The sequence below is a fragment of the Aquarana catesbeiana genome, linkage group LG02, assembly GCF_042186555.1.
Source record: "Aquarana catesbeiana isolate 2022-GZ linkage group LG02, ASM4218655v1, whole genome shotgun sequence".
Classification (NCBI taxonomy): domain Eukaryota; kingdom Metazoa; phylum Chordata; class Amphibia; order Anura; family Ranidae; genus Aquarana; species Aquarana catesbeiana.
In genome coordinates, this window is record NC_133325.1 from 704259546 (window position 1) to 704498647 (window position 239102).

A 239102-nucleotide genomic window follows, 5' to 3' on the forward strand; every position below is an offset into this window, starting at 1 on the left:
TGTTTTTTTTTTCTAATTTTCGATATTTTTTATTTATATCGCAAAAAAATAAAAAACCCAGTGGTGATCAAATACCACCCAAAAAAAAATCTCTATGTGTTTGAAAAAAATTCTATAAATTTTGTTTGCGTACATCGTTGCATGACCGCGCAATCGCCAGTTAAAGTAGTGCAACGCCGAATAGCAAAAAATGGCCTGGTCCTGAAGGGGGTAAAATCTTCCAGAGCTGAAGTGGTTAATTTATCTGATGAGTTTTTATACTCTTCCATTTCCTTAATGGTTCTAGCTTTGTCTTATATTCCTCAATTATGGCATTTATCTTTTCCAGTTTCCTTCTTTTTCTCATCAATTATGTGGGTGGCACAGTGGTGTAGTGAGTAGCTGTCTTGCATAGCAGTAAAAAGGGTTGCTGGTTTGAATCCCAACCACGACACTACCTGCCTGGAGTTTGCATCTTCTCCCTGTGCCTGCGTGGGTTTCCTCTGGTAACTTCTGGCTCTAACTTTATCAAAGTGAATTGGATCTTTAAATATGATGGCAAAGACTGATACTATGGGCATCCCATATCCCAATCCCTATCCAAGTTGTACCCCAAATAAAACAACAAAAACAAAGCTTGCAAAAGACTGTTCATGGTCTTTGGAAAGGATGCATGAAGTCTGGCAGTGGGGTGATTTTTCATGGATTGTTTGTTATGAGTGCTAACACCATGGCTACACACACAAGAACTTTGTATTGTTTCATTAAATCACAAAATATGTTTGGCGTTCTTTTTTTATCCAAGGTTGATGACTCCTAAACTACTAAAACTTTTTTGATGACCCTCAATTTGCCTTCCCATGAACAGATTATATTACTGAAACACAGTTGAAGGTGAATATTCTAAGTAATTTCAGCTGAATAAAAGGACATAATCTTCTCTGCTCTACCCTAAAAGTTAAATATTTGCCTGTTGAGCCAATAAGAACGCTTAGTGTGTATTTTATTGTAGCTGAAATAGTTTTTTCTAGGTTTCTTTACAACTAATTGTGTTGTGCATTGTTTTATTCCATGGCTGTGAATGAGCATATGATATATTTTAATAGCAGTAGCAAAAGAGCAATAAAGACAGTGGTATTGCTTCCTCTATCCCCCGTATAAAAGCAATATAGGTACAGGAGAAAGGCAATCCTGCAGAGTCGTGTGTGTGCCAACATATCTTAAAGTAAGTATTATCAGCGTTTTGTTCAAGAAGCCAACTGATCAAATTATGAAAAATCTTTTTTTTTTATCCTTTTCAGTTGCATGAATAAGATAATTATGGGATGCAGACATTTTAGTAAATTTTGTGGTGCTTCTATCGCCACCTTTTCAGCCTCATTCCAATCAAGTTAGGAAAATGTTGATTTTTTTGTCATTTTCAGTTTGAATACGATACAGACAGGATGCAGGCATTTATAGTAACTATCGTGCTGCTTCTATCAGCCACCTTCTCAGCCTCATTTCAATTAGAAGGAGGTAAGATAACCTTTTAATATGCTTAATGTTTAAAGATCCATACTGTGAAGAAGTGCAATCTTTATACCATAGCTCCCATCGGTCCCTCATTTGGAGGGACCGTTCTTCATTTTGAACCAAATCCCTCTGTCCCACTTTCCTCCCCGTTTGTCCTTGTTTTGATCTATTGTATAAACCTTTATCTACTGTTTTAATAACTAAAATGTTTTACTTTACTAAACTTTTAATTCAGCCTCTAAATGATTACATGTGTACCTTGAAAAGACAGTATAAAGGAAGGGGGTGGTAAATAAAGCCCTTTTGGGTTTGAAGGAGAACCCCATCTTTCGGGAACATATTTCATGTTGCTTCGATTTTTAGGGTGCAACATAAGACCCCTTTCACACTGGGGCGCTTTTCAGGCGTTTTAGTGCTAAAAATAGCATTTAAAAAGCACCTCTCAAGCCACTCCAGTGTGAAAGAGTGCTTTCACACTGGGACGGTGCACTTGCAGAAAGGGAAAAAGAGTCCTGCAAGCAGCATCTTTGAAATCATTGAAATCAATGGGCAGCGCTGCTGAAGTGCCTGCAGAGCGCTTCGGCAACATGGGTGCTATTAACCCTTTCTTTGTCTGCTAGCAGGGGTTAAAAGCGCTCCACTAGCGGCCGAATAGTGCCACTATAACAGCGGTAGAGTGCTGCTAAAACTAGCGGCACTTTACCACTAACGCCCGCACCACCCCAGTGTGAAAGGGATCTAAGGCATGTTCACAGACCACAGCTCCAACCCCCAAACGACACCCATTACTGTACTTCCTACAGGCTTCTGACATTCTTTTAAATTTGGCATGGCTGTGTGAGGCTCTACCTGCACAAACGCATCATCAACTGTCAAAAACGGCATTCATTGTCAAAAGCTACAAGCAGCAGATAGACTCATAACTTTCAATGGAGCACAAATGCGATAAAGTCACCACACTTGTAGGCCTTTGATACCGCTTCTCGATTTATTTGTGGCTAAAGGTATAGTCTGCAGGCACCACAGCATTGCACCCACCAGTCCACTGATCACAGTAGCAATGCTTTCCAGGCTCCAATGCAAAAATAATAATAAATACCCATTCTTCTGTTAGTCTAAAAAGGATGTATTTATTCTTTTTTGCGAAAGAGAAGAACTAGCTTTTAACCAAGTATATTTTGCATACTAATTCCTAATGGTTATCCCAGTGGAGAGGTGTGGCAGGAAGTGCTAGAAGTCTGTATGGTATAGTTACAATTTTGTATGGAAATCAAACTGTCATACAAAAGTAAAAATTATAGAAGTTGTAAAAAAAAACTACAAAATTGCAAGTGTGTCATACCATTGTTACCTTTTTATGGTTTAAATCTTCTTTAAAGAGGAACTGCAGTCTGCTTACATAATTTGTAATAAAAACAGCTTTGCCATTCTGAAGCTTCCCTCCAACCACTTTGCATATTATTTTATATATACTGTGATTCTGTACTTGCCAAATATGCTGCAGAAATCTCTCTCCACTAAGTCTGGCTGCAACCATTTTAACCATGGGCAGTTAAAGCTGCTGCCTGTTCATTTCCTGGATTTACACAGACACACAGAGGCACACCTCCAGCTCTGCAACTCTCATTGGCTCTCTTATGACTCATCCCCTCCTCCCTTCCTGGCAAACTCTCATGAGAGTGAAAGAGAGCTATGCATGATATCATAAGCCTAGGCTTTTTTCCAGACAGGAAACATGAAATGGGCTGTAGAAGGTATTTACTGGCAGAGAAAAAATGTTTTACTATCCAAAGTAAAAACAACAAGGGCAGAAGATTTCAGATAGAAAGATGAAAAAATTACTGAAGGTCTGCTTTAATAAAACTGTTGCAAGCACCCCTAGCAGTGTTATAGATTGGAGTGCTTACAAGTCACACCCCAACCACCAACTTGCATTCGATAAGGACATATCATTACATTTTTTTAGAAGGCTTGACTTTATGTCATAAATCAAAAATGCAATTTATTTAAAAGCAATTTATACTAGATATGAAATAGCTGTATAAATGCGCTTTGACTTTGATTGTCATGGGCCTTGATGAATGGGTATTCTTTTGGGCATTCTTCTTTGGTTTGCAATCTTGGATTCATTTTAATATGCATGACAATAACAGTAAGGCTCTGTTCACACTACTGGGACCTGAAAGTCATACGACTTATCGTGCGACTTTGACACGTGACTTCTTGACGATTTGTTGGCAACTTGATGCAAATTGAGTACTACTTTGATGCATCTTTGAAGCGACTTTCTCTTGTGCAGGTTTGCAGAGATAACAGCATACTGGAGTATGCCATGCACTGCCTGGGTAATCTTCCTGTAATGTCGGTTTAAAATCACATCATAATAAATGCAGATCCGACTTGGAGGCAACTCCCATTAAAGTCTATTGGAACAAGTCATATAGAAGTCACCTTAAAGTAGTACAGAAGCCTTTTCTAAAGTCAGAGCGACTTTGGTAGTGCTAATTAAGACGGCTCTCATTGACTAACATGGGATTTCACATATCATGACTTGTGACTTGGGGTCTCACAAGTTGGATCCCAAGTGGCAGCAGTGTTAACCCAAGCCTAAAATCTCAGATATCATGTTTAGGTAGTAAACCAAGTGGTTCTTTTTTTTTTTAGATAAGAGAAAAATTGTTTTTGAACTGATGTGTCACGGTCTACATCAGAAATATGCAGCCAAGGGATTCTGCAACAAATGCGTAGTGTTTCTTATACATATTGAGTGTTATAGGACACTTCATCCACATTTCTGCTACAACATAGCACCGTGTATTGAAACTATGGGTATAATTTTTATAGATTGCTTTAGCAATGCACTGGGACTCATATCAATCTCTAGGGACAATGTGGTCCATAGAGTGGAAGCACTAAATTTAGTTAATGCAAATGTCCCAGTGATCTCTGAGACAGTAAGGCTCGGTTCACACTAGTCGCCTGACAAGTAGCGTCCCGTTCTGTACAATGGAACCGTTCTAAGGGGAGCAACGCAAGTCGCTCTGACTTAGAAAAAGGTTCCTGTACTACTTTGGGGGCGACTTGGGGCGATTTGCATAGATTTCTATACAGAAGTCGTCTTGCAAGTTGCCCAGGCAGTCGTGTGCAATTCGCCTCGGTGAGGCGACCTGGTTCTTTTTTTTTTTAGATAAGAGAAAAATTGTTTTTGAACTGATGTGTCACGGTCTACATCAGAAATATGCAGCCAAGGGATTCTGCAACAAATGCGTAGTGTTTCTTATACATATTGAGTGTTATAGGACACTTCATCCACATTTCTGCTACAACATAGCACCGTGTATTGAAACTATGGGTATAATTTTTATAGATTGCTTTAGCAATGCACTGGGGCTCATATCAATCTCTAGGGACAATGTGGTCCATAGAGTGGAAGCACTAAATTTAGTTAATGCAAATGTCCCAGTGATCTCTGAGACAGTAAGGCTCGGTTCACACTAGTCGCCTGACAAGTAGCGTCCCGTTCTGTACAATGGAACCGTTCTAAGGGGAGCAACGCAAGTCGCTCTGACTTAGAAAAAGGTTCCTGTACTACTTTGGGGGCGATTTGCATAGATTTCTATACAGAAGTCGTCTTGCAAGTTGCCCAGGCAGTCGTGTGCAATTCGCCTCGGTGAGGCGACCTGCAAGTCGTGCCGCCCCTAGTGTGAACCGAGCCTGAGGGGTTGATTTACTTAAACTGGAGAGTGCAAAATCTGTTGCAGCTGTGCATAGTAGCCAATCAGCTTCTAACTTCAGCTTGTTTAATTAAGCTTTGACAAAAAAAAACTTGAATCTGACTGGTTTCTATGCAGAGCTGCACCCCTGTTTTAGTAAATCAACCTTATGGTGTCTCCACTTACAACAAAAGTTAAACCTGGTTGGCTAAATACTAAGGTATAAAGGTATATTAACAAGAAAAAGTTGTCCACTTGCCTACCGCCTAACTGGAAAAATACATCATCATTGATCATTTATTATTTTTTCCCTAAGGCACTGGTCTTTTTGAAAAAGGTGGTCCGAGCGGCATGTTTGCCACTAAATCACTTTTAGAAGCGGTGGGAGGACTTGTCCCCCTCCGCTTTCCTGTGGTTCCCAGGCTTACCTGTGAGATCGGTAGCTCTAAGAACCAATCTGGCGCTGACGGCAGCTGGGCACAGAGATGAGCGAAGAAAAGATGGCCTCTCATCTCTATGGCCAAGGGGGACCAGAGCGACGTCATGATGTCACTTACGGTCCCGGTCCAATGTAAACAAGGCCATTTTTTTTAAAAGCAAAAGATCAAATTTTTATTTTTTTATTTTAAAGGGTAGAGGAGAGATTTGGGGTTTTTAGACCTCTGCTGAAAAAATATACCGTAATATGGAACTGATTTTTACTTGTAAACAAAGAATGCCAGCAAAAGGCCTGGTCAGCAAGTGGTTATAAAAATATAAGAATGAAGGGTCACCATCAGTGTTCTAAAACTACAAAGAATGCTATAACAAATGCAAGAGCGCATTTAGGGTAGCTAAAATAGATTACAAGAGACACATTGTTGAGGATAGGTACATTTTTCTTTCAAATGTAATAATAGTAAAAAGATGAGTTAAAAAGATATTGGCCCCAGAAAAGATGATCAGGGAAGCTGATCACAGGTGACAGGGAGAAGGCAACTGTATTAAATACATTCTTCCCTCAGTTTATACAAATGAAAAGGTGGGGTATAATAAACAAGTCAGTAATGTTAATGACATTTTATTGAAAGTACTCTTGTGGCTGACAGAAACCCGTGTTCAAAAAAAACTAGAACGTAATGAATGAATTACCTGGACTATATGGCTTGCCCCCGATAGTTCTCAAAAAACCTAGCAATGTTATAGCCAGACCATTATTCCTAATTTTTAAGGACTTACTGACTGGAATAATACCAGCAGACTAGCGAAAAGCAAATGTGGTACCAATATTCAAAAAAGGGCCAAGGTCTTTTTGACCCCAGATCTCACATTAAAGAGTTCCTGCCATGCTTTTTTCTATTACAAGGGATGTTTACATTCCTTGTAATAGGGATAAAAGTGACATTTAAAAAAAAATAAAAAAAACATTGTAAAAATAAAAAATGAAAGGTAAAATAAATAAGAAAAAATATTTTTTTTAAAATGCGCCCCGTCCCACCGAGCTCACGTGCAGAAGCGAATGCATACATGAGTATAACCCTCATATGAAAACAGTGTTCAAACCACACATGTTATCACTGGATTCAAAGATCATGAGATCCATAGATGTTCCCCGGCTAAGTGGATTGCTAAAGCTGTATGTACTTCATATTGAGGTAAGAGTCCAGAGAGCATTAAGTGGTATTCATGAAGATCTCCTATTGAAGATTGCCTTTGATGACACGTTCAATACTTTATCCATTGGTCTATTATAGACATAGTGGACTATATTTTATTATTATTGCATCACAAATTATTGTATAGTTCTATGTTATTAGGACTGTTATTTGGGACTTCATAATTCATCTGCACAGTTTGTTTACACATTCTGCTATATTTATTAGCATTTTGCACGGTACACTTTATTGCTTATTTTTGCACAGGAGTTAATTTGCTTTGTTTATGCACCCTGTTATATTTATTGCCATTTTGCACGGTACGCTTCATTGCTTAATTTTGCACAGGAGTTAATTTGCTTATTTTGCACAGGAGACACATTACTCATTTTACACAAGAGATATTCGTTTATGACTGTAGTTAGTTAATATATTTATTATATTCCGTTGCTCGGATCACCTTTTTACTTAACACACATGTGAGGTATCGCCGTGATCGGTAGAGCGAAATAAATTATTCTAGCCCTAGACCTTCTCTGTATTTTAAAACATGCAACCTGTAGAATTTTTTAAACGTCGCCTATGGAGATTTTTAAGGGTAAAAGTTTGTCGCCATTCCATGAGCGGGCACAATTTTGAAGCGTGACATGTTGGGTATAAATTTACTTGGCGTAACATTATCCTTCACAATATAAAAAAAATTGGGCTAACTTTACTGTTGTGTTATTTTTTAATTAAAAAAAGTGTATTTTTTCCAAAAAAAGTGCGCTTGTAAGACCGCTGCGCAAATACGGTGTGTCCAAAAGTATTGCAACGACCGTCATTTTATTCTCTAGGGTGTTAGAAAAAAATGTATAATGTTTGGGGGTTCTAAGTAATTTTCTAGCAAAAAAAACTGTTTTTAACTTGTAAACAACAAATCTCAGAAAGAGGCTCGGTCCTTAAGTGGTTAAAATTATTCTCCCTGGAGAAGAGATGTTTAGGAGGGGATAGGAGTACAAAATACAGATCTTTAAATGGTGACTGTATTATTGGGAGAAAGCTATTTCATTGAATGTCTCTAAAGAAGATGCAGCCACATGCATAGGGGGTTGTTTACTGTAAAGCTGGATACACACTATACAATTTTCTGTAGGTTTTTTTCCCTCAGAATTACCAAAATCATGTAATATGATGTCAAACCTTAAGAGTTTAAATTTGTATGCAATCAGGCAGGCCCTTGCACTACATGGTTTTGGTAAATCTAAAGGAAATCAGACAACATAAGTTGTATAGTGTGTAAGGGGTCTTAGAGCTGTAAGAATATGGAACTGCCTTCCACTGTTGGTGGTACAGATACATTTGAAAACTTTTAGATGTGTTTCTTAGTGAACACAATGTACAAGGATATGGAAAACGCTAATGACATAAATGTACACATGCATGCACACAAACACACATGCATGATGCTAATTGGTGGTGGCTAGTGGAAAGACTCTCCTAGTAGTGAATACAAGACCTCTCAAATTAAATATGCATCAGGCGATCAGGGCACAGACCCCAGGTGCACAGTGAGATTGTTGGAGCCACAACCTGCAACTATGTATGGAATACAAGGTCTTGTAAAGGAGTAGCTCCTTGTGGTATGAAGGGTTCGTGCTGGACTGGACCAGAGGGATGACATTACTTGGATGATAAACTGCAATCCATATACTTGGTGAGCAGACGATGTGGGTCTGACAAATTTTATGGGGCTGTTTAAAGTACACTAAATACACTATAATGCTGATTTTCTAACTAAAATCTGGCTGTTTTTTTTGTCCTGGTGAAAATGAGACCTAGTAAAAGTATTTGTGCATGCACTAACTGCAATAATTTTATTGTGAATAAATTAGGCTCAAATCTTGATTTTAAAATGGCTGTTGGGGGTTCAGTTCAAATTGAGGCCTGGTGCAAGTAATTAGAGGGCTCAAGCAAACGGCCACCTGGGACTGTGCAACATCAAGTTCGGTCACATATTGCTGCTCAGAAGCCGCAGGTGATTTTAAAAAAAAATATATTTCCATTTTTTTTAATTTTAAAATGGCTTTTTGGGTTTCTATTAAAATTGGGGCCTAGTACAGATTATTTTTTTTTTATACTTCGACACAACAATATTTTGAGGGCTTTTTCTGTCAATATATTACACTCTAATGTTGATATCTATATTTTAAAATGGCTGGTGGGGGTCCGGTTCAAAATGGGCCTAGTACAGGTGATTACATACTGCACACATAGGCGAAACATTATTTTGGGGGTTTCTGTCAGAAAAAATTATTACACTCGAATGTTGATGTTTTCATGAGAAAATGACTGGTGAGGTCCTTTTCAAAATGGGGCCTAATACTAATGATTACTTACTGCACACAAAGGCACAGCAACAGTTATGGGGATTTTTTCAGTGAAGTAAATACACTCTAATCTTGATTTTTTATTTTATTTAAATCTGGTTGCTGTGTGTCCTATTCAAAATACAACTTTGTGGACATGCTTAATTACTATGCATGGAGTCAAAACAAAATTTTGTTGGCTTTTCTCCAGCTAAATAAAGACATTCTACTGTGTATTTTTTTTTATTAAACTCTGGCTGGTGTCTCTCTTTTCAAAAATGTTACCTAGTACTCCCACCAGGCAGGCCTATTGACAAATGATGGCCAGGCAGGAGCACTGTTAACCTGGGAGAACATCATATGATGTCCACCCTGGATCGTGCCTCATATGATGTCCGCCCTGGATCGTGCCTCATATGATGTCCACCCTGGATCGTGCCTCATATAATGTCCACCCTGGATCGTGCCTCATATGATGTCCACCCTGGATCGTGCCTCATATGATGTCCACCCTGGATCGTGCCTCATATAATGTCCACCCTGGATCGTGCCTCATATGATGTCCACCCTGGATCGTGCCTCATATGATGTCCACCCTGGATCGTGCCTCATATAATGTCCACCCTGGATCGTGCCTCATATGATGTCCACCCTGGATCGTGCCTCATATGATGTCCACCCTGGATCGTGCCTCATATGATGTCCACCCTGGATCGTGCCTCATATGAAGTCCACCCTGGATCGTGCCTCATATGATGTCCACCCTGGATCGTGCCTCGTGTGCAACCCATGGGCTGCACTGTGGTGTCATCTGTCAACCGCTGTGTCCACCGGACACAGAGGATGACAGATCAGTGCATAGGGCTGCTGCCGGCACCATGTGATTGCTGGGATTCCATTCATGACATTTATTGTGTACTATTGTGTTGATCTCTGTGATTGGTCACAGTGATCACATGGTACAGACAGGGCCCATCACAGCCCATCTTTACCATGTGATTAGCTGTGGCCAATAGAAACTAATCACAATAGTACAAATTGAATGAATGGATGTCATTCAGAAAAAATAGATGCTTATAACAGTGAAAAAAGAATCCTGATCACCTCCTCAGAGTAGTGCAGTGTTACTATAGTGTGGTCACAGTATGTAAAAACAAAGATAATAAAAAAGAAAAAGAATATTTAAAAAGTTGAAAAAAATTATACTTTTTTAATGTTCTTTTTTACATACTGTCACCATTTAGTGTTCCTGATCACCACCACACCAGTTATATGATGGCACTGTACTGTAATGGTGATAATATGTAAAAAAACCCCAAAAAACTAGCCATATCTCTCACTAAATACTTTGGACTGTCTACTTTCCAAAAAGGGGTCAGATTTTTTAGATATATATACACCATAGTTTGTGTAACTTTCAACCAGACAAAATAATATACAGTGATTTGGGTTATTTTTACTAAAGAAATGTAGCAGTATATATTTTGGCCTAAATTTATGAAGAAAGATTTATTTGCAAAATGTTATATCAGAAAAGAAGAAAGTAGTTTTTTTTTTTCTAAATGTTCAGTCTTTTTTCCTTTATTTAGCAAAAAAGAAAAACCCTGTGGTGATTAAATACCACCAAATGAAATCTCTATTTGTGTGAAAAAAATGCTAAAAATGTCATTTGCATACAGTTTTGCATGACTGCGTAATTGTCATTCAAAGTGTGACAAGGCTGAAAGGTGAAAATTGGCCTGGGCAGGAAGGGGGTGAAAGTGCCCAGTATTAAAGTAGTTTAAGAAATCAGGTGCCACATCCACAACAACTTGTAAAAGCTATTTTTTCCTAGTTTAATAATGAATCAGATTGGGTTGCTCCTGAATTATTACAGGCAAGAACAATGCAAAAGTAAAAAAAAGTCATACACGTTCAAATGTTATGCCAGCATGCAGCTGATGCTGTCTGCGAAAAAACATAATGTTATGTAAATGTGTTTCAGTGTTGCCCTCTAATGCCGTGTACACACGGGTGGACTTTTCGACCGGACCGGTCCGACAGGACAAATCTGTCGGACAATCCGACCGTGTGTGGGCTTCATCGGACCTGCAGCGGACTGTTTCGGTTGAAAATCAGACGAACTTTAGATTTGGAACATGTTTCAAATCTTTCCGACGGACTCGAGTCCGGTCGAAAAATCCGCTCATCTGTATGCTAGTCCGACGGACGAAAACCGACGCTAGGGCAGCTATTGGCTACTGGCTATCAACTTCCTTATTTTAGTCCGGTCGTACGTCATCACGTACGAATCCGTCGGACTTTGGTGTGATCGTGTGTAGGCAAGTCTGTTCGTTCGAAAGTCAGTCGGAAGTCCGTCAAAAGTCTGTTGGAAAGGCAGTCGGACCTTTGATGGCGAAAAGTCCGCCCATGTGTACACATTAGTTGCACCACTCCCCTTAAATTTGCACTTTAAAAAAAATAAAAAAGTTTTGTGTTGATTCAAGTCCACCAGGGCCGTGCCTAGCTTCCCATACCCTTTGTTTGACAATCCTGTGCCTATTAGCCTTGAAAATAGCCAGAATTGATTTCCAAGGTCCAAATGATTTCACCTGGGTTTGAATTAAAGTTTGAAGTAAGGTTTATGATGTCTTTGCACTCCTTCTAACTCTGGTGTTTGTCAAATGTGTCTTAAGTTGTAATGTGGTTTATCAGATATGTCACCTTCTCTGGCGACCTACCATGAACATGAGAATCAATCTGACCATTTCTGTTACCAGCTTAGGAATTCTGTGGAAAACGAGGGAGGTATGGTGTTCAGTACTGTTTCCCCTTTCTCTCCACAAAGTTGGGGGTCACATGCAGTTATAGTTTTGAGCCAATAGATGTTCTCAGTCTGACTTTCAGGATCAACCCACTTTCTCTGAGCCCAGGCTGTCATAGACCCACACCAGACTGTGACTGGACAGTGGAAGAAGAAGCAACACAGTGACAAGCTCATCTGTCTGTCACTCTGCACTTCCCTCCTGTCAGCACATTTACTGATTGCCTCCTTGTGCTGCTTCTTACTTTCACACTTGAGCCCTGTTGTAGAAGTGCTGTACTAGGCTAATACCAGGACAAATTCAGGTATTTGCTTTAAAATAAATACATGTTGAAATATTATTGATTACTGTGCTGCATTTATGTGTGTGGTTTATGTAGCGCTACCCCTGAAGGAGCTGCTTTGTAACTTGGGTTCTCTGTTCTGTGCCTCGACACCAAAAATACCCTCAGCCCCTCTGGTTGAATTAAAGTTGCTGTAAGCACTTACAGTAATATAGGGCGTACACACGGTCGGACTTTGTTCAGACATTCCGACAACAAAATCCTAGGATTTTTTCCGACGGATGTTGGCTCAAACTTGTTTTGTCTACACATGGTCGCACAAAGTTGTCGGAAAATCCGATCGTTCTAAACGCGGTGACGTAAAACACGTACGTCGGGACTATAAATGGGGCAGTGGCCAATAGCTTTCATCTCTTTATTTATTCTGAGCATGCGTAGCACTTTGTCCTTTGGATTTGTGTACACACGATCGGAATTTCCGACAACAGATTTTGTTGTCGGAAAATTTTATCTCCTGCTCTCCAACTTTGTGTGTCGGAAAATCCGATGGAAAATGTCCAATGGAGCCCACACACGGTCGGAATTTCCGACAACACGCTCCGATCGGACATTGTCCATCGGAAAATCCGACCGTGTGTACGGGGCATAAGAGAGCAAGTAAAGATACCATTAACTTGGCTGTGAATTAGCACCAGGAAATAGACACAAGACCACTTAGTGGTATTTGTACGGATTAGAATAAATGATGGTTTGAGCATGAATGAACACACAGTAGGTAGTTTAAGACATGGTCTGCTAGACAGTATAATCCCTATGTAACGTAGAACAGAGTTCTGTAACATTAGACTGGAATTAACTCATGAATCAGCAAAAATGGCAATAAAAAGCATGAACTGCAAAGTGAATAATAATAGTCTAGTGTGCACCCTAGAAGAATGGCTAGGCTATGGTGCAGTGTCCCCTAAGAAATACCTTTTAGCATAAGCAATTGGAAAAGGTCTCTGTGTAGCGGCTACTAAGGGGCAGTCTTTAGTCCTAGTCAGCGGGCTAGTGTTGGGGCCCAATGGTACCATAGCTGCACATGAGATAAGTCCCAGTCAAGCCTACAGGCAACAATAAGGCTAATAGATAGCTGTATGGTCAGTTCCAAAAAGGCTCAGTCTCTCGCTCTATCAGCATATAGTAAATTCCCACAGCAGCAGCTCACCAGTCCCAGTGATATTGCATCTCACCATCCAGTCGCACACAACAATTAGTCCACTCTGCTCTGCACACAGGTGAGGAAATGCAAAGTCGGCATCGCACTGATTTGAACAATTCCATTGCCAGTGTAGCCATGGGGGTTGATTTACTTTGCACTACAAGTACACTGCAAATGCACTTGGAAATGCAGTCGCTGTAGATCTAAGGGGGACATGCAAGGAAAAAAATCAAACCGCTTTTTTGCTTGTACATGATTGGATGATAAAATCAGCAGAGCTTCCCCTCATTTCAGATCTTCCCCTCAGTCCTAAAGCGATTGCACTTCCAAGTGCATTGCAGTTCAAAGTGGATTTGCCTTTAGTAAATCAACCCCATGGTGTTGCAGCTAGTAACAAACAATCCGCCAAATCTCCCCACTGCCAGACTTCATACATTACTTCCAGAGACAATGAACAGTCTTTTGCTGATTTTGTTTTTGTTGTTTTATTAGAGGGTACAACTTGCATAGGGATAGGAATATGGGATGCCCATATGATGGCAATGACAAATCCTATTTATAATTTAAGCACAAAAGCACTATGTTAGAGCCAGAAGATTCGATGCGCATGGACATTAAATGTAAATCTCCTCTCTCCATGCAGACATTTGCTCCTCCTCTGCATAAACTCCGCAGACTATTCCTCTAAGAATTCCCCATCCATCATTGTGTGTTGGATGCATACCTCTCAACATTTTGAGATGGTAAAGAGGGACACCTACTTGCAAACGTATGTAGGCATAGGACACGCCCCCCCCGACACACCCCCTTAAAGGAGAATTCACCCAAAAAATCTTAATTAAATCCACAAGGACTTTTTTTTGCCACTCCTATTCCTTTATATTGGCTTTTAGCATTTAAAATGCAGCAATTCTGAATTTAGATGAAAGTTTAGCACTGGGAAACACTTTTTGAAAGTGCATTTTATATACAACTATGTGGATCAGACCAAAATGAGGGACAAATGAGGGGTAAAGAGGGACAGAGGGACATTGCTCCAAATCAGGGACAGTCCCTCGAAATCAAGGACAGTTGGGAGCTATGCTTTTGACCGTGTAAAAAATGGTGGTCTTAGAGCTCCTTCTCCTCCTGCACAAACTTGTTTCCTCCTGCACACACTTGTAGTTACTGAAATGAAGTATGTCACATCTTCTTCTAATGGGTAATAGGGGCCCACTCTGAATAAGTCCCTTTACAGGCTCTGGCTGCTTGCTGCTACTAGGCCTGCAGAACCTATCCCCGGAGGCCTAGTAGTTTAAAAGCATTACCTTAGGTTGTGGACTACTGTTCAACTTGCAGCCCAACTTGCAAATCATGTGCCCTCAGGCCACATCAACTTGACACAGATCCCCACAGTCTCTTCTCTGATCCAGGACTCCCCATCATCCACCGTATGTTTGATGGAGACTCTGCTAATGACTGTGTAAAAGAAGAGTTTCCTCACAGACTTCCTGGCACCTCCAGTCCTCCACTTTGGTAACACTCACCGACCTTCCACAGCCCTGAGTCCTTGATGAGGAACTTGACGTTTCGACAGCTTCACCTGCCCCTCTGCTCCAGGAGTTCCCTGTCAATGACCGTGTGGTGACAGAGACATTACAAATGACCGTGTGGAGGCAATGTTCCCTCAGTTCTCCCTGGGCCTCCTCCTGCGATCGGCGCACCCCCCCAGATGGAGATGGCCTCCTCCATTCCTCACTTCACTCAGCCGACTCCCCCCCCCCCGTGGCATATCACCTCAGCTTATATAGGAGGCCCACCCACTGCCAATACCAATTGGCGATTGGTCAGGGCTCCCACATGAGCTGCCTGCCACTCCAGCTCTAGGCCCAGCCCCTATTCCAGAATCTTCTCTCTGAAAGCAGGGGAGGCGCCCCAGAGCTAGAGCACAGGTGGTCATGCCCACTGCTACTCTGACCACTCCCAGCCCCCAGATCAAAACAGACAGGCCTAGCTTGCAGCATAGGCCTGCCTAAATTTTCCTGTGCTGAAAATCCTAGTAAAATAACCCTTACTAGCACCTACCTACTGGTAGAGGGTGCTACACCAACAATAAGGTGTGACATGTCATGCAATTTAGACCTGTCAAATCGCATGACAAGTCGCACCGGCGTGAACGAGGGCTAAATGATCTACCAAACAACTAAAGAACAGTGAAAGAAAATACAGATACTGGTGGGGGTGTAGGAATAGATATACTAAAAAGACAAAAAAAAAGTTGGGAAAAAATGTAAGTATTTTTATTATACAGTGAAACCTTGGATTGCGAGTAACGCGGTATATGAGCGTTTCGCAATACGAACTATTTTTTTTTTAAACCCTGACTCGGTTTGCGAGTGTTGTCTCGCAAGACGAGCAGGATTCAAGCCGCAGGGGTGTGCAGTCCTGCATTTGGCCAGAGGTGCAGGGGCACCAGTGACGCTCGGAGACACTTGGAGACGCTCTGAGACACTCATTTCCCAAACGTCTCCGATTAGAAGACACGGGGCACAGGCCCTGAGTGCCAGAGTCTAGCAATACCCTCATTTTTATGATAAGTGCTACATAACACATTTAGAGGCTGCAATTATTTAGGAGATTTAAATATTTCCCCTTTATAATATTTGTTCTTTTTTTTTATTTGCAGGATATGCTATCAGTAACAGAGCTGATGTAGTGTCATCTTGTAAACTAAAAGGTATGTATTGTTTAATTATAGGATTATTTTGTATTATGTATTTGATATGTACAGTATCTCACAAAAGTGAGTACACCCCTCACATTTCTGTAAATATTTTATTATATCTTCATGTGACAACACTGAAGAAATTACACTTTGCTACAATGTAAAGTAGTGAGTGTACAGCTTGTATAACAGTGTAAATTTGCTGCCCCCTCAAAATACCCCAACACACAGCCATTATTATCTAAACCGCTGGCAACAAAAGTGAATACACCCCAAGTGTACACACAAAAATGTCCAAGTTGGGCCCAAAGTGTCAATATTTTGTGTGGCCACCATTATTGTTCAGCACTGCCTTAACCCTCTTGGGCATGGAGTTCACCAGAGCTACACAGGTTGCCACTGGAGTCCTCTTCCACTCCTCCATGACGACATCACGGAACTGGTGGATGTTAGAGACCTTGCACTCCTCCACCTTCCGTTTGAGGATGCCCCACAGATGCTCAATAGGGTTTAGGTCTGGAGACATTCTTGGTCAGTCCATCGCCTTTATCCTGAGCTTCTTTAGCAAGGCAGTGGTCATTTTGGAGGTGTGTTTGGGGTCGTTATGTTGGCATACTGCCCTGCGGCCCAGTCTTGGAAGGGAGGGGATCATGCTCTGCTTCAGTATGTCACAGTGCATGTTGGCATTCATGGTTCCCTCAATAAACTGTAGCTCCCCAGTGCCGGACACTCATGCAGCCCCAAACCATGACACTCCCACCACTATGCTTGACTGTAGGCAAGACACACTTGTCTTTGTACTCCTCACCTGGTTTCCACCACACACGCTTGACACCATCTGAACCAAATAAGTTTATCTTGGGCATGGTTCCAGTAATCCATGTCCTTAGTCTGCTTGTCTTCAGCAAACTGTTTGCAGGCTGTCTTATGCATCATCTTTAGAAGAGGCTTCCTTCTGGGATGACAGCCAACCAATTTGATGCAGTGTGCGGCGTATGGTCTGAGCACTGACAGGCTGACCCCCCACTCCTTCAACCTCTGCAGCAATGCTGGTAGCACTCATACATCTTTTTCACAACCTCTGGATAAGACACTGAGCACGTGCACTCAACTTCTTGGTCGACCATGGCGAAGCCTGTTCTGAGTGGAACATGTCCTGTTAAACTGCTGTATGGTCTTGGCCACTGTTCTGCAGCTTAGTTTCAGGGTCTTGGCAATCTTCTTATAGCCTAGGCCATCTTTATGTAGAGCAACAATTCTTTTTTTTCAGATCCTCAGAGAGTGCTTTGCCATGAGGTGCCATGTTGAACTTCCAGTGACCAGTATGAGAGAGTGATAACACCAAATTTAACACACCTGCTTCCCATTCACACCTGAGACCTTGTAACACAAACGAGTCACATGACACCGGGGAGGGAAAATGGCGAATTGGGCCCAATTTGTACATTTTCACTTAGAAGTGTACTTACTTTTGTTGCCAGCAGTTTAGACATTAATGGCTGTGTGTTGTGTTATTTTGAGGGGACAGCAAATTTACACTGTTAAACAAGCTGTACACTCACTACTTTACATTGTAGCAAAGTGTCATTTCTTCAGTATTGTCACATAAAAAAATATAATAAAATGTTTACAAAAATGTGAGGGGTGTACTCACTTTTGTGAGATACTGTATATATGTAAATCTAAGGTTTTTATACAAGAACTGGCTTATGTAGTTCAAAGAGCAGTCTGTACAATGTGGTAATCCATAGCAATAGTCAGAATGCACCTTTCAATGGCCTGATGGAGGTTTAAAGCAGCATTATAGCAGTGGCAAGATAAAAAATGTCCACATTTCATTGCACCTATACTTGTTCTGAATGCTGCCATATTGAGTTTTGTCCTCGGGAAAGTTGGAGAAGTTGACACATACTGTAAACACAGATAGGTTTGAATATTCTTCAACAGCAGACATTGCAGGTCTTTGCTGAGAAAGGAAAAGATTTTGAAATATCTTGTGAAATCTCTTTCACAATCTTTTCCTGACCCATATATTGCAAACTATTGGGATTGTTATCTATTTGCCAGAACCAGCTTGCCACACCCTAACATGCTTCAAATTTAACATGACCCTGTTTTTTAATCTACACTACAATGCATTGCAGTGTACTACTATGTAGGTGCATTGCCTTAGTCCATTGAGGTGCAAAAGCAACACTAGTGCTAAGCTGAAGAAATGTCTGGTTTGCAAACTGAACACTTTCTAAATATTTTTTCCTTAAAGGTGGTTCGTGTCCTGATCTAGTATGTTCCGCTAATGATATTCAACTGACCCTAAATGTAGCCACGCTAAAAGACATGAATGTGGATATTGCACACATCCATCTGCAGGATAGAAGATGTACTGGATTTGCCGTTAATGGTGACTCTATAATTATAAAGTGGGCACTAGGAAAAGACATTTGTGGAACCGAGCTAAGTGTAAGTGTTATGGACTGAATTGCAGTACGAGTGATGTTTAAAATGTATATTCCTTTATATATTGTCTAGGCAAAAATGGACATGTATGTATCTGACATTTGGAAAAACATGGTTGCAGACAAATGCAAACAGGTTTGTTCCTACAATGCGGCAGGGTAGGAGGCTTATGTTAGGCAGTATGTCAAGGGATTTCTTCTATGCATAGCCTAGGATAAGGTTCTTAGCTTCTTTAAACTTTAAAGGACCCTTAATTGCTTATTGCCACTCTTTTTGTGGTCAAAAATGGCTGTAATCACAAGAGGCTGAATTTTCTATATAGGGGAGCATTTAACGGCTTCATGTCTTGAGATAGATTGTACCCTTTTTATGTCAACAAGAAAATAACGTGCATTACTATATTTGGTTTAGTCTAATAAAATATACTCAGAGCAATACAAGCAAATACAACTCCCACCTGGACCAATACTTTTTTTGTAATTTAAAATTACAGTACTTTATTTTTAGTACCAGGATATCAACATACCGGTAATTATTCTTGGCATGGGGCTTTTGTTGGCAAAACACTGAACATTTGTAGCATTGCTGTTGGAGGGGAGGGTGGTCTGTCAGGGTTTTTTTTCTGCCTCTAAACAACACTGTATGGGGTTGATTTACTAAAGGCAAATAGACTGTGCACTTTGCAAAGTGCACTTGCACGCTCCAGAGCTTAGTAAATGATGTAAAGCTGCACTTTGCAAAGAGTACCCAATCACATGTAAGGAAATTTTAAAAACTGCATTTTTGCTTGCACGTGATTGGATGATGGAAGTCAGCAGTGCTTCTGTTCATTTAGTATGCTCTGGAGCATCTGCACTTGGAGAGTGCAACTGCAGTTTGCAAAGTGCACAGTGTCCATGCACACACAGGCATTTAGAGGAAGGGGCGTTTAGAGGCAGAAAAAAACCCACTATTGTTGCTGCTTTTTTGCTGCTTTAGTTTGTGTCTGAACGCGGTATTTACACTTTATTTAAATATCTTGACCCTAAAATGTAGCCCCTAACCCTTTATCCCCGGACAATAGTACTAATCCTAAGCTAGTTCCTAATAAATAAAGCTGAAGTTTAGCTAAACAACAACAACAAAACATCCCTACAGCTTTACCATCACTTACCTGTAATGAAGTATGTCCCAAGTTATGGATCATGGAGAAATCTTTACCGCAGGGATGTCAGTTTTTTTTCAGTCTCTGAAATTTCTGAGCTGCAATGGGTAACACCTTACAGTACAGTACAGATGGTTGAACTGGGACATGCCCCCTTCTTCCTCCTCCTCCACTGAGAAAAGTTCTAAAGTTCTTCCATTGTTTACATTGCTTGGAACATCAACTGTGAATGGGGGGAGAGAATTGTGAGACTGATCAGACTCTCCCTATTCACATATCTTGTTACAGGCAGTGTATTCAGTGAAAGGACTTTTTCATTAGGATTCATTTAGATGTGTGGTGGTGGTGGTGGTGGTGGGGGGCAATAAAAATGCATGGTGAAGCCGCGTTTTTGCCACCTGCCAACAGCACCCCCTTAAGCTCCAATAGGCAGCCAATAGGGGTGTTTACATGCCATGGCTGTGATGCATAGTGACTACAGCAAAGTCTACCTGACATGTAGCAATCCCAATCAAATGGGGAAGTTCTTCAAATGCCCCACAAACTTGTCTAATGTCTGCAGTTGCGGTGCATTTGTTAACAAAAATGAAGTTAAAACAGGCAGTGAGGAAGCATCACATTGCTTCCTCATCACCTGTCAGTAGCCTCTGAAGCATAATCCAAACGCTGATCATGCTTTAGAGGAAGGGTAGATTGAGGCCGGCCATAGATGGTTTGAAACTCGTCCGGTTCAACAGGAACTGGCTGAGATTTGTACCATGTATGGGCAGGCTGAATGTACCCAAGTTGATTGATTGATCAACATGGGTACAACCAGCCTGCTGGTTTTTACATGCGATAATCGCTAGCGGCTGGCCACTATCAATAAACACTGTCTTCGCTTCCCCGCCAAGAGAATGCAATGGCTCAGCAGGAGGGATTCCCGTCAACCAGTAGTTGCAGGAAATAAATTTGCTCTGTCTATGGCTGGCTTCAGACACACATCTAAATCTACCCTAAGAAAGGAGGAAGACGGGGGGGCAGGGGGTGTCCTCATCCCCTGTGGACCATCTGTACTATTGTTCTGTCTGAAGACCTAAAGCTGTTAACCATTGTAGTTCAGGATGTTCAGGGACAGGAAGAGGACAAGCATCCCTGCAGTGAAGATTTCTCCAGGATCCAACTTCCTGCAAAGTGTGTAACATACCTCATTACAAGTAAGTGATGTGACTAAAGCTGTAGGGATTTTTTTTTCATTGCTAGACTTTATCTTTATCTTTAAAATTAAACAGTAGAGGGAACACCACATCTACCTTACCAGGACCCAGAGCTGTTAGCACTGAAAGATAATAGTACTAAATTAAAACTACTTTTTTCGCTAAAATAAATGTTCCAACATTTTAGTGTATGACCACTTTGGTAGTAGTTATACATACACTACCCTACTAAAAATGTTTTAATGACTGTCAAAATGTTATAACATAACAGTACTTATATTATAAATCATGAAACACCAATAACAAAACATTACTGATTTATTTATATAGATTTTTTCTTTTACTTCAAGGTGACGGACACCCATGCGATATATAAGAATTACGTTTACTTGCCACCAGATCCTGCTGCAATTATCTATAGGGAGTTAGTTGTCTATAACGTCAGCTGCTCGTACCCATTAAATATAAATGTGTCTCTTGTTGAGATTTTGTATCCTGTCATAAGGTACGTATTTTATTATCCAACAACCTTTTCAGTAGGTGACCATGTTATGTCAATATACAGTATCTCACAAAAGTGAGTACACCACATTTTTGTAAATATTTTATTATAACTTTTCATGTGACAACACTGAAGAAATGACACTTTGCTACAATGTAAAGTAGTGAGTGTACAGCTTGTATAACAGTGTAAATTTGCTGTCCCCTCAAAATAGCTCAACACACAGCCAGAGCCGCTGATAAGCCAGTACAACTGGCCCTGTTGTACCGGGCCTGGCCACCAGGGGGGCCCGAGCAATCTGAACAGATTTCAGAAGAAAAAAAAAAAAAGTCTTTCTCCAACTCTCCCCTCCTCCGATCCTCCCTCAGCAGCTTTTAAGCTGCTCTCAATGAGCACTCACTCCGGGCTAAATATCTCAGAGGCAGAGAGGCGGAGCCTGACTGTGAGATCCTGTAGTTTGAGTGGGCGGGAGGGGGTGTGGCCGGCTTTGAGGATGATCACTCCCAGGTACTTCTGGTGTGCACACATGAGCTGCATTAATATAGCATTGGATATGGATTCTTGGGGGACTGCAGGTTAGCCCAGTCACATTAAAGGGAGGTTCCGGCCGGGAATAAAAAAATGTAAACACTGTAGCTGCTGACTTTAAATAAGCACACTTACCTGTCCTGGATGCCCACGATGTTGGCCGCCCGAGGCCGGCCTGTCCCTCGGCTCTCGGGTCCCGGCACTGCCATCCTAACTAAGGGAAACAGGCAGTGGAGCCTTACGGCTTCACTGCCCGTTTCCCACTGCGCATGCGCGAGTCACGCAGCACTTTGTGTGTGTTGTGGGACACACACAGTTCCCATAACACACCGCGCCCCATTCCCCAGAAGACAATGCGGGGAGGAGAAGACCGAAGATCACCGCTTAGTAGGAAGAGGCAGATTAGGAAGACTGCCTAGCAACAGCCATTTCAGGTGAGTTAAAAAAATGTTTTCCTCCTATTTTTTAGGGATTTTTTGATGCATTTTTTTTTTGTGGTGGACCTCCACTTTAACTGCAATGTAAAATCTAATGTCTGCTTTTTCATGTAGCACAGCTGTCCTGACTGTGAGAAATTGGGTTTTAAACTGCACTGCCCAATTTCTCACAGAAGTGCTACATGAAAAAGGAGATGCCATCAATGTCAGCAAACCCAACTTTTTATTACTTCTATCTAAATTTTTAGTTCACTGGATCACATCATGCCTAGAGCTGAATTGCACAGGAACGCACTGTGCGTTCCTGGGCAATTCACATGTGGGTCTGTGCAGTGCAATTTCAAGCTCATTCATTTTGAATGGGCTAAAATTGCAATGCACCAAAGGAGTGTATGCACCACTTTAACATGCACTGCAACCAAATCACATGGTGATCCAGGGCTGGCAGGTGCAGGACAAACACACTACGTTTTCGACCTTGAGATGTCATTAACTTTTTATTGACACCTGCTGCAGTGTGTTTTGCATGCAGGTTGAATTGTACAGCAATCCAGAGCACATTCCTTCACAATTCAGATGCAGGCATGGATTGAACCGGCCCTTAGACATAATATTACCCTACTTTTAAAAGTTTAGAAAAAACTTTTTTAAAAAGTGGGCTTAGCTGACATAAATGGCATCTTCTTCTTTTTCATGTAGAACTGTTTGACTGTGAGACTAATGCTAAGTGTAAGCACTACTCAGCTGCATGCGTGAAACACGTCTCGTATTGCGTGTAGATAGTGAAAACAAGCGAAAGATGACGCTGCTCTAAAGTGTGCTAAATGTGCCCCTATTCTGACACAAAAAGTGTTGTGCGTATACAAAGCACATAAAAGATGTATAAACGTGTATACCATATAAAATAAATATTGTAAAATAAACTAAATAACCATATTTGGATAAACCTGATAAATATATTTGTAGCGCCCTGCTCCTTTTGACCAGGCGCTCGCATGTAAATTTAGTTTTTGGCCGAGCTGTAAACAGCTCAGATTGAATGTATATAGTTTATTGGATCTGTTCTGGAATTTACTTGGTTGTGCAGTTCCCACTGTTGCCAGTAGGTGTCACTGGTACCATGGGACAGTGTGTGAATAACAACTTAGTGAAACTTTAAAGCGGGGTTCCACTAAAATTTTTAACTTAAACTTACCCCCTTCAGTTAATTACATAGATGTTCAAATGCCGCACGAAATTTTTTTTTATAGCTGTAATTACCTTTATATTGTACTTTATTGTGGCACTTCCTGTCTCTCCTCCCATGGGAGTAGGCGTGTTTATTGCCTTTCCCCGGCGCCGCACTGTCTCCTGGGAGCTTAGTGTCAGGCTTCCCAAGATTCAGTGCGGAAACAATGATCATGCGTGTGAGCAAGCTGTGAATGAACAGCATTCACTGCATCCAGGAAATCAATGCTTGTGGGCTTCACATGCCCACAAGCAAGATGGAAACAGCCAGCATCACATTTTTTAAGTTATTCTTCAGTATGAAAACAGACAGAGGCGGAAATATTACACCCAAACTGTGAGTATTATTTTGGGGTTAGCAAAGTTTCTCAATGACCTAAAAAAAAAAAAAAAAAGATTGGTCGCCGGACTCCCGCTTTGATGAATATTCTTCTTTCAGAAACAGCCCAGTGGGAGGTTATTGCTGCTGTGCCTTCTGGGAGAGAGTATTTATGGGACAGATGCCATGTGCTAGGGATCAGTTCTTACCTCGTGGCCCTCCAAGCTGGAGGGCTGCGTCACTGCAGCAGTGCAAGTAGGCCCAGAAGCCAGTCTGGGTCCTACTACCGCAGAGGTGGTCCTTAGGCTGTCTTGCCTGAATGGAAGAAGCCGAGCCAAGCTGAGGAGATCCAGGGGAGGACCCTTGCTGGAGAGAGCCAGGATGAAGGCTGGTCTCTCAGAAGGGCCTGGTGACTTACTTGGAGGACGCACCTATCTCTAACTTACCGCACAGTACTGTCGGGTTGGCTTAAAGGTTCTGGTACTGTGTCGCTGTTCATCTAAAACCATTATGTCCTGTGGCAGAGGACTGTTCATTTAATACTGCATCCTGTGGCAGAGGATCGTATAGCAATTTTGTTCCTTTAAAGTCTGTGGCAGAGACTTTTTGTTCGTGCGCCATTCTGGCTGCTAGGTTAGTGAGAGAGACCTATCCGGGTGGGCAAAAGATCTTTGGACTGAAGGTATAATCGTCTCTAAGATCTTCAATCCCTCAATGATCTAAAAAGGTATTTGAATTTTCCTGCAACTCTCTTTCTACCTCTTCACTGCTACTTCTTTCAAGTTTTTCATTAAAGCATTGGAAAAATACTAAAGTGACTGGTGCATTCATTGTTGGATACAAAGCTCAACATGGACTCTAGGTTCCTGATGTGGTGAAACTACAGGTAAAGGGGTGACGGCCACAACCCGAAATATTTCAGCAGCTCCTCCGGGTGGTTAGTGCTACATGTGGGGGCTCATCCGGAATTGTTTGCCGTTGCTCTAAGCAACTCTGAGAAGTATTTCACCGAGAGTCTATGCTAAAAAAAAGAGGTTTCTGGACTTTGTCACTTTCTCCAGGAAAAGAAGGGGTTAAACTGCAGGATCACATTTCTGACTGCGTAGGCTGCGGGTGAGAAGTAAAAGCCCGGGAGCTACATGATCAGAGGAGTAAGTGGGAGGAGTAACACCTGCTTGTTACTGCGTGAGACACGTGTGTGTGTGTGTCTGGCACCAAAGGAGAAGAGAGGCCTCGTGATCATATTGAGAGGATCAGAGTGCGGCCATGTCTTCTTTTCCACTGATACCTTCGGCCATGGGGTCCAAGATGTTCCCTACAAGTACCGCTGCGGGTGCTATGCTAACTGGAACCCTGCTGACGGATACCGGCATCCGTTTGAAGTAGCAGGGGCGGTTCGTTATACACTGTTGGAGATATTGAAGGGCTGGGCATGCTTTGCCACAAGTGTGAGGGACTGGCCATACATCTCCATCCATTTGTCCGATGTTTGCAGTGCGGAGAATACCTATTCACAGTGGAGAAACCTACAATGTCGCCCCATGCTTACCGAGTGGACTGGGCTACAGGGATCGCTACGGTGGAAACTACTGCCATTACTGCTGGAGAGCAACAGGCCTTAGTCTCATCTGCTACCGTAAGTGTTCCTGAGGGAGATGTCGCTGTTACTGCTTCATCAGTGGACATCACTTTTGTTTCTACTTCCACTACACCTATTCCCGCTGCACCTGTCCCGAGGAAGGTGAAATATGTGAAGGCTTCCCGCGTCCACGGTCGAGGACCACCCCAGAGACTACCGGAGCCGGAGGAGTGCATGAATCCGCAGAAGTCCACAACAGGAACGGGTGAGAGATCAAAGGGGAACATATCTGGGACTCTTTGTAAATATTTACCAGCAGAAGAGTTGAGAGACTCGGAGATAGATTCTTTGTCAGATCTCTCCGGTGATGATGATTTGTTTGAGACAATGTCACAGGAATTGTTGTGGGCCCAGGGTGAAGATATTGCTTCTACTTTTACCTTCTCAGAATGGATAGCCATGGATTCTGGGAAGACAACACCATGTGTGGAGCCGCACAACGCTACCCAAGAGACATTGTCTAAAGTTACTGGTTCGTTTGAGTCTGAGCCGATGCCCATCGGATCTATGGTGCGCAAATCGCCAAATTCTTGTGTGCCTCCTGGTCAGGGGAAAACCAGCGCTTTACCTAGACTTGCCCGACTACAGAGAGTACTCACCAAACGAGTTGCTACAGAATATGGTCTGGAATTTCCTTATGTTATTCAAGAAATTATGCAGGAAATTGAGGCTAATCGAGAGCAGTGGTACCGTGAAGCTGTCTGGGACTATTTGTCTGTAACAAAACCTTTCCAGGAAAGCTGGTTATTCTGCTGTTATGGATGAACGGTTCAATGGGTGTTTGCTGCATTGGAATTACGGTCGGCACATCTATGCTGACAAAGTGGTCATTTGCAGACCTGGAAAAGATGACATTGTTTATTTTATCACCACCGTGGATAAACAGGGAAAGAAACTGACTCTGCCAGATTCCCGGTTCTATTAGTGATAATGCAAAGGGACTGTTGTCTATGCTTTACTAAAGAAAAGAGAACTTTGGAGTATATAGCCAGATAGTGCCAGGGTTTAGAGAACTTTGTGGTCAAGAGATTTAATTTACCTCAGCACTCCTATATTCAAAGTTATACTAGATTTTTTCTGCTAAATAGTGGAATTTGCCCAAAGATAGGGATGGACTTTTAAGTTACTCTTAGTTCATCTTTCATTTAAAGGAAAATGTATGGAAGAAAGTTTCATTCTTTTGGGAGTGAGGCCTTGCTCATAACTGATTAGTGATGCTGATGTATATTTTTGTGTGTTTAATTTTGTTCTTTTTCAGGTAAAACCAGATCTCCTATCAAGCTGTTAGAGGCCTTGCAGTTAGATAGATAGTGAGGTTCCTGTAACATGACTGATGTGAATATATGTTGATTAATGTTTGAAATTGTAACATTCTTTCTTACTGTCTTTCTTCTCTCCCATCCAAGTTTTTGGTTCAAATACCTACTCTCAGGCTTGAGAGTCATATTTTTGACAGACGTTGAGGACACCGTCTTTTCTGGTAGAGGGGAGTATGTAGCGCCCTGCTCCTTTTGACCAGGCGCTCCCATGTAAATTTAGTTTTTGGCTTAGCTGTAAATAGCTCAGATTGAATGTATATAGTTTATTGGATCTGTTCTGGAATTGACTTGGTTGTGCAGTTCCCACTGTTGCCAGTAGGTGTCACTGGTACCATGGGACAGTGTGTGAATAACAACTTAGTGAAACTTTAATGAATATTCTTCTTTCAGAAACAGCCCAGTGGGAGGTTCTTGTTGCTGTGCCTTCTGGGAGAGAGTATTTGTGGGACAGATGCCATGTGCTAGGGATCAGTTCTTACCTCGTGGCCCTCCAGGCTGGAGGGCTGCGTCACTGCAGCAGTGCAAGTAGGCCCAGAAGCCTGTCTGGGGCCTACTACCGCATTGGGGGTCTTTAGGCTGTCTTGCCTGAATGGAAGAAGCCAAGCCAAGCTGAGGAGATCCAGGGGAGGACCCTTGCTGGAGAGAGCCAGGATGAAGGCTGGTCTCTCAGAAGGGCCTGGTGACTTACTTGGAGGACACACCTATTTCTAACTTACCGCACAGTACTGCCGGGTCGGCTTAAAGGTTCTGGTACTGTGTCGCTGTTCATCTAAAACCATTACGTCCTGTGGCAGAGGACTGTTCATCTAATACTGCATCCTGTGGCAGAGGATCGTATAGCAATTTTGTTCCTTTAAAGTCTGTGGCAGAGACTTTTTGTTTGTGCGCCATTCCGCTTGCTAGGTTAGTGAGAGAGACCTATCCGGGTGGGCAAAAGATCTTTGGACTGAAGGTATAAGCGTCTCTAAGATCTTCAATCCCTCAATGATCTAAAAAGGTATTTGAATTTTCCTGAAACTCCCTTTCTACCTCTTCACTGCTACTTCTTTCAAGTTTTTCATTAAAGCATTGGAAAAATACTAAAGTGACTGGTGCATACATTGTTGGATACAAAGCTCAACATGGACTCTAGGTTCCTGATGTGGGGAAACTACAGGTAAAGGGGTGACGGCAACAACCCGAAATATTTCAGCAGCTCCTTTGGGGGTTAGTGCTACATATATGTAAAAGCAAACAGTACAAATAGCACATGTAATGACAATCTAATGAAGCCACATAATGCTGTGAGCTTATAAGTGCAAACAAATCACAGAAAGTGCCATGTGCCAAACAAATTGCAAAGTGCTTAGTGTCAACACAATTAGTGTAAATGATAGTCCTTAATGAACTATATAGATATATTGAACAAATAAATAAAAAAGTCCTGCTCACAAATAATAAAGTGCTTATGTGTGATCTTCAATGGTGGTATAATCAAACATGTTTAAATCTCTCCACGTGCCACAGATCATGCGAAGGTGCAATAAGGTGACCCCCCAAGGTAATGCGCTCACCTCAGAGTGTGTGACTAAGTAGTTAAACAAAGTCAGAAAACGCTTTTGAGCCACCCTGGGCTCTGCGCGGATCGCAGGATCACAGGCTCCAACACGGGACAAATCAATGGATAAGAATTAAGACCATATAGTGTAATAACGTTTTAAAACTTTATTCCAAAAACAGATAAAACACCCCCCCCAATTGGGGTACTCAAATTCTCAGAGTGCGCCAGTGCACCACTCTATGTATAGCATATACAGTAGACAAGTGTTCAGTCAGGATATGGCGTGCGTTCCAGCAACTAACAGCTACCGTTGCCTTTCGCTCCGTCCTGACCCCTCCCCTACGCGTGTTCGACACAGGGCATACGTGTCATCATCAGGGGAATTGTGTTTGACTGCCTGTAATTTTGGGACATTGCACAACAGGGATGAGGGAGGGGAAATGTTGGGTTATTTTGTGTACTGCTGTTGTTTGAAAAAACAAAAATGTGAATAAAAAGAATTAAAAAAAAACAAAACGCTTATTACTCCACACCCAATGCAGGAATAATCTTCACAGGATATCCAGAAATGTTTAAATGGTCAAGCAACAACCTCCTCTATACTCCTCCTGAACTCCTTAATCCCTAGCTCCCATCAGCAAGATTATCAGATACATTACATACATGAAATGAAAAAGATGCTCCACATCATGTAAAACCACAATATAGGAGCAATTTATTAAGGGTAAATGCACGTACAAAGTATCCACATTGTGTAGCATTTCTCAAAAACGCCACAGTACTGTCTTCCAGTAACAAACAAAGATGGCTGCCGGATGATCGTGCATGCGTAGTAGCTTGTATCCCATGATTTTGCTGATGGGAGCTGGGGATTGAGAGTATAGAGGCAGTTGTTGCTTGACCATTTAAACCTTTCTGGATATCCTGTGAAGATTATTTCTGCATTGGGCAGATATACATTGAAGTAATAAGTGTTTTTGACCACTTTTATATAGGGGTCACAATTGTTCTGGTAAGCCTTGCCTGAGAGTGAGAGATTATTCCTGCATTGGGCAGATAATACATTGAAGTAATAAGTGTTTTTGACCACTTTTATATAGGGGTCACAATTGTTCTGGTAAGCCTTGCCTGAGAGTGAGAGGTGTCACCCTGGCTATCTTTGGAGTTTTTAAACTTTTATCACGGCGTGTGGGACTTTTCTACTTTTGAATTTTGATCACATTGTGAATATACTCTACGGGCTTTTTTTAGATTTAATTTTAGTTTGAGTATTGATTCATAATAAGTACTGGTATGATTATGATGATATTTAGCACTATCATTTATATGAGTTTTTACATATATTTTCTAATGTGAGTGCCACACTGGTTGTATAAATGAAAATGCTTCCAATTAATTGAAAAAAATATGTTTGTTGAATGGTGGAGGTGCCAAGCTAGCGACTCTCTGTGTTCAGTGTACCAGAGGGAAGTTTCTCCAGCAGAGCCTGGAACAGGACAACACTGACTGTGTGTAGTACAGACTACTATAGTGAATTTCAGCATTTCCAGCTGCCCTCTATGTGATTTCTCAATAACTGCATGTAACCAGTTTGACCAAATGTACATTTAAAAAATAGATTGTTCCTGGAGCTAATTTTTAATTTTCCCCCTTACAGCCAGTGATGAACGTGTCTGAAATGCACCCCCTCCATTTCTCTCCATAGCCCTACTGTAAACACTGCTCTTAAAGCAACCCAATTATGCCTGCATGTCAGGTCATCTATGGCCAGCTTTAAATGCAAGTGTGTCCCAGCTTAATGAAAAAAGCTGAAAATCTACTGACCATAAAAAATAGGATGAGCCCAGGAAGAATCAAGGAAAGTTGGGGGGTGGGGGGGACTTGCAACAAACATTTCAAATCTAACATTTGTATCTTACCTGTTTTGTCTTTATAGCACCACTTATATACCGATTGGAAATGGTGGACAGCTTAAGGTGATAATGTCTATCTACACAGATAACAGCTATACAACTACATATCCTGGTCCTACTATACAATTGTCGACCAAATCAAATTTATATGTTGGCATTTATATATCTGATGGTGGTTCTTCGGTTTCTATTAGTGACTTTAGTCTTCTGATGGTAAAATGCTACAGTACCCCAACTAACAACAGATATGACCCTTTAAAGTATGATATCATAATTGCCAGGTAAGGTTCTTTTATAGTACATTGGTGTGAGTGTATCCTGTGTGGAGTTAGCTGTTTCTTTCTTTTGGGAGCCATAAGGCTACCTATAGGTGGGCAGGATGAGTGGTGAAATATAAGCTCTGGAACATCACCTTCAACCTAATCACAGACTCATAGGGCCCAATTTTGATTCAGGGCTTTCAGATTCTTATAAGCCCCCTACCCGCAGACCCCCACAACCACCATCTAGGGTTGTGGAGAAGAGGCCCTTTTCCCCATCTACATGGGGACAAGGTGCCTTGAGGGGAGGGCTTGCTCGCCCCGTTCCTGGCCTGTCGGGATGCATGCTCGGATAGGGGTCTGGCATGGATTTGGGGGGGGGGGGGGGGTTAGCAGCTGATTGACTACTATGCACAGCTATTCACGTTTTTGCATGCTCTAGTTTTAGTAAATCAACCCCAATCTGTTTCCACAAATCAATACACCAATTAAAATCATGTTGCACTACTCAATAGAGTGCATACATCAACATATTTGGTGCATAAAAAAATAAGAAAGGTATACCAAATATAATCAATAAACAACCTCCTTATTCAATCAATCACTAATAACATTAGTTTTCTCATCCCTCATCCATTCCGTAAATGAAAAAGGGGAGAGATGGGGTGGGTATTTGTCTAGATGTTTCCTTCTGTCCATTCACAGAACACCTTGTATTCTGTGAAGCTCTCAATTGCAGCACTAGAAAAAGAGTTCTGGCTGTAGTATCTGGCAGCAGTGAAGTGAGGAATTTTACACTATACAGCAGCAATCAAGACATTGGGGGTTATTTACGAAAGGCAAATCCTCTTTGCACTACAAGTGCACTGCAAGTGCACTTGGAAGTGCAGTCACTTTAAATCTGAGTGGTAGATCTGAAATGAGTGGAAGCTCTGCTGATTTTATCATCCATTCATGTGCAAGCTAAAGTGCTGTTTTTTATTTTCCTTGCATGCTCCCCTTGGATCTACAGCGACTGCACTTCCAAGTGCACTTTCAGTGCACTTTCAAGTGCGCTTGTAGTGCAAAGTGGATTTGCCTTTAATAATAAACCCCCATTGTATTACCATTATTAGCACTAACTTGTTTGTAAAAGAGCAGAAAAAATCTTGTAGTTCTACTTTAACAATCTGCAGAGTTGACTATAACTCTTTTCTCTTAATAGTTTAGTCGCCCTTTCTTTGCACTCTTTCCAGTTCCACATCATCTTTTTTTGTGAACTCAAGATGATATCTTACTAATGTTTTGTACAATGGTGTGTGCCAAGCTTGCTTAATGACTACCAGAGACAATTACAAATGCTGATGTCAAAAATATCTAAATATTAAAATGTTTAGAAATTAATATATGATAATATTAATAATGAATATTATTTTACAGTTGCCCTAACCCAAAAGACACAACCATAAAGATTGTAGAAAATGGTATTTCCAGCAAAGGGAAATTCTACATTCAGATGTTTAAGTTCGTTGGGGATTATAATGCCGTATATTTGCATTGTGACGTATTGCTTTGCAAAGATAGATGCTCTCCGGTAAGTAGAAATTGAATTACTTCTAAGCATACATTGATTTACTTATATAATATCTGTGTACCCCTTGTGGCATCTGTGGTATCTACTGACATCTAGATGATCAACAGCTATGTATCTGAAGCCACAAGTTAACAATGAATTCCAGGTATTGTATATTTATACATAACACCGCTGTTCCAGTGATCTCCACTTGCTTCTGAGTTCCATGCTGAGGGGGGGGGGGGGCTGATGCATTCTGAACGTAGGAGGTCACCTGCTCAGCATGGGTGCCATTCAGATAATGCTTTGCATTTCCTGAGTGAATGCAAAGTTTTCCCTGATTGGACATGGTGGACAGGCAGGGTGGTGACATCACACTCCCCACCTTGTCCAATCAGAGAATACTTCGCATTCATTAAGAGACTGCAAAGCAGTCTCTGAATGGTGCCCATACTGATTGGCTGACCTCCTGTATTTACAATGCAGTAGGCTAGCCGTTCAGCGAGGAACCCAGAAGAAAATATACCATACCTGGAAGTACTCATTTAACTTGAACAGGATTATTGCATTAGTGCCTGGAGAAAAGTAATGACGATGGAGAGGGCACAGGATAGATGAAAGCTCCCTACACAGTACACAGCCTCTTGTCTTCTGCACATCTAAACTCTGGGTCCGCAGAGGGCTATGCTGGATGGACACTTAAACTTAAGCCAGCCATAGACGATTTGAATCTCTGTCGGTTCAGCAGGAACTGGCCAAGATTTGAACCATGTATGGGCAGGCTGAATGTACCCAAATTGATCGATCAACTTGGGTACAACCAGCCTGTCAGATTTTACCTGTGATTATTGCTAGTGGCTGTTATAGTCACTGTGTTCTGGTGGGGATTGCTTCTCCCGCCCCCTTGCCAAGTGAACACAATGGTTCTGTAGGAGGGATTCCCCTATCAACACTGACTTTGTTAATGGAGGAATCGAGCAATTTTCTTTCCTGCAACCTGAGGCTGCAGGAAAGAAAAACGCACTGTCTATGGCCGGCTTTAGAACGTGGCTCCTTGGCAATTGAGGTTCAAGTGGTATCTCAAAATTTATGCTCCAAGGCAGGGCAGCATGAAAAGGTTCATATGAAAAGTTTCCACTCAACCAATCACTCACTACCTCTCTTGTGGGGGAAAGTTTCAGCCAGTGCCCTGCAGACCAGAACTGAACATCACTTGCAACTAGGGTTTCCTCCCAGGTGTGGAAATCCCTGCAGCACTTCAGTCCCCAAGCCCCAGGAACCTGGGAGAAAGATAGTCCTCAAAGCAGCAGCATCAGACAAAAGTCTCACATTTCTATAAGTTCTGTCAGCATCAAACATCAGGCAGAAGCTTAGGAAGAGAAATTATGTGCCAAGAAGTGTCTCAAACGTTTAATAGTTCTACCAGCATGCATCACCAGGTCCCCAAGCCTGCTGAATGACTAAGTCATTAAACATTGTAGGAATCATGCCCTGTGCTGTTGTGTTCCCAATTAAAATTATTGCTGAAAATTTGGAGCTGAATATGCACTGTTGTAGATTTTGCCTCATATGTTTCTTCAAAAAACGAATAATGTAAAGTAATGGACATTAACAATCCTTCCGCTATAAAAGGTTGAGCTTCCAGCACCCATATTGTCAATGTGTTTTGGAGATGGTTAGGGAAAGCTCACAAATCTGTTTAGGGAGAAATACTGTGCTATACAGTGCCATATTGTGGATTGCAATGCTGTATTTGCTTGTGTACCCCACCACGTGTTAACAGTTCCATAAACCCAAGAGTTCTTTATAGGACTACTTTTTTACTGCATTTGCAACAAGTGTAGCCTCCATGTAAGTCCTTTTTAGCTGTTTTTGATTCTTTTGAGATTTATTAGCATCTACTTTTCTTTATTTTAACAGTTTTCCATTTTATTTTATTCTAAAGTACAAACTAATTTGCCCCCTATCGTCCTATCGTGAATAGTAGTAGGGGTTGATCAAGTGCTGCAGGACATAGTGGTGGCAGAGCTGCAGAAACTAGAGGTAGAGCATGATTGCCTTTCCTTTCCCAGCTACAGCAAACCCAGCAGACAGTTGAATGGCTAACAAGGCCATCTCCAAGATACACAACAGTCAGTTGTGTGCCAGCTTTACCAATGCATCTCCTCTTCAGCTAATCTCACCAGAGCCCTGTAAACTCTTAAAGTGTTACTAAACCCAGTAATATGAAAATGGTTCATCTGCGCCCCCCACCCCAGTTTATAAATATTCTTTTTACATTAAAATACTGCCACTATATACCTTTTTGGCTGATCTGTATACCATTGTTACACGATAAACTGCAGTGTCTGCCTAACTGCTGATTTCCACTACAGCCTGTGTCCTCATGCTGTTATGGGAGGCAGAGCATTCATCAATCAAGATGTGACATCCCACCCACTGTGTTCTTTTTTATTTACTGTGCATGGAGGAGGAGGGAGGGACTGGACTGTCATTTAGGATCTGTATACACACCCACATGTGTGGTGTCAATATCATGTGACCTGACTAGCTCTGCTCAACAAGGAAATGTTCTCTCCAGCAATAGAGACCAAACTGAGCATGTGCAGCAGTACCCTCACTGTGTCTTATCTGGCCTTGCCAAGCGAAATCTGCCTGGGTTTTATTCGTGAACAGTATTTTTAAATGTGCTATAAACTCAAAAATTCTGAACTTTTCCCCAAACCCTATTGAATTCTTTAAGGGGTGAATCTTGATTTTGATTTTGATCCTTTTGTCAGGCAAACAAAAAGTATAGGAAGTTGATAATGTACAGTGGGGAGAAGAAGTCTTACATGGGTGATGTTGGAAATACACAAATCCATTATATTACATGATCGAGGGATGCCTGAAAGTTGTATACATGCTGTTACAGAACAGCACAGTTATCCTATCTAGTGTGCTCTGGCAGTGCATGCTTGACTTTGTAATTGTTTTTTTTCCCTTGTGCAATGAGTTTGGCTTATACAGTAAACAGCAGCAGCACCTCAATCTGATTAATTTCAATTTAAACTAAAAAAAAGATTTTGGTACTTTTAACAGGGACAAATGTTTTTCCATAAAGAGGTACTAAGCCTGATTTGACAGGTGGAAGTAGCAGCTACAGTACATCTCTAAAAGCCATATGGCTTAAAAATGACAGAGGAAATAGTTATTGCTTGCCAAAATTCGACCAGTGCCAGTGAAATAGTTTCATGGCATTTTTTGACAGTAGTCATCAAGAATGATAGTAAGGAGAAATACGGAAATACTACATTTTAGAGCTGTCCTCAGCAGAAGAGGTGAGGGGACATCCTCCAATGGGAATTAGGCAAGGAGCAGGAAGAGGGCACATTTACATGCTGGGTAAGGATGAGCTCAGGCGTGTTCGCAAGCCGCACGTCCCAAGCCCACCAGGAAGTCGGTACTGCACAGCGCTAATCACAAGAAGTGAGACATTTCCCAATCTCTGCAGCCGCACATTGGGACAATGTCTCACTGCTTGTAATTAGCGCTGTGCAGTGCTGACTTCCTGGCGGCTTGCGAATACGCCTGAGCTCATCCTTTATGCTGGGTGTGCTATAGCTGTAATGGTCCAAAAAGGCAAATTTGCCCTGCCTCTAGTATGTGCGGCTCCACCACCACTATGTTCTGCAGGACCTGCTCACTCCCTACCTCCACACACAGCACCTCTGCCTCTCATTTGAGTTTGCCCATTTTTGTAGTATTTTTTTCAAAGGTGATTGAAATGGTTGGATTTTACTGAAACTATGGCGATGGGGATATTAAGGTGTGGTGCTTTTGGCGCACACTAGTTACTGCACAGCAATGCCAGGGCTTGCTAACAAGTAACAAAGAGGAGCTCCAGCAACAAGTGTTCATTGCACATCCCAAATTTAAAAAAGCACTAGTAACAAAATCAAGTAACCCCCCCCCCATAAAAATATAAATCCTAACCCTGTTAAATGACAAAAATACAAAACACAAAAGGCTACAAAGAGGTGGCACGGAGGATGTGTTCCCCTTAGTGTGCTGATCCATGATTACTATGGTCAGGTTACGTGCCTCCATCATCCCGCTGCTCTCCTCTCTACCCTCCCTCCCTGCCTGTCAGCTCCTGATGGTGGAGATGGATTTGTATGGCTAATATTTACAGGATGAGGACCTCACTGGTGACACAACAGAGATGGACATACAGAAAAGCAGATAAACTGGATACAGGTTTAAAAGAAACTAACAAGCACAGGATAATAGCAAGGCTAGGATAACAAATTGATCAGCCAGGACCAAGTGGGCAAGGGAGAAGAGAAAAAAAAAACACAAAACAAGGTGAACACAGAAGCTGATGCGATATCAGACAAGTATGTTAAGGCAAGAGGCTCATGGCCACAGTCCAATAAGTAGTCACAGGAAGAGAAGAATGCTAAATAAGTAGGAATGGGACAGAGCAAGTTGGAGGCACTAATGAGCAGGAGACATCTAGGGGGTTGATTTAGTCAAATCAAATAGACTTTGCAAGTTGCTCCAGAGCTTAGTAAATGAGCAGAAGCTCTGCTGACTTTCACCATCCAATCATGTGCAAGCAAACATGCAGTTTTTTTTTAATTTTCCTTGCACGTGATTGGGTATTCCTTGCTTAGGCCACTTTCACACTGAGGTGCTTTACAGGTGTTTTAGCGCTAAAAAAAAGCGCCTGCAAAGCGCCTCGCTTTTCACTTCAGTGTGAAAGCCCGAGTAGTTTCACACTGGAGCGGTGCTCTTGTGGGACGTTAAGTCCTGCAATCAGCATCTTTTGGGCACCACTCCTAAAACGCCCTGTCATTGACCCCTTTTTAGACCCTTCGGGGGGGTTAAATGCACACCTCTAATGGCGGCAATGCGCCGTTAAAACAGCGGTAAGGCGCTGCCAAAACTAGCGGCACTTTACCGCTACTGCTCGTGCCCACTCTCGAGCAACTGCACTTGCAGAGTACAATTGCATTTTGCAAAGTGCACAGTCTATTTTTTTAGTAAATCAACCCAGCATCAATGGGAAAAGATAGACAGGAGTGTGCAGTATCAAAGCACACAGGCAGAGCAGTGAATAGCATTCTAACAAACCATGTTGGAATCTTGCCTGTGGCCAGATCCTCACAACTATGAAGTCTCCCCAAGAACATGAACATAAGTGAAGACACTTAACATGCATGAGCAAGAGGGCAGCATGAAAACATCACCATGTAGTTCCAAAGATCAAGCTACTATGTTGTATTCCTTGCCTTGGTGAATAGCTGAGCAACTTTATGGTAATGATCGAAAAAATAAAAATACTGACATTTCAACATTTTCTTTCTTTCTTGCAGACTTGTTCTGGCACCAGATCTAGCAGTGGAAATCAAGATACAAGTGGATCTCTGACGATTGGACCTATAGTGCCTGGTACAGTATAACATTTTTTTCCCATAATGTTTATTTCTTCTCTGAAGATGTTTATTTCTTCGTCTGAAACCCTAAATATAAAGAAGATTAATAAGCAAATTCTTTCTCTTTATTTTAACAGATACCAGTGTTGGTAAGTATAAAAATTTACCTTCTTAATATACTGTTGTCAAATGTAGCTTTTTAAGTTTTTCCTAAGGATAAAAAGAATTTCCACTTTTCTTGTAAATTCCCTAATCCCTCCTTTGCACTTAAAAGCATTGAAAACACCAAGTTTGGCTGTTTTGAATACTGTCCCTTTTTCTTTTTAATTTGGCTCCTTTAGGTCTTCTGTAAACCAGAAGTGATGACATGACATCGCTTTGGGATACTACATTTGAGACCGGATCGAAGCCGATTTCAGCTTCGTTCGGGTCTCCGGCAAGCTGGCGGAGGTGCCAGCTGGTCGCTCGGGCCTCCCAGTGGGACGGGAGAGCCTGGGTGAGCCGCAGAACGCTTCTTAGCCGCATCTGTTGTTATCCCAAGAAAGCCAACCATCAGCGTGAAGGGGTTAAAATGTTGAATGAATTCCTTCACGTGCACTGACAGGCTGGACATTTAGCGGCGGCAGGCCGGGTGCGGCTCGCGGGCCTTAGGTTGCTGACCCCTGCACTAAATCAACCAGCTTCGATGCACAAGGGTTGAGGCATTTTGGTGCGCTGCATTGGATATGTTGCTGCATGTTTATTTTGTGGTGTGTTCCTGTGCGTTGACAACCCATTGAAAATTATTGAGTAATATATACAGTATATTTTGTAATTGGATTTGTTGGAGTTACCACATCGCATGTTGCATGTTTTACCACATTGTTATGCCTACTATTTTGAGTTGAACCCCAACAGACTACAGCAACACAGCTCTGACGTACATACAGTAGGTTGCAGCATTTTGGTGCACTGCTTTGGTCAAAACACTGCATGTTTTTTGGTCTGTTCTTGTACTTTGTCAGTCCATTCAAAATTAATGATCTGCCTTAATGTAAGACAGTTTGATGCATGGCACAACATGCGTTAACTACTGTACGTTAACCCTAAGGACTAAAACAGAGAAGATTGTCCTCTGTGATTGGTCCCTAAGGGTTTTTTTGGAGAATAAAAAGGTTATGTTTGTCTGCATTTATAGAATGCCATGCCAGGAGCCACAGTGAAGACTTCACCAGCACATAGAGCTCCAGCACCTGAGTGCTATTAGTGGGAAAGACGCCTCGTGTTAAGTGGAAATCCACATCTAATTCAAAACTGTACATTTCCAGAACCATATTTGCTGTTCATTGTTCATCTATTTTAGCATATTTTTCCAATTTTATGTTTCTTTAGTTTTCTTTATCTTTTTCTATTTTCTGTTCTGTTGATGGCAATGCATAATCTTTACATTAAGGCCTCATTCACACTATGTGTAGAGATGTCAGTTTTTCTGCACACTTTCTACAAGCGCACAAAAAAATACAATTGTTCTCTATGTACTCTGTTTACATCACAGCACTGGTATCATTGATCTTTTTCTGCGCAGCAACGTGTATGCAGCTTTCTGCATGCCAAAAAAACTGACGTGACATCAACATTGTGGTCTAAACAGGGCACATAACTGACGTGCATGAAAAATTATGTCAATGTGCATAAAAACTCACTGAAACGTGCATGAAAACTGATGTGAAACTGATGTAAACTCATACCTCTGCATGTCTGCATGGTTTTCCCATCAGCTTTCATGCATGTATGGTGTGAACCAGCCCTTAAAAATCTTATAGAAGACTTCTAAGGCTCAGTTCACACATAAACTGGCTGCGGATCGCACAGGAATGCTGTGCGTCCCTGTTCTCCGTTTCAGGGACGAATCAGGGACGAATCTTTGCCTGAATTCGGCCCTGTGCAGTGCGCTCTGCAGCCTCCTCGGAAACATGTGAACGGCTCCATAGAGAGCCGGTTACCCACATCCAATTCACATAGGTGTGTACCCAGCCTTAATGTGATTATTAATCTCAAGCTCAGCCTGTGCAGAAATTTTCCAATCTAGCTGTGCACCACTAGACAACCGCCTAAGCACCAGTAGACTGAGAATGGGCGTCACTTGGCAGGTTGACTTTGCAGTTAACACCTAACACATACAAATAGTAGCCATCATCATATGTTTTGATGAAAACACATTGTCCACAGCATCTGCTTTTGCAGTTGTTACCTAATGTATGCAGGGCTGGACTGGGACAAAAATTTGGCCCTGGACTTCATCCCGACCGGCCCACTTTAATTTTGCAAACATGCAAAAACAAAAGTGAAGTGGGAGGGCTAACATCATGCAGGAACATTGCTATAGCCTCAATGGCTGAAATTTCAGAAACCGGTATTGCTGCACAGCCATTGGCTGCCTTTCAGCATTGGTGCGGCACTGAGACTGAGACGGGTTGCGCACTATGAAGTGAGGTGATGGGCAGTGCAGATGACAGATCTCTCCCATACTGGCCAGCCGGACAAACCTACTGCCTCCTAGTCAGCCAACCCCGATGGCCACTCAAGCCCCCCCCCTTCACTGGCCATTAGCTGTTCTTTTTCTCTTATAGGCAGTACAGCAGTGCTCAAATTAATGGCTGAGTGAGCTGCGCAGCCATTACTTTGACAAGCTGTCACTGAAACAGGCCCACTGAGCCATCGGCCCACCGAGAAACTCCTGGTAGCCCCAGTGACCAGTGCATGCCTGAATGTATGGGATACTTGCTTCCACAGCCAAAGTTTTAAAATGTGGTCACCCTCACAGAGGAAAACACTCTTTATTTTCTGATTATGGCGTGCCAAGACCAAGAACTGAGCGACAAAACACAGCTGATCGCTCAGCTCTCAGTCTTCAGGCTGCATTTTATTTTAATTTTTTAAAAATAGCCTTTATATGGTTGAAAAGGAAGAAGGGTTTTTTTACCTTACTGCATTCTATTTTACCAAAAATGTATTTTTGTTTTGGGAACTTTCCCATCACTTGTCCTGACAGAAAGTGATATTAAAGCGGAGTTCTACCCAATTTTGAGAAGTGGTCTTAAACGAAATATCACCTCTCCACCCCTCGTTTTTGGAAGTACTTCCGATCCAGTACGAGGACGTGATATCCTCTTCTGCGGGGAGCCCTGTTGTCTTCTGGGACGTGTGTGTCCCAGAAGACAAGCTGGCCATTCACAAAGCCTCCCGCGACTCGTGCATGCACAGATGGAAACCGGTAGTGAAGCCGCAAGGCTCCACTGCCGGTTTCCCTTAGTTGGAATGGCGGCGCTGGATGGATCGGCCTCGGGGGGCCGACATTGCGGGCTCTCTGGACAGGTAAGTGTCCTTATTAAAAGTCAGCAGCTACAGTGTTTGCAGCTGCTGAATTAAAAAAAAAAATTTCGGCTGGAACACCGATTTAAATTCACCTCAATAGAGACCCAAACATAAGTAATAAAAGACTCATTTTTTTGAGACACACCATTTATTTGAATGAACTGCATATTCCATATGCATGTTTCCATATTGTTTTTTTAAGTTTCTGGAATGAAAATGTGAAGTTTTATTTGTCTAGACATTTAGGTAATGTGTATAACAATGCCTTATCAATCATGTATTTTCTCTTGATTTACAGGCACAGCTGCAAGATTCAGTATGATTACAGTCCTTGGACTACTGTTGGCTAACATCTTTATTGCTTGAAATACACACAATGTAATCCTTTAATTACAATGTAAATTAACTGATGATCAAAAAGACTGTTAAGGCGTCAGTAAATGCGAAAATAAATCTCTGCCAATAAATAAATAAACTCATAAATAAATCTTTGCAATAAATATGCCTGATAATTTGTGCTTTTTATTAATTTTTTAATACATTTACATTTATATTAAAATTTCTGTTGATCCTGCCAGTCACTTCCTCCTGCTTGTAAGCAGTAGCAACAATTAGGCTTTTCTACTTTGCCCTGTCTTGCCACTGTTTGTGTGCATGCTCCAGATGTCTATGGCATGCAGTTCTCTGAAACGGCCCATTCGGTAAATTGTAATTGAGGAGGAGTCACCAATATTCCCCAAACCCCTCCCCCCACCCCATTAGGCAGTGCTGCTGGTGATGTTAGCATCTGGGGCCTAATGAGGCAGGTAAAAGTGTCTGATTAAGCACTTGACTTCCGGAAGTTTTATCCCCCTTCATGACCAGGCAATTTTTTGCGCTTTAAACAAAAAAATAGCAACAATTTAAAAAATATATATATATATATTTTTTTACTTTCTGCTATAAAATCTATCCAATAAAAAAAATGTAAAAAAAACAAAGGTCCTCATAAATTTAGGTCAATATATATTCTGCGACATATTTTTGGTAATAAAAATCTCAATAAGCGTATATATACTGATTGTTTGTGCAAAAGTTATAGCGTCTACAAACTATGGGATATTTTTATTTATTTTTATTTATTATTTTACTAGTAGTGATCAGCGACTTTAAGCAGGACTGCGACATTGCAGCAGACATTCAGACACTAACTGACACTTTTTGGGGACCAGTGACACTAATACAGTGATCGGTGCTCACAATATACACTGTCACTGTACTAATGACACTGGCAGGGAAGAGGTTAACATCAGAGGCGATCAAAGAGTTAACTGTGTGCCTAGCCTGTGTTTTTCTACAGTGTGGGGGGGGTGTGATCACAGCGGGAGAAAGCCGATGGCAGCGTGCATGCGTACCCTCTACCCAGAAGAACTAGATCTCGTATATATTTGTGATCTAACACAGAGGTGTCACCCTGTAGCAGTGAAACTGCTATAGGACAGCCCTTAAGTGGTTAACCTCCTGTCCCATAGCCAAGCCCTCACCAATGTGATTGACAGTGGCTCCTGTGGGTCTTCCGCAGTCTCTACCCCCTGCTCTCCAAATAGGGTTGCTGCCTCATCCCTTTAAACCCGAACACATATGAATTACACAGGTTCTGAGGCTAATTTAATGCAGATAAGAGACCAAATGAGTTTAATTACCACCTTTTTTTTTGCCACTTCAGCTAACCCTTTCAGAGACTTAACTCAACTTTACAGTTCATCCATGTCCCTTCTCGTTTTCACAACATAGTAGCTTTTATCCATGCTGTGTACAAAAATTATTTTTAAACTTATAGGAAAAACATGTGGAGTTTAACAAACCCTACTATTGAAGTGACCCAATCTATCCATTCCCCCCTCCTCTCCTCCCTCCACCCTCTCCCCCCCCACCCCTACCTCTGTGTACACAATATACATTTCCCAGTTTAAGGTCTAGGTTCTCAGTACTTCAGCATAGCTCCAAGTTTTTTGAATTCCTTCCAACACTCTCACTTATCTTTTACCCCCTCTCTACTACCATCCCTACAATAACTCATGTGTTCCATGTAATATATTCCTTCTACTACGTCAAATCAACTCCCATATTAAAGGACTTTCTGCTGTCTGCCATTTCCTAGGGATGAGTTTTTTTGCCGCATTTAACAAGTGTGGCACTATATTCTTTATATGTTTTTATGTCCCACTCTATTCCATGAAGTAGTACTGTCCACGGGTCTACCTTTACCTCTATTTTAGTAATTTCTTTTATAAACCCTAATATCTTTCCCCAATATCCTTTGATTATAGGACAGTCCCACCACAAATGGGCCATTGTACCCACCCCCTTACATCCCCGCCAACATTTCGATGTTTTATCCCTTTGATATTTACAAGCTTTATCTGGGGTTACATACCAACCAGTCAAACATTTATAATTAATTTCGGCTGTGTTGGTATCCACCGCCGAACTGTGGGTTAGTTCTAATATTTTCCTTATAGTGTTATTATCTTTCTGTGACCCTAATTCTCTTTCCCATTTTCTGATAAATGGAGGTACCTCTGTCCCCTCCCCTGACAGCAATAATTTGTAAATCTTTGATATAATGCCCTTTGTGCTGGCTACAAGACACAACCTTTCCAGCCTGGACAGATCTTCTCCAGACCTTATTGGCTGTGGTAGGCTACTAACGAAATGTCCCAGCTGGAGGTATCGCCATTCATCCATCACCCATGCTTCCTTATTTTACATTAATTCTTGAAATGATACTATCTTCCCCTTTTTTAATATATCTCTTAATTGTGCCCTATCGTCTTTAATCCATTTTCCGCCAATACTCTTTTTTCCCGGTGCGAAATAGTCATTTTCTTTAAGTGCTATTAAAGGTGAATTATATGTCTTATTAAATTGTTTGTATATCATGTCCCAAATTCTTAAAACAACCCGTGTCAATGTATGTGTTTTTTCATCTAACATTCTAACGTGGGGGGATTCCAAATTATAGTGCCTAATTGTGCCCTACTCAAATTTTTTTCAGTATTAACTCATCTTTTCTCCTTATTATCCCTCACCCACTCTATCACTCTAGATAATAATATCGCCTTATAGTATTTTTGGATGTCGGGAACAGCCAAACCCCCTCTTTTTTTTCCTGTTTTAATATAGCAAGGGAAACTCTAGCCTTCCTATTCTTCCATACAATGTTCATTATGATCGATTTCAGCTTTCTAGTATAGAACTGTGGGAGCGCCAATGGTAACATCTGGAACGTGTAGGTAATTTTTGGTAATAGGACCATCTTAATGGAGTTGATACGGCCTATCCATAATAATGGTTTATTTATTATTCTTTTACTCTCAGCTTTTATTTCATCCAATAATGGGATATAATTTATTTTATAAATCTTCTCCAGTGAATTAGCTAGTTTTATCCCCAGGTATTTTATTTCTTTCTTCCAATCAAATTGATATTCCTTTTTTAGCTTTTCCTCTTCATCTTTGCTTAAATTAATATTTAAAATTTCAGATTTTACGAAATTTATTTTAAAGTTTGACACTTCCCCGTACTGTTTTAAGACTTTCAATAAGTTGGACATTGTAATCCTGGGATTGGTTATAAAGCAAATGCTGCGAGCTCGTGTTCCTCATCCCCTACTTCAAATCTGCTAATATCCAGATTACCCCGAATCATTGAGAGCAAAGGTTACAGGGGTTAAAACGAAGAGCAAAGGGGACAGGGGACATCCCTGTCTCATCCCATTTTTCATTTCGAAGGTGGCTGAGGAGGATCCATTGATTTTTATCAATGCCGTAGGGTGACTGTATAACACCTTGATCCACCTGATCATTCTCTGACCCATTCCCATAGTTTTTAAGGTTTGTATCATAAACCCCCAGTCTACCCTGTCGAACGCTTTCTCGGAATCGATCGACAGGAGTAGACCCGGGGGCCCCTTTTATTTTATATTCTGGAGTAGGAGTAGGGTTCTCACCCCATTATCCCTCCCCTCTCTTCTTTCAACCCTTTCAAACGGCTAGCCAATACTGTAGCATACAGTTTAACATCTGCGTTTATCAACAAGATTGGCCTGTAGCTAGAGCATAGCATGCCATCCTTCCCCTCCTTCAGAATAACTGTAATCGAGGCCGACAAGGCCTCTCTACTCAGCTCGAAGTCAGTGCCTAGGCCATTCATGAAATGACAAAGCTTTGGCGTTAATATATCCTTCAATTTTTTATAATAGTATGTTGTAAATCCATCAAGCCCGGGGCTTTTCCCCAGAGCTCTATTGATCTCATCTTCAGTTATAGGGCTTTCTAAATTGTCTTTGAAGCTCTCTGCGATCTTTGGAAGTTTAGCTTTTTTTAAGAATTCGACTATCTTTGTTTTTTTCTCCCCTATCTGACCTCCAATATTTCCTACTGAAAATAAATCTTTATAGTAATTTTTAAAAGATTCCCCTGTTTCTTTTGATGTATACACCATTTCTCCTTTACTGTTTTGAATTTTTTCTATATAATTTCTGGATTTTTTTCCCCGCAGGATTCTAGTTAGATGTTTACTGTTCTTATTCCCCCACTGATATCTTTCTTTAGCCACCTTAAAAAATATTTATTTTGTTTCTAGTTCTATTAGATCTTTTAATTCGTCTCTTTTCGTAACTAGTTGCTGGTACACCATTCTATCTTGGCTTTTACATTTCTTATGCTCTTGCTCTATTTTAAAAATTTCTTCAGTGAGATTTTTCATTTTCTCTTTTTTCTTTTTTTTCTTCTTGCTCCAATTTTTATTAAGATCCCCCTGATATAAGCCTTATGGGCCTCCCATAAGGAGGACCTCGAGATCCCGCCAGTTTCATTTATTAGAAAAGATTGTTTTAATTCCTGTTCTACGATCTTTAGGTTTGTTTCATCATGTAGGAGATCTTAATTTAATCTCCAAGTCCGTGAAGATCCTTGGTTCTTGGAGACTCGCATTTTCATTCTTACCAGAGCATGGTCCGACAAAGTGGTTATCTCTATTTTAGTCTCGACTATCCTGTCCAAATTTCTATGATCTATCAAAATATAATCTATCCTAGAGTACGTCCCGTGCACTGGGGAGTAAAACGTAAAATCTTGCATTTTAGGATTCATTATCCTCTGTGTATCTACCAATTGACAAGAATGTAATTTCTGTCTTATCTTTCTCAGTTTCACTCTACTCTTCCCCAGCGCACGCGACGTACTATCTACTTCCGGTTCCAGGCAGAAGTTCAGGTCTCCCATCAAAATCAGACCCCCGCTCTTAAAATCTGTTAATTTCTCCAACGTACTATTTAAAAATTTTATCGGATACTTATTAGGGGCATATATATTTGCCAGCGTACATTCCAATTCCCCTAGAAAACCTTTAAAAAAAATAAATCTTCCCTCAGGGTCGAGTAACCTCTCTTCTAATTTAAATTGCACTCCCTTTGCAAACCCTATTGCAACCCCCCTTGCTCTCTTTGTAATTGTATCCCCATAAAACCAGTTTGGGAAATTATTAGACCATAATTTAATATTTGAAATATGGGATAGGTGAGTCTCTTGCAGGAAGACTACTTCAGCCCCGTACCGCTTAAGTTCTCCCAATACAGTGGGGCAAAAAAGTATTTAGTCAGCCACCAATTGTGTAAGTTCTCCCACTTAAAAAGATGAGAGAGGCCTGTAATTGCTCTCATAGGTATATCTCAACTATGAGAGACAAAATGTGGAAACAAATCCAGACATTCACATTGTCTGATTTTTGAAAGAATTTATTTGCAAATTATGGTGGAAAATAAGTATTTGGTCACCTACAAACAAACAAGATTTCTGGCTCTCACAGACCTGAAATCTTGCTTGTTTGTAGGTGACCAAATACTTATTTTCCACCATAATTTGCAAATAAATTCTTTCAAAAATCAGACAATGTGATTGTCTGGATTTATTTCCACATTTTGTCTCTCATAGTTGAGATATATCTATGATGACAATTACAGGCCTCTCTCATCTTTTTAAGTGGGAGAACTTGCACAATTGGTGGCTGACTAAATACTTTTTGCCCCACTGTATCTTGTGTCTTTTAGTGGGTGTGTTTAGTCCCCTTACATTGTAAGTCATAAAATTTAATTCTGACAACTCTCCCCTGATGTCCTATACAGAATTTGAACTTCTGATCTATAACTGGGTTTTTTCATTCTTTTGTACATTTTACACAGAGTATCTTCCCCCACTCTCCCTCCCCTCCCACCCCCCTACCTACCCCTCCCCCACCTCCCAGCCACTTATTGGCCCCCAGATCATTAAGGACTATGGATACCATAGACCTTCCCAAATCTCTTGATCTTGAGGTGAGACTTTGAGTGTGCCCCTTTACCCCTTTCCACTTGATATTTGTGGAAGGGGCAGGCCGGTTGTCCTCCGGAGACCCCCTCCCTGCAGGCACATGCCGCCCCCCCCGCACCCCCCCAAACCCCCCAACCGGAGAACCATTATTTTCACTTCTTCGCCTTTTCTTCTTCTTTCCTTCTTTCCTTTTCCATTTCCCTCTCCTCACTGTTTAACCTCTCTTTATTATTCTGCCATCCATCCTGGCAACTCTGGTTCCTGTAAACCTAATTTGTCACAAAAGTCTCTAAGTTCTTCAGGGAACCAAAGTCTGGCTGATCTTCCCTCTTTATAACCCACTAGACAGGCAGGGAAGCCCCAACTGTATTTAATATTTAGAGCTCTCATCTGTTCCAACAGGGGTTTTCAAAAGTCTTCTTCTTGTTAGTGTTTCTGGTGCCAGGTCAGTATATAATTGGATCTCAGATCCCTCATATTGCAGAGGGGGTTTAGCTCTTATCTTAGACATAATTCCGGCTTTCTCTTCATAATTATGTCCCTTGGCCGAGAGGGCTCTGTATTGTACAATCTTCCTACCCGGTGTATCCTTTCTATCTTGGGGAATCCTTCTATTCCTCCACCCAGGACCCAATAATGTGAAGATAATGCTCCTCAAATCTTCTCCTTTTTTTTCTGGAACTGAGCGAAGTCTAATATTTTGCCTTCTTTCTCTATTTTCTTGATCCTCTATTCTATAGAGAATTTTCTTCTGATTTTGTAGAGATATTTTTATTTGCTCTTTAAGGTTGCACAGCTCCTGTGCTTGTTCATCCATTTTCTTCTCTGTTATTTCCACTCTTTCCAGCAGACTTCCCTAGTCACCTCTCAACAAGCTTATTTCAGATTTTATTGAGTTCTCCAACCTTTGAAGCATTTCATTCATTTCTCCTTTCGATGGAATTTGGGTATTAGCTCTTCTTTCCTCCGCACGGCTTATTTCCGTCTCGCTTTCAGTTGTTAAATCGTCCCTGGAATGGTCCAGCTTATCTCCTGTTTTCCTTTCTGTTGCCCCTTTTCTCTCCATCTTTGACCCTCCTTGTCCCTCTTGCTCTACATTTCTGGGGCTAGCTCCTTGGGACATAAATTGTTTACTAGTACTACCTACAACCTTATCCTTCGGGGTTTTGGGCCCTCCCCCTTTTGCTGATTTAGATACTGTCTTACTCATAGTTCTCCTCTTTTTTGCCCCTCTTGTTTGTTTTCCCCCTCTACGTTCTATCCAATTCCTCCCGCCCACTCTGTTTAGGGTGTGAGCAGCAGGGGAAAGAGGAAAAAAAAAACACAGGGGTAATGTTCTTTCACCCGATGGGGTAGGGAATGGAGTGGGAGTCTAAATATGAATTTTATGCCAGGCTATAAACTCACCCCTGCACATATTTAAACCTTCAATTCACAACTTTTATCCACTCATTAGCCACTTCATATTTGTATACCTTCTAGTATTTATTCATATTGCATTAGTTTGTCTATCGTTAGCAGCGTAGTATGATAATGCAGTTGAAGTGATTAAGCCTTTTTTTTTTTTTTTGGAAGACAAGTGGATATGTTAGCTCTATGTGAATCAGTCCTATTTACATATATGCTTCAGCTGTTTTCTTTAACTGGACTTGCCCTCCTCCAGGTAAGTGATATCCCAGTGTCTATTCTTAGCGCTTCAAGCAATATTCCCACTCCTTCCCCTGAGTGTAGTTAATATGGCTTAACCTGCGGATATTTGTTTCTTTGTCACCTTATTGTACAACTATACACCAGTGAACACAGATTAGTGATAATGATTATCTTACACCTTAATCAGGTAGTTAGTTTCCTGTAAGTCAGTCAGAGGAAAATGTTTTCAAACTTAATGACATCCTCATTACACCCATTCATAGCCTAAAAACTTCTTGCAAGGCAGCTCTCAGATTTTATAATGCGGACTGATAAAAGATTCTTAAATAATATTGAAGCTTAAACTTCCCCTCAACGGGGGTACCTCCTTTTTCTGCCCTTCACTCTTGCATGTCAGCTTTCACCAAATGATAGACGGTTCTCTAAGCCAGACTCCTTTGTGTTCCTTCTTTCACATGTAACAGACTGGTTTACATTACCATCTCTGGGACTCCAGGAGGAGAAGAGGGGGAACGGCAGACCCGCCACCTGCGATCACCGCGAGCCGCTCCGCTCGCCTGCCACTCCAGCCACTCTCACATCCTCTCCTGGGTGGCTCAGCTGTGGCGAGTGGGCACGCTTCCCCTTTCTCACAGGGATGTAGAAGGCTGGGTCGTAGCGGACTGCTACGCTCCCTCGTTCCGAAGCCGCCACCCGCTGGCTTTCGGGGAGTCTCCAATCTCACTCCAGCGGACACACTCTCGCCCCTCCCTCCGTGATGCACGTTACGTCATCACGCTTGCCTCCCTCTTGAGTTTAATTACCACCTTAATCAGCCACAGAACCTGTGTAATTAATATGTATTCGGTTTTAAAGGGATGAGGTAGCAACCCTATCTCCTCAGGCGTGTTCGCAAACAGCATGTGCAGAGCCCGCCAGGAAGTCGGCACTGCGGAGCTCTAATCACAGGCAGTGAGACATTGTCCCGATGTGCGGCTGCAGAGATCGGCAAATGTCTCACAGCTGAGACTCATCCTTACAATCTCCAAACAAAGATAGGGAGAAAATTCTGGACAGCCGCACTCCGAAAGAAATTTTGCCTTTTATTCAAAAAACAGGATCACAAAATACAAGCCACAGCAATGCGGACAGAAGAGCTGACGCATTTCACACTACAAACAGTGCTTACTCATAGCTTACAATCACAAAAATAAATATCAAATATATACTTTTTGCTATAGACCAGTGTTTCTCAGCTCTAGTCCTCAAGGCGCCCCAACAGGTCATGTTTTCAGGCCTTCCATTATTTTGCACAGGTGATTTGATCAGTTTCACTGCCTTAGTAATTACCACAGCTGTTTCATCTCATCTCAGGGAAATCCTGAAAACATGACCTGTTGGGGCGCCTTGAGGACTGGAGTAGAGAAACACTGCTATAGACCATGTGACTAAACAATTATTCAATTAACTGATAAATCAATTAAATCAAATTGGATTATTCACCTGAGGTCTCAACAAATGTCGTGAACATAATCAAACCTTGACTCACACATGTGATTGTATAAGGTGCAGATAAATCAATGTGCAAAAATATGTGTAACAACAATAGATGCATAAACTAGAAAATATATGTCCATCAATCATATGTGATAAAGTAAATCATTAAATATGTCTATATTAATATATGCATGTAACCAAATATGTAAATACATAAAAAAATAAATAAATGTGTTACTTCATGATGTGAGTGATGTGTGTGTACAACTAAAATTCAATCTATATATATATAGTTAAACCATATGGACACCCAATAGGTCAGTGTGTGAATGTGCTGCTGATAGTGAACAAGTTAACAACACAAGTTGGTGATACGTGGGGCCAGTCTCAATACTAATGAAAAAACCCATATCCACTCATGAATGCATGATTAACATGACCTCAATAAGAATGTGTGTATATAAAACAACTTGTGGATATAAGAGCATATATTCGAAGGAAGCACTAGTCAACTGAACCTATAAGTGTGCATAGGTGTGGGCACCTCCCAGATGCACTAACCCATAGCCACATAATACAGATACCACCTCTACCCACCCTACTATGTATGTGGTAAGTAAATGAACCGATGAATGGGTTAATCTACAGAAAAGGAAAAAAAAGGGGGGGGGGGGAGACCTATTGAATGCAAGGAAAAAGAAAGCCCCATGATAAACAAATTAATCACAGCATAACTCGAGACCTCAATGTACAAATCAAGGTGATCCTGGTATTGTCCTTAACTATCATTAGACTCAACATGCAGGCAATTATATTAAAACCTGTTCTACAAAGCAACATAACTCGAAACATATATAATAATATAGACATATAAAATCTGCACAAGAATTTATAATGTGCACTAATGAACAAAAATACCCTCTTATTTCTATATATACGGAACTCGTTCAAAATAATCAAATTGTATGATCTGTTTAAATCTGTGTAATATAGACTTGTTAAGTATCGTAAATGTTCCTGTTGGAGACCTAGGCAGAACGAGGGACAAGTGTCCATACAGAATTTGATTTAATGTAATCAATAATGATCAAACCCAATTAAATCAAATCGAAGCAGAACCCTCACTCAGAAGCTTAACGCTGCCCATATAAAGACCTTTATAGTCATATAAAAAAAATATTTCTGAATAAACGAGTGACAACTAGGCAAAAATGGCCATAATACTAACAATTGAGGTCATGTTAGTCATGCATTCATGAGTAGATACAGGTTTTTTCATTAGTATTGAGACTGGGCCCCACGTATCACCAACTTTATTGTTAACTTGTTCACTATCAGCAACACATTCACACATGGACCTATTGGGTGTCCATATGGTTTAACTATATATATAGATTGAATTTTAGTTGTCAATGACCCCTAGGGGTAATATCACGTACCTGGTAGAAGAGCCTGAATGGACGAGCAAGGCCTCCCTTACCACTCTGACTTAGGGCCCCTGATAGAGCAAACAGAAGGCACCAAAGTACAGAGTCGCACAAGTGCCAGAAAGTCCTTGGTGGAAGCAGGACGGCTGGTACCGATCGTGCTGGAGAAGACACAGGAAAGCTTCAGCAGAAGACCAGGAGGTGGCAGCAGGTGCAGATGACAGCAGGAAGTAGCGAAGTCAGGCAAGCAGGGTCATACATGGCAGGTTAAATCGGATACTGGGTGCAGGCAGGATAGAAGTCAGGAACAAGCCGGATCAAGCCAGATCAGCAGTGCAGGTGCCAGAGAGGAAGCCGAAGGCTAGTCACTGGACACGCCGAGGTCGGTACAGGCAGAGTTCAAGGAGAGGTTTAAAGATCAGCCAGGTAGACAACAGGAATCAGGATACAGGTTCACAGGATACTGGATACTCAGAAGCTGAAGACAAAGCCGCACCGGACCAGGTACTGGCTGGACTTAAATAGATTGCTTGGCGCCAGCGTGGGTGCGGGCTAGTGCACGCGCTGACGCACGCGGGTGCGCGGAAGTGCCGATCGCGCACAAGGATGCGCGATGGTTGCTGTTTGCGCTCCTGTTCGCGCATGCGCACATTTATGCGCCAAAGCCCGGTTTCTGTGTGCAACAGGAATGCGCATTCTTCTGTGCCTTAGAAGTCTTCTGGGGGAACGAGGCTGTCTGCTGATGGGTGCATCCTGACATTGCCCCCCTCCAACGGGCAGCCTCCGGATACCCAACTGAGCTAGTCTCTCTGGGTGGTTTTGACAGAACGCTTGGACAAGCCTGTTGGCATGAATGTTGCCCTCTGGTTCCCATGAATTTTCCTCAGGTCCGTACCCTTTCCATTTGACTAAGCACTAGAACTGATTCTGTCTCTTCTTGCAATCCATGATCGCCTCGACCTCGTACTCTTCTTCCCCATTTACCATTACAGGTGCAGGAGGACTACTACTCCGTTCAGGAAATGGATCCGGACCAGCAGGCTTGAGTAGAGCTATATGGAAAACTGGGTGAATTCTGAAGGAATCTGGAAGTTCCAACTCGTAAGCCACGTTATTGATCCTTTTCTTCACCCTGAAGGGTCCCACAAACTTAGGACCCAGTTTTTTAGATGGGAAGGCTAGTTTCAGATTAGTCGTAGCTAACCAGACCTGATCACCAGGTTCCAAGATCAAATCTCCCCGCTTCTTCTTGTCAATGGATCTTTTATAGTCTTCCTGGGCCTTGGTCATGGTCTTCTGTAACAACTGATTGTTGGAATTGAAAAAATATATTGTGTCCCGGACTGCCGGAACAGGGCATTCTGGAGCAGAGGTAATCAAAAATGAAGGGTGGAACCCGTAGTTGGCGAAGAACGGGGATTGTCTGATGGCTGAATGTTCTGAATTGTTGTATGCAAACTCCGCCAGAGGTAATAGCGCCACCCAGTCATCCTGCGAGAAGGAAGAAAAACAGCGTAAGTATTGTTCTAACGTTTGGTTGGTCCTTTCAGTTTGACCATTGGTCTGTGGATGCTGAGGAAAAGGGCAGTTTGATTTTTAAGATTTTACATAAGGCTCTCCAAAATCTGGATGTGAACTGTACCCGATCCGACACGATATTAGCAGGAAGTCCATGCAATCTCACAATCTCTTTAATGAAGACCTGCGCTGTCGCAGAAGCTGATGGGGTACCCTTCATGGGTAGGAAATGCGCCATCTTGGACAACCGATCAATGACTACAAAGATGGTAGAGTAACCTTCGGAAGGAGGAAGTGCGACGATAAAATCCATTGAAATCATTTGCCAGGGTCTATCCGGAACTGGTAAGGGTCTCAACAACCCCCAGGATTTTGTCCTGCTAGACTTATTTCTGGCGCAGGTAGGGCAGGTTTCAATGTACTTCTTGCAATCTTCTTTTAAACATGGCCACCAAAAGGTACGCTGTAAGAGTTCAGTTGTCTTGTGGACTCCAAAGTGTCCTGCAAGGGCATGGTTATGGCAGAGACCCAAGGCTGAGACTCGCAAACTTTCAGGCACAAAGATTTTATTGTTGTGCCAAAAATAAAACATCTTTAACTTGTAGCATCATCCCAGGGAACGGCAGGATATCAATAGAGGCTTGCCTAATCTGTGACAAGAAATCTTCCTGTAACAAAAGGAAACTTCCGGGAGGAAGAATGGTGTCTGGAGGAGCTGGTTCTTCTGTCATGCCAAACATCCGAGACAAAGCATCTGGCTTAACGTTCTTAGATCCTGGCCTGTAGGTGATGTGATAAACGAATCTCGTAAAGAAGAGTGCCCACCTGGCCTGCTGGGGAGTCAACAGTTTTGCGACTCACAGATACTCTAAGTTCCGATGGTCAGTATAGATCAGGATCGGATGGGCTGCCCCTTCCAGCAGGTATCTCCACTCTTTGAGAGCGGTTTTAATTGCCACCAGCTCACAGTCTCCTACGTCGTAGTTCTTTTCTGCTGGGGACAACTTGCGAGAAAAGAATGCCACAGGGTGCAGTAAGGACTTGGCCCCTTGGCGTTGAGACAGAACTGCCCCTACTGCCGTCTCTGAAGCATCTACCTCTAGGACAAACGGCAGAGCAGCGTCTGGATGTCGCAATATAGGGGCAGCAGTGAAAAGACCCTTCAAGGTCTCAAATGCGGTTTGCGCCTCGGAAGACCACTGGAATCGTTGGGCTTGTCTCGTCAGTTGAGTTATGGGAGAAATTATTGCAGAAAACCCTTTGATAAACTTCCTATAGAAGTTTGCGAATCCTACGAACCGTTGCACCCCTTTCTTGTCCGTAGGAGCTGGCTAATCCAGGATGGCAGAGACCTTCTGGGGATCCATCTTAATGCTGCCTGTGGAGAGGACAAGGCCCAGGAACTGGATACTTTGGCATTCAAACTCGCATTTTTCTACTTTTGCATATAAGCTGTGCTGTCTGAGTCGGGCCAAGACCTTTCTGACGTGTTCTCGATGAGCTTCTAGAGAAGAGGAGAAAATCAAGATATCGTCTAAATACACAATAACAAATAGGTCTAAATAGTCCCAGAAGACATCATTAATAAAGTGCTGGAATGTTGCTGGGGCGTTACAAAGCCCAAAGGGCATCACCAAATATTCAAAGTGTCCAAACCGGGTACGAAAAGCTGTCTTCCATTCGTCACCTTCACGAACACATACCAAGTTATATGCCCCTCGTAAGTCTAGTTTCGTGAAGATGACAGCAGAAGGGAGTCTCTGAAAGAGCTCTGGTACTAGAGACAAGGGGTATCGATTTTTAATCGTGATTTTATTTAGGTCCTGGTAATCCACACATGGGCGAAGGGAAAGGTCTTTTTTCTCAACGAAGAAAATTCCAGCTCCGGATGGGGACGTGGAGGGACGGATAAACCCCTTTCTCAGGCTATCATCAATATAGTCTTTCAAGGCGTCGGGTTCAGTCAAGGGAAAGATTCGCCCGAAAGGTATCTCAGCCCCAGGGGGGAGCTTGATGGGGCAGTCGTATGGTCTATGTGGAGGGAGAGTCTCAGCTCCCTTCTTCCCTTCTCGGCTCCCTTCAGCAAAGTCTCGGTAGGGTGTAGGAATAGAAGAACGAATTTCATCATCTGAGTCCATACACAGCAGAGGAGATGGATGACAGAACAGCTTGGAGAAGCAATATTGCTGGCAGTAGAGAGAGGAAAACTCGATCTTTCCAGTATCCCAACGGATGCAGGAATTATGCGCCTGGAGCCATGGCATACCCAAAATGATAGGGAACAGAGGTGAAGTTATGGCATCCAGGCGTAACAGTTCTCTGTGGTTACTGGAAATGGTAGCAGGTAACGGAACAGTCTCTTGGGTAACAGGACCAGATTTAATATGCGACCCAACTGCCAGATGGATAGAGAGTCCATGAGCTTTGAGCTGCAGGGGAATGTTATGTTGAAGAGCAAAAGTCAAATCAATGAAGCAACTGCAAGCCCCTGAATCCACAATAGCAGGTACTTAATAGCAGGTACTTGGATAACTCTCTCTGGAAGTTGTAGTGAAATCTGTAAGGCCAGGTGAGAAGACTTGGGAGGCAGAGATGACTGGCTGGCAGGGAAGAAAGTCAGGCATCTTCGAATCTTGGCAGGACAGGATCTCACATAATAGCCATCCTTCCCACAGTACAGACACAAGTGATTCTGTTGGCGGTACAGGCGTTCCTTTAGAGAAAGGATGGATGGGACCTGCCGGGTTGAGTTGGGCTAGGTGGACCAGGTTCTTGTGGTATCAACCCTAAAGGCTGGAATCGTCCTGCTGACCTCTCGCAACTGCGTTCTCTCAAGCGTCTGTCAATTTGAATTGTCAGGTCAATGAGTGCTTCTAAGGACTCAGGTACTCCAACACGAGCCAGTTCATCCTTTAGGGATTCAGATAATCCTAGTTGAAATAGGTAACGGAGATCAGCACCATTCCATTCGTCATCCGCGATCCAGCGTCTAAAGTCTGTTACATAGTCCTCAGCGGCTCAGTGGCCTTGCTGGAGCGCATGCAGAGCAGACTTGGCCTTGGAAGTTCGCAGAGGGTCCTCATAGAGTCGAGCCATGGTTGCAAGTAAAGAGGTCAGGCTTGACAGACAGGGGTTACCCTGTTCCAGTAGACGGTGAGCCCAGGACTGAGCCTCACCCTGCAGGAGGGAGATCACAAACCCCACTTTAGTGGCTTCCTGAGAGAAGGTCTGGGGTTGTAGCAAAAAGTAAAGGACACAGGCATTCTGAAAAGTCCTGAACTTGCCACGATCGCCTGGAAACTTTTCTGGAATAGGAACCCAGGGTTCAGGTGACTGCATTATTAAAGCAGGTGTCGGAGAGAGTTAATGGATCCGTTCTTCGAGCTGACTGTATCCTTCTTGCAGGCTCTTGACTGTTTGGGTAAATGCAGTGAGGTGATGACACAGCTGTTCCACCAGGGAGGTTGCTCGTTCAGGCTCCGTCGTGGCTGCTTTGTACTATCACGTACCTGGTAGAAGAGCCTGAATGGACGAGCAAGGCCTCCCTTACCACTCTAACTTAGGGCCCCTGATAGAGCAAACAGAATGCACCAAAGTACAGAGTCGCACGAGTGCCAGAAAGTCCTTGGTGGAAGCAGGATGGCTGGTCCCGATCGTGCTGGAGAAGACACAGGAAAGCTTCAGCAGAAGACCAGTAGGTGGCAGCAGGTGCAGATGACAGCAGGAAGTAGCGAAGTCAGGCAAGCAGGGTCATACATGGCAGGTTAAATCGGATACCGGGTGCAGGCAGGATCGAAGTCAGGAACAAGCCGGGTCAAGCCAGATCAGCAGTGCAGGTGCCAGGGAGGAAGCCGAAGGTTGGTCACTGGACAAGCCGAGGTCGGTACAGGCAGAGTTCAAGGAGAGGTTTAAAGTCGAGCCAGGTAGACAACAGGGATCAGGATACAGGTTCACAGGATACTGGATACTCAGGAGCTGAAGACAAAGCAGCACCGGACCAGGTACTGGCTGGACTTAAATAGATTGCTTGGTGCCAACGTGGGTGCATGCTAGTGCACGCGCTGGTGCACACGGGTGCGCGCAAGTGCCGATCGCGCACGAGGATGTGCGACGGCTGCTGTTTGCGCTCCTGTTCGCGCATGCGCACATCTATGCACCAAAGCCCGGTTTCTGTGTGCAACAGGAATGCGCATTGTTCTGTGCTTTAGAAGTCTTCTGGGGGAACGAGGCTGTCTGCTGATGGGTGCATCCTGACAGGTAGTCCATGATTTTGAAGAATACAATAACAATGAAGTAGTATAAATACAGATATAATCAAAAAGATTAATAAATTAGTAGTAATAATCATCAGAGAATCTGGGGTGCAGACAAATCAATGGACATACATGGATGCAATTCATAACAGAAATACATGAATTAAAATTACCAATCAAAATCACATGAAATGAGTACAAACTCGATAGAGCAAAATTAATATTATCAGGGATTATAATAAGCTTGATTGGACATCCTTAGTTTGAGAATCCGACGCATTTCTTGGCTTCTTGCCAGTCATCAGGGGTGGGATGCATATTTTTACTAAAAAAAGCAAAGGGATATGATAAATATTAATATATGTGGAGCCTCAGTTAAATAGAGAGAAGATATCAAATTAATCCTTACAAAATAGCCCAAAAATTGGGCAAAGCTTCCAGCAATGGGATCTGTTAAGGTCTGAGATACAACTGCTAAGACGTCACACATGACGCTGGCGGGGACCTGTCCGGGGCCGGGGTACATCAGCTGGGACCGACAGACGGTTCACTCCTCCACTGCGCTCCGCTAGGAAGGGACCACTCTTTAGCAGCCGTAAGTCAACACATGGGTAATAGAGTATTTTCCATGCCTCTTTATTCCTTTAATGCACACACATTTTTATTTATTTATTCAGAGCACCGCACACACATTTCCACACGTTCCCCATTGGACGAGTTTGAATTTCCTTTTTCAACCTATTTCCACTTGCTTCACACACATTTAGTTTTCTCCCATTCCCACTTATTGTTTTTTTTTTTTTACATATTTCATCAAATATATATATATATATATATATATATCATATCTATCTTTATGCTTAGCAAATATTCAATTGTATTTACATCCTAATATATTTATAATTTCAAAATCTCAGTTTCAGGTTCAAACGCCCGAGACTCCATATTTTATATGTGCTTCCTTCAGTTATTGAGAACTATTTTTTATCTGTTCCAGGGTTATCCCTGGAATCTATCCATCGATCAATCCAACATATGGGCTGTGGTTGCTGGATATATTACGGTCTCTTTTCCGGGGTTGCGATGCGCTCAGCTCCCTCCCTACCTCCCCTCATGTATCTCAGAGGGTGTTGGAGTTTGATCTCAACGCATCAGCATCATGCACAAACGGGCCCCTCGAGCGGCGTTAACAGACGCCGCAAGGTGGGAGTCTGTTCATTCCTTTTCCATCTGACATCGCAGCTCCACATATATTAATATTTAACATATCCCTTTGCGTTTTTTAGTAAAAATATGCATCCCACCTCTGATGACTGGCAAGAAGCTAAGAAACGCGTTGGATTCTCAAGCTAAGGATGTCCAATCAAGCTTATTTTAATCCCTGATATTATCAATTTTGTTCTATCGAGTTTGTACTCATTTCATATGATTTTGTGATTTTGATTGGTAATTTTAATTCATGTATTTCTGTTATGAACTGCATCCATGTATGACCATTGATTTGTCTGCATCCCAGATTCTCTGATGATTATTACTACTAATATATTAATCTTTTTGATCATATCTGTATTTATACTACTTCATTGTTATTGTATGCTTCAAAATCATGGACTACCCCTAGGGGTCATTGATTTAAATTAAATCCAAATCATTTTACCTACTCACATGTATTTATTATTTTCCTTTCAATTGACATGCTTAATTTAAAGTCCCACTTGCCCCCCTTTTTTCTTTATACATTAACCTCGGATGGAAGCATGCCATTGATACTTGGCTGTGCAACTGAAAACTTCTCTTAAATAAATAATGAATAATTGTTTAGTCACATGGTCTATAGCAAAAAATGTATTTTTGTGATTGTTCGCTATGAGTAAGCACTGTTTGTAGTGTGATATGCGTCAGCTCTTCTGTCCGCCCTGCTGTGGCTTGTATTTTGTGATCCTGTTTTTTTTAATAAAAGGCAAAATTTCTTTCGGAGTGCGGCTGTCCAGAATTTTCTCCCTATCTTCAATTGCTACATGCATTGCCAGCACCTGTGGCTTCTAATCCTGGAGGAGAGGTTTCAGTTTCGGTTGACCTGAATGGAGCGGTGGTGTTTCTTTCTCTATCTCCAAACAGCAGGGACAGAGGGAAATGAGTGGTCACGTGGCCATAGATAAAAGCCTTAAGCCCTGGCTCACACTTATCCGATGCGGGAAATGCTATGTGGTGCGGGAACAATTCCTGTGTGTTTCCCGCACCACATAGCAATTGCACTGTGTTCATGCGATCTGCAGTGGGTGTCAATTAAAAGTTAAAGACCCCAAAAGCAGCTTGCAAAACTCGGATCACATGGGTATGAACTCCCATGTGATCCGGTTCCAGTGCGAATAAAAAAAAGCTGCCAGCACCTTTTTCATGCAGAAGCGGTGCAATTTGAGCCATTAAAATGAATGGATTCAAATCGCACCATACAGAATCGCATGTGATGTGCCCAGAAATTCAGTGTGATTCCTGTGCGAATGTGACAGTGGCTTAAGGCTAAGGTGATTGTGTTGGATTTTAATGATTGAAAATGGGGTGAAATCCTTTGTGATGACACCAGGTGTGTTTTCATTTGTTTGACTGGCTTTGTATTCACAAACACTTTAGGAGTTCACTCATACCAGGTGTGTTGATCTGCACTGATCTGCATTGATCAACACAGGCTCAGCACAAGGTCACCACAAGGCATTCTTTCTCTATGCCCTGTTCACACCATGAAAAGTGCGTTTGTGTTCACAGCACACAACAATGCATAATGCCACTCATCAGCATGTCACAATGTTACATTTTTTAACTTGAAATAAATTTAATTTATTGCAGTTTTTTAAAAATTAATAATTAAACACTAAAAAAAAAAAATTAAAAAAAAAAAAAACACTTGCTCCACAGAGAGATTGTTGTATATAGAAACAATGAAGTCATATGCAGCAGCTATTTATATTGTACATATACCAATAATATCAATGAATGTGAGAAAACTGCACTATCACCAAATGAATAATAAAATAAACAATGCGCATACTGTATATATCAATACACAAAAAAATCTTGTGTTACTTAAATGCCATCAACAAACAAGTATCAATTCATAATAAATGTTTGGAAAGTGACTTGTGCTCATATATAAATAACAATTGTGCAAATTATGAGAAAAAAGTACTGTATATCAAACATGAAATAGTGTCTTGTGCGTATCAAATTAAAAAAAAAATGATCTATAGAAATAATATCCCTATCAGATCATGCCCCAGTAATAATGAAGATAGCAGAAACTCAGAACAGGACAGGTACTTGGAGGTTTTAATGAGGAACTGATACAAGATAAAGAAGTGGAAGATAAAATAAAAAAAAAGAGTTAAACTATATCTCTTGTTGAATAAAACCCCAGAGATGTCGGAGGCCATGATATGGGAAGCGCATAAGGCCTACATGAGAGGTATATTCATTTCTATCAAAGCTAAAAAAAGAGGGAAGGAACAAGTAATATGAGAATATTAATAACAGAAATACATGAGTTAGAACAACAACATAAAAAGACAGCAGACCCAGAAACACAACATGCTCTAATATTAAAAAGAGATGAATTGAAAGAGTTAATGGATCATGAAACAAGACACGTCTTCAATAGAGTGACCATAGACAGATACCAATAGGGAAATAAACCAGGGAAACACCTAGCCAGAATACTAAAACATAGAAAATCGGTAAACTTTATAGGAAAAATAATAAAGGGGAGATGGTATATTTTGGTATGATGGTAGATGGTATGGTGTTGAAAACCACCACCAGGACTCACTAAATCAGAACTAATAGCTGATGTTCAATCAGCAAATGCACATTGGTATATTATCTAGCTGCCACAGCGGAACAGGCGATCTCTTCTCGAACATTCCTCCAACCTGGAAGCCACTATCATATTCAAAAACGGTATATTTAAAAGGAAGAAGCGAAACATGGAGGAGGGCGGGGCCTTTGATGTGATGTCACCACGTATGCTGGGTCTCAACTCACGGTCTGTGGCTGGAATGCGGCTAAAAAAAGCTTAAGATTGGACAAGTTGGAAATGTGTAAGTGGATGAAGTTATTTTATTAAATAAAGTTTAATGGTTTTACACTATGAGTTCCCTTCTTCCTTTTTAATATCCGGTTTTTAAATATGATGGTGGTTTCCGGGTGGGAGGAGTGATCCTGGTGGTGATTTTCAACACTGAAGGTGGAGCATGTTATGATTTTTCCCTTTTGCTTCATATTTATTGAATTTGAATGTGGATCTGTTAAGATTTTTCATTGCACAGGACAATTTAATTTATTATGACCTATTTTTTTAATATAATAAGCATGAGACATTATTTCATGTTTAATATATTTATTTCTCATAATTCGTATGATTGTTGTATATATATAAACACAAGTCACTTTCCTAATATTTATTATGGATTGATACTTGTTTTTTTATGGCATTTAAGTAACACAAGCTTTTTTTCTATATAGATATATATGTGCATTTTTGTTTGATTGATTATTTTATCAATCAAGGGGACAATAATATTGGGAGTATGCTATAGGCCCCCTAACCTGAGGGAGGAGGGGGAGATGAACCTTCTATCACAATTTGGATTAGCAGCAAGGATGGGAAGTGTTATCATAATGGGGGATTGTAATTATCCAGACATAGACAGGGAGGAGGAAACCATGCATTTGTCTAAGGCTCGCCAGTTCCTAAATGTCTTGCAGGACAATTTCATGGGTCAGATTGTAGACGCACCAACTAGTAACAAGGAGTTACTATATCTACTGATTACCAACAATACAGACCTGATCACTGATGTGGAAATACAGGGTAATTTAGGAAACAGCGATCACAGGTCAATTGGTTTCAGTATAAATCACACAAATAGGAAACACAAGGGGAACACCAAGACACTGAATTTCAAAAGAGCCAACTTCCCTAAACTACGAACCTTGCTAGAAGATATAAATTGGGATAAAATCTTAGAAGCAAAGAACACGGAGGAGAGATGGGTTTGCTTTAAGAGCATATTAAATAAGGGCATTAGCCTGTGCATCCCATTGGGAAATAAGAGCGAACAAAAGTCCTGGATGGCTTAACTCTAATGTAAAAATGCATGTAAAAGCAAAGGAGAAGGCCTTCAAAAAACACAAGGCTGAGGGATCATCATCAGCATTCAGACTTTACAAAGAATGCAACAAGATTTGTAAAGGTGCAATTAGGGCGGCTAAGATAGAACACGAAAGACACATAGCGGAGGAGAGCAAAAAAAAATCCCAAGAAATTCTTCAGTATATAAACATTCAAAAAGGGAGGATAGACTGTATTGGCCCCATAAAGAATGAGGAAGGACATCTGGTTACAAAGGATGGGGAGACGGCGAAGGTATTGAATTTATTCTTCTCCTCAGTGTTCACAAGGGAATTGGGGGCTTCAGTAAGCTAAACTGCAGTGTTTGTCCTCATGACACGTCACAGGAAGCATCCTCATGGCTAACAGAGGACAAAATTAGAAATAGACTTGGGAAATTTAACATTAATAAATCACTGGGACCAGATGCCTTGCACCCAAGGGTATTTAGGGAACTCAGTCAAGTAATTGCCAGACCATTGTTCCTTATTTTTACTGACTGTCTACTTACTGGCATGGTACCAGCTGATTGGAAAAAAGCCAATGTAGCACCAACATTTAAAAAAGGGCCAAAATACATCCCAGGGAATTACAGATCAGTTAGCCTAACATCAATAGTATGCAATTCTCTTAGAGGAGATGATAAGGAACTATATACAAGATTTTAGTAATGAAAAAGGTATCATTAGCAGTATTTAGCATGGATTTATGAAGAATTGTTCTTGCCAAATCTATTAGTGTTCTATGAGGAGGTGAGCTGCCACCTAGATAAAGGAAGGTCCGTAGACGTGGTGTATCTGGACTTTGCAAAAGCATTTGACACAGTTCCCCATAAACGTTTACTGTACAAAGTAAGGTCCGTTGGCATGGACCATAGGGTGAGTACATGGATTGAAAACTGGCTATAAGTGCGAGTTCAGAAGGTGGCGATAAATGGGGACTACTCGGAATGGTCAGGAGTGGGAAGTGTGGTCCCCCAGGGTTCTGTGCTGGGACCAATCCTTTTTAATTTGTTCATAAACGACCTGGAGGATGGGGTAAACAGTTCAATCTCTGTATTTGCGGATGACACTAAGCTAAGCAGGGCAATAACTTCTCCACAGGATGTGGAAACCTTGCAAGAAGATGTGAACAAATTAATGGGGTGGGCAACTACATGGCAAATGAGGTTTAATGTAGAAAAATGTAAAATAATGCATTTGGGTGGTAAAAATATGAATGCAATCTACTCACTAGGGGGTAAACCTCTGGGGGAATCTGGGATGGAAAAGGACCTGGGGGTCCTAGTAGATGATAGGCTCAGCAATAGCATGTAATGCCAAGCTGCTGCTAACAAAGCAAAAAGAATATTGGCATTAAAAGGGGGATTTAGTCCAGAGATAAAATGATAATTCTCCCGTTCTACAAGACTCTGGTCTGGCCACACCTGGAGTATACTGTCCAGTTCTGGGCACCAGTCCTCAGGAAGGATGTACAGGAAATGGAGCAAGTACAAAGAAAGGCAACAAAGCTAATAAAGGGTCTGGAGGATATTAGTTATGAAAAAAGTTTGCGAGCGCTGAACTTATTCTCTCTAGAGAAGAGACGCTTGAGAGGGATATGGTTTAAATTTACAAATACCCTACTGGTGACCCACAATAGGGATAAAACTTTTTCGCGGAAGAAAGTTTAATAAGACACGTGGCTACTCACTAAAATTAGAAGAAAAGAGATTTAACCTTAAATTGTGTAGAGGGTTCTTTACTGTAAGACCAACAAGGATGTGGAATTTAATTCCACAGGCGGTGGTTTCAGTGGGGGGCATCGATAGCGGGGGCATTGATTAGATAAGCACCTGAACGACCACAACATACAGGGATATACAATGTAATACTGACATATAATCACACACATAGGTTGGACTTGTCTTTTTTCAACCTCACCTACTATGTAACTATGTAGCTATTCATTGGATGATGTTTTTCACATTCTTTAATAGTTAAACACTGCAACGCCTTGTAACAAAGCATCACAGCATGCGTGTACAATACATACCAGCACATGTGCATTATAAGCAATATATCTTACACTCACTGGTGTAATTGGGCCCTACTAGTCTAGAATTCAGTGCACAAAATGTATTGAATAACAGTTTTAAATATCTAAAAATGTTAGTATAAATAAATAAATGATTAAAACTTTTGCCACATATGTATCAGCTAGTTTAGTCTTTAAAAATATCTGCAGCAATTCAAGAATTGGGTTCAGGCTTATTGAGACTTCTGTCTCTACTAAGGGTCCTTTCATACTGATGTGTTTTTCCTGCGTTTTTGTCTTGCAAGAAAATTGTTTCCCTTTAAATCCTATGGGACTCTGCAGTGCGTTTTGAAAAGTCCTGAATTCTGCGTCATTGGTGCGTTTTTCGAAACTGCACCAAAAACATTGCTCCCCATTGAAATGAATAGAAATGCAGCAAAAACGCATGAAAACGCACCAATAAAGCAGAGAGTTTTGCATTTTTGGTTCATTTTTGAGTCACATGTCCATTTCTCACAGGTGCAGGAAACCAGAAAAAGCACCAGAAACTAGGGATGAACCGATATATCAATAATGACATTTATAAAGCCAAAAAAATTACATTTTCCATTCAAACTTTCTTTATTTTTTATAAACAACAGCTTAGAGGGCCAGTCTGTATGATGAGGCCACAATTTAGTGCACTCAGAACGATTTGAGATTTTTTGGATAAATTCTGGTGTCTCTTTTGCAGACTTTGGATAGTAGTAACGGGTACGGAAAAACTGGGCTTTGGGTGTTGGTGGTGCCTTCACACTGTAACCCTATAGAGGTACTCTTGATGAAAGCAAGAATTGGCCTTGCTGTCAAAAATTTAAATGATATGCACCTGTCAAACAGGTGCATATAAATTGTTCTTTGGGTATCAGTGGTGCCTTCACACCGTAACTAGGGATGGTCCAATGTTCGAATCGAACGTAAGTTCGACTCGAACATTGGGTGTTCGTTTGTTCGCGAACGAACCAAACATATGGGGCTTCGCTGCAAATTCGAGCGCCGCAGAGTGCCCCATAATGCACTGCGAGATCACAATGCATTGACGGCTGCTGATTGGCCAAAGCATGCACCTGACCTGCATGCTTTGACCAATCACAGCACAATCTGCTGGGAGAGCATCATTGGCCAAAGGTAGGGTGCCTTTAGCCAATCATGGCTCAGGGGGATTAGGGATGAGCGAATGGTTCTTTCGTTGTTCGGGCGTTCGGTTAACAGCCGAACAAACGCAATGCATTGTGGCGTTGAACAGTGCATTGCAAACCCTAATTGGCTGAAGCAGTGAAAGCTTCAGCCAATCAGGGCACAGAGCACTGTCATGATTGGACACTGTCATCATGACTTTATCCAATCATGGCTCATTCCTGCCCCACAGTATAAAAGTATTCTTTCAATGGCAACCATTTTCAATGTGATTTTGGTGTGGAGAGAGATAGAACAGGGCTCTGTTCAGTGCTATTAGTTAGTGTGCTATACTGTGCTATTTTGCTTCAATTGTCAGTGTAGAATATTAGTTTAGTGTCAGTCTAGGGATAGTGCGGGTGTAGTGAGGAAGACCATCATTCAGCTTTTCATAGTGAGCAGCTAGAGTAGGGACAGCTCAGTAATCAGTAGTCAGTAGGGACAGCTCAGTAGGGACTGTGTCAGTAATCTTGACATTAGTATATAGCTAGAGTAGGGACAGTTCAGATAGCTTCAGTGTAGTGACGGTTGAACACCGTCTATTTGATTACGTTATTGCCAGTTTAATGCCATATAGTTTTGCGTGCGTTACTGCCAGTTTAACGCCATATAGTTTTGCGTGCGTTACTGCCAGTTTAACGCCATATAGTTTTGCGTGCAATACTGCCAGTTTAACGCCATATAGTTTTGTGTGCGTTACTGCCTGTTTAACACCATATCGTTTTGCATGCGTTACTTCCAGTTTAACGCCATATTGTTTTGTGTGCGTTACTGCCAGTTTAAAGCCATATTGTTTTGCGTGTGTTACTGCCTGTTAAACGCCATATAGTTTTGCGTGCGTTACTGCCTGTTAAACGCCATATAGTTTTGCGTGCATTACTGCCAGTTTAATGCCATATAGTTCTGTGTGCATTACTACAAGTTTAATGCCTTATAGTTTTGTGCGTTACTGCCAGTTTAACGCCATATCGTTTTGCGTGCATTACTGCCAGTTTAACACCATATTGTATTGCGTGCGTTACTGCCAGTTTAACGCCATATTGTATTGCGTGCGTTACTGCCTGTTTAACGCATATAGTTTTGCGTGTATTACTGCCAGTTTAATGCCATATAGTTCTGTGTGCATTACTACAAGTTTAATGCCTTATAGTTTTGTGCGTTACTGCCACTTTAACGCCATATCGTTTTGCGTGCATTACTGCCAGTTTAACGCCATATTGTATTGCTTGCGTTACTGCCAGTTTAACACCATATTGTATTGCGTGCGTTACTGCCTGTTTAACGCCATATAATTTTTCGTGCGTTACTACCAGTTTAACGCCATATCGTTTTATGTGCGTTACTGCCAGTTTAAGGCCATATTGCTTTGCGTGCGTTACTGCCAGTTTAACGCCATACAGTTCTGTGTGCGTTACTAAAAGTTTAACGCCATATAGTTTTGTGCGTTACTGCCAGTTTAACACCATTTACTTCTGTGTGCGTTACTGCCAGTTTAACGCCATATAATTCTGTGCATCACTGTACGTTTGGCGCATTATATTGTAGTATGTTATATTGTATCTGTGGAGTGTGTCTGTGTAGTGTCAGTACTCAAATTAAAGGGCACCAAACACCTCTTTACATTGATTAAAGTGCATCTACGTACAGATTTCAACTTCTCCTTTACATTTGCTTATAAGCACTGCCTTCTCCCTCCCAATAATGTCTGGGAGAACAACAAGGAGAGGCAGATGTTCCCTTGGCACTGTAAGGGGACCAGCAACAAACGTGTCCACAGGCAAAGGTGGACGTGGTGGTCAGTCCTCAGGCAGGGCATAATTTCCTCTGTTTAGTGAGTTTGCCCGTGCTATCCAACCACAGCATGCAGGAGGTGGTGGACTGGCTTACTAAACCTTCCTCATCCTCCTCATCCTCTGTCACACAAGCAGAGACAAGTGTGCAGTCCCCTGCAGTTGCCAGAGTGGATAAACCTGCCTCCTTGTCCACATCTATTCCTGCCATAGCCCCAACATCAGCCATTGAGGAGTCAGTCAATCAGAGTTATTTGACCACAGCGTCAGCCACTTGCTCCTTGATGATGCCCAGCCATTACTGGATTCATATGCTGGTTCTGAGGTTAAGGATGACAGGAACATGAGCTTAGAGAGAGGGAAGAACACTGGTAGACAAATTGGCATTCATGTTCCCCAAGCCTCAGCGTATTGCCCAGTTGTCTCCAGTGGTAATGATGAAGATGGAGGAGATGGAGATGATGATGATGATGATGAGGTCACTGATGTGACTTGGCTGCCAGATAGAGCAGAGGAGGAAAATGAAGGTGAGGCGGCACAACCCCAAGGAGGTCGGCATCAAGAAAGAGTAGAGAGCAGCCACCCTATTCCATCACATTCTGCAGCTGTTATCTTCCGGCCCACTCCCCACAGCTCAGCTTTCTGGGCCTTTTTAAGCACATCTGCAGCAGATCGCACTGTTGCTATCTGCAAACTGTGTCACAGGCACATCAAACGTGGCAAAAACACCAACCATTTGAGTACCACATGCCTAACAAGGCATTTAACATCCAACCACTCAGCCCGTTGGCAAGAGCACCTAAAAGCCACACAAAAGGGGCACAAATCTGTCCCTTTTCCTCCTTACCCACTTCAGTCTGCCCCTGCAATACTGAGTCATTACCTTTCAGCAGCCTCCACTGACAGGGATGATGGTATAGCACAGGGTCATAGAATGCATCTGTCCACAGACTCTTGACTTTTATAAAAATGAATCAGTCCTGGATTATCAGCTATGAAGCCCCTGATGCCGATGTCAATGATGAAGTCTTTTTGGGATGTGGAATATCTGCAGGACTTCGAGGCTGCCTTGCTTTGAGGGTGTTCAATCATTTCAGCTCATTCCAGCTTTGCCCTACCTCTGCCCTACCACTGCCAGGTGAGCTGGCAGTGGTAGGGCAGAGCGGTCATCAAATGCAAGGCTGCTGTAGCCTGGGAAGCAGGTAAACCCCTGACTATCGAAGAGGTTGAAGTGGCTCCACCGAAAGCTCATGAAGTCCGAATAAGGATCATGTCCATGGCTGTATGCCATACTGATGACTATAATTTAAGTGGTGCTGACCCAGAAGGATGCTTTCCTTAATACTTGGACATGAAGGAGCCGGTGTTTTAGAGAGTGTTGGAGAAGGCGTTACAAGGGTTAAACCAGGTTTTACACTATTGGAGCTTCTCATATCTTTACATGCCATACCTGTTTATCCACGAGCTGGGAATGTCATGATGGGATCTGAAGTTTAATTAGCTCTGTCTGGCGTTCGTGGACACCATATCACCACCAACTAATCCAGATTTTGGCCTCATTTGCTATGCTCTGGAGGGCATTTCCTATTTCAGGCTTGCCCTGATCCTCTGTAGTGGGGGTTAATGGGTTTCTGGTAAGCGGCAACCCTCTATTTTTGGTGGCGGATTGAGCACTAGCTTTTCTTCACATTATTGAAGATTATATACTCCCTGGATGGATTTTTTTTATCACTTCATTAATTAATTATTTAGTTTGCGGATGATCGGTCATCCTATGTTTTTTTGACACTTTATCATATGTTTCCATTTATATAATCACTTCATTGATTACATTTCACCTTTGTTTTTTGGTGTCATGCCATTGTTTGACAATTTGTTCACATCATATGGTTACACACACATGATATATCATCATTGTCAGTGGGTTAGTGTATGTATGTATGTAGAATTATCTTATGCAAATGTTTAGCGCAATTCTATATTTTTTCCAATTTTAGATACTGTATTTTGTTGTGCAGGAGAATTGCTGCTTTTCTCACTTTTTTTAATATTTATTAGTACGGTTTGTGTTTGGGTTTACGTTTTTATTTCACCTTAGCGCAGTTTCTTTCTTTTTTCTTTTTAATGTAGTTTATTGAGAAGGAGCGGGTGGTCAACAGTGTTAAAGGCCGCAGAGAGGTCAAGTAGTAGGAATATGGAGTACTGGCTGTTGTTTAGTAAGGCAGTTTCTGTGGAGTGCTGTGAGTGAAAGCCGGACTGTAAAGGGTCAAGAAGGTTATTTTCACTGAGGTAGGAGCTAAGACAGTTGTAGACTAAGCGTTCTAGAAGTTTAGAGGTGAATGGGAGCAATGAGATGGGTCTTAAGTTGTTCAGGTTGGTAGGGTCCAGTGAGGGCTTTTTAAGTATGGGAGTAATCTGCGCATGTTTTAGAGGGGAGGGCATATATATATATATATATATATATATATATATATATATATACATATATACAGTGCGGCCAGTGCAGAGTGTATAATACAGTACATTGAAGTGGTTAAGTGGGACCCTGTGACAGAATTAAGAATTAATAAAAAAAGAAAAAAAAATGGCATGGGCTACCCCCCCCCCCCAATCCATACCAGGCCCTTCGGGTCTGGTATAGATTTTTAAGGGGAACTCCATGCCAAAATAAAAAAAAAAACAGCATGGGGTCCTCCCCAAAATCCATACCAGGCCCTTCGGGTCTGGCATAGATTTTACGTAGAACTTCACGCCAAAATGTAAAAAGAAAATGGCGTGGGGTCCCCTCAAAATTCATACTAGATCCTTATGTGAGCAAGCAGCCTGGCAGGCCAGGAAAGGGGGGGGGATAAGTGAGCACCCCCTCCTGAACCATACCAGACCGCTTGCCCTCAACATGGGTAGGGTGCTTTGGGGGGGGACCCAATGTTGATGGGGACAAGGACCTCTTCCTGACAACCCTGGCCACCCCTATGTGAATGGATATCGGGTACATTGTACCCCTACCCATTCACCAAAAAAAGTGTTAAAAAGTAAAAACCACAATAGACAGTTTTTGACAATTCCTTTATTAAAAAAGAAAAAGAAAAAGTTTCCCGCGATGTCCTTCCATCTTCAATCACGCCACCTAACGGACCCGAAAGATGTAAAACAAAAAGCTTTGCCTAAATGGGAGGCCTTCTGATGACTGCTGTCTCTTGGCTGTGACAGCTGTTATATAGGCAAGTGCGGGGGGCACCCAGTGACGTAACTGAGTGACCCCGTCCCCTTCTTATGCCATGTGATGTCAGAGGGGGCGGGGTTACTCGGTTATGTCAGTGGGTGGCCCCGCCCTTGCCTATATAACAGCTGTCAAAGGCAAAAGACAGCAGTCGCCGGGAGGCCTCCCATCGAGGCAGAATTTTTTCTTTTTTTTTCTATTTTTTTATTCTGTCGGGCGGCGTGATTAAAGATGGATGTACATCGCGGGACACTTTTCTTTTCTTTTTTAATAAAGGAATTGTCAAAAACTGTCTGTTGTGGTTTTTACTTTTTGACACTTTTTTTTGATGAATGAGTAGGGGTACAATGTACCCGATACCCATTCACATGGGGGGGGGAATTGGGTGCCCCCCACCCGCAGACCCAGACAACCAATGGCCAGAGTTGTTGGGAAGAGGTCCTTGTCCCCATCAACATGGGGACAAGGTGCTTTGGGGGGGACCTCAGAGCACCCCCCTATGTTGAGGGCAAGCGGCCTGATATGGTTCAGGTGGGGGGGTGCTCGCTTGTCCCCCCCTTTCCTTGCCTGCCAGGCTGCTTGCTCGGATAAGGGTCTGGTATAGGTTTTGTGGGGGATCCCACACCAATTTTGTCATCAAGACCCCACACCAAAAAAATTTAAAAGAAAAATGGCGTGGGTCCCCCCCCAAAATCCATAACAGACCCTTATCCGATCATGCAGGTCAGGAGCAAGCCCCCCCCGGACCATACCAGGCCACATTCCCTCAACATGGGTAGGTGGGTGCTTTGGGGCAGGGGTGATGTCCCCAGATGGCCACAACCCATGGCTATATAAGAACTGGCAGACATCAGAGATGACACAAAGGCAGAAGCCAGCGTCAGAAGAGGACAGGGTCAGCGGCGGAGAAGATAGCAGTGGCGGAAAAGATAACATCGAAAGAGAACACAGCACCAGAATAGATCACAGCATCGGAGGGAGAAGACAGCAGCGGAAGAGAAGACCAGAGCAAGAACACAGTGGTGGTGGATAAAGGACTTGTCAAAAACTGTCTCTTTTTTTTATTTTCACTACACAGTTTTTTTTAGGGGTGAATGGGTATGGGTACAATGTATTCCATACTCATTCACACGGGGGAGGGTGGGATTCTGGGGGCCCCTTGTTAAAGGGGGCTTCCAGATTCTGATAAGACTCCTGCCCGTAGACCCCCACAACCACCTCCCTAAGTTGTCCGGAAGAGGCCGAAGGATCTGCTATGGATCGGGGGCGGCACACCATTTTTTTTTTCCAATTTTGGCAGGGGTTTCCCCTCAAGATCCTCAGAGCACAAGTTGCACCACAAGTCGGATCAGTTAAGATGATGATCTCGACTTCCATTCAAACCAATGCGCTGAAATCGTGGCCAAGTCAGACCAAAGTAGTGCAGGAAGCATTTTCAAAGTCAGACCAGTCAAGACGGCTCTCATAGGGAATCATTAGTTTTGACATGTCATACGACTTGTGCTCTGGAAGTCAGAGTACATGTCAGACCAGTGTGCACCGGCCCTTAGTACCTTACTTTATGTAATTATTTTGGGAAACAATTAAATGGATTGGATTAGTTCTGCCTGAAGACCTGCTTGGGATTCCAGCCCTGGAATCTACTCCTTTGACCTCTTGCCGACCGATTGGCTCTATTGCATGAAACGACGTACCTGTACGTCATTCCATGCAATAGCCAGTGGGGGCGTGCGTGCGCTGATTGACCAGAGGGGGAGTCAATCAGCGGACCTGGCAGACACGATGCTTGCCAGCCACCCGCGATCGCTTCCCAGAGACACAGAGCGGTGATCTGCCAATGTAAACAAGGGAGAATTCTGACAGGAATGAACAGAGTGATCTTGTGTTCCTGCTAAGCAAAGTTCATCCAGTGAATCCATCCCCCACACAGTTAGAAAGCATCCCCTAGGGATGTTAACCCTTTCCAGTGGCAGCTGGTGCTCACTATTTTGGGGGGGCAGAGGCGGCACAAACTAATACCAACACCCACCCCCGCAGGAGATAGATGGCGTCAGTCTCCGCGTGGGAGACACGGACGGCGGCAATCACCACATTATATTTATTTGCTATTGTCACACAAGTGGGGGTGCTCGGCGCCCCAAGCCCACCCTTTTTTGAAGTCTAGAGCCTCTGGCTTGAATCCCATGCTTCAAAAAAAACACCCCACTGGAATTCATGCATCCTGCTCTCTGCATGTAGATTAGGGGGCCAGACGCATGGATGGGGGGGTGACGCCCCAGCGCCCCTTATGGAGCGTCCGCCACTGACCCCTTCCTCTACACTTCCAGGTCTAGGGTACGCACGCATGCCGCCGGCGACCCACTCCCGCTGTGATTGGACACAGCAGGAGCCAATCAGCAGGTCTGGTGAACTCGATGTCCGCCAGCACCCGGCTATCGTTCGGGAGACAGGCAGAATGGCGATCTGCCTAGGTAAACAAGGCAAAGCGCGGTTCTGTGACAAGGGAAGGCTGTGATCCTGTGTTCCTACAAAGCAGAGCATGGATCTCTGCCTTCCCACAGTAAAAGAACCCCCCCCACACAGTTAGCAAGCCCTCTCTAGAAACACATTTAACCCTTTGATCGCCCATGATGTTAACCCCTGCCAGTGTCATTAGTACAGTAGCAGTGTATATTTTTAGCACTGATCACTGTAATATTAAAATAGTTACATAGTAGGCGAGGTTGAAAAAAGACGCAAGTCCAACCTATGTGTGTGATGGTGTATGTCAGTATTACATTGTATATCCCTGTATGTTGCGGTCATTCAGGTGCTTATCTAATAGTTTCTTGAAACTATTAATGCCCCCCGCTGAGACCACCGCCTGTGGAAGGGAATTCCACATCCTTGCTGCTATTACAGTAAAGAACTCTCTACGCAGTTTAAGGTTAAACCTCTTTTCTTCTAATTTTAATGAGTGGCCACAAGTCTTGTTAAACTCCCTTCTGCGAAAAAGTTTTATCCCTATTGTGGGGTCACCAGTACGGTATTTGTAAATTGAAATCATATCCCCTCTCAAGCGTCTCTTCTCCAGAGAGAATACGTTCAGTGCTCGCAACCTTTCCTCATAACTAATATCCTCCAGACCCTTTATTAGATTTGTTGCCCTTCTTTGTACTCGCTCCATTTCCCGTCCATCCTTCCTGAGGACTTGTGCCCAGAACTGGACAGCATGCTCCAGGTGCGGTCGGACCAGAGTCTTGTAGAGTGGGAGAATTATCGTTTTATCCCTGGAGTTAATCCCTTTTTAATGCATGCCAATATTCTGTTTGCCTTGTTAGCAGCAGCTTGGAATTGCATGCCATTGCTGAGCCTATCATCTACTAGGACCCCCACGTCCTTTTCCATCCTAGATTCCCCCCAGAGGTTCTCCCCAGGGCCATCTTTTCGCATTGGGCATGCTGGGCAGTTGCCCGGGGGCCCCACCTGCCCAGCGACCCCAGCCGAGCATCATTCAGAGGTTACAAAGTTTGCTGCCGCATTGTGCCAGTGCTGTGCGGTGCGGCTCCCTCACAGAGACAGAGTGCCGCGCGATCAGTCCTGATATCAGTCAGCGACTCAGCGGCGGGCAGTGTGCAGTGTGAGTCAGCTGTCACTGTGAAGAACGGAGCCGATGCTTTCTTTCTGTGTAGTTCTTCACAGGCGGAGTGATATGAAATGCACTCCACCTGTGACAGATACAGGAAGCATCGGCTCTGCTCTCTACTGCAGCCGCATGCTTCTTGTCACACTTCTGCGTCTCAGAGGAGCCAGTCAGCAGTACACACGCCAGCATTAATACCCACCAGCACCAGCAGTACCCACGCCAGCATTAATACCCACCAGGCAGCGCCAGAGTATGTACATTTATATATATTTATTTAGTTTTTTTTAGTTGTATGATCTAGTGGTGAAAGTTATTAGTGCCCAGGCCCCCCCTCAAGTTTTGACTGTAATATCTTATGTGTCCCCCTTATATATCAGTCTTATGCCCTGTACACACGGTCGGATTTTCCGATGGAAAATGTGTGATAGGACTTTGTTGTCGGAAATTCTGACAGTGTGTAGGCTCCATCACACATTTTCCATCGGATTTTCCAACACACAAAGTTTGAGAGCAGGATATAAAATTTTCCGATAACAAAATCCGTTGTCGGAAATTCCGATCGTGTGTACACAAATCCGACGGACAAAGTGTCATGCATGCTCAGAATAAATAAAGAGATGAAAGCTATTGGCCACTGCCCCGTTTATAGTCCCGACGTACGTGTTTTACGTCACCGCGTTTAGAACGATCGGATTTTCCAACAACTTTGTGTGACCGTGTGTATGCAAGACAAGTTTGAGCCAACATCCGTCGGAAAAAATCCTAGGATTTTGTTGTCGGAATGTCCGAACAAAGTCCGACCGTGTGTACGGGGCATTAGAGTTGCCACTAGTTCAAGGAAGTGTAATGCCCCGTACACACGGTCGGATTTTCCAACGGAAAATGTGTGATAGGACCTTGTTGTCGGAAATTCCGACCGTGTGTAGGCTCCATCACGCATTTTCCATCGGATTTTCTGACACACAAAGTTTGAGAGCAGGATATAAAATTTTTCCGACAACAAAATCCGTTGTCGGAAATTCCGATCGTGTGTACACAAATCCGACGGACAAAGTGCCACGCATGCTCAGAATAAATAAAGAGATGAAAGCTATTGGCCACTGCCCCATTTATAGTCCCGACGTACGTGTTTTACGTCACCGCATTTAGAACGATCGGATTTTCCGACAACTTTGTGTGACCATGTGTATGCAAGACAAGTTTGAGATAACATCTGTCGGAAAAAATCCTAGGATTTTGTTGTCGGAATGTCCGAACAAAGTCCGACCGTGTGTACGGGGCATAAGAAAGGTGTGGAAAAAGAAACTTTTTTACGTATTGGTGAAAATAACCTTCAGAGCAGAAATGAAACATAATGTTTTGAGTGGAGCACAGAAGAGGAAAAAGGCTGCAGAGGAAAAAGAGAAAATGTGCAAACTTCCAAAAGTAATATCTTGGCTCAATCCAGGTGTTGGAAGCACCAATAAATATAGCCTTATTGATAATTTGCATTTTTATTCTCGTGCGTGATTGTGTAGACAGGGCCCCAGTGCACTGTATTGCCCGGGGGCCTATAATGCTCTTAAAGTGGAGTTCCACCCACTTTTACAACTCTTCAGCATCTCTCACTAAACTGCGCACTGTAAACAAATTGGATATTTTTAAATTTTTTTTCTCAGCACCTACTGCATATCTGCTGTATTCATTTTTCACTTCCTCCTCCCTGGCCGCGGCCCATCGCATCATTTCCTGTTTGCAATGCCTTCTGGGAAGGGGTGGCAACTTCCTCTGAAACTGCCATTGCTATGGAAACCTGACCTGAAACCTATTACACTGCTTGTGCTGCACTGAGCATGTGCGAGATCTGCAAGGATGAGATCCAGGAAGAAATACAGTCTGGCTTCAGATGCCCACACTTAAGATGGCCACGGCCTGCTGTAAGTTTATAAAATAACAAACTACTGCTATAAACTAACAAAACAGACCTTAGTTTACAGACTAACTTTACTAGAATACATTAAGCTTGTCTATTATAGGGGTATTTTTATTTAAAAAGTATAATTTTGGCCAGAACACCACTTTAAGATGGCACTGGTTCCCCCCCCAGTGTATAGATTGCATTCATATTTTTGCTACCCAAATGCATTATTTTACATTTTTCTACATTGAACCTCATTTGCCATGTAGTTGCCCACCCCATTCATTTGTTCAGATCTTTTTGCAAGGTTTCCACATCCTGCGGAGAAGTTATTGCCCTGCTTAGCTTAGTATCGTCTGCAAATATAGAGATTGAACTGTTTATCCCATCCTCCAGGTCGTAATAATGTCACTGGCTCCCCAAAAAGTGTCAAAAGTGTCAGTTAGGGGTCTGATCTGTCTTCCGCAATGTCGCAGTCCTGCTAAAAATCGCTTATTGTTGCCATTACTAGTAAAAAAAAAAAAATACATAAAAATGTCATAAAAGTATCCCATAGTTTGTAGACACAATACATTTTGCGCAAACCAACCAATATAAGCTTATTGAGATTTTTTTACCAAAAATATATAGCAGCATACATATTGGCCTAAAATTATTAAGACATTTGATTTCTTTACATTTGTTTTAATGTTTTATAGCAGAAAGTAAAAATATTGTTTTTTTTTTCAAAATTGTCAGTCTTTTTTTTGTTTCTAGCTCAAAAAAACCCCCAAAAATGCAGAGATGATCAAATACCACCAAAAGAAAGCTCTATTTTTGGGAATAAAAAGAACATCAATTTTGTTTGGGTACAGCATCACACGACTGCGCAATTGTCAGTTAAAGCAACGCAGTGCCGTATCGCAAAAAATGGCCTGGTCAGAGAGGGGGTAAATCCTGAAGTGGTTAAGCCAGCAATGGCATTATTTCCTATAGCTCCCCAAGACAGTTTTCTTTATTACAATCTTGTACATACACAGTATGGCTACTAGCGGAGTAACACTCCGTCACCATGGTAACCACAACTTTTCTATGATTGGTTCATCCGCCTGCTAGTCTGGGGAAGAGGTGGGACTTCCTGGATTGGCCGGGTGGGCTGCTGTCAGCATTGTTGTTGTCACGTGAGTGATAGGTGAATCTTGGCTGACAGCTGGTATAGGAGTGGGCACAGTACAGTGTTAGGAGTACACACACCGGGCTGGGCAGAGCAGGGAGCCGCCCTATGGTGCTGTGTGTGTCTCATGGTGACTTGCAGAGTGTCAGTGATCACACAGCACACACACTGCCCTCGATCCGCCTTCCCATACACTGCTCTCTATGGTGTTACTGCTGAATCATGGTGAGCAAGGCGAAGCTGAGAGTTTAATAAGACTGGAGAGGCTGTGCAGTGTCATCACCCCCAGCATCGTCCCAGCACACACACACAGGCAGGTAAGTGTGCCTACTACATCTCAGATCACCCTACTATGGGCTCTCTTTATTAATGTACTTACCTAAGATTTAGCTTACAGTAGGTTCACACATCAGAGATCGCTTCTTCTTTTTAACACATTTTTGACACCTATTCGGGGGGTACGACATTTTTGGCCAGTTAACCCTATCACTGCCAGGGCCATTTGTTTTTAATTTATTTTTTTACACGCATGTTGATTTTTCGGCTGACTATCAGGCCGATAGCCGATGTCTGGTGCAGATATTCTGTAGATTTAAACTTTTTTATTTTTTACACCTTATTTGTTTAATTTTTTTTTTTACTATCGCTGTTATTGCTCTCACAAGGAATGTAAACCTCCCTTGTGACAGCAATAGGCAGTGACAGGTGCTCTTTATGGAGGGATCGGGGGTCTATAAGACCCTAAGCCCCTCCACTGCACTTGAAAGTATTCAAAACGTCAAGATCTGCGTTTTTGAATACTTTCTATTTTTTTTAAAATGGCGCCTTTTTTTTTTTGTTTTTGGTTTTTTTTTTTGTGTTTTTTTTTTTTATTGTGCTTTAGTGTTTGTTTGTTTTGTTTTGTTTTTTTGCTAAGCAATTGAGCCTGGGTATGCCTAATGGGCTCTGTTATGTACTGTTAACTTTGAAACCTGCAATAAAAATAATTGAAAAAAAAATAAAATGACGCCTTTAGGATGTGAGTAATGCGGGAAGTGATGTCATGACATTGCTTCCGGGTTACTAGATCCGAGACCCAAACCAAAGCCGATCTGCATTGTTCGGGTCTTCGGCCAGCCGGAGGATGTGCGGGTGGTCGCTTGGGCCTCCCGGTGGGGTGGGAGAACTGGGCAGGGCGGCGGGAGGGGGATGTCCCCTCCCGCTGCTTGTAATAACAGCCGAGCAGCTGCTGATCCCCATTGGTTATTATTACAAGAAAGTAGACTGTCTACTCTAAAGAACGGTACTGGGGTGATGCCTGCAGCTGCATGCATCGCCCCAGTACAACCCCTTGAAGAAATTGGTAACATCGGTAAGTTTGTGACCGATACCAATGCTTCAAAAAAAGTGAATATTGGTCGCACCGATAATCGGTCGACCCCTAGTTTTAAGTCTGAAGATTTTTTTAAACCCCCCCCCCCCCCCAAACATTATGTATTTTCTGAAAGCAGGGACCCAGGAGAATAAAATAGTGGTAATTCCAAATTTTTTTATGCCACACGATATTTGTATAGCTGCTTATCAAATGCAAGATTAATAATAAATACTCTAAATTTAAAGTATACCTAAAGGCAATTTTTTTGTTTTGTTTTTTTTTTTTTGTTTTGGATAGAGTGGAGAAGTGAAGGAAAACCTCTGCGAAGGGACACAGATTGGGAAAAAAAAAAAAATCAGACAGAGGCTATAATCCTCCCTTACTCAATCCAAAATGAAAAAAAACAACAACTTTTGCCTATAGTTCTACTTTAAAGTGCTACTAAACCCAGAACCCTGCATTCACTATATCTGATCTCCCACGGTACACAGAACACAGAAATGCAATAGTTTTGGTAAATATAACCTGCTAAATATCTTTTCTCATCAGCAGTATATAGCAGTCTTGTGACTTCTATCAGTGTCTGGTTAAAGCTTGTAGGAGGAGTTTTCATTCTCCCCTGATTGTCCCATGAGGCTGCAGGACCCCTGACGCTCTTTTTGGACAGTGCTGATTGGTCCTGTGCTGGTCACATGCACTCTCCCAAGAAAAAAAAACAACTCTAGCAATACACACCAAACTGAGCATGTGCAGAGTGACTCCAAGGCTCTGTACTATAAGCAGATTGATTGGGGAGAGTGGAAGAAGGGGAGGATCAGAGGAGACAGGATCAAGCAGCCTTTTTACACAATGCAGAGGATTAACCCCTTAGGTTCCACAGTGAGTATAACAAGCATGCTGTACTGCATATACAGACTGATTTTACTGTTGTGGGGTTAGTAACACCTTAAAGCAGAACTTCACGCAAAAGTTGAAAAAAGCAGTTGCTTTTCTGCCTCCTCTCCCACTTTTGGATGCTTTTTATTTTTTGGAGGGGGGAGTGTGTACCTAGTTTTGATGGGTAACTGTTCCCACTTACACTTGGATCACATTTAGATCCCCTGAACAGCAGTAAATCATAAAGCAGACTAAAAAAATGAAACCTTTTGATTTAATGGTTTAAAAAAAAAGATACATCCCTGGAATGCCAGGATTGCTAACTGTCGCATTTGTCAAAACTGTCAAACAATCAAATAACTGGTGTCACAACTAATCACATGTGCAGCACCATGGTAGTTGGTGGCCTTAGAATCTACAAACCTGGAATTGCTCTCACTTCAGCCTGTGCGATGATATGTAACATGTAGTGCAAGCAATGTTTTTGTACATAGGTGCACCCGATGGGTGCGTGTACTGTCATGTGGTGGTGGCCATGCTAAACATTTTTTGGGGGGGGGGGTTACGTGCCTATGTGTAACTTTAATTATTTTTTACTTTCTAGTTTCCAGAATGCCAAATATTCAAATAATATAATTTACTATCTAAAGCGGAGTTTCAGTCTGTAAAAAAAAAAAAAAAAACATTAAAAGTCAGCAGCTACAAATACTGTAGCTGCTGAATTTTAATACATGGACACTTACCTGTCCCAGGGATCCAGCAATGTCGGTACTCCAAGCTGATTTGTCTATTGTCTTTGGGTGCAGGCTCTTACATTGCAAGTAAGGGAACTGGGCAGTGGAGCATTCAAACTGGACAGCTGGTTTCCTGCAGCGCATGTGCGAGTCGTGCTGCGCTTTCTGAATGGTCCCGCCGTCTTCTGGGACAAACACACAGGTCCCAGAATGCAGCAGGGCGGAAGGAGGAGGGGCCGTACATGACGTAGATTGCTGTGCGGTGATCTTATCAGGAAGTGGGAGTGGGTACCTGTCAAAACCAAAAGGTGAACTTACACTGGACCCCCTTCCCATCGCAACGGTCCACTAATCTGGAGTCCAGCAATCACTGTTCTGACAGATCGTATAGCTGCTTTACCAGTCCGAGGATTTGAAATCCCAGCGGCTTTCGCTCCTCTTTGCCTGAGGTCAGAGGACGGGCTATGCAGAGTCTGATTGGTCGGCGCCTTGCATGTGACGGCGCCAAACAATTAGAATGCTCCTAAACGTACCTCCTGACGAAGTACGTTTAGGAGATTAAGCCGAGGAGGTTTCTAAGCCCCGGACTGGTGCGGCGGCTATACGAGGTCTCCTTGCAGGTGATCGCTGGGCTCCAGGTCAGTGGGACCAGGGGTGATGAGGAGGGGGTACAGTGTAAGTTCACCTTACAGATTTTTCTGTAAAGGTGAACTTACCCTTTAAGGTGGAAGTGTGATTATAATAAATCACATGTTCTCTCTAACCACTTGCCGACCAGCCGCCGTCATTATACTGCAGCAGGTCGGCACGATCCCGCGAACCGTCGTAGCTGTACGTCGGCTCCTTTCAGCGGGATATCAGGCGCGCGCCTGCCCACTGCATTGCGGGGTTGCCGATGCTCATGGCCGCTGGTCGTGCGCGTTTGCGGACACGAGAGGCAGAACAGGGACATGTGTATGTAAACACACAAATCCCTGTTCTGTGAGGAGAGGCAGATCGTGAGTTCCTAATAGCTAGGAACCACGATCTGTCATCTCCTATAGTCAGTCCCCTCCCCCTACAGTTAGAACACACACAGGGAACACAGTTAACCCTTTGATCGCCCCCTAGTGTTAACCCCTTCCCTGCCAGTGACATTTATACAGTAATCATTGTATTTTTATAGCACTGATCGCTGTATAATTGTCAGTGCTCTCAAAAGTGTCCAATGTGTCCGCCATATTGTCGCAGTCCCGATAAAAATCGCCGCCAATACTAGTAAAAAATAATGATAATAAAAATGCCAGAAATCTATCCCCTATTTTGTAGACGCTATAACTTTTGCGCAAACTAATCAATATACACTTATTGTGATTTTTATTACCAAAAATATGTAGAAGAATATTAAATTAGACTGAGGAAAAAATTTGCATTTTTTTTTTTTTTTAAATTGGGGATATTTATTACAGTAAAAAGTACAAAAAAAATTTTTAGAGATGATCAAATACCACCAAAAGAAAGCTGTGGAAAAAAAGGACGTCAATTTTGTTTGGGTACAGTGTTGCACGACCGCGCAATTGTCAGTTAAAGCGATGCAGTGCAGAATCGCAAAAAATGGCCTGGTCATTGAGCGGCTAAATCTTCCGGGGCTGAAGTGGTTAACAAGATATCTGGAGTCTTTTAGACCTCTGACACCATAAGTCAGAAGTCCCTTTGTACGTGTCACTTCCAGGTTCATTCTAGCTTGGGGAGATCAGTGGCGGTCTTGCCACCGGCGTGAATGGATCCTCACATATTATTTCTTTCCATTAGAAGTTGTGTAGATGGATCGGAGCCCAACCTTCTCTGCATAACTCAAGATTTGCATATTAGAGCATCCCAGGTGCTTCAGGAGGCATGTAAATGTACACAAGTCCATCTATGGGTCCTTATTTATTGACACATAAGTAGGTTTGCATCTGTATACATCAAGTTTACTTTTATTTTGGCTTCTTGTAAAGATTTCTGGCATGCTCAGTGGAATGCATTCATCATGTTCTCAGAATGTTTTTTCTTTTTTAATTTAGTTAACAAAATAAACATAGGAATTGGAATATCCTGCCCCGTAGTTCATGCTTATGAGAACAGTCATCAGTTTGCTTTTGTGGAGGCTTTTTGGAAGCAGTGCACTGAATTCTCCAGCTGGAACTGTTGACACGTGTTACAGACCCCACTACTCCAACCAGGATCCCAACGTGTGTATGCTCTCTCAAGTTGGAAGGATGGCCTGTAGAAAAGTGGTGAAGACTGTCCTGAGCGTGGAGCAGTCAGAGGGAGTTGGTGCCAAGGTACGGAGGAGTATTGGTAGACCAGAGGTATGACATTTTACATTTTTATGAAATACATGGATAAATAACAAAATTAAGAAAACATTGTTCTTGTGCCTAAAACTAGAAAGGTGGGTTGTCTGTATTGTGCTCTGTGGGCTTTAACATCACCGGCCTGATTTATAGAAATCCACTGAGAGCAGAGTGAATGTTGTCTATATACACTATATTGTCAAAAGTATTGGGACAACTGCCTTTACACGCACATGAACTTTAATGGCATCCCAGTCTTAGTCCGTAGGGTTCAATATTGAGTTGGCCCACCCTTTGCAGATATAACAGCTTCAACTCTTCTGGGAAGGCTGTCCACAAGGTTCAGGCCAGTCAAGTTCCTCCACCCCAAACTCACTTGCCCATGTCTTTATGGACCTTGTTTTGCACACTGGTGTACAGTCATGTTGGAACAGGAAGAGGTCATCCCCAAACTGTTCCCACAAAGTTGGGAGCATGAAATTGTATAAAATGGCTTGGTATTCTGACTCCTTAAGAGTTCCCTTCACTGGAACTAAAGGGCCAAGACCCAAGCCCTGAAAAAATGACCCCACACCATAATCCTACCTCCACCAAATGATTTGGACCACTGCACAAAGCAAGGTCCATAAAGACATGGATGAGGAACATGACTGGCCTGCACAGAGTCCTGACTTCAACCCGATAGAATACCTTTGGGATAAATTAGAGCGGAGACTGCGAGCCAGGCCTTCTCGTCCAACATCAGCGCCTGACCTCACAAATGTGCTTCTGGAAGAATGGTCAAACATTCCCATAGACACACTCCTAAACCTTGTGGACAGCCTTCCCAGAGTTGAAATTGTTATAGCTGCAAAGGGTGGGCAAGCTCAATATTGAACCCTACGGACCAAGACTTGGATGCCATTAAAGATCATGTGCATGTAAATGCAGGTTTCCCAATACTTTTGACAATATAGTGTAAATCAATCACACTTGATCCCCTTTCATGTTCAAACTTAAAAGCTAATGCTGGCCTTACACCTGATGAATTTTATTCAAATGTTCGGACAAAAAGAAATATAAAAATCGCTCTTCTGGATCATTTAGTGGTGACTTCATGGATTTGACTAATTTTGAATGACTTTTCATTTGAGTTCCAAGTCAATGGGGGTTATTTATGAAAGGCAAATCCACTTTGCACTACAAGTGCACTTGGAAGTGCAGTCGCTGTAGATCTGAGGGGGACATGCAAGGAAAATAAAAAAAACAGCATTTTAGCTTGCACATGATTGGATGATCAAATCAGCAGAGCTTCCCCTCATTTCAGATCCTTAGATTTAAAGCGACTGCACTTGCAGCGCAAAGTGGATTTGCCTTTCAGAAATAACCCCCCAATGTCTTGATTTTGTAGAATGAACATTCTACTTCAGGATGGAAGGGATTCTAAAGGTATAATTTCTCAAGTCGTCTTCCAGGGCAGCATCTGAGAGATAGGGTTCCTCCAACCTAAAACAGAAAAAACATCCTCCACCATTTTAAAAAGCCATCACATACCTCAGTGCTTCTGTTCTTGTGTTTCCTCTGGACCAACAGGAGCCAAAAGCAGTTTCTTTTCTTCTAGGCTCTGTGGTGGTTGTGAGGGCCTCCCTATCTGACTATCTCCACAAGCCTCTAGGGAGGTTAGGCAGCTCAGGACAGGGGCGACTGGAGGCCCTCCCTGGGGGTTACTCCCTCTTTTTTTTGCCTGAGGTTTCACTCCCACTGGGGGGGTAAGCAACCACCCCCCCCATCTGCAATCATCGCTGTGATAGCACCCTGAGCATCCCTCCCTCATTGCTGCAGAGGCAGGACTGCTGTGTTTTGGTCTGGAGCACAGGGTGGACCAAGATGGCGGTGTCTTGCTCCTGAGACGCGGTGACCTCACTACTTTTGGATGCACTTCCGACCAGCGGCATCTTGGCTGGAGGTATGAGCGAACGTGTGGTACATCACAAGATGGTGGCATTCTGATCACTGCTGTAGGGGTTTTTGGTGCCTACTGTCTTCTGGTGCGTGGAGCATCTTTCCCATGGCCCACAGATGAATTCATTTCACAAGTCCTGACATCAGTATGGACAGATGAAGGGGTTCACCTCAATAGCTCCACAGAGCTGGCAGTTAGACTAGCATCTCTTACATCTACCAATCTCAAAACCAGGTACCACCCACTCAGGGCTGGTGCAAGGATTTTTGACAACCTAGACGAAACCTAATTTTGCCGCCCCCTTGGCTCCACCCCTGACCCCCTTTGCCCTGCCCATGTATACCCCACCTTTTTAATGAAGCGCCCATCAAATGCAGCCTCACCAGCGCCCATCAATGAATGTTTGCGAGAGACATGTTTGGAGACAGAGTCCTCCACCACCGCTGCGTGCTGATGCTGAGAGCTAGTTGCTTGCTGCAGAGAGAAGAGAGTAGGAACACCAACGCGTCCTAGGCAGCAGTGCACCCTAGGCGGCTGCCTAGTTTGCCTAGTGGTAGCTGCGGCCCTGTGCCCACTCCATCTGTCAGCAGCAGATCATTACAAGGTCACTATTTTTTAGCACAAGCATCCCTGAAGGAAACTATCAAGTAATTTTGACTATTTAACCTCTGATTATCCTCTTCTTAACCTTCAGGCGCCGTTCACACTAGTGCAATTTCGAATGCGACTTGAGTCGCACAGAATCGCATGACAATGGAACTCACATTGTTTTCAATGGTAACTTTGCCACATATATATTTAGTACTTTTATATCTGTAGCAACGTTGGCCTTCGCTGATTTTGTTAAGCTAATCAGTAAAATGTGAAAAATGGCTCCAGAACATCATTAGTTAAACGTTTCCTCCCGTCCTCTCCTTAAATGTCCTCTGTGTTACCTTAGCAATTGTTTAAAGTTGGCTACATGGAGTCCTGTGCCAGCTTCCATGTCGTAACTTGATTTTGTTTTCTTGTGGATTAATGTGGATTAACAAAACAAATTTATGGGAAAGATGGAGCACATCCAAGAAAATAATGAAAAGGATTTTCCATAGTAAAGGAAACCTGTAGTTACAGAAACTTGTCATTGTTGACCTCCCATTTAGTTGCCTGCCAGTCTCTGGCCTCGGTGCTTTTATGAGTCACTGACCTGGAATAGGTGTGTATTCAAACTTTGTTGTATCTAGTTACTGCTGGTTTTCTATCATTTGTTTGCAGCCATTTCTTGTCTTCATTCATACACTCCAGTGATGATTGCAACAGAGGACCATGCCTGTGTAATTGGAATGGTCACTTGGAATCCTACAGTATGTGGCAGGGTGACAACATTGAAGTAAAATTGGGAGACAGGGCATTGTCACCATATAACAGGAAGTTCCTAAGCCAGATACTTCCTGGTAGGATCACCAGGTATAATTTTAATGAAAGCTATAGAATAGAATAACAATATTTAAAAAAACAAACTCTGGGCAGATAAAAAAAAAATGATCTTGCACTGCAAGAGTTAAGGAGAAACCATTTACTTACCTGATCCCCCACTCCCATCTCACTCCTCCACAATCGGAAAGAGTGCCATGGGAGTGGAGGATCAGGTATCAGCATCTTCATGTCCAGAGCAGGATTATGGACCCTGCATGGGTCCTGATGATGTCAGAACCCTAGAGCACAGGGGTGCAGAAGCTGTGGAGACTGGTCTAGCTGAGGATCAGATAAGTACATTTCCTTTTACTGTTCCCCTAGACATGAACAAGCAATTCTTGCAGTGAGAGCACAGTCCCACTGCAGGGATTTGCTTGAGTTGGGCTTTATTTTAAAATTTATATTTTGATAGTTTTTTTTTTTTTTAAAGGACTATTGGACTTGCATCTTAGTGAACACAACATACAGGGATATGGGAAATGATTACCGACATTGACACACATACACCTACACAGGTTGAACTGCATGGACTATTGTCTTTATTCAACCTTACCAACTATGAAACTATATTAACAAGGGCTCAGTAACACAAGCAGTTGCATTAGCATGCAATCCTTTTTTTCCCCTTAAACATTAATAATGAAATATTAACCTGTTGCTGACCGTCCCATATACATTTACTGCGGGGCGGCAGCTCCTCTGAGCAGAGTCGCGTACCTGCACGCCATTCTGCACTTCTGGGTCTAGGGCACGCACACGCGCCGCCGGCGACCCGCTCCCGCTGTGATTGGACACATTGGGAGCCAATCGGCAGGTCCGGTGGACTCGATGTCCCCCGGCACCTGGCTATCGTTCGGGAGACAGGCAAAATGGCGATGTGCCTAGGTAAACAAGTCAGAGCGCCGTTCTGTGACAAGGGAAGGCTGTGATCCTGTGTTCCTACAAAGCAGGAGCATGGATCTCTGCCTTCCCACAGGAAAAGCACCTCTTTCACACAGTTAGCGAGCTCTCACTAGAAACACATTTAACCCTTTGATTACCACTGATGTTAACCACCTTCCCTGCCAGTGTCATTGGTAAAGTGACAGTGCATATTTTTAGCACTGATAACTGTAATAATGTCACTGGTCCCCAAAAAGTGTCACTTAGTGTCTGATTTGTCCAGGGCAATGTCACAGTCTCGCTATAAGTCGCTGATCGTCGCCATTAAAAAATAAATATTTCCATAAATCTATCCCAAAGTTTGTAGACGCTATAACTTTTGCGCAAACAAATAATATACACTTGTTGGGATTTTTTTTACCAAAAACATGTAGCAGAATGCATATTGGCCTAAACTGATGAATTGAAGAATTTTTATTTTTTAAACTTTATTTTTATTGAATAAGTTTTATAGTGTTTTGTGTTTTTTTTTTTTTTTTTCCAAGTGTTGGTCTTTTTCTGTTTATAGCGCAAAAACTAAAATCCGCAGAGGTGATCAAATACCACCAAAAGTGGTTAAAGTGACCACTTTTCACCACATTTCATTCAGCTCTGTCAGCAGCGTAGTGTAATGCGGTGGATTGTATCACACTTTGCTACACTAAAAAAAAAAATTCTACAAATTCTTTGTGGCCAACGTGAAGAATTAATATATTTACGCACTAGCTGCTGTATAAAAACACCCTCAAGTGTCTTAATAATATATACCTACATATACGGCTCTTATTTGTTTTAAAATAGTCATTCACTTGTGCAAAATATACCTGAAGGCCCCTTTTCACATGGAGCAGATCTGTTTTGACGGACTCTCCTTGCTCAGCGGGGGATCACTCCATTGATGCCCACTGAACAGGCGGATGACGGGTCCGTCTCCACTCACTGTGCTGACACGGACCTGTCAGAGCTCTGCTCTCCTCTATGGGGAGATCAGATGAAAACGGATCCACCTGTCCGTTTTCATGTAAACCGATCCACCAGACAGAGGGTAAATAGGACCACCATCCGTCTGGATTTGGCAGACAGGATCAGATCGGATATCGGCGGACGTGTGTGCGCTGACATCCGCCGCTCCATAGGGTTGAATGGAGGGTCCGATCAGGTCCACCAGAAAAACGGACAGGTGGAGCTGATCGGACAGCCTGTGTGAAAGGGGCCTATATCACATATACATAGAGTGATATTTACATCAAAAACAAACATCTAAAGTGTCCAGTGCATCAACAAATAAATATTTTGAAGTGTCCAGTGCTCTTTTATATAATCAATAAAGTGTCTCTTGTTTGTCCACAAAGTGACCAGTGCTGTGTTTCATTAAAGCGGTTGTAAGCCACTGTACATCGCATACTAGCACATTATGTTAAACTTACCTTAAAACGAACCCTTCCCACGCCAATATGTCAGAACTGGAGGCCGCTTCCATCTTCACCCGTCTTGCTTCCGGGTTCGCGTACTTCGGCTCTGTGACTGGCCGGAGCCGCGATGAGGTCACTCCCGTGTGGGAGCGGACGTTTACAGCACAGGGCTCAGAAGGAACGACACGGGTGGCCATTACTTCAGAGTGCATGCGCTAGTGATGTCACTGACTGCAAGTATAGTAAATATCTCCTAAACTATGCACGTTTAGGAGATATTTACACTACCTATAGATAAGCCTTATTATAGGCTTACCTATAGATAAATGTCAGTGATGGAAGTTAACTTCCACTTTAAAAGAGAAGTACGGGATTGAAAAAACAAACTTCTATACCAGGGATCTTGAATTAAAATTTAAGGTCCAGTTATTCAAATTTTCCTCTGGCAGAGGTCCAATTCTCATGTTTGCAATATAACACATCATAGCAGCGTCCTCAACGCCCCCCCCCCCCCCTTCACATTACAGACCCCCTTCACTGCAGTCCCACAGTGTCCTCAGTTCCACTTCATGTCACATTACATTGCAGCCCCCTTCTTGTCATAGTGCCCCTTTACACATCTCAGCACCCCATAACATTTCAGCCATCTTCACATCATAGTGCCTCTTTACACATTGCAGTTTCCCTTATTGCATCACTGTGCCCCTTTACATTTCAGCCCCCTTCTTGTCATAGTGCCCCTTTACAAATCACAGTGCCCATTTGCAGATCACAACGCCCCATTACATTGCAGTCTCCTTCATGTCACACTGCCTCTTATCACATCACGGTGCGCTCTATCACGGTGCCCCATTACACATTATAGTGCCCCTTTATCACATTGCCCATGATCACAGGGCCCCTTTACAGATCACAGTGCTCCATTTGCACATTACAGTGGCCCTTATCACAGTGCTCCATTACACATCACAGTGCCCTAGTACACATTATAGGGTCCCTTATCACATTGCCCCATTACACATCACAATGCCCCATTGCACATTACGGTGTACCTTGCATGTCATACCCTCCCTTCATCCCGTGTTAATTTTGGCAGCAAATTTCGCTTTAGTTTGTTTTAGTCTTGGGACTAAAATGGCATTTTAGTTTTAGTCCCATTTTAGTCTTCTGCAATTGTTTTAGTTTTTAGTCGTATTTAGTCAACTAAATCTCCAGGACATTTTAGTCAACTAAAATAATTTTAGTCATCTAAAATCTAATGGGTAGAGTTAAATTGTAATGCATTATTTAAGCATTTCTCTACAATTTCCAAACTCATTATATACTGCTTGAGTGAAAAATCTAATATGTTATTATTTATGGTATTGAGGTATGAACATGCACTACAGACCAGTGTTTAATTTTGATGTCAAATTTTAAATTTAGTTTTAGTCTTAGTCTTTTGACTAAAATGGCATTTTAGTTTCAGTCATATTTTAGTCATCTCAATTGTTTTAGTTTTAGTCGACTAAAATGGTATTAAGTTAGTCGACTAAAATGTTTTAGTCCACAAAATTAACGCTGCTCCCATCATTGTCTCCTTTTATTTTCAGCCTTGTCCTACCAGGGCACTTATGAGCCTGGCTCCTGCCCAGCTGCATCATCCTTACAGCAGGCGGGGGTGGGTGCTGCAGCAGATCTGGATGGAGGGCGAGAGCTGCCAAACTTATTTTGTTAAAAAGCGAGTGATCACCTGCTTTTTAACATGAAAAGACTCCTACACTCTGTGGAGATATAGAGCACATCCGATAGCCACTCTCTGTGCTAATCTGCGGGGAGCAGACACACAACTTCTAAGTAGCATGACTGCAGCCCAGACTTTCTGCCATTTAGTGATCCCTGATCTATGCTCACCTAGGTGAACGCACCATCGGTCTATTGCGTCAGCTGTCCCCCGCTGCCTCTAAGACAGAAAACTGAGAGATCAAAGACCACTGATCGCTCAGTTCTCGGTGTTCACTGAGCAGAGAGCCGGTGACTGCCAGTCACCGCTCTCTGCTTTGCTCCTCTAAAGCTCACTAGAGCACTGGGCTGGGGGCGGCTAAATACCAGTCATAGGAGAACAAAACTAAGTGCACTCCCGTGACTCACAGGAGAAGTAGGGATAAAGGAGCTTTGCCCTACTTCTCCTTTAATATTTAAAATTTAAGGACAATCCACTTTGCTTGATAACCTTGTGACAAACCACTCTGTGCTTCACACCACTCAATGTGCTCATCAAACTCCGAGAACTCACCAGAACTCCTTGATTCCCCCCCCCCCTCTTTTTTTTTTTAAAGTAGATCTAGTAGCACTTGTTTTCCCCAAGGGATATACTCCACACACACACACCTTTTACCACTACTTTCAATGTTTTTTTTTTTTCATGCCATATGCAGTACTTTATAGGGAAGAGAGAAAGACCTCCAAGTGTAAAACAGTTTATAAAAAGCTTCGATATAAACCAATAAAATGCCAAGTCGCATTACTTTGTGCATCAACCCTACACCAGGAAAGACGCCTTGTTCTTTTTAGGAAGCTGGCTCCACTCTCTCCTAATGCGAGCACGGCTTCGTGTGAATCACCTCTCTTCCGGATGTGCTACATCACCCAGAAGAGAAGTGATTTGATATATGTGCATATATTTGCTTATTTTCTAAGCAGGTTGTGTTTCCTGCTTGGAAGTGCTACACAGTATTTGTGCCCTACAATGGCTAACTATGTTAAGTGTAGTAACCCTATTAGATTGTAAGCTCTTCTGAGCAGGGCCCCCTTAATACTCTTGTATTTTAATGTATTATAACTGTATTGTCTCCCTTTTTATATTGTAAAGCGATGTGTAAAATATTGGCACTATATGAATCCTGTATTATTATAATAATAATAATAATAAAAGCCGATCAGAATTCATCTTGTACTAGCCTGTGTTTTTCATAGTAAATTCTGATTGGTTGCTATAGGCTTTATGTTCAAAGCATTCTTTTTAAATAAGGATGCCTATTATCTTGCATTCCTTCATCACTGATATTGATCATTATAATAGAAACATAGCCAGCAGAGAGTTTACAAATCTATCATCCATCAAAAGAGAAATCATGCAAAATGTTAAAGCCTCGACCAAAATAAGTTTAGGCCGCGTACACACGAGCAAACTTTTCGGCATCAAAGGTCCGGCCATTCCGGCAGACTTTCGTCAGACTTTCGTCAGACTTTTGACGGACTTCCGACGGACTTTTGAATGAACGGACTTGCCTACACACGATCACACCAAAGTCTGACGGATTCGTACGTGATGACGTACGACCGGACTAAAATAAGGAAGTTGATAGCCAGTAGCCAATAGCTGCCCTAGCGTGGGTTTTCGTCCGTCGGACTAGCATACAGACGAGCGGATTTTTCGACCGGACTCGAGTCCGTCGGAAAGATTTGAAGCATATTCCAAATCAAAAGTCCGTCTGATTTTCGACTGGAAAAGTCTGCTGAAGGTCCGATGAAGCCCACACACGGTTGAATTGTGGACCAGTCCGGTCGAAACGTCCTCTTGTGTGTACGCTGCATTAGATACATACTATAAGTATTAATATCAAAGTGTTTTCTCTGAAAATGCAATATAGTTTATCTTATTATGCACATAAGCCATATCTTATTTAAAATTGTAGCAATTTTCTTTTTATGTTGATAGGTACTGTATGTATAACTTTTTTTTTTTCTTAACTTTTTTTTTTATTTAGCTTAGAAATTTGGACCCATTTCTGATGCTTGATGAATTTAAAGGTGGCAGACCCGGGGGATTCCCAGATCACCCTCACAGAGGATTTGAGACGGTAAGAACTGCCTATGGCACTGTTATTGTTGAGGGATTCAGAAATAGTCAATTTATTCAATAGTAATTGAAATTTTTTTTATTGGACGTTAAAGGTAAAAAGTCTTCATCGCGTGTGTTCTTAGAAGGGACACCTTTTCATCAGATATGCCTGTGATTTGTGGGTTATTTAGGTTACTAAATAACTGTTTTCAGTGCTTGAATTTCTCATTAAAATTTTCGTCGTTTGCTCACAGAACTGCAAATAGGAATTTTCTTGCAGAGATTATTCATAACCACGATGGCCCACTTAGTAATGTGATAAATGCTTCTTACTGTCAGATACAGGGCTCATTCATCCATTGGCATGTTTGAGACAATCTTACATGGCTATTATATAGTGTATTTTTAAGGCTCCGTTCACATCTAGGAGTTTGTTATTTTACAGGCTTTTTTTTCTAGCGTTTTTTCAGGCGTTTTTGCAGAGTTTTTGCATCGTTTTTGTACAGGCGTTTTGAAGTTCAAAAGGTCACCAATGTAAAAGAATTGAAAGGCCTGTAATCTGCCAAAAAAGAAGCTCATGTACTTTTTTGAGTGACGGGCGTTTTGCTTTAGGCAACAGAATGCTTAAATGTGAACAGAGGCCATTGAAATGAATGGGATTTGTCTTGTTGGGCGTTTTTTAGAGCTAAGGCTTAGAGCAGAAAAACGCCCAAAAAACGCCTAGACTGTAGATGCTCTGGCATTGGCCCATTAAATGTTGGGGAAGTGCTTATCCCCAGGAGGGGGCAAAGCATGAGTAGCAGTTAAGGCCCTATGTACGGGGTGTACCCAGCAGCTCCTCAGACCCACAGAAACAGATTTAAAGATTATTAATACTATTCCCTGCTATTTGTCAGAATGCTCAATCTAGAGCAACCATTCTCACTCAGGGTTCCTCTAGGGCATATGTGGCAATCACAAGGCTTGCAGGCCAAATCTGGCCCACCAGGACTTCTCATGTGGCCCGTGCAGCTGCTGCCAGCTACCACCTGTGGCTCATCGTCTGCTTCACTTGTAAACACAGAGGCCTTCTGTGTTTACAGGGACAGCTACGCTCTCATCGGCTCCTGGGTCCCTGCAAGCACTCACGGCAGGGACAAATCTGACAAAAGGATCTCCCTGCAATACACAGATCCACCTACACAGGTAATAGAGCCCAATACTTAAGGAGGAAGCTGCCTAGTAGAGATGCGAGGAAGCTTGGAGGGGATGGGGGATGAGGGCTGTGGAGGTGTGAAAGCAGATGTGTGTAGAGGCGGGGGGATGGAGGTAGAGCAGTGGGTGCAGAGGTCAGAACCTAGGAGGAGCGGTGAGAATGAGATATTGCACACTGTACCACTGTACGTTGCGCACCCCTAAACCCCACACTCTGCACATAACGTACTCTTGAACTCTGTACGTAGCGTAATCCTGAACTCTGCGTGGTATACAAAAAGCACTCCTGAACCTTGCACACTCCAGATACAACCGGCCCTTTGAGGGCAACCATACTGGTGATGTGGCCCATGATGAATTTGAGTTTGACACCCTTGCTTCAGAGCAGGGATCTTTAAACTACATCCCTCCATCTTTTGCAGAACTACACGTCCCATGGGGCATTGTAAAACTCTGACATTCAGAGGGCCATAGTTAGGAGACCCCTGCTCTAGAGGTTGCAAGGGGTCCCTTAAGCTGTGGCTGATAGACCTCCTATCTGATAGTACCTGTCTAGTTCCAGGTCCAATGCCACCTAACTAACCAGAGCCAGCAGCATGACACCATTTATCCTTCCTTTTTTTTTTTTTTTTTTAAGCAGTCTGCGGGGGCGGCATCCTGGCCACTACTGTAAGATGTGCACTCTTCTCACTGACCCACAATTCATTTTCGCAGGCACATGTAGACAATATAGACACATTTTTGAGCAATGGCAGTGTTCTGTCAAAATAGTCAACTCATTAGAAAGTCCAACTACTTAACTTCCGGTTTCTTTAAACCATCAGTAATTAGAGACTTTGACAAATTGCTGTTTGGACACAAAATCAGCAACCGAATAGAGTGTGGTGCACGATATCATGAGCGGAGATTGTTACTCTGCTCCAATACTAGCCAACAAAATGACCACCACTGAGGTGGTGTCAGCTTTGTCCTCGTTAGTCGCTGTGTTGTCAAAACAGCTAAATATTCCTGTACCGGACTGTATTTGGTTGCTGGTGTTGTGTCCAAACAGCAGTTCATACTTTTTACCAATTTCTGATGGTTTAAAGAAACCGGAAGTGACGTGGTTGGAGTTTCTGACAAGTTGGTAATTTGACATCATATTTCAAGCTTATTTCAAAGTATGACTACACTCAAACTGATATTTAAATAAATTGTTCTTCTAAGTAAGCAACATTTTTTACACAGAATATACAGTGGGGACGGAAAGTATTCAGACCCCCTTAAATTTTTCACTATTTGTTATATTGCAGCTATTTGCTAAAATCATTTAAGTTCATTTTTTCCTCATTAATGTACACACAGCACCCCATATTGACAGAAAAACACAGAATTGTTGACATTTTTGCAGATGTATTAAAAAAGAAAAACTGAAATATCACATGGTCCTAGGTATTCAGACCCTTTGCTGTGACACTCATATATTTATGAGTGTCACAGCAAAGTGTCACTGTCCATTTCTTCTGATCATCCTTGAGATGGTTCTACACCTTCATTTGAGTCCAGCTGTGTTTGATTATACTGATTGGACTTGATTAGGAAAGCCACACACCTGTCTATATAAGACCTTACAGCTCACAGTGCATGAGAATCATGAGGTCAAAGGAACTGCCTGAAGAGCTCAGAGACAGAATTGTGGCAAGGCACAGACCTGGCCAAGGTTACAAAAAGATTTCTGCTGCACTTAAGGTTCCTAAGAGCACAGTGGCCTCCATAATCCTTAAATGGAAGACATTTGAGATGACCAGAACCCTTCCTAGAGCTGGCTGTCCGGCCAAACTGAGCTATCAGGGGAGAAGAGCCTTGGTGAGAGAGGTAAAGAAGAACCCAAAGATCACTGTGGCTGAGCTCCAGAGATGCAGTTGGGAGATGGGAGAAAGTTGTAGAAAGTCAACCATCACTGCAGCCCTCCACCAGTCGGGGGTTTATGGCAGAGTGGCCCGATGGAAGCCTCTCCTCAGTGCAAGACACATGAAAGCCTGCATGGAGTTTGCTAAAAAAAAACACCTGAAGGACTCCAAGATGTTGAGAAATAAGATCCTTTGGTCTGATGAGACCACGATAGAACTTTTTCGCCTTAATTCTAAGTGGTATGTGTGGAGAAAACCAGGCACTGCTCATCACCTGTCCAATACAGTCCCAACAGTGAAGCATGGTGGTGGCAGCATCATGCTGTGGGGGTGTTTTTCAGCTGCAGGGACAGGATGACTGGTTGCAATCGAGGTAAAGATGAATGCGGCAAAGTACAGGGATATCCTGGACAAAAACCTTCTCCAGAGTGATCAGGACCTCAGACTGGGCTGAAGGTTTACCTTTCAACAAGACAATGACCCTAAGCACACAGCTAAAATAACGAAGGAGTGGCTTCACAACAACTCCGTGACTGTTCTTGAATGGCCCAGCCAGAGCCCTGACTTAAACCCAATTGAGCCTCTCTGGAGTGACCTAAAAATGGCTGTCCACCAACGTTTACCATCCAACCTGACAGAACTGGAGAGGATCTGCAAGGAGGAATGGCAGAGGATCCCCAAATCCAGGAGTGAAAACTTGTTGCATATTTCCCAAAAAGACTCATGGCTGTATTAGATCAAGTTGGCGCTTCTACTAAATACTGAGCAAAATGTCTGAATACTTAGGACCATGTGATATTTCAGTTGTTCTTTTTTAATTAATTATGGAGGCCACTGTGCTCTTAGGAACCTTAAAGGGGTTGTAAAGGTAAAAATTTTTTCACCTTAATGCATTCTATGCATTAAGGTGAAAAAACTTCTGACAGAACCGCCGCCCCCAGGCCCCCCGTTTTACTTACCTGACGCCTCGAAAGTCAGCTTCGCGTTCCCGACATCTGTTCCTCCGCTCACCCTGGCCGCTGATTGGCTGCAGTGGATGGATTGAAAGCAGCGCAGCCATTGGCTCGCGCTGCTGTCAATCACATCCGATGACGCGGCGCGCCGGGGGGCGGGGCCGAGTGATACAGCGAGCGGCTATAGCCGCCGGCTGTATCATGGGAGCGCGCCCGCAAGCACTCACCACCGTGCGAGGGAGCTCGCATTAAGGTGGTGAATGCTTGCGGGGAGGAGCTGAAACAGCCGCCGAGGGACCCCAGAAGACGAGGTTCGGGGCCACTCTGTGCAGAACGAGCTGCACAGTGAAGGTAAGTATAACATGTTTGTTATTTTAAAAAAAAAAAAAAAACACCTTTACAAACGCTTTAAGTGCAGCAGAAATCTTGGCTTTCCTAATCAAGTCCAATCAGTATAATCAAACACAGCTGGACTCAAATGAAGGTGTAGAACCATCTCAAGGATGATCAGAAGAAATGGACAGTGACACTTTGCTGTGACACTCATAAATATATGAGTGTCACAGCAAAGGGTCTGAATACTTAGGACCATGTGATATTTCAGTTTTTCTTTTTTAATAAATCTGCAAAAATGTCAACAATTCTGTGTTTTTCTGTCAATATGGGGTGCTGTGTGTATATTAATGAGGAAAAAAATGAACTTAAATGATTTTAGCAAATGGCTGCAGTATAACAAAGAGTGAAAAATTTAAGAGGGTCTGAATACTTTCCGTCCCCACTGTATATAATATAATATATCTTTTTGGCACCTTTTGGAAATTTTGTGTATTTGTTTTTAGCTAGTAAAAACTTGTATTAAGCTCTAACTTGGGCATACAGAAAATTCCCTGGCATGTTTATGAATTCAGCTAAGCAATTCACAAATCAGAAACAGGTTTTCTGTTGTTGCAGCCCAAGCTTATAATGCTTCAGTATCGAACACACCCTTAGTCTGCTTACATTGGAAACATTCATTAAAACCTGCTGTAGTAGCATTGTTTCTTAGAACATTATTACTGCGGACCTATCATTAAGATTCAGTCTTTAAATAAATTACTACAGCATATATCATTATTACTAAAGAAATTAAAGCATATCTTAACCCATGTACAAGAAACAATTAGTGTCATATTAATTCTTGACTGCCAGAATAGCGATTTAGCGATTTAGCGAAATTTAGCGATTTGCTAAATTTTTAAAACAGTCGACTATACCCAATAATTTGGTCAAACCTAAAACTGGATCATGGTAAATGATGATAAATTCACATATATACAGTATGCTTGAAAACTGATAAAGGAAATTTGTTAATTCATGGACTCTGTGGATTCAGTATGCATCCATGGACTCTTGTGACCTGGGAGGAGCAATTTCTCCTTCTACTCTGTCCTCTTTCTCTTTTCTTTTTCCTTTTTTTTTTTTTTTGGTACATCTATACTACCAAAATTAGAAGCTTGAACAATATGTCCCTCTGCATTCTTGTGCTTGTTTCGTACAAAGGATCGTTTTTTTTAAGTGGAACTTAAGTTGAAAAAGAAGAATTGTGGACAGACATGCAATGGGGGAGCTTTACTAATACCGGAGAGTGCAAAATCTGGTGCAGCCGTGCATGGTAGCCAATCAGCTTCTAACTTCAGCTTGTTCAGTTAAGCTTTGACAAAATAAAAATGGAAGCTGATTGGTTTCTATGCAGAGCTGCACCAGATTTAGCACACTCTTGTTTTAGTAAATCAGCCCCAATGTCTCTTCTGCAATAAAATTTACACTTACCTGCCTGTTCACAATTTTTTGTAGAATGTACGCATGTGCAGCTCAAGTAACATTCTGGTACAGTGTGTGTTTTCCGGAAGCACTGCACTGTGCATACACAGAAGTTAAGTCATACTGAGCCGGCCAATCAAAGTCAAAGACGGGCAACCAGAAGAAGCTGGGGGGAAGATGCTGGCGCTGGCAAGGGACCATGGGAAGAGAGGTAAGTATATTAGAATTTAGTTCCACTGTATGTATACAGATGATAACCAGTGTTGGGCTCTGGACTTCACCTTTGTGTGATAAGAAGGAGTTTGGCCTGGTTCACACTGGTGCGACATGCGATCCAACTTTGGGAGCACAAGTTGCATGACAAGTCGTGCCCTATTAAGTGAAATGGAACCGTTCTAATAGGAGCGTCTTGAGTCTTAACGACTTAGAAAAAGGTCCCTGCACTACTTTTAGTGCGACTTCGGCACAACTTGCATTGACTGTTAACCCCTGGACCATTTGGCTGCCCAAAGACCAGAGCACTTTTTGTGATTCGGCACTGCGTGGCTTTAACTGACAATTGCGCGGTTGTGCGACGTGGCTCCCAAACAAAATTGACATCCTTTTTTCCCCACAAATAGAGCTTTCTTTTGGTGGTATTTGATCACCTCTGCAGTTTTTATTTTTTGCGCTATAAACAAAAAAATAGCAACAATTTTGAAAAAAACGCATTATTTTTTACTTTTTGCTATAATAAATATCCCCAAAAAATATATAAAAAACTATTTTTTTCCTCAGTTTAGGCCGATACGTATTCTACATATTTTTGGTAAATAAAAAAATCGCTATATGCGTTTATTGATTGGTTTGCGCAAAAGTTATAGCGTCTACAAAATTGGGGATAGTTTTATGGCATTTTTATTAATATATTTTTTTTTAACTAGTAATGGTGGCGATCAGCGATTAATTATTTATTTATTTATTTTATCGTGACTGCGACATTATGGCGGACAGATCGGACACTTTTGGCGTGATTTTGGGACCATTCACATTTATACAGCGATCAGTGCAATTAAAAATGCATTGATTACTGTGTAAATGTGACTGTCAGTGAAGGGGTTAACCACTAGGGGTTAAGTGTGTCCTAGGGAGTGATTTTAACTGTGGGGGGAGAGGCTATGTGTGACACGACACTGATCACCGCTCCCGATTCCAGGGAGCTGTGATCAGTGTCCGGTCACTAGGCAGAGCGGGGAAATGCATGTTTACATCAGCATTTTCCCGTTCTTCCCATCCATGAGACAATCGCGGGTATCCCCACGGACATCGAATCCGCGGGACCCGCGATCACACTCACGGAGGTCGCGGCGGGCGCGCGCCCGCAAACTGCTTCTTAAAGGGCATCGTACAGGTACGTTAATATGCCTTACGTGCCCTTCTGCCGACATATATCGGCGTGAGCCGGTCAGCAAGCGGTTAAAGAAGACATAGGCAAGTAGCGCTGGGATGTCGGCTTCAAAGTCGCAGCAGTGTGAATTAGTCCTTAGTGTTGGAATCCTAACTCCTGAACTAATTTATTTTTTTTACATACTCCTTATAACTGGATATCATTGCTTTAATTGGCACTGAAGTCCACTCTCTGCTGACGTCATGGATATCAGTCCAGGCACCACGTCATCCCGACAATGGGAGTCTGGATCCGCCAGGTGCCTGGACTGACACCCATCTCAGCCTCTCAGCGAGCCACTCACCCCCCCCCCCTCCACAGCCCAGCGCTCCAGTGATGTTTCCAAACTCTAGATGTTGGTCTCACCATTTTACTGGGAGGAGGGAAAGAAAAAAAACGATTTACTGATCAGACTATAGGGAAACATTATGCTGTGATGGTTTGAATACCATATCATAGATATGAAAGCTTATGAAAGCAATTTTCAGCTTTCAGTGCTGTCGCACTTTGAATGACAATTGCACGGTCATGCAACACTCTAACCATATGAAGTTTTTATCTTTTTATTTTTTTTTTTTTAGACAGATGGAGCTTTCTTTTGGTGGTATTAAATTACCACAGTTTTTTTTTTTTTTTTCTAAACAAAAGAAAAAAAATGGGGAAAAAAAAAATTTTTCTTAGTTTCTTTAACCACTTCCATATCGCAGAACATCATATGAAGTCCTGGGCTTTCAGATATAGGGAAAGAAAAAACAATTTACTGATCACACTATAGGGAAACATTATGCTGTGATGGTGGAGAACACTAATAGGAATATACATAATTTAAAGGTTATAAAGATAAACTCATTTGTCCCAGAAATGTACCCTCTTACCTGTTTCCCCTGCAGTGCCCCTTAGTGGCAGTAATGCATGTTTCTCTTTTTTGAGAACTACATTGAGATGTACAGTGCTACTTGAATTGTATTCCAGGATTTGCTTGTCTTCAGCTGAGGGAATTTGCAATAATTTAGGACTTTACATAAAGTCTTAGAAATCTTTTGTTAGGTCTTCATGTTAATATAGTTTGAATACCATACCATAGATATAATATTTATCATTGAAAAAGAATATATTCAACACTTTTTTCAAAAAATAATTTTCAGGCCTTCCTATCTCTAGTATGGGGCATGTTTTCTCAAATCCTTCCCCCAACCAATATCTGTTTTCTCCATTCTGCAGGAGACAGCTTGGCAGGAAACCATTCTCAATTGATATTGGTTGCATAGCTGCTCATAGGAGTGTTAAGGGCAGAAAATGTTCTTTATGTTGCTAAGGGTTATTATGATTGTAATTTTGTGTTCTAGTCGGTAGTGTTCGTAAACTTGGCATTTTGGCTGGACTTTTCAGCCCCGACAGTACAGTAAGTGTTAAACTGGAATTGAGACTTTCAATTCTAGCTCTCATGCGGTACATACAGTGAATGCTATGTGGGTTTCCCGCACACCACATCCTTCATTCATTAAATGTCTATTCTTTTCACTAGACATTCTGTGATTGGATGAGGGGGATCATGAAGTTCACCCCCCCCCCCCACTTCCTCCTCTAAGCACACAATGTATGTGGCACATTTTAATAGAGTGAAGAATTAGACCTTCTGACAGTATTGCACTTTAGTCCTGCTGACAACCTCTTTTGGCCTACTTCAAGGAAGGGAAAGTGAGCAAAAATCTCCTTGTTGGGGTCGCAGATAAATAAAAAAGGAAAATAAATATATAAAAATATATTTTAAAAAAAAATATAAAAAAATATATTAACAAAATAAATAAAAAAGCAGGCAAAATGTTAACATGTATTATATGTAGTTTCTACAATGATGAATGAGGTTGGAGCTCTTTAAGAAACCCATGTAGAGTTTCTGAATACTCTTCTTCTTTTTTTTTTTTTTTATTGATCCTTTTTTTCCCAGTGATGATGTCCTGGGTTTCTCCTATTATAATTATATACCTACTTTTGTAAGAAATCAGCATCACGTTTGTATGCTATGCCATCTGGAGTTAGTATACAAGCTTTTATGTCAAAGCAGTCTACAAAGTGTCCACTTGAGGTCAGTACTTTACTAAATAACCAAAATGACTGCATACGGTGTACAGAAATGAAAAAAAAAAAATAAAAATCTGCGACATGTACCATTTTCTTATTGAGCAAAGAGGACCTGTAATAATTTAAAACCCAATTCCAGCCAAAATATTATTTTTATTTTAGACACACTTGTTTATTTTTAAATGCAAGTAGTGTAAGTAATTGAGTTTTAAGTGATATCCGCTTCTTGCAATTCACGTACAGCAGAGCTGGAGTGTGAGAGAAGGAAGCTGTAGAATAAGCCAGCCAGTTAATGGCAGAGAAGGCAGAGTGACAGAGATGAGTTCATCACTTTGCTACTTCTCCTATCCCTGTCCATTCACAACCCCGGGTGCGTCCAGGATGACATAGGCACAGAGGAAGGGGGTTGAATAATGCTGGCTATCAGAGTGAGGACATCTAGTGACATGAAAATGGTACTACTGGGGATATCTCTAGATTGAAGGTGAATATTACAACAAAAACTGGTACAGTATTTTTATCTTTTAGTGGGCTATCAATTTTTTGAGGTTATTATTGTCTTGGAGGTCTTCTTTAGGCCTAAACCATCATATGTAGTGCTTCCCACAGAATGCCATATCTAAATGTCCCTGTTCTGGAGGTGGGAAGGTATTGAGGTTTGTGTGTGTGGATGGGAGAGATGTGGGATGGGGCCTTTTCAAGGCTAACCAGCGGTTTTAAAGCCTTTTCAGCCTGGTGGCTTTTTGTCTTGCTTTTTCTTTTGTATTGCACCATGTTAGTACCTTTGCTGATATATTAACACGTCCACCGACTCTTTAGGGCATGCAAAGCAACAACTGAGATGGCTCCCAGACCTTGTAAGCCCCATTCACACAATAATTTTTCAACTTGTTTCCCTACACCGGACTATGCTCAACATGCAGATTCCAATTTCTTTTAATTATTCCTGTTCATACTTTTATGCTCAGTGGTCCTAAGCTCAAAAAAGTACTTTTTTGCGTTTTTGCCTGCATAGACTTTAATAGGTTGGCCTGTAAATTTTTTGAGCTTGAAAAAACATTTCTCCTCCTTTGGAACTGCTCTCTTTGCCTTGCCCAGTCCAGAAAATGAATGCCTGAAGCTTGATACACTAGCACAAAGCTTTTCACCACTTCAATAACAGACGATTTCACCCCCTTCCTGCCCAGGTCAATTTTCAGCTTTCAGCGCTGTCGCACTTTGAATGACAATTGCGCGGTCATGCAAAATTCTAACCATATGAAGTTTTTATTTTTATTTTTTTGTTGCTAAAAAAATGGGGAAAAACATTTTTTTTTCTTAGTTTCTTTAACCACTTCCATATCACAGAACGTGAAGTCTTGGGCTTACAGTGGTGATATCTGAATGAAGTCACCCCCGTCACCACCCCCCGCTGCCCTCCTGTGCTTCTACCAGCTTGCCTGTGCGATCGGCGATGAGGAGAAGGAATCTGCCGGTGCCAGATGATCTCCGGCAGTCTCTATGACTCTCGGAGGCCCAGGCGTGACGTTATGACGTCACGTCCAGGCCGGCGGAAGTAAACACTTTTTTTTTTTTTTCTCAGGCTTTCCAGCCTGGAGGAGAGATGTAGGGTGATCTGTCACGCACTATGCCTATTACAAGGGATGTTTACATTCCTTGTAATAGGAATAAAAGTGATCAAAACTTTTTTTTTTCTTTTTTTTTTTTTAAAGGAAAACTGTAAAAATAAAAAAAGTTAGTAAAATAAACAATAAAAAAAATAAATAAAAGCGCCCCCGTCCCCGCGAGCTCGCACACAGAAGCGAACACATACGTAGGTCGTGTCCGAATATGTAAACGATGTTCAAACCACACATGTGAGGTATCACTGCAAACATTCAAGCGAGAGCAACAATTGTAGCACAGGACCTTATCTGTAACTCTAAACTGGTAACCTGTAAAAAATGTTAAAGCGTCGTCTATGGAGATTTTTAAGTACCGAAGTTTGGCGCCATTCCACGAGTGTGTACAACTTTAAAGCATGGCATGTGAGGTATCTATTTACTTGGCATAACCTAATCTGTCACATTATACAAAAAATTGGGCTAACTTTACTGGTTTTTTTTTTGTATTCATGAAAGTGTTTTTTTTTCCCCCCCCAAAAAAATGCGTTTGAAAAATTGCTGTGCAAATACCGCGTGACATAAAAGGTTGCAATGACCGCCATTTTATTCCCTAGGGTCGCTGCAAAAAAAAAAAAATATATATGTATGTATGTATGTGTGTGTGTGTGTGTATATGTATATATGTGTGTGTGTGTGTGTGTGTGTATATATACTCCTGGTACTATCCCATATATATATATATATATATATATATATATATATATATATATATATATATATATATATATATATATATATATATATATATATATATATATATATATATATATATATATTAGTGTTTGGAGGGTTCTAAGTATTTTTCTAGCAAAAAAAATTATGATTTTTACATGTAGGAGAGGAGTGCTGGAATTTGTGCAGTATGGAAGTGGTTATTAAAATTTTGCATATAAGAAATTTGTATTCTTCACTGATGAAGCGGTACCAATGAGGCTGCACTGATGACGCTGTACTGATAAGCAGGACACGACGTTTTCGGGGAAATGCAGAAACGGCAGGGATGTCTTGCAGTGGCTTTTTAAAAGATCACCCACGGCACATAATCGGATCCTGAGCTACAAGCTGACTAGGTGTTTTTAACCAATTTATAATATTACCTATGTGATAAAGGCTGCCCATACCTGTAAGATCATGGCCTCTGTTTGTTTGTTTTTTCAAGAACTCCCTGCTACATTTTATAAGTATCTGTTGATCATTGCAGTAGAACCATTGTAATTGGCCATACATTGTACACTGCTCTGTCCCTGGGGACCCCTCTAGCACTGCCCAGCAGAGTGCAGGACGAATCGGAGACTTTCCATCTGCATTTACAAAAAATAAATAAATTACACTTGTTGTAAGACATTAACAAAAACTTTTTTTATATGTTGGATAGAATGCTGAGGGACTAGAACACCTGTCAGTTTTTATTACTGTCTGTGCCCCTCGTAAGGAGATTCTCCCTCTCTGTTTGTCCTGTTTGCCATTTTAATTAAAAAAAAAAAAAAATAAAATCACAAATTTTGAGTTGTCCCCAGAAAAGTAATAGAGGGGAAATCTTTAAACGGTGACACTAGTTGTGGTGACCTGGGGGTCCCCAAGGAATTCCCTTAATTTGAAGGGATTTCCTCTCCCTTCCTGTTTGGCTATGGGACAGGAAGTGAGGGGAAATCTCCGCAATGGGACAGAGATGGCGAAAAAAAAAATGACAGTTGTTATAACCCTCCCTTGCATTATCAAAAAAAAAAAAATTTTAGCCTATAGCGCTACTGTAACTAAAGAGAAAAATAGGGGTTCACGTGGATTTTATACAGTACTAACCATGGGTTATTATTCTTTGTAAAAATACTTATTACACGGTGCATATGGGATAGTACCAGGAGTTTGAGCAGAATAATGCCAACAATGAGTGATACTATAGAGCAGGGATATGTAATTAGTGGACCTCCAGCTGTTGCAGAACTACAAATCCCATGAAGCATAGCAAGACTGACAGCCACAATCGTGACACACAGAGGCAGAGGCATGATGGGACTTGTAGTTCTGCAACAGCTAGAGCTCCGCTAATTGCATATGCCTGCTATAGAGTGTATTCTAGCAACAGCAGCCAGCCCAGTAGCAAAGTTTGCACTAAGCTGTGAAGGATGTATTGATGACTCCTAATTTAAACATTGTTTATATTGCCCCCACCCCAGCTAATATTTGACATACCAGTACAATTGAAACCACAAGGCATGTGTCTGGAGACATTGCAACAGTTTGACATGATATAAAACAATATTTAAGATGACATCACTGCAGAGGATTCTGGGAATTCCAATGACACCAGTATGTAATTGTCTGTCTGTCCAGACTGTCACCAAGGGCTCTTGGTTAAGTGAAGAATGTTTTTCAGATGTCTGCAGGAACCCTCATATGTAGTCTGTTGACATGTGAATTTATGACTTGCAGTGAGGTTCAGAGGATTGTTTCGTTATACTTTGTCATGTAAATATGGAACTACTTTGCTCCATTACTGCTACAACTGATTAAAACATCATTCCTTTAAAAGTATAGCTGCTCTTATCTGGCCGGATTATGTTAAACTATGTTGAAGGCATTGGTTACAACATTTTATTGTTTAGTAGCCAATATGCAAGTGAAGAGGAGTAAGACATTCTAGTTTCCAGAGATGTGCTACAGTTCTTCATCCCATTACATGTAGCGGGATTTAGATGTTATTATAACTACTGTAAAGGCAAAGCGTTTTTTCTTTAGGTTTGGACCTAGTGGAGAGGGATTAGAACACTCATCCGTTTTTATTGCTGTCTGTGCCACCATTGGGGAAATTCATCCGCTCTCTTTTTCCTGTTTACCATTGAAAGAAAATCCCAAATTTTGGGTTTTCCTCAGAAAAGTAATAGAGGGTAAATCTTTGTGATGGGAACACTAGTTCTGGGGACCCCTAAGGGATTTCCTTAACCACTTGCCGACTGCAATATGTATATATACATTGCGGTTTGCAAGTGGTTTACCGGGCCACAGTGGTGTTGTGGTTAGCACTTTTGCCTAGCAGAAAAAGGGTTGTTGGTTCGAATCCCAGCCACGACACTACCTGCCTGGAGTTTGCATGTTCTCTCTTTTGCCTTGCTGGGTTTCCTCCCACACTTTTGAGACATGCTGGTAGGTTAATTGGATCCTGTCTAAATTGGCCCTAGTATGTACAGTATCTCACAAAAGTGCGTGCGCCCCTCACATTTTATTATATCTTTTCATGTGACAACACTGAAGAAATGACACTTTGCTACAATGTAAAGTAGTGAGTGTACAGCTTGTATAACAGTGTAGATTTTCTGTCCCCTCAAAATAACTCAACACACAGCCATTAATGTCTAAACCGCTGGCAGCAAAACTGAGTACGCCCCTAAGCAAAAATGTCCAAATTGGACCCAATTAGCCATTTTCCCTCCCCGCTGTCATGTGACTCGTTAGTGTTACAAGGTCTCAGGTGTGAATGGGGAGCAGGTGTGTTAAATTTGGTGTTAGCGCTCTCACTCTCTCATACCCCAGACACAAAGTAAAACCTATTCAGCTAGTAGAAGCATTTCAACAATGGCAACGTTAAAAGTTGTAAAAGATGAGTCCTTGTGTTTTGTTAGCAGAGGAAAGGCCAGAAAAAGTTTTATAGTTGCTCTGGTTATCCTCTGATTAGACCACCCACATTTGTTGTTTCTGAGTTAATGTCCTGTTGTGATAGAATTAAAGTACAAAAGAGACCAACTAAAACTTGAACAGACTATTGTTTTTTCATGTTGGGTTTTATTGAACATCATGTTTCCATACTTGGAAGAATAATATGTGCAGTATGCTGGTTGTATCAGCCAATCAAAAGTCAGTGTTCAGAAAAAGACATTAGGATTGTATTGTGAATACTCATGCTGATATATGATATATGTACCAGTTTTGACTATCTGATTTTGACTATTCTGATCTGTGATCTCAGGGACTGCAGAATACAGTATGTCAGGTGATGACATCATCTTGTCCATAAATGTTGCAGTTGCATATTCCATGGCTTTAGCATGTGTGTGTACAGCTGGCTTTGCTATGGAATTTTATTTGTATCATCTTCAAAACTGCTGTCAGATCAGTGAACTTCTTGCTTTGTCAAAGAGTGTGACTTGCTATCTCCCGAATATAATGACAAAATGTATTAGTTGGCAAGCCACAAGTCTTGCTAGGTTACCTTCTTTAACCTCAGACTGGCATAACTGTTCATCTGCAGCTAATCTGCCTTTTTTGATTGGCACCATCACATTGCTTTTTATGCCATTTCAAAATAAAATTCTGCCTGAACTTTATAAGAAAATCGCATAACCCACTTGCCTTTTAAAGATGTACACAACCAATCATGTCTCCACAAGTCGGTTTAATCTGAAAATTGATTTAATTGGCTGGGAAGGTTCATTGTTTTTATTTAGATTTTCTTAAGGAAGTTATTATTTATTTATTGTGTAGGTATCTTATCTGCTTGATGGGGGCTCAATGGAACATGAAGATTTTTGTGGACATGTTGGCAAACTGGACCCAGGAGACTTGCAGGTAAATATATATAGATTTCATAAACAAACAACAATTTCTATATCGTAATATATATATTTCATAAGTTCATTGAACTTCCTTTCAATTTCTATTTCCTTTTTGTATGCATAGTGGATGACAGCAGGGCGTGGTATTGTCCATGCTGAGATGCCTTCTACACAAGAGCCAACACATGGCTTGCAACTGTGGGTCAATCTGAGAAGCTCAGAGAAGATGATTCCTCCTGAATACCAAGAACTGAAAAGTGCGGACATTCCCAAGCCATCTAAAGATGGAGTAACTGTTACTGTCATCTCTGGAGAGTCAATGGGAGTTAAGGTTGGTGTTTGCTAAAGGGTAAAAATTATAACTGATAGTTAATGTACTTGGGTAAATTCAGTATTATGTATCCAAATTATTGTTTTGGGCGGCACATATAAGACTGTGTACTCTTGTATGGAAAGTGCAAGCGTAACGCCCTGTATGAGGGCTATCTCACAGTGGATATGTGGGTGTACGTCGATGTATGCTCTATCCCCCTTTTTCTTCTCTTTTTTTTTTTTTTTTTTTTGTAAATCCTTATTTTTAAATTATTTCTTATATACATATGTCAAGCTGATCTCCTCCCACTCCGTTCGCCCACTATTGTGATACAGGCATACCGGCCAGACAGAAGGACAAGGTCATATACCTCCCGGCAGACTACTCTGAAGTTAAGCAATATAGCATGCTCTTGATATATCAACCTCTGATTTTGCAATAAAGAAGCAGCAATGCAGTTGCTGAGAGGAAAGTGAAATATCCAGCACTATTTGATATGGGTAAGCAGATGACTCCCCCACTCTCTCCTCTGATAGTGCTGCTGTCTCATGATATACCAGGCACTGTCACATGGGAGTGGAAAAGGAGCCCCTAGCCCTGTGTAGTCTCTGACAAGCCAGTTTGGAGCTTACACCAGCTTTGTTTCCTTGCTCCTGGCAGTACTTTCCCTGTTCTTAACAGAGTAGTGCAGGAAAGAGGGAAGGTGTGTGCTGCTAGGTAGGGGGGGAGGGCGGGGTGGAATGGGAATAAAGTGACCGTTTTGTTTTACTTTGCCCTGCACGGGCATAGGAAAGGATCCCTTTAAACCTTGTTTTCATCATTTAAAAAAAGTTTAGGTCTTGGAAAATGAGAATCAGCATTGTTTGTTCTTGTCACGGAACATGATTTCCTCGGCAGACAAGGTCATGAATAATTACGCGCATGACCGGATAAGAATTTTGTGTACAGTTTTAAATGAAGAACATAAAATAGTGACCACATCTTCTACATCAGATTATAGTAGAACAAAATAAATTTATCTCTTGAACTGTGATCACACACAGACCTGGATGTTGAAGATGCAGTGCCTTGAAAAATTATTCATATCCCTTTAAATTTTCCACATTTTATCATGTTACAACCAAAAATGTAAATGTATTTTATTGGGATTTTATGTGCTAGACCAACACAAAATGGCACATAATTGTGAAGTGGAAGGAAAATGATAAATGGTTTTCAAAAATTTGGACAAATAAATATGTGAAAAGTGTGGCATTTGTATTCAGCCCCCTTTACTCTGATACCCCTAACTAAAATCTAGTAGAACCAATTGCCTTTAGAAGTCACCTAATTAGTAAATAGTGTCTGCCTGTGTGACATTTATTTTAATCAGTAAAAATACAGCTGTTCTGTGAAGCCCTTAGAGGTTTGTTAGAAAACCTTAGTGAACAAACAGCATCATGAAGGCCAAGGAACACACCAGACAGGTCAGAGATGAAGTTGTGGAGAAGTTTAAAGCAAGGTTTGATTATGAAAAAATATCCCAAGCTTTGAACATCTCACAGAGAACTGTTCAATCCATTATCTGAAAATGTAAAGAGTATGACACAACTGCAAACCTACCAAGACATGGCTGTCCACCTAAACTGACAGGCCGAGCAAGGAGAGCATTAATCAGAGAAGCAGCCATGAGGCCCATGGTAACTCTGGAGGAGTTGCAGAGATCCACAGCTCAGGTCGGAGAATCTGTCCACAGGACAACTATTAGTCGTGCACTCCACAAATCTGGCCTTTATGGAAGAGTGGCAAGAAGAAAGCCATTGTTGAAAGAAAGCCATAAGAAGTCCCATTTGCAGTTTGCGAGAAGCCATGTGGGGGACACAGCAAATATGTGGAAGAAGATGCTTTGGTCAGATGAGACCAAAATTGAACTTTTTGGCATAAAAGCAAAACGCTATTTGTGATGAAAAAAACTAACACTGCACATCACCCTGAACACACCATCCCCACTGTGAAGCATGGTGGTGGCAGCATCATGTTGTGAGGATGCTTTTTTTTTTTTAGTAGGGACAGGGAAGCTGGTCAGAGTTGATGGGAAGATGGGTGGAGCTAAATACAGGGCAATCTAACCTGTTAGAATCTGCAAAAGACTTGAGACTGGGGTGGAGGTTCACCTTCCAGCAGGACAATGACCCTAAACATACAGCCAGAGTTACAATGGAATGGTTCGATCAAAGCATATTTATGTGTTAGAATGGCTCAGTCATAGTCCAAACCAAAATCCAATTGAGAATCTGTGGCAAGAGTGGAAAATTGCAGTTCAGAAGCTCTCTATCCAATCTGACAGAGCTTGAGCTATTTTGCAAAGAAGAATTGGGCAAAAAATGTCACTCTAGATGTGCAAAGCTGGTAGAGACATCCCCAAAAAGACTTGCAGGTGTCATTATAGTAAAAGGTGGTTCTACAAAGTATTGACTCAGGAGGGCTGAATACAAATGCACGCCACACTTTTCACATATTTATTTGTAAAAAGTTTTGAAAACCATTTATCATTTTCCTTCCACTTCACAATTAATTACTGTATGTGCCACTTTGTGTTGGTCTACCACATAAAATCCCAATAAAACAATTGTACATTTTTGGTTGTAACATGACAAAATGTGGAAAATTTCAAGGGGTATGAATACTTTTTCAAGGCACTGTATGTTTATAAGTCAAATATTTAGCTTAGATGGGAAGAAGTTTGATGAAACTGTTGGGGTGGGGTCCCCTCAATGTTTTTGTGGTGCAGCAGTCTGTACCACTTTTTATGGGTTACATTAGCACAGCCCCCAACCTCACCCAGAAGGTAACCCTTTTGATTGGTAAAAGCAACATACTAAAATACAAAAACATGTAATTCAGTCATGGGTGACAATGCTTCAATCCAGCCTCTCAGTGCCTAGTATGCATTTTAAATACTTTTCACTTACTTTCCCAAAAAAAAAACACACGTGCACACACACAAAAAATCGTGAGCTGTTTTTTACCAAAATATATAAGCTCACCACACGTGCCAAGGGTCCCCATGTCTGGTGAGTTATACGCTAACATTTCGAAACAAAAAATCTGATGATCTCAGCCTAGATTGTAAAACTGAATATTGGGCAAAAATAAATCTTGCAAATTGTATATTCCCAAGCCCAGTGGTGATTATTTCTCTGAAAGGACACGACCGATTCACTTAGGTTATATTGTTAGTTATAATATTTTCTAAGAGCAGGTCCCCCAAGATGTCCACAAGTATGTATATTATACACTGAATTGTGTTTTCTACTCTTGGATTCAATTTGTGATGAAATCTCCACTCTACAGATATCCCCACCCCCCCTTTAACATCCACAGGTACAATCAACACTCGCCTTATACAGCCCTGCTACTATAGACACCTCCTGTCCCTTGGACCCAGTTCCCTCAAATGCTGTAGTCATCCCCTGACTCTATCCTACACTCTCCAACCCACATCTTATTCAATCTCTCCCTTCTTCTGGCATCTCCCTAACGCTCTGAAACATGCACTAGTCACCCCCATACTTAAAAAACATTACTTGGATCTACCAATCTTAACAACCTACGCCCCATCTCCTTGCTCCCCTTTTCCTCCAAACTCCTTGAACACCTACAACCAACTGAGTGACCACCTGATTAAGAATAACCTTCTTGATCCCCTTCAGTCTGGTTTTAGCCCTCAACACTCCACAAAAACTGCTTTCCTAAAACTCACAAACTACTTACTAACAGCAAAAAAAATGGACTCTATTCTGTACTCCTACTTCTGGACCTTTCTAGACCATCCCCTCCTCAAAAAAAAAAAAAAAAACTATACTCCTTTGGTCTCCATGATTGTGCTCTTCATTGGCTTTCATCCTGTCTATCCAAACGCACCTTCGATGTCACTTACAATTCTACTTCCTCCTCTCCTCTTCCTTTCTCCTTTGGGGTCCCCCAAGGTTCTGTTCTTTGATCTTTCGTATTCTCAATCTACACCTGCTCCCTGGGCCAGCTGATAATCTATCTCTCTATCCTCAGCTCACTCCATCAGCTCAAGCATCACTAATTTATTAACAGACATATCAGTCTGGATGTCACACCACTTCCTCAAACTCAACCTGTCAAATCGAGCTCATAATATTTCCTCCCACACGTGCCCCTTCCCCCGACTTCTCTGTCAAGATCAATAGCACGACCATCAACTCATCCCCGAATGCCAGGGTGCTAGGTGTTATCCTGGACTCTGAACTGTCCTTTTGGCCCCACATCCAATCACTTTCCAAAGCTTGCTGCCTCAACCTCTGCAACATCTCCAAAATATGCCCCTTCCTAACCAATGACACCACAAAGCCTTCTGATTGACTTACCTTTAAATAGGCTATCCCCTATTCAGTCCATCTTGAATGCTGCTGCCAGACTCTCTACCAATCCCTCCATTGGCTGCCACTCACCCAACAAATTAAATTCATAATACTAACAATAACTTTCAAAGCTAGCCACAGCTTGGCCCCCAGCTACATCACTGACCTAGTCTCAAAATACCAACCAAATCATTATTTTCGTTCCTCCCATGACCTCCTGCTCTCTAGTTCCCTTGCCCTCTCCTTCCATGCTCGCCTCCAGGACTTTTACTGAGCCTCTCCTATTCTTTGGAATTCTCTACCCCAATCTGTCCGACAATCTCAAACTCTCTCCACTTTTAGGCGATCTCTGAAAATGTTTCTCTTCATCGCAGGGGCGGGGCCCGTCTATTAAGGGCTCACGGGCGCCTCCCCCCCATCTACCCTTGCCCCCCCTATCCAATGTGTCCAGCCACTTTCAGGACACCAGCGCATTGGATTCCAATGCTGGGGGGGGGCTGTTTTTTTTTAAGCACTGATTAGAGGCTCTAATAGACTTCAATATAGGGTGGGCTCGGTTTGCAGAGAGTGTGCGCTCCGATCCCACCCAGGTCTGTTACAACAGCGAATGAATAGTCGCTGTTGTAACACTGATCCTCTTGTAGGTGTTCACCGCTCCAGAATGATTACCTCTCCTGAGGACAGCTGTCTCCACAGTTAAACAGGGTGCTGGCTGTGTTTGCAACAGAGATAATGGAGAAAAATGAAAGGCTGGATAGCCGCACTCCAAATATTCACCTTTATTGAAAAGTAAAATCAAGGCATCAAAGGTGGGTACAGACTAACTGCACTGCTGCTGACATGTTTCACACCAGGCATGGTGCTTAGTCATACACTGGTCCTCTTCCTGGCCAATCAGGAAGCGGGATTTAATGCCGGTCACCCGATTGGCTGAAAGGACAGGCGATCCTATTGGTCGCCTAGGAGGAGGGGAGGACCTGGAAGCCGCCATGGAGGAGAGGACACGGAGTCTCTGCACCACACTGCCTGCTGCCTGCCACCCGCCATGTTGGGGTAAGTGCTGAACCGACCAGCAAACAGCGAGCGGGAGGGGTGCGGCTCGGGGGGATGGGTGGTTGTTTGCCTATCCTGCCCCCACCTAACAACTGTGCTTTTATTTTCTCCATCAGCTCATTCCCCAAAGTTATTACCTTTTGTATCACTTGACCCTCCCTTTTAAATTGTAAGCTGTGACGAGCAGGACCCTCCGATTCCTCCTGTATTGAATTGCATTGTAACTGTACTGTTTGCCCTAACGTGGTAAAGTGCTGCACAAATGTTGGCGCTAAATAAATCCTGTATAATATGAATAAAATAATAATAATGATGTCTTTAACCAGAATACTGGAAATATCAGAATCCACACTCATTGGCCTTGCTCTTTAGAAGTTTCTTAAAACCATCAATATAGAATTGGCCAGTAGCAATACATTGATGTGTTTCACAATAGAAAGTGTTTCATCGAAGTTGACTAAAGCTGGCCATCCATGGGTCAGTGGGTTGAACAAACTGACCCAATTTCCCCATCCACACATTCAATGTAGATGCAGGAATCTTCCCCGCTGTGTTATTGTATTCTGACAGCGGGGAGGCTCCCCCGCCATCAGAATACATAGATCAACCCTGCAGCCTATTGCCTGCTGCACTGATCGAGCGAGAAAATACCGATAGGGCTGTTAATCAGAAGTCGAATGGTTGACTTCTGTGCAACCACAGTGGCCAAACATGGATCGAAATGTAATATATTTTGAGTAAGGATTAATTTTGAATGCCCAATCATGTGAAAAGCAGACTCCTGTATATTTGTTTCATTGGGTAGTTATTGAAAACACAGCTACAATTTATTCAGTAAAAATTCTCAACTCTTTTAGTAATGTAACCCCTATGTGTCAGGGATCACAGTCTCAATTTGTTGACGCACATTTTATTGGACAGCTGTCCATAGTTGCTTACCTGGTCATCTTAAAAAGCTGTAACTGTCCACATCAATTTTGTGTTTGAGTATCCTTAAATAAATATGGCCTGATGTGCCTAACATTGCTTTACTACTGCAATTACATCAAAGTAACAGTAAATCTCCTAAGCACATGTTCTTTGGTCCCTCCAAACTGATAGAAAAGTTGTAATATAGGACAGTGTTTCTCAATAGTCAAGACACACTTTAAAATTCTGCACAATCTTGAGGCACCCCATTCTAAAATGTAAAAAACTAAACTAATGGTTCTACACAATGCAACAACATCCACTTACACAGGACACCCAATGTTGGAGGCGATTTTCTTCTTCCACAGTAAATACACCTTTGCACACTGATACTGACTAGTATTTCAACGTTTCTCTTCTCCCTGTTTCTCTCCCTCACTCAGCTAATGTGACCCCAGTGCTGATGGAGAGGTGAAGGGGGTGGGCAAACAAGGATGCTGTACAGGCACCTGTTGTCCTCCTTATACACTAATGAAGTCATTGTTTGTTATGACGCAAGTGGCTAGACGATTGTAATGGTACACAATGAAAACCTTTTGCCTTGTGTAACTAAAAGGCAGGCTTGATCCACCGACCAGCTTGTAGGCTGCTATAGCTGAACTCCCCTTTTGAAAATGCTGGCTAGTTGGTTGTTGTGCTAGTCCAATAGCTTCAATCTCTTACTCAGAAGTTCTAACTTTATTGATTGAATCCTTGTTCAGGCAACTTGCATTTTTCAGAAGGAGGTTGGCTATGGCACTCTACATATTTTCTACCTTTACAGGTAAGTAGGAGCAAGCAGGTATAATTTGTCCTCTCTGGTTCTTCTGTCTCTTAGATACCATAACTGGCATTCTTTCTGCAAAGTAATTTTCAACTCCACCCACTTGTTGCAGGCATTACAGGAAGTATCACTCTGAGTATTGGATATTTTTTTAAATTTACATTAAGAAATTGGCGGCTGAAGGAGGCAGAAATGGCAGTTAGCTTGGAGGCAAAATTGGGAGCTACAAGTAAGGTCACGGCTGTACCCCTGGGAGATTTAATAAGCCAGTTGGTAATTCAGCCTTCTGCCATTTTACATTTTACGAGTTGCCCTCTTAATGCATTTTGTTATGGAAATATTGTGAAAAGATATTGTGCCATAACCTAGTCTTACTCTCCCACAAGGAGCTAAAAATGCATAAAATTTCCATATGTTTCCAAAAACATGATTTGCTAGAACATTTGCTTTATGTCAGATGATAACCTAACACAGAGGAAAAACATGAATTTCACAAGAAAGCGTTCTTTCTTTTATAGCGCGGCTTCCTTCCATCTCCCTCCTCCCCACATGACTTTCACTTTTTGTTAGACCAAAAGGAATCCAGACAGCAAGTATGTAAATTGATAACATGTATAGGCTGATGCCAGTTGTCTCTTCTACTTTAGCTTCCACTTAATCACATTGAAACGGTCAATGAATGTTTATTTCTAGTGAGTTACTTCAGCATGGAAAGGCGATAAATCGCAGCATGGCTTCTAGAACATTGGCTGTAAAAAATTAAATAAATACTTTTAATGTTTATAGCCGTTATTCTGTATTTACCACTGCCAGCCTATGAAAAATCTAAAGACATTCTGGTGCAGTTGTGACTTTGTAAGGGGGATCCTACATCCAAGACCCTGGATAGACTGCTGTGACGTATATTAGCTTTTCGAGTTGGAATTTTGAAGTGTCTCCATGTTTGCTTTGGGCCTTTGATGACATTGCTGTTCCAGAAAGATCTTTTGTTATTAAAAGCTTCAGCATGAAGGAGATCAAGCTATGATGACAACTTTGCCCCATGTCCTTGTCCATTAACATCATTTGTGAGTTCTGGGGCTTCTGATGGTAAGGATGCGCATGTTATATCAGTGTAGAGAGCTCATTTAGAAAGTTCATATAGCCCATTATTTAAGTGTACTGCATGTTTTTCATGCTCCTTTTATTCAGGGCTTTACCCATAGCAGTAGCAACCATGCAACTGCCATGGGCCCAAAGCCAGTTGGGGGCACAGAGCTGTGTCCTTATAATGATTTATGCAGGTAGCAATGGCATTTGGCTCAAATGTGTATATACAGTGCCTTGAGAAAGTATTCATACCCCTTGAAATCTTCCTTTATTATGTCATGTTATAACAAAAAACACAAATGTATTTTATGTGATAGACCAACTCAAAGTGGAACATAATTGTAAAGTGGAAGGAAAATGATGAATGTTTTTTTTTTACTATTTTTTTACAAGTATCTTAAAAGTGTGGCGTGCATTTGTATTAAGCCCCCCGAGTCAGTCTGGACTTTGACTGGCCCATTCCAACACATGAATATGCTTTGATCTAAAGCATTCCATTGTAGATCTGGCTGTATATTTAGGGTCCTCTGCCCCATTCTCAAGTCTGCAGACTCTAACAGGTTTTCTTTTAAGATTGCCCTGACCATTTTCCCCGTCCCTGCTAAAGAAAAGCATACCCACAACATGATGCTGCCACCAGCATGTTTCACGCTGGGGATAGTGTGTTCATGGTGTGTTTTTGCTTTTAAGCCAAAAAGTTACATTTTTGTCTCATCTGAACAGAGCACCTTCTTCCACATGTTTTCTGGTTTGCTGCGTCTACCACATTGCTTCTCGCAAACTTCAAATGGGACTTCTTATTCCTTTCTTTTAACAATGGCTTTCTTCTTGCCACTCTTCCACAAAAGCCAGATTTGTGGAGTGCACGACTAATAGTTGTCCTGTGGACAGATTCTCCACCTGAGCTGTGGATCTCTGCAGTTCCTCCAGAGTTACCATGGGCCTCTTAGAAACAACACAATGTTCCAAGCGCTGAGCCCTATAGAGAATCTCACTGTCCACTGCCCAGGGGCCAGTCCGATGCAGCCTTCAATAAAAGCACACACAGTGACTGAGGTTGAAAATGGAAATGAGAAAGCGCTATCAGGATATCAGTGGGAACATGGAACCTCCAGTAATTCATTGTCAAGCCAGTAGTGAAGGCTAAAAGTAGTTTATTGGAACAAAGATAGATAAACCATTGAAGATGATACGATACCAAGCTGGGATAGATGAATGTTGATGGGCTAAGGTCCTCTGGGTCCGGGAGGCAGGAACGTAGGAATAATCCACTGTTGTGCAACAAGTGACTGCTGGTGTAGGACCATAAACGCTCGGGAGCTGTCACCGAGGCGGAAGGGCCGGACTGAAGGGAGCTGCCAATCAAACCAGTCTGCAATGCAGTGAGAGTTTGTTGCCGTGACGATGCGGACTTCTAAATGGACTTTGCTTCTCCTGCATTTAGCAGAAGTCCAGTTGTTTGATTTGATTGGCAGCTCCCTCTGGTCCGGCCCTTCTGCCTCGGTGTCATGGTAACATCACACGGGAGCGCTGGCGGACTCCGGCTCGGCTCCCGAGCATCCATGGCCCTACACCAGTGGTTGGTTGTTGCACAATGGTGGACTATTCCTACCTTCCTGCTTACCAGACCCAGTGGACGTTGGCCCATCAACTGCTTCTGCTTGGCTGCTTCACTGATTAATGCTCTTGCCTCGCCTGTCAGTTTAGGGGAACTGCCATGTCTTGGTAGGTTTGCAGTTGTCCCATACTCTTTCCATTATCGGATGATGGATTGAACAGTGCTTTGTGAGATGTTCAAAGCTTTGGAAAAAAAATTATAATGTAATCCTGCTTTAAACTCCTACACAACTTTTATCCCTGACCTGTCTGGTGTGTTCCTTGGCCTTCATGATGATGCTGTTTGTTCACTAAGGTTCTCTAACAAACCTCTTAGGGCTTCACAGAACAGCTGTATTTATACTGAGATTCAATTACACACAGGTGGGCTCTATTTACTAATTAGGTGTTTTCTGAAGGCAGTTGGTTCCACTAGATTTTAGTTAGGGGTATCGGAGTAGAGGGAGCTGAATACAAATGTACGCCACACTTTTCAGATATTTATTTGTAAAAAAAATTGAAAACCATTTATCATTTTCCTTACCCTTGACAATGTGCCACTTTGCGCGTTGGTCTATCACATAAAATTCCCAAAAAATACATTTACGTTTTTGGTTGTAACATGACAAAATGTGGAAAATTTCAAGGGGTATGAATACTTTTTCAAGGCACTGTATACACATATTAAAGGTTCTCAATGGCTTGGAAAGATTTTGTTAAGACTTTAAAACCTATAGTTTAAATGGGTAATTTTATGGGTTTTTTTTTTTCGTTTTCTTTCAGTCAAAAGTTTACACACGAACACCCACCCTGTACCTGGATTTTAAAATAGAAAAAGGAGGAAAACATATTCAAAAGGTGCTTAAAGGTAAACAATCATAAATATAAAAAAAAAAAACTTACTATAAACTGCAATTTTTTTCATGATTTGTTTTTTTTCTCACGTTGACATTTTTATTCAGCAGCAAGAAGTGTTTTGTAATTGAAACAGTAACTTCTAAATAGTATACTGATGTCTTAATGGTCTGTAATAGATCAATGAAGGAGACCTAGTTCATCAATGCGTAGGACAAGACCTATGTTACAATGAGTATGGGCTTTAAAGGCTCCCTGAAGCTTAAAGAGGAAGTAAAGTCTAATTTTGTACTTGTACCTACAGGTAAGCCTATAACAAGGCTTACCTGTAGGTACTGTGAATTTCTCCAAAACTTGCACAGTTTAGGAGATATTCTGAGTGTATGCAGCCGATTATGTCATCAGCGCACGGGCTCTGAAGGTCTGGCTTACCTTGCTGAACCTTCAGAGCCCGTGCCGCAAACTCCGGCTTCCGCGGACATGCGCGGAAGTGACGTCATCGCGGCTCCACCAGAAAAAGAAAGGATATCATAATGAGCTGGTATGCAATGCATAATAGCTCATTATGCATTTGTCTTACAGGGTTTTTTTTTTTTTTTTACACCAGGGTTTACAAGCTCTTTAACATTAGGCCCTGGTATATTCCCCCTCCAAATCGACCCCCACCCCCCTTGTGGCTCCAACTGGCTATATTTAAATTTTCAATGTTTATGTTTTAACTAGATATTTGCGTAGTTTTAATCCTTATTGTGTTTGTTTGCCTTATCTTGTAACTGCTGTGACTACAGTTTGTAGTGTCATGGCTGACTGACCCCCCTATGTCCATGTGTTGCTTCAGATAGCTTGTCTGTATGCACCAAAGAGGCAAGGAAGCTTCCTGCATTGGGATACACAGTGTTCAATGCATGCCTTGTCACCCTCTGTGTATTGCATCATAAATGCGGGAGAGCTATTATAATGAAACACATCATTGCAAAAAAAAAAGTGAACTCTGTGTGTGTGTATATGTGAATGTTCTGACTGTGTCTGTCAGATCTAATTACTGTGTAGCTGTAACCTGTGTTCGGTCAGATTAGACGATCCATCAAATCTTGTAACAGAAGAGACATTCCATCGCGGCCATCTTGGTACACCCCGCACTCAGGCGCAGTAAGCCTATAGCCTGTAGGTGCCAAGTGGACATCTTTTTACACCCACCGAAGTCTTGCATTTCACACTTATTTTTACCAGTAAACTGAGCTTGTATCATGAAATACAGTATTTAGAAGTCCGTGACACTGTTTTGATGTTGAATTTTACTTGTGTAAGATTACCAAATCTGTGAGATCAGCAGACTTGCCGCTGCTTTTAAAATTCAACATCAAAACAGTGTCACGGAGTTCTAAGTACTATATTTCACTATATAAGCTAAGTTTACTCGTAAAAATAATTGTGAAATGCAAGACTTCGGTGGGTGTAAAAAGATGTCCGCTTGGCGACTTCAGACTGTAGGCTTAGTGTGGCTGAGTGCGGAGTGTACCAAGATGGCCGTGGACGGAACGTCACTCCTGTTGCAAAATCTGACCAGACGCCTAATCTGACGGAACACCTGCAGGGCACTAAACTCAAAAACTCGGGGATTGTGGGATACATAGTTTCATCACAGGAAGTGTCAGTTCTGACACTACAGACAGAGGTCATGCATTACCTGTGCAGTGGCATGCAGCATGCCTCATGTTTCAACACAAATAGAAAATTCTGACACAGGAATGTGAAGATTTACTCTACAATACGCTATATGTACATGGTAACAAATGACACCACAAAATGACATCTTACACAGTCGAAAAACATAAGGTGCAGGTAGGAACGTTTGTAATGCCTTTTAAATCCTTGAATCTTCAGGCTAGTCCCTTGACACTGCGCCTCTTCTCCAGGCTGGGTGGTTCATACTTATGTACAGTGCAAATGAAGGGCACCTTGGTGATGCTCTCTCATGGGGAGCAGCTATAATGCTCTGAATTTACAGTAGAGTCCCCAAGCTTTTGGACTGAGTGATGCTGGGCATCATTCATCCCAGACAACTGAGATATATTTTGTGGTAAAGAAGGGGTACACCTGGGGACATTTAAAAAAAAAATAAATAAAAATTAGCTTGGTGTTCAGTTTAAGCCCGGGTTCACACCATAATGCGCTGCGGACCGCACAGGAGCGCTGTGCGTCCCTGTTCACCGTTTCAGGGACTAATCAGGGCCGATTCTATGCCTGAATTCGGCCCTGAAACGCAGCCAAAGACGCACAGCGTTTTTGTGCAGTGTGCACCGCAGCCGCCCCGGAGATATGCGAACCAGTCACATTCTCCTGCTATGCGAATTAGATGTGCGGAAACGCACATCTAATTCGCATAGGTGTGAACCCGGGCTTAAAGTTCAAGCATATTCTGACCATACCATGATATCTGCGTGCACAGTTTTTTCCTAAACAAAAGTGCTCTAGTTGTAAAAGCTGTTCTGATTAGGGCACTAGTGAGTGTAAGCTGTGTAAGAAGAGCCACTTATGGACAGACCTGGTGCCTGTGAAAGCAGTGGAAATCGGGCAAGGTTTCTCAGTTTTTTTTTTTTTCTCAGGAACTCTTGTTCAGGGTTGTAGCAACCCCAGATGGGGGCTGTGTGGTGTGGCAGAGCTGTCTAAACCTAGGAACTGCATGGACAGAAACGCAAATCCTTTGGCAGAAAAACCAGCACCATTATAAATATTTCTTTAGTGTGCTGTTTTTAAGCTGCTTGTGTGAGGTTCAGCTTTAACAACCACAAAGCACACATTGAAACTAGGTAAATTTATGGGTAGAACAAAACACACATTGAAAGTGAAAATTACATTCATACCAGTAACCAGACAGATTTACTTTAACAGATATGAACATATTCAGTAAAGCAGTATAAAAGAAGTCAGGATATGCTAAGCACAGTAACAACATGTCAAAAAACTTCTATTAAACCAAAACTGGCCCCATTGGTGAGATTTCTTCAAATTCTCCATGTGGTGAGCAGGACAGGGAGTGCGGGGAAATTCTTCCAAACAAACCGCACTAAAAATCTGACCAAGCGAGCCTTTGTCACATTAATACAAATCTAAAAACATCAAAGAAGAAAGTGAGACAATCTGCACAGTAACAATCTCCAAAATCATAAAAATAAATAAATCAGAAGTTGCAAGCTTAACGCCGTTAAAGTAATTCTACTGCACTTTCCAAGTAAACATGTATATCAAATGATGCAGCCTAACTTTTCTGTTTCAATCATTTTTAATAAAATTTTTCAAGTAAAAAACTAAACATAACAGAAAAGCAATCTCGTAAATGGCACTGCACACGCACTGTTATGCCCCGTACACACGGTCGGACTTTGTTCGGACATTCCGACAACAAAATCCATGGATTTTTTCCGACGGATGTTGGCTCAAACTTGTCTTGCATACACACGGTCACACAAAGTTGTCGGAAAATCCGATCGTTCTAAACGCGGTGACGTAAAACACGTACGTCGGGACTATAAACGGGGTAGTGGCCAATAGCTTTCATCCTTTTATTTATTCTGAGCATGCGTGGCACTTTGTCCGTCGGATTTGTGTACACACGATCGGAATTTCCAACAACGGATTTTGTTGTCGGAAAATTTTATATCCTGCTCTCAAACTTTGTGGGTCGGAAAATCCAATGGAAAATGTGTGATGGAGCCTACACACGGTCGGAATTTCCAACAACAAGGTCCTATCACACATTTTCCGTCGGAAAATCCGACCGTGTGTACGGGGCATTATAGGTACACATATAAACCATAATGCCAGAACTGGACTGTTCAGTGAACCCAGTCAGAATTGAGACGAGGGTATAGTATGTAAAAAATAAAGTGATCGAACGGGAGTCCATTAGCATGGAAGAAAATGGTACAATCCTTGTAGAGGAACATCAGCTTATTAATAACCATAAAAAGATAATGTATAGGAAATCAGACAGTGGGGTCAGGCCGGCGTATGCCAGCCCATTTATGCCATAGGCCCGCATGAGAGGACTATATTACAGATCCAACAACAAGGATAGTTGGGGCCTAAAGGGCCTATAGCACCAACATTACACATATAAAGCGCAACGTTTACATAAATATATAATATCCATCATGTGACCTATAAAAGTCTAAAAGGTGATTCCATCCACCAATGTGAAAAATGTGAACATGATCTTTTCCAAATCAAGCCTCTATCATGGCATGCGTGCATACACCTCGTGCTGTAAAGTAAACACTTACCTCCATTTTTGACCTCCAAAGTATAATGAGGTCAATACATGCTTTTTGGTACAATAGATGTTTGTTTGATTTGGAGTAGGTCATTTTCACAATTTACACATCGGTGGTTGGAATCCTCTTTTGGACTTTATTTTGGACTTTTATAGTAGTTGCACTGCATCATTCGAGATATATATAGGTATGTAGGTACATTTCAAAGAGCTGCGCTAGTCAAAAACTGTATTTTAGGGCATGTTAGCCCACTTTTATGTAAAAGCAAGTCAAAGTTCATACAGCTAGGTCTTCCCTCCCACACAGGGGGTTCTCACCATCACAGCAAAGACATAGCATTCAGCCTCCTAGCTCTCTTGTGGCAGCTTTACTGCTCTGAGTACCTCTGCGGGGTCTTCCTGACCATTAAACACATCCCATTGTTTATGTGCAGATGCTGTATCTTAGCTCTGCGTCTTTCCTCACAGCTCCCTAGCTGAAACATGTCTAACTGATTTTTACTACAATAAAGTAAAATCTTTTTTTCTAAGGAAATGCAGTTTGAACACCTTAGATAACTGTTATAAGAACTTCACACCCCCTATTTCCCCCTCTGACCTCTTACCTTTTGTTGCTGGGTTATACACAAAAAGCATATTCACATGCCCAGCGGTGTTCTGTAGGAATCCACTACTGCGCGCTTGATCCCTCTCCACCATCTTCTCTGATGTCATCATGGAGCTGACTGTGATATCCTGGCACTTGCAGCTTAGCTTGGTCCCCTGATAGCACATACACCATAGAGTATCTCAAGGTATTCTGGAATGTGTTATGTGGATATCTCAGGATCCTGTATGCAATGAATATGTTATTTTAGTCTAGATGAGGATCCAGAAAGTGTGAGAAAGATTTCCCGAAAAAAAGTATTTAAAAAAGAAAAAAAAAAAATCTTATTGTTAGTGAGGAGGGGGTGGGAGTGGAGAGACATAATGTGAGTGGGGAGGGTGAAGCTCTACTTTTAAGCTCATTTATCTTATTTATTTTTTACAGGTACGTTGTCTTTACATGTTGTACATTAACATCAGTCCCTGCACTCAAGGACCTTACAATCTAAGGTCCCTAACTCACATTCACATATCCTAGGAGCCAATTAACCTACCTGCTTGTCTTTGGCATTAATGTAGCATCAGATATGCATTTTTTACTTGATAACTCCAAATCTGCTTCTTTATATAGGGGGAATTTCTGTATTTTAGTATTGTATCTGTTAATTGTCCCACCACGATTCTGCAAGCTGTGTTAATGTGTTTGATTCTCCATGTGCTTGGGACTACACGTCAGCCAACATAGGAAACACTGACATGCCAAACAGCTGTACAGTCCTCTGCCTGGCCTCCACCTGTTGTCTGACACAGATGCTCTCCTATTTACTTGAGTCTTGGGTAATGTCTTCAAGACCGACTGTATCCACACATCAATAAATTAGCTTGTTGACTTGCTGGTAAGTATATTTATCTGGCCAGGGATTTTTCTTGCTGGCTTTGGATACATTTTTGAGATGTTCAGTTGACCCTCCAGGCCAGAAAGTTCTGATCTTGTCATCTGTAATCTAGTACAATGTGTACAACTAACTGAAAACATAACACAGTAAATCTTGGGGATAAGTAAACCAGTACAGAAATGTCTGTGAAGAGAAAACTGGAGAGAGATAGAGTATAGAAACAAGGTGAAAATATTTCTTGTTCTTCAGCTCCCACACTTTTTACAGTAGCTTCTCAGGAGAACACTAAAATTAAAAAACAACATAGAGGATGCTTTTCTAAATTAGTACTCCTTGTGGATAAGGCTGTCAGATGGACTACCACCACGCAATTGTACTGTGGAATGATTTTGACATGCAGGATTTTTCCAAGTCAAATATGCATGTTTATGCCCTGAGCATGCACCTTTTGACATTTGTCTTGAATTTTAGGAATATTAGTGATTGTCCAGGAAAATCATGGACTTGCAGTCATTTCATGATCAGACTATAATTTTATTCTTTTTTCAAATTCGTCTCCTAATATTTCCCTTGAAGTGGACCTTTCCCCTTAGACACCCATCTCTTCTAGATGCCTTTCCTCCTGGCAGCAGTGTTTTGGCAGGAAAAAATGCTAGAAGCTTGAAACGTGTGTAATTTATGTAGGCGTGTTTAGGCACGTCAAATGATTGACTGTAAATTAATTTCAGTTGCCAGAATAAATTAATATTTTTGCCAATTAAATTAATTCACACTCAACTGCTAAATGCCCCTAGTGGTAACACATGATTACACGAGCCAATGGGTTGGACATTGCACAGTGGGGTTTTTTTTTTTCTGAACGCCCCTGCCTCTAAACTTCTCTAAATGTCTATGTGCGCATTGACATATAGGCGAACATGCAGGGGTGTTGGAGTCAGAAAAAAAGAAATAAGATGCCTCTCAGAGCAGTGTTAAAAACGTCCAGTGTGCATGAGGCCTCAAATCCTATGTCTATTCAAAGATGTAGTGTGGTATTTACCTTGCATGTAATCCCACTTCCTCATTTCCCCAAGGCACTGTCAACAAAGCTAGGGCCTCACAGGTGCCCCCTGGAAAAGGCTAAATCAGCAGTGCCTTCCAGAGACTTATTCCCAAACTGCGTGATCTCACAAGATTTTGCTAAATTTTACGAACTTTTTTGTTACTTTGCCATAGCTTTAGCTATGTGAGTGTTGACTGGCTTAATGATGCTCATGTTGCTAACTCCATAGCAACGTGTAATTTAATAACCTAGTTCTGCAAGGTGCCAACAAAATGTGTGTGGAAATTGGGGGAAAAAACTCTAGGAAGTCGATGCTAATGAGCCATCCAAGGAGAACACCCCTTGAAGAGGGTTGTTCAGACATCATTCAAGAGAACTCTCATCCTCTCCTATAATTTAGTACCCATGGCTCTCTGTTTAATGTCCACAAAGCATGCTTTAAATTCTATGGATTATTTTGTAATGAAGCTACAGACCAGGGGTCCAGTAGATATTTTTGACCTTCCCTTAGTGGAGAACCCCATCCCCTTCCACGTTACTGCTTATTGCAACCCAAAATTGCTGTCCATCATCAATGACCAACCATGCAAAGAACTTGCTGGATTCTTCTTGGCAGAGCTACGCAGAAATGTTAGAGGGGAGACAAAAAAAATGCAGCTTTCTACTACAGCCTTCCCTATTCTGGCTACACCATACAGATTTATTGAAGCTGAAGGGTTGCTGCATAGGGGAAAGGGCGTGATTTTGACTAAATGGTGTCAGTGCAACAAAACGTCTCACACTCTGCTTGAGTGCTTTCGTCATATACCGCTTTTTCCCAGTCTGAATATAGATATTCCAACCGCTGACAACCACAAACTAGGCTGTACTTGTTTAGTTGCTCAACATGAACTGTTTATAGAAACACAGTTAATACTCGGAACAACCCCCCCCCTTTGCATTCTGGGAGCGGGGTAGACTGTCCAGTCAGCAGGGAGAGCTGTTGGAGGAATCCCCCCCTCCTCACAGCAAACACACTTACACATCCCATAATATCCAAGGCAGACAGACACAATAGAACAATGGAATACAGCCACACCCCAAACGACACAGCAAAGAGTACACAACAAAATGAGACAATATATATAAATATTATAGTGTGTGTGTTTGTGTGTGTGTGTAAGAAGGCTGGCCAGAGGCTAGCCTGTATTTGTAGGAGGAGTCTGAGGGGTACATATCCCTCCTCCTCTGTCTGATCGTGCGTTGACTCGTATTCATTGTTGGTTCCATCTTCTCTACCGGTTTCGTCACTTCCGGTTTTTGTACAGCGAGATGGCAGCTCGGCGTTTGGGCTGCAGCAGGTGGATTTTCTTTCTCCCGGCGCTCATGCCTGCAGTAAAATAAAGGCCAGAGGGTGTCTTCAGGGGGGTGGCGTCCGCATTTCACTATGCACAGGTCGGTGACTGGTACCATTAGTTGGGCAGAGCCCACCCCGGTCACCAGAGCCAAGTCTTCCACCCTCTGGTAGCCTCCATTGTCATATCTTGTTCCAATTTATGCTGAGTTACCTGTCGGGTTTCAGGCTGGGTTATTAACTTCTGCCACTGGCAGCTTTATTGGTCAGTCTTCCCTGGTTCACTAGGTTGTCGCTGTTATTAGGCAGCACTGGACTTGTGCTTCTCCCCACCTCGTGGTCTCCAGGTGACGAGGGGGAGGGGTGCAGGCCCGATTTAGATTCAGTCAGCTGTTTGGCCTAGATATCTTGTAGCCATAGCTGTCAGATATTTCCTGCAAGGGCTGATTGTGGTTCAGTCCTCAGGGTTGTCAGGACCTCTGCTCGCTGAGCATCATGGGGGCAAGGGGGGGGCTGCCCATCCGCCCGCCCGCTCACTTACTTCTCCCGGTGATCACGCTGCCATCATTGGGGGGGGGCACCCACCCGCCTGCACACTTCTTCCAGGACTCACTCCGGGCATCATGGGGGGGGGCGCGCACCCGCTCACTCCTCGCGGTGTTTACGCTGGGCGTTAAGGGGGGGGGCCGCATTGGTTAGCATTTTAGTCCTGGTATGTACGGGCCGGGGGTGGGGGCTGCTCGCAGCACAGCAGAGAATGTCGTTTCTATTTTTATTAATTATTCAGAGATTCATCCCATACCCCCATCATTTGGATCCAATATCCACAAGCGGTATTGTCTCCCCCGTTTAAGAACCCCTGCTCTAAGTCTACCTTTAGTTTGCTTTCTATACAGTGTGTCACCAGATTCTCAGTAAATCCTAGCGAGGACATGTTTTGCTTGATCTGTCCTGGCATGGCCCTGAGAGCCAGCTGAGACTTACTTGATAGTCCAGGCTACCTTGGGGTCACAAATCACAGGGGGGGTGCAGTCCAGCAGGTTCATCAGTCATCACTCGTGAGGTCTGTTGTGGCATCTCTCTCTGCAAGCTTCCTGGGGGGGGGTCTCTGAGGGCAAGTACTGAGAAGGGGGCGCTGGTGGGGTAGCGCCACTTCCATGGTCATTTCTTATGATTCCATGCCTCACAGCGGTTCTGTCATAGCGTGTTCTGTCATAGCTTTGTTCAATCATAGCATGTTCAGTCATAGCGGGGCTGTCATAACGTGTTCAGTCGTAGCGGGGCTGTCATAACGTGTTCAGCCATAGCGGGGCTGTCATAACGTGTTCAGTCATAGCGGGGCTTTCATAACGTGTTCCAGTCATAGCGTGTTCAGTCATAGCATGTTCCAGTCGTAGCCTCATCCTGTCACAGCGGTTCTGTCACATCGGGTTTCTGTCATAGCGTGGTCCTGTCACAGCGGTCCTGTCATAGCGTGTTTCTGTCATACCGTGTTTCTGTCATAGCGGTTATGTCGTGGCATGTCGGTGCCATGCAATTACGGCATACACCAATAGCCTTTTCATCTTCATTTGTTTCCATGTCTCATCGTACCTTTCGTTCAGGTTTCTTTGTACACCTGAGTTTAGTTATCTAGTGCTCACATCTCAGGATCTGTCACGTCTACAGATCCATACGGGCTTAGGTTTCGTTTTTAAATGTTTGTTGACCACAGTATCCTCACCCGTATACCACCACGTCATACGATGCACGTTTTCATTTCATTACACCAATCATTGTGGGTAGCCCTGAGTATTCAGTTTCGATTACCTGTCTTTGCGCTGCAGGTTACTCGGGCTCACTTATTGCATACTCTAGGATGGAGGTCATCATCAGATTCATTCACATGCTATGGTCTTGTCATTACTGCTTACATCCTTATTCTCAGGTAAGCACAGAGGGGTGTTTTGTTCCCATGTCTGGTTGTCTGTCACTTTCTCAAGTTTGTGTGTCCTTGGGTTTGGGCATGCCGCACGCTTTCAGTAGCAACTAATTCATGTTCATCCCTTCACCCCACGTGGGGATACAGAGCATGGTAGCACTTCGTCATTAAGGAGTTGGTTTATACTTAAGCCGGGAAGGCGGTATGCTTCGGATTGTTTCCAATTCCATCCCAGCTACTCCTATCCACCAGCATGGAACATGTTCGGGGCATTATTCTTTTAACGCAGATTCAGGTGGGCTAAATATGCTCTCCACAGCCTGTTACGGTTGTAGGACAGGATGGAGGTGATCGAAGCTCGCTCGGTCAGAGGCAGGGTGTCAGCGCACCCCCAGCTCCTGCTCTTCCTATGTTTCTGCAGGCAAGGTCAGCATCCCCTTAAGTCCGCCAGTCTTGTCAAGCTTTCTGGTTTAATATGCTTGAGCCAAGTAATGTTCCTTGTCTGGGGCTGTGTTGGAATCTCCCATTCCCGTTCTTCAGACAGCCCCTGCTGAAGGATTTTTAGGCCTGCACGCAGGCCTCATCACTATCTCGTCTGAGTCTTTTGTATATAGTATCTTGGCTTCAGCAGACAGTCATGCTTTCGTTGTCAATTAAGTTACTGGAGGCAGTAATTTCCAAGGGGTGCTTGGTCTGGTTCTTCACCTTTCATTCTGAAGGCGGTGGGTCGGCCCACCAGGGTGTCCAGTAGCAAGTTTTCGATATCATTTGTTATATTTTGGCTGCTCTCTTTCCTGCGGAAATAATTTCATCGAAGTACTCCTTCGTGACATTTGGGGGGGTATTGGCTATCCAAGCTGATATCACTAATGCCTGCAGCTACTTCCAGCAGACCTGCCTGCTGGTAAGTTAAGATAAATGGCACAGATGTTGTTTCACCACTGGGCTTACCCTTGAGTCAAAAGCAGTACTTGCTTTAACACCTTTGCCAAGCACTCCATTGGATCTTGGGTACCTGCAGGGAGTCAGGGGTAATTCAAATAGTTGATTTTATGCTGCGTGGAGACCCTGGTTACAGCCCAGGGATCTGCAGTCTGTCTCGGGGTGTGTGCTAAGCCATCACCCCTTGATGGCCCACAAAGTGGTAGGTCCGGGCCAAATGTCATCATTATTCTGGGTTCCACTCTCAGCTCTAATCTCTTGATTGCGAGGTTGCCTGGAGAACTGGACAGGTACTTGAGACCATTCATCTTTTTTCTGATGCCCAGCCTGTTCAAAAGGGGGGCTTACAGTCACTTTTTGCTGTATCATGCCATGAGACTTATTCCCTAGAAGTCTGGCCCTCCTTCCCCTGTTCAGGACTCCGACTCAGTTGTCAGGTTACAAGCAGAAGCACACCCTGATTTAAATAATGTGGGACCAGTTTTCTGTGTATTTGGTATGGTTTCTCCATTTTTAACGATGCATATTTCCACAGTGTATTGGCCTTATCCGCCAACAGTCCAGGGATTCGTGGGAAGTTCACAGAGCTATTTAACTAGTGTTCTTTTGAAGTATAATCTTCTCTGCAATTATTTTTGCAGGGGCTCCTCGGGTCAGCCCTTGCTCCCTTTCCCCCACGTATCCTCTCACTACAAGCAGTTCGTTCTCAAGTCTGGGTGTTCCCAGAAATTAGGCTCTATCCAGATCCTTTACGGAATGTTTATTTGGGTTCTGGGCAGGTTCCAAACAGGGGGTCCCTTCTTATCATCAATTAATGGGACGTTGGTTTACCAACTGTCATAGCTGATACATACCGGATCTGTATACTGAAGCCATCCGGGTGTGCGCTACTCTAATAGACGGATTGTTAACTACCCGTCATCAAGCTTTCTTATCACACCTACTTTCGTGTCTTCGTCCTGTTTCAGGCGTATTAACCAGCTATTGCATTTCCAAGTGAAGACTCTGAATACAAGTAAGAAGGCTGGCCAGAAGCTAGCCTGTATTTTGTTGGAGGAGTCTGAGGGGTATATATCCCTCCTCCTCCTCTCGCTGATCCTCCGTCGGCTTGTATTCAGGGTCCCACCCACCCGTTTCCCCCAGACCTTCATATACTTGTACACATCGTACATTTTTTCATATTCATACATTCAGAGTATGCCCTCTTTCAGGAGTACTGGCCAGCTAGGCCAAGGCACACCTCAGGTCTTGGTAGTTAGGGATCACATTTCCAAGTGAAGACTCTGACTACAAATTATATATATATAATATAAACATTCCAGTGTGGTTGTACAGTGAGTCCGATTGGTACAGATCAGACTGGATTTCTCGGTCACCCTGTGCCCCTATTAGAGACACAAGGTGACTTAGACATACATAGGAGGTGCATGGGGAGCGGAAACAAGGGTTTCCCAACCTCCCCAAGGGATCCTGGGTTCCCCCTGCCCAAAGTGACTCCCGTCACAGTCAGTATTTAAGCAGCTTCACCTTGTGAGCAGGAATTCAGTGCTCTGTTTTTTGTTTTTTTATAAGTTTTATCAATGGATCTTCGATTAGCAATCCCATAAATTGTATTTATTTTATATTTTTATTACAGGCACTTCTATAGCACCATCAATTTACGCAGCAAAGTCAGATTTTCCTTTTAAAGATAGCAGCAAAATCCATGATTACGTTTTAGACTGTGGCTGTGTAGTCCTTTCCATGAAAGCAAGGTTCTATTGTAGCAAGTATTCCACTGGAAAATTTAGTTTTCATTTTCTGTCCAAATATGTCTCTGAGCACAATACGCAGACAAGGTTTATTATAAACAAATAGTGAGACTGAACAGATAACTTTTTTTGGGAAGAATATGATCTTTGCTGGAGTCTGGAAAGCGATTCATGGGAGATGACTGTGGCAGAGTGTGATAAAAGGAATGACAGGCAGACTTGTTAAAGGGCACTGACACAAAGACCACAGCTAAGAGGCAGACTCTTCAATGTTCTGTAGAAAATACTCAGGATTCCGCATTTTTATGTTGAATTAAGAGATTAGATTACATATGATAAGCATATGGATATCGTTTATTGTATGCAAACAGATCTTTGACACAGCTCCAGGGTTTTGAACACAGTTCCAGATATGTGTAAAAGAAAGAAGGTAAAATTTAAAGGCTTTTTATGTGTATGTTTGTTCTGCGTAATTGGCCTGCAGTTGCGTGTCTTACTATATGCTTTGGAGATGAAACAGAATCCTGACCAAGTTTTACTTTATAAAACTATACAATGGCAAGGTTCCATGTCAACAGACGCTAATGAGTATTTTCATGAAGTACTCCTTTTGTTTTTATTGGAGTAACATATACCTGAAAGTATTTAAATGATTTTCAAATGTTTAATTTTTTTTTGCTTGCTGAGTCATGTTTATATGATTATATTACAGATTAGTATACTGTATACAGATTAATGGGTGTTGCTATAGCAGCTTGTCACATAGGGGTTGATTTACTAAAACTGGAGAGTGCATAATCTTGTGCAGCTGCACATGGTAGCCAATCGGCTTCTAATGTCAGCTTGCTCAGTTAAGAGTTGCCAAAAAAAAAAAAAATGGAAGCTGATTGGTTTCTATGTAGAGCTGTACCAGATTTTGCACTCTTCAGTTTTAGTAAATGAATCCCATAGTGATAACAGTAAAGGTGCATAACAGGCTCCATTGGGTTCCTACTCTTTTTCTTTTTTTTTCTTACCACTGTTCCCCAATGTCCTGTCCAAAGCGAAGTATGTCTAGGCATGGTCACATGTGTATGCTGTCCTCTGCCCCCACAATGCTATACTCAGTGGCCAAGCAGCCATTTTCCTGGCCTGAAAGCCATTGCGTGTTTAAGAGGAGGGGGCACATCAAGCCCTCAGAAATTCAGTATCTGTGTAGGCAACCCTTTAAGTTCCTCCCTGATGCAACCCAGACTGTCAGTTTTTCCCTCACTTCCTATCTGGTGAAACCATTGTAGCCGAGACTAGGGAGAATCTCTCTAACAGAGGAACCTGGACAGCAGTAAAAATCTGACTGGAGTCCTTCCCCACTCCTATCCACATCTTATTTGGTGAACAATTTTCCGCTCAGCTCTTTTGAGCTTTAGTCTAAGGATGTTGGGTGGGATTGTGATAACAGGTCCACCACTTGAGCAAATTTTAGCCGCATTGTGTATGCCTAGCTTAGACTGAAAACCAGCTGAAGCGAGAAGACAAAGTAATTACTCTGTGCTATACATCAAATTGCCTGTCTGCCATGTAACAAATCCTATGTCAGATTTAAATAGAAGACAAATTAAATTTCAAGAGAGCCAACGTAATAAGTTGGCTAACTTCTAGTGTAAAAAAGCATATTAAGGAGGGAAAAAAACAAAAACGAATTTAACCGCCAGAGCTGTTTAATTGACTAGAGAATAAAATGGTGGTAAGTCCAATGTTTTGTGTTAGACGATCTTAGCGCAAAGGTCTTGAAAAGACATAATACACTAAACTTAATCTTAGGACACACAAATGCAATAATTTACCCAATTTGTGGCAAAATATAAAAGATGAGGCTGTGCCGAGTAAATAGATACCCAACAAGTCAAGGCTTAAAATTGCTCGCGCCTCTGAAATGAGTACCCTATCTTTTTCATAGGCGACACTTTTTAGAATTATTGCTCTAACTCTGGGGAGCGTGTCTATCAAAATTGATGTTTTCATGCATAGGCGCCCCTAACACATGCGTTTACGTTCATACGTGTATGTATGTGGGGGTAGGGAGGCCTCACAAATTTTGGGGGTGGGGTTTACACAAGTCCCCTTTGTGATGATTTTTTGGTGACAAGTTTTTTTTTAATGAGACCCCTGATGTCTCACCTGCTCTCCAAATAATCAAATTCAGTGCAGACCGCACTGCTTAAGGCTAGGTTCACACTTGTGCATTTTCCCTGCGGCTGCATTTCTCATGCACAGCAACCAATTCATTTGAACAGGCTGCTGGTATCTGCTGAAAACTGTCCATGCACCTTTTCAGAAAACATGGTTGCAGGGAAAACGCATAGTGCAATGCGGTTTCTAGTGCGTGGGGGTACCAATAGGATCAACGGGATCACCACACATCAGCTGAGCATAGTGCAATGCGGTTTCTAGTGCGTTGGGGTACCAATAGGATCAACGGGATCACCACACATCAGCTGCGGTTTCATGTGCGTGTGGTCACGGCTGCAAAAAACAGGCTTGGTACCGCAGCAGAAACCACCCGCACAAGTGTGAACCTAGCTTTAGATTCTTCCCCAGCTATACAGGATGGGGAAAGTGACACACAGACCTGGTCTGTATGGCTTCAGCCACGAGGAGTGTCTCCCCCATACGACTTGCGGACCTGACAGTTAAAGGGTTAAAAACTATTTCCCCCTGTGCCTGTGTGGGTTTCCTCTGAATACTCTGGTTTCCTCCGCTCCAAAGACATGGTTATTTGGATCCTGTCTAAATTGGCCCTAGCATGTGTATGTATGAATATATATGTAAAGCACTGCGTAAACGGACAGCCATCTATAGGTACCTGTAATAAATAAAGCAGATGGGTCACCATCAGCATTCCAACACTACAAAAAATACAATAAGAAATGTAAGAGCATGATCAGGGCCGCTAAAATAAACCACAAGAGACACAAAGTGGAGAAGAATAATAAAATCTCTTCAAATTTTTCTAAATCTATTATTAGCCATAAGGCGAGATCAGAGCATACTGGCCCCATAAAGAATAATCCAGAGGAAGTTCGTTTCAAATGGCAAGCAGAAAGCAACTGGATTAACCACTTGCCGACCAGCCACAGTACATATACTGCAACAGGTCAGCCCTATAGCGAAAAAAGACGTACCTGTACCCTGTCCGGTGTAAAGTGGCAGTTAGAGTGTTATGGGAAACCATTTACAATCGTCAGCATTTATTCACCTTGGTAAAAGGAAAAAATAAACTGCTGCTGTACCTGCTTAAAAGGTGTTGGCTAGAGTTCTGCTTTACTATGTTAGTCACTTATGTAAAGTCCATCAAGTCCATTTAAATCTACCAGTCCATCTAATACTACCCTACACTGCTAAGTGTCTCAGTTTCTCCTCCCTCCATAGGTAGAAGAGCAGAACAGGAACACACCGCTTTACTGGGCTAAGACTAAAAAAAAAAAAAAGAAAAAAAAGCAAAATAAATTCTCTCACCAATAAATTCTCTATCCCAAAACACAGACACTAAAGTTGTTTTCTTATTTTATTTTTTTTTCCACCTAAAGATACTGACCCTGAAACGAATCTAGATCAAGCCTTGATTTAGCCATCTTCTCTTTATGTATTTTTTACACACAAACCTTTTTTTTTTAATTTTTTAATTTTTTTTTTTTTTTTTACAATTTTCTCCTCTGGCGAGGAGAAAAAGATATGGGGGGGGGGAATTTTTCACAACTGGAGTAGACAGAATATGAAGCAGTCATACATGGCAATCAAGCTTGTTCAACTAAGTTTTGAAAATTAAAGATATAAAATGATTGGTTGTTGTCACATCTGCTCCAGATTTTGGCCACTCCAGTTTTTCTTATAAATTCTCAATGCACCTTTTTTCCCATTCAGAAGGAGAAAGAGAGCACAGGGGTGCTTTTTTTTTCTCACAGCGATTATGTAATTGGGAATCATGTCTCCCAGCTTGGTCGGCGTGCTGGGAGCGTGATATGGAGTGCGTTCCCAGCACAAACACTGGTGCATATACTGTATATGCAGCTCCTCTGAAGAAGACTCAGTTCTGTGATGCTGCATACACAGTATATGTGACGTCAGCGTAAATTGGTTAAACTGCATACATTGTAATGTAGCTCATGGTGACCATATTTAGAAATCACAATTCCAAACCTGTTTTTACATTTAAGGGAACTGGTCACCAAATCTTGATGAAGAAATATTTTCAGTTTCCCAACTAGCAGGAATCCTAAGGTGTCTGTACAAGCTAGTATTCATTCTAGAAATGCTTCTGTAGACCCTTGGGGAATAAATTGCAAACAAGCCAACAGGCAACCTGGTGAGGACATTGGTGTAATTAGTTCATGACTTCAGCCAGCTCCTGTCCCTATTGTTTTTATTCAGCTGCCAGGCAAGGAAATGTCAGTTGCAATAGGGAGTTCACCAAGAGTCATTTTGTTTTGATGGGTCACCTGGTGTTGTTCATTGTGATTGACAATATATCTGCATTGCTGGAAAGCATATTTCTATTTACATCATGGGACCCTTTTTTGGTGTGGGATTTATGTGAATAAGTAGGATTACTAGTCTTTATTCTTTCACATTGGGGGGATATCAGGGGGTCACTCCCTTTTTTAATGGAGGTTTCCAGATTCTAAGTTCCCCGTATCTACGGGGTCAGGGATGTGAGGAAAAAGCCATCATCAACATGGCAACAAGGTGCTTTGCCAGGGCCCCCAACCCCAGCAAGGTACCCTCCCAATGCTGAATGATTGTGGCCTGCTATGGTTCATGAGAGGGGACCATGCTAGACTGTATGGTCTGATAATGGTCCGGTGTGGATTTTGAGGTGGGGGGCCATGTTTTTTTGTTTTTTGTTTTGTTTTTTTCCCCTTAAGGGTTTCCCCTTCAGATCTGATATGAAACTTTGGAGGAACCCCACGTAGATTACTTAATTGGTTACTAGGACATGGGTGTCTGGCCCAAACAGTGACCTTACTTGTAAGGAGGAGGGTGGTAGTCTTTTGTTTTGTTTCTTTGGGGGGGGGGGGTTTCCTTTATAAATCATATGACCCACATCTGGGATAAAGGTCTTGGTTTAACCCGAATGAAGCAGTGGGGAAATGTAATTTAACGCTAAATTCTAAAATGTTATTTAAATGAATTGTGCATTTGTACTATTACCCTTAAAATCAGATTAAAAGAGCTGTTTCCTGTGTTTTTTTTTTTTTTTTGCATTGATACATTCCCTCTCGGCAGTGCCCAATTCCCTATGAATTTTGTTTGACAATCCCTTGTGTATTAGTCTTGAAAATGGAGATGTTTTCAAGAATTGGCTCCTATTGACTTCAGTGGGGTTCAGATTAACGTTCGCAATTCCCAGATGTTTTTAGTCTGTTCTGCAAACGTCACGTGAATCAAACCCAGACACAATTGGAACATCACTGGTTATGAATTGCAATTTGATTTGCTTTAAAAATTGACATGATTAGTTGTAGTTAGTGAATTCAGCGGTTCTTCATTTCAAAGCAACATCTAGTTTTTTAATGAATGTGGAGTTCTTCCATAAAAGTTCTTCACAGTGCAGATCTTGTTATTTTTAATTCCTGCAATAACTTCCTGCATTCTGTTGTTTTAGATATAGCCTCTTATTAATCAGCTTTCCTTCCTTTGTAGAGGCATTTTATGTTATGAGGAAAAATAATTGCTATGGTGCATTCAGCCATCTTGACACAATTTCTGTCACCTTTTGGGTGTGGAGGTCACATAGAAAAGTGTAGGAGCTCTTAATTCATGTGACCTCCTTGCTCTCTGAAGGGTAGCGATTAACACAGACCTGAAGGAATTCTTTCTTGCTGCTCCCAAGGGGGCTGCTTGGCATTTAATAAGACAGCTTTACACTTTGATCATTTTACAATTGTGTCCAAGCGCTTCGTCGTGTTTCAGAGGTGTGTAAAGACCACAGTTCTCATTTGCTGCATTTTGTATTACCTAAGTTAGATTTAAAGTAAGCTCCCTATAATACTCTATTAGGTCTAAAGAGTCAACATACTATAGTAACATTATTGTTTTAGAAAAAATACAGCAAATTCAGCTGAAGCTGAACTGGCACAAAATGCTTTTATTCAAATATAAAGCTTGCAGTAGCTTGCATAGCTGCTCGTCCATTGAAATTGCATCTAAAATCATTCTGTGTAAACAGGGCAAAATGGAACGTTCCCAGGCTATATTCTCTGCAGTTCAAAAATGTGTGAATATAGAAAATACTACATTATGGGTACTACTTTGTGCTGACTTTCCTAGGAAATATAAGATAAAGGAACCCCGTGATATTAATCGTGCAGAAAGAAAGAAGAAAAACAATTTTTCAGAGCAGCTACCACACAAAGTGCAATCATCGATCACACTAATAAAATGCCTATACCTAGAATAATAAGTTCTCTCTAATTGTTTATACAATCTAAATGTATCTTAAAAATGTGCAAAGTATAATATAGCACAACAAGGTTCAGAAAATATACATCCAATAGTAAATACACACTAGTTAAAATATCACATTTTATTATATACAAAAGGATATCCTTTTTTTTTTTTTTTTTTAATACAATAAAAATGTGTGATATTTTAACTAGTGTGTATTTACTATTGGACGTATATACAATGTCCGAATTTTCTGAACTTTGTTGTGATTCATAAGTTGTAGGGAAGATACCTTCTTTGGTATATTGATGTTTCAAACGGGCCACCACCTACATATTTATTACGTATAATATAGCAGATATTGTTCTTGAAATATATATCTCAAAGAAAAATCTGGAAAGTGTCCAAAACAATAACAGTCCCATACACCACCCATTCTTCACGTGACAACAATCTTCAGAAAGCGCAACAAATCTCTTTAATGTGCATAAGGAATTCACACTTTCTCCCCAATGAAAATAGCACCGATGTGTCCTTTCACCTGATTTGATGGACCTCACTAACAGAAGGTCAAACTCACTTTTTTACTATAAAGATGTATGAAAGCTTTTATCCTGGGCCACTCTTCATACTGGTCATCAGTCTCTACAATATAGATGTCATAGAAAAGAAAAGGCAAGATTGTGCAGAACGCAAACCGCTCAGTAAGATGACGTTCTAGCTCAACCCTAAGTAATGACATCACCGCCCCTCTGAGACATATCGTCCAGTTGGTTTTCTTAAAGGAATCCTAGGAAATAAGTATGGTCTTCCTCTCCATCCAGTGCAATATTTTCCAAATCTACATTTGAATTTGCCCCATTTGCACAGAAGGAATTTACATGCAGTTTCAACGGACAAACTTTTTTATAAATACACTCTTTTTGTGTGCACCAAATGCTTTTGCAAACTGCCCTGCATAGCCTTTATGTCAAGCAGAGCTGTGGATGCAACGTAAAATGTCCTCCCACTACAGTGTGCCTGCAGAAAACTACAGGGGGCAGATACAAGATCAGTCACCTTGCACACGCAGAGCGAACAGCAGTGACCGGTCTTTATTACAGAAAACACCCGAACAGGAGTTTTTTTTTTATGCTAGCTTACTGCACAGATGTGAAAAATACACAAAAGGCGCCAGTATTCAAGTGAGAATATACATGCCTCTTGTATGTAGACAATATTTGTTTAGCCCCAAATTTAGGGAAATTTAAATTTCTGTTACTGTGTGTAGTCAGGCATTGCTGAAAAAACTGATGGAAGTACTAATAGGGCATACAGTCTAAATGCAAGTGTCTGTGAAGATTGTAATAGATTGTCAATTGGTTTTGATTTATAGTGTTGAAGATGTTTCATTAATCATCCAAGTGTTTTCTCTAGTTCAGTTAAAGGAGAAATACAGCCAAAGCTTGTTTGGCTGCACTTCTCCTCTGGATCACAGGAGTATAGTTCGTTCTGCACTCCTGTGACCCATTTTCAGCAGACAGCGGACTAAAGCCCGCTGTCTGCTGACATCGCCAAGCCGGTGCAGGCTCGGGAAGGATCGCGGCCATATGGTCGGGATTCGCATACTTTCCTGGGCCGGCACACGACTCTGCCTTTGAGCGAGCCACTGAAAGCCTGACCCGGCCGCTCCCTCCCCCTCCACAGCCCAGCGCTCCAATGAGCGGGGAGAGGGGCAGAGCAGAGAGCGGTACTTCACTAGTTCTCTGCTCAGGGAGCTCTGAGAACTGAGCTATTCGTGTTTTATTGCTCGGTTCTCCGTGTTAGAGCTGGCAGGGGACAGGTGCAGCATTGAACCGATGCTGAATCCAGCTAGGTAAGTATGAATCTGAAAAATAACCAAACCCGATACTTCTCTTTTTAAATTTGACACACTACTGTTAACATCAATGCAAATTATTTCACTGGTAAGACTTGAACCCAGGACTCCGACACTTTGAGGCTACTAAATCAATATATTCTTTTGCAAAGGCCATGTTTTTCAACAAATGTGATGCCATACATTACATCTGCTAGAACCATGGTTGTGTAACGCCAAAGCCCATCTTCTTGCTTGGATTGCGCACCATCAAGAATTTCAGTGTGAAAAGGGTCAACTAAACCCGCTGTGTAATATTAAAGTACGCCAAATAGACCCTTAGACAAAAGGCAAGCCAAGAAATAACTGTAGTGAAATGACATTAGAATATAGTAGCTGTTGAAGTACAAGAATTCAGGATTAGATCCTTCTTTTTAATGCTAATGCACTCTAAGCATTAGACACTCTCTGCAGCAGCCTAATCTCCAAGAAACAGTAACTGTTGGTAGGGAAAACCCATTCAATTGGATATAAATTCTAAAAATGAAATAAGAAAAGTAATTATATTGTGCTGTAAAAGCTTTGGGAACATCACTGAGATGGATTTCACCATAACTCACATTCTTTGGATTTCTAATTCAAATCAGCTGTACAAGGATTGTAACTCGGCTGATTCAACAGGGACTGGTTAAATTTCATTCCATGTATGGGTAGGGCGGTTGTACAGAAGAATATCTACAGTTTGACTTCTGTACATTCACCCTGACTGATTTTCCTTGCTCGATTAGTGCCACAGACTATAGTCGGCAGCACTGATCAGTGTAATCTGACAGCTGCACAGTCTCCCCACTGTCAGAATAAAATAACTCATTGGGGAGTATCCCCCCATCAACGTTGAGTGTGTGGATGGGGAAATCAAGTAAAAAAATGACTCATCTATAGGCTGCTTTACAGTGAATACTTAGAAATTGTATTGCAGTTCCTGCTTAATAATACCTTTTAGAAACAGCAGCTATTTCATGTTTGCGGTATCCATTCATACACTTTATCTTTCTATTTCTTCCCAGGGTGGACTGCATTCTTTTACACGTTGAGTGGTATAATAACCGTGGGTGAGTGTTTTTAATAGCCAGTTATATATTGCTATTTACTGTTATGTAATTTGGATAACCTATGATACTGTTACACAGAAAGTAGAAAATTGTGTGTTGGGCAGATTGTAGTCAGTTGAAAAAGAGAGGAGCGCCCACATACATGGACTACAAATCCCAGCTGTTTCACCATAGTGTCCCTTCATGTTTGAAATGTGAGTTCACTAAATTCATGTTCCACATTTAAAATGTTTCATTTACTCCTTTTGGCGATTTAGTCCTTGTGTGAAGCTCCGGCCAGCAAATTTCCCTGCTGGAATCCTGGAGATGTACGAGCAGATAGACAGTGATTCATCACCTCTGGGTGAAGAATTTTGAAACATACAGTATATTCGCTTGTAGACACTTGCTACTATCTTTCTCCATTGCAGTATTCAATCAGAACAGTTTCTTAATTCAGTATGTATAAAGAGATTGTTCAAATAGAAAAGGTGGGACTTTAGAGGTGCTGAAACCTTCTACCACCGTAATACAATCAGAAAACCATAATTTTCATGGGGCTGGTGTCTGCTATTATGGTCTGCTGAGCTTGTGTTTTTAAGGGGGTGTTACACCCCCATATAATTTTTAATGAAATGTGCAAAAAAACAAATACGGTTTTATGATTGTATTACTCTGGTAGAAGGTTTCAGCACCTCTGAAGTCCCACCTTTTCTATTTGAACAATTTCTTTATACATATCGGATGTGGTGTTGATCAAAATCATCTGGACTCACTCATTTGCATGTATTTATTCAGTATGTACTGTATTTACCATGGAATTTAGTACTCAAGATATATATTTGATTTAGGGCCAGAAGATGCTCAGAAGAAGGTTGAAGCTCACCACACAGCAGTCCTGGATGATGGAGACCATGTCATCTTTGAGAACAAGGTGGGTTTTAAAGAGAACAATAATTTTCTCTGCTAAGGTTAACCTACAACTATAGTCCCTTTTTTGTCTCAGCTATCCACACATGTATCTATTTAAAGCGGAGTTCCATCCATTATCACATATTGTTTGGATCAGAAAGCCTATCTGCAATAACGTTATAAATAGCCATTTTTTTATTTCTAAATACCCTTTTTTCCTGTATGTAAGCAGCACTTTCGGTCCCGGCCGCCTAGGCAATTTCGGCATAAGGCAATTCCATTGGACTCCTGGGATATCTGCGTTATCTATCCCAGGAGTCCTCTGGAAGCCTAATAATGAAATCTTGTGTTATTTTCAGGATTGACAAGGTTGCCATAACAACGGGGTATGAACTTCTGACGCCGCCATTGCTATGACAACCTGTAATCAACAAAGTGCACCGCGCGGTGTCAATTCTGTGCATGCACGAGATTGGGAGGTGCATGCTGTGTAGCCAGCTGCATGGAATCCCGGAAACAAATAGGAGCGGGCTTCGGATGCCCACAGCATCAATGGCCACTGCCTGCCTGCTGGGATCCTGTGAGTAATGACAGATTTAAAAGTAAAAAGAATGATTACAGTTATAACAATATCCTAATTATAGTATTCAATTTATTTATGAAAAAATTGCCTAGGAAACAGAGCTCCACTTTAAGTTTTTATTCTTTCTCCATATACTATAAGTCAGCAGGTCTGAACCAAGACAAAAAAACCTTGCTTGGGTCCCAAGATTCCATATAGGCTTCACCTACTTTGCTGTGTTGTCAATTTTAAGTTAGCTAAGCTATGTTGTCAAAATGATATAATAGAGGTTTTGACAGGTATAGCCACAAGCAAAAAAATATAGGATGATTGGTCCCAGCTTTAAATTAGCAGCTGTCCTGTTGTAAGGAAATTAGTCTAAAGTCATCTGATGATAACAATTTCAGCATCTCATTTAAAGCCGTATGCAGCTTTTCATTTAGATTACTTCTATGAAGAAGAAATTGGGGTTTATCGTAGAATTATTAGATTAATATTTGCTCTCAACTCCTCTGATGGAGTCCTACATATTACAAGGCTCAATGGTTATAACTCTCCAGAGGGGCTAAAATCATAAAAAGTTCCAATATCTTTTCATTAGATGTATTACCATTTATGATGATTTTGAAGATCTTTTGCTTTATCAACTCATACCATATCTGAAATTGATAAAGTAAGAAAATGGTTTTATGTGTACTTTACCCAGTTGTCTCTACACATGCTGTTTGTTCGCAGATTAGTGAAAAATCAAAGTAAACCTGCCATGGGAGAATTCTGAGTGCTGCCATTAATGCAGATCTTATGAAGGTGCTATTTGTCAGTCTGTTATGCTGACCCTCTGGTTTCTGTACTTTCTGGGTCTCTGTAGAAAAGTTTGAGAAAAGTAACAACTCTTGAGCTGGATCAGCATGAAAGCCAGTAGCCTAGCATTTTTAAAAGGAGTTCAACAATGGCAGCCTCCAGGTATTTTTCATTACATGTATCCTTAAATAATGAGTGTGCTGTGCCTTGACTTCAAGTCTGTAGACCACATGACCATTGTCTAGTGGAACAGTGTGATTGAGTTACTGGGAAGTCATGAACAAATATTAAACAAATCTAAATATATACATTTTTACTGCAGGATGATGGACTGGCCCACTTTGTTTTAATTGCCGGAGAGCCCATTAATGAGCCAGTTGTGCAGCATGGTAAGAAATTTGGCTTTTTTTTCATACAAGGTTTGAAGTAATATGTAAGTGTACAAGGAAACTTGCATATAAGAAGGGCTAGCACAATGAGATCTGGATATAGAGTGTATAAATAGCATACAGAAGGTTCAGTATAGCAATGAAACAGAACATAAAAGGGTAATAGACATTAAGATGTAGTTGTAAGCAAATCTATACAATTGTTTTATTGAGTGGTTAAAGGACAGATTAGCAGATCTTGTTTGGCCAGCTTTACTTTCTAGCTTGGGGTACAGAGATAATTAGTATTGCAGCAAGACTATTACAATTCCCTGCATTTTTGCTTTAGAAGCCAAGATATCGCAAGGTATTAAGTCTTCCTATTGTGTAAGATATGCTGTTAAATGGCTGAGGTCACAGTCTTGGCTTTGACTGAAGAATGAGCCGCAATTATTGCACTATTATTCGTATTTTAGTGTTCAAGGTTAACAGTCTGCACAGCTGTCTGCCATGTTGTTCCATTTAAGGTCACATGATAATGTCTCTGTAAACAGTGTGCTCCAAGTCAGTGCTGTGCCGAACATCTTGAACTACTCTCTCTAAAGTGACACGTTTGAACCAGTGACTATTGACAGTCTGTAAGGTATGAAGTACTAAATAAACAGACATGGTCTTTTTTTATAGTGAGGTCTGCATGGAACATTGCTCCGCAATCTTCCTACAAAGGCCTTATCTGTGTCTTTTAACTAATTCATGGCCTACTGATTATATACAGTGTCATTAATATAAATCCAACTCCATCCATGACTGTAGATTCTGGTTGGCTGTATTTTTAGTCAAATTCCAATGTCTCGAATTAAACATTCAGTTCTATATATTTTATAGGACTTTACCCACACAAGGTATTTGGACAGACAAAAATATCTGATGTTCCTTCTGGAAATTTCTTTTGGCTTATATTGATTTGTAGATAGAAAATGTGGAAGAGATATTACAATCTCATTTATGTGGTACAGGAACTATTACCTCCCCCTTTATTTAGCTGTATGTACCTTCTCATTTCTTCAGTCACTTGTTTTTATTGGTGAGCCCTTCTTCCTTTTAATCTGCAGAAGAGACCCTGTTTTTGCCGCTCTCTTATTTTGTGACAGAGGCCCATGTAGTACCCCAGGCTTAGGATTACCATTTTTCTAGAAATCGGGGAGCAAGACCTTCTTTGGCCTGTACTGCCAATGAGATCCTCTTTTCCCCTCCTACCTTCTTTTACTTAAAATGTATGTGAACATAACTGTGTGGGCTGTAAAGTCAACCTGTACTCACTGCATGTTTAGATTGCAGGAACCCTAGCCTGTCATTATCTATCCTCCCTGATACACCACTTCAGCCAAATAAAATCCAATAAAAACAAAAGTACTTCTATGTTTAGGGCACAGTTGACTACTAAACAGTAAAGTACATAAGTGTGCTGTTGCCAGGCCTAAGTGCTGCTATGGGTGTGGGGGGGGTTGGGTCTATGCAAGCACTGACTTTTCAAAAAGGCATTATTTATTTATTATTTCAGGTACTTATATATTATTATTATACAGGATTTATATAGCGCCAACAGTTTACGTAGCGCTTTACAACTTAAGGGTAGACAGTACAAATGCAATACACTTTAATACAGTAGGAATCAGAGGGCCCTGCTCCTTAGTACTTACATTTATATTTATATTACTTATACTTATATTTGCATAGTATGTCTGGAGCCCCACAACCATATATGCACCTTCCTTAATTACTCTACAGCACTACAACCCATGGAGGGACCTCCTGGAGGAGTTTGTCTACTACCTAGGTCACTTTACTAAACATAAAGGTTACATCATTAAAGTGGTTCTAAAGTCATAAGGTTTTTTATCTTAATGTATTCTGTGCATTAAGATAAAAAAAACTTCTGTGTACAGCAGCCCCCCCTTAGCCCCTAATACTTACCTGAGCTCTTGTTTCATCGATGTTGCACGAGAATTTTGACTGTCTGGGACTCTCCCTCTTCGTTGACTGAGATAGCAGCGGGGCGCTATTGGCTCCCGCTGCTGTCAATCAAAGTCAGTGAGCCAATGATGAGAAAGAGGGGCGGGGCCGAGCCATGGCTCTGTGTCTGAATGGATACAGAGCAGCAGCTTGGGTGCCCCCAGCAAGCTGCTTGCTCTGGGGACACTCAGCAGGAGGGAGGGACCTGACAAGCGGAGGATCTGGGCTGCTCTGTATGAGCAGTTAAGTATGACATGTTTGTTATTTTTTTAAACGAAGAAAAAAAACAAGACTTTAGTATCACTTTAATGTCAAAATTGAGGTGTCTTAACACATACATTGAGCAAAATTATAAACACAACACTTTTGTGTTTGCCCCTATTTTTATCATGAGCTGAACTCAAAGATCTACAAGTTTTTCTATGTACACAAAAGGCCTATTTCTCTCAAATATTGTTCACAAATCTGTCTAAATCTGTGTTGGTGAGCACTTCTCCTTTGCCGAGATAATCCATCCACCTCTCAGGTGTGGCATATCAAGATGCTGATTAGACAGCATGATTATTGCACAGGTGCCTTAGGCTGGCCACAATAAAAGGCCACTCTAAAATGTGCAGTTTTACTATATTATGGGGGGGTCCGAAAACCAGTCAGTATCTGGTGTGACCACCATTTGCCTCACGCAGTGCAGCACATCTTCTTCGCATAGAGTTGATTAGGTTGTTGATTGTGGCCTGTTGAATGTTGGTCCATTCCTCTTCAATGGCTGTGCGAAGTTGCTGGATATTGGCAGGAACTGGAACAAGCTGTCGTATACACCGATCCAGAGCATCCCAAACATGCTCAATTGGTGACATGTCCGGTGAGTATGCTGGCCATGCAAGAACTGGGATGTTTTCAGCTTCCAGGAATTATGTACAGATCCTTGCATCATGCTGCAACATGAGGTGATGGTTGTGGATGAATGGCACAACAATGGGCCTCAGGATCTCGTCATGGTATCTCTGTGCATTCAAAATGCCATCAATAAAATGCACCTGTGTTCAGTGTCCATAGCATACGCCTGCCCATACCATAACCCCACCACCACTACCATGGGCCACTCGATCAACAACGTTGAGATAAGCAAACTGCTCCCCCACACAACACCATACACGCTGTTTGCCATCTGCCTTGTACAGTGAAAAACGGGATTCATCCATGAAGAGAACATCTCTCCAAAGTACCAGACACCATCCAATGTGAGGATTTGCCCACTCAAGTCAGGTACGACGACGAACTGCAGTCAGGTCGTGGCCCCGATGAGGACGACAACCCTGCAGATGAGCTTCCCTGAGATGGTTTCTGACAGTTTGTGCAGAAATTCTTTGGTTATGCAAACCGATTGTTGCAGCAGCTGTCTGGGTGGCTGGTCAAAGATGATCTTGGAGGTGAAGATGCTGGATTTGGAGGTCCTGGGCTGGTGTGGTTACACGTGGTCTGCGGTTGTGAGGCCGGTTGGATGTACTGCCAAATTCTCTGAAATGCCTTTGGAGACGTCTTATGGTAGAGAAATAAACATTCAATTCAAGGGCAACAACTCTGGTGGACATTCCTGCAGTCAGCATGCCATTTGCACGCTCCCTTAAAACTTGCAACATCTGTGGCATTGTGCTGTGTAATAAAACTGCACATTTTACTGTAGAGTGGCCTTTTATTGTGGCCAACCTAAGGCACATGTGCAATAATCATGCTGCCTAATCAGCATCTTGATATGCAACACCTGTGAGGTGGATGGATTATCTCAGCAAAGGAGAAGTGCTCAGTAACACAGATTTAGACAGATTTGTGAACATTTGAGAGAAATAGGCCTTTTGTGTACATAGAAAAAGTTGTAGATCTTAGAGTTCAGCTCATAATAAATAGGGGCAAACACAAAAGTGTTGCATTTATAATTTTGCTCAGGTATAGGGGCTGTTACCTGGGTTGGCATCAAAAGGAACTAACCTGTTAGTGATGGGTCTCTTTCACTCTTCCTATGTAAAAAACTGGTGGCAGGAGAATGCTCCAAAATGTGTGTAGCTGGTCCTCCAGCCTTCTAAAATGATAGAACGCTCAGTGAGCTGTCCAGCATACCGGTTTTTAACAAAGCCAGCACTTGTGTGATCGGAAGCTGTGTCAAATCCTTTTTTTATTACCACAAGAAGATAAGAAAGATACGTTTTGCAAGCAGTCTTCAGACTACCATTGTGCAGTTATTTAATTTAGGCCACATTCACCCCTGCCAATGGGCCAACAGAATTTTACATGCGAGAACCTCAGTGTGGATTCCTGGCAATTAGGTGTGGTTGGCAGCCCCATTGAAAGAAATAGAAGATTACTGGCTCCCACAGCTAATCACGGACGCTCCTATGTAATTGGAGTGATCACCTGCGAGTGATCAGCTCTGGACGCAGACTGGTTGCATCCAGGACCAATCACTCACAGGTGATTGGTGCATAGCGATTATATGTGAGCGGCCACAATTAGCTGCAGCCTCCCATTGCTTTCAAAGGGGCTACCTCCCAAAGCTAATCCCCAGAAACCCTCGCTGAGGTTCTTGCATGTAAATGCTGTCAGGCCCATTTGCAGGTGTGAATGTAGCCTAAGAGGACAACTATAGAAAAAAATAAATGAATAAAACTTGCGCTCAGTGTATGGGTCTGCAGCACTTACAAATGTCTGACTACAGGGCAAAAAAAAGAAATAAAACAAAAATAAGTGCTTCTATCCCTGTTAAATGCTTTCACAAAGTGAAACAAAACCAAAAAACATAAACATGAATAATAAGAACAAAGCATAAATACATATGTACCAAAAAGTCCAAAAATTATATCAAAAGTCTGCCAGTGACTCTAGGTGCTTTAAATCACATTTAAATGAATAAAAGTGCTTCCAGTGTTCAGGTGCTGCTCCCCCATGCTCAGCCTATTACAGGAGAAAAGATCACAGAGCGCTTAGAATAATACTGAGGGTCCCGGCAATCAGCTCCAGTATAATAACAGAGGATATCTGTCTCCTTAAGCCTGGTACACACTAATATTTTTTTTTCGGGCTGAATGAAAAAACTGACACCTCTGGTCGGAGCCGCTGTACTAACGATCCATTGTTAGTACAATGATCTCCCCCGCTGAGCTCTTGTGTTCTGATAGGGGGATGCCCCCATGCCATAACACTCTGATCAGCGCTCTCAACCATTGGCTGAGAGCGCTGATTGGAAGCCAGTCAGCTGCTGGTTTTCCAGCATGCTCGCCCGACAGAAGCCAGCCAAACGGTTGGTTTCTGTCGGACCAGCTGCCTTACACACGGGCCAAATGTCGGCCGTTTTATATTGAACTGGCCGATATCACCCGACATTCAGCCCGTGTGTACAAGGCTTTAACCCACACTGGAATCCACAGATAATGACCAAATGAAACAAAGGTGAAGTATCATAGTGCAGTACAGCTTAAAACATGAATTTATTTAAAAAGTATTGCACTCACATGTTCAGTAGGAACAAACAAATGGTAAAGAGTATACACAGCGCCAACGCAAGACAGGCCCAGGGTGCAAGATGATGCCACAGAGCAGCTTCACACGACGCGTTTTCCCCAAACAGGTGTCCTCAGGAAAGAGGATAACTGCCTTTGCTGTATAGTCACAGAGACTCAAGAATAAAAACGTATCTAAAAACTAAGAACATCTCCAGCAAATGCAGAAAATAGTTGTTGATCTTGCCGAAAATCTAATGTCTTTTTCAGTTCACCATGTAATGGGAATGAAAAAGGGCAGACATGTTGGAGGTCCAACTTCACAAGTCTTCTTCTAAATTTCAGCTTGACTGGACCTCAAACCGCAGCCAACATCCCAGCCTTACCTAGCCTTTTAAATTTACAAGGACAGCGTTGTCTCTAGGGGTTCATTTTTCTAACTTATAGATGGCATATTCTACAATACTTTCCAGAATACATACATTTGGGCTTCAGGAAACATTTCTTGTGTCATTAGATATGACCTTTATTTGCCTTTTACTTTTAACTTGCTAGGTCCGTTTGTGATGAACACACGAGAGGAAATTTCACAGACAATTGAAGATTACAGCTTTTGCAAAAATGGATTTGAAAATGCTAAAACATGGAAATCAAAGATCGGGAACAGATAAAATGGGCAGATCCTATCATGCTCCGGTTGCAGATAGATACACTAAGGCAATCCAGCCATGGATGATTGGGAATTATTGCTAATAATAGCTTAGTTTGTATGGTTTTGAATGTGTACAGTACTAGCACATATCCAGGGGTTTTGGAAAAAATAAGACTCGTCATAGTCAAGATCATTCCCAAGTCTTTTTGTAACTGGTCATATAGAGGTTCTCTGCCAGCAAGTTCAACAATTTATAGCCCTCAGCTCATTAACTTTCAAAGAAGAACTGATGTCAATCCAAAGTCTAAGCTCAGCTTTGAAAGCAGCAGTGATGAGACAGACTGGCTGCATCTGATTAATAACCACATGGATTATAATTGTTAGAGTTGAGCGTTCCAGTTCCTGTCAGTGTCAGATATTGTATGACCCCTTTAGATTTGTCCATAAACATGTATAGTCAAATCTGATAAATATCGGACCATTCGTTCCTCGAGTTAAGATGCCAGATCTTATTCTCATTACAATTCAGTATCTATTGTGCTTTGTGTTTTGTTTTTTCTTTTTGGTACTCTGATGTACTTACATATTTGTTTACGAGGCAGCAACTTTTGCTAGTTGAATGTCCATTCAGTTAGTAAAAAAGGAAGCAATGGTGGTAGGAGGCATGCTGAGCCTTCTACCATGTTAATGTTACTTTTTTTTTAAATCATGTTCTTTTAAATATTAGGGCTGCCTCCACTGTGTGTGGTTATGGGTCTATTTTCAGTCTTTCATATTTAGCAATTAAATGCATTTAAGCCAGCTATATAATCCTTACCCTTTTGTATACCAAAGTTACTTTTATACTTTGCTATCTTATCTACTGTAAAGAAAAAATAAATCTATTTGTCAAATGCTATTATCTGTGTAAGTATTATTTAAAAAGAACCTAGATCTTGGAAATGGGATTATTTCACTAATTACACATCTGCCAGTTCCCAGGTTAATATTATATAAAGTCAGATTAAGCCATGCCTTTTTTAATAATTGTTGGTGTCACAAAATAATGTCAAGAGCATCTGACTTCATGCAGCATTGTGTGATAGAGACAATTAAAAAAAAGACACAAATCCTGTGGTAGGAGATGTCATGGTGACTAGACTAATGCCTAGTACACATGATCAAAAAATTGGGCAACAAATACCACTTTCAAAGCGATTGTACGATAATCTGATTGTTAGTACACAGCTTTCGAGAGCCAATCACGACAGTTCATGCATAATTATCCGAAGGCACAAACCCTAACATTTTTCTCGTACGATACCAGAACGTACAATTTTCATTTGATCAGTACAGTATTCGCCCCAAAAAAAAAACAGAAGACCAAGACAACGCATGCTCAGTAATGAAAGAATACATTACATCACTTCCGAAGTTTGCATTCTGTCATACAAGGATTTTCGTAACTTTAGTAACCTCTTCATTTTCAATATGAGACTAGCATGCAAAGAAAAGCCATCATTCATCCTATATTTTCATCTTGTGTATGAGCCTTAAGGTGACTGAGCTACTTGTGTTGCTATAAGGCCCCGTTCACACCTGAGCGTTTTTGTCCCACTTACGGCTAGGTGTGACAATGTTCATCAAGTATCAACCTTTGTATTTCAGTTGGCCATGTTCACATTAGTACCCTTGGTCACTTGTAGCTGGAAGAAGTACAAATGGCCACTGCCCTCACCTATAACTGGCTTTTGCAGCAAGGAGCACATGGAAGGGCAACACATCCAAAACAAAATCAGAGAAATTCCCAGCTCAACTCCAGCCTGCAACCAATCAAATGATCCTGTCTAACAGTGTGCGTTCAAAACAGGGGTTTAGTCTGCACACATTTGCAAATACATGCGTAAGCTACATGCCCTGCCAAGGCACCCTGGTGTTTTCTATAGTCCGAACTCCAAATTTTGAGAGCCTCCACAGCGGAAGCACATGCATTATGTTGGATAGGCAGAGGGCAGGTGAGCCTGGAGGGAGCCTACCCCTCCTTTAAAGGCACAGGGTCTCCCTGGATGCCCAGCACAATGGGAGCAAAGTTGTCCAGTTCGTCCCCTCATTAATATTTCAACAGTACAAACAAATGGCCACTGCTCCCACTTATAACTGGCCTTTGCAGCAAGGAGCACATGGAAGTGCACAACATGCAAAACAAAACCAGAGAAGTTCCCAGCTCAACTTTACCGACCAGCCTGCAAAAACACGAATTATCCTGTCTAACAGTATGTGTTAAAAACAGGGGCTTAATCTGCACACAACTTACTGACGACCAGTCTGTTTGCAAGCTGGTCAGTAAGTTGAACAGAGAATTTCTTTGGTTTTGTTTTGCTTCTTGTTGCAAAGGCCAGTTATTGGGGGGGGGGGGGAGTGGCCATTTGTACTGTTGAAATATTGGTGAGGGGACGCACTTGACACCTGGAGCTCTGTAGCTTACACATGTATTATTTTAACGCATACTGTTAGGATAATTCAGTTTGCAGGCTGGTCGATAAGTTGAGCAGGGAATGTCTCTGGTTTTGTTTAGCTGGAAGAAGTGGCTAAGAATGTTCCTGACATTCATTAGAACAGAACATCAGACCTGAAGAAGCTGCTTTGATAAGCAGGGAAACCTCTTCAACATTACAAAGAAAGTCCAGCTAAATGTGACCAACTACTACTAGCCCCAAATCCTCTGATTTCCAACATCTGATTACATGGCAATGGTTTGTTCATTTGCATTTTCTGAATTATGTCACACTGCTCTGTAACACTGTGATGTTCAGCTGCCCAGATAGAGCTATTGATCTCAGGTATCCAGGAATGATATAAGGAGATCAGCAGTAAGTTATTTGTAAGGAATCCTGCAAGGCTATTGGCTATTGTCATCTGCTGTGAGCCGGAATGGGAGAGAAGCCAGAGTCTGACTGCCTTTACTGCCAAGCTCTGTATCACATTTAACACACATGCTTCCTTGAACACTGTGAAGAAACTTTCAATACACAGTTTGGATTACTGCTGTGCCCTGCTGCAAATATCAGTTCCTCTTCTGCATCCAGAGATAATGTCTTGGGACTTGCCCTATTTTACTTAGGTACTGTTTGGATCTTCTGGAACTCCTATCCTTATTTGCCCATTTTATTGCATGATGATTCAAAAGAGAGGAAAGCGACTGAAATCTACATAAGTCATTTTCCAGCTGTTCTATTTCTGGCCAGTAATTATCTATTCCCGCAATTACTGGAGTGGCTGTCAGCAATCTGCCTGTTTTCTTTAAGGGACTTTTAACACCATGTACATTAAAATAGGTATCTGTAGCTGCTCTTTATCCAGCGCTTAATTTTTACTGGAACACTGCACGCCAATATGACCTGTTTGTGGGGTGTTACAAGCATTTTGGTGGTGTCTTTGCATCTTCTTCAAGCATTTGACTTCGACAGTGGACGTGTTAAGGTAAGGACATGTGTTCCTTTTGGGGATCCGAACTATGGAAGCCTTGTAGGTCTGCTGATAGAACTGTATGTATTAAAAACTGACTGCTCATAACCTACTTGTCAGCCACTGCCTTTGATTGGCAGGTTATGCTGTTCATACCAGGTACGGAGGATGCTGTGTTAAAGTAGTCTGCTAGTGCAAAAATCTATACATCTTTAGATGCAAGCAGTACAATTTCAGTTTTTATTATAGTCAAACCAGAAGGAGTTTAGTTCTGACCGGTTGCTATGAGTTACTTTGCCAGTAGTATAATAATGGCAGGCATGTCCTGACTCCAATAAAATAAATACTAATTCGGGTACTATGGCTGGAAAAGTGAAAAACAAAAAAGGTAGATAATTATTTTATTATAGCAGCAATTACTTTTATTTTCTCAGTAGTTCTAAAATCTTCCATTTATTTATCTATTCATGTTTTTTTCTAGTATGAATAAGGAAAGATTAAATCTGATCAACTTTGAATTACAGAACCACTATTCAGGGTGTAAGTAGTGGTTGACCATTAAGAAGTACTTGGAAGTAACACATTTATAGACTTGATTATCAGAACATTTCTTATGCTGGCATATTTTGGCAAGTATTCAGTGTTTGGCTGAAACTATAGAACATTTTTTACTGCACATTTTGTACCACTGATCTTACTTGACCCATAAGAAGGAAATGACAGACGTTAAAGATGCTAAGTGACCACATGATGATTGGGAAATATCTAATCAAGCATTATGAAGTACTGGTACTTGATACACTTGACTCCTTACTTAAAGGGCTAGCTTGCAAGGTCACAACATAGGATTGTATATAAAACTGGATCAAAATGTTTCATGCAATAATAATTATGGAAAGTTTCCACTTCCAATTTGCTATTAAGGCCTCTTGCACATGGATATAATCATTTACTGATGCTTATTCTCAATGATCCAAGTAAAATGTTCAATAAAGACCTTGCGTAAATGTGCCAATGAATATACATATGTACAATTCTTGTTTGTCTTCTTTTAGTTGCCAGTGTTGCAATATATGTGTATACAAGTGTGTATACAAGTGCATATACACATATATGTGTGTAAATTGCTACACTCAAAAATAACATTTTCTATTTTTATTTTACAGCTTTTTACTCATTGCTGTGATCTGATCTTTAAACAGCAGTGTGCATTGTTCCGTCAACAACAAAGCACCTGTGTTCAGATCAGTGAAAAATATAGTTTTATATTCATCTTTCTGTCTAGTATATACAAAGAAAAAAAGCAATGAAAGCAGTATATCCTAGTACATAAAATGCTGATTTCAGCACTGGAAGTCATGTGTACTATTCCATTTTCACAGTTTTCTGCAAGGAACTCTGTACCTAGATCTTATCAGCAGGGGAATAATCTTGTAAATGGTGCTCTCCATATGTGTAGTATTCTAGAAATTGCTGTTGTATTTCCAATCATTCCAATGTTTTGTCTCACATTTATTACAGCAAATGAATACACAAAAACATTAATGGCAGTTGAGATTATAGAAAAACATTAAAACTGATGCTTAAAGTTGTTATGTTCGAATTTTCGGTTAGAACTATTATTAGTTAACCATGGTTCTAACATTACAAAAAATGTTCAAAGAGAAATCCAACAAGAATTAGTGTTCCATCTAATAACCTTAGGTTCCCAGGATTGTAGATTGCAGATCTGTTTATGTTTTATTGAAAATTACACTTTTTCTAAATAACATGCATTTTTATTTTTTCTGAAGAAGACTAAATATGAGAACTATGATATAAATTGGGAAATTTATTTTCAAAATAAGCTCTATAAATGCCTCTATATAGATTTAAAGATGATTAAACATTTGTAAATGTTTTAAATGCATATAAGTACCTGAGTTTTTCTTTTTAAGTTTCACTGAATATCTGTGCAGCAGGTATCAGATTGGGAGAGGGAGAGCTAGTACTCTGAGCCAATCAGGTGCTGCTGCAGTGCATATGTGCTGAGACTGAACATGCTGACAGAGAGAGAGATTAGAGTGAGCAAAGCAATGACTGGTTGTGCAGTCAAGAACAAAATCAGCAGACTTGGAAATTGGCCAAGCTTTTCTTGACCAAATTGTGCTGCTGCAATAGAGGTCATAGACATGGCTATGTTGTCTGATAGTGGTGACTATATCACAAAACCGACTGTGCATGTTACAAATGTAAATATGTTTCGATTGTTTAGTTACTTATCTAGACTTTGACTTTTAACACACCTAACACTGGACTATATGCCAGCTATATCTAAATTATTGAAACAAGATTTCTTTGTCTTTCATACAGTATGAAATATAAAAGTACCAGGATATGTCATGCCATAGCTATCTTAAAAAAAGGTTTCCGCCTGTTATATTGCTCTAAATAATGTTGACCCAGAAGAAGGCAAAACAAAACCATAGTAAGGAAATGCTTCTTGGTACCATCAGTGCTTTCAGGTAACGTATTTACTCCAAGGATGAATCCTACTAATTCTAGCCAAAGATGAAAAGAAATGCATCCAATCCACATACTTTTGTGATCCCCACTTCCTTTGGTAGAGTATTCCAAAGTCTGGCCACTGTTGTAAAGAAGCAGGCCTTTCTATATTGATTATGAAATAATTTCATGATATAGCTGGCCACACCTTAGACAATCAGTGCAATTATTTACCAGATCCTAACATTACCTGGTATTTTGCCTAATACTTACATGTAATAAACTTTAAAATATTAATGACATGAATGCCTTTTTTCTAAGGAAAATATGCCAATCTTATTTAACTATTCTGTACAGCTGGCCGATATTAATAACCCTGCCCACCCCTGAACTCTCTCAACCTTTACTATGTTCTTTCTACACACATAGCTATCTTTTTAAAGTGGACCTAAACTTAAAAAGTAAAGATCTGCCACCTTATAGGAAACTTCTAGGAGTGGTAAGTGTACCCAAGCAATCTACCTTTTGCATTCAATTTCTCTTGAAAAATGCAGTACACTTCCTATGCCTAGGTCTTTCTGTGCATTGAGCCTCATAGCAGTATATCTGCTGTAATAAATCTACAGTGCTGCTGCATCTGACTGCTAGTCACTTAAAATGTACAGTGCAATTTTGTAATGCCACTACTGTGCTTACTGTTTTTCCTGGAGAGTAAGCTGTACATGGGGACCTGCAGTGCAAGGGTCTCCCTGCTTCAACAAGTTGTGAGCTTCTGCATTGGTCATTCTCAAGTTGCTGTGGCTTAAATTCTGGCTGACTGACCACATGTCTAATGCCAACCATACATGGTGCAAATTTCTTTCCTGCAACCATCTTGGTACATGGTTCGAATCTCAGCCAGCTCCTGCTGAACTGACCAAGATTCAAATCATCTATGGCTTGCCATAGACGGTTTTTACAGATGTGCCACACACAGGTGATCAGCTGTTTGTGGATCATCACGAACCTTGCCAGAGTAAAGAATACCTTTCTGCCTAAGCTCAGAAAAGTCAAGGATTCCTTTCTCAAATCTGGACCTACCTTTTCAGACTAGAAATTACAAAAATAATTCCCCCAAGCCCATTTACCTCTGTAGGGGGCAAGTGTCCTTCACAGTCCAAGCCCCCTTAAGTCTGCTAAGAAGTCCTCCTCCTACATTGTACAAAGTTTTGCCCCTGCCTGTCCAGATCAAGGAGAGGAATGAATTCTCACATTTGTGGACTCCATGTATCAGATAAATTGGTGGCCTCAAGGTACAATATCAAGTTTTTTGCCTCCAACCTGCATCTATCAGAGGTTGAGAGGTTAGCAGATATACATCTGGGCATCAAGGGACTCTTGGCGCAGGGGGTGGTAATTGCAGTTCTAATCGCAGAAAGATTTCAGGGGTTTTATTTAAACCTCTTTACAGTGCCAAAGAGGGGCAAAATTTGTCCAGAAATCAAACTCAAAGCCATTAATGTTTATGTCAAAATCTGAAAGTAGAAGATAGAGTTGATCTGTTTGGTAGTGGTATCCCTGCATCAGGGGTCATTCTAGCATCTAAAGACATCAAGGATGCATACCTTCATGTACCCATTTATCAGGGGCACCAATGGTCCCTGCAACAGAGGGGGACCATATCAATTTGCAGCCTTATCCTTCAGTCTAGCCACAGCTTCTTGGGTGTTCATCAAAACATTGCCGCCAGTCTTAGCCACCTTGATGTAAAGAGGGATACCAATTGTAGGGCACCTGGATGACCTTCTATTGCTGGTGGAACCTTGCTTGGAACTGGAGTGCAACCTATCTTAAGGTAGTATTGTCTGCATTTGAGAAATTGTCATTTCCAGAACGTCAAAAAGATCCCACTGAAGATATCTCAGAAAGCAGCATTAATAGTGGCCTTCACTTTGGCATGCCAGGTATCCTAATTGACAGCGATGTCCTGCAAGCATCTATATTTGGTGCTTTATATGGATAAAGTCCTCCTATGTCCAAGACTAATTTTTGCCAAGAGTAGTGTCAGCCATTCACCAGAATGAGGACATTTTGCTTTCATCATTGCGCCCCAAACCAGTCCAACCCAGAAAAGGGGGCTTTGATTACTTGGATTTAGACAAGTCAGTTAGAGTGTAGAAGAATGCTACAGCTGGGTTTTGGAGAACAGACTCCCTGTTCATGGTTGTGGAGGACTCGCATAAGGGCTTTGCAGCATTGACTGATATGATCTCACACTGGATCACGCAAAGCAAGAGTATGCCATCCAGGACTGAGAACCACCATTTCCATTACCAGTAGTCTCTATCAGGGCAGTCAGTATATTTGGGCTTTCCACCATCCGCCATTAATTTCACTGGTTTGTAAAGCGGTCACTGATCGTCTGTTCATAGAGTCACTAAATTTTAGTAGCTAGATGTGGCAGCATCAGCCAATGCCTATGTATAGTTTTGCAGGCAGCTGTGTGATTGGCCTGTATATTTTTTCTAAAAGACAGTCGTATTTTGCATATTTGTTTGCCTGACCCATTGTGGCACTGCTTTCAGACATCCCAGTTAGTGATGATCTAAAGCAGACCTGTGTCCTGCAATGAATGAAAAAGAAAACAGGATTTTTTTTGTACTCACTGTAAAACCCTTTTTTCTGTGTTTATTGCAGGACACCGCACCTGTCCTTCTGGCTTGCCACTGCCATAAGTGTAAATACTTTTGTTATTTGCACTGCTGTCTCCTCTGCGTTTCCACAGCTGTGGAAGGGGTTTTGGCCACCAGCAGGGGCTGCCCTGAGGTCCATTTTGTTTCTTAGCGCACCCAGTGTCCTACTCCTGAGGGTGGTCATGTACCCTAGTTGGTGATGCTCTAAATATCAACTTCTGTCAAGCGGGGGTGGTCACTCATGGATCAATATTCCCTCGGTCCTTGCTGAACTGGCTGAATTTAGATCCATCTATGGCCAACCCAACCATTTACTACAGTCTCTAAAACAAAGCAGTACAGTTTAAACACCCCTGTGTATCCCTCAATGCTCGCTGATGACGCTCGCAGACTCAGTGTTAGTTCTACAACAAAATCATATCCCCGCACACTAAATAAACTCATAATTGGGTGAAATAGATTAGAGGGGTGTTCTACTCTGGGTTGAGACCAGGCTGAACTATTTTATACATTTGTTACTGTAGAGTGCATTAATAGTGTGCACAGACCTGCCATTTTGTTTTAGACCTCTACAACAGCCGTTACTACTCAAGTGTTAGAGAAAAAAAAATATTTGTTTTCATTTACAGTTGTATTTCATTGATTGTTTTTGTAACTGTGTATAAATATATGGGTTTAAGAACCATTTTTAGAAATGTTTATATTTCAATAGTTTTTATTGTAAAAAAAAAAAGGAAATACATTTCAAGGTAAACAGACACATCATTAGAACAAAATCGAATTCTTAGATGGTCAATTTAGTAATACAGATGTACAAAAAATATGGTCAACATACATATCTGTCCTCTACCATTATCTTTGAATGCAAAATATACGATATGTATCTAAATACTGGTGGAACTGAAAAACATTTTTCCCCCATGATCCGGTATCCCCCCACCCACTGTGAGTGGCAGAGACCCGGAATCACAGGTATTTCTGGTAGTGAACTCCGGGACTATCCCGGGCCCACTACTAAATAAGGTCCCATGATCGATCATCTGTATTGTATATATAAGAGCCAGAAGAAGGAGGTAAAAAAGAGAAGAGAGGAAGGAGAGAGAGAGAAAAGAAAAAAAAAAGGGAAAGAGAAGGAGAATGAGAGGGTCAACCCGGAGTTCCCTATGGAATTGAGATCCAACGGATCCCACACCATGTTAAATTTTTTGGTGTTATTACTGAGTATATAGGTGAGTTTATCATTTAATTATGATCCAGTTGAGTTTACTTTTAACCTGGTCAAGAGGGATTGCTGACTGTCTCCAATGCCTAGCAATCGTAATTCTCGCTGCCAACAATATATAGGTGATTCATTTTACTGATTTTTGGGAGTTTCATCAGGTAGTTTGTGGAAAAATTGCGGCTTCCGGAGATCTACGAATATTTACCCCGTCACAGAATTTATTAAATTAAAAGTCCTAATCCAGAACCTAGTTACGAGGGGACATTACCACCAAATATGGAACATCGTCCCCAGCTGTCTGCATCGTCTGAAACAATTTGGTGAAGTAGAAGGATGTATTTTAGCTACCCTAGTAGGTACCATGTACCAACGCAGAAGTGTTTTGTAGTTGGCCTCTATAAGGGTGGTATTGATGGAAATTTTGGATAGCCTATAAGCGATATCTTGCCACTCGATCAAATCAAAAGAAAGGTCCAAATTCCTCTCCCACTGATTCATATAAGTAAGTTTTGAATCTGGTTCAGTAAGAGAAGCATATATCGCAGATATCCGCCCCCTCTGCAAGCCTCTGGCTTGGCACGACAGCTCAAATGTTGTGAGTGTAAGGGGTCCCACCCGTAGATTAAGTTTAGATCTGACAAAGGATGCGATTTGATTATATCGGAATATTTCACTAGGAGGCATTTGAGATGTGTCTTTAAAATGTTGCATAGTATATACCTGTATCTGATCTCCATTAAGGAAGTCGCCGATTCTTAGTAACCCCTTGTTAAGCCACCATTGGAACTGTCATGAAGTCAATCCAGGTGGAAACTCCGGATTACAAAAGATGGGAGCTAGTGGTGTATGTGGGGATGATAAAGGACCGTGGTTGCGTGTTCTGTCCCAGATTGCTAGAGAATATGATAAAGTGGGACATAATATAGGTGGGCGTAAACGACTAGGAAGCCACATTAGAGATCCTATTGCAAAGGGATGGCAGGAGAGTACTTCGATGGAGACCCATATGGGGACTGAGCCTTTAGCAGTGGTATAAGCTAACTGGGCTATCTGGGCTGCTTGAAAATATGCCTGTAGATTGGGAAGACCAAGCGCACTCATAGATTTAGGTGAATAAAGCGTTCATTTTTGTATCCGAGGCCCCTTGTTACCCCATACAAAACGTAGGACTTCAGCCTGTAGACGTTGCATGTCTCCCCTCGGGACTGCCACCGGTAGAGTTCTAAAATAGTAAAGAAGCCTAGGTAGAAACGTCATTCTTATTGAGTTGATTCTGCCAAACCATGAGAAGAAATAATCTGCCCAGCAACGAAGATCTTCCCTAAGTTTTTTAAATAGTGGGGGGTAGTTTCCCTTATAGATTGTGTCAATTGAGGAAGTCAACCGGACCCCTAAATAAGGGAGGGAATGGTGATTCCATTGAAAGTTATAAGTATACTTTATATTATATCATGGGGTAGTGAGATGTTAAACGCTATTGTTTTTTGGTTATTTAGAGACAGGCCCGAAAGTTGTGAGAAATTATCTAATAGGGACAATAAATTAGGCAAAGTTTCATGGGGATTAGTGACGTACATAAGGACATCATCTGCAAATAATGCACATTTATGTTCCTGTTGTCCACAATTAATTCCGTGAATTTTAGGGTGAGAACGAATCACCATAGCTAGGGGTTCTATTGCAATGCAAAAAGAAAAGGAGAAAGCGGGCATCCCTACCTTGTACCCTGCTTAATAGGGAATGATGATGATTTATGACCTCTAATGGAAACTTGGGCTACTGGGGTGTTATATAATGTTTTCAGCAAGGAAAGGAACGAAGGGCCATACCCTAGAGTCTCTAGAGTAATAAAAAGGTAGTTCCAATTTAGGCTGTCGAAGGCCTTTTTAAGGTCTAGTGAAAGAAGCAAGAGCTTCTGGGCCAGTGGAGCCATTTTTAGAAATGTTTAATACCTGAGGAAGAGACCTTCAGAAGGTCCTAAAAGCTTAAAAATTTTATATCAAGGTATCAGGCATAATACACTTTCAGATGCTTTTGTCTTTTTATATAGATATTGCTGTAGTTATATTCCCTGTGTCTTTTGTGTGTCTTACTATGTAATGGTGGGCTCACATGTTGTGGTTGCAGCATGCATGTAGTGTCATGGCTGCTCGATTTCCCTATCTCTATTCATTATGCCACCTACCTTGTTCCTATTCACCAGGGGGACAAGTACCTTCTTGTACTGGGTCACATGCATGTCTAGCCATTTCTCTGTGTTTCATCACAAATGTTTTATGTAACAAACATCTCTTCTAAATGGTAAGCTTTGTTAATTGCTCCCACCTGCACCAGCACTAGACCGAGAGACCCAGGAACTGTGGGATATGTAGTTCCTGCATTAATCAACTGTCAGCACAGTACAAGATTGCTATTGTTTTGTATACTATACTAAATACATTTTTAAACCTGTTATTTTATATTCATATGATGAAATGGAAATGTTATTCCTTTTACCCCAGCGTGTCCTGAGTTTATGCATAACCTCTGCAGACAAGTCATTCTGACATGTGAAGCCTGGGATTTTATTGAGTGCTCTGTGCACTGCGGTCATTAAGACATCTGCAAAAGTAAACATTCCAGACATTAGTGATTACCCCACACATTACCAGACAATGTGTCCACTAATCAAAGACACTTGTGTTTAGCTATTGTAAAGAGTTTTAGTTGTATGATGTGTGCATGATGATAAAATAAAAATGGTGAGTTGGGAAAGAGGAAATGATTAATAAAATCATTTCTAGCACTGCTGACAATGAAAAACATATTCAAAGTTTTTTTATTTTTTTTTTGGGGGGGGGTAATTTATACCTATCCCTTGAACAGATCCGTTTTCCATTCTCAGGCTTAAGATTGTGTAATACAGTTTGTTATGAATCTCTGAGCCAGAAAAAAATTGAATTCCCATGACATCAACGTCTTCCAATACAGTGTGCCTGATTCGGCAGATATAAATCGGAACAAAGTGCCAATACATATGCACATGAAAGAACAGGTGCTAGTGCTAGGCTTTATTTTAGGGAATTTACCATAATCAAGCTAATTAAAACAAATAACCAGTAACCAATAACAGCCAGATCATGCCTGATATCAGTTTGGAAACATAAGAATGGTAAAAGATAATTGCTATTTGGATGATATTGGCTATGACATGTTACAGTAACTCTTTAAATAGCACTGCACACTGCCATATGACAATTCAGTTATTAACCTTTAAGGATAATGCCATATTTTATAAAAGATTGGTGTTACCTATAAATACTGCACAAGCCATTTTGTGGAAGGATACGGGCTACTAATAACATTGATGCCTGGTGTGTATAATTCATCTTGTATCGCCTTACGCCTAAATTTGCTTAATAATACATACAGTTGAAAGTAGTAGTTTGAGCACTTTTGCATTGATTGAGAACAACATAGTGGAATCCTCCTTGTAGCCTCCCTGGTGGTTTTCCCGAGTGTGGCTCGGGGTTAAAATTCAGTCCCATTAGCGGTAACCCCGAGCCACACTCAGGATCGCATTGCAGGATCCTGGGGTGGCGTTACTTACCTTGTCCCCGGGATCCTGCGATGTCACCCGCAGTGTCCGAGGGCTCCGTCCTCCTCCGAAGCCTCTCTGTGCCAGGCTCCGTTCCCTGCGAGCGGCGCGACGCACGGGGGCGGAGCCTGGCGGCAAATTAAAAAAAAAGTAAAAATCATAACACATACAGTACTGTAATCTTACAGATTACAGTACTGTATGAAATGATTTCACATCCCTTTTGTCCCCAGTGCTTTGTCCTATGCCCTGCATGCAGTTTTACATGATATACACTGTTCTTTCTGCCTGGAAACTGGAGATTGTCCATAGCAACCAAAAAGTGTCCCTTTACGTCAAAAGTGGCTTTAGACCAGCTAGAAAACAGCGATAGTAAATTAGAACACTTGCAGAATTGAGCGATAGTGAATTGTGGGGAAATTTATTTTATTACTATTTTTTTTTTTTTTAATTATTTATTTTTATTTATTATATTATAATTTATGTTTTTGTGTTTCAAACTTTATCATACCCGGGATATCTACTAGACTCTGGTTTGGACAGATTTAAGTGTATTATTGTTAAGATTTACAGACCTACAATATAAAACGCCAAATTTCCATGCAAAATAATTGTACCGCTTTCAGCACCTAAAATCTGAAATAATCATACCGCCAGGGAGGTTAATATGCTCTATGACAGGGGTAGGTAACCCCCGACACAGGCGCGACAAGCAGAACGCAAAGCCTCTTTTGTCGGCACTCAACTCCCTCCCCATCAGCAGAGCAGAGCAGGGAAGTGTCAGTGAGACAATAATGCATTCCAATTTCAGAATTCCCCACACTGCACTGAGGGGGAGGCACTGTGCCCCCACACATTGTAAAATATGGGAAACATTGTTTGGTACTCTAACTTTGCTGTAGCTGCGATCGTCAGCTTTTGTTATAGGGAAGAGATTGGGTGCAGCTCTGCGGGGGGGGGGGGGGGGAGCGTTCCCTGTTTCCGAGGGGGGGGGACTGTCATTGGCGCCACTGCTAAAGCCAATCGCAGTCCTGCTAGCTCCGTCCACCATCTGGAGGAAGATGACTCGCTTGGTTGCCACTACCAATCTCAGAAAGAAGGGTTTTCACTGTGATTGAGAAAAGCACAATCAGGTGACAGTTTGTGGAATTACTGTTGAGCTTCCGGGAACTTTGTTGAAATTTATTCCTGAACCTTTGCGTCACTTACTACTGAACCCCCCTGCACCCTGTGTCCCTTTTAAGCCACAGCTGGTATTCAGCGCAATGAAAATCACACCCAACTTTTCCTGTGGCACAGAGTGACGCACTTTTTCTCAATTGCTGGGGGCCCAACTTATGATCCTGCACACAGGCCCACTGCTTTCAAAAAATACCCCTGACCTGAGCTCATCATTGCGTATCCATTCCAGATGCTTGTATGTGACATCACATACATCCCATACATCCTATACATCACATACATCACACACAAGCAAGTGGGCTGGATGAGAGAAGTGGATCAACAGGATGAGTGTGCCAGGACAGGTAGATGTGTCTCATCTCTGCTTCCTTTCACCAATCTGCATATCACACATATCATAAATGTGAAGAGGGTACAGCGGTGGAGCAGATGAGCAGGGGGGGTACAGTGGTGGGGAAAATGAACAGGAGGGGTTCAGTGGTGGCACAGAAGAGCGGGAGGGTACAGCGTTGGGGCAAATGTGCAGGAGGTACAGTGGTGGACGAGGTGAGAAGGGGGTTCAGCAGTGGGACAGAAGAGCAGGGGGGGTACAGTGATGGGCCAGATGAGAAGGGGGTTACAGTGGTGTGACAGATGAGAAGGGGTTCAGTGGTGGGACAGAACAGCAGGGGGGTAGAGCAGTGAGGCAGATGTGAAAGGAGGTGTATTGGTGGGACAGATGAGCAGGGGATTACAGTGGTGGGACAGGAAAGCAGTGGGAACAGAGGTGGGGCAGAAGAGCAGGGGGGTACAGAGGTGAGACAGATTTGCAGAAGCTACATTGGTGGGGCAGATGAGAAAGCGGGTTACAGTGGTGGGGCAGATAGGTTCAGTGTTAGGACAGATGAGAAGGGGATTCAGTAGTGAGACAGAAGAGCATGGGGATACAGCAGTGGAGTAGATGTGCAGAGAGGTACAGTGGTGGGGCAGATGAGAAAAGGGGTACATTGATGGGGCAGATGAGCAGCAGGGTTACGGTGGTGGGACAGAAGAGCAAGGGGGTACAGTGGTGGGGCAGATGTGCAAGAGGTACAGTAGTAGGAGGGATGAGAAGGGGGTTCAGCGGTGGGACAGAAAAGCAGGGGGGTACAGTGATGGGGCAGATGAGAAGGGGGTTCAGTGGTGGGGCAGATGTGAAAGGAGGTGCATTGGTGGGACAGATGAGCAGGTGGTTACAGTGGTTGGGCAGAAGAGCAGGGGGGTAAAAAGGTGGGGCAGATGAGAAAGGGGGTTAAAGTGGTGGGGCAGATGAGAAAGGGGGTTACAGTGGTGGGGCAGATGAGCAGCTAAGTTCTGTGTTCGGACAGATGAGAAGATGGTTCAGCGGTGAGACAGAAGAGCATGAAGGTATGGCGCTGGAGCAGATGTGCGGGGAGGTACAGTGGTGGGACAGATGAGAAAGGGGGAACATTGGTGTGACAGAAAAGCAGGGTGGTACAGTAGTGGGGCAGATGTGCAGGGTAGTACAGTGATGGGGCAGGTGAGCAGGGGAGTACAGAGGTGGGGCAGGTGTGCAGGGTAGTACTGTGGTGGGGCAGATGTACAGGGGGTTACAATGGTGGGGCAGATGTGCAGGGGTGTACAGTGATCTGGGGTGTGAAGGTGCATGAATTGGGGCTGATCTGGGGTGTGAAGGTGCATGAATTGGGACTGATCTGAAGTGTGGAGGTGCAGGAATTGGGGCTGATCTGAGGCGTGAGAGTGCAGGATGTTAATTTCTCACTACTAAAGTAGTTTACAGCATTTACTTTATAAAAAATCCTTTTCGTGATTGAGAGTGTGAAGTTGACATTTTTTTGTTATAAAATCGGCACTCTCAAATTCTTAGAAAACATTTTTCGGCACACTGTGCCGAAGGGGTTGCCTACCCCTGCTTTATGAAGTTGGAAACATAACTTCAAGCAAAACAAAAAGTAACATTATGGATCTACTCAACATCATGAAACATTATTACTAAGCATTGCCCTTTTAGATACTCAAAACACCTTCATTTTAGCTGCCCATGACTGCCTAAACACCAGAATGGTTTATATGGATAACCTAAATGTTTTATTTATTTATGTCATCTTCCGGTAGCATTTTATGTTCTTGATGGCAGTATCCTACCAATTGGTGAATAATACGATTAAGAAATACCTGACCTCATTGTCAGGAAATAAGCTAAAATGAATAAGTATTAGATTTTCTGTCACCTCAGCACTTCTTGGATTGCATTTTTCTGTGCACATCTGCTTTTATATTGCTCAAACAAAAATTAAAGGGCAGTTCTAAGGACACATAGGGGGATTTACTAAAACTGGTGCACATATATTTTGAATTCTTTGTAACATAGCGGCATGGTAAGGTTCAAAGAGAACGTATTGGGGTTTGCTTTAGGTAAGCTTTATGCCTCGTACACACGAGCGGACTTGGTCCGACGGTCTTTCCGACGGACTTTCACCGGAGTTACGGCGGACTTTCAGAATGAACGGATTTGCCCACACATAGACAAGTCCGTTCATTTTGAACGTGACTCAGGTATGACGGGACTAGAAAAGGAAATCAATCTCTGCGCTTTTATCGACGAGATTGACACCTTGCGAGCCCTGTCGCGGGGCGGCCCTTAGGTCTGGTATGGATTTTAAAGGGAACCCCCTACGCCAAAAAAACGGCGTGGGGTCGCTCCTAGAATCCATACCAGACCCCGATCCGAGCACGCAGCTCGGTCGGTCTGGAAAGGGGGTGGGGATGAGTGAGCGCCCCCCCCCTCCTGAACCGTGCCAGGCCGCATGCCCTCAACATAGGGTGTGGGTGCTTTGGGGGAGGGGGCGCCCTGCGGGGCCCCCCCACCACAAAGCACCTTGTCCCCATGTTGATGAGGACAAAGGCCTCTTCCTGACAACCCTGGCCGTTGGTTGTCGGGGACTGCGGGCGGGGGGCTTATCGGAATCCGGGAGCCCCCTATAATAAGAGGGCCCCCAGATCCCGGCACCCCACCCTATGTGAATGAGTATGGGGTACATGGTACCCCTACCCATTAACCTAGGGAAAAAGTGTCAATAATAAAACACACTACACAGGTTTTTAAAGTAAATTATTAGACAGCTCCGGGGGGTCTTCTTCTGGCTTCGGGGGTCTTCTTCCGACTTCGGGGGTCCCTCCGGTTCCTCTTCTCCCAGCGTCCGGTTGGTTCTTCTCCGCTCTCTCTGGCCTCTTCTCCCAGTTTTTCCAGTTCTTATGCTGGCTCCTCCGCTGTCCTCATGCCGCTCTTTTGCCAGCGGAGGCCCGGACTTCTGGGCTTTTTGGCTTCTTCTCTTCTTCTCTTCTTCCGATGTTGACACGACGGTCTCTCTGGCTGGAATGCTCTCTGAGCGCTCCGATGTGACTTATATAGGCAGAGACCCCGCCCCCTTATGCCATCGCAGTCCCTGGGCATGCTGGGACTGTGACGGCATAAGGGGGCATGGTCAACGACACACTGAATGCGGCTTTGAAATCACAGTACTTCGATGCGATTTCAATGCTGCTGGTCAGTCCGATTTCATGTGTTGCTTGCCGACATATGTGCAACTTCATGCCGCTCTAAGCAAAGAAGGAAGATATTGTCCCACTGGTGCTCAGGAATAGGGTGCTGTCTTGAAATATCACCACTCAGTAGTGTGTAGTATGCTTAGAAAAAGATATATTGGATATAGATTGGATATGCAGTATTTTATAACAGTGTAGAAAATATATATATATATTTTTTTTTTAAATGTTTAACCACTTCAGCCCTGGAAGGATTTACCCCCTTCCTGACCAGGGCACTTTTTACAATTTGGCACTGCTTCGCTTTAACTGCTAATTGCGCAGTCATGCAATGCTGTACCCAAACAAAATTTGCGTCCTTTTCTTCCTACAAATAGAGCTTTCTTTTGATGGTATTTGATCACCTCTGCGGTTTTTATTTTTTGTGCTATAAACGGAAAAAGTCCGAACATTTTGAAATAAAATGATATTTTCTACTTTTTGTTATAAAAAAAATCCAATAAACTCAATTTTAGTCATACATTTAGGCCAAAATGTATTCAACCATATGTCTTTGGTAAAAAAAATGTCAATAAGCGTATATTTATTGGTTTGCGCAAAAGTTATAGCGTCTACAAACTAGGGTACATTTTCTGGAATTTACACAGCTTTTAGTTTATGACTGCCTATGTCATTTCTTGAGGTGCTAAAATGGCAGGGCGGTACAAAACCCCCCCAAATGGCCCCATTTTGGAAATAGACACCCTGAGGAAATTGCTGAGAGGCATGTTGAGCCCATTGAATATTAATTTTTTTTGTCCCAAGTGATTGAATAATGACAAAAAAAAATTACAAAAAGTTGTCACTAAATGATATATTGCTCACACAGGCCATGGGCATATGTGGAATATTCAGCTGCTTCTCCTGAGTATGGGGATACCACATGTGTGGGACTTTTTGGGAGCCTAGCCGCGTACGGGGTCCCGAAAACCAATCACTGCCTTCAGGATTTCTAAGGGTGTAAATTTTTGATTTTACTCCTCACTACCTATCACAGTTTTGAAGGCCATAAAATGCCCAGATGGCACAAACCCCCCCAAATGACCCCATTTTGGAAAGTAGACACCCCAAGCTATTTGCTTTGAGGCATGTTGAGTCCATGGAATATTTTATATTTTGACACAAGTTGTGGGAAAGTGACACATTTTTTTTTTTTTGCACAAAGTTGTCACTAAATGATATATTGCTCACACAGGCCATGGGCATATGTGCAATTGCACCCCAAAATACATTTAGCTGCTTCTCCTGAGTATGGGGATAGCACATGTGTAGGACTTTTTGGGAGCCTAGCCGCGTACGGGGCCCCGAAAACCAATCACCGCCTTCAGGATTTCTAAGGGTGTAAATTTTTGATTTCACTCTTCACTGCCTATCACATGGAATGCCCAGGTGGCACAACCCCCCCCCCCAAATGACCCCATTTTGGAAAGCAGACACCCCAATCTATTTGCTGAGAGGCATGATGAGTATTTTGCAGCTCTCATTTGTTTTTGAAAATGAAGAAAGACAAAAAAAAAAAAATTTTTTTTCTTTTTTCAATTTTCAAAACTTTGTGACAAAAAGTGAGGTCTGCAAAATACTCACTATACCTCTCAGCAAATAGCTTGGGGTGTCTACTTTCCAAAATGGGGTCATTTGGGGGGGTTGTGCCACCTGGGCATTCCATGGCCTCCGAAACTGTGATAGGCAGTGAAGAGTGAAATAAAAAATTTACGCCCTTAGAAAGCCTGAAGGCGGTGCTTGGTTTTCGGGGTCCCGTACGAGGCTAGGCTCCCAAAAATTCCCACACATATGGTATCCCCATACTCAGGAGAAGCAACAGAATGTATTTTGGGGTGTAATTTCACATATTCCCATGGCATGTTTGAGCAATATATCATTTAGTGACAACGTTCTGCAAAAAAAAATAAAAATGTGTCTCTTTCCTGCAACTTGTGTCACAATATAAAATATTCCATGGACTCGACATGCCTCTCAGCAAATAGCTTGGGGTGTCTACTTTCCAAAATGGGGTCATTGGGGGGGGGGGGTTGAACTGTCCTGGCATTTTATGCACAACATTTAGAAGCTTATGTCACACATCACCCACTCTCCTAACCACTTGAAGACAAAGCCCTTTCTGACACTTTTTGTTTACATGAAAAAATTATTTTTTTTGCAAGAAAATTATTTTTTTAAAGCAAATGCCCTACAGATTAAAATGGTGGGTGTTTCATTTTTTTTTTCAGTATTTGCGCAGCGATTTTTCAAAAGCATTTTTTGGGGAAAAAACACACTTTTTTAAATTTTAATGCACTAAAACACACTATATTGCCCAAATGTTTGATGAAATAAAAAAGATGATCTTAGGCCGAGTACATGAATACCAAACATGACATGCTTTAAAATTGCGCACAAACGTGCAGTGGCAACAAAATAAATACATTTTTAAAAGCCTTTAAAAGCCTTTACAGGTTACCACTTTAGATTTACAGAGGAGGTCTACTGCTAAAATTACTGCCCTCGATCTGACCTTCGCGGTGATACCTCACATGCATGGTGCAATTGCTGTTTACATTTGACGCCAGACCGACGCTTGCGTTCGCCTTTTTTTCTTTATTATTTTTTTGCTTTTTTATCTTATTTTTAAACTGTTCCTTTCATTTTTTTTTAAATCATTTTTATTGTTATCTCGGGGAATGTAAATATTCCCTATGATAGCAATAGGTAGTGACAGGTACTCTTTTTTGAAAAAATTGGGGTCTATTAGACCCTAGATCTCTCCTCTGCCCTCAAAGCATCTGACCACACCAAGATCGGTGTGATAAAATGCTTTCCCAATTTCCCAATGGCGCTGTTTACATCCGGCAAAATCTAAGTCATGAAATGCTCGTAGCTTCCGGTTTCTTAGGCCATAGAGATGTTTGGAGCCACTCTGGTCTCTGATCAGCTCTATGGTCAGCTGGCTGAATCACCGGCTGCATTCTCAGGTTCCCTGTTGAGACAGGAGAGCCAGAGAAAAACACGGAAGATGATGGGTGGGGGGGGCATTCCCTCCCACTGCTTGTAAAAGCAGTCTAGAGGCTAATTAGCCGCTAGGATTGCTTTTACATGAAAGCCGACCGCTTGCTGAAAAGAATGATACCAAGATGATACCTAAACCTGCAGGCATCATTCTGGTATAACCACTCAAAGTCGTGAATGGCGTACCTGAAGACAAAAAAATGGTTAACAATAAAGCACAGTAAACAGTAAAGTATAAAAAATTGCATACCTGAAAAGCAAACATGATAAAACATAATAACAATAAAACACTGCAGAATAGAATACAGTAAAAAAGAGCAGAACAATAGAGAGAGAATAGAAAGAGAGAGAACAATAAAACGACAACTATTTTTTTTTTATTTTATATTTTTTTTTATTTTATATATATTTTTTTTTTTTTACACTTTTTTTTGTAACTGTAACTTTTATAACTGTAACTGATATCAGGTTCGGGTCTCTCAAAATGCGATGGCATCTTGGGAGACCCTGTGAAAGTGTGTCCTAGTCTGTGCAATGCTGTACCCTACGCTAATACTCAACTAGTGAATGGTAGCGTTCAAAACATTCACCAATGCAAAGACCAGGATTGTCAGGACAGGAGGGACAATAATAGCAGGTGTCATGCCTATATCAGCGGTTGCTGCAGACATGACATCTTTTTTGGGGGGGTTCGTTGGGTAGGGGTACTCGGGAGGACATAAAGAAAATGCCTCTCATGCAGCCGACTGCATTTGGTTGAGGGTGTGAATGGGGGAAATACGGGCGCTGCAGAAGTGGTGGATTCCCAATTAGGATTGGCGAATGCAGCAGGAAGGGCACTATGGGCACGACGGGCCTGTGTTTGTCTTCTTCTTGTTGGGAGTGGGACACTACTTGTGCTTGCCACTTCACCAGCTTGAACTGCACTTATGGGACTTGCCATGTCACCAAGTGTTACTGCAGTGCTGGTTTGACTACGACCGGGGTGTACTAGGCCGCTGGAGCTTGCCAGTTCACCAAAACGCTACCAAAAAAACTGTTAGCGATCGCAGGGATCAGGCCTGACTCTGTGAACGCTGCAGTAATGCGTTTAGTGTTTTGTAAGTGTCAGTGATCGATCGATACTGCACTTGGGTGGGCTGGGCTGGGCCGGGCGGAGGGGCAAAACGCAGGTGCTAGCAGGTATCTGGGCTGATCCCGCTAACACTGTGTTTTTGGGAACCCTAAACTGCTGGGGACGCTAGTATAGATCTGATCGGATCAGATATTGATCCGTTCAGATACTATACCACTAAGGGAGGCGTATGCTGCGTGCGTGGGTGTTAGCGGTACTGCCGCTAATCTGACGCTGCCTGGGGCGATGCATATCACCACTGGGCGATCAGGGGGCTACACCTTTATTAGGTAATAAACGGCGGGTGCCCTGACACTATAAAAAATAAACTAACTAACCAGCTTCACCCGTAACGGTTATACGGTAATCAGTGGTGAAAGGGTTAACTAGGGGGCAATCAAGGGGTTAAAACATTTATTAGGTAGTATATGGGGGTCCCCGACGCTATAAAACGCTGATGGCGAACCTAAATATTTACCTCCCTAACTAGCGTCACCAGCGACACTAATACAGCGATCAGAAAAATGATCGCTTAGTGACACTGGCGATGGGGGGTGATCAAGGGGTTAAAACTTTATTAGGGGGGTATCCTAGACCTAAAGAGGGCTAATACTAACTGCCCTACCACACTAACTGTCACAAACTGACACCAATGCAGTAATCAGAAAAAAAAAAAAAACTGCTTGGTGTCAGTGTGACGGGGGGGGGGGGGGAGGGGTGTAAAGGGGGGGTGTATTGTGTGCCTGGCATGTTCTACTGTGATGTGTTGTGTTTTACACTCACATTGCAGTCTCCTCTCCTCGGCGCCGTAACGGCAAAATGCAGAGCCGAGGAGAGTTGACATCATTTCCTCTGCCTCTGTGTACTATACAGAGGCAGGGGAATGATCTCATTGGCTGGGAGCGATCACAAGAGGGGGGCCACGAATGGATGGCCTCCCCCTCATCTCTGAACGCTCCCGGTCAGAAGCCGACTGCCTCGGGCACCGGGGGGGTCCAATCGGACCCCCCGCCCGCGGCAAGCAATCACGTACCAGGTACGTGATTTTGCCTGCCCGTGCCATTCTGCCGCAGTATATCTGCGTTAGGCGGTCAGCAAGTGGTTAAGCTTTTTTCATTCATATAATAAAAAAATAAAAAACCCAGTGGTGATCAAATGCCACCAAAAAAAAAATCTCTATTTGTGCAAAAAAAATTATATAAAGTGATGCATGACCGCGCAATTGCCAGTTTAAGTACCACAGTGCTGAATTGCAAAAAATGTCCTGGTCATGAAGGGGGTAAAAACCCTCCGGTGGTCAAGTGGTTAAAGCAGTGAACCTGAGCACACAACATGTGTGTTGCCTGCTGCACTGAGAAGCCATTCAGTGTGTTGCAGTGTGGCCAATTCACCTCTCCGCAGCAGCACATACTTACCTTTCCTTTACCTTTCTGCTGCTCTGTTCAGCCCGCAGGAGTAAAGAACAGGCCTGGTACTATCTGGTTTGGAAGAGCACATGACCCATACCTTGTGACCGTGCAGGGCCATTTACCAAGCACCAGCGCTGTCACATGGGGTAACATGCGGTCACACAACCCTACGCAAGCAACGACTTAAAGCGGAGTTCCACCCAAAAATGGAACTTCTGCTTTAAGGGAAGGTGACCCCCTATCCTGCCACATTTGGCATGTCATTTTTTTTGGGGGGGGAGCGTAAACCCTGTTTTTAGAGGGTTCCGGGTCCCACTTCCGGGGCTCCGCGGGAGGAAGTGGGAAGGAAGGTTTTAAGAAATGTTGTTCTTAATGGGTCAATTTGATTCTCATTTTTGTCCACATGTGGAGAGCTGAAGATATATATATACATACATATATGTATGACTGTTCTTGTAAAGTTTAGTTAGGCTTCATTCGCTGCAAGTCTTTAAACCTCTTAGTGATGCACAACCTCATTGATCACCGACAACACACAGGAATGAGCACAAGCAAAGTTAATATTTGCATATAACATAGGCTGCCTACTGTGTATGTATGTATATATATATATATATACATATATAATTTAATTTTTTTTTTAAATCTTTATTTTCGATTTTACAGTATAACAGAACATAAAGTAGTGGAACTTAGGTGAATACGAATTTCAAACCTCACATAACAAGGTCCAACACAATCATGTCTACAAATAGCCGGTAGGAGAATATGACCGCTGGCATATTACATCCAATATTTACTGTATATCTTTTGACCTACTGATCATAATAATCGTGCTGTCTAGTCTTGGATAAGGGATTTTTTTTCGTTTCTGTGCCCCCTTTTGCAAGAATAACTTTTACTTTTTGTCCTGGTTAATGATGCGCAGCACACTAAAATGATACACTTAGGTTGGGTTCACACTAAACACGGATGCGGCTTACAGCAGGGGGTCCGGTGCGTCCCCGTTTCAGGGATGAAGCGGGCCTGAATTCAGACCTGAAACGAAGCCAAAGACGCACAGGACTCCTGTGCAATTTACTTCGCAGCAGCTCCAGAGATGTGTGAACCAGCTCCATTGAGAGTCGGTCACAATCTCCTGACATGCGAATTGCGAATTGGATGTGGAGAAACACGCATCCAATTCACACTAGTGTGAACCCAGCCTTAGGGAGTGATCTAATTTGGGGTTTCAGTAATTTGACCACAAGCACTGTGAAGAATTCCATGAATTTTAGGAACTCCAAAAAAAAAAAAAGAGTACTGGCCATGGCTGCCGAAAAGATAAAAAAAAGCTGACCTTTAGGCAAATATAAAAAAACATATTAATGCAGCTATGTAATCAATAATACACCATTAAATATATTTTTAAATGCAAGTAGTGTAAGTATCTGAAGTGCTTTGGTATCAGCCTCTTGCAGTTGAATAGGTTGGGTAGAATGAAGTTTGCCACTAAACTGAGGACACCTAGTGGCAGAAAAAAAGTACCGCAGGAGAAATCTCTGGACTAAAGGAGAAGTACAGCTAAGCTCGTTTGGCTGTACTTCGCCTGTGGATCACAGGGGTGCAGTTCGTTCTGCACTCCTGTGACCCATTTTCAGCATACAGTGGGCTAAAGCCCACCGTCAGCTGATGTCACAGAGCCAGTCCAGGCTGGGCAAAAATCACAAGCATATAGTTGGGATCTACCCAGATGTCTGGATAGGAACCTGGCTCAGCCTCTCAGCAAGCCACTGAGAGCCTGAGCCAGCCACTTAGAGTTGCCACATCATTTCTTTAATCCAGGACACATATGAATTACACAGGTTCTGAGGCTGATTTAATGCAGATAAGGCACCAAGTAAGTTTAATTACCACCTTAATCAGCCACAAAACCTGTGTAATTGATGTGTGTCCTGGATTAAAGGGATGATGTGGCAACCCTACAGCCACTCCCACCTCCGCCACAGCTCAGCGCTTTAGTGAGTATGGGGGAAGCTGAGCAGAGAGTCGGTGACTGACATCAGAGCCGAAACTAGGGGGAGCACACGCCCCAGGTGAAGCATCTAGGGGGGTGCCGCCAGCGGTTCCGTCACCCCCACTCGCACTGGGAAGCGCTGCTCTAAGGGTATCACTGTCGCCAGCTGCATAGTTTGCCAAACACCGGAGAACCAAATAGGAGAGAGACTGCACAGGCGTACTAGCACTGAATCACTCTGCTTCTCCTGCCCGCCAGTCCTATAGAAAGGCAGAGGAGGCCCTGGACTGGGTGATGCAGAGGACACCCTGGACTAGGAGGGGAGTACTCTGGAGGCCCTGGACTTGAAAAGTGGGGTTGACAAGTTCACAACATAAATAGGGACATGTATCAATTGTCGCAAGTAATGCCAAACAGGAGCAGAGAGACAGGTTGTGTGATAGATTAATTGCTTGTTTGGCTTTACTTCTCCTGTGGATCATAGCAGTGCAGATTGTTTTGCACTCCTGTGACCTGTTTTCAGCAGACAGCGGGCTATCGGCTGACTTCACAGAGCCGGTCCATGCGGGGAAATATCACAACCTTATGGTCACAACCTTATACACCGGCACCCAGCTTAGCCTGACATCTCCTCTTTCCTGCTATCTGGCCCACATGACAATTAGGCCTCATTCACATGAAGCATATGCGTCCATACCCAGTGTGATGGCCCTGTACCGCGTGGGAATGCATGGTGTTCTGTGCATCCCTGTGCAGGCAGTCCAGTCAAAGTCAATTGGGATGCAGCAGCTGCATGGACATAGTCGAATGTCAAGATTTGACACGCAGACAGTAAGGGATGCATATATCCAAACGCACAGTGTATGCATTTGTATCTGTGCTCCCACTTCTATAGGTGAAGCTACTGCATTCTAAGTACAGCATACGCTTTGTTAAAGTAGTTGTAAAGGCACAAGGTTTTTTACCTTCATGCAGCGGTGTGCAGCAGTCCCCCCAGCCCCACCTAATACTTATCTGAGCCCCTTCTCGATCCAGCGATGTCCACGAGAGCCTTGGCTCTCTGGGGACTCGCACTCCTGATTGGCTTTTGGCAGCAGCGGGAGCCATTGGCTCCTGCTGCCGTCGATCACAGCCAGTGAGCCAATCAGGAGATTGAGTTGGCAGGAGTGCGCCTGCTTGGATGCCCCCATAGCAGACTGCTTGCTGTGGGGGCACCCGGAAGGAGGGAGGGGCCAGGGGTGCCAGCGATAGACCCGAGAAAGGGAGGATCCGGGCTGCTCTGTGCACAACCATTACACAGAGCAGGTAATTATAACATGTTTGTTATTTAAAAAATAAACAAAAAACAAGACTTTAATATCACTTTAAGGTTAGCTGTGTGTAGTAAAGGATATGCAACAGAACAGTTTTATTTTATTAAAATGAGTGAACTGAGGCTTGTACTACTGTTATATACTCGCTTGTGGCTCGGTCACATATTGCCACATACCATTTTTTTGGGGGGGGGCGGTGCAAAAAAATGACCAGATGTGCTAGCTAGACCACTGACTGACAGTCACCAGCACCAGTCACGGAGCACTGAGGACTGAGTGATCAGAGGTCTTTGATTGCTCAGTTCTCAGTCTTAGACCCGTTCACACGTATGCGAATTAGATGTGCGTTTCCCTGCATCTAATTCGCATAGCAGGAGAATGTGACTGGCTCCCTATGGAGCCGGTTCACATATCTCTTGGGCGGCTGCGGAGCACACTGCACAAAAACGCTGTGCATCTTTGGCTCAGTTTCAGGGCCGAATTCAGGCATAGAATTGACCCTGATTCGTCCCTGAAATGGGGAACAGGGACGCACAGCGCTCCTGTGCGATCCGCAACGTGTTCTAGTGTGAACCCAGCCTTAGAGCCAGCTGGGGACAGATGCACCTAGGTAAGTATAATTCTTTAAAAAAATATATCCTAAACTTCTCTTTTAAAGTTGAATATTGCAGCAAAAGCTGTTTTATTATTTTGGCTTTTGATGGATAAAACATTTGTATCTTGCCATTTTAATGGTTTTTTTTCAGTTTTGAGAAACTATGCCTAGGTTATGGTTTTAATGAATATGTAATTTTAAAATAACATTAATCTATAAAGTGCTCTTTTTAGAACATACATCTGTTATATCTCTAGAGTTTAATTTTAAACCTGAACTACAGAGATCAACTTGGTCCAAAGTAAGTATACTAATATGATACCTGATTGACTTCTGTGGAATAGCAGATAGGCGCCATCTTCCAGGTGCTGTGCCAGGTGGCTGCCCTTATGCACAGTAACCACAGCGGGCCACTCATTCCACACATCCGCCATTAAGAGAATGTTCTGGTTGTACAAGGTGGAAAGGATGGCTATTAACGTTGTAGAAGACCATGACTCTCACTGTAGTAGCTTAGGCATCCACAGTGGTCAATTAGGTATCAAGCCAAGCTGACCCAGTGTAAGTATGCAAAATATATTATCGCTGAAGTTTAGTTTCAAAGCAAAACAAAAGTCACTTTTTCATTTAATTTTATTATAAATGACATTCTATTAAAACCACAAACTAAGTATGCAAAATATATCATCGCTTGAGTTCAGCTTTAACTGGCTTGTCCATGTTTAACCCTGCCTTTGTGTGGAATGCATGAAGTATGTATTTACCTTCAATATTTCATTCTTATGTTCTCAAATTCTCTACTCAGCACATATTTGTCAAGTGAGCAAAAGTCACTCTGGGACATATATAGTAGTTTAAATTAAACTTGCAGCAAAGAAATATATAACAATGCCAAAAAGCGGCATGTTTTTGATATTAGGCCATCTTGCCTAGATTAGTGTCGATGTGTGCTCAGACTGCATTCTACCATCTCTCATTTTCTTCTAAAATGTAATTTTTACGAAGAGAGCAAATCAAGCAACAATTATGACCATGGTGAATTTTTATTCTGTAAGGAAAGCTTTTCTGATCAAAAATATACTGACTAATCAAGAGTTTGATTCCATACACTTGTGGCCTGAATAATATGCCTTATAAACAGCTTGCCCTTTTTTCTTTAAGCACTTGAGATTGTTGGACTGGTGTGCTCTCAGTGCTGATATAATGCATCTTCTATTACAGGAGTCTACAAACTATGACCCGCAGGCCACGTGTGGCTCACTACATTATTTTATCAGTTAGTCTAAGGGGACCTTGCTGTAAGGGGACTGTGATTGGACTCTAAATGTATGGGGGGGGGGGGGAGCCCTGATGGAGACCCTGATTTAAAGGTGCCCTAACAGAGACGCTGATGTAAAGGGGGAATTCTGATGGGGACCATGATGTAAGTGGGGATTCTGTTGGGGATCCTGATGTAAAGGGGGATTCTGATTGGGACCCTAATACAAGGGGGATTCTGATGGGGACCCAGATGTAAGGGGGGTCGTGATGGAGACCCGGATGTATGGGTGGACTCTAATGGGAACCCATGTAAGGGGGGGGCTCTCATGAGGACCAGATGTAAGTGGGGACTCCTAAGGCAGACTCTGATGCAAAGAGGGTTCTGATGGAGACCCTGATATAAGGAGGGCCTTTGCTTTGTTTTACTGAAGTTCTCTCTCTTAAGTTCTGAATCATAACTTGCTGATTCCAAAAAGATCCAAGCAAACATATTCCTTCATTTATTTCCATCATTATACAGATTTTTTTTTTTACCTGTGAATATTTGTAAAATATATGATATAGTCCTTCTACTGAAATGTTTAGATAGTCCTGTTCTATAACACTAATGGTCAATCCCAGGCAATGAACTGCCTGGACCCCCACAGTACTGACTGCGTGGCCTGCAGTTCTGAACACCTATGTATGCTGTCAGCCATCTATCTATGATAAAAAATACATGCCAGCCTGTGGAAATGTATCAATAGACCACATCTTTTTTGGCCTCTAGTAGATGTTCCCATGGGGGAGACAAAGTCATCATATGTTCACATCAGTAGAATGGTCGTTGCAGCTCTTTGATATATGGGGAAAGTGGACTGGGATGGTTTGTTCTCTAGCAGTCTCCTATAGTGTGCTCAAGGTCTCCAATTATCTTCTGTAACTTGTCTGCATTCTCTGACCACACCTGAAGCATGTCTGTATCTCTGAACTTCTCCTGCAGTGTGTGTGAACAGTCTTCAACAGTGCAGTGGTGTCCAACTCAAAATGGCTCAAGGGACACATTTGTGTCTAAAATTAGTGTCTAAAATAGGCTTAAGTTTTTTTACCTAAATGCATTCTCTGCATTAATTTAAAAAACATTCTGTGACTAAGATCCACCCCAGCCCCCACTAAATACTTACCTGAGCTCAATCTCGATCCAGCACTGTACTTGAGGGCAGTGGATCTCTCCCTCCTCACAGAAAACAGAGGCAGCAGCGAGAGCCATTGGCTCCTGATGCTGTAAATCAAATCCTGTGAGGCAGGAACTGGGGGGGCAGAGCTGAGCCATGCTGTGTGTACCTATGGATACAGGCAGTGCGGCTCGGGATTGAGCCTGAATGAGTGCCCCCATAGGAAGCGCCCCTATTGGGGCACTCGTCAAAGAGAAAAATGCAAGGGGAACTGCTGGGGGAAACCCCAGAAAAGGAGGTTCAGGATTGCTCTGTGCAAAACCATTGCACAGAGCAGGCACAGTAAGTACAACATATTTTTTTTGTTTGTTTTTTAAAGAATGTTTAGAATCGCTTTAATAGCAAATTAGAAGTACACTTTGACCTTTGTTGGTGAATTTACATAGGTATCAAAAGTGGTTATACAAGGAAAAATTAGGCCTGTAGCAGACAGCACTTTACATGGAGTCCTATCCTGTATCACCAGTACCGGGACAGGTTTGTTTAGCACCCAGGGCAAGGATGCAAAACTGCTCCCCCCCTGTTAATGCATACCATAGAATGGATTTACTGCCCGGTGCCCATTCTTTGTCCCCTTGCCCTGCTGTGCCCAGGGCAGCTCTCCCTCCTGCCCACCCCTTATCCCGGCCCTGTGTATCACTTCTAGTGAGGATATGTATACCTTGATTGCATCACAAAACATAACACACGAGAGACAAATAGAAGAATTTGTTTACAGCTGACCTCCAGGCTCCAGGAAGATATAAAATACTCAAATTAATGCAGCTCTGTGTTCAATAATACATCATTAAAAGTAAATGCTTAAAAGTAAGTAATCTAAATCCCTGAATTTGACTTGGTATCAGCCTCTTGCAGTCCCCTGTACAGTATAGTACAGCTCAGACAGCAGCACTGCACTGCTCATATACTATTAAGAATCATGCTGACAGTAGATACAAGCAGAGTGACAGAGAGATGAGGGAGGTGCCAGACCTGTATGGGTTACTTTACTGCAGTAGAAAAAAATTAGGTCTCCTGCCCTGCCATGGGGGCTGTGCTGTACTATACTGTTTAAACCTCAGAACAGGATGGATGGAAAAATAAATCCTTCATCAGATAGAATTGATCCCATTTATGAATTTCATCTCTGAAATTCGTTTTCCTAACGTTCAGCGTTAATACCAGAACCCAGCCATTCTGAGCCCACAGGCAGTTCTGTAGTAGGCAAAAAAACATTTAGGAGAGTAGATGAGTCACCCTTGGCAAAGGAAATTCCAGCTGTAATGTTTTGAACGCAAAAAACAAATTCAATTTTTCAGAAGTTAGGTATGGATTTGTAGTCAGGACCAATATGCGTGGAAAATATGTTACGTTATCATTTTGGATCTCTGTGCAAAAATAACATAAGTGAAATGTACATATGGAGTGTTACTCTCCACCGCACTGTACTATTATATCTGTAAATGGGTGACATCACCTGTTCACACTGAAAAAAACAAGCTTGCTAGAATTGTAAAATAGATCACGTGTCATGTTTATATTGGAGAGTGTTCCTGGAACTGTACAAATAACATGGGGTTTATAAATTTCAGGAGAAACTGTAAAAGAAATACTATTGCAATTTTCATTTTATTGTAGTGTTGTGATTTGTATAGGATTACGTGCAGTACATCCAGTAATCCATGCTGTACTAAAAACCATTAGCACTGTATAATTAGGTTATGAGAAGATGGAATTATATACAGTGGGGACAGAAAGTATTCAGACCCCCTTAAATTTTTGTTAAAATCATTTAAGTTCATTTTTTTCCTCATTAATGTACACACAGCACCACATATTGACAGAAAAACACAGAATTGTTGACATTTTTGCATATTTATTAAAAAAAGAAAACCTGAAATATCACATGGTCCTAAGTATTCAGACCCTTTGCTCAGTATTTAGTAGAAGCACTAATCTAGCCATGAGTCTTTTTGGGAAAGATGCAACAAGTTTTTCACACCTGGATTTGGGGATCCTCTGCCATTCCTCCTTGCAGATCCTCTCCAGTTCTGTCAGGTTGGATGGTAAACATTGGTGGACAGCCATTTTTAGGTCTCTCCAGAGATGCTCAATTGGGTTTAAGTCGGGTCTCTGGCTGGGCCATTCAAGAACAGTCATGGAGTTTTTGTGAAGCCACTCCTTTGTTATTTTAGCTGTGTGCTTAGGGTCATTGTCTTGTTGGAAGGTAAACCTTCAGTCCAGTCTGAGTTCCTGAGCACTCTGGAGAAGGTTTTCATCCAGGATATCTCTGTACTTGGCCATATTCACCTTTCTCTCGATTGCAACCAGTCGTCCTGTCCCTGCAGCTGAAAAACACCCCCACAGCATGATGTTGCCACCACCATGCTTTACTGTTGGGACTGTATTGGACAGGTGATGAGCAGTGCCTGGTTTTCTCTACACATACCACTTAGAATTAAGGCCAAAAAGTTCTATCTTGGTCTCATCACACCAAAGAATCTTATTTCTCACCATCTTGGAGTCCTTCGGATGTTTTTTAGCAAACTCCATGCAGGCTTTCATGTGTCTTGCACTGAGGAGAGGCTACCGTTGGGCCACTCTGCCATAAAGCCCCGACTGGTGGGGGGCTGCAGTGATGGTTGACTTTCTACAACTTTCTCCCATCTCCCAACTGCATCTCTGGAGCTCAGCCACAGTGATCTTTGGGTTCTTCTTTACCTCTCTCACCAAGGCTTTTCTCCCCCGATTGCTCAGTTTGGCCGGACGGCTCTAGGAAGGGTTCTGGTCATCTCAAACGTCTTCCATTTAAGGATTATGGAAGCCACTGTGCTCTTAGGAACCTTAAGTGCAGCAGAAATTTTTTTGTAACCTTGGCCAGATCTGTGCCTTGCCACAATTCTGTCTCTGAGCTCTTCAGGCAGTTCCTTTGACCTCATGATTCTCATTTGCTCTGACATGCACTGTGAGCTGTAAGGTCTTTTATAGACAGGTGTGTGGCTTTCCTAATCAAGTCCAATCAATATAATCAGACACAGCTGGACTCAAATTAAGGTGTGGAACCATCTCAAGGATGATCAGAAGAAATGGACAGCACCTGGGTTAAATATATGAGTGTCACAGCAAAGGGTCTGAATACTTAGGACCATGTGGTATTTCAGTTTTCTTTTTTAATAAATCTGCAAAAATGTCAACAATTCTGTGTTTTTCTGTCAATATGGGGTGCTGTGTGTACATTAATGAGGAAAAAAATGAACTTAAATGATTTTAGCAAATGGCTGAAATATAACAAAGAGTGAAAAATTTAAGGGGGTCTGAATACTTTCCATCCCCACTGTATATTATTAATTGAAGTCTGTTGTTTGATGATTACGTTCATTAATCTGTAGAGATTAATCAGATTTCAGCTTGTTAGTGTAGTGCAGAGACAGAGGCCTAAAAATAATTTTTATGTAGCGCTATCCCCATCGCTGAGTAGATGGGTCCTCTGTTCTGTGCCTCGAACTTCCCAAGGGCCTCAGCCCTCTGACACACCAAGTAAATAATTCTCATTACCCACCAATAGTGCTATAGCAAATGCAGAAACCAAACCAGTTAATAAAGGTAATCTTAATGTATTATTACTTGATTACATCCAACATGCTGGTAGGTTAATTGGCTTCTGTCTAAAATTGGCTCTAGTATATGAATGTGAGTTGTGGACCTTGGATTGTGGGCTCCTTGAGGGTAGGGACCGATGTGAGTGTGCGATGTATGTGTGGAGCGCTGCGTAAATTGATGATGCTATATGGGTACCTTAAATAAATAATAATATAATAAATGAGCATCTTAATGAGACACAATGTACAGGGATAGGGACAATTGTGGACACGCACCCACACTCACTCAAGTTGAACTGGATGGACTGGTGTCTTTATTTAACCTTGCTAACTATGTAACTATGTAACTATGATAGAGTTGATAATCAAGCAAATACAAGTAAGTTAACAATTATTATAACACAGTTCAGCATAAAGGATGGCTAACCATGAGGGCTAGATATAAAGGGACATACACCACCCAGACCAGCATAAACAGTATCGATGTCATACAAAAATGCAACGGTGGGCAGCAGTGAGATTTTATCTAACAATACCTGAGCTATACTGCTAATGTGAAATAGTGATAGTGATTATAGGTCTAAACTAGCTGAGTAAGCACAGTTAAATTTGAGTCAACATCAACAAAGATAGAGGAATATAAGGGGAAACCTGTAAGGTGAATGTTAGGGGCAGTCCTTTAAGTTAGCCTTTTGCCGGCTTATGTGAGGGACCTTTTAATTGAGAATTGGTGCACTTATGATAGCTCTTCAATGCTGTGAGCAGTTAGATAAGAACAGGTGCAGGTGAGTTCAGTGCACAGTGGATAATGATTCAATATGACCACAGTCCTGAGTTGATAGTGGTGCAGTATGGGCTTAAGTGCAACAGAGTACCAGATTGCTATGGGTAAATGCATGGATGCTATGGTTCCCTGCTCTCAGGGGCTTATCTACTGCTAATGGTACATGGTGGGCCGGCGGCCCTCTCAGCAACTCCCCGATGTGAGGATAGGATCTTATGATAAAAGGGGCCCCTTTAGTCTGGCTCTGTTGTAGCTGTAACTTGAACGGCAGGAACAGAGGGTCTGGCAAATGCTTTGGTCTCTCAGGGGCAGCCCCACAAGGTGGTTCGGATGAACAGTGTCGCTGATCCCAATGATCTACTTTCTAACCTATGCTTTCTTGGGCTGCCTCTTTTCCCCTGCTCGCTCCAACTGGTCTGGATGCCTGGATTCCCATAGCACTCAGGCTTTCCCAGGTGTTTCAATAAAAACTCTCTCAGGCTTCTGCTCACGCAGGGCCTTGTGCGACCTGTAGTTCAGAAAGCTTGTTGTGTCCATACATAGTTGCTGCCTCAAACTACAACTCCCAGGGCTCCAAGCATGCCACGTTAAGATCTATGAGGTCATTGTAAAGAGTGTGTGCACCCCTGTTCCATCATAGCTGCTGGTTCCAGTATCCTGGTTCTGTCTATCCACCTACAAGGTGATTAATGTGGCCAGTCTCTGGGTGGAGACCAGACCTGATTAAAGCCAGCCAAGCCTGCAGTTTCATGCTTGTGATAGCGTGTGTAATACGTACAAGCGCTCTGTCTGTACTGCTCTGCTGTAAAGAGTGTGTGCGCCCCTGTTCCATCATAGCTGCTGGTTCCAGTATCCTGGTTCTGTCTATCCACCTGCAAGGTGATTAATGTGGCCAGTCTCTGGGTGGAGACCAAACCTGATTAAAGCCAGCCAAGCCTGCAGTTTCATGCTTGTGATAGCGTGTGTAATACGTACAAGCGCTCTGTCTGTACTGCTCTGCTGTTTGGATCCCCCCTATTTATGACCTCAGATTGGATATTGGCTACTCTCAGGACACTGCCTGCCTTTTGACTATGGATTGACCCAGATTCTGAACCTTGTCTGCCTTGTGTCTGTACTGTCATTGAACCACTCTGCCTATCTGCCAACCGCAAGTACCCATTTGCTTTGCTCAGTTCGGGCCTGCCCCAACGTGGTGGCCAGGCACTATAGCATTATGTATAAGTCCTGGAGACAACTGAGTACCGGTAGGCCTGCTTGCCTTATGGGAGAGGGGGCTTCTATAGGTGAAGGACACAGAAGCTAGTTATAGTGTCTGACCACCTGCATGAGGGGTAAGCATGACACTCGCTGAACCCGGATCTCCCTCTGCTGACCAGAGGAGAGTTGTATAGTTTGACATTAGCAACACATAAGGGGAAGGGTAAATAAAGAGCAGTGTCTCCTTCTCCATATTATGGTAGTTCAATCATCTGGCTACATTTAGGTCCCAGGGAACCCCTGCAAAAATCAATTTATTGGGGGTCAATGGGAAAAGTGCTCCTTAAACTGGCAATCATTGGGAGGAAAGCTCCCCTTATAGACAGTAAAAAACATCATTGGTGTTATATTGCTGGCTCTGCCATGTAGCATTGGGTCTGGAATTAGGCAGGCACCATCAGTCAGCCACAGCTCAAGAAACCCCTAGCAACCTTTTGAGAAACCTTAGGGTTTCCCAGGAGTGCTTTCCCTGGAGTGCTGCAAGCATGAGACCAGGTTTGACCTGAATTAAAGATGGATAAAGAGACTCTGTCATGGTGAGACTGTGATATAATATGTGGCTCTGATGTATAGGGGGGACTCTGATGTAAAGGAGCTCTGATATGATGGGAGGACCTCTGATGTGAAGGGGGGCTACTGATGTGAAATTATTTTCATTGAGAAGTGCATTTTTCCAGGTTTCCCACAGATAAGCAACATTACATGTGTTTGACTGATTTTGTGATTGATTTTAACCACTTCCCGCCCAGCCAATAGCAGATTGATGGCCGGGCAGTTGCTTTCCCATCGTGACTGGACATCATATGACGTTCTGTCACGATGTGCAGATCACAGGGCCACGTAGCAGTTAAATCTGTCACCAACTGTGTCCACCTCGCTGCCGGTACCATGTTGCTGTGGCTCTGAGGAAGAGAGTTCTCCCTCATAACGTGTAAGCCGTTTGCAATGTCATCTGGTTCCTCCAAATATCTGGTCCAGCTTGCAGGCGTCTAGAGATACTGCTTGCAATTGCTGGAGTATCGATAAGCCTTGTTTGTGAGTATAATTCTTGTTATATTTTATAAATAAATTTTATCTTTGGTAATGCATAAGGTCGGTGCGCCCTCCTTTTCTTTTTGTAAGGTACCATGTGACCGCCTTGATGAATTACAGCAGGTCCCCCAAAAAGGGGTCATTTGGGGAGTATTTCTACTGTCCTGGCATTTTAGGGCATCAAGAAATAAAGTATTCCATAAGTAGGATTGATCAATTTTCAGATATGCTTTCTTTATAAGGCAAACAAAAAAAAGTAATGATATGTCAAAACTGTTCCCTATTACAGCTCTAGGGTTCATTTATATACTGTATTTATGTAATATATATATATAAATATATATAGCGAGTTTCTTAATTTTTTTCACCTCTTTAATTATATATTTTTTCGCATTCTCATGTAGGCCAGCTGCACAGCAGGAATAATATTCAGCAGTTTGGACAAAATAGTGCACTACCAGGACATTTGTAACAATAGGTTTATTTAACATAGGTTGTAAATACCCCAGGCAATATTTTCCAATCTCTGTCACTTTAGCTGGGCAACTTGGTTTGCATGTAAATGTGGAGACAAATGTAAAACAAAATTGTATGTATATGATTAAAGAAAGTAAGTGGTTCTAAGACCCCTTTCACAGCTCACAGACACCCTGCTGATCGGAGCAGAGTGGGGCGGATGACACATCTGTTGTCCGCTCAGTTTCTGCATTGTGGTCATAGACAGAGCCTGCTCTGCTGTATGGGCAGCTGGAAGTAAACAGACTCTGCTGTCCGTTTACACCAAAGTACCTCCGATCTGTGCCACCTAATCGGAAGAGGATGGAGCCCCCTTCCATTTTTTATTTTCGCAGACCCGATCGGACCTGGAGGTAGGCGAGTGTAAACAGACACAAGTCCGTTTTAATGGACAGAATTTTCCAAGGAGCAATCGGCAAACTATGTGACTGTCCCAGGAAATTGTGGTCAGTACTAGAAACAGTCATAAAGCCATAAAAACTTTATTTGCTTCTTAACCCGGATAACAAAGCCAGCCCTTTTCAAAAACACACTGCAAACCATGGCTACATCTAGCAGCCGTTTAACTTGATTCTGTTTCTGTCTTTTGAACCTGTAGGGAATAACGCAGAGTGAGCTAGAATACAAAATCAGATCTGCGGCCAACCTGGAAGAGCTTCTCCGTATAACTCACCCCAGAGAGTTGAAGCTGTGGAGGTGTCGGTCAAAGCTGAAATCCTACATTAGCACTGACGCCAGATCTGGTCCTCATCGCTCCACCCGATTTGCTGCAGCTTTCTATGATATTGAAATACTAAAAGGTAATGAGCAATAACATAAGGTAAATGTTGCCCTTAAAGTGGAACTCCAGCCAAAACATTTTTAGAGTACTAAATTCACATACAGTTCATTAGGTATTAAAAAGACACAAAACGCTTTATTAGTCATGGTAAAATATTTTTTTTATACTTTGAAAATGTGTGCATTCTCATCAATTCATCCCTGTCATGCAGCTGCTGTTTTTTCTGGCTGATTACAAAAGTGAAAGAACATTACTCTCTGGGGACCCTTTAGAAGTGCTTGTTCCAGGGAGAGGTTTGGCCATTGAAAGGTGTAGACTTTAGCTATGTAGTCTGTCCATTAGTTGCTTGCATAGGTGTGTGCAACCTATTGCATTAAAGTGTGCACCCCAAAGCTCAAACACACACTACCGATCACTCATGCTCATTTAGAGGGGGAAGGGTCCGCAGAATTACATATTTACCGGCCCCTTCCTAAAATATCCCGACAGCAACATCTGGCGGGAGAGGAGAGGAGGGAAGCCGGCGTCATTTTGAGCGAAAAGAGGGGGGAACCAGGGCAGTAGGGGGAATATGTGCTGGACAGAGTGATTGGGGTGTGCCCGGGCACACCCGACACACCCTGTGCGCACGCCTATGGTTGCTTGATTGAGTTCTATCAGAACTGCTTCTGGAACAGCAACTGCACAGCACAGCTAAATTCTGCACAATCCAGTGGCTAGCAAGGATGAACATGCTCATCTATTGGAATGCCAAGAATGTATTCTTCTACTCTGGGACATCACTATTCAATACACTGTGCTATCAGTGCATGCAAATGGGTGGCTACAAAGGGAGATATTGAGAGAGCAGAATTAACTAAAACTGAACTGAAATTAACTAAATACACAGATGAAATACATATTAACTGTTAATTGAGCTGTTAACATCAAAAAGGCTTAGCATTTCTTTCAATCCAATGCAGAGATTCATATAGTTCTGCCACAGAGCACTGCTGTGACTGGCAGGACAAGAGGCCTAATTATTTTCTACTACCATTAAGTAAAACATACAAGTCTTGTCCCTTCCCTCAGCCTGTAACTGGGTAGTGAAAGGAGAAGCAGCAGACTGATGAGCTCATCTCTCGGTCACTATGCCCTATCAACATGTCCCATGTTGGCATATAAGCAGGGCAGTACAACTTACTGGCTCCTTGTGCTGCTTCTCCCTCTACCAGTCTGAGCTCTACTATACAGAGACTGCAAGAAGTTTATATCTGGTCAAATTCAGGCGCTTACACTGCTTGCCTTAAAAAATACATTGAAAGTGGAACTTTACTCATAACAACTTGATAAAAAATAATGTTCTTTAGCAAGGAACATACATTCCACATTAATAGTTATGCTACCAAAATTAGTGTGTGCTGTAAATTGTCTCCAGCATTGCCCCTGTTTCTTCTTGCCGGAGGCTGCCATTTTGCTGAATCCCCGAGTCCCTGTGCAGCAGTAAATCTATAGGCTGCAGATCGGCCTCTAGTGGCTCTGATTTTCGCCACAATGCCAAAAATGGAGAGCAACTGAGCATGTGCAGAGCAGGGTGAGACAGTGTATTACTGGTTTTTAAACAGTATAGACACTTATGTTTTAATGTTTTACATAGCTTTATATAAAAAGGGGCAAGCATCTATCAGGATTTTTGTTTTCTGACTAAACTTCCACTTTAATGATGTTTTAGTGAATACAGAACTCTATTAATTTGTATCTTCTATACCTGTCTTGAGTTCAGATTTAACACATTTCATTCCAAAGTAAACATGTAGCTGTTAGAAATTTAGAGTTTTTAACATTATTTTAAATGATAAAAGTTTCTGAACTATATATGAAATGTATATAATTGTTATAATGTAATGATGTTAGTTTTTGAAGGTTACTGTATATCTCTGGCTGAGGACAGAGAAGCCATCTTGCTATGTATGTATTTCTATTTTAGAAATACTGTGTCAGGATGTTGGGTGGAGTTATGTATCTTACTATAGATCAAACCATATATGCAAGAATGGGTGTTACTCTTATATTTCTTCCTTTCTTGGGAGACGCAGAAAAGCTGACCTCCGCTTTACAAATAGTATAAGAATATATGGTTCTAAATGGTTAGTTAGGAAGAGAGAGGGAAGGAACCCTACACTATGGAGGACATAACATCTGTCATCTCTTTCTCCTTCTGATGTCTGAAACCATACCATATCTTACCATATGTCACTATGTAAGTTCTGTCTTGCTTATCTTTGTGAAGAATAAAGAACGTTTTTCTAAGAGTTGTACGAGCTAAGGATTCTCCAGTTGTCCTGAAAAGAATTTCATACAGTAGTCACAGAAGCATATATCAAAAGTGATGTTTCAGTTAGAAGTAAACTGCACTGGGTTGGATTACACACTGGTGTTCCATACCTCCTGGTACCTCCAGCAATGAGATCCTCCATGCTATACTTCCACTGGTAGTCTCTACACGTGCTCCAACATAGAATATAATCCAATTGGGCTACAGCAGATATGTAGACATGGGGATTCACAGATCTCTCTCCTAAAGCCTCTAAGGGATAACAGGTGTCATTGGGGTTCCCCAATATCTGCCGAAATTGAATTACCACTTTTACGGCCTGAGTTGACAGACTTCCGGTTTATGTTGATGGCCTTAGTTTGACAACAGTTTTAAACATTTCTGAGATTATTTAAAATTAATTGGCATATGCATTTGACCTGCAGATGACCTTCTTATGACCTAGATTTGACCTGCTTTAAGTTGGTTTTGCATCCTCATTGACTTGTATGGGAGTGCAAAATCCATTTGGCATGATTAAAAGCCCATTAACACAGGCCCTTAGGCCCCTTTCAGATGGGCAGACTCTGCCAGCAGATCAGCCTGCTCAGCAGGGAATCTGCCTGCTGATCCTACTCAGCAGGCAAATGACAGGCCCTGTCCGTTTCCATCCGACTGTCATCCGATCTGGCAGACGGATGGGGAACAGATCCTTCATCCGTCTGTTTTAGGATCAGGATAGGATCAGATTGGATGTCGGCGGGTGTCAACGGGCACATGTCCATTGACATCCACAGCTTCATAGATGGCAGTGGATGGTCCGATTGGGTCCGCCTAAAAAGCTGATAGGCAGACCAGATCGATCCGCCCATGTGAAAGGAGCCTTAGCTGGATGGACCTGTTAATTAATGCTCCTTTTTCATGTGCTGTATGTGCATATCTAACTTTGCAATGTTCTTCTGATCAGCTGAGTTTTTAAATATTGTAAGTTTTTATTTTACAAGGCTCGTGGAGACAACATTCATGCAATTTCATCCACATTAGAGATCCGAGTAGCCTCGGTAGAGATTTAGTGTGTGCGTGTTCTGCAGACATCTGTAAAAATGTAGAAATTGTAAAAATAGAGCAGTAAAAGGTATTCAAATTATAAAAGCTTCATCTGAAGCTCTTGTGCAGACTGGTTGCACATGCAGTACTATAAGAGAAAGACATTACTTGACACTTATGTATTCATGAATTAGTGTACTATGAAAGTGTATTCATACCTCTTGAAATTTTCCACATTTTGTCATGTTACAACCAAAAACGTAAATGTAATTTATTGGGATTTTTTGTGACAGACCAACACAAAGTGGCACATAATTGTAAAGTGGAAGGAAAATGATAAATGGTTTTCAACGTTTTTTACAAATAAATATCTGAAAAGTGTGGCGTGCATTTGTATTCAGCCCCCTTTACTCTGATACCCCTAACTAAAATCTAGTGGAAACAACTGCCTTCAGAATTCACCTATTTAGTAAATATAGGCCACCTGTGTGTAATTTAATCCCAGGATAAATACAGCTGTTCTGTGAAGCCCTCAGAGATTTGTTAGAGAACCTTAGTGAATAAACAGCATCATGAAGGCCAAGGAACACACCAAACAGGTCAGGGATAAAGTTGTGGAGAAGTTTAAAGCAGGGTTAGGTTATAAAAAAAATTCCAAGTTTTGAACATCTCACGGAGCACTGTTCAATCCATCATCCGAAAATGGAAAGAGTATGGCACAACTGCAAACCTTCCAAGACATGGATGTCCACCTAAACTGACAGGCTGGACAAGGGGAGCATTAATCAGAGAATCAGCCACGAGGCCCATGGTAACTCTGGATGACCTGCAGAGATCCACAGCTCAGGTGGGAAAATCTGTCCACAACTATCAGTCATGCACTCCACAAATCTGGCCTTTATGGAAGAGTGGAAAGAAGAAAACCACTGTTAAAAAAAGCCATAAGAAGTCCCATTTGCAGCTTGTGAGAAGCCTTGTGGGGGACACAGCAAACATTTGGAAGAAGCTGCTCTCGTCAGATGAGACCAAAATTGAACTTTTTGGCCTTAAAGCAAAAAGCTATGTAATACCAGAAAAATAACACTGCACATCACCCTGCACACCAGTCTCACAGTGAAACATGGTGGTGGCAGCACCATGGTGTGGAGATGCTTTTCTTTAGCAGGGACAGGGAAGCTGGTCAGAGTTGATGGGAAGATGGATGGAGCCAAATGCAAGGTAATCTTAAAAGAAAACCTGTTAGGAGTCTGCAAAAGACTTGAGACTTGGGGGGTTTCACCTTCCAGCAGGACAACTACCCTAAACATACAGCCAGAGCTACAATGGAATAGTTTAGATCAAAGCAAATTCATGTGTTAGAATGGCCCACTCAAAGTCCAGACCTAAATCCAAATGAGAATCTGTGGCAAGACTTGAAAAATGCTGTTCACAGACACTCTCCATCCAATCTAACAGAGCTTGAGCTTTTTTGCAAAGAAGAATGGGCAAAAATTTGACTCTCTAGATGTGCAAAGCTGGTAGAGACATACACAAAAAGACTTGCAGCTGTAATTGCAGCGAAAGGTGGTTCTACAAAGTATTGACTCAGGAGGGCTGAATACAAATGCAAGTCACACTTTTCACATATTTATTTGTAAAAAATTTGTAAAACATTTATCACTTTCCTTCCACTTTACAATTATGTGCCACTTTGTGTTGGTCTATCACATAAAATTCCAATAAAATACATTTACATTTTTGTCTGTAACATGCCAAAATATGGAAAATGTCAAGGGGTATGAATACTTTTTCAAGGCACTGTATGCGTGTGTAGTTATAATAGCACATATGCATTGTCTTTCACATGTTGATTAATATATTAGCTGCAGTTAGTGAAGTTTGTACATATGCAAAAATCAATATTTTCTCTTATAGGTCACAAAGGTTAAACTTTTTTTTGCAGCCATGCCTCCTTAAATGTAGCTTCTGGCCAAGTCTGGAGTTGGGAGAGGATGTATGTGGTAGGGTGCTTCTACGCCATAGGGCTCCAAACCTTCTAAACAAAGGGCCAGTTTATTGTCCTTCAGACTTTAGGGGGCCGGACTGTGGCCAGTGGGAGTGGAATTTTTCCTGGCATCAGTGGGAGTAAACTTCACCACATTTAGTATAAGTTGGAGGAATAGTGCCCCATCGTTGGTATCATTGGGAGTAATAGTGCCCTATTGTTGGTGTCAATGGAAGAAATGGTGCCCCATTGTTGAAGTCAGTTGGCAGAATAGTGACTTGTACCAGTGGGAGATTAGTGACCCACAGGCAGGATAAAGACGAGCAAAGGACAGCATCCGGCCCCTGGGTGGCAGTTTGGAGACCACTGTTCTACACTATCTCCTCATAAGCCTAGGATGGTTTTATACCACACACCTAGGAGGCATGCTCTTGACACCGTAAGCTTCCATGAAGTAGGTTAAATGAGGCTGGGTGTCTCTGAACCTAGAAGAGGAGCAGTGGCCAGTGCCGAAAGGAAATGCAGAGTGCATTGCTGAAGCAGTGGGGATGGATGGTTCTCAATGATGCTGAAAATGGTGCTGTATAGTGAAGTAGTCACTGCTTAGGGCTTCTTATGGCATGGCCACAGACGGCATGCTCTTGCCACCCTGGGTTGAATGAGGCTGGGTGTCTATAAATCTAGATGAGAACCTGTGGCCACGACTGTAGGAAGATGTGAAGCCAGTGCTTTACTGGAGCAGTGGTGAAGAATGGTTCTCGATGCAGAGAATGGTGTAATGAATTGGTTGCTGTTTTCTATACCCTTCTCCTGTAAGTCCAGGGTGACTTGATGATGCACCCCGGGGCAGTCCGGAGCTAAATTTTGGTTTATAGCTAATGATGTTTATCAGTGTTTTCTTGTAATCTATGTTAATTATTAGTAAGTATTTTATATTTTCATTAAAAGTAAATATGATAAATATGCTTTAAATCTTCTATTTAGTATAGAAAAATTATATGTACATTAGCACACTTTCCTAAGTGCTGTAAATGTTTTAAACCTAGATTCTAGGAATGACAACAATAATATTTATTAATAGCCTAAATGCTGGTATCTGGAAAGCATGTGCTTTGATAAAAGAAGTGTGCAGTGATGGTTAATAAATAAACTGGTATTTACCAAAATGTGCAAGAATCTAAACAATCCGAATTTAAGCATGAGAAGCCCAAAGTGTCTGATCATTAACAGTGTGAGAATGCTTTTGATCTGCATGGCCATGGGAATGACTGTCTCCTTGATAAACATGTGTATGGAATGTAAAACAACATAGTTAAGAAAATAGCATCTATTTAAAAAACATCCCAGGGCCCGAGCTGTACTGAAGTTCGATTCCAAAACTTTATGAAAGGGTTAGTCTACCCAAACTAACATTGCGTTATGCTGGAAAACAGGGCAGACCCCAACAGACAATAAAGCAGAGACAATTGTAGCGATTTCCCTCGCAGGAGCCGCTGAGGATGGTGGGTCCTCTGTTCTGCCATGACTCGTTTAACTGCTCGATCCCCTCTGACACACTAGGTCATTGACCAAAAGCCGTTTACACCTGCGGGACTTAACAGTTAGTAAGCTAACACTATATAATAATACACAGTACGTAAAGTGGTTGTAAAGGAAAAAAAATTATTTAAAAAAAATAACAAACATATTATACTTACCTGCTCTGTGCAGCAGTTTTACACAGAGCAGCCCCAATCTTCCTCTTCTCGGGTCCACCGCCAGCACTCTGGGACCCTCCCCCTTGCCGAGTGCCCCTATAAGAAGCTGCTTGCTGTGGGGCCACTCGTTTGTGCTCGTTCCCAAGCTGGCTCTCTGCATCCATATGACACAGAGAGCGCTGCTCAGCCCTGCCCCCTGCTCCCGCCTCACTGGCTGTGATTGACAGCAGCGTGAACCTATGGCTCCTGCTACTGCATCTCAGCTAATGAAGAGGGAGAGACCTGGGAGAGCCTCGGGTCCCGTGCACGTCCCTGGATCAGGATTGGGCTTAGGTAAGTAAAAGGGGGGGCTGGGGGGGAGCTGCACACTGAAGGTTTTTTTTACCTTCATGCATAGAGTGCATAAGGGTAAAAAGCCTTCAGCCCTTACAACCATGACCTGTATTATGGCAAGTGCAATTAAACAAAGTATCCATCAATGAACAAATAATTATCCAGACTTAAGAGCACTGTAATGCTCCGTACACACGGTCGGATTTTCCGATGGAAAATGTCCGATCGGAGCGTGTTGTCGGAAATTCCGACCGTGTGTGGGCTCCATCGGACATTTTCCATCGGATTTTCCGACACACAAAGTTGGAGAGCAGGAGATAAAATTTTCCGACAACAAAATCCGTTGTCGGAAATTCCGATCGTGTGTACACAAATCCGACGGACAAAGTGCCAGGCATGCTCAGAATAAATAAAGAGATGAAAGCTATTGGCCACTGCCCCGTTTATAGTCCCGACGTACGTGTTTTACGTCACCGCGTTCAGAACGATCGGATTTTCCGACAACTTTGTGTGACCGTGTGTATGCAAGACAAGTTTGAGCCAACATCCGTCGGAAAAAATCCTAGGATTTTGTTGTCGGAATGTCCGAACAAAGTCCGACCGTGTGTACGGGGCATAACTGTTGAACAGATATTGACCTACTAACCGTCACTGAAAAGACTATAGCAAAGTTATATAGAACTATAACAGGTGTAACTAGAGTCTCTAGAACTTTAACTAACTCCAAAGGATGCAAAAGAGTCCTTGCGTGCACATTATGCATACAACTCCATCAGTGGGCAAGAGTATGCGTGTCTAGTGTATGGGAACGCCTTGAAGATGGTGGAAAGTACTTGGCCCCTGATAGTTAACGTTGGCTGGCTTTCGGTGGGGCCCTTCTTTAGATGGTGCAACTAGATAAGAGTGGTCTCTATGGCATTTACTGTGTATGACAAGATATTGAGATGTGTAGCTCAGCTCATGACTCCTTTGGTCCTAATGGCTTAGTGGTCAGCAGGTTCCAGAAGTCAGGTCCCCCAGGTCCTCACACAGGGATGCAGTCCCTCAGCTCCAATCCTGGAGGCACAACAACTCTCTCCCTCAAGCTCAATCTCTGAAGGCACCTCTGGAAGACTCGGAGGCAGGCCTGTCCTCTCTTCCTGTTAGAGGTGGGCAGGCACAGCAACAGGTCCACTTAGCTCCTCTCCTGATAGCTCTGTTCCTGGCAGGTTGATAGCACAGACAACGACTATAGGCTTGCACTCTCCTCTCTTCTGGCTAAAATGACCCCGATTTTGAACAATTTTGCCCAGGAAAACTGTGAAGTTCTCCTTCACTTGGGCAGCCACTTGTGGGAATTAAAATTCACAGTTTATTAGCTTCCATGTACAAGTACAATGCAGTGCCCCTTTAAGAAGTACAATTCCCAGTTTCCTTGGAGCCTGCACAGTCTTCTCTGATGTCCCCATTGGCTCTTTCTCCTGCTCCCTTTGATTGGATCCTGCACTGCCAGTGGGGGGGGGGGGGGGGGGCAGAAAAGAGCGAGTGAGAAAATCACAGAACAGCTCTAACACAGATCCTGCAGGGGGAGCAGTTTGAGTGAGGGATGAGTCTGCACAGACCTGCTCTGCAAATCCCACACAGCCGAGAGGAGAGCCGGAACCAGCGCTCACAGTCCGCTCTTTCTCCAGCAGCAGGAGAGGGGAAGGGGGTTGGGGACGAGCGGGTGCAGGATTTCATGAAGCTGACAACACCCAGCTACATAATATTAAATATTATACATAATATTATATTTTGATCAACAAAAATGCAATTTGATTTGGATAGCTCAAGACTAATAACTACATAGTTCCATATTATGATTGAAACAAATATTTAATTCAATTAATTCTTACAAAATTCTGGTAGCATTAGTTCAATGGACATAATAAGAAAAGTAACAAGAAAAACATATATAATCCGCAATAACACGGATCCTGCAGGACCTGATATTAGATACTTCAGTTCACAGCTAGTTGATGATGTAACTCTAGTGTATAAGTTGTTACAATGCAAAACATATCACTGTAGCTATGATATGTACTTCTCCTTTTATTTTGCTTTACGATGTGACATACACCGGAAGCTTGTTCTTATCATTTGTTTTTCAGTCAAAATCTAATAAAAATCATTTAACAAAAAGAAAAACATATATAATAATTATTTCCACTCAATTTTGTGATAATTTAATAGATGTAAACTAAAATAGTATTATTTTAGTAGAGGAAGGGGTAAGATGAGCATGTACTAAGTAAATATGGTCCCAACATTTAGGGGTCTCAGTGGACTTTTTTCTGTCACCCTGAAAAATGGTTCAACTGAGGCCCCAAAACGTGTTCTCTCTTTGCACTTTACAATTATGTAGTTTAAAATGGAACCTCAATAACCTAATGAGGTTCTCCCATGTGATGTGCTTGTTTTTAATGTGAATGAGAAACAAAATGTAGCACCATATCTTAGGACAGAGATGTATCAAGGACAGGTAGAAAATCAAGCGTAGTCAAGTATCAAGCAGTCAGGCAGCATGGGTCAGCAACCGGCTGAAACTGAAAACAGTCCAAGTCAAGCAGAAGTAAAAGATACCTGGCGATGATGCCAAAAAGTAGCTGAGTCATAACAAGTACACAGGTGGGCTTACAAACATCCGACTTACAAACCACTCCTACTTACAAATGGAGGGAGACAACAGGAAGTGAGAGGAAATCTACCCCTTGAAAGGGAAATTCACTCCTGTAAGAGTTATCATGGAAAAAAGGTGTCTCCCCACTGAAGCTTTATCGCCAATCCTTGTTTCCACAACAACCTAAAATTTTCAAAATCCAATTGTCATAGGGACAGAAAGTGAGGTGAAATCTTCTGAACAGGGGCCCAGACAGCAAAACAAATGTTACAGGGGTGTTAACCCTTCCCTATGCTATCCAAAAAACGTAAGAATTATTTTTTTGGCTGGAGCTACACTCAGAAAAATATACCTGTTCCAACTCACAAACAAATTCAACTTAAGAACAAAGCTACAGACCCTATCTTGTTTGAAATCCGGGGAGTGCCTGTAAACAGATTTAAAATGGAGGTCCACCTTCAAAAAGGAAATGGCATTAAAATTCATTAAAAAAAAAAAAATGTGAAAACTTTTTTTTTTTACTTACTTGAAACCCCTGTTGCTAGGCAGTCTTCCTAATCTACCTCTTCCTGTTCCGCGGCGCTTCCTCCTCCTAAGGTGAGTGGCCCCGTTGCCTTCAGGGACCTTTTTGTGTGTCCCAGGAAACAACGGGGCCATTCACAGAGCGCCGCGCACACATGCGCAGTAGGAAACTGGCAGTGAAGCCGCAAGGCTCCACTGCCTGTTTCCCTTAGTTAGGATGGAGGCGCCGCCGGCCGATCCGATGGACGGATCGGCCTCAGGGGGGCCGACATCGTGGGCTCGCTGGACAGGTAAGTGTCCTTATTAAAAGTCAGTAGCTACAGTGTTTGTAGCTGCTGACTTTAAAAAAAAAAAAAGACCGGAGCCCCCCTTTAAGTATACAGAAACAGCCCAGCAGGTCAGGATACATACACCTTTCATCCCTTTTTCTGAGTATTTTTACACCAATTTAAACTCTACTGATGACACAGCACTAAAAATCATAATCATTCTGTTCCCGGTCATCCTGCAACCTTTTTGATAACAGTCACCCTACATTTAGTCAAACCCTTTACAAGAGTTAAAGGGGTTGTAAACCTTCATGTTTTTTCACCTTAATGCATCCTATGCATTAAGGTGAAAAAACACCTGGCAGTGACCGGCCCCCGTCTTACTTACCTGAGCCCTGGAACTTGACCTGGCGGGGACGCGCTCTCTCTCTTTTCGGGGTTCTCGGCTCTTGATTGGATAGATTGATAGCAGCGCAGCCATTGGCTACTGTCAATCAAATCCAATGACGTGGGCACTGGGGGGCGGGGCCGAGTCCTACATGTGGCGGCTATGGACGCCGAATGCTGGACTTGGGAGCGAGCCTGCAAGGTAACCCCCTCGGGATAACCAGGTTATCTGATGTGGGGAGGAGCCATGAGAGCTGCCGGGGGACCCCAGAAGAAGAGGATCTGGGCCACTGTGCAAAACGAACTGCACAGTGGAGGTAGGTTTGATATGTTTGTTATTTAAAAAAAACAACAAAAAAAAACGAACCCTTACAATCACTTTAATTGACAAAGCTCCGGAAATTCTAATCATAAGGGAAGAGACTTGAGCAAGCAAAGTTTTGTACCAACTGGAGGGGGTTATGTTGGAGGGGTCTGCAATACCTACTTATACCTACAATCATACTCCCATGACTATATTCAGATATAAGCATCCACACAAAGCTATACAGTATGTGGACACAAATGTACTTGCATAGCTAGAGTAGTACAAGTGGATACAAAGACCATCTGGTATGACATGTTGTGAAAAATAAATTACACAAGGTGACAGCACTGGAAGAAAGAGAGAAGAAATTTATTTGAATTCTGGCCCTTATCAAAATTGTCAAAACACCTTTGATAAAACTGTAGCATCTATTACCGAGTGTGCTCATTAAGCTTCTCCTTCATGTCTGAATGTTGATGTTGGCTGCCTCAGATTCTTTTCCAATCATTTATTTCACATATATTTGTTTTAGTTGCTTTAACTTGCCTGTCTAGGATCATTTCCATTTTTAACAAATAACACTACAGAAAAAATAAAGAGGCACTCAAATTTGTCAAAGGTATCCAACTTATGCAACTTTTCCACATTTCTGGATAACAGCTGGCTGGACCACTCAGTATAACTCAGCATATTGTTGATGATAATGTTAAACAGCTTTAAGTGGATAATGTTTAACAGCTTTAAGTGCAGGATAGTCTCATCATTATTGATTGTCCTGTTAATGATTTCCAAAAACAATCAAAATTGGCCAAACTGATTTTTAATTTATTTTTTAATCAAATGGGTCTGTTGATTTCTGACTGTCACCCTGGCTTCCTTGACTTAGGATGGGTACACGTCTGTGAAGATTTACCATCAACACCTAATGCTGGCATACATATGGCCATATTATCCTTAATTGTAACTATTGTTTAAGTGAAACAATCATATTTTTCTAAAATCAACCACATTAAATGGGACGCTACCTCAATAAACAAAAGTTTTAATTGAAAGAGGAATGACCGACCTTGGTGGAAAATTCAGTACATTCTGACTAACTTTATCTTTGTCTTTGTTGAGATGATTTGTCATTTTTATAATTAAATGTCATGGAAAACCATTTAAACTGTGGTTGATCTAATAATTATTAGACTTGTGCACAACGGAAAATTTTGTTCAGTTTTGGTTCGTTGTCATTCGTAAAATACATAATTTTGTTCTGTTATATTCTATATGTTACGTTAATACGTTTTCGGATAATTTGTTATTTCTGTAGAGTGTTGATATTCGTTATACTGAATCTCAAATCATGTCGAATTCATTCGTTATATGCACTATAATTTTGTTCGTATTAGTTGAAATTCGATATTTATGTATGTATATATATTCGTTATAATGATTTGTAGTTTGGAAAGTCGTTTGTTTATTGAATCTTTTAAGACACACAATGACAATATCTCTTCTCCTCTGCTCAAATACAATACAACACCCTTCTCACTCAGTTCTTAGGAATGCACTTTGCCACTAATCCAACCTACAGCACAAAATTAATCAGCTGATTGGACTGTAAGATTTACTTTGAGTTGACCTTTTGTTTCATTAGATCTTTAATAAATTACCAGATCATGCCAAATTAATTCGTTATATCCGCTATAATTTCTTTCATATTAGTTGAAATCCGAATGTCCGAAAGACGCAAAATCCGGCCAAATTTCGATTTATTACGAAACGAATTGCACAAGCCTAATAATTATTGTTTTGTTAACCACTTGCTTACTGGGCACTTCAACCCCCCTCCTGCCCAGACCAATTTTGAGCTTTCAGCACTGTCGCACTTTGAATGACAATTGCACAGTCATACAACACTGTACCCAAATGAAATTTTTATCATTTTTTTCCCACAAATAGAGCTTTCTTTTGGTGGTATTTGATCACATCTGGGATTTTTATTTTTTGCTAAACAAACAAAAAAAGATGGACATTTTTGAAAAAAAAAAAATCATGTTTAATAGTTTGTTATAAAATTTTGCAAACAGGTAATTTTTCTCCTTCATTGATATGCGCTGATGAGGCAGCACTGGTGGGCACTGATAGGCTGCACTGATGGGCACGGATAGGCACAGATAAGGCGGCACTGATGGGCACAGTTAAGGCGGCACTGATAGGCACAGTTAAGGCGGCACTGATGGGGACAGATAAGGCGGCACTGATGGGGACAGATAAGGCGGCACTGATGGCCACGGATGGGTGGCACAGATGGGTGGCACAGATGGGTGGCACGGATGGGTGGCACGGATGGGTGGCACGGATGGGTGGCACGGATAGGTACCACGGATGGGGGGGCACTGATGGGTGGCACTGATGGGCACTTATGGGCACTGGTAGGTGACACTGATGGGCACTGATAGGTTGCACTGATGTGGGTGCTGATGGGTGGCACTGATGTGGGTGCTGATGGGTGGCACTGATGGGTGGTACTGATGGGTGGCACTGTGGGCACTGATGGGTGGCACTGTGGGCACTGATGGGTAGCACTGTGGGCACTGATGGGTAGCACTGTGGGCACTGATGGGTGGCGCTGATTGTTGGCACTGTGGGCACTGATGGGTGACGCTGGTGGGCACTGGTAGGCAGCACTGCTGCCTATTGCCTTGTGTTAGAAGATCGCCGTGATCGGGACTGATGTCCCGATCACGGCCGCCGGTGATCGGGTTTTTTTTTTCCTCCTCGCGCTGTCAGCGTGAGGAGGAAAAATAGCCGATTACCGGCTCTGTTTACATCACATGATCAGCTGTCATTGGCTGACAGCTGATCATGTGGTAAGGGGTCGGGACCAACCCCTTACTCTGATCTGTGATCAGGCGAGTCTCATAGACTCGCTGATCACCGAGCGCGCCGCGCGCGCCCTGCAGGGGGCGCGCAGGCCGCTCATGCACGGGACGACGTCAATAGACGTCGTCCCGGCAATTTAGATCCGCGCTGTTGCCATCATTTGGCAATGGCCTGGATCTGAAGCTGTTAAACCGACCTAAACAATACATTCAATTTATATCTAGTCAAATAGGTCTTCACACTGTATATATCTTGGTAAATCTAATGCTTACTATACAGGTAAGAATAAAATATTGACCCATTAGAGATTTAATTGTTTTTAATGATGTGTCCTTGAAAATAAAAATAAAAAAACCCAATATGGTTTCTGATGAGACTGATCATACCTTTTAAGGTTGGGTTCACACTAGAACACGCAGCGGCTCACAGCAGGAGTCCGATGTGTCTCCATTCACAGTTTCAGTTTTTTGGGCTGAATTTGGACCTGGAACGGACCAAAAGACACACAGGGCTCCTGTGCAATTTGCACTGGAGCCGCTGCGGAGATGTGTGAACCGGCTCCGTAGAGTGACAGTCACAATCTCCCGACATGTGAATTGGATGTGGGAAAAAAATCATATTATTAAAGGACTGTTATATTGAAAGGTTGTATCATTCCGAGTATGACCAACATAATAAAAATGACCCTTTGAGCTATAGTAAATTGGAGTCTTTGCTGATGGAAAAATTGTGGGGGTATGGGGTAATCTATTGGCCTAAAGTGAAATTTGCTTAATATAAAACAAAAAACACCGTGCTAAAAAAACCAAAACAAAAGAAAGCTGCAGTTCAAATGTGCAATATACACAACAATAGGAAGAAAACAAATAAAAAACTGCGCTGAACCCTCATAATGTGTGATAAGGTATATGTGAAAAAACACCAAATATGAATAAGAATGTATATATAAAATCATAAACAAAAAATATGACACAAAAAATCCCAAATATTATTTGACAAATACCGAGTGCATATAGATCAAAAGTTGCCAAAAGCACAAAATAGTGATATTAAATTAATAAGCAGCAAAGTCCTTAGACCAGAACAGAAAATCTTCTAAGGAGATGGGAAGAGTCCCCTGATAGCTCTTCATAGGGATCAGTGTGTAAAAGTGGAAAGTGGGAAAACACCCCTCGCAGTGATCCTCCACCATTAAGAATACACGAATACATGCTTACCAGATAGTAAGCTCAACAAGCTCGTCAGTAAACCAAGGACCAGATGAACAGCGGGTATTGGAGCATCCCTTTATGTAGCGTGGCAGATGGCAGGCAAACCAGGCACATGCAGGACCTTGAATCCAGGTATCCAACCAGCATCAGGACATCACTCTGTAGATGTACACAGCACAGCACAAGAGCTTCTCATCGTATATTCTGACCGTGTGTATGCCCCATCAGACTCTCTCTGTCGAAAATTCAGACGGACTTAGATAGAAAACATGTTCTATATTTTTCCGACGGAACAAATTACTATCGGAAAAACCACTCGTCTGTATGCTGTTCCGACGCACCAAAAACGACGCATGCTCTGAAGCAAGTACGAGACAGAAGCTATTGGCTACTGGCTATTGAACTTCCGTTTTCTAGTCCCGTCGTACGTGTTGTACATCACCGCGTTCTGAACGGTCGGAATTTGGTGTGACTGTGTGTATGCAAGACAGCTTAAGCGGAATTCCGTCGTAAAAACCTTCAGAGTTTATTCCGACGGCAAAACCAGTCGTGTGTACAGGGCATAAGTCTCATTTTCATGACTTGAAATCACATATCACTAAAATTATTGCACTTGAAGTTAATCTGTATGACAAATATCTATAGGAGGGGTTTCCACCATCCCTGCTAAGTTTCATTTTGTATTTCTTTTTTTAGTTTGATATGTATTATAAGTGATGTTACATATCAGAGAGACCGGTATTGTGGTAATATTGAAGTTTATTGAGATTTCCATACATTAGAGGGTTCCACCATTATTGTTAAGTTATTGATTAGTAAGTTAGCGCTGCACTTTTTTTTTGTGGTGTGGGAACACATAACAGTGCTTAGTGGCAGGCCTTTTGCTGACACTTTTTTATTTTACCTCGAGTAGTTTATTGTAAATAGTAGAGTGATGATTACTTATTATACTAAAGATCGCCATGTGGCATTAATAAACAGACGCATTTCAGTTGGGCCCCACCAGGCCACCCCCCCCCCCCCCCCCCATGGACAATGTGCCTGGCTGCTGAGTTCATCTCCCCACCCTTGCACTCAGGAAACACTGATAGGCAGCACTGATTGGCAGCACTGATGGGCACTGATTGGCAGCACTCATGGGCACAGATTGGCAGCACTGATGGCCACCGATAAGTGGTACTGTTTGCCAGCACTGATTGGCACTGATTGGCAGCACTGATGGGCACTGATAGCTACTGCCTGGTGGCACTGATAGGTGGCAATGATTGGCACTATTTGGCAGCACTGATAGGCAGCACTGATGGGCACTGATAGGTGGCACTGATAGGCAACACCGGTTGGCACTGATAGGCGGCACTGATTGGAAACACTGATAGGCAGCACTGATTGGAAGCACCGATTGGAATTACTGATTGGCACTGATAGGCAGCACTGATAGGTGTGCACTGATAGGCAGCACTGATTGACAGCACAGAAGGGCACTGATAGGCATCACTGATGGGTGCTGATTGATGGCATTGGTTGGCACTGATAGGCGGCACTGATTGGCAGCACTGATGGGCACTTATTGGCAGCACTGATTGACACTGGTAGGCAACACTGATTGGCAGCACTGACGGGCGCTGATAGGCGGCACTGATAGGAAGAGCTGATGGGCATTAATAGGTGGCACTGATTGGAAGCACTGATTGGAACTAATAGGCAGCACTGATGGGCACCGATTGGCACTGATTGGAAGCACTGATTGGCGGCACTGATTGGCACTAATAGGAAGCATTGGTTGGCACTGATTGGCAGCACTGATTGGCACTGACATGTGGCACTGACAGGTGGCACTGATTGTCACTAATAGGTGGCATTGGTTGGCACTGATGGGCATGACTGGCACTGACAGGTGCCACTGATGGGCACTGGCACTGACGGGTGGCACTGATAGGTGGCATTGATTGGCACTGACAGGTGGCACTGATTGGCACTGACAGGTGACACTGATTGGCACTGATCTAAGAGAGGGGGAGTTTCACATTGAGCAGTCAGCGAGGCATGTAAGAGTCGCTCAGTGCTTGAAACTGTAATGTAACGTCACTGCTTGCAGAGACAAGCTGTCAAAACTTGACGCTGATGTCAGGGGTGGGCAGGACTGAATAGCTAGCCTATCAAACACAAGCTAACGGGATAGAGGCTGGGCAGCCACTCTGTGTGTGTGGCTCCGCCCCCTTTCTTAAGCAGCCCAATTATTGGCTGGTGTTTGATAGCTGATAGAAAGGGGGTGGAGCCACATACACAGAGCGGCCCGCCCAGCCCCTATCCCGTTAACTTGTGTTTGATAGGCTAGCTGTTCAGTCCCGCCCACCCCCGACATCAGCGCCGAGTTTTGACAGCTTGTCTCTGCAAGCAGTGACATTACATTACAGTTTCAAGCACTGAGCGGCTCTTACATGCCCCACTGACTGCTCAATGTGCAACTATCTCACAGGCAGTGCTCTATACAGTCTCTTGCAGCATTTTACAGCAGATCTTGAGACGCACATTAGGGTGTGCCCGGTGTGCCTTATAATTTCCTTATAATTTCTTTTCTCACTTTTTATCTTACAGCAGTCATCTCGTGAATTCCCTCCTTCCCACACTTGTTTATTATCACAGGTTTAAAGGGATCCTCTTATTCCACACCCGCTATTCCCACACATAACTCTTATATGATTATTTAATACTTATACTTCTCAGCAGCCAAGGTGATTGCACAGTCCAATTGCCTTCAAACTTGGGCCATGGGAATGGTCAGTAGATGCTGTTTAGTTGTTATGAAAATATGCTAACCCACTTACATTTCATATGATAGCATTTTATGAAGGCACACATACGTTTTTAAAAAACAGGTCTCAAGATTCGCCATATTTTTCAAAAGTCTTATAGATTACTGCTTTAGAAGCATTTAGAAAAATGACTTGTGAATTCAGTCAGAAAACCAGTAAACAAATACATTCCAAACAACATAGAGTATAACCACAAGGACAAATAATCTGTGAATATAAAATGGTACAAATGCCTCCGAGCAGAAAATGTTGTTTTATGATCACGTGTTTCATTTGTACTTTTATTTTATCCCTCATCTGGTTTATGTTTTCCTGGCATTGTTTTTCTCTGATGTTCATCTGTTATATAAAATTATTGGTATTTTGCTGCCATTACTTTCTGGACATATAAGGCAGATTATATGGTTATCAGCCAAGAATATATGCTTGATATGCATGCTTTGATCCTTTCCCCTGGCTTTTTCTATATCTATTTAGAGAGTAATGACATCATCTTTCTGTGTAGTATTTCCAGATATCTATAAAAAAATAAATAAAAGAGATAATACTGCATTACAACCGAACTTTGCTTAGTTTCAAAGTTTACCAAAGTCCATCTACAGTATGAATATAAAAAGTATATGATTAATTCACTGGAAGAAAAGGCGTTTTACCAACTGAAATAGTCCTATCTGTTTACTTTTCATTATTCCTACTCCTGCTAATCTAGCCAACAGCACGAAAAATATGCATGTTTACTATAGTAATCCACTAGATTGTGAAAGTTGTGCACAAAAAAGGCAGGCATAGAGTTTGTGACTAGTCACCAGTATTGCCTGTGGGCTCCGTGCAGCTAATTTTATTCCATTACAGACTTTTCAAGCCTTGTTCTGCACTGTGTCTCTGTGTGGAGGTGGCCATCTTGATTGTGGCAGGGCTTTGCTTCCTCACTTCAGAGCCTCCAGCAAGGAGAACTGTGCAAATTACAGTAGTGACATCACCAAAAGTGCGGCAATAAATATTGCCGCGTACACACGAGCGGAATGTCCGACAGAAAAAGTCAGACGGAAGCTTTTCATCATCTATTCTGATCGTGTGCATGCCTCATCGGACTTTTCTTTTCGAAAATTCTGACGGACCTAGAAATGGAACACATTCTAAATATTTCCGACGGAACCAATTCCTATCGGGAAAACCGCTCGTCTGTATGCTGTTCCGGCGGACCGGAAACGACGCATGCTCTGAGCAAGTACGAGACAGAAGCTATTGGCTACTGGCTATTGAACTTCCTTTTTCTAGTCCCGTTGTACGTGTTGTATGTCACCTCGTTCTGGACGGTCGGACTTTGGTGTGACTGTGACCGTCTGAGTTCTGTCGGAGAAACCTTCGGAGTTTATTCCGACGGCAAAACCGGTCATGTGTACACAGCATAAGGTATATCCCTCTCTAATTTGGAATGCTCCATTTCGCTGAACATTAAATAATCCACATTTGACTTACCTGGGGGCATCTTCCTAAAGATACAGCAACAAACCAGAAGCCCAACGTTGCTCAAGGCACCAAATCCAATAAAGCAAGAACACTAGGCTTTAAAAGCTTACTCTCAATGTATACATGGCTATACTGTATATGTCCTATAGTTAGCAACTTGAGCTAAGGAACCACACAGAGGTGCCTTGGTGGACATTATGGCTTTGCAGATGAACAAATGAACTGAGATGTTGAAACAATTTTTTTCTTTTGTGTGCTTGAGAATTTTAGTATTTCTTCACTATTTTTGATTCTGTCGGAATATGATATATTTGGCAAGCTATCAAGTTTGGTTGCCGAAAAAAACAAAACAAAGCATAATGCAGGGGAGGACATATTCGCTGTGCTGCCTGTGAAGCTATACAGAGATTCTAAAGGACAAGAGGTACCAATGCATGGAACACCAGATGAGAAGGGACTTGTGGTTGGGATAGAAAACATTTTTACGCTAGTGGTCATTCCTTCCCTCAATAATGATACATCGCTCTTTAATGGCAATTTAATAGCAGTGGGTTCAGAAGCTCTAGCCACATAAAACCAAACAATGCCAGTAAGGGACAGTTAGATTAATTATTCATTTCATGGTGGATTGTAGCAGACAATAGAGGTAAAACATGCAGACACACAAGTGTAAATTTTGCAGGCACAACCTACTGTTGGAGCTAAATTAATTCTTAATGGAGACAAAATCTGGTCTATTTACACTTGGGTAAGAGTTCTTGTAAAGTATCCCTCTGCAGTCTGTGATGATAAAAAGACATCTCAATTGTAATGCATAATGTATGATCAAAATATTATTCATTCTCTGTGCAGTTATTGATGAAGAATGGCAGAAGACACAGTGCATGCCTCGAGAAACCTGTGTTGATGTTGCGAAGGATCTTGGCACTGCCACTAACACGTTCTTTAAACCACCCTGCGTCTCTGTGTTCAGATGTGGAGGTTGTTGTAATGAAGAGGGAGTTTCCTGCCTAAACACCAGCACATCCTATATACTCAAATCGGTAACAGTATTTTACTTTGAAATTCACTTCTTCAATTTCTTTAATGGCAGCATCCAAAATTTCAAAATCATATCTCATTTGTGGATTTTACTTTGGAATGAAAATCTATTTTAACTTTTAGAAGTCTGTTACTTGAATTAAAAGAAGGAAATAGCCTTCTGTATGTACTACTGGGCTTAATTCCTGATTTGGATCTAGGGAATTTAAACCTTCTAATCTAGGCTGTTCGTAGTTTGCAATAATTTACAGTAGAGGCATAGAATGCAATGAAATGACTGTTGGCACTGTCCTCCATGTTAAAGCCCCTTTACTTTAAATATAATTTGAATAACTTATTGAAATTGTTTATTAAAACCATTCTAGAAAAATGACCTAATATATGTATAATTGCCCTTATACACCATATTACCAAAAGTATTGGGACACCTGCCTTTACACGCACATTAACTTTAATGGCATCCCAGTCTTATGCCCCGTACACACGGTTGGACTTTGTTCGGACATTCCGACAACAAAATCCTAGGATTTTTTCCGACGGATGTTGGCTCAAACTTGTCTTGCATACACACGGTCACACAAAGTTGTCGGAAAATTCGATCGTTCTGAACGCGGTGACGTAAAACACGTACGTTGGGACTATAAACGGGGCAGTGGCCAATAGCTTTCATCTCTTTATTTATTCTGAGCATGCGTGGCACTTTGTCCGTCGGATTTGTGTACACACGATCGGATTTTCCGACAACGGATTTTGTTGTTGGAAAATTTTATATCCTGCTCTCAAACTTTGTGTTTCGGAAAATCCGATGGAAAATGTGTGATGGAGCCTACACACGGTCGGAATTTCCGACAACAAGGTCCTATCACATATTTTCTGTCGGAAAATCCGACCGTTTGTACGGGGCATTAGTCCGTAGGGTTCAATATTGAGTTGGCCCACCCTTTGAAAATATAACAGCTTTAACTCTTCTGTGAAGGCTGTCCACAATGTTTAGGAGTGTGTCTATGGGAATGTTTGACCTTTCTTCCAGAAGTGCATTTGTGAGGTCAGCCACTGATGTTGGACGAGAGGACCTGGCTCACAGTCTCCGCTCTAATTCATCCCAAAGAAGTTCTATCGGGTTGAGGTCAGGACTCTGTGCAGGCCAGTCAAGTTCCTCCACCCCAAACTCACTCATCCATGTCCATGTCTTTATGGACCTTGCTTTGTGCTCTCAATATTAAACCCTACGGACTAAGACTGGGATGCCATTAAAGTTAATTTGCGTGTAAAGGCAGGCATCCCAATACTTTTGGTAACAGTGTATCTGGTAAAACACACAAGATCACCTATTAGATGAAAATTGTATAATTGTCTAACTTGAAGATATATTCAGAACATACTAAGTTTGTTTTATTCTGTTGGTTGGAGCCCTCATCTGGTTTTTGTTGCTATCTGTGTCCCCATTGGGAAAACTATCACTTTCTTGTGACCTCCTATCACCCAAACAGGAAGTGAGATAAAATGATCATTGCAATAAGTACATAGTAATAAAATGAGACAGAAGTCCTAACGCTTCCCCATTCAATCCGACAAAGAAAAAAAACATTTTGCCGAAATCCCTGAAGAATGTATGCAATTTAATAAACAGGAATGCTTTTTGTTTTTCCACGGGATAGATTTACTACTAGGGTAATAGAGAATGCTCACTTGGCAAAGTGAAACTGTTTATCAATGAATACCCACTAATGTGCAGGGAAGCTTACAAATTTTCTTAAATATTACAAAGTGTGCAGGAACAAGTCCTGCTGATATATGTTGGCGCTATATCCTGTATAATAATAATATATGAATTTTACTGGCACCCAAATGACAATCTTAAAACAAATGACAATCTTACATTATTAAAATAACAGCATTGCGTATATAAACTATTTTAAAATCAATAGTGTCACAATACATTTGACCAGCGGATGAGAATATACACACCTCTACATATAAGTTACAGTATATACCTTACAAAAATAGAGGTGTCTGCATTGTGGTCCCAATTGGCATTTATAGTATGTATCTTATGATAAATTGTGACACTATCAATTTAAAAAAGTTTATACACGCAATTGCGTTATTTTAATAATGTTGTAAAAAAAAAGATTGTCATTTTTTAATGTTTGTGCCTGTCTCATGTGGGTGCCACTAAAATCCATATATCAGCAGGACTCATTTCTGCAAACTGTGTAGTATTTAGGATATTATTTGAATGTGGCATGGGTAGAGGTCCCCCCTTTTCTCTTAAAAAAAAAATTAAAAAATTAAAAATGTGTCTTGCATATTATTGGATAACTGAAGTTAACACAGTTTTGTTTTATTCACTTTGCTAGGAGAACACTCTCTCCTCCTTTAGTAAATTAACCCCATTGCATGCTTTTATCGGGGAGAGTTTCTTTTACTTCTTCCCCCAGAAAGAAAGGAAGTAAGAGGTAATCTCTCAAAAGCCAGGGGAATTCTTAGCTGTTGTTACTGAAACAGATGTCTGCATTGCAAGGCTTCCTTGGTGAAAACTCCAAAATGTTGAATTCCTTATCATTTTCTGTTCAAGTGGTAATGGTCGCAAGAAAAAATAGAGAGAATGAATATCCCCAGGGGCAGCAAAGACATCAATAAAAAACCTGGCAAGGACCGGCCGAGATTCAATCCATCTATGGGCAGGCTGTTTGTACTGATCAACTTCAAAACAACCAGTCTGCCAGTTTTTTGCATGTGATTACTGCTGGCGGCTATAGCCACCAGCAGTAATTATTGTGTACCACGGGCAGAACACAATAACATTGCTGGAGGGATTCCACCATCAACACTGACTGTGTTGATGGTGGAATCAAGTGATTTTCTATCCTGCAACCTATAGCTGCAATAAAAATAATCACTTCATCTATCTATGGCTTGCCTTACCCAAACCAAAAAAAAAAAATGTGGCTTTACATATACTTTGCAATCATATGGTCCAGTTTATCGAGAATTAATGCTATGTTAGAAGTTTTCCACAGTAGTTAGAGGATCATCCTCATAGAAAAGGAAGAGATTTTTACTTTGAGACTATGCCATTGCTTAGAGCAGTCCCAGTTTGATTAAAAAGTCACAGTAAGTTTGGCGAGTTCTAGGACAGTGTTTCTCAACTTTTTTTCAGTCAAGGCACCCTTTAAAATTATGCACACTCTCAGGGCACCCCATTCTAAGATGCAAAAAACTAAACTAATAGTTTTACATAATGCAACAGCATCCACACACATAGGACGCCCAACATTGGAGGTGATTTACTCTTCCAAAAAAAAAAATACACCTTTGCATACTGGTACTGACTAGTATTCCAAAGTGTATCTTCTCCCTCAGTTTCTCTCCCTTGCTCAGCTAAAGTGACTCCAGTGCTTATGGAGAGGGCAGGGGAGGTGCAAACAAGAACAACATATAATGGTACACATTGAAAACCTGTGGCTTTGTGTAACTAAAAGGCAGGCTTGATCCACCCACTGGCTTGTATACAATTTTGGGGCAATTTTTTAGGCATTTTGCCAAGGCACCCCTGAAAAAATCTGAAGGCATCCCAGGGTGTCTGGGTACCAGTGGCGTCGCTAGGGGGTGGCTTTTGGGGCTATAGCCCTGTATCTGGGGCCCATAGCCCGGAGTCTCTGCAGGGGTCCTCAAGGGGAGAGGAGGCTCTCTGGGGACCCTGATGTTAGTGGGGGGCTCTCTGGGGACCCTGATGCAAGGGGGAGGCTCTCTGGGGACCCTGATTTTAAGGGAGAGGCTCTCTGGGGACCTTGATTTAAGGGAGAGGCTCTCTGGGGACCCTGATGTAAGGAGGATGCTCTCTGGGGACCCTGATGTAAGGGGGGGCTCTCTGGGGACCCTGATGCAAGGGGGAGGCTCTCTGGGGACCCTGATTTTAAGGGAGAGGCTCTCTGGGGACCCTGATTTAAGGGAGAGGCTCTCTGGGGACCCTGATGTAAGGAGGATGCTCTCTGGGGACCCTGATGTAAGGGGGGGCTCTCTGGGGACCCTAATGTAAGTGGGGGGCTCTCTGGGATATATACACGCACGTATATTACTTTATATACATGTGTATGCCCGCCCAAGCGTATGACTTTCTTTACTATGCTGCTAAGGGCTCTAGCCCCAGATCTTTTGTAGACCTAGCAATGCCCTTGCTGGGTACACTGGTTGAAAAAGGCTGATCTAGGAGATGACATGCTGGTGTCAAGATCGCACAAAGCATCTAGAACACCTGCTGGTGGTACTCTGGTCCTTGGGCAAGATTGGGTACTTCCATTATCATCAGCAGGTGTATCGCAGCACCCAACAGAACCTTGAAATTAGTCACCATCTCATGTTGGCTGCTGGAAGGCCCCATCTCTGGAGCCAATAAGGCCTTCAGCATTGTACTTGTGCACCCATTTTTATTCCTGTTTGATCTGCATCTGTACCTGTCCTGACCTGTTCTGACTTTATATTTTCTCTGCAATCCTACCCCTTGCCTGACTTCACTTTGCCCTACTTATAGTTAGTTAGCTTGTAGTTAGTCATTTGCTCCAGTTGCATGTTACACTGTTTGGTTATTGACTTATTATATGTACATGTTCTGTATTGTATGTTCACTAATAAATTGTGTTGTCTTTACTTAAACAGTGGTATCTTCCTGTGTGTAGCTCACATATCTGATCCCAACAGATCACAGGTAACCTCTTACTGGTTTCCTTATCGCTGGACTCTAGTCTGTCAACGTTCTAATTGCGTGATTTTCCTGTCTGTGAAGAGTCTTCCCCTTTTAAATATACAAAAAATACTCCCAAGCAAATCCATGAAAAAAATAATGCATGAAATGACTGACCATTTTAAATATATTTATTTTCACAGGTTTTTCAAATTTCTCTACCACTGACACAAGCACCTGAACCTGTAACTATCAAAGTTGCCAATCATACAAGCTGTAAATGTTCGCTGGTTGGTCGTCATCCGCCCACCATAATACGTAGATCAATTACATATCCGGAAGAAGGGTTAGTATTCTCACTAGCTACCTTTACTTATGATAAACTGTGGACAGTTGCAAGAGCCTCTGACTATTATTGCTGTGTGAGGGAAAGTTTTATCAGAGCAAATTGCAAGTCTGGTATTCATTATCCGTATTCTACAGAACATTTATTTTGAGACCTGATAAAACACTGCCATTTAGTTTTCCATATAAATAGCATATTTTTTGTAGATTAGGCAATGCGCCAAACTGTCCTGTTTACGCGAAAGAACATGTGGTCTTCTTTCTCTGATTCTTTGCTCTTGTTAATGAATGTAGACTGTAAAAAGAGTTAAAGGGTAAGGAAACATTTTAAACAGTAGTGAAAGCAAACAGCTAAATTCACATTTCACATACAGTATGTAAGCATAAGTTTTATTACCTGCCAGCTTGTTTCCTAATTAAAGGAGAAGTGTGGCCAAAGCTCTTTTGGTCATACTTCTCCTGTGGGTCACAGGAGTGCACTATCAGCTGACATCACAGAGCCAGTACAAGCTCTATAGGGATCCTGACAATAATGTCAAGATTCGCCCAGATGCCTGACCAGCAGCTGGCTCAGCCTCTCAGCAAGCCACTAGGTGTCAGAAACCATGAACCAGACCGAGACAGAAGTACAGTTAAATCACGGTTGTTTATTAATAAAAATAAAAAGGTAAATAGAGTAAGCGTAGTCAAAGCATAGCCAGAGTCCAGTAACCGGATCGGGTAGTCAGCCAAGCCAGAGTTCAGTAACCAGATCGGGTAATCAGTCAGGCCAGAAGTCAGGGATCCAAGTGGAGGAACAGCAAGCAGGATAAGGAGCCAGAAGGGATGTCAGCAAGCCAGTCTTTAAACAGGAACGCAGGAGATGGTTTCTTGTGATATGACCAAGGCAAAGGCAGGAAAGAAGTGAGCTGGAAGTCTTTAAGTAGGCGGGACTGACGAGCAGATCCACAACAGCTGGTTAACTGTGGAGAGAGAAGAGAGCTGGCAATTAGCCGACAGCTGAGCGGCCAGCTCAGAGAAGGAAGGGCTGAGCCAGCCCTGACATTGGAGCCTGAGCCAGCTGCTTCTGCCCCCTCCAAAGTCAAGCTTTGAAATTAAATCTTTATATTTGAAATTAAATCTTTATTATTTTGTGGAAATAGAATGGTGTGGGCAGATTTCTGCCAGTCACAGGCTGTGTCACGCCCCTCCAGCCTGTGCCTTAGAACAAGAGGGACATGAAACCTTCATTAATCTACATGTAATATCCCACCCCCATTGTGTTTAGCTGGTTAGTGGGCATGGAGGAGGAGGGAGGGAGGGAGTGGGCTGTCCTTTACCACTGTGTATACGTCCATATGTGTGACTCTAAAGTCACATGGGCTGCTCAGATGCGATGGGGAAGAAATGCTCAGTATAGAAACTCACTGACAACTGAGCATGTGTAGAGTTGCCACCGCAACTGCAAAATCCCTAGCTGGCAATTAGCCGACAGCTGAGCGGCCAGCTCAGAGAAGGAAGGGCTGAGCCAGCCCTGACAGTACCCCCTCCTCCACGACCCCTCCCCCTCAGAGGACTACCGGGCTTGAGGGGAAAACGTCTATGGAAATCATGGAGGAGGGCAGGGGCATGTACATCCGAGGATGAGACCCAGGAGCATTCCTCCGGACCGTACCCCTTCCAATGCACCAGGTACTATATGCGCCCACGGAACCTACGGGAGTCAACAATGGATTGTACCTCATACTCCTCATGGTTCTCAACCTGTATAGGGTGAGGACGTGGCACCGAGGTGGTAAAGCGGTTGCAGACCAACGGTTTCAATAAGGAAACATGAAACACATTAGAGATGCGCATACTAGGAGGAAGGTCCAACGTGTAAGCCACTGGGTTAATCCTGCGAAGGATAAGGAAAGGCCCAATAAACCGAGGTGCAAACTTCAGTGAGGGAACACGAAGTCGGAGGTTGCGAGATGACAGCCAGACCCTGTCCCCAATCTGGTAGGAGGGCGCAGGCAGGCGTCTGCGGTCAGCATGGTGTCTGTACCTATCATTAGCATGACGCAAAGCCTCCTGGACTTGTGCCCAAGTGGAACGAAGACCACGGAGATGCTCCTCTAGCGCAGGAATACTCTGCGGAACAAACGAGTCAGGCAACATGGAAGGTTGGAAACCATAATTCGCCATAAACTGAGACAATTGGGAAGCAGAATTCAATGCACTGTTGTGAGCAAACTCTGCCCATGGTAATAGGTCTGACCAGTTGTTGTGATGGTCAGAAATATAGCAATGTAGGAATTGCTCCAAGGACTGAGTGGCTCGTTCTGCGGCCCCATTAGACTGCGGGTGATACGCAGAGGAGAAAGCAAGCTGAATTCCCAGCTGTGCACAAAAGGCTCGCCAGAACCGGGACACAAACTGACTACCCCTGTCCGAGACAATCACCTTGGGTAGCCCATGTAAGCGAAAGATCTCCCAAGCAAAAATGGAAGCCAGTTCCTTAGAAGTGGGCAACTTTTTAAGTGAAATACCATGACACATCTTTTGAGAACCGGTCAACCACCATAAGGATAACCGTTTTGCCTTGGGAGTTGGGCAACTCCACAGTGAAATCCATAGACAGGTGGGTCCAGGGCCTATGGGTTGAAGGAGGCCCACTGGAAGGTGTCGTGGAGTCTTACTCTGAGCACACACGGAACAGGCAGCTACGAAGGCAGTTACATCAGCACGTAGACTAGAACACCAGAATTGATGGCAAATGGCCCAAATGAGTTGATTCTTCCCAGGGTGGCCAGCTGCCTTGGGAGAATGGTAAGTGGAGTGTCACGCAGCTGCAGTGGAATCGAGTGCTTTAATACAAAGGCAGCATCAATGAACAGGCCTGCAGCCCCAGAGTCGATTAGAGCCTGTATCTCAATAGACGACTTAGCCCAAGAAAGGGTGACCGAAGCCAGGGGCTTATCCTTCTGGATAACTGGGGACGACACAACACCACCTAAGGTCTGTCCATGACAGGACCTCAAGGTTCTGGTGTTCCCAGGACAGGTAGGACAAGACTTCAAAAGGTGACCTGCCTGGCCACAATAAAGGCACAATCTCTCCTTCCTCCTAAAGGCTCTCTCATCCGCAGAGAGACGTGGGAAGCCCATGTGCATGGGTTCATCTTCACTGACCGACTCAGTACCAGAAAGCATGGGAGGTGAGGGAGGCACCGGTGGGACTGCAAAGCTCGGAGGCAAACGTACAGGAGGCTTCCACAAGTGCTCCTTAAAAGAAAGTCTTTCTTTGAGTCTGGAGTCAATGAGGATGGCAAACAAAATCAAGCTCTCCAGCTCAGTGGGTATATCTCGGGCTGCTATCTCATCCTTGATGGAATCCGAGACAATGAGAAAAAGCAGCCACGAGGGCCTCATTGTTCCAAACAACCTCTGCTGCCACAGTACAGAACTCAATGGCGTAGTCGGCAACACTTCTCGTACTTTGTTTGATGGACATGAGGCACTTTGCAGCAGAAGTGGAGCGTGCGGAAACATCAAATACCCTTTTAAAGGAGGCCACAAACTCAGGGTAACTCAAGACAACATGTTTTTGCGTCTCCCATAGAGGGTTAGCCCAGGCCAAGGCTCTCTCAGAAAGCAAAGATATCAAGAACCCTATTTTGCTTGTTTGTGGAAAACGCCTGGGGCAGCATCTCAAAGTATATCTCAACTTGGTTGAGAAACCCTCTGCATTGAACTGGATCGCCCCCAAATTGCTGGGGAAGCGGGGGTGGAACCAGACATACCTCTAACAGAGGTAATACTCAAGGCGGTTGCCTGCACAGAGACTGGCGCAGCAGCAGGGACGGCCTGCAACTCAGGTTGTACTGGAGCAGCCACAGTGGGGGATTCCAGGTGAGCTGTGCAACTCAGGAGCATTTGTAACGCAATGGCAAACTGATCCATGTGGTGATCTTGCTCATCCAATCTGGAAAAAATATTACCAACAAGTGGATTGATTGTATCTTCTGAATTCATGGCCTTCACCTACTGTCAGAAACCATGAACCAGACCGAGACAGAAGTACAGTTAAATCACACTTGTTTATTAATAAAAAGGTAAATAGAGTAAGCCTAGTCAAAGCATAGCCAGAGTCCAGTAACCGGATAGGGTAGTCAGCCAAGCCAGAGTTCAGTAACCAGAACGGGTAATCAGCCAGGCCAGAAGTCAGGGATCCAAGTGGAGGAACAGCAAGCAGGATAAGGAGCCAGAAGGGATGCAAGCCAGTCTTTAAACAGGAATGCAGGAGATGGTTTCTTGTGATATGACCAAGGCGAAGGCAGGAAAGAAATTCTGCCAGTCGCAGGCTGTGTCACGCCCCTCCAGCCTGCGCCTTAGAACAAGAGGGAGATGAAACCTCCATTAGTCTAAATGTAATATCCCACCCCCATTGTGTTTAGCTGGTTAGTGGGCATGGAGGAGGAGAGAGGGAGGGAGTGGGCTGTCCTTTACCACTGTGTATACATCCATATGTGTGACTCTAAAGTCACATGGGCTGTTCAGATGCGATGGGGAAGAAATGCTCAGCATAGAAACTCACTGAAAACTGAGCATGGGCAGAGTTGCCACCGCAACTGCAAAATAGAGAGCAGAAGGATCAACCATGTTTTTGCAGAATACAGTACAGAAAATGAATCTCATAGTGACTGAGTGAGTATGAACAGCATGCAATACAGCATTTATTGTTAGTTTTTTACAATGTGGGTTTAGTGACACTTTAAAGTGCACTTGTGCTGGCAAACAACAATACACAATAAGGAGCTTTGTGCAGGAGTAGCTCACTATTCAACCCCTTTTCGTAGCAAGAGTGCCGCAATCTGCAGTAATCATCTCTAGTAGTTTCAGGGAGCAAATAACCTTTTCTGTGCAGTCTCTTGAATGCTAGGCCATTTTGATTATTATTACAGGCTCTTGTATAGTACCGTCAATTTACATAGCGCTTTACACACACACACACATATATATATATATATATATATTGTACATTCAAATCAGTCCATGCCCTCAAGGAGTTTACAATCTAAGGTCACTAACTCACATTCATTCTTGCATACACATACTAGGGTCAACTTAGACAGGAGCCAATTAACCTACCTACCTAATTTTATTGCGGGCCGCATTAGCACTATGGTTGCCCTGTAAGACCATATGTATCTACTTTGGATCATATTAAATAATTGCCTCTGCATGCGATTATTACTGGTTTTAGTTACATAAGAGGTGAGGTTAAAAAAAGGCACACGTCCATCAAGTCCAACCTATGTGTGTGATTATATGTCAGTATTACATTGTTTATCCCTGTATTAGGGATGAGCTTCGAGTTCGAGTCAAACTCATGTTCGACTCGAACATTGGCTGTTCGCAAGTTCGCCGAACAGCGAACAATTTGGGGTGTTCGTGGCAAATACGAATGCCGCAGAACACCCTTTAAAAGTCTATGGGAGAAATCAAAAGTGCTAATTTTAAAGGCTTATATGCAAGTTATTGTCATAAAAAGTGTTTGGGGACCTGGGTCCTGCCCCAGGGGACATGGATCAATGCAAAAAAAAGTTTTAAAAACGGCTGTTTTTTCAGGAGCAGTGATTTTAATAATGCTTAAAGTCAAACAATAAAAGTGTAATATCCCTTTAAATTTCGTACCTGGGGGGTGTCTATAGTATGCCTGTAAAGGGGCGCATGTTTCCCGTGTTTAGAACAGTCTGACAGCAAAATGACATTTCGAAGGAAAAAACCCATTTAAAACTACCCGCGGCTATTGCATTGCCGACAATACACATAGAAGTTCATTGATAAAAACGGCATGGGAATTCCCCACAGGGAAACCCCGAACCCAAAAAAAAAAAAAAATATGACGTGGGAGTCCCCCTAAATTCCATACCAGGCCCTTCAGGTCTGGTATGGATATTAAGGGGAACCCCGGCCTAAATTTTTTTAAAAAATGACGTGGGGTTCCCCCTAAATTCCATACCAGACCCTTCAGATCTGGTATGGATTTTAAGGGGAACCCCGCGCCAAAAAAAAAAAAAAAAAAACGGCGTGGGGTCCCCCCACATCCTTGCTGCTCTTACAGTAAAGAACCCTCTATGTAGTTTAAGGTTAAACCTCTTTTTTTCCAATTTTAATGAGTGGTCACGTGTCTTGTTAAACTCCCTTCCACGAAAATTGTTTATCCCTATTGTGGGGTCACCAGTATGGTATTTGTAAATGGAAATCATATCCCCTCTCAAGCGTCTCTTCTCCAGAGAGAATAAGTTCAGTGCTCGCAACCTTTCCTCATAACCATAGGTGTGCGCAGGGGGTGTGCCAGGGCACACACTAATAACTATGTGCGGTGCCAATTCCCCCTACTGCCTGGTCTTTCTCCACCTTATTGGCCCCCCACCCCATAGTGCTGCTGGCTTCCTTCCTCTCCTCTCCCCCCGGATGCTGCAGGGTATGTTTCAGGATGGAGGGCAGGTGAAGGGGTTAGTAAATATTTAACTTATTAGCCCCTTCCTTTTCTAAATGAACACAGTGAGTACACTCGCTCACTGTGTCCATTCATAACTGAACATAGTACAATGTGTTTACTATGCTACCATTTGTGAATAACCAGGAAGTACTCCGCACAGAGCACTTCCCGTTCATTCACTGTCCCCTACAAGTGAGGCTGCAGAGAAAAACGTGTGTCTGAGCTTTGGGGTGCACACCCTAATGCAATAGGCTGCGCACTCCTATGCTCATAACTAATATCCTCCAGACCCTTTATTAGCTTTGTTGCCCTTCTTTGTACTCACTCCATTCCCAGTACATCCTTCTTGAGGACTGGTGCCCAAAACTGGACAGCATACTCTAGGTGCGGCCGGACCAGAGTCTTGTAGAGTGGGAGAATTATCGTTTTATCTCTGGAGTTGATCCCCTTTTTAATGCATGCCAATATTCTGTTTGCTTTGTTAGCAGCAGCTTGGCATTGCATGCCATAGCTGAGTCTATCATCTACAAGGACCCCCCAGGTCCTTTTCCATCCTAGATTCCCCAGAGGTTTTCCCCCCAGTGTATAGATTGCATTCATATTTTTGCCACCCAAATGCATTATTTTACATTTTTCTACATTAAACCTCATTTGCCAGGTAGTTGCCCACCCCATTAATTTGTTCAGATCTTTTTGCAAGGTTTCTACATCCTGTGGAGAAGTTATTGCCCTGCTTAGCTTAGAATTGTCCCCAAATACATAGATTGAACTATTTACCCCATCCTCCAGGTTGTTTATGTACAAATTAAATAGGATTGGTCCCAGCACAGAACCCTGGGGGACCCCACTACCCACCCCTGACCATTCCGAGTACTCCCCATTTATCACCACCCTCTGAACTTGCCCTTGTAGCCAGTTTTCAATCCATGTACTCACCCTATGGTCCATGCCAACGGTCCTTATTTTGTAAACGTAAACGTTTATGGGGAACTGTGTCAAATGCTTTTGCAAAATCCAGTTACACCATGTCTACGGGCCTTCCTTTATCTAGATGGCAACTCACCTCCTCTTAGAAGGTTATTGCTGATGCTGATTACTGCTAATGATACCGTTCTCATTACTAAAATCTTGTATATAGTCCCTTAGGCTAACTGGTCTGTAATTCCCAGGGATGTATTTTGGACCCTTTTTAAATATTGTTGCTACGTTGGCTTTTCTCCAATCAGCTGGTACCATTCCAGTCAGTAGACTGTCAGTAAAAATTAGGAACAATGGTCTGGCAATTATCTGACTGAGTTCCCTAAGTACCCTCGGATGCAAGCCATCTGGTCCCAATGATTTATTAATGTTAACTTTCCCAAGTCTAATTTTAATTCTGTCCTCTGTTAACCATGGAGGTGTTTCCTGTGATGTATCATGAGGATAAACACTGCAGTTTTGGTCACTGAAGCCCCCGATTCCCTTGTGAAGACTGAGGAGAAGAATTAATTCAATACCTCGTACAACAGTATCTCTAGTTCACCCATGTTGTCCGCTAGGCTCCTGGCAATTGTGAACATGCCACGTAGTTTAGACCGGTCGCATACTATCCTCTTATTGAGTGTTCCGAGCTTGCAACTAGGACTTGTTACTATACTTACCTTGGGTTTATGTGCTTTAGTCAACCTACCATTAATGCCCCCAATACTACCCTCTGGAACATGTTTTGCGCTGACTATCTCTACCTCTGGGCCCTCCCCCCGTTGCCTAGTTTAAAAACCCCTCTAACGTTTCGGCCATCTTCACTCCCAGCAGATTTGCACCCTCCTCATTTAGGTTGCAGTCCGTCCCTTCTACAGTACTGGTGACCGACTGAGAAGTCGGCCTAGTCCTCCAGGAACCCAAACCCCTCCTTACTACACCAGCTCCTCAGCCACTTGTTTACTTCCCTAATCTCCCTCTGCCTTTCTGGTATGGCTCGAGGTACTGGTAGCATTCCTGAGAATATTACCTTGGAGGTCGTTTTCCTCAATTTAGCTCCCAAGTCCCTAAAATCGTTCTTTAGGACACTCCATCTGCCTCTGACTTTCTCATTGGTACCAATGTGCACCATGACAGCCGGATCTTCCCCAGCCACTCCCAGTTTTCTGTCCACCAGATCCATGATGTGCCAAACCCGAGCGCCCGGTAGACAACATACAGTTCGGTGCTTCAGGTCTTTGTTACAGACTGCCCTCTCTGTCCTTCTAAGAATTGAGTCCCCTACCACCAGAATCTGTCTTTCCTTTCCCTTCGCTCCCCCCCCCCACTCTCACTGGAGTAATAACTTAAGACTTTAAGCTGTGAAGGCTAGGTGCAGACTGTCACGGAGACTACTCACACTCCTGTAGCAGATAATGCAAGTCTAAAAAGGAGGGTTGCACATCGCCGGGATCATCCACAAGAGACTTTTTTGAGACTGCTCAGACAGGACATTGTTCTGCCATGGTGTTCTATCTGAGCAGTCTCCAATAAAGTTTTTTGTGGATGATACCAGCGGTGCACGAAAGGAGGAAATGAGGGAGGCGCACCTAAGTGTAGTATGTTAAAAATGTGTTTAATGCACAAGGTATTGCAGTTACCGGATTGAAGAAATCATAGGCATATCTGTAGCAAAAACTTCCTTCTCAAGGAGTGCCTGCTGTCCGGTGTATCCCGGCGTCCAGATGGTGTTAGAAAGCTGAACAGGACACTGAATCCAAACAGGAAGTGCAGGGGATCCAAGCTGCCAGGCATGGAGGGAAGAACAGGAAACTAGGCCACACTCGGAGCACACAGCAATGTACAACCCTCCTTTTCAACTAGCAAAGAATTGTAGTATTCTCATTCACATGTCAAGGGACCCCCCCCACCACCACCATCAGAAGTCAAGAGTCCCCCACCCTCTGTTACATCACAGTGTACCCTCCTGCAGGAGAGGTGTGAGGGCCACATTAAATAGCCTGCTGTTTGACACATGTGCTGTATAGCATACATCTTGACGGTGAGCATAGAAAATAACGTATGCTTGGGGAATCTATACAGGATCGAAACAAGAACACGACTACCTAGGTGAAAATACTCTGACCACAATGCACAATGATGTACATCAGCACAATGGCACAGCTGGGCAAATGGGCTTACAGGTATGTCCCCTTTAAATCGCGGCATTGTGGGTGCACGTGCCCGCCGCGTACTCCGTGCCTGCGTGTCCCGTGGACTCGATGTCCGCGGGGGCCCTGGGATCGCGTCATGGAGCAGGAGAACGGGGAGATGCCTTTGTAAACAAGGCATTTCCCCGTTCTGCCTAGTGACATGACAGGGATCTACTGCTCCCTGTGATCGAGAGCAGTGATCGCTGTCATGTCAGTGGTAGCCCATCCCCCCACAGTTAGAATCACTCCCTAGGATACACTTACCCCTTGATTGCCCCCTAGTGTTTAACCCCTTTCCTGCCAGTGTCATTTACACAGTAATCAGTGCATTTTTATAGCACTGATCGCTGTAGAAAAGACAATGGTCCCAAAATGGTGTCAAAAGCGCCCGACGTGTCCGCCATAATGTTGCAGTCACGATAAAAATCGCAGATCGCCGCCATTACTAATAAAAAATATAATAATAAAAATGACATAAATCTATCCCCTATTTTGTAGACGCTATAACTTTTGCACAAACCAATCAATATACGCATATTGTGATTGTTTTTTACCAAAAATAGGTAGAAGAATACATATTGGCCTAAACTGAAAAAGAAATGTGTTTTTTTATATGTTTTTTGGGGATATTTATTGTAGCAAAAAGTAAAAAATGTTGCTTTTTTTTCAAAATTGTCGCTCTTTTTTTGTTTATAGTGCAAAAAATAAGAACCGCAGAGGAGATCAATTACCACAAAAAGAAAGCTCTATTTGTGGGAAAAAAAGGATGTCAATTTTTTGGGATACAACGTCGCACGACCGCGCAATTGTCAGTTAAATCGACACAGTGCCATATCGCAAAAAGTGCTCTGGTCAGGAAGGGGGTAAAGCCTTCCGAGGCTGAAGTGGGTAAAGGGGAGTTATGATTAAAATGGGTTCTATATTGCTTTGGTGCAATGGCTGCTTTAAAAGATTTGTATGACAGAGCCATGCGTGTCTAATAAGCATTCTTACACAATAAAAAGGAATGCCTCACAAAAAAGCAGGAATATTATTGTCTGCATTCCTAAAAACATGTGTTTTGTCCTCTTTTCACTAAGGGGGTTGATTTTCTCCCTGTAAACAGCAAGATTTTATGAGGTAAACATGGAGAATTTAACTTAATAAATAGGTAAAATAATTGTGCAAAAAGTATGGTGCCATTCTCTAATATGTACATTTCAATTCCAGGTATGCAAATATGCATACAATTCTAAAGAACTGTAAAAGACTGTGTTATGTGCATGCTTGAGTAGTAAGGACAATGGAATGATAAACATGACTATTCCAGTATAATCTGTTTCCTATTAACTTATTCTCTGTACTCAGATCCCCTGCAATGTAAAATTATATGTCTGGCCCAAAGAATGCCTCAGAGGTAAATAAACTGGACATTTAATATATGCAGGCTAAAAGCAGAATAAACCAATTTTAATACGATATACACAACAATGCTACAATAAAGCTATTTGTTTTATAACAAGGAGTAAAAAAGTAAAGGAAAAAAAATGTTCATGAAGGAAATAACACGAAATCAACACATTTTGCGGCCAAGTAAGGCAACATTCCATTGGTCACCAAATTGTTTTATTTTTTATTCTCACTTTATTTTCATTTAGTAAGTCCGCAGCAATAAATAATAATTGAAAAGCAAAAACATTTAATACATTACATGGGTTACATGTTTAATTTATTTGAGATCAGCATCTGTACAATTAGCACAATTGCCTTGCAGCCCTCACATCATCATTTAACAAAGATCTGTGCTGAGAAGAACATGATGATATTGAGATCTGATGACCCTAAGCTGGGGAGAATGGGAAAGTCATGCTGAACACAGTGCCATACTTATTTCACCAAAATTTGAACGTCTGCGTCAAAACATTTAGACTTAAACCTGCTTTTTATGCTGCAGCAAGAAGTAACAACTTTAAAAGGCACAAACAAGACTGACAAATATATGATATACTCCGCGCTCAGGAAAATTAAGGGTTGCATCCCCCCTGTTAGGTTCCTAAGGGGAACTTACATAAAATATAAGGAAAAAAGAAATGGGGTACGTGGCGCTCCCTATTATATCAAGTGGTGTAGACAGAGTTAAAAATGGGTAACCTCCCACCAGTAGAGGCAAAAATACCTATGCTATTGGGGATAGGTATATGTAAATGTATCCATACGTGATGGATATAAAAGTGTAATGTGACAGAAAAACAGTGCCAAGTAAAAAAGAAAAAAAGAGTTCCTGTGTGCACATATAGACAGAATATGTAATATATAGCCATAGCTAGTAAACCAAAATTGTGAACTAATATCATGCATATATATTGAAGGTCGCTAATATCCGTGAGATCTCCAAAGTGACATGGCAGAAAAAACATAATATATATATATATATATATATATATATATATATATATATATATATATATATATATATATATATATATATATATATATATATATATATATATATATATATATATTAAAGTAACCAGAAATTCAATATTGTTGAAAAGTCCCAGAGCAGGGGTATATAAATATAAATAAAGATATATAAACAAAGTCCCGTGCAGATTATGCGTGAAAAAGCAAAAATGATGTCAACCTAAAAAATAAATTAAATAAATAAAAATTTATAAAAAATATAAACGAAGGTAAAAATAAATGAATATAAAGTCCCAGGGGATAAGATGTATGTCGTGGGAATATATTCTAGGATAACCATTTGTAATCCTTTCAAGTGACTTCGGTGCTCAGCAGATAGGGTGACTGAAGGTGCTCCCCCCTTTGTGTCCCCACTCACCAAATGTTGTCACCCCTGCAGGGGTATTAGGTGTAAATGTGTGGTCCTGGATTGGCTCCCTCCTAAGCTCTCCCAGATTTCTGTTTGTAGGTCTATCAGGATCCTCCAGCTATCTCCACAGGTAAGGGTTCACAGTGGTTGGCACCTTCCCAGAAAGAACACTCCCAGCGCTCAGAAACGGGTCAAATCCCAGATCAAGTCCATAGGCCCCATCTGTAAGAGAGCAGTCCAGCAGCAACGCTTGCTGTTCACACTGCTCTTATACAAACTAAAGCCCATGTGAAACAGGCAGGGCCTGAAGTGTGAGGCCAGAGCAGCAGCACTGTAATGCCCTGCACACACAGTCGGACATTGATTGGACATTCCGACAACAAAATCCATGAATTTTTTCCGACGGATGTTGGCTCAAACGTGTCTTGCATACACACGGTCACACAAAGTTGTCGGAAAATCCCATCGTTCTGAATGCGGTGACGTAAAACACGTATGTCAGGACTATAAATGGGGCAGTAGCCAATAGCTTTCGTTTCTTAATTTATTCTGAGCATGCGTGGCACTTTGTGCATCGGATTTGTGTACACACGATTGGAATTTCCGACAACAGATTTTGTTGTCGGAAAATTTTATATCCTGCTCTCACACTTTGTGTGTCGGAAATTTCTATGGAAAATGTGTGATGGAGCCTACACACGGTCGGAATTTCCGACAACAAGGTCCTATCACACATTTTCCATCGGAAAGTCCTATTGTGTGTACAGGGCATAAGTGTAAGCCAGGAGGCTGACAAATATATTTGTTTTGTGGCTGAAAAATCCCTGCAAGGGAAAAGCAAATTATGTCTTCAACTTTTAGTGATCCAGGTATAACTTACAGTGCCATTCCAAACTGAGACAAAGATCTTCCCGTCAGTTGCAGTGAAGGGAGCAGGCTCCTATGCACCATTCAGGGGTGTGGAGGCCTCAACAGAGAAAGGAAGTAACACCGCTCACCGACCCTGTGCATGAATATGTGAATGAGTGTGGCCTCAGCCATTTCTGCTCCAGCCACGCCCTCTGACATGTTTCGCCCCACACACTGAGGCTTGGTTAGTGGGGCAAAACATGTCACAGGGCGTGGCTGGAGCAGCAGTGGCTGAGACCACACTCATTCACACATTCATGCAGTGGGTCAGTGAGCAGTGTTCCTTCCTTTCTATGTTGATGTCTTTAAATCTGTTTTAATAAAAATGGGCAAGAAAAGCCCTTATAGAGAAGCTTTAAGTGAGTGTCTGGTTCCTCAATGACCTACATTTGAAGCTGGTTCCCACAGTTGTCAAAAAATTAGAGGCAGATGTTTCATGTTTTTTTTTTTCTGATTATGCCGTATTATCCTAAACGTGTCAGTTGCCCTGGAACCTCGTATTTGGGTTCCTAGAGTGACTCTGTTCACTGCTGTTTTCCTTTGATTTGTTAAGTTTTACGCCTGATAAATGCTGTGATTCTGCTTTATTTGTAAAATTTAAAATAAAAATATATTCAACCATAAAAATTAGGGGCAGAGTTAGGCACAGCATACATGAGACAATAGGAAGCAGAGGTAAAGAGATTTTCCCCTTATGGTTATTAGGCACATTTGTTTTTTCCCATGAGTAGATATACTTGTCAAGTCATATAATATAACGTTCCTTACACATTGTCACAGGTAGGTTATGAACAGTAAACAAGGACTTTGCAACACAGGTGGTCCTAGCAGAGACATTGCTTGGGTTGCCGGAGGTTGGTTGTCTACAGACAAATCCTGCCCTAGCTTGAGGCCCAGGGTTGAAAAACACATTTCATTTACAAAGATTGTAGTCTTTGAAGTTGTAATACATGTATTTTATGTAGCCAAATAGACGCAAAGTGCTCAGAGTTTTTCTATGTAATAATAGTTCAGCTCATTTTGGGGCCCACAAACTCCTATCAGGTACAACTATGGTGAAATGAGATAAATACCCAAATATTAAGTCATTTTACTGTTTTCTGTAGGTGTCTTCAAAATAACAGATATTGTCCTCCTGGTTGGCAGTGGGATAGCAGCCAGTGTGAGTGCATACTGGAAAATGAGTCTTCACTTAACAGAAGAAGGGAAGGTACTGAACTTTTACATGTACAAATATACATAGTGATGGAAGACAAGGGGCCTACAGTATCTGACCCTTCATACCCTGATACAAGGGTTGTGGTGTATTCTTCTTCCATGAACAGCCTCCACCCACAACCTTTTCTGTTGGCCCCCTTCTATACTACCTGACTTGGTCCTACTGTCCTGCTGCTCCTTTCATTTGTTTATTTATTTTACCTTATTGTTTGCTCCTGAGATTAATTATGGACGTGGATGTGTAGTGTGCTTGCAGCAGTGCATTTGACTGCAACTAGTTGCACTGCTTATTCCAAGCTGCACAGACGAATTGTGTATACGAGTATAGAAAGAAGAAGAGAGCTGCAGTCTGGAAGCAATGCTGTACATGCAGAGGGGACCCAAGCCCCTGGGAGGCTAGAAGACAGGACAAACTGGGTAAAATGACTACATTACTAAGAGAAGGCGACCAGGCTTGAAAGTGCTAAGGAAAAGAGTTGGATGGAAAAGGGAACCTGTTTACTAGTAGAACTAGTCAGGAGGGGTGGGAGGTGCAGTGAAAAGGCTGTTGAGGAGTCTGAACAGTGCAGCCATTTACAGAGAGAAAAAGTTATCTGACCCACTTGCTATTTATAGTAGAGTAGAATACTTTGTCATGGCAGCTTAATGGAAAAGGGGTCATGGAAGGAAAGCAGCCAATATGTTTATTTTCAATTTGAGGATCACATCTAGTGTTGGGGGATCTCCCATAATGTATTTTCTACTGGAGATGTCTCTTGGTGTCAACTCCCAATAAGCAGTTTTAAATACTTGATTGCAAGTGTAGCGCTATCCCTGCAGTTGCCGCTGGTTAATTTGGGTCCTCTGCTGATCTAGGCCTGAAGATAAGGATTTCAAGTTAAAGCAAGGTCTGCCCTCAGGGTAAAGTTGTCTGACTATAGTCCTTAAGGTGAATCTTCTATTGGCTAAGTTGGGGCTCTTGAAGATGTTGGCACGCAGAGAAATAACAGTATGTCTATGGACTGGGTGGTACAGCATTGCACCTCAGAAGTTAGTTTGAGTAATGGAAGGGAATCTTTACATACAGTTGAATTCTTAGATGGAGGAGGGCACTGTTGCAGCATTCTAACAACAGGGTGTGCACAGATGCAAAAGTTAGATGTTAAGGTGTATACAGCTACAGCACTTTGATGAGCAGAGCAAGTAAACTGGCTGAGTTGGGCCTAGCCTAGCAACAATTTAAACCATTAGCCCAATGGTGTATGGGGAGTTTATACCTGCAGCTTCTTGCAAATGGAGACTGACAACATCAACAAGCATTCAGCTTAACTGTGGGCCTGCGACCCGCTCACCACTCTCCCTCTCTCTGTGATTCTCCCGTAGCAATTTGTTGGACTGAGGGAGGGGGTCCCCTTCTTGTTATTGACTGTCATTTGTGACAGGCAAGATGTTAAGTATCTTGGAGGTTCACCTCCGTGGTACCCCAGCGGGCCTGAGCAGCGGTGGCCTGGGTCACAGACTGGCGTTCCAGGGCTGGCAATGAAGCGGCCAACTGCGGAGTGAACTTAATCCAGTCCATCCACCCAGGTCAGCATGCAACAGTGTCCAGCATATAGGAGTTCACCAGCTCTCTCTGCCTCAGTGAGACACAACACAGCACTTTTTCCTCTCACCCTCTCTCTGGTTGGTACGCTCCCCAACTGTCCTAATCCTTCCTTGGCTTTTCTATTTATAAGACCCCTCCTGCTCTCAGGTATCACTGGGTATTGTAGTTGATTTCCAAGTGCTGGCCATGATTGCAATCATCCTCCAGACTACATCTCCTAGAGTGCTGCAACCCAATGTCAATCACAAGATAAACCACACAGAGGTTCAGCAGCCAGTAACATTACTTGTTACACGAACCAAGGCTCAATTCACAAAGCTAACACCACAAAATAAGAACCTTTATTATAAAGAACGTGATAGTTATTTTAAATTAGGTCCGGTTAGATTTGAAAATTACAGGCATGTGGCTAAAATAAAGGTCTTCATCCTTTGTGAAATTAAACTGTCCTTAAAAAGGAGTGGTGCAGCTTGGGGTAGAGATAAGTACAGTTGTGGTTTATTTTGGTGTGATTAATGAGACCCCCTCTTTTTTGTTGTTGTTGTACCAAGAGCTAAATGTTGTTATTATTATTATTATTATTACTATACAGCATTTATATAGTTTGTGCAGCACTTTACAATATGATAGGAAACAGTACAATTACAATAGAGTTTAACACAGAAGGGTTAGGGGAGCCATGTTTGTGAAGTGTTGTATTTAATATTAAGAACTGTGGTAATAAAAATGCAGTTAAAATCCATGTAACACAATGAGTGTGTTTTTGCTTGATGGCAAAATGGTCAAAATCCATGTCATGTCTCAGTTGCTGAGATGCCAGACAGTTAGCTATACATTCCATTCCAAAAAAAAAAGGTTGCTTTTTGAAGACCTCTGTTTATAACTTTATTCATTATTTCAGTTGTGAACACTCACACCATGGTGTATTGTTTTGGCACAGAGCTCGCTTTGTGTGGTGCACACATGGAGTTTGAAGACAGTTGTGAATGTGTCTGCAAGCTAAAATGTCCAAGGAACCACATCCTCAACAAAGACAACTGCACCTGTAATGAATGTAGTGAGAACATGGACTCCTGCTGTGAGAAGAATAAGATATTTCACCCTGACACCTGCAGGTGAGGAAAACTTCATACGTTTTTATTATTAACTAAGTTACACTATGTCTGATTGATCCAAGGGAAGAATTGTTGCAGAAGATCTGTTACCCCACAGCAAACAGGGATTCATTTTCATTGTTCTACAAAGATAGACTATTATTGGCTGTTCTGGGACAATATTGATTATGATAGGGGTGAGAGGGGGGAGGGTGAGAGAGACAGTGGGGTAAGAGAGAGGGGGGTTAGAGATAGAGGATGCATGAGAGAAAGAAGGGGGCTGAGAGGGACAGTGGGGGATGAAAGGGGGATGAGATAGAGGGGCTGAGAGAGATAGAGAGGGGGTGGGAGAGCTGAGAGATAGGGGGCTGAGACAGGGAGGGCTGAGAGAGAGGGGGCTGAGACAGGGAGGGCTGAGAGAGAGGGGGCTGAGACTGGGAGGGCTGAGAGAGGGGGGACTGAGAGAGGGAGGGGAGAGGAGGGCAGAGAGAGGGGGGGCTGAAAGAGGAAGGGCTGAGAGGGGGGACAGAGAGAGGGGGGCTGAGAGAGGGAGGGCTGAGAGAGAGGTGGCTAAGAGAGGGAGGGCTGAGAGAGAGGGGGGCTGAGAGTAGGGGGTTGAGAGAGGGAGGAAGGCTGAAAAAGAGCGAGGGAGGGGAGAGGGAGAGCTGAGAGAGAGGTGGCTAAGAGAGGGAGGGCTGAGAGAGAAGGGGGCTGAGAGTAGGGGGGGTGAGAGAGGGAGGACGGCTGAAAAAGAGCGAGGGAGGGGAGAGGGAGGGCTGAGAGAGAGGGGGGTTGAGAGGGGAATTGAGTTAGACGGGAGTAAGAGAGGAGATGAGAGAGACCCCTTGCCCTGTCCCTATCTCCTGTCCCTGTCTGCAGATCTGCAGGCCAGGTCTGTGTATGATCACAGTACCTTCCATGATGCCAGCCTGTCTCCTTCTTGATCTGCTTTGATCCTTCCAGAGGCTCCCACAGCAGCCTACGCCTTCTTCCCATTCTCTGTGCCCCCCTAGTCAGCCTGTACTTCGAGCCTCACGTTAGAGTGCAGGGAAAGTTGAAGGAGTCCATACGCTGCGCCCACTGCTTCTCGCCTCTTCAGGGGGCGGGTTCAGGGGGGCGAGATCAAGGGGGAGACGGTGGAGCTCTTTCGCTGATCACCACCATGTGGCTATGAATGGACACCCAACCGATGACTAATCTAGGGGCCAGAAAACAGCACTGTGCATCCAGGAAAAGATCATCGGAGGGCATGATAAAGTTGTAGAATTCATATGAACTGTTTTTCCATGATTCTAAATCAAGTGAGCCCAGGGCCACTGAAATCATGGGGCCCCGTACAGCCTACCTAACGGGGCCCACTTTTATCCCACCCTCAACCCCACCCCATTATGGCTTATAAGTACAGGGGGACAGAGACGGTTTAATTTTTTTTTTCAATTTTATTTTATTACCAAAAAATGTTTACACTGTGTCTTTCATTTTTTTGTATCTCTTTTATTGCTATCAGATGTAATGAACAACATCTTTGGTGGTATCATGGGGCAGTGACAGGTCTCCTTTATGGAGAGATCTGGGGTCTATTAGACCCCATATCTATCCTCTGGCCTCCAAAGCATCTGATCAAACCCAGATCGGTTTGATCAGACACTTATTCAAGCCGGTAATTGCTTTTGGTTTCTGACATCACGTGGGAGGAACAACATCAGTTCCCCTCACTGTGTCCCAGGAACTGGATGCTGCTGCTCACATCCTTAACAGGACCCCTGATTGCACGGGAGAGCCCAGTAAAGGTGGTGGTGGGATGGTGGTGGAACCCCCTTCCACTGACTGCCTGTAAAAGTAATTGAGGGGCTTCTTATCCACTAAGATTACTTTTACTTTGTGCAGAATCGCTGAGGCTAAAAAATGATATCTTGATCATTGCTGCAGCGATAATCAAGATATCACTCTTCCAAACCAGCAATGTACCAGTACGTCACTGGACAGGAAGTGGTTAAAGGGAAGTGGTTGGGGGGCACATGTTTACTACCACCCAAATGCAAGTGTAAAGCAGCATCTCACTGCGTCTTCACCAGCATTATAAAAATCACACAGTCAGCATGTGTTCTGTCGTGGATCTGTCAGTTTCAAATGGCTTTTGGGTTCTGACTTTGGCTGTATTGTGTGTTACAAACTCTAATCCAGTACAGCCATAACAAAGTAAGCACCCAACAGCAATATAACACACTGTGACAGATTACAGAGCACATGCTGACTGTGCTGCCTGCGTGAGTATCATAATGCTGATAATCATAACTTGCCATGCTGTGTGTAAGTGATACACAGTGAGGATTCTATCCTCTGTGCTCCACTCACTGTGTGCAATGCAGCCACGGTGTCCGGGTTCTTGCTCCCTTGTCAGCCACAGAGCCGCCTGTTGCCTCACAAGTCACTTCAGTCTCTGCAGTCGGCACATGAGGTCTCGGCAGTCAGCGGAGTGGAGCATCATAGTATCACTCCGCCAGGGAAGGCAGTGAGCAGCGGCAGCCGGAACTAATTAAAAAGCAGAGCAATGTGCGGTGCGATTTTATGTACATCTGCCCAAAAAACAAGAAATAGTTCAACCACTGTGCTCACCTCATGGGCCCCTCTGATGACCTGATGGGACCCAGGAAAATGTAATTACACCCCCTTCCCTAAGCAAGTAGTAGCGGGGGACGGGGGTGAAGTTTAGAAAGCTCTATTTTTTAATAGCCAGAAAGTAACTGTAAAGTTGGCCGGGCCCCCCTGTGGAGCTGCTGGGGGCCGGGCCCGGTACAACAGGGCTGCCTGTACTGCCCTATCAGCAGCCCTGAGTGAGCCCACCCTCATGGTAGTCAGGGGGCAGAAACCCCTATCTGGTTTGACAGGTTCACTGCTTTTCTCAATATGAACGTGTCAGAGCAGGGAAGATGTCCGCGGCTCGTGTTCGTGAACCGAAGCGGAGTCCGTGAACCAGAGCAAATTTTTGTGAACTCTTCTGTTCGTGAAGTTGTTCTTGAAAAGAAGCTGCACATGTGTGCTGTGTGTTCTCTCCTGGTTCCTGCTAACCTTAGTAGTGGCCGATCCAGGCTGTTCAAACACCGCTCACGCGCTGTGCGCTGTCTCCTTCTCTAGCTGAGTTTGAACGTCCTGGAGCTGCTGCTAATGTACTAAGCTTAGCTGGAGTAAGGAGAGGATGCACAGCACACATGTGCAGTGTAAACGGCCCAGAGCAGACGCTAGAGGGCGCAATATAATGACATTTAATTGGTCCTGCAAACAGCAGGGTGGAGAGGTAACAGTATCTACTATTCATTGGATATAGAGTTGCATAGCGGAATTTTTATGAAATTCCTCTTGAACATACACTTAAAAATAAGGACAGAGGTATATACAGAGATTGCCAGGTTGTGTCTTTTACCATATAACTTTGTGTTGAAAGGCATCCCTCTCTCTAATCTCAGAGAGGTAGGGGTATTTATTGTTGTATTACTTTTTCTAGATACACTTCACTTCCTCTGAATGTTTATGTGACTGTATTATTACTAATTATTAATTATATATTCTTTATTTCAGCTGTAAGGACGACTGTCCATTTCAAGCCAAAGTGTGTCCAGGTGGTAGGAGAGTGTGTTCAAAGCATTTGCTCGCATGTCAGAGGAGGACCTATTTCATATCGTAACAGAAAAAAGCCATAATCATGATTCCCCGGGCTTTTAAATGTTAACAAAAAAAAAAAAAAAACATTTTTATATTTTACAATTAAAGAGCACATTTATGTAAACAATTGTTGTTCTTTGCTGTGTAGTAAATGTCTATTTTGTTATCTTGCTATGTCTAGTCCAATTAATACAGAATGACACTTGAGAGCCCTATTTATATAAAAAAAAAAATGTGTCTAGGTTACTAAATCTCTGAAAGGAATTTCTAGTGCAGGGATGTCCAACCTGCAGCCCACGGGACTCATGTGGCCCAAGACAGTTATGAATGGCCAACACAAAATATCTGCTGAGCACCTTGAGAATTCATTGAGAATTACTATCCATCCATCAAACCAGATATTGATGCATTAGTTTATCAAAGTGTCAAAATTGTGTCAAAGTGTCAAAAATTGCACTAGTTTTATGTTGCCCTCTTAATTTTATATTAAAAAATATTACAAAAAAAAGTTCTAATACTACAGGCTCCTACAGGCTTTTTTTGAGCTCTAATAGTAGTACTAAACCCAAAAGCAAAAACTTAATATATTGCAATTTACCAATGGCTGAATTAGGTTTTCTCCCTTTATTTTTATCTGGTGAACCAAACAATACTACACTTCATCTCTTAAGTTGGTCATACACTGATTGAAATTCAACCAGTCCAGCAGGGCTCTCGTGCGTGACAGAATTTGATTGTGTAATCGACTTCTGCCCAAGAGACATGTGGGAAACCGTTTATCGATCAGTGGCTGCACCCACTGCTGTCAGAATACATTATGCCGGAAGGAGGGATTCCTCCTTCCCCTCGTTTTTGTGGATGGAGAAAACTAAAAGGGTAAATGCGGTTATTATGTACTTACCCTTTTTGGGCCCCCATTCCCCAAAAAGTCCTGTAAGACTACCTGTCCTCTCTCAGCCCATTCCTGACACTGCCCAGCCTTTCTTCCCCTCCTCCTCCCCATGCAGACCACATACCTCCTGTGCAAACACACTACAACCTCATTCATTTTTATCGAAAGTTTGCAAACAGCCCCAGGCATCCCAATCTGCAAAAACGAATTTCAGGGAGGTGGCGCTCTGTGACGACCCCCCAGCACCACCACCACCACCAATTTAATACAACTAGAGGATATAGAGGATACTATATATATTAATTAATATAAAAAATATACATAAAAGTTACTAAATGGCCCTTGTGGATCTGATATGGCACCACCTGCTAAGTGAAATGGCCCCTGTGAAGAGAATCTGGCCCCTGCAGTGCTGACTCCTATTTAAAATGGCCCCTGCTCATGGCATGCTGTGACACACTGCTCTCTGGGATTCTGACTGACACAGTGAGTGAACTGAGGAGATGTGGTGAGAGAGTGACATAGTGATGCTCAGGCTCACTGTGTCTCTCTATCCACACTCTGCAGAACTCACACGGTCTGGAGGACGAGCCTGTGCGCACCAGTGACTCCTCCTCCTCACACAGACTGGTCTTCCCTGGCGAGGACTTCATCACGTCCGGTGGCTGGGCGAGTTCCCCCGGCTGCAGACACTAGTACTGGCAGTTGCAGACTGAGTTATCACGTGGCACTCGCGGGTGTCAGGGAGCCGCGGTCAAATGCAGGAGACTCCCGCACCTCGCAGGAGACTTGGGATGTCTGAGCCTTGCCCTGCCATATTGCAACTTCCTCTATTTAGTCCTCAAGGATCTGTCTTTTTTTTTAACATCGATGTGATTAAGTCACATTAAATCTGAACCAATCAGTAGAGCAAGCATTTGGACTGTTGAGTGGGACAAGCGTATGTAAATCACAAGACTGGCTATATCAAATGACTTACCCATTGGCAAGTAAAATACTAATCATATACATGTTTCAACCTGGAGTTTCACTTTGAGTGTACTGTACAAAATTAGTAATATGGAGGTATGTTGTGTAGCCCCAGCTCAGATTTTGAACTGACCACCAGGGGGAGTTCAGCTATGCCCCCTGTTCAGATCCCTTATGTAAGAATATGTGTTTGTTCATAACATACCCATTTTTTTAAAATAGAACTCTTGAGAAAGACTGCCAAACATCCCTCCAACATCTGATTATTTGCTGGGGAAGTCTCCAGCGTGGTAATTGTACATCTGGATTTCTCTGCAATGATGGAATGAAAAATAGAATAGAAACAATGTTACACATTTAAAGTATGCCTTAAGAGCGATTTATACAGGATGAATTCGTGCATGGGGAGTTAGAAAATGTAGACTTGTATTACTGTCATTATGGTATGACATAACATATTACCAGCGAGGATAAATAAGAGCCTCTTTATCAACAGCAGCATGGACAGACATACAATGCGCACATGGTAAGCATACAGGACGGCTGATTCTTGTTAAATGGAGAAGAATGAATCTCCTGACATCAATAGTCTGCCAAACTTAAATACTCCTACATGTGTTTTATTCACTGTCCATAGGAGGCAGGGCCAGTAAAGCAAAGGATATTTTTGGTAGTTGATATAACCAATAGCAAACAATGAAGTTATAATAAATCATTTAGTTGGTTTAAATCATGTATACAAAGTACATAATATTATAGATATAAAACCAATCCAAGAGAGTTACAGGACTCCAAAGTAAAGAATTTATGATGTTCATGCACCTGATGAAAACCAGGGGTGCTCCAAATTGTTATGCAATTGTATACAGTTGTGCTCACACCCTGGCAGAATTTATGATTTCTTGAGAATATGAATGATAATACAAAAACATTTCTTTCATTCATGGTTAGTGTTTGGCTGAAGCAATTTATTATCATTTAACTGTGCTTACTCTTTTTAAATCATAATGGCAACAGAAACTACCCAAATTACCCTGGTCATACCCCAATTCTTAATACCGTGTATTGCACCCTTTAACATCAATGAAAGCTTGAAGTCTTTTGTGGTATTTGTGGATGAGGCTCTTTATCTTCTCAGATGGTAAAGCTGCCCATTCCTCTTGGCAAAAAGCCTCCAGTTCCTGTAAATTCTTGGGCTGTCTTGCATGAACTGCACGTTTGATATCTCCCCAGAGTGGCTCAATGATATTGAGGTCAGGAGACTGAGATGGCCACTCCAGAACCTTCACTTTATTCTGCTGTAACCAATGACAGGTCGACTTGGCCTTGTGTTTTGGATCTTTGTCATGCTAGAGATACTGTTGTACGAGGAGGATTTAGATTTTGTGGGAATTTCAGAGACTTGGTTCAACAGCTCTCATGATTGGCTGGCAACCATTCAAGGGTATTCCCTTTATCGCAGGGATAGAAAGGGTAAAAAAGGGGGAGGGGTATGCCTGTATATCAAGAATACTGTACAAGTGAATGTGAGAGATGACATCACTAAGGGAGCTAGGAAGGAGGTGGAAGCGGAGGTAGAGGTAGGAGGTAGAGCGCCAAAGGGATGAAACTAAGGAGAAAGTAATACTGGGAGTATGTTAAAGGGCCCCCTAACTTGGTGGAGGAGGGGGAGATGGACCTCCTATCACAATTTGGATTAGTGGCAAGGATGGGAAGTGTCATCATAATGGGGGATTTTAATTATCTAGACTGGGCGGAAGGAACCATGCATTTGTCTAAGGCTCGCCAGTTTCTAAATGTCTTGCAAGACAATTTCTTGGTTTAGATAGTAGACGCGCCAACCAGAAACAAAGAGTTACTAGACCTACTGATTACCAACAATACAGACCTGATCACGGATGTGGAAATATGGGGCAATTTAGGAAACAGCAATCACAGGTCAATTAGCTTCAGTATAAATCACACAAATAGGAAACCTAAGGGGAATACAAAGACACTGACATTTCAAAAATAGCCAAGAAATCATAAATTCTGCCAGGGTATGTAAACTTATGAGCACAACTGTATGTATTAATTCCTTACTTTGAGCTAAAAACTGCTGTGGAGTGTGCTTAGTGTTACAAGGTCTCAGGTGTGAATGGGGAGCAGTGTGTTAAATTTGGTGTTATTGCTCTCACTCTCTCATACTGGTTACTGGAAGTTCAACATGGCACCTCATGGCAAAGAATGCTCTGAGGATCTGACAAAAAAGAATTGTTGCTCTACATAAAGATGGCCTAGGCTGTAAGAAGATTACCAAGACCCTGAAATTGAGCTGCAGCACGACCAAGACCATTAACAGGACAGGGGTCAAGTGTGTGTGCTGGAAACCAGGTGA

At 42.3% G+C, this 239102-nt stretch overlaps 3 protein-coding genes across 4 annotated transcripts; all 3 read left to right on the forward strand.

Annotated features, from left to right (window-relative positions):
* The first annotated feature begins 1131 nt into the window (after nt 1–1131).
* On the forward strand, nt 1132–37722 carry LOC141129125 (uromodulin-like). The gene is made up of 8 exons (XM_073616939.1): nt 1132–1204; nt 1404–1497; nt 16143–16193; nt 18445–18641; nt 21329–21483; nt 30426–30683; nt 32082–32235; nt 37575–37722. Exons 2-8 carry the CDS (start codon nt 1425–1427, stop codon nt 37659–37661), a joined length of 975 nt encoding a protein of 324 aa, XP_073473040.1. The 5' UTR covers nt 1132–1204; nt 1404–1424; the 3' UTR covers nt 37662–37722.
* A 40033-nt stretch (nt 37723–77755) lies between these two features.
* Nucleotides 77756–150931, forward strand: PIR (pirin). Of its 2 annotated transcripts, none has more exons than XM_073616940.1 (10): nt 77756–78059; nt 82752–83039; nt 92504–92596; nt 108062–108145; nt 108257–108463; nt 119069–119153; nt 141211–141255; nt 142086–142168; nt 143832–143898; nt 149937–150931. In XM_073616940.1, exons 2-10 carry the CDS (start codon nt 82797–82799, stop codon nt 150050–150052), a joined length of 1023 nt encoding a protein of 340 aa, XP_073473041.1. In that variant the 5' UTR covers nt 77756–78059; nt 82752–82796; the 3' UTR covers nt 150053–150931. The 2 variants fall into 2 exon arrangements, with proteins under 2 accessions (XP_073473041.1, XP_073473043.1); XM_073616942.1 differs by having other exon boundaries at nt 82752–83012.
* Nucleotides 150932–152961: 2030 nt separating this feature from the next.
* VEGFD (vascular endothelial growth factor D) lies at nt 152962–235036 on the forward strand. Its single transcript, XM_073616943.1, has 7 exons — nt 152962–153492; nt 187872–188073; nt 208749–208939; nt 213825–213967; nt 228414–228517; nt 231051–231225; nt 234781–235036. The coding sequence occupies exons 1-7, from the start codon at nt 153406–153408 to the stop codon at nt 234884–234886; spliced, it is 1008 nt and encodes a 335-aa protein (XP_073473044.1). The 5' UTR covers nt 152962–153405; the 3' UTR covers nt 234887–235036.
* Nucleotides 235037–239102: the final 4066 nt, after the last annotated feature.

Coding starts and splice junctions, on each gene's coding strand:
- LOC141129125 (XM_073616939.1), top strand. CDS start 1,425: ATGCAGGCATTTATAGTAACTATCGTGCTGCTTCTATCAGCCACCTTC. Junction 1,498..16,142: donor CTCATTTCAATTAGAAGGAG/GTAAGATAACCT, acceptor TTTTATTTGCAG/GATATGCTATCAGTAACAGA. Junction 18,642..21,328: donor TTTGTGGAACCGAGCTAAGT/GTAAGTGTTATG, acceptor TTTTACTTCAAG/GTGACGGACACCCATGCGAT.
- PIR (XM_073616940.1), top strand. CDS start 82,797: ATGCTTATGAGAACAGTCATCAGTTTGCTTTTGTGGAGGCTTTTTGGA. Junction 92,597..108,061: donor CTCACAGAGGATTTGAGACG/GTAAGAACTGCC, acceptor TTTATTGTGTAG/GTATCTTATCTGCTTGATGG. Junction 119,154..141,210: donor TATTCAAAAGGTGCTTAAAG/GTAAACAATCAT, acceptor ATTTCTTCCCAG/GGTGGACTGCATTCTTTTAC.
- VEGFD (XM_073616943.1), top strand. CDS start 153,406: ATGACCTGTTTGTGGGGTGTTACAAGCATTTTGGTGGTGTCTTTGCAT. Junction 153,493..187,871: donor TCGACAGTGGACGTGTTAAG/GTAAGGACATGT, acceptor TTGAACCTGTAG/GGAATAACGCAGAGTGAGCT. Junction 188,074..208,748: donor TGATATTGAAATACTAAAAG/GTAATGAGCAAT, acceptor TTCTCTGTGCAG/TTATTGATGAAGAATGGCAG.